We start from the raw sequence: 288,358 nt of genomic DNA, 5'->3' as shown, positions 1-288,358 counted from the left end.
AAAAAGGGGGAGGAGGGAGAAGGGAAAATAGGGCATTTCTGGAACGATATGTGGCCAAGGGCCTGATACCACGTGGGTTGCGTGTACAGATCTTCCCATCTTTCCTGGTAGATGATGAGTCACTAAAAAGTAGGTGGGAAAAAATTGCCGGGGAATGCTCCCCTGCCTTCATGGAGATCCTAATACAATTGGATGATAAGATCCTCAAAGATATTGAGAAGGAAATTGAGGAAATCCAATGTAATATTAAGAAAGAATTATCAGAGAAAGCCCTTGAAGAAATTCATAAAGATCTGGAAAAAAATTCAACAAATGGGAAAATGAAATCTGTACCATGAAAATCTAGGAAATTCCAGAGGGATATGACGGACCTACAAAATAACACTGTATATGGTTGGAAGAGTAGGGGGTCCATAAAGGGATCTGTATTTAGGTCCCGCTCTGGCTAAGTCTCCTCGTACACCTCTATGGGCGAGGCACGTCCAACAAGTGATCCTCAATCAGAAAGTAATGTCAATTCGGGGAACACGAGGAACTAATAATAGGACTAAAATCTACTCCAAAAGAAAAAACACTCCTCCGTATCAATATACCAAGAAAACCAGGAGCAACAACATGGAGGTAATTAATCTCTCAACACATAAATTATCCCCGGTACATTGTGATCTTTTAAAATTGGGGTTATCCTTTTCGCCGAACTAGTGGCTTTGATTACTTTTTGGCGGTCAAGGACCTCCACCTCTTCTGCCTTAAGTTGATTTTAAAAAAATTACACCATCGGCCTAGGCAAGACCCTATTTTTGAGAGTGAGACGGAATCTGAGGCACCAAGTGCTTTGGAAGACTTATTATTAGAACAGGAATCAACATCTATAAGTGATTTCCCTAGTACAATTATGCCCAGATCAACTACCTTCCCTCCCAGCCTGCTCACAGATCGAAATCTTTGCAAAGTTGGTAATGGAGGATTCCCCGTGGCATCAGGAGAGATAACCTACATCACCAGCATAGAAGAGCTCTGAAAGAGCTCAAAGCATTAGACGATGTAGTATTAAAAGCAGCCGACAAGGGACAGAATGTTGTAATTTGGCCTACTGCCAAATATGAGAGAGGCATATAAACAGCTCAGGAATAGGATAACTATATCACTTTATCTAGTAACCCCGTATCTAATTTCTGTAATGAGCTCCAGTACATTCTGGTGAGAGCTTTTGAAGCAGGGATTATTCCCAAAAAGGTACTCGAAGGGTTAACGGTCAAGTCCCCCAAAATTCTAACTTTCTACCTGCTCCCTAAAGTCCACAAAGATCCGGTGGACCCCCGGGTCGTCCGATAGTCTCTGGCATTGGAGGGCTGTGCGAACCAACATGTAAATTTATCGACTATTACCTTAAACCATTGCTTGAGACGCTGCCCTCCTATGTCAGGAACTCTTCGGACGTCCTGGGGAGGATTGATGGGATTATTTTGGACAAGGACATGTGGTTGGTGACCACGGACGTAGAGTCCTTATATACATGTATTGACCATTGTAATGGGATTAAAGCAACCCGCTTCTTCTTAGAGATGAGCAGTCTGGACAGACCTATGGTCAATCTGATAGTGGAATTATTGGAATTTATTCTAAAACACAGTTTTTTTGTTTTCAAGGATCAATTCTATCTACAAACACGGGGCACCGCCGTGGGGGCGGCGTGTGCTCCGTCGTATGCAAATCTCTTCCTCGGCCTCTGGGAGAGGGAGGTATTTCGTGGCAATGGGGCGTGCGCCGCCGACCATTTGAGGTGCTGGCTCCGATACTATGATGATCTTCTAATTATTTGGCAGGGAACCGAAATTGAATTGAACAACTTCATGAGAGGGTTAAATGTAAATGAATATAACATTAAATTAATACATAAATGTAGTAAAAACGAAATAGATTTTTTGGATATTGCCATATCGGTTGACCGCATGGGCTTGATCCAGACTGACATTCATCGTAAGGCCACCTCCGTAAATGCTGTGTTGCATGCTTCATCGGCACACTTGCCCTCGACTATTAGAGCCATCCCCATTGGTGAGTTCCTGAGGGCAAAAAGAACTTGTTCCACAACGACGGGTTTTGAACAGCAGGCCCGTGACCTAAGGGATAGGTTCATTAATAGAGGGTATCGTCGTAAAACAATTAAAAACTGATATAGCAGAGCGAGGGCAACCCGGCGGGTGAAGCTACTCACCTCTGTAAAAAAGAAGTCTGACATCAATCCAAAAGTAAGGTAAGTAATTTCTACTTTTAACTGTGAGTGGGATCTGATGAAAAATATTCTAAAAAGACACTGGCCCATTTTACTCACTGATCCAGTTCTTCAGAGGCAGATCGCAAAGATCCCACTCATGACTGTAAGACGCAGTAAGAACCTTAATGACCATTTGGTGAAGAGCCACTACGTGGCAACACAAAAAAACTATTTTGGTAATAGTAGACAGAGATGGGGATGCTTCCCCTGTGGGGATTGCCTTGCCTGCAAAAAGGGTAACATCATTAGAACTAATTCCTTTGTTTCGGCTGATGGGACTCAAACTTTTGCGGTCACCAACTACATCTCCTTCAGTACATCCTTCGTCATATACTATGGTGTCTGCCCATGTGGTAAGATCTACATTGGACTCACATCCTGAGAACTACGTGTATGCGTTCGAGAACGCGTCAGGGATATCACTGCGGCAGGAGAGGTGGAGGACCTGATGGCGCTGAAAACAGTACCAAAGCATTTCCAGCTCTTCCGTAACTCTGATCCTCGTGGCTTTAAAATTAGAGGAATTGATAGGATCCACTGTAGGATCAGGGGAGGTGACACTACGAAGGCCCTGGCTCAGCTTGAGCTAAAATGGATCATTAATTTGGGAACTATGTCCCCAAATGGACTAAATTGAGAAACTTCGTTTCTCACCATTCCTGTGATCTCGGTATTTTTAATCTCTGTGTGTGTTTTTCTGTTTTAACATGTTTTTAAACAACTGTTTTTGCTTTCTACTTTTATTATAGTAAGGATACTGTAAATACCATCCTGTCGTCTAATTGAACTTTGGATATACTCACCTTGGGAGAAATGATCCCCACTGATGTCTGTTCTTGCTGTGGAGCTCTTCTGCTTTGGGGAGGGACTTTTATTACACCCACTGCAATGGAGATGAAAATATTATCGGGACATCCAATAATTATTCTTCATCGTTTTAATTTATTTAAGATATATGGGACCTGCATGTTTTCATGTCATCTAAACGGTGACCTATCTCTATGAGATTGCATTGTGATCTATATTGATGTTTTCCCCTCCCTCCTTTTTCATTTCCCCTTCTCCCTTCTCCCTCCTCCCCCTTTTTTCCCTTAGGAATTATGTGTACTTTTATTATGGGGATTTACTTGTTAGTAGAGATGAGCGTTGTTCTACTCGAACTGTTCGCCAATCTCAAATTCGAGCTGTTTTGGGCGGTGTTCGAGGCGTTCGGCGAACACGAACAATTTGAGAAAAAATCGGCTGTTCGAGGTTATGTTCGATAACTGTTCGTGCACCAAAATCATAACTGGATTTTTTCTCAGTAATGATGAAAATTAATGTTAATACGCAGTTTGAGTGTACAGCGGGGTGGGGGGAGGGGCAGGGGATGGATCTCTGCAGGAACAATGAAGATCTCCATTTTTTTTTCTCTTTCCCGCATTTGCAGTGGGGAGGTGCAATCTGTCAGCCTATCAGCAGCGCACACACGGAGCGAAGTGCTTTTTTCACACAAGCAAGGGCATGTGTCATTGGCAGTGTATGTCACATGTCCTTGCCCTATAAGACCAAGCCATTTTCCCCGTCGCCACCATTTTCTCACTGCTGCAGCTGCATGTTAGACGGCACCACTGTTGCTGTATGCGCTATACCTTGTTAATTTCAAGCCGATTTTCGCACAAATCTACAGATAGCTTGGGAGTAGGGAATAGTTGTGATTGCAGTCCTTTTAAGGACTAGGTTACAGCATTTCCTATGACTTTTATCAGGCAGATCTGTGCTCTTAAATAGATAGGTTGTGGGAGTAAAGACTAATTGTAATTGCAGTCCTTTTCAGGACTAGGTTACATCAGTTCCTATCAGTTTTTGCCAGGCAGGTCTGTGCCAGTGCTGTGCAAGTTTTTTTCACAGCATTTGGCTGAATCTAGCAAAGCTAATCCTTTTTGGCCTATTGCAGAGTGTGTTAGTCAGTGGAGTAGCCTATCTGTGTTGCAAGATATACCACCTGTGTATAGAATACCAATTTTTTTACTGCACCTAGTGAAGTAAAATCTTTTGGGCATAGCATCATTCTATTAGTCCATCTATACTGACCTCCATCAGGTTGCAAATTGAATATAATTTTTTTCTGCATCTAGCTCTGAAAAAATATTTGGCCTTCTAGCAGTGTGTGGGACTTTCTCTATTAGTCCATCTATACTGACCTCCATCAGGTTGCAAATTAAAAATAATTTTTTGTCTGCATCTACCTCTGAAAAAATATTTGGCCTTCTAGCTGTGTGTGGGACTTGTTCTATTAGTCCATCTATACTGACCTCCATCAGGTTGCAAACTGAATATAATTTTTTTCTGCATCTAGCTCTGAAAAAATATTTGGGCTTCTAGCAGTGTGTGGGACTTTCTCTATTAGTCCATCTATACTGACCTCCATCAGGCTGCAAATTAAAAATAATTTTTATCTGCATCTACCTCTGAAAAAATATTTGGCCTTCTAGCTGTGTGTGGGACTTTCTCTATTAGTCCATCTATACTGACCTCCATCAGGTTGCAAACTGAATATATTTTTTTTCTGCATCTACCTCTGAAAAAATATTTGGGCTTCTAGCTGTGTGTAGGACTTGTTCTATTAGTCCATCTATACTGACCTCCATCAGGTTGCAAACTGAATACAATTTTTTTCTGCATCTACCTCTGAAAAAATATTTGGGCTTCTAGCTGTGTGTGGGACTTGTTCTATTAGTCCATCTATACTGACCTCCATCAGGTTGCAAATTGAATATAATTTTTTTCTGCATCTAACCCAGCCAATAGTTTTGGCCTAATACCACAGTTTGGCCACTCAGCTCTGCTCGGTTCCCATCCATTGTTTTTTTGTGCAAACAACTCCAGAGTTGTGAATTAGTTAACCACCAAAATGAGTGGAAAAAGGCCTGCTGCTGGTGGAAAGGGGAATAGGCGTGTTGGGAAGGGGAAAAAAGGTTGTGCCCGTGGGGTAGGTGTTAAAGCAACAGTAACATCTGCAGAAGAAAGACCATCTTCCAGCCAAACTAAAATGTCTACTTCTTTTAGCGGACAATGTGATAAGATCCCTTTCTTACGGCCACGCCAATCGCTACAAATTCCAGATGAGGCACAAAAACAGCAGGTGCTTCAACGGATATCAAGTGCTCCTTTAAGTGGGCTCTCCTCCACATCAACTTCAACATCACAAATACTCCAGTCCTCAAAGGTGTCACCCCAATCGCACTTGCTTCCTCACAGCTCCCAAATCTCCAGCTGCCCGTCTGAGTATGAGGTAGAACAGATGGTTGAGTCTGCAGAGCTGTTTACTCATACTATAGCCTGGGAATCAGAGGTCGACTCCAGAGCTTCTGTGAATCCAGACGAGGAAATGATCTGCACTGATGCCCAGAATCTTTATGAGTCGGATCCAGGATCAGACGCAGAAGGTTCTGACCATAATGTAGACCCTCATTCCCAAACTGTAACTCCTGTTGCTGGAGACAATGAGGAAGACGATGATGAGACTCAAATACCTGATTGGAGCGACAACTTTAGTTTTTTGTCAGGGCAGGAACAGGTTGGCTCTGAGGACGACGGGTGTGATAACGCACAGGGTGATGATGATGAGGTTGGAGATCCCACTTACTGTCAACCCACAGTCAGCCAAGAGATGAGGTCAGCAGAGGAGGTGGAGGAAGATGCTAGTGACGACGAGGTCAGGTTGCGCCTTCCTGGACAGAGACGTAGTACTGGAAGCACGTCAACAACTGCATCCTCAAACACAACTCTGCCTCTCACCACAAGTCGTGGTGGCTCTTCAGGTCGCATGGGTGCTAAGCCTTGCATAGCCTGGGCATTTTTTCAGATCGATAAAGATGACCCAACTCGTGTTATCTGTAACATTTGTCAGCAAAAGTTAAGTAGAGGCCAAAAAATACATAGTTTGAGTACTTCATGCATGAACCGGCACATGGACATGAAGCATAAGTTGCAGTGGGAAGCTCAGTGTGCTACAATGCGGCCTAGCCGGCCGGGCCAACCACCGTCTGCCATATCTTGTGCATCCGCGGCCTCTTCATCCTCTGTGACTGGGGGGACAGCAGTCACACCTGTTTTGGGGCGCAGACCTGCCACCTCTTTACCCGCAACAGCCAGCGTGATTGGCAGGTCATCATTTTCTTTGGAGGTGGTAACACCAGCTGGTGTTGAGCGCTGTCCGACATCGATAGCACCACCTTTGGATCAAGGCAACCTAACATGTCCGCCTGCATCTTCCTCACAGACCGGCAGTTTGCCGGGGACACCCTTATCAACCCCGTCTAAGCACAATAGCCAGCCCTCGGTCCCTCAGATGTGGACAAGTAAAAGACCATTTCCTCCTAGCCATGAGAAAGCTAAGAGGTTGAATTTCACCATCTGCAAGCTCTTGGCTACAGAAATGCTGCCTTTCCGCCTGGTGGACACAGAGGATTTTCGAGACCTTATGTCCGTCGCAGTGCCCCAGTACCAGATGCCCAGTCGGCACTACTTCTCAAAGAAAGGTGTGCCTGCGCTCCACCAGCATGTCGCACACAACATCACCGCTTCTTTGAGAAACTCTGTGTGTGACAGGGTGCATTTCACCACAGACACTTGGACGAGTAGGCATGGACAGGGGCGTTACATGTCGCTGACTGGGCACTGGGTAACTATGGTGACAGCAGGACAAGGGGCTGCTGTCCAAGTCTTGCCGTCCCCACGAGTTGTGCGTCAATCCTCTTTATGTCAAAGTACCTCCACTGCTTCTGCCTCCTCAACCTCCTCTCGGTCTTCCACCTGCACCCAAAGCCTGTCTGGTCATGCCACAAGCTTTCTAACTGCGCAGAAGGGATCCTGCACACCTCCTTACTATGCTGGCAGTAGGGCTCAACGTCATCAGGCGGTTTTTACTTTGAAATGTCTGGGAAATGTGAGTCACACAGCTGAGGAGTTGTGGTCAGCTCTGGAGAACCAACTTCTTGAATGGTTGTCTCCACTGGACCTGAAACCAGGGAAGGCCGTGTGCGACAATGCTGCAAACCTGGGTGCGGCCCTTCGCCGGGGCAATGTCACACACGTGCCTTGTATAGCTCACGTGTTGAACCTGGTTGTCCAGCAATTTTTAGCCCACTATCCCAGACTAGATGGCCTTCTGCAGAGGGCACGGTCGCTGTGTGCTCACTTCCGCCGTTCGCATCCCGCAGCTCAGCGACTTACATCTCTACAGAAGTCGTTGGGCCTGCCACTTCACCGGCTAAAATGCGATGTGCCTACCCGGTGGAATTCAACTCTGCACATGTTGCAGCGACTGTGGCAGCACCGACAAGCCCTGGTGCAATACGTTCTGACGTATAGCCTGGGCCAACGAGATCCAGAGGTGGGGCAAATCACGCTGGAGGAGTGGTCTCAGATCAGGGACCTATGCACCCTTCTGCACAGTTTTGAAATGGCGACGAAGATGTTTAGTGCTGACGATGCCATTATCAGCATGACTATTTCGGTGATTTACATGCTGGAGCACATGTTAAACAGAATTCGGAGTCAGGTGGTGGCACAAGAGGAGGTGGAGGAAGTAGAGGAGGAGGAGTTGTATGCGGAAGGGCTAACATCTGCAAGGTCCAGACGGTCGGCAGCACCAAGGCGGCAGGCATGTGAGGGTGGGGGAGATGGTTTTACCAGGGCGCATGGTAGCAGCCAAACTAGTGAGGAAGGTGCAGGAGCCCAGGAAGAAGTGGAGGACGAACTGATGGAAGACTCATCAGATGAGGGAGACCTTGATCACATTTCTGTTGTGCGAGGTTGGGGGGAGAGGACAGAGGAAGGAAGCATGATTGTTACCTTGCCACCAACACAACAGGGACTTGGTGCTCCTGGATGCGCAACACACATGAATGCCCTCTTGCTGCACTACCTGCAACATGACCCTCGAATTGTGAGAATTAGAAATAATCCTGACTACTGGGTTGCCACACTGTTAGATACCCGGTACAAAAGTAAATTATTCCTGCCATAGAAAGGGATGCACGCATGCAGGAGTATCAGCAGAGTGTAACGGGTCCGGGAGGCGGAACCTCTGAGCTACTATACAAGAGGGCGGCCCTTGTAAGGGAGCCGGTGGCAGTCTCTGGGTGAACGGACAGGGAGTTACGGCAAGTGATCAGGGCAGTCTCTGGGTAAGGGGTAGGTACGACCTGTGATGGCAGAGCCTCCGGGTAGGCTAGCAGGCAGATGGTAGATGTGTGCTCCCAGGTGAGCAAGCGAGAGTCTCTGGAATAGCAGGTGGTCACGGCACGTGACGGCGGAACCTCCGGGCTGGCAGGCAGGTAGGTAACGGAGAAGCGCTCCCAGGTGAGCGGGCAAGAGTCTCTGGAATAGCTGGTGGTCACCGCACGTGACAACGGGACCTCCGGGCTGGCAAGCAGGCAGATAACGGAGAAGCGCTCCCAGGTGAGCGGGCAAGCTGGTCCATAGACAGACTGACCGGAGTAGTAAGGCAGACCGTCGGACCTCAGGCAAGCAGGCAGGTAGCTGATATGCGCTCCCAGGTGAGCGGGCAGGCTGGTCCTTTAGACAGACTGACAGGAGTAGTAAGGCAGACCGTCGGACCTCAGACTGGCAGACAGGTAACAAGTATTCAGGCAGGAATCAGGCAGGTAACTGGCAGGTAACTGGCAGGAAACTGGCAGGCAACTGGCAACGGGACCTGAGGGCTGAAGCACAGGTGAGACACAGGTGCAAACAACATTGCTCGGGCACCTCCATTTTGGAGGAGGTGCCTTATATATGATGAAGTCCTCCGGCCATTGGCCGGGGACTCTTTAGGGCGGCGCGCGCGGCCCCTTTAAGAGGAGGGGAGCGCGCGCGAGCCCTAAGCACAGGGGCCGGGAAGGAGCGCGCGCTGAGAGCAGAGCAGGAGGAGGACGCCGGGACGGAGCGCGCGCTGACAGCAGAGCGGGGAGAGGACGCCGGGACGGAGCGCGCGCTGACAGCAGAGCGGTGAGGGGAGCAGCGTCCCTGCCTAGCAGAGGGCAGGGACGCCAGCGCTACAGTACCCCCCCCCCTTTAGGCCCCCCCTTTTTTAGGCCAGACAGAAATTTAGCTAGGATGAGAGGGGCATGGATATTCTCCCGGGGCTCCCACGTTCTCTCCTCAGGACCAAACCCCCTCCAATCTACCAAGAAAAAGGTCTTTCCTCTTACCCTTTTGGTGGCAAGAATGTTCTCTACCTCAAACTCGTCCTCAGCAGAAACCGGAGCAAGAGGCGTACCTGTAGACTTAGAAAAAGAGTTAAGTACCACAGGTTTGAGGAGAGATACATGGAAGGAGTTAGGGATCCGTAAGTTGGCCGGGAGTTTCAATTTATAGGCCACCGGGTTGATCTGACTGATAACCTCCAGTGGGCCGATGAACCGAGGCCCCAACTTATAGGAAGGGATCTTGAGCCGGACATATTTGGACGAGAGCCAGACTTTATCCCCAGGACGGAATTGAGGAGGATCCAGACGTCCTTTGTCAGCGTGTCTTTTCATACGCTCGGATGACAGAAGGAGTGCGGACCGGGTACTCTCCCATATGGAGGAAGACTCGCTCTCGTGATTGTTGTACGAGAATTCGGCCCATGGCAGGAGATCCACCCAGTCAGAATGGTGAGCATTAACGAAGTGCCGGAGGTAACTGGTCAGGTTCTGATTGATCCGCTCCACTTGACCATTAGACTGTGGGTGGTAAGCGGAGGAGAAGTCCAGAGTGACGTCTAGCAATTTACAAGTGGCTCTCCAGAAACGAGAAGTGAACTGTACTCCTCGATCCGACACGATGTGACGGGGCAGGCCATGAAGACGGAAGATGTGGCGGATAAAGACTCTAGCCAGCTCGGGTGCAGACGGAAGACCTGGCAGGGGAATGAAGTGAGCCATCTTGGAAAAGCGGTCAGCGACCACCCAAATGACCGTACAACCGGCAGAGACGGGCAGATCAGTTATGAAGTCCATCGCTATATGCTGCCAGGGGGCAGCAGGTACTGGCAGAGGAAGAAGGCGGCCGGCCGACAGGTGTCTCGGAACTTTGTTGCGGGCGCAGGACACACAGGCAGAAACAAAGTCCATAACATCCTTGTGCAGGTTAGGCCACCAGTAGTGCCGGGTAATAAGCTGGAGGGTCTTTTTCTGACCGGCGTGGCCAGCTAGTTTAGACGAATGACCCCAGTGTAGGATCCTCTCCCGATCAGGTACCGATACGAACGTCTTACCAGGAGGGAGACAATTTAGACTCACGGGAGCCACCTGCATTACTCTGGCGGGATCGATGGGGCAGTCACATGGTCTATGAGGTGGTAATGTCTCTGCCTCCTCCATATCAAAGACATCAGCACAAGACCAATAAGGAATCGGAAGTCCAGGTAGATTAGCTGGGATAGGAGAGGGACGGACGGAATGGACGGGAACCAGGCAAGTTTTATGACAGTCTTGTCCCCAGCGAAGGACTTCTCCGGTTTGCCAGTCAAGCACGGGTGCATGTCTCTGGAGCCAAGGCAGGCCTAGCAAGAGGGCGTGAGAGAGTCCAGGCAGAACGTGAAGGGAGATACTCTCTGAATGCAGCATACCCACTTGCAGAGTAATGGATTCGGTGATGAATTGGATGGGGCGAGATAAGAGGCCCCCATCCACGGCAACAACAGACAAGGGTACAGCCAGAGGTTTGGTGGGGATGCGGTATTTCTCCACCAGGGACTGTGAAATAAGATTTCCGGCTGCTCCAGAGTCAAGTTGGGCTAGTTCGGAATAACGATTCTCCCCGCAGATGATTGAGACAGACAGCAGCAGGGATGGAGAGGATTTATTTTTGTCTAGATCGACTCCTCTGAGCGAACCTAGACACAGGCGTTCTCCCGACCTCTCCGGGCAGGCACGGATCCGATGCTCCTTACTGCCACAGTAGAAGCAGCTCCCCTCGGCACGGCGAAAGTCCTGACGGGATTTGACCATCTTGGTCTGGTCGACCTGCATAGGCTCAGGAGAGTGTACCTGGGGAGAAACGGAAGGAGTGACGGGTTTCAGAAAAGTAGGAACCAGACGTGGAAGCCCCTTTTCACGGGTGACCTCTTTGGCACGTTCCTGGAACCGTAGGTCAATCCGGGTGGCAAGAGTTATTAGGTCATCGAGAGTGGTAGGAATGTCCCGACCAGCAAGTTCATCTTTAATACGGCCGGACAGACCCTCCCAGAAGACGGATACCAGAGCTTCGTTATCCCAGGCCAGCTCCGAGGCAAGGGTACGGAACCGTATGGCATATTGACCCACGGTGAGGCTTCCCTGACGGAGGCGTAGCAGAGATGATGCGGATGAGGTCCTCCGTCCGGGTTCGTCGAAGGCTTTCCGGAAAGCCGTGAGAAAGGCAGGCAAGTCGGACACCAGGGGGTCTCCTCTCTCCCATAGAGGATTTAGCCAGGCCAGAGCCTCCCCGGTGAGATGGGACATGATGAATGCAATTTTGGCTCGGTCGGAGTTAAACTGGTGGGACAATAGTTCAAAATGCAGGGTGCACTGATTTATGAAGCCCCGAGCCAGGACGGAGTCGCCTCCGAAGCGAGGAGGTGCAGAGAGCCGGGGTCCGGATAAGGATACCATGGTACTGGCCGTAGTTGCAGGTGGTGTTGTCAGAGTGTCCAGGCGAGTATTGACATTCCGCAGGTGACCCAGGATGGACTCCTGTTGGGACCTTTGACGGGACAGTTCATGACACAGGTCCGTGAGCGAGGGAGCTTGGGTGCCACCGGGTTCCATGGCCCGAGCAAACTGTAACGGGTCCGGGAGGCGGAACCTCTGAGCTACTATACAAGGGGGCGGCCCTTGTAAGGGAGCGGGTGGCAGTCTCTGGGTGAACGGACAGGGAGTTACGGCAAGTGATCAGGGCAGTCTCTGGGTAAGGGGTAGGTACGACCTGTGATGGCAGAGCCTCCGGGTAGGCTAGCAGGCAGATGGTAGATGTGTGCTCCCAGGTGAGCAAGCGAGAGTCTCTGGAATAGCAGGTGGTCACGGCACGTGACGGCGGAACCTCCGGGCTGGCAGGCAGGTAGGTAACGGAGAAGCGCTCCCAGGTGAGCGGGCAAGAGTCTCTGGAATAGCTGGTGGTCACCGCACGTGACAACGGGACCTCCGGGCTGGCAAGCAGGCAGATAACGGAGAAGCGCTCCCAGGTGAGCGGGCAAGCTGGTCCATAGACAGACTGACCGGAGTAGTAAGGCAGACCGTCGGACCTCAGGCAAGCAGGCAGGTAGCTGATATGCGCTCCCAGGTGAGCGGGCAGGCTGGTCCTTTAGACAGACTGACAGGAGTAGTAAGGCAGACCGTCGGACCTCAGACTGGCAGACAGGTAACAAGTATTCAGGCAGGAATCAGGCAGGTAACTGGCAGGTAACTGGCAGGAAACTGGCAGGCAACTGGCAACGGGACCTGAGGGCTGAAGCACAGGTGAGACACAGGTGCAAACAACATTGCTCGGGCACCTCCATTTTGGAGGAGGTGCCTTATATATGATGAAGTCCTCCGGCCATTGGCCGGGGACTCTTTAGGGCGGCGCGCGCGGCCCCTTTAAGAGGAGGGGAGCGCGCGCGCGTGCGCCCTAAGCACAGGGGTCGGGAAGGAGCGCGCGCTGAGAGCAGAGCAGGAGGAGGACGCCGGGACGGAGCGCGCGCTGACAGCAGAGCGGGGAGAGGACGCCGGGACGGAGCGCGCGCTGACAGCAGAGCGGTGAGGGGAGCAGCGTCCCTGCCTAGCAGAGGGCAGGGACGCCAGCGCTACACAGAGACTGTTGCAGAATCTTACATGTGCTTTTCCACAAAACACCAGTGGTGCACGTAGTGAATCTCACAGTTCCAACTTGCCAACCGTGGGACCGTCAAGTGTTCAGCACTCAAACCGTAACAGAACCACAGTATCTGCTGGTAACATCAATTTTGCGGAATCATTTCACCACTTTTTTAGCCCATCCTTTGCAAGGCCACAGGAGACAAGAAGTCTGACACATAGTCAACGCCTAGAGACGATGGTACAGGAGTATCTCCAAGTAAACATTGAAGCCATGACTGTGTCACTGGACCCTTGCTCTTTTTGGGCTTCCAATCTGGATAAATGGCCGGAGCTAGCCACTTACGCCTTGGAGATCTTGTCATGCCCCGCAGCCAGCGTTCTGTCTGAACGTGTGTTCAGCGCTGCTGGTGGTGTGCTGACAGATAAGCGCACGCGGCTCTCCACTGATAATGTAGACAGACTCACGTTCATAAAGATGAACAAATCATGGATCCGAAACGACTTTTCTACCCCTGTGTCATCCTGGGGAGAGTAAAAGCTTGATGATTGGTTAAAATCACCCTACCAACCGTTTTAAGCTTTCAAATTACTAATCATGTTTATCTGTATCTTGGCTGGAAAATAATTTGGGCTTTGTAGCAGTGTGCAGCACTGATCCTATTAGGCCATCTATACTAAGCTCCACCAGATTTAAAATTAATAATAATTTTTAGCTGCATCTAGCCCGGAAAATAATTTTGGGGCTCCGAGATGCGCAAGACACATAAGTGCCTTCTTGCTGCACTACCTGCAACATGACCCTCATATTGTCAGAATTCAAAGTAATCATGACTACTGGGTTGCCACACTCTTAGATCCCCCAAACTTTTCGATCAACCTTTTCATTTTAATAAAGACCAAAAAAATGGTCATTTTTGAAATTATAAGCATTAGCAGGTTATTAGAAACTGAAATCAAACAGTTTTCAACTCAAAACTTTATTCTAGGTGATGTTACATTTTCACATAGGACCCCTTGTTCGAAAGGAGCTTCTGAACTCTCTCGTCCATTGAATTTGTCAGGTTTTGGATGGTTTCTGCTTCAATTGTTTTGCATGAGGACAGAATACCCTCCCAGAGCTGTTGCTTAGATGTGAACTGCCTCCCGCCATCATAGACACTCCTTTTGATGATGCTCCAGAGGTTCTGAATGGGGTAGAGGTCAGGGGAGCATGGGGGTCACACCATAAGTTTGTCCCCTTTTATGCCCATATCAGCTAGAGATGCAGATGTTTTATGTGCAGCATGAGATGGTGCATTATCATGCAAAAAAATGATCTTGCTGTGAAATACACGGTTCTTCTTTTTGAACCATGGCAGGAAGTGCTGTTTGAGAAAATCCACATACATTATGGAGTTCATCTTTAGCGCCTTCAGGGATCCTAAAGGGGCTGACAATCTCTCTCCCCATGATTCCAGCCCAAAACATTACTCCACCTCCTCCTTGTTGGCGCTGTAGCCGTGTTTGCATGGGGTGTCCATCAACCAGCCATCCTCCACTCCATCCATCTGGACCATCGAGCGCTGCACGGCACTCATCCGTGAACAAAACAGTTTTGAAATCAGTCTTCATGTAATGTTTGGCCCACTGGAGCCGTTTCTGCTTGTGTGAAGTGGATAGATGAGGTCGACAGGATGGCGTATGCACAGCTGCAAACCTCTGAAGGACCCTGCATCTTGTTGTTCGGGGGACGTTGGAGGCACCAGCAGCTTCAAAATCTTGTCTGCTGCTATGACAAGGCTTTTTTGCCGCTGCTCTTTTAACCTGACGTAATTGCCTGTAGGAAAGAGTCCTCAATTTGCCCTTATCAGCACGCACACGTGTGTACTGTGAATCAGCTACATACTTCTTGATTGCCAAGACACTTCATCCTGATCATCGCACAATGTTGATTGTAGTCATGCCTTGACCTAAACACTCCACAATTTGTTGCTTCTCAGCAGCCGACACATCCTTTTTCTTTCCCATTTTGGCAGAAAATGTAGGCTGCTTAATAATGTGAGACAGCCTTCTTAAGTAGTCTTGCCTTTCATTGGACACACCTGCCAAACTAATCAGCACAGGTGTCTGCAATTGCTTACAGTGATATAAAGAGCCCTGACACACATCACCATCAATGGGTTTAACTGACAAACAAACAAATTCTTCCCTTATCACTCCTAAACACTTTTTGCATAATAATTTGGAACACAGTGTACATGTGCTTTTCCACAAAACACCAGTGGTTCACGTAGTGAATCTTACAGTTCTAAGTTGCCAACCGTGGTCTGTATGGAGTTGTTCAATAAAGGGCCCAAAATTAAGATAACATAGATGGGAGAGGTCTCTATGAATAGGAATTCCTAAGTATTTGATACCCTGTGAGGGCCAGGCAAAGGGAAAGTTGGACTGGATGGAATCCTATATGGATTTGGGGAGGGAGACATCGAGGGCCTCAGACTTCGCTGCATTGATTTTAAAATTTGACCATGTAACAAAGTGATCTATTTCAGCCATAACAGCATGGATGGATATATGTGATTGAGTGATATATACTAGGACATCATCAGCAAATAGAGAGCACTTGTACTCGGTGCCTCGCACCTCAATCCACCTAATATTGGGGTTATGGCGAATTGATGAGAGCAGGTGCTCCGTCACTAGGATGTATAAGAGAGGGGACAGAGGACATCCCTGCCTTGTCCCATTGGTGATTGTGAAAGGTGATGAAAATGTTCTGATGCACCCCCTGGGCCTTGGGACACCCGGAGCCGGACCCTTTTTGGTGGATGCTGGTGGTTGTAGTCTTCGTGGCGGCGACCCGGTTCCATGGCTCAGGGTGGTCAAACCAGTGGCGGAACTATTTATGTGGTTTTGATGTTTAAATGTCCGACTACACCACCCGTGGATTGCGGTCAGAGTGAACCGCCGCTGCAGGGCAGACCGCTGAGGCTGGTGTTTTGGGTGCAGCAGAGCGTAGCATAACTCCCCACAAAGTGATCTATTTCAGCCATAACAGCATGGATGGATATATGTGATTGAGTGATATATACTAGGACATCATCAGCAAATAGAGAGCACTTGTACTCGGTGCCTCCCACCTCAATCCACCTAATATTGGGGTTATGGCGAATTGATGAGAGCAGGTGCTCCGTCACTAGGATGTATAAGAGAGGGGACAGAGGACATCCCTGCCTTGTCCCATTGGTGATTTGTGAAAGGTGATGAAAATGTTCTGACGCACCCCCTGGGCCTTGGGACACCCGGAGCCGGACCCTTTTTGGTGGATGCTGGTGGTTGTAGTCTTCGTGGCGGCGACCCGGTTCCGTGGCTCAGGGTGGTCAAACCAGTGGCGGAACTATTTATGTGGTTTTGATGTTTAAATGTCCGACTACGCCACCCGTGGATTGCGGTCAGAGTGAACCGCCGCTACAGGGCAGACCGCTGAGGCTGGTGTTGTGGGTGCAGCAGAGCGTAGCATAACTCCCCACGGGAGGAGTATAGCCTCAGGGCAGTGTATGCAGAGGATGGGGGTGATGGTGCAGGGCAGCAGCAGTAATGACACGGAGTCAGTGATGCAGTCCAGGGCCTTTACTCACAGTTCTTATTATCCAGACCACGTCTGCAGGTAACGGCTGCCCACGTCGTACTGTGCTCACCAGGTGAGGGGCTCAGACAACTCCCAGATAACTTTGGAGCGCTTCACAGGACCCCCTTTGTGTGTCCTTTGTCTGGCCTTTCTTACCAACCCTTCTGTCCGGCTGCCTCGGGCCTCCTCTTGGTAAACTTGGCGCCAGTTTCCCTGAGCCTATGTGGTGCCTTTCTAGCGGGTGTAGCGAGGGGCTGCGCCACATAAAATGTCACAGCCTCCGGTTTCTAGCTGAGGGTCGTTTCCTGCCTCCACTAGTTTCGGGGACCGGTCTCCCCCTTTGGCCTGACCCCTCCACGCAGGTGGATTCGGGCGTGCGGTGGCGACTCGCCCGTCCGCACCCCTGGGATCCCTTCATTCCTCGTTCCTGGAGCCTTCTCCGCTCCTCTTCCTTCCTTCTCCCTCTTGCAGGCCTGGGCCTCTGTTACTAGGCCCGCCTCCGGAGCAGAGCTCATGCAGAGCCCCTGCTCCCTGCCACTTCTGCTCAGATTTCTCTGCACTGAACTAAGATGGTGCCCACCTTTTATACTCCATCTCAATGCACCCAGGAACTGCTTCCTCCCTGCTCCTGCACTACAGGGTTCCCCTTCCTCAGTGTTCCCTCCCCCCACTCCAGCCAGGGACAGGGACTGTCGTGCCCATCTCAGGGGCATATTGGTCGCCCTGCCCCACAGCAATGTGGTGTAATGCATGCAGGTGTCGGGTCCAGATCCACACTCCATCCTTACCTGAGAGTGAGATATCACACCTCTGGGTGAGGTGCAATACGTCTGTAGCAACCGAGCCCTCAGGGTGCTACAGTTCCATTTATCTTCAGCCTAGGTGACGTATTGTGATACAGGGCCGTGATTTTGGCTATAAAAGGGTCCCCTAGACCCCTACCCCAAGCTTTTTAAGAGAATCATATATGGCGTGCCAGGAGACTCTATGGAATGCTTTCTCAGCATCCAATGAGAGTATCTACTTACAAATTTTTAACTGCATCTAGCCCAGGAATACTTTGTGCCTAGTAGCAGTGTCTGCTAGTCAGCGGATTATCCCGGCTGTTAAGCAAGCTACACCACCTGTAGTTTGGACACTTAATTTTTTCAAAGGAAATGCTTCGGGACCACGGGATACTCAGTGAAGAGCATCAGGAGGCACCCCAAGGCATAGGGGCTGGGACTGGCAGTAGGATGCCTTGCGGTGGACAGCCGAGCTCGATTCTTATAAAAGCTTTTTAACTGCAGCAGCTTTAGTGGACGCTACTGGAGCTGGAATTACGCGGCTGCTGGCATGAGACTTGCCCTCCAATAGATCCTTGTAAATGGATTTAAAGTGTATTCATTCAAATTAGAGAGACAATTTAAATTAAAAAGCTTAGAGCTGCCTCCACCACAGGGGGGCTCGCTCGACCCACTAGTATTGGGAGAGGGGGGCTGGCCGTCAGGGTTCACCGCGGCTCTGGCACAAACCCGGCGACATGGAGGTGGCACGGGCAGGAGCGAACTGAACGTGTCGGCTTCTCACTTTTTGGATTTTAGAAGGGCATGACATGCCTATATCTGTGTCTCCCCCTCCTTTTACTCCTCCACCTCTTTTCTTTTCGCATGACTATATGTACTTGTCACTTTTCCATGTGTTAGTTGTGTCTTCTGAGCAGTTTGTCAGCTTTTGGACACCTTTGAAGGTGTTTTCTATGTGTTTCTATGTGTTTTTGTTTGCCTGCCATTGGTTTTAACGGTGTTCGAAGGTGTTCGACGAACAGTTCGACGAACAGTTCGGCGAACACACGGGTGTTCGACGAACCGAACCGAACTCGAACACTACGGGGGTGGCTCAACACTACTTGTTAGACTATACCTTGTATTTATATTCTGGTTGTACCTTTTATGAGTGTAAAGGGACATGTTTAATAAGCTCTTTTCCCCCAGATTATGTACCACCATACGGACACATTTGATTATATATTTTCGTTTCCTCTATCTACTTTGTGCATTCCCTTGGTAATGTGGATGGTCATACCCCATATGTGTGTGTGTGTATCTGGGTGAGTAAATGTGTGAATTGTACACACCTGGATAGCTCCCTGACAACCAGACAATGGGGATGGGACTCCAAAAGTATGGCACCAGCAGACGCATGCACACTGAATCAGTGCTCCTGTGTATGGGTGAAGGACTCCGTCACTTCCAGTATGCGCCGATGACGTCTAACGGGGATTTCTCCTGATGCTTGCCGGAATGGAGTGCCAAATCCCTGCATTTCCGGGGCACTGGCGCGGTGCGAACATGCACGGCATTCATTGGCGTATGGATGATTAGGATGGGTATAAAGATGATGACTTCTGACTGCACACACACTCCCCTTGAGAACGCCCATCAGAGTGCGAAACGCGCCTCGGGGTGTATGCTGTGGCGGTGGTCTGGGCATAGCAGGTTTATTAATGGTTAAGTCCTGATCGCTAATGATCTTTTATGATCTCTCCCACTAATGTACATGGGGTATTACTCTGGTGTGACGTTTCCCTTTTCTGCTTAAGAGAGAGAAAAAAATTTTCCCATCCCTCAACAAGTGTGAGAAATGGGTGTCATTTACTTTTATGGCACTTTTCTTTCCTCTTTTTTGTGATCCTGGATTCTACAATTAAATCACTACTGGGTCACATCTTTGACCACGTTTTCTATAACTTCTTGAATCCCCTTTTTCACCTATTTGTAGAATTGCTATTTGTGTTTTTAAAAAATCTTTTCAATAAAAATCTGTTTTATATTATTGCAAGTGGTTTTTGGATTTTTTATATCCAAGTATAGGTAAACCACATTTAGTGTCCATATGTTCAAGTTGGCATTTCTGCAGAGGTGTAGTTTGTAAAATGGGGTCTCTAATGTTGGGTTCAGATGTTCTGGCACCTCTGGGGCTCTACCATTGTGACATGGCATCCTCAAACCAGTCCAAAAAATTCTGAACTCCAATATGGCACTTCTTCCCTTCTGAGCTTTGCATTGTGCCTGAAAAGTAGTTTTCTACCACATACGGGGTATCAGCCTACTCAGGAGAAACTACGCAACAAATTTTGGGGTCCATTTTCTCCTGCTATCATTGTTAAAATGAAAAAAATTGGGGCTAAAACAACATTTTTGTGGGAAAAATATATATTTTTTTCATTTTAACAGATCAACGTTGTAAAATTCTTTGCAGCACCTGTGGGTTCAAAGTGCTCATCATACATATAGATTAATTCCTTGTGAGGTCTAGTTACCAAAATGAGGTCACTTGAGGGGGTTTTCCACTATTTAGTCCCATAAAAGTCTGCATTGCAAAACGTCACTCCTTTTCTGAGCCCTGCCGTGATCCCAAACAGTAGCTTACCCCCCCACCCCCCACCCCCCAAATGAGGTATCTGCGTTGTTAAGAGAAATTGCACACAAATTGTATGGTGTAATTTCTCCCGTTACCCTTGTAAAATGCAAAATTTGGAGGTAAAGGAACATTGTAGGAAAAAGGTGATTTTTTATTTTATTTTCATGGCTCAACGTTATTAAACTTCTGTGAAGCATCTGGGGGCTCAAGGTGCTCACCACATATGTTCTCTGAGGGGTCTAGTTTCCACAATGGTGTCAATTGTGGGTTGTTTCCACTGTTTAGGCACATCAGGGGCTCTCCAAATGCAACATGCCGTAGACTATTTATTCCAGCAAATTTTACATTCAAAAAGTCAAATGGCGCTCCTTCCCTTCCAAGCCCTGCCATGCGCCCAAAAAGTTGTTTTCTCCCACATATGGGATATTGGCATGCTCATTGCACAAGAAATTTTGTGGTCCATTTTTTCCTGTTACCCTTCCGAAAATAAAAAAAAATTGGGTCTAATTTAAATTTTTGTGGAGAAAGTTAAATATTATTTTTTTACTTCCACATTCCAAAAATTCCTGTGAAGCACCTGAAGGGTTAATAGACTTCTTGAATGTGGTTTTGAGCACCTTGAGGGGTGCAGTTTATAGAATGGTGTTAGTTTTGGATATTTTCTGTCATAAAGGCCCCTCAAACTCACTTCAAATGTGATGTGGTCCCTAAAAATATGGTTTCGTAAATTTTGTTGGAAAAATGAGAAGTCGCTGGTCAACTTTTAACTTCCTAACAAAAAAAAAATGGCTGAAAAATTGTGCTGATGTAAAGTAGACATGTGTTAACTACTTTTTGTGACATAACGCTGATTTAAGGACAGAAAAATTAAAAGTTTAAAAATTGCAACATTTTTGCCAAATTTCGTTTTTGTTTTTTTTAAAAAAAAACGCCAGTCATATCCAAGAAATTTTACCACAATCATAAAGTACAATATGCCACGAAAAAACAGTCTCAGAATCAGTGGAATCCATTGAAGTGTTCCAGAGTTATTACCTCATAAAGTGACCCTGATCAGAGGTGTAAAATTTGGCCTGGTCATGAAGGTGAAAACAGGCTTGGGGGGTAAGGGGGTTATGGACTATAATACAAGTTATGGTAAAAAGTTCTATACTCTATTAAATGTTCTTGCCTAAAACTGTATATTGGATGCATAAAACAAATACTGCACATAAGAATGAATTATGCTTATAAATTTGAAAGGCAGTTTTTAGGACATCCATCTAGGCATAACAAACAGATGCACAATGAAAATGTAAAACTTTTGGGGCATTGAAAGGGTAAAAAAACATTGGAGAGGAGGTAATTTGTTTATGTGATGTCAAGGATAGAAAGCCGCTGGATTTTTCAGCTAAATACTTTAAAAACAGCAGGTCTCAACATTAAAATAGAATTGTTTGTGTAGCGCCTCCTGCCCGGCAGAGACGTCGACCCCCTTACAGGCGCGGCTCTGCTCCGCGTCTTCTGCTCCCCTCTCTGTGTGTGCACGGGGTACGCACACCGCGTGCAGATCCCCGGGCACTGTGCTTAGGGCGCGTGCGCTCCCTGCTTCTTAATGGGGCCATGCGCGCCGTCCTAATATGTCCCTTGCCAATGGCCAGAGGACAGCTGATATTTTAGGCACCTCCTCCAAAATGAAGGTGCCTGTGAAATGTTGTAGTTTGTGTGTTAACATTCTCTCCAGCCTTCAGGTCCCAGTGCTGTCCGCCAGCCTGCCTATCAGCCGTGCCCGCCAATCAGCCTGCAAGCTGAGCCTGTCCGTCAGTCAGCTCCGTCCGCCTGCCTACTAGCCGTGCACATCTATCTGCCTGTAGTATCGGCGTCTCTGCCTCCTGACAGGCAGAGACGCCGTCCCTCTTACTGCTGCGTTCCCGGCCCGACGTCTTCCGGCTCTCCTGCTTCTGCTGCCGGAGCGAACAGCTTCCCCGGCACTGTGCTTAGGGCGCGCGCTTCCTCCTTCTTAAAGGGGCCGCGCGCGCCATCCTAAGGGGTCCCCAGCCAATGGTCGGAAGACCTCTCATATAAAAGGCACCACCTCCAAAATGGAGGTGCCCGTGCAAGGTTGTAGCTTTGTGTCTTAAACTCTGCTTCAGCCCTCAGGTCCCGCTGCTAGTCTGACTACCAGTCCAGTCCGCCAGCCTGACTACCAGTCCAGTCCGCCAGCCTGATTACCAGTCCAGTCTGCCAGCCTGACTACCAGTCCAGTCCGCCAGCCTGACTACCTGTCTCCACCAGCCAAGTGTACTCTCCAGCCTGATGGTCTGCCTACAAACCAAACCCGCCAGTCTGTCTATGGCCTGGCTTGCCTGCCTACCCGGAGAACGTACCAGTTACCTGCCGTGCCTATCAGTCAGCCTACCTGGAGGCTCCTACCAGTTACCTGCCGTGCCTACCCGGAGGCTCCTGCCAGTTACCCGTGGGAGTCACCTGCTCTCATACAAGGACAGGTCCAGAGTAGCACCTGGTCCCTCTGCTCAGTCCTTCCCTGGTTCACGGAGTCGATTGAGCCACCGTGCGACCTTGGTCAGTCCGAGTTGATACCTAGTTATGCCCCTCTGGTCCCTCCTTACTCCGCAGCACAAAGGTTCCACCACCCGGATCCGTAACAGTTTGCACGGGCCATAGAACCCGGTGGCCCCAAGGCTCCTTCACTTGCTGACCTGTACCAGGAGTTTTCTCGTCAGAGATCCCAACAGGAAACCATCCTGACCTATCTGCCGTCTGTTAACTCTCACGTGGACACGCTGTCTGTCCCACCTGTGCCCGCCTTGTACCGAGCGACACTCGCTCCGGTGGCGCCGCTGTCTACCAATACCACGGCATCCAGCCTAGGACCCCGGCTTTCTGCGCCTCCTTGTTTCGGGGGTGACCCCTTCTTATGTCAGGGTTTTCTGAACCAGTGCACGCTGCACTTTGAACTTCTGGCAGATCAGTTTCCCTCCGACCGGGGCAAGGTGGCGTTCATCATGTCTCACCTCACCAGGGAAGCATTGGCATGTCTAAACCCTCTATGGGAGAGAGGGGATTCCCTGGTGTCCGATCTTCCGGCTTTCCTCACTGCCCATGGGCGTGGAGAAGAGGGAATATTCATTCTCTTTAGTAGCGGGCACAGAGGAGCGCTGAGCCGTGGCTCCTGCTGTCAGTGCCCGCTGCTGAAGAGAAAGCATATTCACGCTTCTCCACGCCCATAGTCCCGGCGTGGAGAGGAGTGAATGTGCTGGCAGCCGCTCACCTCGGCTTCTGTGAGCGCGCGCAGCTCAGATGCCGACATGAGCTGCTGCAGACAGGACGCAGCGCTGGAGCAGAGGTGAGGAAGGAAGGTGAGTATAAATGTTTATTGTTTTATGTGTGCAGTAATTGGGGGATGAGGAGGCCCCACATACCAGGAATGGGGGATTGAGGAGGCCATACATACCAGGATTTGGGCATTGAGGAGGCCACACATAAGTGGATTTGGGGATTGAGGAGGCCACACATACCAGGATTTGGGGATTGAGGAGGCCACACATACCAGGAATGGGGGATTGAGGAGGCCACACATACCAGGAATGGGGGATTGAGGAGGCCACACATACCAGGAATGGGGGATTGAGGAGGCCACACATACCAGGATTGAGGGGTTGAGGAGGCCACACATACCAGGATTTGGGGATTGAAAAGGCCATACATATCAGGATTGGGGGGTTGAGGAGGCCACACATATCAGGATTGAGGAGGCCACACATACCAGGATAGGGGGATTGAGGAGGCCACACGTACCAGGGATTGTGGGATTGAGGAGGCCACACATACCAGCGATTGTGGGATTGAGGGGGCCACCCATACCAGGGATTGTGTGATTGAGGGGGCCACACATACCAGGGATTGTGGGATTGAGGGGGCCACACATACCAGGGATTGTGGGATTGAGGGGGCCATACTTATGAGGATGGGGAAATTTACCAGTAGCTGTTGCATTTCCCACCCTAGGCTTATACTCAAGTCAATAGGTTTTCCCATTTTTATGTGGTAAAATTAGGGGCCTCGGCTTATATTCGGGTCGGCTTATTTAAAAAATATGGTATTTTAAAATCAGTGAGTACGTGGTGCCCATAATACTGCAGAACTGTGGCGTGCATTATACTATATGGGGGCTGCATTTTACCCTATGGGGTGTGTAATATACTGTATGGAGGACTATGGGGAGTGCATTATATTCTATGGAGGACCATGGGAAGTTCTTTATACTATATGGAGGTTTATGGGGGGCACATTATACTATATGGAGGTTTATGGGGGGAGCATTATACTATATGGAGGATTATGGGGCGCATTATACTATATGGAAGATTATTGGTGGTGCATTATACTATATGGAAGGCTATGTGGGGCCATTATAATATTTTGAGGGCTATGTGGGGGGGCCATTATACTGTTTGGAGGGCTGTGTGGGGCCATGAGAGTGTATGGAGGGCTCTGTGGGGTTCACAGGTGGGGGATTATACTGTGTTAGGGTCACCATACTTTGCCGTGGGAGTTGAAGTAGGGTACAATAGGGTCATTATACTGTGCATGTGGAGGAATGCACCATAGGGGTATCATACTGTTTGGGGGGCACTTTTGTTGGCATCATACTTTATGGGGGCAATGAAGAAGGAATCTACGACTTCAGAAAGAGGTAAATTACTATGTAAAGGCTGGAAAGTTATGCGATCTGCTCTTCTGTGACACAGACAAATATTTATTTTTTGTAGGGCGGGGGGCCCAATTAGAGCTTCTGCTATGAGGCCCCATGACTTCTATGTACGCCCCTGGCCCGGACTAAGGATTTCTACTGCCTCCTCTTTGCTCCGTCTCCGCCAAGGGAGTCTCACCGTGGGCCAGTATGCCATACAGTTCCATACCCTCGCTTCTGAGCTTGCCTGGGACAACGAGGCCCTGGTGTCCACCTTCTGGGAGGGTCTTTCCAGTTAGATTAAGGACGAGCTAGCCGGCCGGGACATTCCTACGACCCTGGATGACCTGGTGTCACTAGCTACCCGGATTGACATCCGTTTCCTAGAACGTGCTAAGAAGACTACCCGGGAGAGAAGATTTCCTCATCTTGCTCCTGTTTTCCAGAAACCTGCCTCCCAACCAGCAACTCCCCGGGCACACTCGCCCGAACCTATGCAGATCGACCAGACCAAGATGGTCAAGTCTCGCCAAGAAACACGCCGAGCCGAGGGGAGCTGTTTCTACTGTGGTAGTAAGGATAACCTGATCCGTTCCTGTTCGGTGAAGCCGGGAAACTCCAGTGTCTAGGACCGCTCTGAGAGGTTGTCCTAGGCAAGAGTAAATCCTCTCTGTTCTTGACTTTATCCGTCTCTATTTCCTGTGGAGAGAACTGCTTCTTTGAAACCGCCCATCTGGATTCCGGAGCCACTGGGAATCTCATTTCCCAATCCCTTGTAGAGAAGTATCAGATTCCTGCCAAACCTCTGGCTGAACCATTGGCAGTCGCTTCCGTGGATGGAAGACTCCTTCCAGTGACCATCTTGCTCGTCACTGAGCCCGTAACCCTTCAGGTGGGAATGCTGCACTCAGAGAGGATCTCCTTCCATGTGCTTTCCGGACTCTCTCACTCCCTTTTTCTAGGTCTACCCTGGCTACAGAGACATGAACCCGTTCTGAATTGGCAATCCGGTGAGGTGCTCCTTTGGGTGAAGGATTGCCATAAGACCTGCCTGGTCCCGGTTCGCCCGGCTCGACCTCCGTCTACTCCGACTAATTTACCTGGTCTATCGGCACCTTACTGGTCCTACGCAGATGTCTTCGACAAGAAAGAAGCAGAGACACTGCCACCTCATAGGCCATATGATTGCCCCATCGACCTGGTACCTGGTGCCACTCCACCCCGTGGGCGTATTTACCCGTTGTCGTTGGCCAAAACCCGGGCCATGTCGGAGTACATCGAAGAAAATCTGGCTAGGGGATTCATCCAGAAATCTACCTCCCCGGCTGGAGGCGGATTCTTCTTCGTAAAAAAGAAAGACGGTTCACTATGCCCCTGTATCGATTATAGAGGACACAACCAGATTACTATCAAAAACAAATACCCCCTGCCGCTCATGTCTGAGCTGTTCGACCTCCTTAAAGGCACGAAGATCTTCACCAAGCTCGATCTTCGTGGGGCGTATAACTTGGTCCGGAACCGCCAACGAGATGAGTGGAAGACAGCATTCAATACCCGGGACGGCCACTATGAATACCATGTGATGCCCTTCGGCCTCTGTAATGCTCCAGCCGTCTTCCAAGAATTAGTTAACGACATCTTCCGTGACCTCTTATATTCTTGCGTGGTGGTGTACCTGGACGGCATCTTGGTCTTCTACCCACACACCGGAGGGATGTTCATCAGGTCCTGCTTAGGCTCAGGCAGAATCACCTATATGCAAAATTTGAGAAATGCCTGTTCGAGCAGACCTCTCATCCTCGTCAAAGCCAGAGGTGAAGCGCGAGTCGGATCCGGTCAGCACACAGGGGTGAGCTTTATCCATTACTATACATCTCCATTTTATTTCTGTATGTACCATTATGATTTGTGGCACTTATTTTTACCTGTGCAACCTATGACACGCCTGTAGGCAATCATAAACATTGAATTCATGACAGGTACAGCTTTTGTGTTACTTATGGAGTAGGGTTGACAGAGGGGTCTATGCACTAAGCACTTTATATATATACTCTCTTGGTATCTCCTTTCCGTAATACCTAAGATTTACTACAACTGATGTGCTAGATGGTTGTGTAATCTTTCTAATAATATTTTGTCAGAAGTCAAGAAACGTACATGGTATTTTTGGGAAGTTTTATTGACTATTATTTTTTGCCTGTATCCTCTAGTCTGACCTTTTCTGCTATGTGATTCTTTTCCCGTTTGAGACATTTTATGTGATTTTTATCGATTCTTACAATAAATGTTACATTTTATATTACCATAGTTCGTATGTCATATTTATAGGAGTATTACTAGTATGGTGGGCATATGAACACTAATATTGTGTTTGTACTAATAGTGTTGTCATTAATTATTGATTATTATACATTTTTCAAATAAAAAAATATATTGAATTAGAATTTGAAGAAAACATAATATAGAAAATGTCCACAGTTCCAATGAGATCACCTCTTTCAATATCAATTCACATTGTAATACCTTGAACATGATATTATTTATGTAATAATCACCAATAAGAGGTTCTTATGTTGAGGTAACTTCTATATTATGTCTGAAGAAATCATATAAAGAGAAGAAAGAAAAAGAGACAAAAGTCATAGGGAAGAGGGATGGGGAGTGGGGGGAAGGTCCTTATGCCCATGTAGCTAATTATGAGCACAATCACATAAATCTGTTGATACTATTAAAACAGGGTAAGAAAATCATGTGAATCCTGAAACAAAATGCATTCACTCCAAACCCTTCTGAATTTATTGTTGGTTCCATTACATTCTGCAGAAAGTTCTTCCATTCTACATAAAGTCACCATTTCACAGTACCAATCCAATATGTTAGGTGAGTTTTTAAGTTTCCAAGACAGCGGGATTACCGTCCATGCTGCTGTTAAGCAAAATCTAAGTAGGTCGTTCTTCTGAGTACCTATTGAAAAAGGGAGAATTTACAGGAGAGCTATTTGGGGAGACCTTGTTACTCTCTTACCTGTGATACGTTGGTAATTATCAAATACCTTCTCCCAAAATGGTTTAATTCTAGAATATTCCCACCCGATATGAATCATGGAACCCACTCCACATTCACATCTCCAACACATTTTTGAAACTGTAGGGAATATTGCATGTAATTTAGAAGGGTAGTGATTAGTGTTGAGCGATACCTTACGATATCGGGAAATATCGGATCGGATTGGATCGGACCGATACCCAAAAAGTATCGGATATTGCCGATTCCGATACCGGAACCCAATGCAAGTCAATGGGACAGAAATATCGGAATAAAAATAAACCCTTTCTTTCCTTGTAGGTTAATTCTACATGAAGGAAAACAACTAAGAATAATGTAGAATGTATTGGGGGAGGTGGGGGAGACAATAAAGGCATAGAGGTTTAGCCCAATCAAATGGAATAGCAGGAATTAATATTTTTTTTTAAGACGTTCGGAGTTACGGAAATATTGACTATGTTAAGTTTTTTATATTTTGTCAGATATTTATGTTTCACTACTTCCATGCTCTTCACCTTCTTTTTTACTTCTCCCACACTTTCTCCTTCATCATCCTCAGCATCAGCATCTTTTTCATCAACTTCTTCACCTTCTTCATCTTCTTCTTCTTCTTCTTCACCTTCTTCGTATTATTCTTTTTTTTTTACATTCTTCATATTCTTCTTATTCAACTATTATTCTTCTTCATATTCTACTTCTTCATCTTCTTCATATTCTTCTTCTTCATCATATTCTTATTTGTGACAGGCATTCCTGTAGTTGTTATCTATAAAAGTTTGAACATTACACCTTTCATTCTGCCCGTCACAAAAGATTTACAACAGGATTTGTCCGCGTTCAGTTTGGCCTGCAGCAGCAGGTCTTTTCCAGGGGCACCACGAGGAGGAACGGACTCACCCCCATACACTGCTTAGTCATCTTCTGCTTATAATTTAGATAATATCTTTTGCTCTGATTTTTAGTCTTATGCTTAATGTTCTTCCGCTTTTTGTTCTGCAGCTTCCTGTACTTCTGCTTCTTGGTTTTCTGTCTCTTGTTCTTCTGTATCTTGGTGGTTGTCTTCTTGTTCTTTGTCCTCTTGGTCATCTTCTTCAGGGTCATCTTCTTGGTCTTCTTCGGGGTGGTCTTCAGGGTCGTCGTCTTCAGGGTCGTCATCTTCGGGGTCCTCGTCTTCTTCGGGGTGGTCTTCAGGGTCCTCGTCTTCAGGGTCGTCATCTTCGGGGTCCTCGTCTTCTTCAGGGTCGTCTTCAGGGTCATCGTCTTCAGGGTTGTCTTCGGGGTCCTCGTCTTCTTCGGGGTGGTCTTCAGGGTCCTCGTCTTCAGGGTCCTCATCTTCGGTGTCCTCGTCTTCTTCGGGGTGGTCATCAGGGTCCTCGTCTTTGGTGTCCTCTTCTTCTTCGGGTGGTCATCAGGGTCCTCGTCTATGGTGTCCTCTTCTTCTTCGGGGTGGTCTTCAGGGTCGTCGTCTTCAGGGTCGTTGTCTTCGGGGTCCTCGTCTTCTTTGGGGTGGTCTTCAGGGTCGTTGTCTTCAGGGTCATTGTCTTCGGGGTCCTCGTCTTCTTCAGGGTGGTCTTCAGGGTCCTTGTCTTCAGGGTCCTCGTCTTCTTTGGGGTGGTCTTTAGGGTCCTCGTCTTCAGGGTCCTCGTCAGGGAGATCCAGAGTGATTACCAAGAACCATTTCAAAAAGCTTGAACTTGGAAATGTAGCAGAAGGTACAAGAAGGCTGAGGAACTGCCGAGAACCAGCTGATGGTACTGGAACCCGGATGGGTAGCAGAAGGTACAAGAGCCAATGGAACTACCGAGGACCAGCTGACGGTACTGGAACCCAGTTACTAAGCAGAAGGTACCTGTGCCAGAAAGAACTACCAAGGACCAGCAGACGTTGGTGGAACTTGGATACCGAGAAGGAGGCACCAAAGCCAAAGGCACTGCCGAGAACCAGCTGATGGTACTGGAACCCAGATGGGTAGCAGAAGGTAAAAGAGTAAATGGAACTACCGAGGACCAGCTGACGGTACTAGAACCCGGATGGGTAGCAGAAGGTACAAGAGCCCATGGAACTACCGAGGACCAGCTGACGGTACTGGAACCCGGATGGGTAACAGAAGGTACCCATGAAAAAAAAAGTTGCAAGGCCTAGAGCCGGCCGCAGTTACCGAAACCCACAGTCCTACAGGGGGTGCTTGTCTTATTGGCACTATGGAACCAGCCTTCATTGCCAGATCCCGCAGCCCACATAGGAGTCACCTAAACTGCAGGCACCGTAGAGTCGGCTAACCCGACCGCAACACGACAGGACAACGCATTGGAGGCAAAGTGACGATGACACTACCCGGAGACAGCTGGCGTGCTGGAACCAGGCTGGGCAGGAGGGAGTACCCGTGCCAAAGACACTGCTGGGAAACAGCTGGCGGTGCTGGAACCCAGGGTAAATACTAAAAACAGAGTGGAGCCAGAGGCCTAATTGGAGCAAGTTTAAAATCTGTAGTAGTGTGAATGTGGACAGAGCAGGAGAAATTGCCATACACACAGCAGGGGAACAGCTGACGTTACTGAACCCCAATAACTCGGCAGCAAGTGTTGACTGTGCAGACGGCACTTCTGAGCGCCAACTGGCGGTGTTGGAGCTCAGGGATAATACTGAAAACAGAGGAGCCAGAGGTGTAATTGGAGCAAGTTTAAAATCTGTAGTAGTGTGAATGTGGACAGAGCAGGAGAAATTGTCGTTCACACTGCAGGGGAACAACTGACGTTACTGAACCCCAATAACACGGCAGCAAGTGTTGACTGTGCAGACCGCACTTCTGAGCGCCAACTAGCGGTGTTGGAGCTCAGGGTAAATACTGAAAACAGAGGAGCCAGAGGTGAAATTGGAGCAACTTTAAAATCTGTAGTAGTGTGAATGTGGACAGAGCAGGAGAAATTGCTGTACACACAGCAGGGGAACAGCTGACGTTACTGAACCCCAATAACACGGCAGCAAGTGTTGACTGTGCAGACGGCACTTCTGAGCGCCAACTGGCGGTGTTGGAGCTCAGGGTAAATACTGAAAACAGAGGAGCCAGAGGTGTAATTGGAGCAACTTTAAAATCTGTAGTATTGTGAATGTGGACAAAGCAGGAGAAATTGCCGTACACACAGCAGGGGAACAGCTGACGTTACTGAACCCCAATAACACGGCAGCAAGTGTTGACTGTGCAGACGGCACTTCTGAGCTCCAACTGGGGGTGTTGGAGCTCAGGGTAAATACTAAAAACCGAGTGGAGCCAGAGGCCTAATTGGAGCAAGTTTTAAATCTGTAGTAGTGTGAATGTGGACAGAGCAGGAGAAATTGCCGTACACACTGCAGGGGAACAGCTGACGTTACTGAACCCCAATAACACGGCAGCAAGTGTTGACTGTGCAGACGGCACTTCTGAGCGTCAACTGGCAGTGTTGGAGCTCAGGGTAAATACTGAAAACAGAGTGGAGCCAGAGGCCTAATTGGAGCAAGTTTAAAATCTGTAGTAGTGTGAATGTGGACAGAGCAGGAGAAATTGCCGTACACACAGCAGGGGAACAGCTGACTTTACTGAACCCCAATAACACGGCAGCAAGTGTTGACTGTGCAGACCGCACTTCTGAGCGCCAACTGGCGGTGTTGGAGCCCAGAGTAAACACTAAAAGCAGAGGAGCCAGAGGTGTAATTGGAGCAAGTTTTAAATCTGTAGTACAGTGGATGTGGACAGAGCAGGAGAATTTGCCGGACACACAGCTGGGGATCAGCTGACGTTACTGAACCCCAATAACACTGGAGCAAGTGTTGACTGTGCAGACGGCACTTCTGAGCTCCAACTAGCAGTGTTGGAGCCCAGGGTAAATACTAAAAACAGAGGAGCCAGAGGTGTAATTGGAGCAAGTTTTAAATCTGTAGTACAGTGGATGTGGACAGAGCAGGAGAATTTGCCGGACACACAGCTGGGGATCAGTTGACGTTACTGAACCCCAATAACACGGTAGCAAGCATTGACTGTGCAGACGGCACTTCTGAGCAGCAACTGGCGGTGTTGGAGCTCAGGGATTACAGTTCAGGTGGTAGAAACATGAACACAACAGGAGACCTGGATACTGTTGCCAACCAATTATTTATTCTGGAAGAGGACTGGCAAATTCATGCGAGATCCAGGCATTGTTCATTTTGAGAAAAGTAAGCCGGTCAACGTTATCAGAGGATAATCGCATGCGACGGTCTGTTAGTACACCACCTGCGGCACTAAAGACGCGTTCCGATAATACACTAGCAGCAGGGCAAGCTAGCACCTCCAGTGCATACTGGCTAAGCTCTGGCCATGTATCCAGCTAAGAGACCCAAAACTTGAAGGGGGAAGAGCAGTCTAGGAGTACACTGAGAGGGCAAGACATGTAGTCTGTCACCATCTGACGGAAACGTTGCCTCCTGCTGACTGGAGTCGTCTGTGATGGTGTAGACATTTGTGGCGGCGGGGACACAAAACTTTGCCACATTTGGGCCATACTGGTCTTGCCTTGTGCTGAGGTGCTGCTTCTGCTCCCTCTTTGTGCAGAGCTTCCTCCACTGCCTCGACGCACTGAGCTGCTTTGTAAAGCACTAGCAGCACTGCTCTCGGTTGGAATGGAGAACATGATGGAATGCACCAGTGTGTCTTGGTACTCCCGCATTTTACACTCCCGGTTCAACGGTGTTATGAGGCTTTGTAAGTTGTCCCGGTAGCGAGGATCTAGAAGGGTGGACACCCAATAATCAGCCGTGTTGAGAATGTGGGCGATGCGGCGGTCGTTTCTCAGGCACTGCAGCATGAAATCAACCATGTGCTGCAGACTGCCAAATGGCCAAGAAACGCTGTCCCCTGCTTGAGGCGTGATCTCTGCCTGCTCTGCATCACCCCACCCTCGCTCTAGATACGGACTACTAGAGCATTGTGTACCTCCCTCCTCTGGACAGATGTCTTCCTCCTTCATTGACTCCGCCTCATCCTCCTCACAAACTGTCCCCTGCCTAGGCCTTTGTGAGGAACCACGTTGCGCAGACTGTACAGAAGCAGATGGCATTTGTGACTCCTCATCCTCCACCTCTTCCAAAACCTCGTCCCTTAGTGCTTGCAGTGTTTTTTCAAGCAGGCAGATAAGGGGCATAGTCATGCTGACTAGTGCATCATCTGCACTCGCCATCCGCGTGGAATAATTGAAGGCACGCAAAACGTGGCAAATGTCCTTCATAGAGGCCCACTCAGTGGTGGTGAAGTGTGAACGGCGCGCACTGCGACTTGTTTGCACCTGCTGCAGCTGGTATTCCATTACTGCTGCCTGCTGCTCACACAACCTCTCCAACATATGTAACGTTGAATTCCACCTGGTGGGTAGGTCACATATGATGCGATGTTCCGGAAGACGTAATCGGCGCTGCAGAGCTGCAATGCGCGATCTTGCGTTGCAGGAACGCCGCAAGTGAGCGCACTCTATGCGGACCTTGTGAAGCAGTGCATCAAGATCCAGATAGTCCCTCAAAAAACTCTGCACGACCAAGTTGAGCACATGTGCCAGACATGGGATGTGAGTGAGGTTTCCTAGCCCCAGAGCAGCCACCAGATTTCAGCCATTGTCACACACTACCATGCCTGGCTGGAGATTCGCTGGCACAAACCACACGCGCTCTGCTGCTTGATGGCATTCCAGAGCTCCTGCGCTGTGTGGCTTCGATTCCCCAAAGAAATTAATTTTAATACGGCCTGTTGACGTTTGGCCATGGCTGTGCTCATATCGGTCATCATAACAGGTAACCGTTCACAGGTCGATGTGGAGGTAGACCGTGACGGCTCCGGCAGCGCTGATTCAAAGGAACTGGAGTATGAGTCAATATGTACAGACTGGATTCCTGCAATCCTTGGAGTTGGCAGAACACGTACAGGCCACTCTCAAGATCTGTACCCGGCTCCACAACATTTACCCAATGGGCAGTGAGGGAAAAGTATCGTCCCTGTCCATGCTTACTTGTCCACGCATCAGTGGTCAGGTGGACCTTGCTTCTGACAGCGTTTTGTAGCGCATGTTTAATTTTTCCCTCCACATGCTGTTGCAGGGCAGGGACGGCTTGCCTGCTGAAATAAAAGCGGCTGGGCACGTTGTATTGTGGGACTGGCAATGCCATAAAGTTATGGAAGGTGTCAGTCTCCACCAGCCTGAATGATAGCATTTCAAAGGCCAGTAGTTTAGCAATGCCAGCATTCAGAGCCTGTGCTCGGGGGTGGTTTGCCAAGTATGGGGGCCTTTTCTCCCATGCCTGTGCCAACGATGGCTGTAGACTGGCCTGGGAGTGTGAGGATGACAGGGAAAGTGGTGCTGTGGGTGGAATTACACTGTGTCTCTGTACAACAGTGCCAGAGATTCTTCCATGGCGATCCTGTGAGGAAGCTGAACCAGCTGTGTGTGAGCTGGAGGAAGAGGCTACAACATGAGCTGAAGAGGTGGTAGGTGGCGCTGTAGGTTGGCCTAGGTCTTCAGTGTGTTTTTGTAACTCCACCACATGCTTGGTCCGCACATGTTTCCACATATTTGTGGTATTGAGGTTGCTGACACTCTTCCCTCTTTTCACCTTCTGATTACACAGCTTGCATGTGACAAAGCAAATGTCATCTGCAACTGTGTCAAAAAAGGACCAGGCACTGCAAGTCTTGGGAGCGCCCACTTTGGATTTTGGAAGAGCCATGCTCCCAAGTCTGCCCCCTCCCTCTCCCTCCTTTTTGGGCCGTTCGGGGAATCTCTTCCTCAGAGCTGCTCCCACCACCTTCCTGTCCCTCATGCCATGATGGGTCAAGGACCTCATCATCTACACCACCCTCTTCAAACAACTGCTTCTCCTGAGTAGTCTCGACAGCACAGTACGCACCAGAAAGTGGCACCTGAGTCTCATCATCAGATGCGTACTGAGGTGTGCTGCTGACCATAGGCACTGGCCCACCCGCCTCTTCAGATTCAGAGAGACAAAACGGTTGTGCATCACTGCATACTACCTCTTCTTCAAATTCTAGAATTCTGCTTGGCTGGCCCCCTCTTTCCAAGCCAAGAGATTCAGAGAACAGAAGTAGAGATGGCTCCTGTCCAGGGCTCTCTGACTGCCTGGGCAATTTGGCAGGTGGTTAAGAGACAGATGGGTGCTCTTCATTGCTCAGTACCTGAGAGGATCTGGAACTAATTGAAGTCGATGCGTTAGCTGCCATCCATCCGACAACGGCTTCAATTTGGTCCTCCCGCAGCAGTGGGGTACGGCTAGCTCCTACAAAGCTGCGCATAAAGGACTGTTCCCTGGTAAAACTGGGGGATGCTGAGTCACTGGTGCCCGCAGCAGGCACAGAATCCCCACGTCCTCTCCCTGCAGGCACAGAATCCTCACGTCCTCTCCCTGCAGAAACTCCACGCCTACGACCACGATCACATGCCTTACTCCCTGCCTTCTTCATCTTGGTAGACTGATAAAAATAGGCAGAAAAGTACTAAGGGCTTAGTGTGCTTTTTCCTGAACAGCTGCTAACAGGTATAAGAAACACTAATTTTATAAAGTGTGGACTAGACTTTAATATGAGCTAATGTGGCCTACACAACTGTAAAGTGGAGTGTTTGGTGAACTTTATTTAGGTTTTTTTTGTCACAAAAAGACACTGGATGTGCCCAAAGATGTAATACCAATAGTATCACAAACTTTTTGTAGCTATTACAATGCAGGAAGGTAACCTACAATGCAATAGATGAGGCTGCAAAAAATAGGCTAATACTAATCTGGCTGGGGCTGCAGGGCCCAATGCTGCAGAAAGGCTCCTCTATCTACTCCTATATAGTGTGTTTGGAACCAATGTAGCTGAATACGGATGGAACCACCACACTAATAGGAGAAATCAGGAAAAATGATCAATTAGCAAAAAAGGACAATGTATGAGGCAGTGACGCACGCTAAGCGCACTACAACCAGACGTGGCTGAAGCACACACTACAGCGTGAGCTGCACTCACACACAGAGACCTTACAGACAGCCGTGAACAGTGCAGATGCAGAGCACTGTGCACTAGCGCTGCAAGACAAAAAATAAAATTTCTCTATCTACTCCTATATAGTGTGTTTGGAACCACCACACTAATAGGAGAAATCAGGAAAAATTATCAATTAGCAAAAAAGGACAATGTATGAGGCAGTGACACACACTGAGCGCACTACAACCAGACGTGGCTGAAGCACACACTACAGGGTGAGCAGCACTCACACACACAGACCTTGCAGACAGCGGTGAACAGCACAGAGAACTGTGCACTAGCACTGCAAGGCACAGTGATTTATAAAGTAGCTTGGGTAAAGCAGAATAGAGCAAATAGGTAGCTAAAACTGTCCCTCAGAACAACAGCGTCCTATCCCTAACTGAATTCACAGCAGAGTGAGCTCAAAATGGCGGCGGCGGCTTTTATAGTGCATCATGACATCATTTCAGCAGCCAATCACAGCCATGCCATTAGTTAACATGCCTACATGCCTAACAGGATGTGCCCACACTTCTTAGGATCCTCATTGGCTGAATAAAATGAAACTGGCTCATTGCATTATGGGAACTTCCGATTCCGGTATACAATATTGCAAAAGTATCGGAATTAAGTATCGGAATTCCGATACCGCGAATATCGGCCGATACCCGATATTTTAGTATCGGAATGCTCAACACTAGTAGTGATACCATCGTAAGTATTTTATAGTTCTTCTCTTGTGCACTCCCAGCATTAGTGAGCTTATGTGTGAAGAGAAACCCTTGTGCCTAATCAAGAGGGGACAAACTAATCCCCAAGTCCCTCTCTCATGCTCGCTGATATGCCAGCTTCTCCGTTCCCTCCTCTCTACCCAATCCCTCATAGATCACAAAAATAGTGGGAGTCGGTCCATTTTCCTGAAAGAACAAGTTCTCAAAGAAGGTGTAGTCTGAGAGCGAATTTACATCAGTGCTACTAGAAAGGATCGCATTTGTATTCAAACCAATTGATTTTCACATTTGGAGACTTTGTAGTAAAGATACAAAAGAAGGTATCATACCATTTTCCAATATTTGAAACAATCGGGTGTCCTCCACTACCCTCTCACCGAGGAAGGACCCGCGTAGATATCCGGGTAGAAAGGAGGGGTTCTAAAATATTGATGTGAGCGGACTAAGGGTATGAGCACACGATGCAGAAATTAAGCAGAAAATTTCGGCATCATTTCTGCATCTCCCTGGCAGAAAAACGCATGCGGATTGTACATGTGGATTGTACATGCGTTTTTCCTGCGGAATACATGCGGATTCACATGCGTTTCCACATGCGTATTGACAAGCGCTTTCCAGGCGATTTTAGCATCATCTGGAAAGTGCTTGACAACTAGGTCACACTATATAAATCCATGCAACCGGCATGGATTTATATAGTGTGACCGTAAGAATGTTTAAAAATAAAAAAATAAAGCCATACTTACCCTCCGATGGCCCGGCGTGTGCTGCCGCGTTCATTCCTAGCTTGTTCCTGGCTGCCGGGATATCGCGAGACACTGAGCTGAAGGGCCTGCGGTCACATGACTGTGACGTCACCGAAGGTCCTTCAGTCTTGCACGCGAGCAGAGGGAAGGAGACCGGGGGCCGTCGGAAGGTGAATATATCTTATTTTTTATTTTATTCTTATTTTTACAGCTTTTTTATGGTACCTGGGTGTGGAGGAGAGTCTCATCTTCTCCACACTCGGGTACCATCCGCACATTAGAACGCGCCAATAACACAAGTACAAATGCAGTCTTGCGGTATTGGCGCGTTCTAATGCAAGTTAATGGCGGCGAAAATGCCACGTTTCCGCAAAATTAATGGACATGCTGCGGATTTATGAGTGCAGCATAAACGCTGCGGAAAAATCCACAGTGTGGGCACAGCACATGCGGATTTCCATTGGGGAACATTGCTGCCCTTCTATCATGCGTTTTTAATGCGTTTCCGCAGCTTTTCCGCAGCATAAAAAACGCATCGTGTGCACACAGCCTAATAGTTTTATCTGGAAACACTTTTTTCCTCAGGGAATGCCATATTCTATGTGTTTCCCTAGTTAATTTGCACTTGACCAAGGTCACAGTCTTCTTGACACCATGGTAGATGTCGTAGAGGGACTTCTAAGCCTTCCTGTTCCACCGCCACCCATTGTTTAGTGTCAGCATAAAAGTGCCAATCTAGGATCCTCAGCAAGGCAGAGGCTTGAAAATATCTCTAGAAATTTGGAAGGCTTGCACCACCCATTGATTTATGACGAGAGTGTCTGTATGTTTATTCGAGGTTTAATCTTACCCCAAATGAATTTAATCATAGCTGACCTTATTTTACGAAAGAAACTATGGGGAGGAGAGATCGGGACTGTTTGAAAAATGTACAAGAAACAGGTAAAATGTCCATTTTGATGGCGTTCATTCTTCAAAACCAAGATAGCTTCAATTTACCATATTTCAATAGATCTCCATATGTTCTATTCAATAAAGCTTGATGGTTAGGCTCAAATAATGTATTAGGATCCGAGGGAATATGGACCCCTAAATATTTCAATGATTCTTTCTGCCATTTAAATGGAAATTTAGTCATAACTTGTGAGACTTCAGTCTGTGGGAGAGATATGTTCAAGGCCTCTGATTTAGAGTAATTGACTTTAAAATTACTGACTGATCCAAACCTATCAAATTCTTTTAGAATCATTGGAAATGTTATTTGTGGTTGGGATATGACGCGCCCCCTGGGCCGTGTGTGCACGTGTGTGGGTTAACCGGATCCGGGTCTCTGGGGGTTGTAGTCTCCGTGGCGGTGACCCGGTCCCGTGGCTCAGGGTGGTCAGACCAGTGGCAGTCTTTTATAGGGTTTTTATGATTTAATGTCCGACTACGCCACCCGTGGATTGCGGTCAGGGTGTATCGCCGCTGCGAGGCAGACCGCTGAGGCTGGTGTTGTGTGCGCAGCAGAGAATGGGATAACTCCCCACGGGAGTATAGCCTCAGGGCAGTGAGTGTGGATGATGGGAGTGATGGTGCACGGGTGAAGCAGGAACAACTCGGAGTCTTTGCAGTGCAGTTCAGGGTCTGTACTGATGATGATAAGGCAGACCTTCCCGGGAGTACTGGCTAGCATAAGGGGCCTGGTCAGTCTGTGAACAAACAGGAGTTCCCCTGGCCAGGTGGAGTTGTAGGCCTCCCCATCTATCTGCACTCTTCCTGGCTACCTTGCTGTAAGCGAGTGGAAGTAGCCCACGTCCCTGAGTATACCGTGCGGTGCTCACCCGTATGGCTGGTGACTTGGACCCTCTGGTAGCTTCCGCTCCTCGATGGCGGTACCGGTCTCTTGTGTGTGTGACTGAGCCTCCGGGCTTCCTATGGCCAGAGGACCTGAAATCCCCTGCCGGCTGGTTTCTGCTGCTGGATATATAAGTCCTCACAGCCTCGGACTCCTGTGTCCGGTCGTAGTGTCTTCAGCCAGGACGAGCAATATCTGCTTCCAGTCCCTGGCACTCAGCTTCTGCTCCTACAGAGCTCCAAGCTGTTGCTTTCCCTGTGTCTGGAACTTCACTCCAGGCTCTGACTGAACTAACCCCGCCCCAGATCCAGTTTATATAGGGCAGATTCCTCCCCTATCTGGTCTGGGACAGGAGGTGTTGCGTGTTTAAGGGCTCCTGACCAGGGAACCTCCCACTTGCTCCCAGACGTGATATTTCTATCACTGTGGCAACCAGACCCCTGGGGTGCCACAGATATATAGAGAAGTAAATCATCTGCATATAGAGCTGCTTTATAAGACTTAGATCCAACTTTGTATCCATGAATATTGGGATTATTTCTGAGAGCATTGGCCAGATGCTCCATTACCACTACACATATCAATGGAGATAGGGGGCACCCTTGTCTAGTTCCATTGTTAATTGCAAATAGAGAATTATTTACTCTCACTCTTGTTGTTGGGCTTTTATATAGTGACATAATTTTCTGTAGGTAGCAAGGGCCCAAACCTATCTGTCTTAAAGCTTCCTCAATGAACCCCCAGTGAACTCTATCGAAAGCCTTCTCTGCGTCTATAGATAAAAGACCTAGTGGAGTGGACCCAATTCTTGCTTTAGAAATAAGGAGTAGTGTCTTAATGGTATTGTCCCTAGCTTCTTGTCCTTTGACAAAGCCTACTTAATCATTATTAACTAAAGAGGGGAGTAAAGGAGCTAACCTATCGGCCAAGATTTTTTAAAATAATTTAATATCTATATTTAATAAAGAGATTGGTCTAAAATTAGCAATTATTGAGTGGTCTTTAGTGTTCTCCCCAAGCCAGGTAATGTGTGCCTCTAGAGACTGGGGGACAAATCCAGTATTTCCATCAATTGCATTAAAGGTTTTAGCCATTATTGGAGAAAGTTGCTCTCTAAAGTGTAAAATGCCGGCGTAAAGCCATCTGGGCCAGGGAATATACCTGACGGGGAGGCTCGTATCGCAGAATCAATTTCTTCTATGGATATCACCTCTTCCAGAGTTTCCACCATTGAGACACTCAACATGGGCAGAGGCGTCACCTGGATGTATTCTTTAATCTTATTGGAGCGATCTGAGGGAGGCATGTCTGCAAATTGTTTTTTAATGTTATAGAGATTCTCATAGTAAGACCGAAAAAGGTCTACAATTTCTTTGGGATTATGTTCATCTCTACCCTCCTTCCCTCTGACATATGGGATAAATTTCGCTGTTATACAAGGGGGGAGCAATCTGGCCAGCGGTCTCCCGCATTTATCTGAAAAATAGTAGAAAAAGAGTTTTGATTTTTCCATGGATTACAGATTTTTTTCATCGATGATTCCTTTTAATTAGTCTCTTTTCTTTGTTAACTCAACAAGGGTGAAGGCATGGAGATTTTGTTTATATAAAATTTCAAGGGAGTGAAATTGATTTAACCCCTTTACCGAGGGTGGTTTGCACGTTAATGACCAGGCCAATTTTTACAATTCTGACCACTGTCACTTTATGAGGTAATTACTCTGGAACGCTTCAAGGGATCCCCCTGATTCTGAGATTCTATTTTCGTGACATATTGTACTTCATGATAGTGGTAAAATTTCTTTGATATCACTTGCGTTTATTTGTGAAAAAAATGGAAATTTAGCAAAAATTTTGAAAATTTCGCAATTTTCAAACTTTGAATTTCCATGCCCTTAAATCAGAGAGATATGTCACAGAAAATAGTTAATAAATAACATTTCCCACATGTCTACTTTACATCAGCACAATTTTGGAACCAAAATTTTTTTTTGTTAGGGAGCTATAAGGGTTAAAAGTTGACCAGCGATTTCTCATTTTTCTAACAAAATTTACAAAACCATTTTTTTAGGGACCACATCACATTTGAAGTGACTTTGAGGGGCCTTTATGACTGAAAATACCAAAAGTAACACCATTCTAAAAACTGCACCCGTCAAGCTGCTCAAAACCACATTCAAGAAGTTTATTAACCCTTCAGGTGCTTCACAGGAATTTTTGGACTGTGGAAGAAAAAAATGAACATTTATTTATTTATTTTTACACAAAAATGTTAATTTAGATCCCAATTTTTTTATTTTTGCAAGGGTATAATTAAAAAAATGAACCCCAAAATGTGGGGGAAAAACACTTTTTGGGCGCAAGGCAGGGTTCGGAAGGGAAGGAGCGCCATTTGACTTTTTGAATGTAAAATTTGCTTGAATAATTAGCGGACGCCATGTCGCGTTTGGAGAGCCCCTGATATGCCTAAACTGTGGAAACCCCCCACAAGTGACCCCATTTTGGAAACTAGACCCCTCAAGGATTTTATCAAGGGGTATAGTGAACATTTTGAAAGCAGAGGTACGACACAGAATTTTATAACATTAGGTCATCATATTGAATAAGTTGTCATTAGTCTTGAGTGCAAGTGCTCGCTACTTGATTTTGCATTTGGTATTCATGTATGCACCAAGAGTTAGTATTGTGGGTGCTCGAGTCCTTGCCCGCATGTTTCACGGTTATTAGACACCCCAAAAAAAACATGCAGGGATCACTCGTGCATGGCAGGCAAACCCCACAAGTTTTTTTTGGCTGTATAACAGCTGCAAAACATATGGGGTGGAGACTTCGAGCATGTCACTCGAACAACCGCTATACTCGGTGCATACCCGAGCACCCAATGCAAACTCAAGTAGCAAGCACTTGTGCTCAACACTAGTCACCATATCGTCGTCACTTTTTTTTCCCTACTTCTGAAAAAATCCCAACCCCAACACAACCCTAACCCCAACCCTACCCTAATCCTAGCCCAACCCTAACCCTAGCCCAACCCTAGCCCAACCCTAACCCAACCCTAACCCTAGAGTTTATTTTTTACGTTGTTCCTCGTACGGTATAAGTGATTAGATGACTTTATTCTTCGGGTAGGTGCGATTACAGCGATGCCAGAATCATATCGGGTTCTTATGAATGACAGCTGTCACACACTAAAAAAAACAACTTTTTTTTTCTGTTTTGCCAAGTATTTAAAGGGCTCGGATATGGCTTTAAAGAAGGCGATTAATTTTTATTATAATTAAATGATTACAGAAATTATTACAGAAAATATGAAATAGTGTGATATTGCATACACTTTTGCATAATATAAATCACAAAGGTAAAGTACTGACACTGCACACTACACAGGAAGAAAGAAAAGAAACTTCACCAGGAACTGTACACATCATCTGTCTGGAAACATCAGCTGTGAGAAGCAAACAGCGAAGACAGAGAGATTCCTGGGATATCCACACTGTAGATGACGTGCCCAGGGGATGGGGATGACTACTCGGCGCCCGGGCATTGCTGCTGGTGTTGGGGGATGCCGCGGTGGCCGGCTCCCGGGCCCGTACCCTGGGGTCACTCTTAAAAGCAAGGGAGATAATGGGAAAGGGGAAAGTTCGTGATTCTACCCGTGGTGTCTGGTGAGGATCACCAGCGCTGCTACAGTCCTCTGAGGGCGGTGGTCAGGCAGCTTAGTTGGTGCGGCTCCCCACAGGTGGAGCGGGGCCTCAGGGCAGCGTAGGAGAAGGGATGCAGGACAGAGGGGACTCAGCCGGGTCAGAAGAAGAATAGGCACACTCACAACAGTTCACTTCAGTACCTTTACTGCTGGTGTTTCAGGCATGATCCAGGGCACTGTAGGGTGAAGGGTGCATTTCAGGGCTCTCCCCAGTGAGCGGGTGTGGGGCCTCCTGTTTCTTGCCTTTTCCTGATAAGTTTATGACCTGCCTGGAGCTAGGCCTAACTTGGTCTCTGTCTTGCACCGGATGACCTGGTGGTAGGGCCTTCTGATGGAGATCACACTCCCTGGTCTCTTGGGCCTCTGTGATTCCTGACCCTGGTATAACGGTCAGCTTCTGGTGTTCCTGGGACATGTAGTTCGCCAGGGGTTCCGGTTGTTTCTGCTGGGCGTAGGAATCCCTGCAGACGCGGACCCGGTGTCCGTTATATTGTCTTGGGGTGAGCTGGCTAAGCTCCCCTGCCCCCTATGTAGCTGGCTTCCTCCACTTGCCTTCGGCCGTGCTCGGGGCCCTCACTAGGCTTCACACTGGCAGTAGGCCTCACTACTCTTCATCGCTCTTATGGCGTCGGCACGCCTTAGGCTCACTAGTCTGAGCTTTATGAGTCTGAACTCTCTCTAGAGGGACTGGAACTACCTCTGTCCCCTGAGAAAACTATTCTCTAGACTGACTGCCTAGCTCCACCTTCCCTATTTATATCCCTAAAGGGCTCCCTCTGGTTGTTTGAGGTGGAAGGTGGAGGTGTGTGAATGTTACAAGGGCCTCTTGTGGAGGAATCCGTCCATGCACCCCTCTAGGATCTGTGGCACCAATGCACAGCAGGGCGCCACATTCCCCCCTAGCAAAGCTCAGTACTCCCGGACTGAAGTACTTTTTATAACAACAACAATAACTCTTCCCTTTATGGGAGGCACTTTGCTTGAACGTTACATATAAAACATTATAAATAATAAATAGATATATACAATTCAATAATCTACCTCAGAATTCAAGTCTCTTCCGGTGAGGTTCCCGACAGGAAGTCCATCTCACGGGGTAGAGTACTTGGTACTTGAGGGACCTGTCCAAAGCAAACCCTCCACGTAGGCCCTGGGGTGGCTGCAGGGCATGGCGATCCTGAGTTGGACCTCCGTTAGTGCCACACCAGACAGGTTTTTCTTCTGAGGTCACCTAAAGGGGCACTCCAGGGAGTGCAATTATTTACAGCAACAGTTTTTGGGCTGCACACAGTCCTCAGCCACAGAGTTCTTTATGTACCCTTATGGGTAGTTAGAGGCAAACAAGAAAAGTGTCCATATCACTTAGATTGTCCATTATAGGGCAAAACACAGGTTAATAAATACATATACATGAAAACACACAATATACCCCAGGGGCAACTATTTACACTGTCAGAGTTTCCTTCTTTACTCTCTGTATCTGACAGGGGTCTGACCTCGTGTGCTACGTGTCGATCAGCGTAGTACGGGAGTGTGGATAGTATCTGTGTCTGCACTGTCTGCTACCCTGTCAGTTCTACGTGTGGGTAGATTGTAAAACTGCCTTAACCGCTCTATGAAACTGGCAAGTGTACCATTGGCTGGGCCTTCTTGCTCTGCTCCAACCAGGGATCTTTCTTTCGGGGATTCTTCTTGAGCAGGCTCTTCTAAAGCACTTACAGGCTCTACTTGCTGTGGAGGGTCTTCTGGCTGTTGAAAGATGTGGATCACAGGTATTATTACTGCTCCTCCTAGTTGAGGCCAATCTGCCGGGAAATCTCCTAAGTCAGTATGGAGTACTGCTTCTTTAGGCTCCTCCGGTACGGTGAGAGGCACTTCTTCTTGGGGCTTTAGCAGGTCTGGACACAACTTCAGATGGTCTCTAGATACCGTTGCAGCCGTTATTCCTCCGTCTTTGCTAATCAAACAGGTCTTCTTGTTATCAAATCTTGAATTTAACACAGTGTAGGGTTCTCTCTCCCACTGGTCATCAAGTTTGTGGTTTCTCCTTTTCCTTTTTAACACCCCTTCTCCTGGTGTGAAGGGTTCTGCGGGAGCACTTTTGTTGTAGTGGGCTTCCTGCTTGTCCCTTACCCGAGTGAGACTGTCTTCGACACAGGCCTGTACTCCTCTGTACTGCTCCTGTCTGGTCATGTCCCAGTCCTCAGTGGACATATCTGCTTCTGGTTCTACTACACCAAGCTCCAGGTCCATGGGCAACTTCCCGGGTCTGGCTCGCATGAGATATGCTGGAGTACAATTGGTGGAACTCATAGCTATGTGGTTGTACAGATCTACCAGGTCAGTTAGTAGGTCTGGCCACTGATTTCTCTCCTCTAGTGGTAAGGTCTTCAGCAGGTCGATGACTATGTTATTCATCTTTTCACTGAGACCGTCGGTTTGGTGGTGGTACGGTGTAGTCCGGATCTTTTTACACCCGTACAGACGGCAGAACTCCTTGAACAATTCGGCTTCAAAGGCTGAGTCTTGATCTGTCAACACCTGCTGCGGGTATCCATGGGGCCTGCAGAAGTACACCTGAAACGTCTTTGCCGCAGTTTCTGCCGTCAGATCCTTGACGGGGGCGACCACCAGGAACCGGGAGTAGTGATCCACCATGGTCAGGGCATAGGAATATCCTGACCTGCTGGGTGACAGCTTGACATGATCCAGGGCCACGATCTCCAAAGGTCGAGTTGTCTTGATGGGTTGCAGGGGTGCCTTCTGGCTGCTGTAGTCTTTTCTTCTGAGGCTACAGGGTCCACAATTCCGGCACCACCTCTCAATGGAACTGCGCATTCCTACCCAATAAAACCGACACTTCAGCAGGGTTTCTAGCTTCTTCCAGCCAAAGTGCCCCGCCTGATCGTGGTAGGCTCCCAACACCATCTGGATGTCTGTCTTGGGCACCACTATCTGCCATACCATCTCATGGGTTTTGGGGTTGAGGTACCTCCGGCACAGCTTCTCTCTATAGATGAACAGCCGGCTCTTCTCATTCCACAGCTGCTTGGCTTGTAGAGATGCGTCATTCTCCAGGGAGGAACCTTCCTGGGTTATCAGCTCTTTGATACGGCTGACAACCGGGTTGCTGTCCTGGGTCTCCTTCCAGCTGTGGTGAGGTAGGGGGTTTAACGTCTTACCGTGATGCCTCCTGGAGGCTCGTTGCTCGTGGACCATTCCATTCCAATGAAAGGCAGGTAGTTCAATCTCCTCCAGGTCATCCACTTCTTCTTCAGTGTCTGACTTTTGAGGCATCCTGGATAGGGCATCGGCGTTGGCGTTCTTGTGGCCCGCCCGATACTTAATAGTGAATTGGTAGTTTGACAGCCGAGCCATCCATCGTTGTTCCATGGCTCCTAACTTGGCTGTTTCTAGATGAGTCAAGGGATTATCAGTGAAGGCAGTGAATTTACTGTAGGCTAGGTAGTGCTTGAACCGCTCGGTGATGGCCCAGACCAGGGCCAGGAACTCCAACTTGAAGCTGCTATAGTTATCTGGGTTCCTCTCGGTCGGGCGGAGCTTCCTGCTTGCATAGGCGATCACCTTCTCTCGGCCATTCTGCTTCTGACTCAGTACAGCTCCTAATCCTTTGTTGCTGGCATCAGTGTACAGCAGGAAGGGTTGGCTGTAGTCAGGGTAGGCTAGGATCTCTTCGCCGGTCAGGATCTCCTTCATCACCTTAAAGGATTCAGCTTGCTCCTTACCCCACTGGAACAGGGGATTTCTGCCTCTGGGTGACTGTCCTACCAGGAGGTATTGCAGACGCGCCGCTTTCTTAGTATAGTCCTTCACAAACCTCCGGTAATACCCGACTAGTCCCAGGAACTGACGTACCTCCTTGAGGCTCTTCGGCTCCAGCCATTTCTGGATGGCAGTGACCTTCTCCGGGTCTGGTGCTACTCCCTCTGGACTAACGATGTGCCCCAGGTACTGTACCTTTCGCTTGAGCAGGTGGCACTTTGAGGGCTTCAGCTTCGTCCCATACTGGGACAGCGACTCAAATACCTCTGCCAGGTGCTTCAAGTGGTCCTCATACGTTTTGGAGTACACTATCACGTCGTCCAGGTATAGTAGTACAGTCTCGTAGATGCGGTGTCCCAGGCAGCACTCCATCAATCTCTGGAACATTCCGGGGGCGTTGCAGAGTCCAAATGGCATACTATTGAACTTGCAGAGTCCCATCAGGGTGGTGAAGGCCGTCTTCTCCCGATCCTCATCAGCAACAGCTACTTGCCAGTACCCACTAGGGAGGTCAAGGGTGGAGAAGTAATTTGCAGACTTTAAGGCAGCCAGGGATTCCTTTATATGTGGTAAAGGGTATGCATCTTTATGTGTAATGCGATTTACTTGTCTGTAATCTACACACATTCTCATGCTTCCGTCCTTTTTCCTGACTAGAACTAGGGGAGCTGCCCAGGGACTACAACTATCCCTTACTACCCCTGCCTTCTTCATGTCGTGCAACATCTCCTTCGCCTTCTGGTAGTGTGCTGGTGGTATAGGCCTGTAACGTTCTTTGATGGGTGGATGGTCACCAGTGGGGATATGGTGTTGAACCCCCTTAATCCTCCCAAAGTCAAGTGGGTGTTTACTGAATACCTGCTCGTATTCCTGAACCACCCGGTGTACACCCTGCTTCTGATGGGCAGGAGTGGTGTCTGTCCCAACATGGAGCTGTTGACACCAATCCTCCACCTGGGTTGCCGGGTCATTATCCTCCACTTCGTCTGGTGAGGTTAAGGACTCCGCCGTGTGTATGGAGTTGTTATCTACTGTGTACAGTTTGGCAACAGTGGCATAGCGTGGTAATCTAACCTCGTCCTCCCCATAGTTTAGGAGGCGTACGGGCACCCTCCCATTGCGTATATCCACTACCCCTCTGGCAGTCAAGAGTGTAGGCCTATGTTCCGAGCTAAGGGGCTCTACTACCGCCTGGAAGCTCCGTCCTTTGAGACCTATTGCTGCTCTACACCAAATCAGCATTTCACTCATCGGGGGGATCACAATGGGTACCGGGTCTGTCACCCGTACATTACCAATTTCACAGACTGTTAGCTTTACCTGCTGCTGGTACATAAGGGCTCGGATCTCTTTCTGCAGCGCCCTTCTCTGCCCTGGTCTGGCAGTGTCAGCTATCTGTTGGAGCAAGAACAACACTTCTCCCAAACAGTTACTAACAATATTAGTGCCAAGTACCATATACAAGTTTGTATCATCAGGATTAGTCTCTAACTACAATTAGTCCCTGGTCCTTCAGCTCCACTCTTCCCACCTTTACTGCCACATCCTTAACCCCGACTAGGTTAAGGGGGAGGCCGTTTGAGGCATACACGGAAAGATTGGGATCTGGCGGGTGAAGTTCGTCTATGGACCAGAACCTTTTGTAGAGGACATCAGGCATGATGGTTACCTGAGATCCTGTGTCCAGCAGAGCGGGTGTCATGATGACGTCCAGTACTATGGACAGGAAAGGTCTTCCTCCCACGAACCTGCGGTACCAGTTTGATGGGCCTGGGGGGTCTACTCCTGGGTGTCGGCCCTCGGCCCCAGGGTTTTCTCGTTTAAAGGACAGCTCTGGACGGCGTGACCTGTCTTGTGGCAGCGGCGGCAGACAGGGTCCCTCGGCGGGCGGCGTTGGTCGCTGGTCCTCCCAGGGGGTGGCGTTGTCCTCCTCCTCCTTCTCATCCAGGGGACATCCTCAGGGCTGTCGGCTAGCAGGATCCTTCCTTCTGCCTCGGGCTCCATCCTCAGCTGCAGGGCACTCAGTACAGTGGTCAGGGTTTTGCTCAACTGACGCACTTCAGAGCGCAGGCTGTCCAGCTCACTAGGGGACGTTGCTGGAATCTTGGCTTCAGCAGCCACCGGGGAAAAGGTGGACGCTGCAGGCACTGGGGTGGTCCCACCCTGGTAACATTGGATAGCAGTTGTTTCCAGGGGCTGCAGTCCTTTTAAAGCCATGTCCTTAAGGATGTCAAAGGTGCCATCTGGATGATCCAGGGACCACCAACGCACAGTTCTGCTCTCTTCTTGGGACCTCAGTCCCCGGATAAACTGTTCCTTCACCGTTTTATTTTCATTATCGATGCTGGTTGGACTAACCTGTTTCAGAGCTCGCAGGGCCCCTTGTAAACGCCAGGCATAGTCCCGAACACTGTCCTCCGGTTGCTGAGAGCAGTTGTAGAACCTCATCCGGAGGTCTGTCTCAGTACAATTCTCAAAGACAGTCTGTAACTTTTTAAAGATGGCAGACACTGACTCCTGGTCTGCGGCCAACCAGGTTTCTACTTCTCGCTCCGCAGCACCAGTCAATTGTCCCAATACAACAGCGGCTCTTTGCTTGCCTGTCATAGAGTACATGTCCAGTATACCGCATATTTTCCTTTTGAATCCAGACAGGGAATCTGGTTTGCCGCTGTACTGGGGAGCCACTTCGCTCCAGGGATGTACGGTAGGGCCATGGGTATGATAGGGGTTACAAGCCCTGCTGGTGGAGCGGCTGCTTCGGCCTGCTCGGCGGGTTGATCATCAGGGCGGTTAACCGGTACTCCGACGTTGTGCTGTTCTTCGGACATTCTGGCACCCCCCTAGCGAACTGTGTTATGATCTGCTACAAGCAGTAAGGAAAGAAAGGAGATCTGTCCCTACAATAGAACTAAGCTAGATCCCTACGATGTAACGGGGAACCTGATCCTGCGATCAGACCCGCTAAAGTCCTCGGCTAGTCTGTACGAAGACCTATAGATGCAAGGGAGGGATCCCTACAAGAACTAGGGACTGGGATAAAGTTGGACACCTCCTAGCAGAAATTGTAGCAGTAAAAGACAAACACACAACATAGAACATAAAGGTCCGAAGACCTAGCTAAACTGACAGAGAAAGGTAACTAAGCACCAGGCTAGCTTAAGAGTAGAAATTACAATGAAGTCCAGCAAGGCCAGGAGGGCGGAGCAGGACTAAATAGGCAAAAAAGGTCATGTGACCAGCAAGATAGAACTCTCCTGTTGGGTTTTTTCTAACAAACTGTGGCCTACCTTCTTTTCTTTTCTTCCGGTAGTTCTAACAGTACCCCCTCTTCTATGAAGATCCTCCGGATCCCCTAGGCCCAGGCTTATCAGGAAACCTCTTGTGAAACGCTCTGACAAGTCAGGAAGCAGAAACATCATCCGCCCTCACCCATGAGTTATCCTCGGGTCCGAAACTCTTCCAAGCGACGAGATACTGCAAACTCCCTCTATACCGTCTAGAATTTAGGATGCGGGAAATTTCGTATTCCCCGTCCTCCACCACCGGAACAGTGGCAGAGGCGTCTCCATCCGACACATAAGCTCTTTTCAACAGAGAAACATGAAACACCGGATTAATCTTCCAGGAGGTAGGAACCTCCAACCTAACAGCAGATTGGTTAACACCTTAAAGGGCCCTACAAACTTGGGACCCAATTTTTTAGAAGGAATCCTCAACCGCAGATTCTTAGAGGACAACCAAACCATGTCACCAATAGCAAAAAAAACCTCTTGCCGTTTCCTATCAAAGTACCTCTTAGATTTTTTGTTAGCCTCCTAAAGATTACCACGCACATCCGTCCAAACTCTCTCCAAATCACCGGAAAAACTCTCCTCCTCCAAAAGACGGATGTCTCCCAGAACAGCAAAAAAAAGGCGAACAACCAGCAGAAGAGGATGTATGGTTGTTAAGAGCAAACTCAGCAAGTGGCAGAAACTCAGACCACCCCTCCTGATTGTCTGCCACAAAACAACGCAAGAACTGCTCAACATTCTGATTCTTCCTTTCTGTCTGGCTATTAGACTCGGGATGATATCTGGATGAAAACGACAAATGAACTCCCAACCTGTCACAAAAGGCACGCCAAAAACGAGCCACAAACTGAGGTCCCCTGTCCGAAACAATGTCAGTAGGAACGCCATGTAGTCTGACAATTTCCTTGACAAAGGCCTTAGCGAGTGTCTTAGTGCAGGGCAGTTTGATGAAAGGAACCAAGTGACACATCTTGCTAAAACGGTCCACGACCACCCAGATGACCGTGAAACCCTCAGAGGGGGGAAGGTCAGTAATAAAGTCCATAGCCAGATGTGTCCAAGGTGCACTAGGAACCTCCAGAGGGCAAAGCAACCCCGCTGCAGGAGTATACATTGACGCACCCACTTAATGACTTCCTTCTGCCATCCAGGCCACCAAAAACTGCGACCCACAAGTCTCTTGGTCTCAGAAATTCCTGGATGACCTGCCAACCGAGACTCATGACTAGTGTTGAGCCACCCCCGTAGTGTTCGAGTTCGGTTCGGTTCGTCGAACACCCGTGTGTTCGCCGAACTGTTCGTCGAACACCTTCGAACACCGTTAAAACCAATGGCAGGCAAACAAAAACACATAGAAACACATAGAAAACACCTTCAAAGGTGTCCAAAAGCTGACAAACTGCTCAGAAGACACAACTAACACATGGAAAAGTGACAAGTACATATAGTCATGAGAAAAGAAAAGAGGTGGAGGAGTAAAAGGAGGGGGAGACACAGATATAGGCATGTCATGCCCTTCTAAAATCCAAAAAGTGAGAAGCAGACACGTTCAGTCCGCTCCTGCCCGTGCCACCTCCGTGTCGCCGGGTTTGTGCCAGAGCCGCGGTGAACCCTGACGGCCAGCCCCCCTCTCCCAATACTGGTGCCTGTCCACTGGTGGGTCGAGCGAGCCCCCCTGTGGTGGAGGCAGCTCTAAGTTTTTTAATTTAAATTGTCTCTCTAATTTGAATGAATACACTTTAAATCCATTTACAAGGATCTATTGGAGGGCAAGTCTCATGCCAGCAGCCGCGTAATTCCAGCTCCAGTAGCGTCCACTAAAGCTGCTGCAGTTAAAAAGCTTTTATAAGGATCGAGCTCGGCTGTCCACCGCAAGGCATCCTACTGCCAGTCCCAGCCCCTATGCCTTGGGGTGCCTCCTGATGCTCTTCACTGAGTATCCCGTGGTCCCGAAGCATTTCCTTTGAAAAAATTAAGTGTCCAAACTACAGGTGGTGTAGCTTGCTTAACAGCCGGGATAATCCGCTGACTAGCAGACACTGCTACTAGGCACAAAGTATTTCCTGGGCTAGATGCAGTTAAAAATTTGTAAGTAGATACTCTCATTGGATGCTGAGAAAGCATTCCATAGAGTCTCCTGGCACGCCATATATGATTCTCTTAAAAAGCTTGGGGTAGGGGTCTAGGGGACCCTTTTATAGCCAAAATCACGGCCCTGTATCACAATACGTCACCTAGGCTGAAGATAAATGGAACTGTAGCACCCTGAGGGCTCGGTTGCTACAGACGTATTGCACCTCACCCAGAGGTGTCATATCTCACTCTCAGGTAAGGATGGAGTGTGGATCAGGACCCGACACCTGCATGCATTACACCACATTGCCGTGGGGCAGGGCGACCAATATGCCCCTGAGATGGGCACGACAGTCCCTGTCCCTGGCTGGAGTGGGGGGAGGGAACACTGAGGAAGGGGAACCCTGTAGTGCAGGAGCAGGGAGGAAGCAGTTCCTGGGTGCATTGAGAAGGGAGTATAAAAGGTGGGCACCATCTTAGTTCAGTGCAGAGAAGTCTGAGCAGAAGTGGCAGGGAGCAGGGGCTCTGCATGAGCTCTGCTCCGGAGGCGGGCCTAGTAACAGAGGCCCAGGCCTGCAAGAGGGAGAAGGAAGGAAGAGGAGCGGAGAAGGCTCCAGGAACGAGGAATGAAGGGATCCCAGGGGTGCGGACGGGCGAGTCGCCACCGCACGCCCGAATCCACCTGCATGGAGGGGTCAGGCCAAAGGGGGAGACCGGTCCCCGAACTAGTGGAGGCAGGAAACGACCCTCAGCTAGAAACCGGAGGCTGTGACATTTTATGTGGCGCAGCCCCTCGCTACACCCGCTAGGAAGGCACCACATAGGGTCAGGGAAACTGGCGCCAAGTTTACCAAGAGGAGGCCCGAGGCAGCCGGACAGAAGTGTTGGTAAGAAAGGCCAGACAAAGGACACACAAAGGGGGTCCTGTGAAGCGCTTCAAAGTTATCTGGGAGTTGTCTGAGCCCCTCACCTGGTGAGCACAGTACGACGTGGGCAGCCGTTACCTGCAGACGTGGTCTGGATAATAAGAACTGTGAGTAAAGGCCCTGAACTGCATCACTGACTCCGTGTCGTTACTGCTGCTGCCCTGCACCATCACCCCCATCCTCCGCATACACTGCCCTGAGGCTATACTCCTCCCGTGGGGAGTTATGCTACGCTCTGCTGCACCCACAACACCAGCCTCAGCGGTCTGCCCTGTAGCGGCGGTTCACTCTGACCGCAATCCACGGGTGGCGTAGTCGGACATTTAAACATCAAAACCACATAAATAGTTCCGCCACTGGTTTGACCACCCTGAGCCACGGAACCGGGTCGCCGCCACGAAGACTACAACCACCAGCATCCACCAAAAAGGGTCCGGCTCCGGGTGTCCCAAGGCCCAGGGGGTGCGTCAGAACATTTTCATCACCTTTCACAAATCACCAATGGGACAAGGCAGGGATGTCCTCTGTCCCCTCTCTTATACATCCTAGTGACGGAGCACCTGCTCTCATCAATTCGCCATAACCCCAATATTAGGTGGATTGAGGTGGGAGGCACCGAGTACAAGTGCTCTCTATTTGCTGATGATGTCCTAGTATATATCACTCAATCACATATATCCATCCATGCTGTTATGGCTGAAATAGATCACTTTGTTACATGGTCAAATTTTAAAATCAATGCAGCGAAGTCTGAGGCCCTCGATGTCTCCCTCCCCAAATCCATATAGGATTCCATCCAGTCCAACTTTCCCTTTGCCTGGCCCTCACAGGGTATCAAATACTTAGGAATTCCTATTCATAGAGACCTCTCCCATCTATGTTATCTTAATTTTGGGCCCTTTATTGAACAACTCCATACAGACCACGGTTGGCAAGTTAGAACTGTAAGATTCACTACGTGAACCACTGGTGTTTTGTGGAAAAGCACATGTACACTGCGTTCCAAATTATTATGCAAAAAGTGTTTAGGAGTGATAAGGGAAGAATTTGTTTGTTTGTCAGTTAAACTCATTGATGGTGATGTGTGTCAGGGCTCTTTATATCACTGTAAGCAATTGCAGACACCTGTGCTAATTAGTTTGGCAGGTGTGTCCAATGAAAGGCAAGACTACTTAAGAAGGCTCTCTCACATTATTAAGCAGCCTACATTTTCTGCCAAAATGGGAAAGAAAAAGGATGTGTCGGCTGCTGAGAAGCAACAAATTGTGGAGTGTTTGGGTCAAGGCATGACTACAATCAACATTGTGCGATGATCAGGATGAAGTGTCTTGGCAATCAAGAAGTATGTAGCTGATTCACAGTACACACGTGTGCGTGCTGATAAGGGCAAATTGAGGACTCTTTCCTACAGGCAATTACGTCAGGTTGAAAGAGCAGCGGCAAAAAAGCCTTGTCATAGCAGCAGACAAGTTTTTGAAGCTGCTTGTGCCTCCAACGTCCCCCGAACAACAAGATGCAGGGTCCTTCAGAGGTTTGCAGCTGTGCATACGCCATCCTGTCGACCTCCTCTATCCACTTCACACAAGCAGAAACGGCTCCAGTGGGCCAAACATTACATGAAGACTGATTTCAAAACTGTTTTGTTCACGGATGAGTGCCGTGCAGCGCTCGATGGTCCAGATGGATGGAGTGGAGGATGGCTGGTTGATGGACACCCCACGCAAACACGGCTACAGCGCCAACAAGGAGGAGGTGGAGTAATGTTTTGGGCTGGAATCATGGGGAGAGAGATTGTCGGCCCCTTTAGGATCCCTGAAGGCGCTAAAGATGAACTCCATAACGTATGTGGATTTTCTCAAACAGCACTTCCTGCCATGGTTCAAGAAGAAGAACCGTGTATTTCACAGCAAGATCATTTTTCTGCATGATAATGCACCATCTCATGCTGCGCATAAAACATCTGCATCTCTGGCTGATATGGGCATAAAAGGGGACAAACTTATGGTGTGACCCCCATGCTCCCCTGACCGCTACCCCATTCAGAACCTTTGGAGCATCATCAAAAGGAGTGTCTATGATGGCGGGAGGCAGTTCACATCTAAGCAACAGCTCTGGGAGGGTATTCTGTCCTCATGCAAAACAATTGAAGCAGAAACCATCCAAAACCTGACAAATTCAATGGACGAGAGAGTTCAGAAGCTCCTTTCGAACAAGGGGTCCTATGTGAAAATGTAACATCACCTAGAATAAAGTTTTGAGTTGAAAACTATTTGATTTCAGTTTCTAACAACCTGCTAATGCTTATAATTTCAAAAATGACCATTTTTTTGGTCTTTATTAAAATGAAAAGGTTGATCGAAAAGTTTGGGGGATCTAAGAGTGTGGCAACCCAGTAGTCATGATTACTTTGAATTCTGACAATATGAGGGTCATGCTGCAGGTAGTGCAGCAAGAAGGCACTTATGTGTCTTGCGCATCTCGGAGCCCCAAAATTATTTTCCGGGCTAGATGCAGCTAAAAATTATTATTAATTTTAAATCTGGTGAAGATTTAGTATAGATGGCCTAATAGGATCAGTGCTGCACACTGCTACAAAGCCCAAATTATTTTCCAGTCAAGATACAGATAAACATGATTAGTAATTTTAAATCTGGTGGAGCTTATTATAGATGGCCTAATAGAATCAGTGCTGCACACTGCTACAAAGCCCAAATTATTTTCCAGCCAAGATACAGATAAACATGATTAGTAATTTGAAAGCTTAAAACGGTTGGTAGGGTGATTTTAACCAATCATCAAGCTTTTACTCTCCCCAGGATGACACAGGGGTAGAAAAGTCGTTTCGGATCCATGATTTGTTCATCTTTATGAACGTGAGTCTGTCTACATTATCAGTGGAGAGCCGCGTGCGCTTATCTGTCAGCACACCACCAGCAGCGCTGAACACACGTTCAGACAGAACGCTGGCTGCGGGGCATGACAAGATCTCCAAGGCGTAAGTGGCTAGCTCCGGCCATTTATCCAGATTGGAAGCCCAAAAAGAGCAAGGGTCCAGTGACACAGTCGTGGCTTCAATGTTTACTTGGAGATACTCCTGTACCATCGTCTCTAGGCGTTGACTATGTGTCAGACTTCTTGTCTCCTGTGGCCTTGCAAAGGATGGGCTAAAAAAGTGGTGAAATGATTCCGCAAAATTGATGTTACCAGCAGATACTGTGGTTCTGTTACGGTTTGAGTGCTGAACACTTGACGGTCCCACGGTTGGCAAGTTGGAACTGTGAGATTCACTACGTGCACCACTGGTATTTTGTGGAAAAGCACATGTAAGATTCTGCAACAGTCTCTGCTGATACTCCTGCATGCGTGCATCCCTTTCTATGGCAGGAATAATTTCTGCAAATTTACTTTTGTACCGGGGATCTAACAGTGTGGCAACCCAGTAGTCAGGATTATTTCTAATTCTCACAATTCGAGGGTCATGTTGCAGGTAGTGCAGCAAGAAGGCACTCATGTGTGTTGCGCATCCAGGAGCACCAAGTCCCTGTTGTGTTGGTGGCGAGGTAACAATCATGCTTCCTTCCTCTGTCCTCTCCCCCCAACCTCGCACAACAGAAATGTGATCAAGGTCTCCCTCATCTGATGAGTCTTCCATCAGTTCGTCCTCCACTTCTTCCTGGGCTCCTGCACCTTCCTCACTAGTTTGGCTGCTACCATGCGCCCTGGTAAAACCATCTCCCCCACCCTCACATGCCTGCCGCCTTGGTGCTGCCGACCGTCTGGACCTTGCAGATGTTAGCCCTTCCGCATACAACTCCTCCTCCTCTACTTCCTCCACCTCCTCTTGTGCCACCACCTGACTCCGAATTCTGTTTAACATGTGCTCCAGCATGTAAATCACCGGAATAGTCATGCTGATAATGGCATCGTCAGCACTAAACATCTTCGTCGCCATTTCAAACTGTGCAGAAGGGTGCATAGGTCCCTGATCTGAGACCACTCCTCCAGCGTGATTTGCCCCACCTCTGAATCTCGTTGGCCCAGGCTATACGTCAGAACGTACTGCACCAGGGCTTGTCGGTGCTGCCACAGTCGCTGCAACATGTGCAGAGTTGAATTCCACCGGGTAGGCACATCGCATTTTAGCCGGTGAAATGGCAGGCCCAACGACTTCTGTAGAGATGTAAGTCGCTGAGCTGCGGGATGTGAACGGCGGAAGTGAGCACACAGCGACCGTGCCCTCTGCAGAAGGCCATCTAGTCTGGGATAGTGGGCTAAAAATTGCTGGACAACCAGGTTCAACACGTGAGCCATACAAGGCACGTGTGTGACATTGCCCCGGCGAAGGGCCGCACCCAGGTTTGCAGCATTGTCGCACACGGCTTTCCCTGGTTTCAGGTCCAGTGGAGACAACCATTCATGAAATTGGTTCTCCAGAGCTGACCACAACTCCTCAGCTGTGTGACTCACATTTCCCAGACATTTCAATGTAAAAACCGCCTGATGACGTTGAGCCCTACTGCCAGCATAGTAAGGAGGTGTGCAGGATCCCTTCTGCGCAGTTAGAAAGCTTGTGGCATGACCAGACAGGCTTTGGGTGCAGGTGAAGGACCGAGAGGAGGTTGAGGAGGCAGAAGCAGTGGAGGAACTTTGACATAAAGAGGATTGACGCACAACTCGTGGGGACGGCAAGACTTGGACAGCAGCCCCTTGTCCTGCTGTCACCATAGTTACCCAGTGCCCAGTCAGCGACATGTAACGCCCCTGTCCATGCCTACTCGTCCAAGTGTCTGTGGTGAAATGCACCCTGTCACACACAGAGTTTCTCAAAGAAGCGGTGATGTTGTGTGCGACATGCTGGTGGAGCGCAGGCACACCTTTCTTTGAGAAGTAGTGCCGACTGGGCATCTGGTACTGGGGCACTGCGACGGACATAAGGTCTCGAAAATCCTCTGTGTCCACCAGGCGGAAAGGCAGCATTTCTGTAGCCAAGAGCTTGCAGATGGTGAAATTCAACCTCTTAGCTTTCTCATGGCTAGGAGGAAATGGTCTTTTACTTGTCCACATCTGAGGGACCGAGGGCTGGCTATTGTGCTTAGACGGGGTTGATAAGGGTGTCCCCGGCAAACTGCCGGTCTGTGAGGAAGATGCAGGCGGACATGTTAGGTTGCCTTGATCCAAAGGTGGTGCTATCGATGTCGGACAGCGCTCAACACCAGCTGGTGTTACCACCTCCAAAGAAAATAATGACCTGCCAATCACGCTGGCTGTTGCGGGTAAAGAGGTGGCAGGTCTGCGCCCCAAAACAGGTGTGACTGCTGTCCCCCCAGTCACAGAGGATGAAGAGGCCGCGGATGCACAAGATATGGCAGACGGTGGTTGGCCCGGCCGGCTAGGCCGCATTGTAGCACACTGAGCTTCCCACTGCAACTTATGCTTCATGTCCATGTGCCGGTTCATGCATGAAGTACTCAAACTATGTATTTTTGGCCTCTACTTAGCTTTTGCTGACAAATGTTACAGATAACACGAGTTGGGTCATCTTTATCGATCTGAAAAAATGCCCAGGCTATGCAAGGCTTAGCACCCATGCGACCTGAAGAGCCACCACGACTTGTGGTGAGAGGCAGAGTTGTGTTTGAGGATGCAGTTGTTGACGTGCTTCCAGTACTACGTCTCTGTCCAGGAAGGCGCAACCTGACCACGTCGTCACTAGCATCTTCCTCCACCTCCTCTGCTGACCTCATCTCTTGGCTGACTGTGGGTTGACAGTAAGTGGGATCTCCAACCTCATCATCATCACCCTGTGCGTTATCACACCCGTCGTCCTCAGAGCCAAACTGTTCCTGCCCTGACAAAAAACTAAAGTTGTCGCTCCAATCAGGTATTTGAGTCTTATCATCGTCTTCCTCATTGTCTCCACCAACAGGAGTTACAGTTTGGGAATGAGGGTCTACATTATGGTCAGAACCTTCTGCGTCTGGTCCTGGATCCGACTCATAAAGATTCTGGGCATCAGTGCAGATCATTTCCTCGTCTGGATTCACAGAAGCGCTGGAGTCGACCTCTGATTCCCAGGCTATAGTATGAGTAAACAGCTCTGCAGACTCAACCATCTGTTCTACCTCATACTCAGACGGGCAGCTGGAGATTTGGGAGCTGTGAGGAAGCAAGTGCGATTGGGGTGACACCTTTGAGGACTGGAGTATTTGTGATGTTGAAGTTGATGTGGAGGAGAGTCCACTTAAAGGAGCACTTGATATCCGTTGAAGCACCTGCTGTTTTTGTGCCTCATCTGGTATTTGTAGCGATTGGCGTGGCCGTAAGAAAGGGATCTTATCACATTGTCCGCTAAAAGAAGTAGACATTTTAGTTTGGCTGGAAGATAGTCTTTCTTCTGCAGATGTTACTGTTGCTTTAACACCTACCCCACGGACACAACCTTTTTTCCCCTTCCCAACACGCCTATTCCCCTTTCCACCAGCAGCAGGCCTTTTTCTACTCATTTTGGTGGTTAACTAATTCACAACTCTGGAGTTGTTTGCACAAAAAAACAATGGATGGGAACCGAGCAGAGCTGAGTGGCCAAACTGTGGTATTAGGCCAAAACTATTGGCTGGGTTAGATGCAGAAAAAAATTATATTCAATTTGCAACCTGATGGAGGTCTGTATAGATGGACTAATAGAACAAGTCCCACACACAGCTAGAAGGCCAAATATTTTTTCAGACGTAGATGAAGAAAAAAATATATGCAGTTTGCAACCTGATGGAGGTCAGTATAGATGGACTAGTACAACAAGTCCCACACACAGCTAGAAGCCCAATATTTTTTCAGAGCTAGATGCAGAAAAAAATTATATTCAATTTGCAACCTGATGGAGGTCAGTATAGATGGACTAATAGAACAAGTCCCACACACAGCTAGAAGGCCAAATATTTTTTCAGAGGTAGATGCAGAAAAAAATTATATTCAGTTTGCAACCTTATGGAGGTCAGTATAGATGGACTAATAGAACAAGTCCCACACACAGCTAGAAGGCCAAATATTTTTTCAGAGGTAGATGCAGAAAAAAATTATATTCAGTTTGCAACCTTATGGAGGTCAGTATAGATGGACTAATAGAACAAGTCCCACACACAGCTAGAAGGCCAAATATTTTTTCAGAGGTAGATGCAGAAAAAAATTATATTCAGTTTGCAACCTTATGGAGGTCAGTATAGATGGACTAATAGAACAAGTCCCACACACAGCTAGAAGGCCAAATATTTTTTCAGAGGTAGATGCAGAAAAAAATATATTCAGTTTGCAACCTGAAGGAGGTCTGTATAGATGGATTAATAGAACATGTCCCACACACAGCTAGAAGCCCAATATTTTTTCAGAGGTAGATGCAGAAAAAAATATATTCAGTTTGCAACCTGATGGAGGTCTGTATAGATGGATTAATAGAACAAGTCCAACACACAGCTAGAAGCCCAATATTTTTTCAGAGGTAGATGCAGAAAAAAATATATTCAGTTTGCAACCTGATGGAGGTCTGTATAGATGGATTAATAGAACAAGTCCCACACACAGCTAGAAGCCCAATATTTTTTCAGAGGTAGATGAAGAAAAAAATATATGCAGTTTGCAACCTGATGGAGGTCAGTATAGATGGACTAGTACAACAAGTCCCACACACAGCTAGAAGCACAATATTTTTTCAGAGCTAGATGCAGAAAAAAATTATATTCAATTTGCAACCTGATGGAGGTCAGTATAGATGGACTAATAGAACAAGTCCCACACACAGCTAGAAGGCCAAATATTTTTTCAGAGGTAGATGCAGAAAAAAATTATATTCAGTTTGCAACCTTATGGAGGTCAGTATAGATGGACTAATAGAACAAGTCCCACACACAGCTAGAAGGCCAAATATTTTTTCAGAGGTAGATGCAGAAAAAAATTATATTCAGTTTGCAACCTTATGGAGGTCAGTATAGATGGACTAATAGAACAAGTCCCACACACAGCTAGAAGGCCAAATATTTTTTCAGAGGTAGATGCAGAAAAAAATTATATTCAGTTTGCAACCTTATGGAGGTCAGTATAGATGGACTAATAGAACAAGTCCCACACACAGCTAGAAGGCCAAATATTTTTTCAGAGGTAGATGCAGAAAAAAATATATTCAGTTTGCAACCTGATGGAGGTCTGTATAGATGGATTAATAGAACATGTCCCACACACAGCTAGAAGCCCAATATTTTTTCAGAGGTAGATGCAGAAAAAAATATATTCAGTTTGCAACCTGATGGAGGTCTGTATAGATGGATTAATAGAACAAGTCCAACACACAGCTAGAAGCCCAATATTTTTTCAGAGGTAGATGCAGAAAAAAATATATTCAGTTTGCAACCTGATGGAGGTCTGTATAGATGGATTAATAGAACAAGTCCCACACACAGCTAGAAGCCCAATATTTTTTCAGAGGTAGATGAAGAAAAAAATATATGCAGTTTGCAACCTGATGGAGGTCAGTATAGATGGACTAGTACAACAAGTCCCACACACAGCTAGAAGCCCAATATTTTTTCAGAGCTAGATGCAGAAAAAAATTATATTCAATTTGCAACCTGATGGAGGTCAGTATAGAAGGACTAATAGAACAAGTCCCACACACAGCTAGAAGGCCAAATATTTTTTCAGAGGTAGATGCAGAAAAAAATTATATTCAGTTTGCAACCTTATGGAGGTCAGTATAGATGGACTAATAGAACAAGTCCCACACACAGCTAGAAGGCCAAATATTTTTTCAGAGGTAGATGCAGAAAAAAATTATATTCAGTTTGCAACCTTATGGAGGTCAGTATAGATGGACTAATAGAACAAGTCCCACACACAGCTAGAAGGCCAAATATTTTTTCAGAGGTAGATGCAGAAAAAAATTATATTCAGTTTGCAACCTTATGGAGGTCAGTATAGATGGACTAATAGAACAAGTCCCACACACAGCTAGAAGGCCAAATATTTTTTCAGAGGTAGATGCAGAAAAAAATATATTCAGTTTGCAACCTGATGGAGGTCTGTATAGATGGATTAATAGAACAAGTCCCACACACAGCTAGAAGCCCAATATTTTTTCAGAGGTAGATGAAGAAAAAAATATATGCAGTTTGCAACCTGATGGAGGTCAGTATAGATGGACTAATAGAACAAGTCCCACACACAGCTAGAAGGCCAAATATTTTTTCAGAGGTAGATGCAGAAAAAAATTATATTCAGTTTGCAACCTTATGGAGGTCAGTATAGATGGACTAATAGAACAAGTCCCACAGACAGCTAGAAGGCCAAATATTTTGTCAGAGGTAGATGCAGAAAAAAATTATATTCAGTTTGCAACCTTATGGAGGTCAGTATAGATGGACTAATACAACAAGTCCCACACACAGCTAGAAGCCCAATATTTTTTCAGAGGTAGATGCAGAAAAAAATATATTCAGTTTGCAACCTGATGGAGGTCTGTATAGATGGATTAATAGAACAAGTCCCACACACAGCTAGAAGCCCAATATTTTTTCAGAGGTAGATGCAGAAAAAAATATATTCAGTTTGCAACCTGATGGAGGTCTGTATAGATGGATTAATAGATCAAGTCCCACACACAGCTAGAAGCCCAATATTTTTTCAGAGGTAGATGCAGAAAAAAATTATATTCAGTTTGCAACCTTATGGAGGTCAGTATAGATGGACTAATAGAACAAGTCCCACACAGAGCTAGAAGGCCAAATATTTTTTCAGAGGTAGATGCAGAAAAAAATTATATTCAGTTTGCAACCTTATGGAGGTCAGTATAGATGGACTAATAGAACAAGTCCCACACACAGCTAGAAGGCCAAATATTTTGTCAGAGGTAGATGAAGAAAAAAATTATATTCAGTTTGCAACCTTATGGAGGTCAGTATAGATGGACTAGTACAACAAGTCCCACACACAGCTAGAAGCCCAATATTTTTTCAGAGCTAGATGCAGAAAAAAATTATATTCAATTTGCAACCTGATGGAGGTCAGTATAGATGGACTAATAGAACAAGTCCCACACACAGCTAGAAGGCCAAATATTTTTTCAGAGGTAGATGCAGAAAAAAATTATATTCAGTTTGCAACCTTATGGAGGTCAGTATAGATGGACTAATAGAACAAGTCCCACACACAGCTAGAAGGCCAAATATTTTTTCAGAGGTAGATGCAGAAAAAAATTATATTCAGTTTGCAACCTTATGGAGGTCAGTATAGATGGACTAATAGAACAAGTCCCACACACAGCTAGAAGGCCAAATATTTTTTCAGAGGTAGATGCAGAAAAAAATTATATTCAGTTTGCAACCTTATGGAGGTCAGTATAGATGGACTAATAGAACAAGTCCCACACACAGCTAGAAGGCCAAATATTTTTTCAGAGGTAGATGCAGAAAAAAATATATTCAGTTTGCAACCTGATGGAGGTCTGTATAGATGGATTAATAGAACATGTCCCACACACAGCTAGAAGCCCAATATTTTTTCAGAGGTAGATGCAGAAAAAAATATATTCAGTTTGCAACCTGATGGAGGTCTGTATAGATGGATTAATAGAACAAGTCCAACACACAGCTAGAAGCCCAATATTTTTTCAGAGGTAGATGCAGAAAAAAATATATTCAGTTTGCAACCTGATGGAGGTCTGTATAGATGGATTAATAGAACAAGTCCCACACACAGCTAGAAGCCCAATATTTTTTCAGAGGTAGATGAAGAAAAAAATATATGCAGTTTGCAACCTGATGGAGGTCAGTATAGATGGACTAGTACAACAAGTCCCACACACAGCTAGAAGCCCAATATTTTTTCAGAGCTAGATGCAGAAAAAAATTATATTCAATTTGCAACCTGATGGAGGTCAGTATAGAAGGACTAATAGAACAAGTCCCACACACAGCTAGAAGGCCAAATATTTTTTCAGAGGTAGATGCAGAAAAAAATTATATTCAGTTTGCAACCTTATGGAGGTCAGTATAGATGGACTAATAGAACAAGTCCCACACACAGCTAGAAGGCCAAATATTTTTTCAGAGGTAGATGCAGAAAAAAATTATATTCAGTTTGCAACCTTATGGAGGTCAGTATAGATGGACTAATAGAACAAGTCCCACTCACAGCTAGAAGGCCAAATATTTTTTCAGAGGTAGATGCAGAAAAAAATTATATTCAGTTTGCAACCTTATGGAGGTCAGTATAGATGGACTAATAGAACAAGTCCCACACACAGCTAGAAGGCCAAATATTTTTTCAGAGGTAGATGCAGAAAAAAATATATTCAGTTTGCAACCTGATGGAGGTCTGTATAGATGGATTAATAGAACAAGTCCCACACACAGCTAGAAGCCCAATATTTTTTCAGAGGTAGATGAAGAAAAAAATATATGCAGTTTGCAACCTGATGGAGGTCAGTATAGATGGACTAATAGAACAAGTCCCACACACAGCTAGAAGGCCAAATATTTTTTCAGAGGTAGATGCAGAAAAAAATTATATTCAGTTTGCAACCTTATGGAGGTCAGTATAGATGGACTAATAGAACAAGTCCCACAGACAGCTAGAAGGCCAAATATTTTGTCAGAGGTAGATGCAGAAAAAAATTATATTCAGTTTGCAACCTTATGGAGGTCAGTATAGATGGACTAATACAACAAGTCCCACACACAGCTAGAAGCCCAATATTTTTTCAGAGGTAGATGCAGAAAAAAATATATTCAGTTTGCAACCTGATGGAGGTCTGTATAGATGGATTAATAGAACAAGTCCCACACACAGCTAGAAGCCCAATATTTTTTCAGAGGTAGATGCAGAAAAAAATATATTCAGTTTGCAACCTGATGGAGGTCTGTATAGATGGATTAATAGATCAAGTCCCACACACAGCTAGAAGCCCAATATTTTTTCAGAGGTAGATGCAGAAAAAAATTATATTCAGTTTGCAACCTTATGGAGGTCAGTATAGATGGACTAATAGAACAAGTCCCACACAGAGCTAGAAGGCCAAATATTTTTTCAGAGGTAGATGCAGAAAAAAATTATATTCAGTTTGCAACCTTATGGAGGTCAGTATAGATGGACTAATAGAACAAGTCCCACACACAGCTAGAAGGCCAAATATTTTGTCAGAGGTAGATGAAGAAAAAAATTATATTCAGTTTGCAACCTTATGGAGGTCAGTATAGATGGACTAGTACAACAAGTCCCACACACAGCTAGAAGCCCAATATTTTTTCAGAGCTAGATGCAGAAAAAAATTATATTCAATTTGCAACCTGATGGAGGTCAGTATAGATGGACTAATAGAACAAGTCCCACACACAGCTAGAAGGCCAAATATTTTTTCAGAGGTAGATGCAGAAAAAAATTATATTCAGTTTGCAACCTTATGGAGGTCAGTATAGATGGACTAATAGAACAAGTCCCACACACAGCTAGAAGGCCAAATATTTTTTCAGAGGTAGATGCAGAAAAAAATTATATTCAGTTTGCAACCTTATGGAGGTCAGTATAGATGGACTAATAGAACAAGTCCCACACACAGCTAGAAGGCCAAATATTTTTTCAGAGGTAGATGCAGAAAAAAATTATATTCAGTTTGCAACCTTATGGAGGTCAGTATAGATGGACTAATAGAACAAGTCCCACACACAGCTAGAAGGCCAAATATTTTTTCAGAGGTAGATGCAGAAAAAAATATATTCAGTTTGCAACCTGATGGAGGTCTGTATAGATGGATTAATAGAACAAGTCCCACACACAGCTAGAAGGCCAAATATTTTTTCAGAGGTAGATGCAGAAAAAAATATATTCAGTTTGCAACCTGATGGAGGTCTGTATAGATGGATTAATAGAACAAGTCCCACACACAGCTAGAAGCCCAATATTTTTTCAGAGGTAGATGAAGAAAAAAATTATATTCAATTTGCAACCTGATGGAGGTCAGTATAGATGGACTAATAGAATGATGCTATGCCCAAAAGATTTTACTTCACTAGGTGCAGTAAAAAAATTGGTATTCTATACACAGGTGGTATATCTTGCAACACAGATAGGCTACTCCACTGACTAACACACTCTGCAATAGGCCAAAAAGGATTAGCTTTGCTAGATTCAGCCAAATGCTGTGAAAAAAAACTTGCACAGCACTGGCACAGACCTGCCTGGCAAAAACTGATAGGAACTGATGTAACCTAGTCCTGAAAAGGACTCCAATTACAATTAGTCTTTACTCCCACAATCTATCTATTTAAGAGCACAGATCTGCCTGATAAAAGTCGTAGGAAATGCTGTAACCTAGTCCTTAAAAGGACTGCAATCACAACTATTCCCTACTCCCAAGCTATCTGTAGATTTGTGCGAAAATTGGCTTGAAATTAACAAGGTATTGCGCACACAGCAACAGCGGTGCCGTCTAACATGCAGCTGCAGCAGTGAGAAAATGGTGGCGACGGGGAAAATGGCTTGGTCTTATAGGGCAAGGACATGTGACATACACTGCCAATGACACATGCCCTTGCTTGTGTGAAAAAAAGCACTTCGCTCCGTGTGTGCGCTGCTGATAGGCTGACAGATTGCACCTCCCCACTGCAAATGCGGGAAAGAGAAAAAAAAATGGAGATCTTCATTGTTCCTGCAGAGATCCATCCCCTGCCCCTCCCCCCACCCCGCTGTACACTCAAACTGCGTATTAACATTAATTTTCATCATTACTGAGAAAAAATCCAGTTATGATTTTGGTGCACGAACAGTTATCGAACATAACCTCGAACAGCCGAATTTTTCTCAAATTGTTCGTGTTCGCCGAACGGCTCGAACACCGCCCAAAACAGCTCGAATTTGAGATTGGCGAACAGTTCGAGTAGAACAACGCTCATCTCTACTCATGACACTCGACAAACAAATCTCTCCTAAAGGTCCTAGGCACAAACAACCTCCCATGGGGAGTGTTAGATGGGGTATTCTCCTGTGCTTTAAGAATCTCATCTTCCAAAATGGAGTCCAAAGCAGCAATCACAACACCTTCTTGTAAAATGCTCTCCTCCTCCTCAGCACCGACCATGGGAGAAAAGCTGCGAGACAAAGCATCAGCTTTAACATTCTTGGTACCCGGGATGTAAGTAACGGAAAAATTAAACCGCGAGAAAAAAAGTGCCCACCTAGCCTGACGGGCATTCAAGCGCTTGGCAGCATCAAGATAGATCAGATTTTTATGATCAGTGAAAGCCTGAATGGGAAATTCAGCACCTTCCAAGAGATGACACCAGTGTTCAAATGCGAGTTTAATAGCCAGCAATTCCCGATTACCAATATCGTAATTAAGTTCAGTCTCAGAAAATTTTTTTGAAAAAAAGGCACAGGGATGTACTCCATCCTTGTTTTTCTGAGACAACACCGCACCAACCCCTACCGAAGAAGCATCAACCTCAACCAAAAACGGCTTAGTCATATCAGGCTGCATAAGGATGGGAAAAAAAAACAAGCAATGTGAACTGAGGTCTAAGATGGTAGACATGCAAGAAATAGGAGCATGTTCACACTAGCAAAAAGAAGCAAAACCTACAAAAGACAAAAATATATCTCATACCCTACCATCATTATATATAAATGTAAAGCAAAGTTGCATAATAAATATAGGGTACTTAGTGAACTATTTTTGATCAAAAAAAGTATACAAGCCGTCCCACCAGCGGCAAGGTGACCCTAAATTGGGACGGTACCTATACTGCCTATATTAAAAACCTTACTGTATATCAAAGTTGAAGTAATGCATATAAAAGGGTAGACAAAAGGGTAGACAAATCTTTTGTAGGTTTTGCTTCTTTTTGCTAGTGTGAACATGCTCCTATTTCTTGCATGTCTACCATCTTAGACCTCAGTTCACATTGCTTGGTTTTTTGTCTTGTTTGCATTCTGTGCAATTTAAGGGTGTGGCATCCCCTTTGTTGAGCTGATTAGTATATATGTAGCTTACCACGGGCCTAGGTGGTCTGGAGTTGGGACCCGGTCCTATTTGTCTACCCTTTTATATGCATTACTTCAACTTTGATATACAGTAAGGTTTTTAATATAGGCAGTATAGGTACCGTCCCAATTTAGGGTCACCTTGCCGCTGGTGGGACGGCTTGTATACTTTTTTTGATCAAAAATAGTTCACTAAGTACCCTATATTTATTATGCAACTTTGCTTTACATTTATATATAATGATGGTAGGGTATGAGATATATTTTTGTCTTTTGTAGGTTTTGCTTCTTTTTGCTAGTGTGAACATGCTCCTATTTCTTGCATGTCTACCATCTTAGACCTCAGTTCACATTGCTTGGTTTTTTGTCTTGTTTGCATTCTGTGCAATTTAAGGGTGTGGCATCCCCTTTGTTGAGCTGATTAGTATATATGTAGCTTACCACGGGCCTAGGTGGTCTGGAGTTGGGACCCGGTCCTATTTGTCTACCCTTTTATATGCATTACTTCAACTTTGATATACAGTAAGGTTTTTAATATAGGCAGTATAGGTACTGTCCCAATTTAGGGTCACCTTGCCGCTGGTGGGACGGCTTGTATACTTTTTTTGATCAAAAATAGTTCACTAAGTACCCTATATTTATTATGCAACTTTGCTTTACATTTATATATAATGATGGTAGGGTATGAGATATATTTTTGTCTTTTGTAGGTTTTGCATAAGGATGGGAGCAGAGCTGAACCTCTCCTTTAGAAACACAAAAGCTTCATTGGCCTCAGTAGTCCACTGAACCGCATTAGCACCTTTCCTGGTGAGATCGGTCAGTGGTTTGACAATAATAGAACATTTTTTAATGAATTTTCTGTAATAATTGGCGAAACCCAAAAACCTCTGTATCGATTTCAAACCAATAGGCCTAGGCCATTCCTGCACAGCTTGAACTTTCACCGGGTCCATCTCAAAGCCCTCGCTGGAGATAATGTAGCCCAAAAAACTAATTCTCTGTACAGCGAACTCACATTTCTCCAGCTTAGCAAAAAGCGAATTGTCAATTAATAACTGTAATACCTCACGTACGCTCCGCCAATGAGACTCCAGATCCGGTGAATAAATCAAAATGTCATCCAAATACACAACCACATTTTTGCCGATCAAAGGTCTAAGGATGTCATTAATAAGATTCTGAAAAAATGCTGGAGCATTGGTAAGACCAAAAGGCATAATCAGATTCTCAAAATGACCCACAGGAGTGTTAAAAGCAGTCTTCCATTCATCACCCTCCTTCATGCGCAACAAATTGTATGCCCCCCGGAGATCAATTTTAGAGAACCACTTGGCCCCCACTAACTGGTTAAACAAATCAGGAATCAATGGCAGTGGGTAAGGATTGCGTACAGTAATTTTGTTAATCTCACGAAAATCCAGACAAGGACGTAAACCGCCGTCCTTTTTTTTAACAAAAAAAAATCCAACAGCCACAGGAGACTTGGAAGGCCTAATGTGACCGGCGGCCAAGCTTGTCTGTATGTATTCCTCCAAAGCCTTTCTCTCAGGAATAGTAAGATTAAATAAACGACTTTTAGGAAGAGTCACTCCAGGGACAAATTCAATGGTACAATCATAGTCTCTATGGGGAGGCAGAATTTGTGACTCCTCTTCAGAAAAAAACTCTCCAAAAATCCTGAATAGGTACAGGTAATTCCCCTTTTTCCACCGCAGCAATACGTCCGTTACAACACTTGTCATAACACTTAGGGCTCCAGGACTTAATTTCATTGGTAGACCAATCCAGTACAGGATTGTGCAGTTTTAACCAAGGCAACCCCAAAACTACTGGAGAAGGCAAATTATTTAATACTACCAAATCCAAATTCTCTTGGTGAACACCATTAATAGAGAGGGGAAATTCACAGACCTTGTGAGTAACACTCTTCAAGGGAGAGCCATCGACAGAAGCCACAGCAATAGGGGATGACATAGGTTTGGGTTTTAATTTAAGTTTTTCCAAGAATCCCCCATCAATCACATTCAGAGTAGAACCACAATCCACAAATACCCGAAATTCAATTAATTCTTCCTGAGCAGCAGTAGTAGCAGAAAGAAATACACCCTTAGTATTTAAACAGGCTATACGGGCGTAACTGACCTTTTTTTTTTATCTTTGTTCATACGAAGCACAAAGTTCTTAATAAAATGGTCAGATTTCCCGCAATAAAAGCACTGTAACATACCTGGCGGCGTCCTTGCATAGTGGTACATCTCCCACTGTGCAAGAGCGTGCACTTGATCTCCTGTCCAGAATGTCTCTCTGGCTTCCCTCCATGCTGTCTGTTTGTGTCTGTTTCTGCTGCTTAAGGGCGGCGCCCGATCACTTCCTGCTTTTTGTACCTGCTGTGGGTCACACCCCTTGTGCGTCCTCAGCCTATTGCTGTCTGTCACCTGGTATATAGCTCAGCTGCTCCCATCTATTCCTGCCTGAGCATAGTGTTTCTTTCAGTGTGTGCTTGCACTCTGAAGGTGCTAGGTCCCGTTCTGTGTTCTCTTTTCTGCCTATCCTGGAGGCTGTATTTCCAGGCCTGTCTGAACACGCTCCTAGCCTGTTCCTCCTGCCTTCTAGGGGCTGATTACCTAGACCTGTTCCTGTATCTTGTCTGACCTGTCTGAACACGCTCCTAGCCTGTTCCTCCCGCCTTCTAGGGGCCGATTACCTAGACCCGCTCCTGTATCTTGTCTGTCCTGTCTGAACACGCTCCTTGCCTGTTCGTCCTGCCTCTCTGGGGGCCGTATTCCCAGACCCGCTCCTGTATTTTGCTGCAGTGTCGGTCTCCTCCGTACACTCAGTTCCAGTCTGAACTCTCTCCTATCCTTTACCTGTTTTGCCTCTATGTCCGTTCCCTTCCTTTTTCTGCAGAGTCTGAACTCGTACCTAACTCCTGCTTGTTGTCTCTGTACTCCCGTTTGTGAGTTTGTGGTCCACTCGCTACTTCTCTGCAAGTACTCTGTGAGTATCTGGCTCTGCCTTTCCCTTCCTGTCTGTTCCGTGTGAACAGAGCCCTGTCCCCCCTGCTCAGCCTTGCCTGCTCTCACTCCTTTGCTCACCGCTCCGGCGGTTCTAGCCTGCTCTGACTCCTTTGCTCACCGCTCCGGCGGTTCTAGCCTGCTCTGACTCCTTTGCTCACCGCTCCGGCGGTTCTAGCCTGCTCTGACTCCTTTGCTCACCGCTCCGGCGGTTCTAGCCTGCTCTGACTCCTTTGCTCACCGCTCCGGCGGTTCTAGCCTGCTCTGACTCCTTTGCTCGCTGCTCCGGCAGCCTTGCTCCGCTCTGACCCTTTTGCTCACTGCTCCGGCAGTCTCGCTCCGCTCTTATCCTTTTGCTCACTGCTCCGGCAGTCTTGCTCCACTCTTGCTCACCGCTCCAGGCGGTCTCGTCCTGCTTTACTCTTGCTCACTGCTCCGGCAGTCTCGCTCAGCTCTGATCCTTTGCTCACCGCTCCTGGCGGCCTTGTCCTGCCCTGTTCTCGCTCACCTCTCTGGGCGGCCTCACTCTGCTGTGTTTGTCCGCCACATCTGTGGTTCTGTTCCTGATCTCAGTGTGTACTGGGTCCTATCCCGCCAGTGTCCCTACCTGCTAGTGCCTCCCTGTCTGCACTCTAGCTGTGCTTGCCTGTACCCCTCTGCCTGTATTGTTCCTGAGTCCCAGTGTGTACTGGGTCCTATCCCGCCTGTGTTCCTACCTGCTAGTGCCTCCCTGTCTGCACTCTAGCTGTGCTTGCCTGTACCCCCCGGCCTGTATACCCGCCTGCCTGCATACCAGTCGTGCCTGCCTATACCCACCAGTCTGTGTGCCAGCCTACCAGTCTGTTCCTGTATTCCCCTGTGTGGGTCAACAGCCGTGTCCGGGGTCTGTCCTGGAGTAGCACCTGGTCCCTCTGCTCGGTTCCTCCTTGGTGCACTGGCGTCGTATGCCGTCGTGCGACCCTGGTCGGATCGGGTGAATACCTAGTTACGCCCCTCCAGGCATTCACTCTCCGGCACGGTCCAGTGGAATCACTTCAATCACACGCACACGCCGCTCAGCCCGGGCGTGTGCATAACAAGCACAAACCTTCAGAAGACCTGCGGTCTTTTTCCTGAGAGCGGGTGCCATCGCCCCAATCTCCATCGGTTCTCCAATGTCAGTACAGACCCTCTCAAGACTCGGAGCTGACATGGCAGAGGATTTACTCTCATTAACCCTTGCACGCAGTCTCCTGTCCACCCGTATAGCTAATTGCATCGCCTCCTGCAAGTTTCCAGGTGTGGGATAAGCAATCAGCAAATTCTTAACCCTTTCACCTAGCCCCGCAATAAACAAACTTTTCAAAGCTGAATCGTTCCACCCCACCTGGGCAGACCACCGACGGAAGTGAGAACAATATTTTTCCACATTACCTGATCCCTGTCTCAAACGTCTCAATTCAGTCTCAGCTGATGAGACACGATCAGGATTATCATACAACAAACCCAAAGCAGAAAAAAAACTATCCACTGATCTAAAGCATGGATCACTAGGTTGGAGAGAAAAGGCCCATCCCTGAGGTTCTTTGCGCAAAAGTGACATTATGAACCCTATGCGCTGTGATTCATCACCAGAGGATCTGGGTCTCAAACGAAAATACAACAAACAAGCATTTTTAAAGGAAAAAAATTCTTGTTGATCACCAAAAAATAAATCAGGCAAACGTACCTTTGGCTCCACAAAATGTGCTCCAGAACAGCTACTCACGTGTTGCTGGAGCTCGGCCACCTCCAGAGAGAGTCCCTGCAGGCGTTGAGCCAAATCCTGAACCGACACCATGATGGAAACTGGAAGTCTTTCCTTAGAGATATTTTTGGGCTGGACTTACTGTTATGATCTGCTACAAGCACTAAGGAAAGAAAGGAGATCTGTCCCTACAATAGAACTAAGCTAGATCCCTACGATGTAACAGGGAACCTGATCCTGCGATCAGACCCGCTAAAGTCCTCGGCTAGTCAGTATGAAGACCTATAGATGGAAGGGAGGGATCCCAACAAGAACTAGGGACTGGGATAAAGTTGGACACCTCCTAGCAGAAATTGTAGCAGTAAAAGACAAACACACAACATAGAACATAAAGGTCCGAAGACCTAGCTAAACTGACAGAGAAAGGTAACTAAGCACCAGGCTAGCTTAAGAGTAGAAATTACAATGAAGTCCAGCAAGGCCAGGAGGGCAGAGCAGGACTAAATAGGCAAAAAAGGTCATGTGACCAGCAAGATAGAAAAAACCCAACAGGAGAGTTCTAACAAACTGTGGCCTACCTTCTTTTCTTTTCTTCCGGTAGGCCGCAGCTCCGCAGGTGTTCAGGACCTTGCGTCGCTTGCGTCCTACATCAGAGCGTTCACCGGCGCTCCTTCCAGGACCTGGCGCTTTCTGGTTTGACATTGAGGCGTGGGGCGTGTCCGGGGCTTCGCGCGCTTCAGCAGGTACGCCTCTCAGTTTCCCGCGGTTACGTCCTTCTTCCCGCTCGGCGGCCCGCAATGGCAACGGGCACAACACTCCGTCGTTGCAGCGGGCACGGAATCCTGTTCGTGACGCCAGGAAGAGATGACGCGCCCTGGGATGGGGATGACTACTCGGCACCCGGGCCTTGTTGCTGGTGTTGGGGGATGCCGCGGTGGCCGGCTCCCAGGCCCATACCCTGGAGTCACTCTTAAAAGCAAGGGAGATAATGGGAAAGGGGAAAGTTCGTGATGCTACCCACAGGTGGAGCGGGGCCTCAGGGCAGCGTAGGAGAATGGATGCAGGACAGAGGGGACCCAGCCAGGTCAGAAGAAGAATAGACACACTCACAACAGTTCACTACAGTACCTTTACTGGTGGTGTTTCAGGCATGATCCAGGGCACTGTAGGGTGAAGGGTGCATTTCAGGACTCTCCCCAGTGAGCGGGTGTGGGACCTCCTGTTTCTTGCCTTTTCCTGATAAGTTTATGACCTGCCTGGAGCTAGGCCTAACTTGGTCTCTGTCTTGCACCGGCTGACCTAGTGGTAGGGCCTTCTGATGGAGATCACACTCCCTGGTCTCTTGGGCCTCTGTGATTCCTGACCCTGGTATAACGGTCAGCTTCTGGTGTTCCTGGGACATGTAGTTCGCCGGGGGTTCCGGTTGTTTCTGCTGGGCGTAGGAATCCCTGCAGACGCGGACCCGGTGTCCGTTATATTGTCTTGGGGTGAGCTGGCTAAGCTCCTCTGCCCCCTATGTAGCTGGCTTCCTCCACTTGCCTTCGGCCGCGCTCGGGGCCCTCACTAGGCTTCACACTGGCAGTAGGCCTCGCTACTCTTCACCGCTCTTATGGCGTCGGCACGCCTTAGGCTCACTAGTCTGAGCTTTATGAGTCTGAACTCTCTCTCTAGAGGGACTGGAACTACCTCTGTCCCCTGAGAAAACTGTTCTCTAGACTGACTGCCTAGCTCCACCTTCCCTATTTATATCCCTAACGGGCTCCCTCTGGTGGTCTGAGGTGGAATGTGGAGGTGTGTGAATGTTACGAGGGCCTCTTGTGGAGGAATCCGTCCATGCACCCCTCTAGGATCTGTGGCACCAATGCACAGCAGGGCGCCACATAGACCCACATGGGCGTCCCCTCCAGTCCACAGGTTAACAGGCTTCTTAGCTGAAGTCTTCCCCAACTGATATATTGTTTAGAATCAAATGCTTGCGCAACCAAGTGTTACACAAACTCTAACAAATTCTGTTTGTCCAATATAGTATTTCTCTTCTGAGTGGCCAGCTCTTCAGATGTCAATCTATACCGGACAAATACGTCACCGGATGAAACATATGAGACCTATTAAATCCATTGGAGTGCATTGCAGTCACAAACTCACCTGCGGATGCAATGCAGGAATGAAGGTGAGCAAAGACCTGGTCAGACTACCTAGCTAAGGCAGATTAAGTAAAACCCGGCAGGGCCTTCACTTCTTGGAGGAGGTCACAGGAGGCAGTGGGGCGGCCTCCTCCCTCCAACCCGGGTTTTCCAGTGGCTCTTGCCACAGGTCCTTTAAAATGCCTGCACTAAGGATTAGTGATGTTCTATGTTGAAACCTGCTAGGAGCACAGCAGGAAAGCTCTGCGGACCTGTGAGTAGCTGAACCCACGCCTGGGAAGGCTCTGCACCTGTCAGGCTCTGAGCGGCCCGGCGTGGCCGTTGCCCACGGCGACCGTTGTTTAAAGACTTGTGTTAACCCGTCTGCGAACCGGAGGACTGTCCTGTTTACCCGTGAGTTGCTGAATAAAGCTGTTTATGTTGGACTTGCATGGGTCACTGCCTCAGTTACTGCACGGTGTGAACACCGCCGCCTTACAGGTGATTCTATAAACATGCACGTTCTCATTAAATATTGCAGCCTCCAGGTGTTAGAAAAATTACAGAAGATACAAAGCTAAACTATTACTGTTTAATATCTTAAAGGGCTCTTTAAAGACAGGGCTCCTGATGGCCATTAACGTCTTAGCACTACAATTGCAAAGAGTAGTTTTCGTATCGCCATATTTTGAGAGCTATAATTTTTCCATATTTCGGCCGACAGTCATGTGATGGCTTATTTTTTGTGGGACCATTTGACGTTTTTATTGGTACTATTCTCAGTCACGTGACATTTTTTGATCACTTTCTATTCCGATTTTTGGGAGGCAGAATAAACAAAAACCAACAATTCAGGAATTGTTTTTTTATGCTGCTCCACTTGTGGTAAAATTGATAAGGCAGCTTTATTCTTCGGGTCAGTACGTTTACAGCGATACCCCATTTATATTGTTTTTTTTATGTTTTGGCGCTTTTACACAAAAACTATGTGGCGCCCAGCTGCGCTTGGTACCACAGATCCTACAAGAGTGCATTGATGGAATCCTCCACAAGAGGCCCCCATAAACATTCACACATCTCCACCTTCCACCTCTGACCAGCAGAGGGAGCCCGTTAGGGATATAAATAGGGAAGGTGGAGCTAGGCCAGTCTAGCCAGAACAGAGTTCTCAGTTTGGTTCCTGCAGAAGTCTGTCTGCACAGGTAGGCCAAGCTAGACTCAAGCAGCTCAAGTAAGTGAGCCCAAGGTGTGCCGACGCCTGTAAGAGCGGTGAAGAGCGGCAAGCTGCCGTTAGTGTGAGTCGCCTAGTGAGGGCCCGAGCATGGCCGAAGGCGAGTGGAAAGTGAGTAGCAGTGGGGGCAGAGGAGCTTACCCAGCTCACCCCGAAACATATACCGGACACCGGGTCCGAGCTTACCGGGATCTCTACGACCCAGTAAGGCATAACCGGAATCCATGGAGAACTACAGGTCCCAGGTTCACCGGAGAGCTGATACGTAACAGAGCCAGGAGACACATAGGCCCCGTAAGCTGGGAGCGTGCACTCCAAGAGAAGGCCCTACCACAACGTCAGCCGCTGCAGGACAGAGATAAAGTTAGGCCTAGCTTCAGGCAGGTCAAAAACTTACTACGCAGAGGCAAGAAACAGGAGGCCCTACACCCGCTCATTGGGGAGGATCCTGATATGCACCCTTCACCCTACAGTGCTCCGGGATGTGCCTGAACTACCACCAGTAAAAGGTACTGAAGTGACTACCGTGTCCGTCCCCGTTCTTGCTCTGACCCGGCTGGGTCTCGCCTGTCCTGCATCCGCCTCTCCATACGCTGCCCTGAGGCCTAGCTCCACCTGTAGGGAGCTATACCATCGAGCTGCCTTATCACCGGCCTCAGTGGACTGCCGCAGCGCTGGTGATTCTCACCAGAAACCACAGGTGGCGTCACGAACTTTCATAGAGTTAACAAATAATCCCCTTTTTAAAGCTGACCCCAGGGTACGGGCCCGGGAGCCGACCACCGCGACATCCTCAAGGCCAGGCAAAGGCCCGGGTACCGAGTCGTCCCCATCCCCCTGGGCGAGTCAACTATTTTATAGAAAACATTTTTTTTGCATCGCTTTATTCTGAGAGCTATAACTTTTTTATTTTTCGGCGGATGGAGCTATATGGCGGCTTGTTTTTTGTGAGACAAGATGACATTTTCAGCGGTACCATTTTTATTTGCATTCGTTTTTTGATTGCGTTTTATTCCATTTTTTGTCTGGCGGTTTGATGATAAAGCACCATTTTTTGCTTCGTTTTTTATTTATTTATTTTACAGTGTTCACTAAAGGGGTTAACTAGCAGGACAGTTTTATAGGTCAGGTCGTTCAGGACACGGTGATACCAAATATGTGTACTTTTATTATTTTTTTTTCCATAATAATATTTATTTATGGGTACATTATACTTTATTTTTGGGGGATTATTTTACTTTTCATTTTTTTAAAATATTTTTACAAATTATTTTTTTTTCACTTTCTTACACTTTTTGGACTTTTACACATTGTCTCACTACGGGACTTTCACTTTTTACATTCAGATCGCCTGTATAGCACAGGAATGCAGCAGCATCCCTGTACTATAAAGGCTGTCACAGCTGCAGAGGGAGAAGTTACTTTGATCGTGCACTGCGCATGACCAAAGTAACTTCCTACCTCCTGGTGACCCGGATGTTGTCATGACGACATCGGGTCGCAATGACAACATCCGGCACAGGCCACAGACACCGCAGGACCCCAGAGAGGAGGTAAGTATCGGCGCTCACCTCCCTTTGCCCCCGCAAGGATGGAATCACAGCATTGCGGGGGTTAATGTGCCGGGAGCGGTGCAGGACCACTCCTGGCACATAGCACCGGGTGTCTGCTGTAACTATCAGCTGACACCTGGCAGCGATCGCCCCGCACCGCTTGTGTGCGGACGCGATCACAGCATGCGTAATAGTACGTCCCTGGTCCAATAGGCCCAGGGCACAGGGACTGTCGGAAAGGGGTTAATAATTCTTCCACTTTCCGAGCCCTCTCTTTCTTTAACCTTGTACCATGCTTTATCAGGATCCCTCTCATGACACATTTCAAGGTCTCCCACTGTAAAGGGGTTGAGTTTGATCAGAAGAAGTAGCGTAGCTACTTGGGGGGCAGAGGGGGATCGCCAGCGCTCTGAGGGGCCCACCCGGAGCTACGCTACTGTAACTGTATCGGTGTGCGCAGCACGCCTTTACAGTTTCAGTCTCCCTGCTCTGCCCGGAATGTATGTCCCTGCACTGCCCGGCGGCTGATATGCGGCCCTTGAGCAGGAGGGGGGGTACCCCAGTGCCAGCTTCGGTCTTCCCCGCCCGTCACTGCCGCAAGTTAACTGATGAACGAAGGAGCGTGACGCTCCCTCTCCCATCAGTTCCCCCTCTGCGACTGACGTCAATGACGTCATCACCTGGTGCCCGGCCACTGTGCTGAAGATGTGTGCGTGTGAGATGGGCGCCCGGAGCAGCGAGGGAACGAGGAAGAGAGGTGAGTACTGTGTTTATTTATTTTTCCTATTGGGGGGGGGATATTATGCTACATACTTTGCTACAGACTGCCTATGGGGGGGATTATGCTACAGACTGCCTATGGGGGGGGTGGATTATGCTACAGACTGCCTATGGGGAGGGGATTAGGCTACAGACTGCCTATGGGGGGATTAGGCTACAGACTCTGCCTATGAGAGGATTAGGCTACAGACTCAGCCTATGAGGGGATTATGCTATATGAAGGACTATCTGGTGCATTATACTATATGTAGGCTATTTATACAGCGAGGGGATTACAGTTAGGGTCATACAGTGTGGGAGATAGTGTAGGGGCCATCATACAATGTGGGTGATAATGTGGGGTCTTTGCACAGTGTGGGGGCCATCATATAATGTGGGTGATAATGTGGGGTCTTTGCACAGTGTGGGGGCCATCATACAATGTGGGTGATAATGTGGGGTCTTTGCACAGTGTGGGGGCTTTCATACAGCGTGGGAGATAATGTGGGGTCTTTGCAGTGTGAGGGCCATCATACAGTGTTGGAGCCATCAGTTTGGAGGCTACTAAGGTGTCAGCATACTGTGTGTTGGGTACTATACAGTGAGGGAGCATTATACTGTGTATAGGAGAGCATCATACTGTGTAGAGGGAGCTGTACACGGGGGGAGACTCAAGACATTTTTTAATGTTAAGTGGGCAGTTATCATTATAGGGGAACTCAGGTTATTATGACTGTCAAAGGGGCACACAGAGGGCATTATTACTTTCTAGGGGGCAAAATGTGGGCACTGTTTTCTAGGACACTTGCACACGGCATTACTATATTCTAGAGGTTTGTTTTACCATTTAGAGGGCGCACAGCAGGTGCAGTAATAGGGACACGGCAGCAGCGGCTCAGTATTGGGGTATCAGCAGGATGAGGAGTTTGTGCAGGTTGGGAATAGATGGGGACAGGGCCTGAAATGTAAGGAGTCAAATGTGTCTTTGTTGTGATCGCTGCAGACCTGAGACTGAGTCCTGGATGGAGGAGTAGTCGTGTTGGTCTGGGCCAGATGTAAAAGATGGGAAAAATGAACAATTTAATAAGAAAGAACGTAAGTTACAATATATTACCGTGCTGTGATCTCTTATATGTTCTGCAGGACTGGCATCTATCAATATATATGTCACCATATGGCGGTAGTATCAGTGCTGGTCTTTGTATATAGATTATTTTTATTAACAGCGCGGTCATCTACAGAGGTTGTCCGACATCCACTATCTGGGTGCACCACCATAGCTGTAATCAGGGTTACCTGGTAAGGGGCCCACTCAGAAGTTTCGGCCCCCCTGAATCAAAACCCCTAGCTATGCCTCTGATCAGAAGCATGTGTTTGGATAAAAGAGTCAATAGCCTCTTTTAACTCTGATTCACACAGAACATCTTTGATAAGGTTATGATTCAATCTCCAAGTCCAAGAGCATTGGGCTAGGGATGGAAAAGATATTGTCAGAAAAACCGGAGCGTGGTCCGACACAAAATATCTCAGATTGTTGTCTCGGGTTGCCGGGACAAAGCGAGATGACTCAAAAGAAAGAGGTCTATGCAACTATATGAATTATGTATATGCGAAAAATATGTGTAATCCTTACCCTGAGGGTTCATTATCTGCCAAACATGGGTCAGTCGGGGGGCCCTTTTGAAAGATCGCAGCTGTCTCACTGGGAATGTTCCCCTTCTCGAGGAGGTATCTACTTTTGGGTTCATTGTAAAATTGAAGTCTCCTCCTGCAATAACTGTACCTTCTGAGAAATTAGACAATGCGGTTAAGAACGCGCGGCATGAAATAATCTGACCCTTATTAGGCAGATACCAATTAGCAATATACTGAATCTACGATTTTTATCTTGAGAAATACGTATCTGCCTGTGTATCAATAAGTGTGTCCATTAGGGAGAATGCTAATGATTTATGGATTGCCATGGAAACCCCTTTGGATTTTGCTTCAGGATTTGTACTATGAAACCAGTTGTTATAATATCTATCTTTTATCTTAGGAACCTGATCAGATTTAAAATGTGCCTCTTGTAACATGAGGATATGAACCCTTTGTGCATGGAGTACAGAATCTGAGAACGTTTCTGAGGAACATTCAGGCCTTGAGCATTTAGAGAACAGAATTTGACTGTGTTCATTTTGAGGACCAGGGATTACCGTATTTTTCGGACCATAAGACGCACTTTTTCCCCAAAAAATTTTTTGGGGAAAAGTGGTTGCGTCTTATGGTCCGAATGTAGTCGAAATATAGATATTATGGTGCTTACTGTGGTGGTGTGGGGCGGAGGCGGCAGCAGTGGTGATTGAGTGTGGTCGTACTGCAGATAGCGGGTGGCAGGGCAGGGAGAGGTATCACACACAGCAAAATCAGCGGAGCTGCCATTAATGCACTTACGCTGCGTTACACAGGAGAAAGTGGGCGGCCCCGGCTAGATCACATGCCGCAGTGACGATACAAAAGAGGCAGGCCCGAGACAACACATAACAGCACAGCGTGCAGTCCCCCGCAGCCCTGCCTCTTTTGTATTGTCACTGCAGCATGTGATCTGGCCCGGAACCGCCCACTAACTCCTGTCTAACACTGCCATAGTGAATTCATAACAGCGCCGTTGATCCCTGTTGGTCCTCTCCCTGCAGTGCGACCCCGCTCCCTCCAAACAAGAAACAGTGAGGCAAGCATTACCCTAGTTAAAGCACATACAGCAAAACACTACCACTGTGATGAACTATAACTCCTAGCATGCCATAGAAGCTGCAGGACATGCTGGGAGTTATAGTTCTCCTCAGGGAAATCACATGAAATAAATGAAGGGTGAACTATAACTCCCAGCATGCCATAGAAGCTGAAGGACATTCTAGGAGTTATAGTATATTTTACCACATTTTTTGCTACAAAAGTTTTTTTCCCCTATTTTCCACCTCTAAAACCTGGGTGCGTCTTATAGTCCGAAAAATACGGGAAAAAAAAGGGAAAAAAAATTAAGAGAAAGACAGTTTCTCTATCTGAATAAAGATAATTCCTTCCTCTCGGAAAGAAAAAAAAAGATATCGGAAAGGAGGGAAACAACACAAAAAGAGAGAAGAAATCAGTTGGGAGCTTTCCCCAACCACAAAGAAAGTCCTCAAAGAGGAGGACTACTAGGGAAAAATAGAAAATTCCACACCCGTCCAGCGGAATGTAGATACCCTTAGTGGAAACACGCTTTCTATGGAGGGTAGCTCCCCCCAGGCTCGGTCCGCAGACCCATAATGACTTAATAAATATACTAATATGAGAAACGTATACTATCTAAAAAACTTGAATGCCCAACTCGTATATAACAATATCTACAGGGTGGGCCATTTATATGGATACACCTAAATTAACTGGGAATGGTTGGTGATATCAACTTTCTGTTTGTGGTACATTAGTATATGGGAGGGGGAAACTTTTCCAGATGGGTGGTGACCATGGAGGCCATTTTGAAGTCGGCCATTTTGGATCCAACTTTATTTTTTTCAATGGGAAGAGGGTCATGTGACACATCAAACTTATTGAGAATTTCATAAGAAAAACAATGGTGTGCTTGGTTTTAACGTAACTTTTTTCTTTCATGACTTTTTTACAAGTTTATGACCACTTATAAAATGTGTTCAAAGTGCTGCCCATTGTGTTGGATTGTCAATGCAACCCTCTTCTCCTAGTCTTGACACACTGATAGCAACACTGCAGAAGAAATGCTAGCACAGGCTTCCAATATCCGTTGTTTCAGATGCTGCACATCTCGTATCTTGATGGTATGGTGTGGTATATGGGGTACAAAGATAGTGGGGCCATTCTTCATCATTGGAAACCTCAATGCCACTGGATATCTGAAATTGCTAGATGGTGATGTGTTGCCCTCTTTATGCACTGAAGATGGCACGTTACCTGAGTTTTTCCAACAAGATGGTGCACCACCACATTATGGGTGTCAGGTCTGAGCTTTCCTACAGGAACAGTTTCCTGGAAAGTGGATTGGTCATCGTGGGCCAGTTGAATGGCCACCAACGTCTCCCGATCTGACCCCCTTAGACTTTTATCTTTGGGGTCATCTGAAGGCAATTGTCTATGCTGTGAAGATGCGAGATGTGCTGCATCTGAAACAATGGATACTGGAAGCCTGTGCTAGCATTTCTTCTGCGGTGTTGCTATCAGTGTGTCAAGAGTGGGAGAAGAGGGTTGCATTGACAATCCAACACAATGGGCAGCACTTTGAACACATTTTATAAGTGGTCATAAAACTTGTAAAAACTCATGAAAGAATAAAGTTACGTTAAAACCAAGCACACCATTGTTTTTCTTATGAAATTCTCAATAAGTTTGATGTGTCACATGACCCTCTTCCCATTTAAAAAATTAAAGTTGGATCCAAAATGGCCAACTTCAAAATGGCCTCCATGGTCCCCCTTCCATATACTAATGTGCCACAAACAAGAAGTTGATATCACCAACCATTCCCATTTAATTTAGGTGTATCCATATAAATGGCCCACCCTGTATACATGTGTGCTTATATCAACTTTGTATAGGATTCCCCGAGTGCTAAGCATTAATCAGTATCAAAGAGAACAATGAGTGAGAATAGTGAAGCCAGTCAATCCGGAGGTGATGCTCCTCTTTCTTCCATATTGCAACCTCCATTTCTCATGCCAAAATAGTGTGTCTTCCTTTTTTGAGGGTGAGGTGTGTCATTCCTTCCAAGGCCTCTAGGAAGACCTGGCCACTCTGATCGAAGCACTTGGACCGATGGAATTCCCAGTCCATTAGTGAACATTGATAAATCTCCCAGACTTTGCAAAACACGTATAGTTCCAGATTGTTTCATTTTTTGTTGCCTCAGTATGTCGAGCAGGGGCTTCAGGGCACGTGTCTTCTGTAGTGTGCACCAGGACAGATCATGCATAATCTGAATAACATGTTCATTGAGGATTATAGGTTCCAATGTGCGGGCTTTAACAAGAATGTTCTACTTCACTTTATATCTACTGTATGTATCCGGCATAAGACATCTCTAGGTCTGTTTACATCAGTAGACTTGGGTCACAGGGATCTGTGAGCCCTGTCAAATTCTATGTCTGAGTCACGTGGTAGATTTAATGTAGAATTAAAGATACAACGTGAACATTCCTCCAGCTTACTCTGTTCCACGGTTTCTGGGAGGCCTCTAATTCTGTTATTATTGCGTCTCCCTCTATTTTCTATATCATCCACCAGATCAGACAGGTATTCCCATTGCTGAGAGTGAGCGGCAGACTGTTCTTGTGTGTGTAATCTCTGAGAGATGGCCTCTGTATAGCTTTCATCATTAGCCACCCTTTCAGACAGCTGCTGAGGGTTCCCCTCTAATAGCAGCAGTCTCAGCCCTATAGGATGCTTCCAGCCTAGAGATATAGTTCTCCATAGCTTCATTTGTGGGAATAGCTCATATATTATCCTTAAGATCTTCTCATACAGTCTGTGCCTGAATTGCCTGCCAGGCCCTCTGAGTGATCAGCAATGCCACAGGATAAATGTCTCAGCCTGTGCAAGGAGCTGCTCACTGCATGTGAATGAGAAGCATGAGATGTCCCCTTTTGACCCTGCATATCCTCTTTAGAGGCCTGTATCATGTAAGTCCTGACAGTATTATTTGCAACTCACGGTCCCTGATGTAGATAATGCTGGTCCTCCATTTTCTTTCCAACCAGAGAGCTTGCTAGCTCCGGCATGAGGCCCGCAGAACTCCTCAGATATCAGGAAATACCCGTTGCAGGCACCACCGAAGGACGTCTATTTGCTTGGCTAACACTGGGATGCTTCTTAGCTGACATTTGGTGGTAAATAGTGTTTCTTAATTGGGTTTGCAGACATCACCCAGGCAGGAGCTCAGGCCATCAATGCAAAAGTAGTAGACAACCTCTTTAAACATTTTAAAGAGTAAGTTACATTTTTGGAAGATATCTTTATATGTTTTAGGTCTATTGATTCTCAGCAGATTGGTGTGAGTCTGAAGTTGGCTCAGTGTGGAGAAGAGGCATCATACCGATTACTTAAAAGACCTCTTAGAAGTACACAGCTCAGGAGACAGGACTATGACTTTCTACTCCCTAGATCCACTCTGAACATGCTTTCCTGGCTCATGAGCTACTTTTTCTAGGTCTTTATTTAGCGACTAGCAGGGGCCTAAGAACTGGGTGACCCACTGATCTGTTCAGAATGGGTGTAAAACATAAAAGGTCCCAAAAATGTAGATACTCTTTAAAGCGGATATCTCAAGTTTGAACGTTATTCCATATCCACAGGATAGGGAATTATTTTCCAATCACCGGGGGTCCAAGCACCATGATTCCCACAGATTCTGAGAACCTGGGATCTGAAGAGACCCAGTTCAATGGAGCAGAGGCATCCCCACCACTGCTCCATTCATTCTAATGGGAAAACAAAAGATCATCAGAGTGCTGCGCTCAGTAATCTCCGGCACTCCCATTAAGAATGAAAGGAGCGGTAGTACAGATGATCGACCTTAGCTCCAGTTCTCGGAAACGCTGGCGGTCCAACCACCTGCAGGTAGGGGATAACTTTCCAGCTTGAAACAACCCCTTTGATGAGCATGTCACTGCAGAGTTGTGAATCCTCACATCAAGCACTGCTTGCTGTGAGGATTCTCTAGCATTAGCGCTAGGAACGGTGGTCATGTGACAGCAAGTATGCGATTTGCAAACTCCCAGCCACAATCCGTCTAGATGGACGCGTCCTCGCTCAATTTACTTGCATACTCGGATTGTGGCTGGAAGCATGCAAATCACGTACTTGCAGTCACATGACTGCCATTCCGAATACTGACACCGGAGAATCTTCACAGCAAGCAGTGTGTGATGTGAGAATTCACAAGTCTGCAGTCACAAAGGGATTGTCTGATCTAAAACTGCAAATCTGCAGTCACTAAAACACTGCAGCTGATAAGGGGAAATTGATTATCGATCTATCTAAACAGGCGGTCAATCACCCAATGTGTCTGCAAAACGTTCACTCATTGGGTGAAATGAATTTTAAGCTTACTGAAAGGGAGTCGGTCACCCAAAATGACAATTAGACTGCATAAAGATTTACATAGGGGACGTAGCCCCTACTAAAATAATACCAGGCATATACAGTTATACAGAATAATATTTGCTGAAAAAATGACATAATATGACATGACATATGAAATAATATGCAAATGAAGACACTTCTGTGCACCCTAGGGGTGACCCAAGCCTTCTTGTACTGTTTTGACATAACATTTGAAATTTGAAGGGAACCTGTCACCAGGTTTTTGCCATATAAAGTACAGCCAGCACTTGTAAGCCCTCTGTTACAGCATACTAGAATGCTGTATATATGTCCTTGATCCCCTATACAAGGCAAAAAAAAAAGCTTATTATTTCCCCAACAGCTCAGTCCGGCCCGATGGGCATCTCTGGTCTTGATCTGGCCTCCTCTCTTCTTACAATCATCGTCCTCCTTCCCTGCTTCATGTGGACGATGTGTCTTACGTCATCATCATGGTGTCCCTTAATCGCACTCCTGAGCAGGCGCACTTCTCTCTACCCATGCCGAGAGCAGAGCAAAGTACTGTAGTGTGGATGAGCCAGAAAAGGCAAAACAGCTCTGATGACATGAAGGTAAAGCTAGGGCATGCGCACTACCAAATTCTGTTCTGCCCTTGGCAGGGCAGTGGGAAGTGCATCTGTGCAGCAGCGCAATGGGGGACAGTGATGATGACATAGGACACGTCATCCACATGAAGCAGGAAAGGAGGAGGGTAATTGTAAGGAGGAAGGAGATGCTGGATCAAGACCAGAGACAACCATCGGAATGGACCACGCCTTCTGTGGGTATAATAAAAGGGTTTTTTTTGTGCCTTGCATAGGAGATTGGGGACACACAGACAGCATACCAGAATGCTGTAACATATATAGGCACTGGCAATACTTTATATGGGGAAAACCTGGTGACAGGTTCCCTTTAAAGCCAGTTGCTTGTCTTGATAGTGATCTGTTGGTTAAAAGGGAGCATAGTCTAACATCAGTTCACTTGTCTGCACCCACACTGGTGGAGCACAGCAGCACGCTCCAAGTCAGTGGGGGTGTGCCCGTTATGACGTCTGGATCCGGTCTGTCTGCAGTTGCCATTCGGTGCACCGGGAAGTAGTGAGCGGCTTCAGTGACGAGGAGGACAAGGCGTCTGCTCACTTAAACGCCCTCCTTGAGTCCGCAGCCAAAAGCAGGCAGCAACCAGGGATCAAAGCATTCACACTGACACTCTGAGGGCTACTGTGCTCCTCTAGTGTCAGAGTACAAGTTCAGATATGCAAAGTTATTTTAGACTTAAGCCCCCGTCTCACATAGCGAGATCGCTAGCGAGATCGCTGCTGTGTCACGGTTTTGGTGACGCAACAGCGACCTCACCAGCGATGTCGCTATGTGTGACACTTTGCAGCGATCAGGCCCCTGCTGTGAGGTCGCTGATCGCTGCAGAATGTCCTGGACCTTTTTTTGGTCGTTGCCCTCCCGCTGGTCAGCACACATCGCTGTGTGTGACCAGCGGGAGCAGCGATCAGGCTGGTAACCATGATAAACATCGGGTTACTAGGGGCACACGCGCACTTAGTAACCCGCTGTTTATCATGGTTACGAGCCTGTTAAAGTGAGCGGTAACCTCCCGCTCACCGTAGCAGAGTGGTAACCATGATAAACAACGGGTTACTAGGTGCACGTGTGCCCCTAGTAACCCGATGTTTATCATGGTTACCAGCCTGCTCCTGCTTCAGCAGGCTGGTAACCAGGAGCAGGACATCGTGGAAAGATTCTTTCCACGATGTCGCTGCTCCCCTGATCGTTGGTGAGCCTGCCTGTTTGACAGCTCACCAGCGACCACATAGCGACGCAGCAACGATCCCTGACAGGTCGTATCGTTGTCGGGATCGTTGCAGCGTCGCTAAGTGTGAAGGGGCCTTTACTGTTACCAAAGGACCTCTGTCAATTTAGACAAGGTTATGGCTTTAATATGCAAATAGAAGGGTGTAACAGCGCAAGTTAGAAAAACACAATGAAGCAAACATCAGCTCACCAGGTTGAGAAATTCCTGGAATAAGGGTGCGGTGCACGGAGACTTCAGGCTGGTTTCCTGAGCAATTGAACCGTGGGAAAAAAAATGGAAAGTCCAGCATCTCATTTATTAGTAGATTAAAACATGAAAAAGGAAAATTTAAAAACCATGATAGTGCATTTCGAGCTACACTAGCTCTTAATCATGACAACTAACATGCAGGAGCTATGGAAATATATAGCATAGAAAAATAGGTGTGGAATAGACAAATTACAAATGTGCTTAATTGTTAACCCTATATGTACACAGGAGAAGAGAAAGGAAAGGGAGGAGGAGGGGAAAACAAGTGTGGGGATGGAAGAAGAAAAAATATATATAAAATACAAAAAAAACCACATTTTCTAAAAAAAAAAACATTTCACAAAGATGAGTAATATCCTATAAAAAATATCTGTATATACAGGGTGGTCCAAAAGTAGGTGGACAGAAAGTGTAATAAGGTTATGAAGGGGGAGATTTATCAAACACTAAATTGCAACCGCCTGTCTGGATCATCCTCCAATAAGCCATGAATTAGACGTGGACGATAAGCTTTCCACCCAATAGATTTCAGGACTCACATGATAGAAGCTCATGACATTGCCAATTCCAAAGAGGCTCTTCTGTGGACTTTTTTGGACTCTGAACAAATGTTTCAGCAACAAGTTGTTTATTATCTTCTGTACAGACTGTTTTGGGTCGACCAGTTTTTGGAGCATTAACCACTTCGCGCCAGAGCCTGTTTTTGCCTTCGTGACCGGGCCAATTTTTTAATTCTGACCACTGTCACTTTATGAAGTAATTACTCTGGAACGCTTCAACGGATCCCCCTGATTCTGAGATTGCTTTTTCGTGACATATTGTACTTCATGATAGTGGTAAAATGTCTTCGATATCGCTTGCATTTATTTGTGAAAAAATCGGAAATTTGGCGAAAAGTTTGAAAATTTTGCAATTTTCAAACTTTGAATTTTTATGCCCTTAAATCAGAGAGATATGTCAAACAAAATAGTTAATAAATAACATTTCCCACATGTCTACTTTACATCAGCACAATTTTGGAACCCCAATTTTTTTTTGTTAGGAAGCTATAAGGGTTAAAAGTTGACCAGCGATTTCTCATTTTTCCAACAAAATTTACAAAAACATTTTTTTAGGGACCACATCTTATTTGAAGTGACTTTGAGGGGCCTTTATGACAGAAAATACCCAAAAGTGACACCATTCTAAAAACTGCATCCCTCAAGGTGCTCAAAACCACAGTCAAGAAGTTTATTAACCCTTCAGGTGTTTCACGGGAATTTTTGGAATGTGGAAGAAAACAATGAACATTTAACTTTTTTTCACAAAAATGTTACTTTAGACCCAATTTTTTTATTTTCACAAGAGTAACAGGAAAAAATGGACTACACAATTTGTAGTGCAATTTCTCATGAGCGCACTGATACCTCATATGTGAGGAAAAAACACTGTTTGGGCGCACTGCAGGATTCGGAAGGGAAGGAGCGCCATTAGACTTTTTGAATGTAAAATTTGTTTGAATAATTAGCGGATGCCATGTTTCATTTGGGGAGCCCCTGATGTGCTTAAACAGTGGAAACCCCCCACAAATGACACCATTTTGGAAACTAGACCCCTTTGGGAACTTATCTAGATGTGTGGTGAGCACCTTGCACCCCCAGGTGCTTCACAGAAGTTTATAATATTGAGCCGTAAAAATTAAATTTTCACATTTTTCCCACAAAAAATGTTTTTCATCCCCTAATTTTGCATTATCATAAGGGTAACAGGAGAAATTGCACCATGAAATTTGCTGTGCAATTTCTCCTGAGTATGCCGATACCCCATATGTGGGGGAAAACCACTATTTGGGTACACTGCAGGGTTCAGAAGTGAAGGAGCGCCATTTGACTTTTTGAATGTAAAATTTGTTTGAATAATTAGCGGACGGCATGTCGCATTTGGGGAGCCCCTAATGTGCCTAAACAGTGGAAACCCCCCACAAATGACACCATTTTGGAAACTAGACCCCTTAGGGAACTTATCTAGATGTGTGGTGAGCACCTTGCACCCCCAGGTGCTTCACAGAAGTTTATAATATTGAGCAGTAAAAATTAAATTTTTCCCTTTTGTCCACAAAAAATGTTTTTCATCCCCTAATTTTGCATTATCATAAGGATAGCAGGAGAAATTTCACCATGAAATTTGTTGTGCAATTTCTCCTGAGTACGCCGATACCCCATATGTGGAGGCAAACCACTGCTTTGGTGTACGGCAGGGTTCGGAAGAGAAAGGACCGCTATGTTGGCTGGGATAGGCAGCAGACACCATGTCACATTTGAAGAGTCGCTGACATGCCGAAACAGCAGAAACCCCCACAAGTGACCCCATTTTGTAAACTACACCTCTCAAGGAATTCATCTAGGGAAGTAGTGAGTATTTTTTAATCTTTAAATTTATACCATTGGGCAGTGAAGAAAACATAATTATATTTTTACCACAAAAAATGTTTTACCCTCAGATTTTACATTTTCACACAGGGCAATGGGTAAAAATGGTGCCGAAATGTGTCACACAATTTCTTCTAAAAGTGGCAATACCCCATATGTGGCTGTATCGTACCGCTCAGCCATACGGCGAGATCTGGGAGGGACGGAGCGCTATTTGACAATTGGAGAACAAATTATTGTAGAATAGGCATTTGGATTTGAGAGCACAACATTTTCTGGATTTCTTTTGGGGGCCAAGGGCCATTTTGCTTTTCCAGAGCCTTTCTGCTACCAGTAACTTGGAAGTCCCTTATATTTTTAACAGATAATGGACCCGAGTGGGGACTAGCTTTTTTTGAGGACTGAGTTGAAGCTTTTATTGGGAACATTTTACATATTGTTTATCCGGCGCTCTATGCTGAGCACTTACATCGGGGTTTCCATCTAAATTTCCAAGTGATGTAATTCAGATGAAACCCCTGCGGGATCCATTCACTGTAATGAGGCAGTAGAGTTACTCTGTACTCCGTCTGGCCTCTGTTTAGCGGTGTCCTTTTTTTCAGAAGTGCACAAAACTGTGGCCAACCGCACTTTTATGCACGCCTAAAAAAACTGACACCGTGGGATCACAGGCCAGACGGTATCCACAGTGGCCTATATCTTCCTCATTACAGGGAATCTTCTGCCGTGGGTTCCGTCTGAATCAAGTATGTCAGAAATTTACACAGAAACTCTGGTGTAAGCGCTCAGCGCAGAGCGCAGGATAAGTGTGAGCAGAGCCTTGCTGTGATCTTTGGGAGACATAATAAACAAATCAGTAGCAGGTGAAGAATTGGTTTTATTTACTTTTTACGCCGTTCATCGTGCGGTATAAGTGATGAGATTACTTTATTCTTCTGGTTGGTGCGATTACAGAGATACCAGATTTATATCGGGTTTTTATGACTGACAGCTGTCACACACTAAAAGACGCTTTTTTTGCAAAATCTAGTTTTTGCATCGCCATACTTTGAGAGCTATAATTTTTCCATATTTCGGCCGACAGAGTCATGTGATGGCTTGTTTTTTGCGGGACGAGTTGACATTTTTATTGGTACCATTTTTGGGTATGTGACATTTTTTGATCGCTTTCTATTCCATTTTTTGGGAGGTGAAATTAACAAAAACCAACAATTCAGGAATTGTTTTTTGAGGTTTTCTTTTATGCCGTTCTGCGTGTGGTAAAAGTGATAAGGCAGCGTTATTCTTCGGGTCAGTACATTTACAGCGATACTACACTTACTGTATTTTTTTTTATGTTTTGGCGCTTTTACACAATAAAACTATTTTAAAGAAAAAATATTTTTTTTCCATCGCTTTATTCTGAGAGCTATCACTATTTTATTTTTCGGCTGATTTAGCTGTATGGTGGCTTTTTTTTTGCGGAACAAGATGACGTTTTCAGCGGTATCATTTTTATTTCCATTTTGCTTTTTGATCGCATTTTTTTCCACTTTTTGTTTGGCGATATGATGAAAAAGCATAGTTTTTTGCTCAGTTTTTTATTTATTTTTATTACAGTGTGCACAGAAGGAGTTAATTAGTGTGACAGTTTTATAGATCGGGTTGTTTCGGACGCGACGATACCAAATATGTGTACTTTTTTTGTTTTGGTATAAATATACGGATTTATTGGTTTAATATTTAATTTATTTATTTTTATTTATTTAGCGATTTTTTTTTTTAACAGTTTGAAAACATTTTTTAGACTTTTTTTTACATTTTTACTTAGTCTCTGTATGGGACATTAATTTTTATTTTTCTAATCACTGTTCTCATGCAATGCAATAAACATGTATTGCATTGCATGAGAGCTCTGCTGACAGTTTTACACTGTCAATCTCCTGCTAGACTTCAACCCCAGGCTGAGCCTAGCAGGACACCATATATTCCAGATCCGGAGGCGGTCATGTGACCTCCGGCTGCCATGACAACGGCAGGTCCTGTAAGACATCAGGGGGCCGTCAGAGAGGTAAGTGGACGACCTCCTCTCCTCTCACTATCTTCTAAATGCCGCGATCACTATAGATCGCGGCATATAGAAGATAGCAAAGGGTTAACATCATTGGGACCTGATCCAATCAGGTCCCGATGATGTCCCCTGTCAGAGCTGTCGCTCTGCACCGCACACGCAGCACTTGCAGGACCCTGGGGGTCCTGAGGGCTGCGGGACCACCGACCGTTCATAAACGTCGGCGCTGCCCAGAGCCCAGGCAGCGCCGACGTTTATGTACAGTGGGCGGTCGGGAAGCGGTTAAGGATTGAGCCAGTGGCATTGAATTTGTCACGAATGCGATAAATGGTTTGTCTCTTTGGAGCTTGAGTACCAAATGTTTCAACCCAATTTGCTCTAACGGTTTCAGCATTTTGAGATTTTCAATACTCTGTTAAAATCCATTTAACTGGCTCAGTTGCGCTGGTTCCAAAGAGTCTGTGAGGAATGAAAAGTGGAATCTGATTGGTTGTTAAGGGCGACTGATCCAGTTTCACTTTACACCATGTTTGATAAATCTCCCCCTTTATAACCTTATTACACTTTCTGTCCACCTACTTTTGGATCACCCTGTATATGTAACACGAATAGCTCAAAGACTACTCAATCTCAAACACATATTCATCATATGAGAAAAGGATTTTAACTTTCAAAATTTTGTTGCTGGACTGTACATTTCTCATAAGCTGTATCAAAGCAGTTTTAAAGAGAAACCAAAAAATTATATATTTTTTTAAAATTCTCCTGTATGAATAAACCTGATCCAAGTTTCCCAAAGTAGCAAAAGACAATGTATATTTTCTTATAATAATTAGACATTTCAATAAAGATACATTAAATCATTTTTATAATTTAACCCACTGGGGAATCTGGTGGCTAGGTGAAAAACCCAAAAGGCTTCTTGTTTGAAGAGAAGCCGCAACCAATCCCCACCTCTTGCTGGACGGTTAACTCTCTCTATGCCTGTGATTAATAGAGTGGAACAATTTCCTTGGTGAATGTCATGGAAATGTTTAGATAAGCCAGATATAGATCTTTTTTACTTTTAAAGGGACTGGTATCGCATCATTAATGTGCTTAGCAATTCTAATTTTCAACTTGCGAGAAGTGCAGCCAATGTATTGCATGTCGCACAAGGAACAAGTGACTGAATATATTCCATGCGTTGTATTGCAGTTTATGAAGGTTGCAATGTCATATGTGCGTTTGTGATCTGCAGATGAGAACACGTCTTATTCATATATTTGGTAGTAAATGTAATACCATTAGGAGAATATCTCTTTGCCTATTTTTTATTCCCCACTTTTTACCATGCAGCAGATTGTGTCTTTCCCTAGAGCTGGCGATAGCCTGAGTTCTGGTTAGCAGTGGTTTACTATACCTATGGGAGAGAAGTCTGTTGTCCAGCACTGCACATTCTGTTATGTAACTACACTGTGTTCCAAATTATTATGCAAATAATATTTTCTCAGATTTTCCCAAATTACCTATATGAATTGCAGTCATTGTAATTTTCCAGTCAAATAACTATTAGAGTACAATTGAAAGATTTTTGTACAAACTGCCTATGATAACAGTATATTTAAAAAAAAAAAAATACTCAAGTTGCACTCAAAATGCATGTTCCAAATTATTATGCACAGCAGAGTTTTCAACCTTTTCATTTTAATAAAGAACAAAAAAATGGTCATTTTTGAAATTATAAGCATTAGCAGGTTATTACACACTGAAATCAAACAGTTTTCAACTCAAAACTTTATTCTAGGTGATGTAACATTTGCACATAGGACCCCTTGTTCGAAAGGAGCTTCTGAACTCTCTCGTCCATTGAATTTGTCAGGTTTTGGATGGTTTCTGCTTCAAGTGTTTTGCATGAGGACAGAATACCCTCCCAGAGCTGTTGCTTAGATGTGAACTGCCTCCCGCCATCATAGACACTCCTTTTGATGATGCTCCAGAGGTTCTCATTGGGGTTGAGGTCAGGGGAGCATGGGTGCCACACCATAAGTTTGTCCCCTTTTATGCCCATAGCAGCCAGAGATGCAGATGTGTTATGTGCAACATGAGACGGGGCATTATCATGCATGAAAATGATCTCGTTACCGGTAAGTAACTTATGACTTTATTGGTCGACCATGACAGCACCATGAGAGAATTACAGAGATGAAGAAGTTTAGGGAGGGACTACAGCTTGGAGCACCCTTCTCCCGAAAGTGAGATCAGATGAAACACCCGAATCCAGTCTATAGTGCCTATAGAAGGTAGACGGAGAAGACCAGGTAGCAGCCTTACATATGTCTTCTAACGAGACACCCGTCTTCTCCGCCCAGGAGGTAGTCACTGCCCGGGTGGAGTGAGCCTTCAATTCTTGTGGTATTTCCTCACTGCTGGCTGTATAAGCTAGGGAAATAGCTTCCCTGATCCATCTAGCTATGGTGGACTTTGTGACCTTAGAGCCTTTCCTAACACCTTGGTAGGATATAAATAACAAACTGTCTTTTCTAAACTCTTTGGTGACCAAGAGGTACCTAATTACACATTTCCTTACGTCTAGTGTATGAAACTCTTCTTCTTTCCGGTTACCCGGATTATGGCAGAAGGAGGGTAGGACTACTTCTTGAAAATGGGTAGCTACTTTAGGGAGATAGGCGGGATCAGGTTTAAGAATTATTTTATCATCCAGGATCTGAGTGAATGGCAAGGCTGAAGACAGGGCATGAATATCACTAACTCTCCTAGCAGATGTTAAAGCTATCAGAAGCGCTGTTTTAAGGGAGAGGGACTTAAGAGTGGCTAACGCTATTGGCTCAAAGGGTGGACCAGTTAAGGCTTTAAGAACCAAATTTAGATCCCAGGGTACCAATTTGCTTTTGACAATGGGCCTGGTCCTAAAGGCGGCTTTAATGAAACGAGAAATCCAATAATTACTCGCCAGATCACAGCTATATAAGGCGCCTAAGGCGGACACCTGAACCTTCAGGATGCTAGTGGCTAACCCTAACTCAAGATCTTTTTGCAGAAATTCTAGAATTTTACTTATTGGAGCCTCTTCACTGATTCTGAAACCGGAAAAAGATAAAAACTTCTTCCAGGTTTTCGCATAAATTCTGGTTGTAATAGGCTTACAGGTAAGCATTAAGGTTGTCACTAAGCCTTGGGAGAATCCCATTTTTCTTAATAGCTCCCCTTCAAGTTCCATACCGTCAAGTGGAGGCCAGACACTTGAGGATGGACTATTGGACCCTGGAAGAGGAGATCCGGAACTTCTGGTAGAACCCAAGGATCTGACACGGACATATCCTGAGGCATGAGAACCAGTGCCTCCTGGGCCAAAAGGGTGCAACCAGCAGAACTCTCGCCTTGTCCTCCCTGATCTTCCTGATAACCATAGGAAGAAGGGTTAACGTGGGAAAGGCATAGGCTAGGCTGAACCCCCAAGGTATCTGGAGAGCGTCTACTGCCAGGGTTTTTTCTTTGGGATCCAGGGAACAGAAGAGCTGAGTTTTCCCATTTAACTTTGTAGCAAACAAGTCCACTACTGGAGGTCCCCATCTTTGGACAATTTGGGAGAAAATGTCCTGATTTAGTTCCCATTCCCCCGTTTCAGGGTATAGCGGCTAAAGCAGTCTGCCCTTGAATTTTCTTTTCCCTTTATATGAAGGGCTGTTATGGAACGAAGATGACATTCCGAGACCTGAAAGAGATGATCCGCCTCTCTCATCAGAGATCTTGATCGTGTAACCCCTTGATGGTTCACGTAAGCTACTGCGATTTTATTATCAGAGAAAACCTTTACGTCACGATTTTGAGGAAAAACTAGAAAATAATTGACTGCCCTGTCTATCGCTAGCAACTCTTTAGCGTTGGAGGAGAGACTCTTTTCCGAATTAGACCATGACCCCTGGGTTACCATATCTCCAAGATGGGCTCCCCACCCACTGGAGCTGGCATCGGTAGTAATTGTTCTGGTTGTTCTAAAAACCCAGGGGACCCCTCTGGATAAGTTCACTTCATTATCCCACCACTGTAAGGATTCAACTGACCGGGGAGACAAGGAAAACCTCCCCTCCAAGCGCCCCTTCAACATAACTTCATTATGCAGTACATCCCATTGTAAAACCCTGGAGTGATATTGAGCCCACAGAACCCCGGGAAGGCAAGATGTCAGGGTACCTGGCAGGGACATGGGAGCTCTCAGGGACATGACTGGGTTTGACACTGCCCTTCTTACTTGATCCCTGATCCTTAGTTTTTTGGCTTCAGGGAGGTAACATGTCTGAGAATCTGAATCCAGCATAACTCCTAAGAATTGCTGAACTTTTGTGGCCGTTAACCTAGATTTATTTAAATTGAGGACCCAGCCCTGATTTTCTAAGATGGAGATCACTATTTTTAGATGCTTACTACGTTGAAGGGCCGAGTTATCAACTATCAGGAAATCATCCAGATAAGGGATAATTAATATGTCATGCTCTCTAACCTGAGCCATTACCTCTGCCACAATTTTGATAAATACCCGGGGGGCTATGGCTAAACCGAACGGCAGGGCCCTATATTGAAAGTGCTTGATGACCCCATCTATAACCACGGCCACTCTAAGATATTTCTGGTAATCTGAATGGATAGGTACATGGTAATAGGCATCTTTCAAATCCAAAACTACCATGTAACAATCTGGAAACAGCAATTTTACTGTTGAACCTTATCGATTCCATTTTGAAGGTGGGGATTATCAGAAATGTATTCAGGGCTTTTAAATTTATAATACACCTGAAAGAACTGTCCGGCTTAGAGACCAGAAAGAGAGGGGAGTAAAATCCCATCCTCCATTCGGACGCCGAGACCTCCACCAGGACTGCTCTTTGAACAAGGTCCAGTACTATTTCCTGAAGAGCGAGTTGTTCTGATATAGAGGAACGGACCGGGGTCAAGAAAAACCTTCCATGAGGAACTGCTTGGAACTGGAATCTCACACCCGAACCTATCAGATTAAGGATCCAGTTACTGGCTGAAATCTTTGTCCAGGCAGGTAAGAAGCCTCCCCCCTACCTGGGCTACGATTCACTGACTCGATTTCCGGGGCTCCAGAGTGGAAGAAGAATTACTGAACAGAAGACCTCTACCTTTTGGTTTACGGTCTTCCCATTTATCCTGGTCTCTCTGTGGCCTTTTACTCACAAATCTTCTCCTGCGAAAAGACCGCTTATAGGCAGGCATGGACAGGCTAGGGAAACCTTTCTTCCTGTCGCTTGCTTTGTCTAGGATTTCATCCAGGACTGGACCGAAGAGATGTTCCCCTTCTCAAGGTATAGCACAGAGTCTAGTTCTAGCCTGGATGTCACCCGGCCAACACTTGAGCCACAGAGCCCAGCGGGCTGCATTAGACATGGCGGCCGATCTAGCAGCTAACTTAACTGAGTCCGTGAAAGCATCCGCTAGGAAGGTTTCTGCCCCCTGCATGAGTGGGATACTAGACAAGATCTCTTTCCTGGATGTGTTGTTTTCTAAATGCGATTCCAGCTGATCTAGCCATACCATCAAAGACCTAGCTGTGCAAGTCGCAGCAATTGCCGGTTTTAAAGCCCCAGCGGTTGTCTCCCAGGTGCCTTTGAAAAACACATCCGCTTTTCTGTCCAGAGGATCTTTAAGGGCCTCCATATCATCAAAGGGTTTATGCAGGACTGGCAAAGTCTTTTGGAATAGGAGTCCGCCAATAGGGCCTTGCATACAGCACATTGCTTGTGTTAGATTTTGGAGGTACAATTCTTCCCCTAAAAGGATAAGAAGAAGGGACACCTTATTACCTAAGTGAACTTTCTCGAAGATCACTTACCCAGAGCTCAAATAGCCGTTACCGATTTAGCTGGAGGACCTTTCTCAGCTGGGGGATCTTCCCTAGGAGCTGCAGATTCGTCCGTCTTGTTAGAGTCACGAAGGCCGGACCGGGTTCGTCTACCTGCAGTCCGAGAATTGCTGGTGACTCGAGGGGGTCGTGTCTCTTGGAGCTCCCCAGGCGACCGCTGAGATGGAGAAAGAGGCAGCGGCCGCCAGATTTGCTGCTGCTGCTCGTCTTCAGAATCCATTAACAATAGAGTTCTGAAGTAGCTGGGAAGCCTAGAGCAGCGATATCAGGATGCTTAAATAGGAGCGTCTACTTTCCTTTAATTAACCTTTTTTTTTTTATATTACATCACCATCTGCTGGTTGGAACGGAGAATGCAGCAATCACACGGTATCTGCATGCATGTGGACCGGACTTCCTGTCTGGTCACATGACCACCCGGCATCAGGCCCCGCCCCCATCCTAGTAAAAGACCGGAAGAATGCGGCGCTGGTCAGAGGCGCCGCTCCTGTAATCGACGCTTTCTCCCTCCAGCTGCCTGGTCCAGCTAGCGTTCACTTGCTGCTAGGGGCGGCCCTACCCCGGCCGGGGTGCCGCTTCCCCAGCGCCCTGCACGACGGTCTGGGGCTGCCAACTCCAGACATGGGCGCAGCCCCCCAATGCTGTGCCCACCTCAAGTTGGGGCTGCCATCCCCAGATAGGGGCGCGGCCTCAGTCATCACGATCCATCTGGCTGGAGCTGCCACCCCAGATAGGGGCGCAGATCCCACAGCCCAGGGCACAGGACGGTACTGGAGCTGGGGGTGCAGACAGGGGTCCAGCTCGACAGCACGCTTCTTCTGGACATCATCACAGGTAAGTCTGTCAGAGGTTCCCTCCATCAAGGACAGGAAAGCAAACCGAGGCGAGAAGAGAGGGCCGCCCCTTTTAAGCCTGTAGGTTTCCTGTCCTTGGTGGGCGAATCCCCTCTCTCGTGGTGCTGTCATGGTCGACCGATAAATTGTCCATAGCTGGAACCCTGGTATTAACAGGGTAAAATTTAGGATTAGGAGCATGAAAAAGAGGAAGATTATTATTCACATCATCATTATGTCGGTGGCTCAAATCTGTTAGAGTCTTAATGGAGTATTGTTCTTGAAAGGATAAAACTTCACAGGATGGGTTATTCAATTGGGAATGCTGTATATCATTATTAAAATGAATCTTCATTGAAAAAATGACGTTTGACCGTTAAAAGCCTCAAATTTATTGATGTCCATAATAATATTGAATATATTGGTGTTATTAGAAGGTACAAAATTTAGACCTTTAGAAAAAATGTCTATTTGGTCTGATGGGAGGATATTAGCTGATAAATTCAAAACTTTGAAACTCTCTGCTGAATGTAATGGGTCAGAAACACATGCACCTATCTCTTGTTGCGAGTTGAGTAGAGTTGTTTTTTCTTGTGTTTCTTCACTTCCCTGTGCCCAGGTTGTTTTTTTTTTGCAAAATTAGAGTGATTGGTGCTCCGAGTAGTATTATCAGAGCTGAACCTTGGATTATTCACATGAGCCACCTGACTTTTGTCTGAGCCACTTGCATCAGTGTGTACAGAGAAATCCTCACGAGTCCCATTCAGACGAACAAAAGCTAACACGTGCTGCTATCTCATGTGCATGTTTTTTTGTTAACAAATGATGTTTTTAAAATGGACTTAGGAGAAAATGTATTGGTATTAGCTTGCCACGTGTATACTAGATTTTCTTTGTAGTATTTGAGATCTCTACTAATTTTTTTTTTTTTAGTTTAATTTGCATAATGGATTCTTCATTTTCATTCACTGTAGCTTGTAATTTTTCTTTCATGGAGTTATATTCTGGGTTGCCTGAAAAACTATTAAGAGAGTCCTGCAACTTATTAATAACAGTTTCAAGTTCTTGTAGTTTTTTCTGTTCACATTTTATAATTAATGTCATTAACTTATGTGGAAAGTCACTCAAAATATCATTCCACTCTCTGTTGAAGTCTCTGTTGAATGATATAGTACAGGTCTTTTTAATCCTTAGTCCTCTCGGGATCATTTTATTGTCAATATATTGTTGTAATGTAGTGGACTCCCACCAGGTACGCAGTCTTTGTAGCAGTGATTTTTCCAGATCCCAGAAAAATTCTTTGAAAGAGGTTAGTGTAAGTATTGGATATTTATAAGAAATGTTTAATAGGTTAAAGTAGAGTAGGGCCTGGCAAAAAGAATCTGCCTGGTCTAGGTGGCATCTTAAAAAAATCTTTTGGCCAAAATAAAAGTTCCTGGCTGTGTACGTGATCTGGTTTTCGATGGGAACTGTTCATGTAAGATTAGTGAAGACGTGGTGAAGAAGTGGCGTTTTTCCAAGAGTGGGCGGTGGGACTGTGGAAGGTTCGTGGAGTATAGGCGGAGCTGGGGTGGAGCCTGGGCAGAGTCTCAAGGGGGTCCAGAAATTTTGTCAGTATGGAGCCCTAAAAATTCTTAGTGGCAGCCCTGTCCCCCACCATGAGGTTTAGACACAGGTCAGGGATCACACCATGCCAGACTTCTAGAAACCAGATCTTTGTCCTGTCCACAGAACACAGGAAGGGGGGATAATCAGGGCTGTGGAGTCAGTAAACCAAACCTCTGAAGCCTCAATTTCCATGACACCGACTCCCTCATACATGGCTCATGTTTAAGTGATAAATTTACTGTAGCACAGATTCATCTCCGCTATAAGTCTAGATCCTTAGATCAGGAATAGGACAGATATTTATAGGACATTTCATAACTTTCCCAAATTCTTCTGAAAAAAAATATTCCCCACAAACTGCATTGAACTACTGTACCCAATTTATTATACATTTTAGGAGTTGGAGTCCATTTTATACCGACTCCAATTCTACCAAAATGGGACACCAACTCAGACTCCACGACTCAGACTTCAACTCCACAGTCCTGGGGATAATATCATGAATATGAGGGAAGGATCATCTACACCAGATCTCCAGCTCTTGTGTGACACACTCCCATCCTTCTTCCAAGAGAAATGATGTTGCGAGTCCTGAGTCTCCTGCCCTCCCCCATCAGTGCTTAACACAACAGGAGCACAGCAAGCAGTGTTAATGTAGAACTGCTGTATTTACACTGTCCTGCTGTAGGACCATCTCATGGAGCAGCAGGAGATAACTGAAGACTCAGAGCTTCCTCCTCCTCAGCGCTGCCTTCAGTTTTCTTTATGCACAATGTGCATGTATTTAATCTTTCATCTGATTGGAATGGCAGTCAGTAGGGGCTGATGTGTGATGCACCACCAATCAGCGCTGAGCTTTCTTTTTCCACTGCTTCACGCTGCAGCTCATTCTGTCTGCCCTCAACTAAGCAAAAAAACAACAACCTTTACCCACCCCCTGCCCCCCCTCATCAGAAAAACACCAGAATTACTTAAGTCTGAAGATAGACAGAGGGGAGTTTAAAAAAAATAAATAAATAATGTGCCGCCCTAGGCACCTGCCCTCTAGTGCCTAATGGTAAATACGGTCCAGTCAGGGGCTCTCCAAACGCGACAAGGCGCTCGCAGGCCATTACATCAAAATCTGCGCTCCAGTCACTCCTTCCATTTCGAGCCCAAACGTGCAGTAGTTTTCCACCACATATAGGTTAACGGCATACTCAGAGGAAATTTCACAACAGTTTTTGCGGTCCATTTTCTCCTGTTACTCTTGTGAAAATGAAAAAAAAAATTTTGGCTAAAAAACGTTTGTGGCAAAAAATGTTATTTTTTATTTTCATGGCTCAAAGTTATAAATTTCTATGAAGAACCTGGGGGTGCAAGGTGCTCACCACATATCTAGATAAATTCCTTGGGGAGTCTAGTTTCCAAAATATGGTCACATGTGGGGGATTTCCACTGTTTAGTCTGCACTCCAAACAGTCACCCCTTCCCTTCTGAGCCTTGTTGTGTGCCCAAACAGTAGTTTTCCCCAACATAAGGGATAGCGGCATACTCCAGAGAAAGTGTTGAACATTTTTTGTGGTCCATTTTCTCCTGTTAACTTTGTGAAAATAAAAAAATTGTGGCTAAAAGATAATTTTTGTGGAAAAAATGTGATTTTTTATTTTCATGTGTCTATGCTATAAACGTCTGTGAAGCACCTGGGGGTTCAAGGTGCTCACCACACATCTAGATATCTAGTTTCCAAAATGGGGTCACTTGTGGGCGGTTTTCACTTTTTAGGCACATCAGGGGCTCGAGAAACACGACATGGCGTCCACTCGCGATTCCAGCCAATTTTGCGTGTAAAAAGTCAAAGGCTGCTCCCTCCCTTAGAAGTGACATGGCATCCACTCGCGATTCCAGATGCATTTGCATTTTTCACCCACTCCTGAGAAAAAATACTGACCAAATACGAATAGTGGGGACATGGTCTTAAAGTGACAATGGTCAGATTTGAAAAACTTAATGTGGTTAGGAAGGTGAAAAATAGCTTTGGTGCAAAGGGGTTAACTTTAAGCACAGCTTTTAATGGTGCCTTCCTGGTTGGTAGCAAAGACCGGAATCTGTAGAAGTACAGCATCTTTACTCCTCATAAAGATGCCATTTTATTGCAATGTGCAGATGACATATATGAGGTATGGAGTGGATAAGTGCAGATTTTGGATTCAGCATAATATTTTTTATTTTTTGGACTTATTGGGAAACAAAACATGGTAAATGACCCTGACCCTCCAAAAAAGTGTTTGGTTCACCTATGCCGCAAGAAAGACTCACCCTACAGACACTAAGCAAATCAGTTTGTGCAAAAATCAGATTATAAGATGAACCAACATCATGACTCCTGATCACAGAGGAATGAACCAAACAGGCTCAAGTGCAGGACAACCTAAAACTGAGGGCCGGATCTGTGAATCCAATAAAAAAAGCAGCTCTCTGTAATATCATTTGGGAACATAGCACCAAGCGACATTCAAAACCAGTCTCAGAGAGTGGGGAAAAACAATAACGGGAAGTGTCTGCCATGTTATCTGCTATAGCACACTGCAGCTTGAAGTACCTTGCATCCTAGGTTGGCATCAGAAAATGCCATGGAGTGAAACTAGTAGTGCCTGGTGGCAGCCTTACAGATATGTTTGGGCAATGGTTGTTTAGGAGGGTGGTAGACCATTGTGGCGCCATTCAGGGAATCAAACAAAAAGTCAGACTCCTTAGAAATACTATTTGGGACACTAAAATAAAATGGATTTTTAAAAAAATACAAGTGGCAGGGCCTGTATCAATGCCGCTGCATCCACCAATGATTGCATAATTATAGACATTAAGGTGCACCATGTCCCAACACTCAGAAACTGCAAAATGATGATGAAATAGATAAAGTAGTGTACGAAATATGCAAATAATACAATATAGTGCATAAAATATGCAAATAAAAATAATACTACACATTGTTACATTTATGTTTATTTTAAAATACTGGATATCCCTAAAATACATGTGGGAAAATAACTTCTACTACAGCTCATTAGGCAAAATCAAAGGTCGCTGGATGAAAGCGGCAGGTTACTGGAGTATAAAAATCTTTTAGAAAACATTTTGCAGTTGACGGAGTTCCACTGTCATGCAGAATCATATTCCATCCTTGTTTTACCATCTGACCAAGACACAATCTCCATTTTCCATAGAATAAAACTGAAGTGGTTTTAGGTCATTCTCTAGTTGAATTTCTTTGCCTTCCATCTGTTAATAAAACAGGAGGAGAGAAAAAATAGTCAAAATATATATTCTCACAATGCTGGCAAAATTTATGGGGCACTGACCAAAGCTCCTAAGCTATGGCTGCATCAGCTGTGATCTGTGTACTCAGTTATTGTAAATATTTTATAATTTGCTTTAATTATTATTTAGACAATTAAATATACCTATATTTGTTTGATAATTTTGTATTTCAGTATTTGCTTTATGTGTTATTCATAAAAGCAATAACACAGGGCGTTGTATGTGATATAGATGTGTCCGTGTTAAGCTTTTCTTGGCTTCGGAAAGTATAGTAAACTGGACAGAGCTAGTTTCAAGGAATTCAGCAGTTTACATGTTTTGTGACCTTGTTATTCCCAATTAAAATACTTTCTTTCCCAAATAAAATATCTTCTTCCTTAAGTAATGTAAAGCCATTCCCTTTTCCTTATCTCTGTGGTTGTGACTGGGCATATGAGAGTCAGAGAAGCCCGTACACTAAACAGACACTGTGTGCCCTTGTTTCTGATCGATCGACTCCCTAATTTGATGAAAACTGGCAAAATCATTTTTTTTCTGTTAGGTGTGAAAACTTGAGTTTCTTCTAAAACTTTCCATATAGGTTTCCACATCAATGCCCCCTTTTATGTGCAGTTCACAGCAGTGGGGGGAGTCAGCACCATTTTCTTGCAGCTCACTGCTACTACTTACAGTGTTTAGTGGTGACAGGAGGTGAGAACATGTCTGGGCTCAGTGTTTAGCACTGTTAGGGTTCAAATCCCACCAATCACAACCTCTCACTGTGTTTCTGTGGGTTCCCCCCTGGAAATACAGTTTCCTCCCACACTCCAAAGACATACTGATAGGGAATTTAGATTGTGAACCCTAATGTAGAAAGCGATGTTGATGTCTGAAAAGCGCTGGGGAATTAATGGTGCTATATAAATTAGTAAAATAGATAAAATGTCAGGCAGACTGACATTATACTATTAGGCTGTGCACACACGATGCGTTTTTTATGCGTTTCCGCAGCGTTTCTGCAGCTGAGGAAAAGCTGCAGAAACGCATTAAAAACGCAAGGTAGAAGGGCAGCAATGTTCCCCAATGGAAATCCGCATGTGCTGTGCCCACACTGTGGATTTTTCCGCAGCATTTATGCTGCGCTCAAAAATCCGCAGCATGTCCATTAATTTTGCGGAAACGTGGCGTTTTCGCCACCATTGACTTGCATTAGAACGCACCTTCCGACGGCCCCCGATCTCCTTCCCTCTGCTTGCGTGCAAGACTGAAGGACCTTCGGTGATGTCACAGTCATGTGACCGCAGGCCCTTCAGCGCAGTGTCTCGCGATATCCCGGCAGCCAGGAACGAACGAGGCAGCACAAGCCGGGCCATCAGAGGGCAAGTATAGCTTTATTTTTTTATTTTTAAACATTCTTACGGTCACACTATATAAATCCTTGCTGTTTGCATGGATTTATATCGTGTGACCAAGTTGTCAAGCACTTTCCAAGTGATGCTAAAATCGCTTGGAAAGCGCTTGTCAATCCGCATGCGGAAACGCATGTGAATCCGCATGTATTCCGCAGGAAAAACGCATGTACAATCCGCATGCGTTTTTCTGCCAGGGAGATGCAGAAATTTCCTGCTTCATTTCTGCATCGTGTGCACATACCCTTACTGCCAGGCTACTGACCAGTTCTCAGAAGTGGGGAAGTCACTGAGTGTGTGTATAATATGTAATTATATATATATATATATATATATATATATATATATATATATATATATATATATATATATATATATATATATATATATATATATATATATATATATATATATATATATATATATATATATATATATTGTGCGTGTAGATACAGTACAGACCAAACGTTTGGACACACCTTCTCATTTAAAGATTTTTCTGTATTTTCATCACTATGAAAATTGTACATTCACACTGAAGGCATCAAAACTATGAATTAACACATGTGGAATTATATGCTTAACAAAAAAATTGTGAAACAACTGAAAATATGTCTTACTAGATGGAGGCCCGATTCTAACGCATCGGGTATTCTAGAATATGTATGCGGCCGACCGGGCGCAATTAGCAGAGCGGTGTTTAAATTTGGCGCCAAAAGCGCCGATTGTTCGCGGGCGGCGGACGCGACCAATCAGCGCACCGTGTTAGTGAGGACTGGAGAGCATGTTTAAATTTGGCACCAAAATCGCAGATTATTCGCGACCAATCAGCAAAGCGGTGTTTAAATTTGGTGCCAATATCGTTGATTGGTCATGGCCGGCGGTCGCGACTAATCAGCAGAGCGGGGTTTAAATTTGACCCCAATAATGCTGATTGGTCCTGATTGGTTGCGACCGCCATCAATCAGCAGAGCGGTGTTTAAATTTGGCGCCAATATCGCTGATTGGTCACGGCCGGCCACCGCCAAATTTAAACACCGCTCTGATTGGTCGCGACCGCCGGCTGCGACCAATCACCATTATTGGCTCCAAATTTAAACACCGCTCTGCTGATTGGACGCGACCGCCAGCCACGACCAATCAGCAGAGTGGTGTTAAAATTTGGCGCCAAAATCGCTGATCGGTCGCGACCAATCAGCAGAGCGGTGTTTAAATTTGGCGCCAAAATTGCTGATTGACCAATCAGCGAATCTTATTAGTGAGGACCGGGGAGCCGCGCTGCCTCTGCGGGTACTTCCGCTGCGAGCAGCTGGGAGACGAGCAGCTACTCGCAGCAGAAGTATCCCGATAGGCGGCGCCGCTCCCCGGTCCTCCCTTCACACTTGCCGTCGGGAGATCAGCGGGCTAAGCCGCTGATCTCCCGACGGTAGCCGCATGGAGGTCAGCGGCGCCGCCCGTCGGGGTACTTGTGCTGCCAGTAGCCGGGAGATGAGCGGCTAGTGCCGGTCATCTCCCTGCTGCATCGCCGCTGACCTCCGTCCGGCAGATGAGCCGCTAACGGCCGCCGTCTTTTTCTGAAATTCCGCGTCGCTGATTGGCAGCGGCCGGACCAATCAGCGACGCGGGATTTCCTGGACAGACAGACAGACGGGATAAGACGATTATATATATATATATACACCGTATATTCCGGCGTATAAGACGACCTGATGTATAAGACGACCCCCCTACTTTCCTGTTAAAATATAGAGTTTAGGATATATTCACCGTATAAGACTACCCCTTTTCCAACGCATACCAAACACCGGTAAAAATTTAAAAAAAACAGATTTGAATTTAACATGGTCCTTTTTTAATTTAAATTGTTATGACATGCAGGTATATAGCAGGAAAACTGTCACTCATAAACATATTAAAATAGGGGGGACCCCACGTCATTTTTTGGGGGGGTCCCCCATTCTAATAGCTAGTAAAGGCTAGGTATTCAGCTGGGGGCTGATATTAGTAGCCTGGGAAGCTCCGTGGGTATTACCCCCTTCCCAGACTTCAAACATCTGCCCCAGCCGTCTGCTTAACCTCCGCTAGAGACTATAATGATGGTGGATCCCACGCCAATTTTCTTTTTAAAAAATCCTTTATTTTAACATTAAATGACAATTGAGGGGTTAATAAAGATGCAGTCCCTAAATTATTATTAATTTTGTAATTAATTTTTCCCAAAAATGTTGACGTGGGCTTCGCCATATTTTTGTGTCCAGCCAGGTACAGCAGGCAGGAACGGGCTGCCCCCAACCACCAGCTGCCTATTTGTACCTGGCCGGACACAACAATATAGGGAAGCCCTTTTTTTTTTAATTATTTCATGAAATAATTAAAAAAAAAAGACGTGGGGCTTCGCCCTATTTTTGTGTCCAGCCAGGTACAACTAGGCAGCTGGGGGCTGGAATCTGCAGCGCAGGGAGACCCAAGCTTTCTGGGCCCCCCCCGCTGCAAATTGCAGTCCGCAGCCACCCCGGAAAATGGCGCGTTCATAGAAGCGCCATCTTCTGGCGCTGTACCCAACTCATCCAGGGCCCTGGTGCGGTGGCTCACTGGGTAATAAAGGGGTTAGGGCCAGCTTGGCATTATCAGCTGGCCCTAAGCCCGAAATTCATGGGGTCACGCCAATATTAGACATGACCACCATGAATTTCTAGTAAAGTAATTAAAAAAAACACAACACCCAGAATAAAGTCCTTTAATTGAAATAAAGACACAATTTTTTAATGTTCTAAATTAAACCATACTTACCGTCACGCCCATTCCAGCTGAAGCCAACGATCTCCTGCAATAAAAGTAAAATAATAAAGCAACATCATCCTTACCTTTCCATGGTTCCCAGGACCGGTCCAGCTCTGCTACATTCACATGACAGGCTGCACCGCAGCAGAACGCTGCCGTTCAGCTTGCCATGCGGCAGACACTGAGAAGCGTAGGCATGCTTGTGCTCCTCAGTGTCTGACTGTGACGGCATCCAGATGAGCCGAGATCATGTCCAATGAACTCGGCTCACCTCATGCACGTCACTGACAGCGTGGGAAAATTCTCCTGCTCCCCGCATGCGCAGTAGAAGTTTCCCACGCTGTCAGTGACGGACGTCCAGGAGGTGAGCTGAGTTCATTGTCGGCTCATCTGGATGCCGTCACAGCCAGACACTGCAGAGCGCAAGCATGCCTGCGCTTCTCAGTGTCTGCGGGATGACAGGCTGGATGGCGGCGTTCTGCTGCGGTCCAGCCTGTCATCTCGATGTAGCAGAGCTGAAGCTGTCGTGGGAACCATGGAAAGGTAAGGATGATGTTGGTTTATTATTTTTCTTTTATTGCAGGAGATCGTTGGCTTCAGCTGGAATGGGCGTGATGGTAAGTATGGTTTAATTTAGAACAATAAAGAATTGTGTCTTTATTTCAATTAAAGGACTTTATTCTGGGTGTTTGTGTTTTCTTTTAACTTTTACTATGGGGTTAGTAATGGGGGTGTCTTATAGACGCCTCTCCATTACTAACCTGGGCTTGATGTCAGCTGGCATTATAAGCTGACATCAACCCCAACCCTATTACCCCCTGCCACCGCACCAGGGCAGCGTGGAAGAGCGAGGCTAAGTGCCAGAATTGGCGCATCCTATGGATGCGCCATTTCTGGGGCGGCTGACGGCTGGTGTTTCTAGCCTGGGAGGGGGCCAATATTCATGGCTCCCTTCCTGGGCTATTAATATCAGCCCCCAGCTGTCTGCCTAGCCTTTGCTAGCTATTAAATTAGGGGGGACCCCACGTCATTTTTTTGGGGGGGTCCCCCATTTTAATAGCTAGTAAAGGCTAGGTATTCAGCTGGGGGCTGATATTAGTAGCCTGGGAAGCTCCGTGGGTATTACCCCCTTCCCAGGCTTCAAACATCTGCCCCAGCTGTCTGCTTAACCTCCGCTAGAGCCTAAAATTAAGGGGAACCCCACGCCAATTTTTTTTTAAATAAATCCTTTATTTTAACACTAGATGACAAGTACAGTAACCAACACTATCACTGTACTTCTTATATATGTGACTGACATGTTTCTATCTATCTAATCTATGTGTGATTCTCTATTCTTTCTATTCTAAATTGTCGGGTACCGCTGCTGAATTGCCGGCCGGCTTTTTTAAAGAGACGGTGCATGAAAACACTATTATTTGTTTTAATAAATCCTTTACACTAAATGACAAGTACAGTAAGCAATACTGTCACTGTACTTCATATATATGTGACTGACATGTTTCTATCTATCTAATCTGTGTGTGAAGCTCTATTCTTTCTATTCTAAATTGTCGGGTGCCGGCTTATGCCGCTGCTGAATTGCCGGCTTTTCATATATTGTCACAGAAGCGATGCGAACTTCCCTGCTCCGGACACAGCGCAGCGCTTCTGTGACAAGTGAAAGCTGTCGGCACAGAAGCCCTGCGCTGTGTCCGGAGCTGGGAATACGCAGCGATGTGTCAGTTTCAGCACAGAAGCGCTGACTGTCTGGACCTACCGCCGCCGTATTTTAACTCCCTCCACCTTATATTAACTCCGACATGGCAGGGATACGGCCACGGCAGCTTATTAACACCCCCAGAGTATCCCCGCATGTCAATTTCTGAAAGTTCAAAAGCATTACCGGCGTATAAGACGACCCCAGACTAGACAGAAGATTTTTCAGTCTTCAAAAGTAGTCTTATACGCCGGAATATACGGTAGATATTCTAGGCTCTTCAAAGCAGCCACCTTTTGCTTTGATGACTGCTTTGCACTCTCTTGAGGAGCTTCAAGACGTAGTCATCGGAAATGGTTTTCACTTCACAGGTGTGCCCTGTCAGGTCTAATAAGTGGGATTTCTTGCCTTATAAATGGGGATGGGACCATCCGTTGTGTTGTGCAGAAGTCTGGTGGATACACAGCTGATAGTCCTACTGAATAGACTGTTAGAATTTGTATTATGGCAACAAAAAAGCAGCTAAGTAAAGAAAAACAAGTGGCCATCATTACTTTAAGAAATGAAGGTCAGTCAGTGCGAAAAATTGGGAAAACTTTGAAAGTGTCCCCAAGTGCAGTTGCAAAAACCATCAAGCGCTACAAAGAAACTGGCTCACATGAGGACCGCCCCAGTAAAGGAAGACCAAGAGTCACCTCTGCTTCTGAGGATAAGTTTATCCGAGTCACCAGCCTCAGAAATCGCAGGTTAACAGCAGCTCAGATTAGAGACCAGGTCAATGCCACACAGAGTTCTAGCAGCAGACATCTCTTCAACAACTGTTAAGAGGAGACTTTGTGCAGCAGGCCTTCATGGTAAAATAGCTGCTAGGAAACCACTGCTAAGGACAGGCAACAAGCAGAAGAGACTTGTTTGTGCTAAAGAACACAAGGAATGGACATTAGACCAGTGGAAATCTGTGCTTTGGTCTGATGAGTCCAAATTTGAGATCTTTGGTTCCAACCACCGTGTCTTTGTGCGACGCAGAAAAGGTGAACGGATGGACTCTACATGCCTGGTTCCCTCCGTGAAGCATGGAGGAGGAGGTGTGATGGTGTGGGGGTGCTTTGCTGGTGACACTGTTGGGAATTTATTCAAAATTGAAGGCATACTGAACCAGCATGGCTACCAAAGCATCTTGCAGCGGCATGCTATTCCATCCGGTTTGCGTTTAGTTGGACCATCATTTATTTTTCAACAGGACAATGACCCCAAACACACCTCCACGCTGTATAAGGGCTATTTGACCAAGGAGGAGAGTAATGGGGTGCTATGCCAGATGACCTGGCCTCCACAGTCACCAGAACTGAACCCAATCGAGATGGTTTGGGGTGAGCTGGACCGCAGAGTGAAGGCAAAAGGGCCAACAAGTGCTAAGCATCTCTGGGAACTCCTTCAAGATTGTTGGAAGACCATTTCCGGTGACTACCTCTTGAAGCTCATCAAGAGAATGCCAAGAGTGTGCAAAGCAGACATCAAAATAAAAGGTGGCTACTTTGAAGAACCTAGAATATAAGACATATTTTCAGTTGTTTCACACTTTTTTGTTAAGTATATAATTCCACATGTGTTAATTCATAGTTTTGATGCCTTCAGTGTGAATGTACAATCTTCATAGTCATGAAAATACAGAAAAATCTTTAAATGAGAAGGTGTGTCCAAACTTTTGGTCTGTACTGTACATTCACACAGACATATACATATTATATGTATATATACACTGCTCAAAAAATAAAGGGAACACTCAAATAACACATCCTAGATCTGAATGAATGAAATATTTTCATTGAATACTTTGTTGTGTACAAAGTTGAATGTGCTGACAACAAAATCACACAAAAATCAATGAAAATCAAATTTATTAACCAATGGAGGCCTGGATTTGGAGTCACCCCCAAAATTAAAGTGGAAAAACACATTACATCAAAGTTGGATTAGCCTGTAATGTTCTTAAAACAAGCCAAAATGAGGCTCAATATTGTGTGTGGCCTCCACGTGCCTGTATAACCTCCCTACAATGCCTGGGCATGCTCCTGATGAGGCTGAGTATTGTGTGTGGCCCCCACGTGCCTGTATGACCTCCCTACAATGCCTGGGCATGCTCCTGATGAGGCTCAGTATTGTGTGTGGCCTCCACGTGCCTGTATAACCTCCCTACAACGCCTAGGCATGCTCTTGATGAGGTTGCGGATGGTCTCCTGTGGGATCTCCTTCCAGACCTGGACTAAAGCATCCTCCAACTCCTGGACAGTCTGTGGTGCAACATGACGTTGGTGGATGGAGCGAGACATGATGTCCCTGATGTGCTCAATCGGATTCAGGTCTGGGGAACGGGCGGGCAAGTCCATAGCTTCAATGCCATCATCTTGCAGGAACTGCTGACACACTCCAGCCACATGAGGTCTGGCATTGTCCTGCATTAGGAGGAACCCAGGGCCAACCGCACCAGCATATGGTCTCACAAGGGGTCTGAGGATCTCATCTCGGTAACTAATGGAAGTCAGGCTACCTCTGGCGGGCACATGGAGGGCTGTGCGGCCCTCCAAAGAAATAACACCCAACACCATTACTTGCCCACTGCCAAACCGGTCATGCTGAAGGATGTTACAGGCAGCAGATCGCTCTCCACAGCGTCTACAGACTCTGTCATGTCTGTCACATGTGCTCAGTGTGAACCTGCTTTCATCTGTGAAGAGCACAGGGCGCCAGTGGCGACTTTGCCAATCCTGGTGTTCTGTGGCAAATGCCAAGCGTCCTGCATGGTGTTGGGCTGTGAGCACAACCCCCATCTGTGGACGTCGGGCCCTCATACCACCCTCATAGAGTCTGTTTCTAACCATTTGTGCAGACTCATGCACATTTGTGGCCTGCTGGAGGTCATTTTGCAGGGCTCTGGCAGTGCTCCTCCTGTTCCTCCTTGCACAAAGGCAGAGGTAGAAGTCCTGCTGCTGGGTTGTTGCCCTCCTACAGCCCCCTCCACATCTCCTGGTGTACTGGCCTGTCTACTGGTAGCGCCTCCAGCCTCTGGACACTACGCTGACAGACACAGCAAACCTTCTTGCCACAGCTCGCATTGATGTGCCATCCTGGATGAGCTGCACTACCTGAGCAACTTCTGTGGGTTGTAGAGTCCGTCTCATGCTACCACGAGTGTGAAAGCACAACCAACATTCAAAAGTGCCCAAAACATCAGCCAGAAAGCATTGGTTCGGAGATGTGGTCTGTGGTCCCCACCTGCAGAACCACTCCTTTATTGAGAGTGTCTTGATAATTGCCAATAATTTCCATCTATTGTCTATTCCATTTGCACAACAGCATGTGAAATTGATTGTCAATCAGTGTTGCTTCCTAAGTGGACAGTTGGATTTCACAGAATTTTGATTTACTTGGAGTTATATTCTGTTGTTTAAGTGTTCCCTTTAGTTTTTTGAGCCGTGTATTATACACACACGTATATATATATATATATATATATATATATATATATATATATATATATATATATATATATATATATATATATATATATATATATATATATATTATATATATAAATTAGCACATGTGAAAACAAACAAATTAATCACTCCAAATCAATATATATAGCACTTCACCCACTATAGGCAACACCAGTGGGTATAACGGAGTCTATGACACAATGAAATTTAAAATTACAACTTTATTGAATCATAATAAAATATTACAAAGGAACAACTAAAAAGTTAAGCAGGAAAATTTCAGCTAACCAAGGTTATACATATGGGACTCTATCCAAAGGTTCACTATGCAAGAAATCTGAATGAAGCATATATTGAATGCCAACAATATAGCTATTAATGATCAATGTGGAGTTTAGGGACAATAGGTGCTGTCTCTACGTAATGAACAGGGAACATAAAGTGCAAATGCCCTATAAAGTGTCAGTGCCAGCAATATATGGATATTGCCTAGATATTCCTACAACCCCTGGCAAAAATTATGGAATCACCGGGCTCAGAGGATGTTCATTCAGTTGTTTAACCCCTTTACAACCCAAGGTGGTTTGCACGTTAATGACCAGGCCAATTTTTACAATTCTGACCACTGTCACTTTATGAGGTAATTACTCGGGAACGCTTCAACGGATCCCCCTGATTCTGAGAATGTTTTTTCGTGACATATTGTACTTCATGATTGTGGTAAAATTTCTTCGATATCACTTGCGTTTATTTGTGAAAAAAATGGAAATTTGGCGAAAATTTTGAACATTTTGCAATTTTCAAAATTTGAATTTTCATGCCCTTAAATCAGAGAGATATGTCACACAAAATAGTTAATAAATAACATTTCCCACATGTCTACTTTACATCAGCACAATTTTGGAACCAACATTTTTTTTTGTTATGGAGCTATAAGGGTTAAAAGTTGACCAGCGATTTCTCATTTTTCCAACAAAATTTACAAAACCATTTTTTCTAGGGACCACATCACATTTGAAGTCACTTTGAGAGGTCTTTATGACAGAAAATACCCAAAAGTGACACCATTCTAAAATCTGCACCCCTCAAGGTGCTCAAAACCACATTCAAGAACTTTATTAACCCTTCAGGTGCTTCACAGGAATTTTTGGAATGTGGAAGAATAAAATGAACATTTAACTTTTTTTTACAAAAATGTTACTTTAGACTCAATTTTTTTATTTTCGCAGGGGTAACAGGAAAAAAATGGACCCCAAAATTTGTTGTGCAATTTCCCCTGGGCACGCAGATACCCCATATGTGGGGAAAAAACACTGTTTGGGCGCACGGCAGGGCTCGGAAGGGAAGGAGCGCCATTTGAATTTTCGATTGTAAAATTTGCTTGAATAATTAGCGGACGCCATGTTGCGTTTGGAGAGCCCCTGATGTGCCTAAACAGTAGAAACCCCCCACAAGTGACCCCATTTTGGAAACTAGACCCCCCTGGGAACTTATCTAGATGGGTGGTGAGCATTTTGAACCCCCAGGTGCTTCACAAATTAATCCGTAAAAATGAAAAAGTATTTTCTTTTCCACTTTTTCATTTTTACGAATCAATTTGTGAAGCACCTGGGGGTTCCAAGTGCTCACTATGCATCTAGGTAGGTGCCTTGGGGGGTCTAGTTTCCAAAATAGCGTCACTTGTGGGGGAGCTCCAATGTTTAGGCACACAGGGGCTCTTCAAACGCGACATGGTGTCCGCTAACAAATTGGAACCATGTCGCATTTGGAGAGCCCCTGTGTGTCTAAACATTGGAGCTCCCCCACAAGTGACCCCCAAAGGCACCTATCTAGGATGCATAGTGAGCACTTGGAACCCCCAGGTGCTTCACAAATTGATTCTTAAAAATGAAAAAGTATTTTTTTTTCCACTTTTTCATTTTTACGAATCAATTTGTGAAGCACCTGGGGGTTCCAAGTGCTCACTATGCATCTAGATAGGTGCCTTGGGGGGTCTAGTTTCCAAAACGGGGTCACTTGTGGGGGAGCTCCAATGTTTAGGCACACAGGGGCTCTCCAAACGCAATATGGTGTCCGCTAACAATTTGAGCCGATTTTCCATTCAATTTGTTAGCGGACACCATGTCGCGTTTGGAGGGCCCCTGTGTGCCTAAACAGTGGAAACACCCACAAGTGACCCCATTTTGGAAACTAGACCCCTCAAGGATTTTATCAAGGGGTATAGTGAACATTTTGAGCCCAGAGGTACAACACAGAATTTGATAACATTAGGTCATCATATTGAATAAGTTGTCATTAGTCTTGAGCGCTACTTGAGTTTGCATCGGGTACTCAGGTATGCACCATGTACTGCGTGTGCTCGAGTGACATGCTCGAATCCCTGCCCCGCATGTTTCACGGTTATTAGACACCCAAAAAAAAAACATGCGGGGATCGCTTGTGCATGGCAGGCAATCACCACAAAGTTTTTTGGCCGCGAAGCATATGGTGCGGAGACGCGAGCATGTCACTCAAATACCCACGATACTCAATGCATACCAGAGCACCAGATGCAAACTCAAGTAGCGAGCACTTGCGCTCAACACTAGTCGCCATATCGTCATCTTTTTTCTTACTTTTGAAAAAAATCCCAACCCCAGCCCAACCCTAACCCGAGAGTTTATTTTTTACGCCGTTCCTCGTGCGGTATAAGTGATTAGATTACTTTATTCTTCGGGTCAGTGCGATTACAGCGATACCAGAATCATATGGGGTTTTTATGATTGACAGCTGTCACACACTAAAAGACGCATTTTTTGTAAAATCTAGTTTTTGCATCGCCATATTTTGAGAGCTATAATTTTTCCATATTTTGTCAGACAGAGTCATGTGACTGCTTGTTTTTCGCGGGATGAGTTGACGTTTTTATTGGTGCCATTTTCAGGCACGTGACATTTTTTGATCGCTTTCTATTCCGATTTTTGGGAGGCAGAATAAACAAAAACCACCAATTCAGGAATTGTTTTTTTTTTTTTTTTTTTATTCTGTTCCACGTGTGGTAAAATTGATAAGGGAGCTTTATTCTTCGGGTCAGTACGTTTACCACATTTATATCGTTTTTCTATGTTTTGGCGCTTTTACACAATAAAAGCTATTTTATAGAAAAAAATATTTTTTTGCATCGCTTTATTCTGAGAGCTATAACTTTGATTTTTCGGATGATGGAGCTCTATGGCGCTTGTTTTTTGTGGATCAAGATGACGTTTTCAGCGGTACCATTTTTATTTATATTCGTCCTTTTGATTGCGTGTTATTCCATTTTTTGTTTTGCAGTATGATGATAAAGCATAGTTTTTTGCTTCGTTTTTTTTTTTTTTTTTTTTTTTTTTTTTTACCGTGTTCACTGAAGGGGTTAACTAGTGGGACAGTTTTATAGGTCAGGTCGTTCCGGACGCGGCGATACCAAATATGTGTACTTTTATTGTTTGTTTGCTTTTTTTCATAATATTTATTGATGGGTACATTATATTTTTATTTTTGGTGGATTATTATTATTTTTTTTTAAATATTTTTACAATTTTTTTTTTCACTTTCTGGGAGTTTTTACACTTTTTTTTACTTTGTCACACTCTGGGACTTTCACTTTTTTTATTCTGATAGCCTGCATAGCATAGGGATGGAGCACCATCCCTGTGCCATGCAGGCAGTCAGCGCTGCACAGTGAGAACATTGTTTGGTCGTGCACTGCGCATGACCAAACAATGTTCCTGCTGCCTGGTGACCCGGATGTTGTCATGACGACATTGGGTCGTCATGGCAACACCCGGGAAGCCACGGCAGACAGCGCTGGAGGCCGGAAGAGGAGGTGAGTATACCGATCACTTCCCCTTGCCACCGCAATGCTGCGATCGACTTCGATCGCAGCATTGCGGGGGTTAATGTGCCAGGAGCGGTGCGGGACTGCTCCCTGCACATTGTCACAGTTGACACCCGGTACTATCAGCTGACACCCGGCGGCGATCGCGCCCGCACAGCCTGTGTGCGCGCGCGATCGCGATGACGTACTAATAAGGGTCAGGCTCTTAAAGCCCAGGGCACAGACACGTATTAGTACGTCATGGGCTGTAAAGGGGTTAATATTGTTGAAAAAAAAGCAGATCACAGACTTGGCGCAAAACTAAAGTCATTTCAAATGGCAACTTTAGGGCTTTAAGAAACACTAAAAGAAATCAAGATTATAAATGTGGTACTCAGTAAGGGTAATTTTTTTCAGAACAAGCAGAGGGAAAAAATTATGGAATCATGAAAAACAAACACACAAAAGAACACTCCAATACATCACTGGTATTTTGTTGCACCACCTCTGGCTTTAATAACAGCTTGCAGTCTCTGAGGCATGGACTTAATGAGTGACAAACAGTACTCTTCATCAATCTGGCTCCAACTTTCTCTGATTGCTGGTGCCAGATCAGCTTTGCAGGTTGGAGCCTTGTCATGGACCATTTTCTTCAACTTCTACCAAAGATTTTCAATTGGATTGACATCAGGACTATTTGCAGGCCAAGACATTGACCTTATGTGTCTTCTTTCAAGGAATGTTTTCACAGTTTTTGCTCTATGGCAGGATGCATTATCATCTTGAAAAATGATGTCATCATCCCCAAACATCCTTTCAATTGATGGGATAAGAAAACGGTCCAAAATATCAATGTAAACTTGGGCATTTATTGAAGATGTAATGACAGCCATCTCCCCAGTGCCTTTACCTGACATGCTGCCCCATATCATCAATGACTGTGGAAATTTGCATGTTCTCTTCATGCAGTCATCTTTATTAATCTCATTGGAACGGCACCAAACAAAAGTTCCAGCATCATCACCTTGCCCAATGCAGATTCGCGATTCATCACTGAATATGACTTTCATCCAGTCATCCACAGTCCACGATTGCTTCACCTTAGCCCATTGTAACCTTGTTTTTTTCTGTTTAGGTGTTAATGATGGCTTATATTTAGCTTTTCTGTATGTAAATTCCATTTCCTTTAGGCGGTTTCTTACAGTTTGGTCACAGACATTGACTCCAGTTTCCTCCTATTCGTTCCTCATTTGTTTTGTTGTGCATTTCCGGTTTTGGAGACATATTGCTTTAAGTTTCCGGTCTTGACGCTTTGATGTCTTCTTTGGTCTACCAGTATGTTTGCCTTTAACAACCTTCCCATGTCGTTTGTATTTGGTCCAGATTTTAGACACAGCTGACTGTGAACAAGCAACATCCTCTCCTTTGTTTCAATTGACATCTCTCGTGTTGGAGCCATGATTCAAGTCAGTCCACTTGGTGCAACAGCTCTCCAAGGTGTGATCACTCCTTTTTAGATGCAGACTAACGAGCAGATCTAATTTGATGTTAGTTTTAGAAATGAAAATTTACAGGGTGATTCCATAATTTTTTCCTCAGAATTGAGCGATTCCATATTTTTTTCCCTCTGCTTGGTCAGAAAAAAAATTACCCTTACTGAGTACCACATTTTTAATCTTGATTTCTTTTAGTGTTTCTTAAAGCCCTAAAGTTGCCATTTGAAATGACTTTAGTTTTGTACCATGTCTGTGATCTGCTTTTTTTCAACAACATTAAACAACTGAATGATCATCCTCCGAGCCCGGTGATCACATAATTTTTGCCAGGGGTTGTATATAGCCATGATAGAGGAGTTGGTAAACAATGTCAGACCAAATGCTGTTTTATCAAAATTAAGTTAATCATAGTAGACTACATGAAAGGCAGTGACTGCAGCAGAGATCTCACAGCTATATGCCCAGGAAGTATTAATAGCACATCTGTTACTTACGACCAGAGGAAGGATAAAGTGACCCAGTGATCCTGGTGCTGCACCCAGACGACGCCGTTTCGCCACGCTTCTTCCAGGGGGCGTTAACTACTAGTGCTTAACTGACTCCTTAAATAGTATCTATGTCCAATCAGACAGCTACAGTATGATTGCGACGCTCAGTGTACTGGGTGCATGAAGCACCATCCGGCATCTCGTAATGAAAGGGACTTCCGGTGTCAGCACTTGGAACGCCTTCCAGTGTGTGCATGCCCGGAAATCCACGAGTGCTGCTGGTTGCGCATGCGCGCCAACTGAGCATAGCAAAGTTTGATGGAGAATAGAAAGTTTAAAGGGAGGCGGAGTACGAAGGGGGCGGGGCTGCAAATTAAGTAAGCTGGAGGGCATGGGAAAACATTGTCCCGTTACAAATAGAGGAGAAAAATTGGGAAAAAAATCCAAGGGAACAATTAGGTCTAGAAAAATCTGATTAACCCATAAAAAGACACCCTTGCCAATATAGAAAATAAAGATGGCCATCACAAAAAGAACGAAAAGAAAAGGAAAAAGAAAAAGAAGAACAAAAGGGGAAGAAAGGGGGGCAGTGTAACCCCACAGAGGGGGCCTGAACCCTGAATCCCTATCTTCACCAAATACCATAACCAAAACTATGCCTGGGAAGAGGACACCCAAACCCTAGTATGTATGGCAATGATCCCAATATTATATATATATATATATATATATATATATATATATATCTACATATATATATCTACAACGAGTGGACTAAAAAGGTCTTACGGATGTTTACCCACAAGGTAACATGATTGTTTATTTGCATGATATTCAAATCAAGATACATATATAGTGAACTGAAAACAAAAATTATTTTTTTTATAGAGCTACAGTATATATCTATTTTTTTTTTTCTCACATGCAGACTTTTCCCATAGAGATTAGGTCTATGTGGAAAGCCCGCATGCGGACCCGCATGAGAAATTGACATGCTGCGGTCTTGAAAAAGGCGCTGCATGTCAGTTTCTGCAGGGGGTGTGCCGCAGATGCATAGTGGACATGGGATTTGTATAAATCCCATTCACTATACTGTAACATCTGGCCGCTGTGTCCAATCCGCAGTAAACAGTGATCGTGTGCACATACCCTAAGGCTTCGTGCACACATTGATTATTTGGTCAGTATTTGACCTAAGTATTTTTAAGCCAGATAAAAAGTTGACTCCTCCCCAAAATTCTACACCTGACAGCCGACACCCAGCTATGCGGTTAGTGTAAAAGCATTAGTAGGAGCAAAATTAAGGATCCACCAAACAAGGGATGGTACTGTGTACCCCAATTAAGGCTACGAGGAAGAGATTTTAGGTTGAGAATTAAAAATATTTAGATTTGAGAGTTTTCAGTGGTTGATACCTTTTAATGGCTAACTGAAAAGATGGTAACTGGTTGCAAGCTTTCGAGACTACTCAGGCCTCTTTATCAGGCTAGTATAACCCAAAGTCTGAAGAATCACATATTTATACACAATAGGGCACAGAAATAATGCAATAGATGAGACAGGTGATGATAAGCAGAGCTATTACTATGGGAGAGATAAACATTTCCGGCTGTAAATATTTTAGCAGTCAATAGATAAGGAATGTGAAAGTTTTTTTGTTTGGTGCAGTGTCGTGTATTAAAAATCTTCACTTATAATATGCTTCTTTGGTGGACACAGGACCAAATCGTAAAACAGCCCCTGGGGTGGAAAAACCAAATACCAGTACTGCAGAAGAAAGAAGAACGATCCTTCTGGTTACTACCCAAGCAACTACCGCTTGTAACATCCTTCTGCTAAGACCTGCAGGCATAGATGTAAAGGTAAGAGCGCCGCAAAATAAGTGGACAGAAGACTGAAGTAACAGCCCTATACAATAGAAGAACAGATGCTTGGAGGCGTATGACCCAGAAGCCTCTATTACACAGGGAGAGTGAGCTGAGCCTGACAGGAGCAATCTAGCTTAGCCCGATCTTCCGCATTGGTAGATCGAAACCAGAGAATAATGGTAGAGGCGGTCGGATCTCGACAAGAGCATACCGGGATAACCAACAAGGCATCCGAATATCTAAAAAAAGCTGTGAAAGGCTATGACAGATTGCGTGAGAACCTCTCAGGGAGAGACAAAGTGCTTAAAGGAGGTAGAGCAATCTCCTCCTTAAGACGGACAGCAGAGAACACGCTAGGGAGAAAGGAGGATGCATGCAAGATTGCTTTATCTCAGAGATGGAGAGAAACAGGTGAGAGTCAACATTCGGAGCCTAAACTGACGGAAGAGATCACTAAGAGGAAAAAAAAAAAAACACACTGCCAGAAAGCCAGAGAGATATCACTGATCGTCACGAAAGATTCGCCCAGTTGTGAGGTCTCAGATGGTCTGACTCAGAGTAGCATTGAGGTTGCAGGGTACTATGCAGGCTTCACCTGGATGTACAGCCTGAATTGGTGGTTCTGAATCACTCTGGGAAGTGATCAGAGAGGAAATGGTTAGCTGCTTCAAGATTGTAACCAAGTACAATGACAACTTGGCAAACTCTGACCTTGACTGAGGCAGAGAAATGGCACATTTAAGAGGGCTAAGGGTGCATTCTGAATGTGGGCGGCTCCAGAGTGGACATCAACAGAGCAGCAGGTGGGTGCCAACAGTGTGAATCACCACAAATTAAACTGATGGAAAATTGCGGTTACATAATTGTAACCAGGACAGGCTGGTGAACATTATTTTTACTAGGTTAAGACTTGAAAGGAGCAGTTGAGTTGCTGGGGCACTGCTAGTGTCAGTCGCTTAGCAGACCAACAGCATACCTGGTCTTGAAGGGTAACTTCTTGTAGCTGCATGGGGCCATTGGTGGGGCAGCACCGTGAGGTGAGGCTGTGAGTTGAGGCCTGATGGCATCCAGGAAAAGTTGACAGAGGCAGAGTGGTGAGGCCAGAGTGTGGTGTAGTGAAGCTGATTGGCTGCCTCCCTGGCAAGGCCGGACAGTGTCAGCAAATGGGTCATGGTGGTGCATGCAGATAGGCTGAATGGCTACTGTGTAGATGCCAGCAACGTGGTGCCCCTAAAAGACAGCAGGTGTCCATTGAAGTGGCCTAAAGGGGCAGAGCCTCCATCAGGCAGGAGCTTGTCGGCTATACTGATTGGCTGGCGGGTCATGGATTGGTGGGACATCGTTAGGAAGTAGGAAAGCCAGAAACTCGATTAGGGCCACAATCCTGCCGAAACCACGGTAATGCTGCGACAAACCAAGAGAGCAACCCCAGAGCGGAAAGGAGTGACCCCCCAAGACAGACGCAAGTAGGAGATGCTGGTAAACACACGACCCATGGTGAGGGCACCCACACTAGTGCCAGAATGTGGCAGATATGCCCAAGAGGCCGCATGGGGGGCAGCGCAACGCAGGATCACAGAAAAGGACATACTTTACTGTCCTGAAGAGGCTTGATCCTGTGGCTCAGAGTCTTGAAGTCTGGGCTCCATCTTCTGCTACCTGCAATACGCCACGCTATGGAGGGTAGTTGGGCAGGAGTCAAAAGGACAAACAGTCCAAGGTAACTGATCGCTGGCTGAGTCTAGGTACAAGGTCTTGCCATTTCAATGAGAGAGTATACAGGCTCATCAGTACAGTTTGTACTCTCCATTGCTCAGTGGGGTGAAACATAAGCACCATTCCACTGTTACCAGTCCTAAAGGGGAGAAATAGAGAAAGGTCAGTTCTTAACCTAAGAAATCCAAGGCAAAGGAAGGTCTGAAACTCAGACCCATGTCTGCTTCCAAAGTAATCCTAAACTAAACTGAATAGCTAGCTGGCTGTCAGCTGATCAGCTGTAGGCTGTTCGGGAGCAGTCCAGCTTTTTTTCTAAGATGCATTCTAATGTGTCCGCCTCCAGGTGGCAGCATCTAAACCATGGTTCCTGTGTCCTTCAGTGAAGCATTCAAAAAATATGTTTATTTTATTTAATATACATAGTGAAAAGGAACTATAAAACAAAATAAAAAAAAATTCTTATGAACCCCGACCCCCCCCATTTTTCCTTAAAGGGAACCAGACAGATCCCTCATGTCCCCAAACTACCAGCAGTTGTATGTACCCGTCTAAAATCCCAGCCTAACAGTCCCTTTATTAAACATGAACAGATCTTTAAAAAAATTATTTCTAAAGTCCACTTTTCATATGCAAATGAACCCTTTGCCTAGCCGATAGGGTATTAGTTACTCTAGAGTAGTCATCATTCTCGGCATGCTATCACACCCTCTTGGCCATGAGAACATGATGTGCAAGAGCCAGCGTCAACGCGCACAGCTTTATTCACTAACGTCATTGCGCCTCCAGCTCCAGGTGTATGCTTCCCGGCTTCAGAGGCGCACTGCACATTACTGGAGATGCAGAAGACTGCTCACATACACTGATGAGCTGAAGAACAGCCGGACTCAGGAAGAAGAACAGCTATCTGTCAGCAAGGTTGTTTTTACAGCCCCACTCTCACAACTGATTCCCACACTCCACAAACCATCACAAATGTTTCACAAATAAAGATAATATAAAAACATTAAACTGTTGTTTTCTGCATATCTGGTCATGCGCAGTGCGCCTCTGCAGCTGGAAACTATACACCAGGCTTCAGAGGTGCAACAACGTGAGTGAGTTACGTCACACGCATGCACAAGATTTGCAGAGAACTGCGGTTGACTGGCTCTTGCACATCATGTTATCATGCCCATAGGGGCACGATAACATGCCGTGAGGGGACGACTTGTCTAGAGAAACGAACGCCGCATCAACTAGTCAAAGGGTTCATTTGCATATGATAAGTCAACTTTAGAAATACTTTTTCTAGAGATCTGTTTATTTGTCCAACATAATAAAGGCTTTAATCCCTTCACAACCTTGGGATTTTCAGCTTTAGTTTTTTGCTCCCTTCTTCCCAGAGCTATAACTTTTTTTCATTTTCAGTCAATATGGCCGTGTAAGGGCCTGTTTCTTTGCGGGATGAGTTGTACTTTTGAACGACACCATTGATTTTACCATATAGTGTATTGGAATACAGGAAAAAAATTACATTACAAGTGCAGTGATATTGCAAACACAGTGTAATTCCACAATTTTTTTTTTACCATGTTCACAAAATGCTAAAACTGACCTGTCATTACGACAATTTTCCAGGTCATTATGAGTTCCTAGTTACCAAACTTGTATATATTATTTTTTATTCAAGTGGTGAAAAAAAATGCCAAAGTTTGTATATATATAAAAAAAAAGGCATTATTTTCCGAAACCCGTAGCGTCACCATTTTTTGGGATCTGAGGCTGGGTGAGGGCTTATTTTTTTTGCACGTCGAGCTGACGTTTTTATTGATCGCATTTTGGGGTTGATACAAAGTTTTGATCAGTTATTGCAATGTTGTGGCAACTAAAAACCATAATTAATTAATTAGAGTTTTGATTTTTTTTTTCTCATTACGCTGTTTACCGATCAAATTAAATTCTTTTTATATTTTGATAGATTGGGCATTTCTGAACGCAGTGGTACGAAATGTGTATTTTTTTATTTTTGTTTATTGTTTTATTTTGATGGGGCAAAAGGGGACTGATTTGAACTTTTATATTGTTTTTTTATTTTTTAATTATTTTTTTTACACAGTTTTTACCAGGGCTGTGGAGTTGGTAACCCAAACCTCCGACTCCCTCATACATTGCTCTTGTTTAAGTGATACATTTACTGTAGCACAGATTAATCTCAGCTAAAACTCTAGACCCTTAGATCAGGAATAGGACAGACATTTATAGGACATTTCATAACTTTCCCAAATTCTTAAGAAAAAATATTCCCCACAAACTGCATTGAACTACTGTACCCAATTTATTATGTATTTTAGGAGTCGGTCCATTTTATACTGACTCTGACTCCACCAAAATGGATGGACACAGACTCCAAGACTCAGACTAAGACTCCACAGCCCTGCTTTTTAATGGCTTCTATAGTCCACTTAAGAAACTCAAAGCTCCGATCATCCGATCACTTGTGCTACACATAGCAGGGCTTCAGCCCTGCTATGAGTAGCAGAAATAATCATCTGCTATGAAGATCCATAGGAGATCTGCAGTGACATGCAGGGGGATCTTCTACAGACCCCCAGCTGTCATGCCAAGGGCACGATCATGTGACAGGGGTGCTAATGGCCTGGGTTTGTGACGTGCTTCCGGTAAGCGCAAGTTTAATGCCTCTGTCGGACATTGACAGCGGCATTTAACATGTTAACAGCCGCGGGTGGATCACGATTCCACCCACGGCTGTTAGGGGCACATGACAGCTGATCAAATAATCATCATGATCATTTGCCTAAAAAAAGATGCGGGCTCAGCACCAGAGTGGGGGAGGTGAACCGTGATGCACCCATACGTTATAGGTAGTGTTGAGCTAGTATGTTCTATTAACCCTTTCGCCAAGTATGCTCGGGCCGAGCTCCGAGTATTTATTGCTGCTCGGTGATGAGGTTAAATCGCTCCCGTGTGCATGATTTGCAACTGTTTGACAGTTTTACTACATGTGAGGATTGTCTATTTCTTACACATTCCTCACATGTAATAAAGCTGTCAAACAGTTGCAAATCATGCACACGGGAGCGATTCAACCATATCACCGAGCAGCTATAAATACTTGGAGCTCGGCCCGAGCATACTCGGACAGAACATACTCGCTCAACTCTAGTTATAGGTCATAAAGGGGTTAATTACAAATGGAGAAATAAAAAAAAAAAAACATTTATTTGGTTTCGCCGCATTAGTTTAAGTCTGGTCTATGATGAATTAATTAGTACGATAAAACAGAAAATAAAAAGCTAGAATAGTGGATTTTTAAATCACACCACTTCCTTAAAAAAATGAACTAAAAATGATCAAAATGTCGCCTGTACCATAAAATAATATAAATAAAAATATTAGCTCATCACACAAAAAAAGCCCCAACACATCTCCATCAATGGAAAAATAAAAGCCTTACAAATCTCGGAAAATGGTGAAACAAACCCAACTTCTAAATAATTTTTCAACATAACATAAAAAAATAAATAAATCTATGCAAATTTGGCATCATACTGACCTGGAGAATCATGTTACCAGGTCATTTTTACCACACAATGATAGCCGTAATCAAGCCCTCTATCCCTCTTTTCCATTCACTGCATGATTTTATAGAGGGGAGTGGCGCTATTTGAAATTTTGCCTCAGTTAGCAGGAATGCTATAATCGGTTCTGCCAGCCATTCTATGCGACACGGTTTACATGTGGCTCTCCACCGTGACCCCAGACTTTAGCCCCCCTCCCCTTTTCGCAATCACCTAGTATGCGAGCAGAGAAGAAACATCAAAAACATATACGTTTTATGTCAAATGTGAGCAGCTGCTTCCTTTTTTCTTTTTTTTTTTTAAATGTTCGCATTTGTCAACTTTTAATCATTTTTCATAATTTTATACTATTAAAAAAAAGTTAAATATATATATATTTTAAATTAAAACGACTTTTTATACATTTTTTAAATTATGCATTTCCTTTAAGTAAAAAAAGAAAAATACTCTATAAGGCTGTGTGCCCACTATGCGTTTAAGCGTTTCCGCAGCGGTAAAAACGCTGCAGAAAAGCTTAAAAAACACTTGGTAGAAGGCCTGCCATGTCCCCCAATGATAATAAGCATGTGCTGTGCACATGCTGCGGAAATTTCCGCTGCGGATTATCATTGCCGAAAAAAACGTAGCACTACCAATTATTTTGCGGAAGCGCGGCGTTTTCGCCACCATTGACTTGCATTGGAACGCATGGAATCCGCATCACTGCATCTGTACAAGCAGAATCCAAACGTTTCAATGTGCGGATGGTACCCGGGGTCTGGAGGACAGTAGACTCTCCTCCGGACCCGGGTACCATAGAGTCTGTAAAAAAAAAAAAAAATATTATACTTACCTTCTGATGGCCCGCGGTGTGCTTGTCTTCGCTTGCCGGCAGATTGCTTGTCAACCCGCATGCAGAAATGCATGTGAAGAACGCTTCACATCCGCATGTCCCTGGCAGGAAAAACGCATGTACAATCCGCATGCACAATCCACATGTACAATCCGCATGTACAATCCACATGTACAATCCACATGTACAATCCACATGTACAATCCGCATGTACAATCCGCATGCGTTTTTTCTGCCAGGGAGATGCAGAAACGCTCAGGAAAATATCCAGAGCATTTCTACATCGTGGGCACATAGCATGCGGGTTGACAAGCACTTTCCAAGCGATTTTAGCATCACTTGGAAAGTGCTTGTCATCTTGGTCACACTATATAAATCCATGCAACCGGCATGGATTTATATAGTGTGACCGTAAAAGAATGCTAAAAAATAAAAAAATAAATCTATACTTGCCCTCCGATGGCCCGCGCAGTCTTTATTCGCTCCGTCCTGGCTGCCGGCAGCTCGCGGTACACTGCACTGTACATTATGCTAAATGACATCAGCGCAGGTCCTTCAGTCCACCGCGATCTGCCAGCAAGCAAAGACAAGGAGACCGCGGGCCGTCAGAAGGTAAATAATATTTATTTTTTATTTTATTCTTTTTTTACAGATTCTATGGTACCCGGGTCTGGAGGAGAGTCTCCTGTCCTCCACACCGGGTACCAGCCGCACATTGAAACGAATGGATTCCGCATGTACAGATGCAGTGATGCGTAATCCATGCGTTCCAATGCAAGTCAATGGCGGCGAAAACGCAGCGCTTCCGCAAAATAATTGGTAGTGCTGCGTTTTTTTTCCGCAATGATAACCCGCAGCGGAAATTTCCGCAGCATGTGCACAGCACATGCGGATTATCATTGGGGAACATGGCAGACCTTCTACCATGCGTTTTTTAAACGTTTCTGCAGCGTTTATGCCGCTGCGGAAACGCTTAAAAAACGCATCGTGGGCACACAGCCTAAAAGTTATTAAAAATTACTTACTTTGGAGCTTTCATATGACAGTTTCAGTTCTGAACCAGGTACCTTGAGTAAGCGATAAAGTAAGCCCTTTACCTTTTGGACAGTCATAGAATCTTGGAAGGAAACAAAAAGATGTACACATAACTACAGCAATTCTTTTTCTTTTTAAATAAAATATGATTTATGCCAGCATTATCAAATATTATAATAAATGCTAAAAGCTCTTGTAAGCATTATGCTAAATCTGCAGATTATGTCACGGGAGAGAAGGATAGAATGTATCAAATTTCAACATCCAGTGCTTTTGTTCCTGTAAAAGATAAACTTCTGCTAGAAGATTTGGGGGTGCGTTTACATTAGCTAATGGCAGCCGTTAAATGGCAGTCGTTAAACCACAGCCGATTGGCTAGATCAGGCCTGCACAACATATGGGCGGCATGCAGCAAACCAGGAACATCAGCTCTCTTACTCATATATTTAAATGTGTTTGTGTCTTTCAGACATGAATACACTAACACTTTAGCTTCGGGACAGGGAGCAGAGTGACACTCAATAGTTCCCACTCTGACGTGCAGCGGCGTGATGAGGTCACACTGCTGCTGTCACCACAGAGGCGGCGAGAACGCAGCAGACATAGGAGAATGTAAACACTCCACGCAGGGGCCGACGATGAACAGATTGTTATTTTGTGAGAAGTGTGTGTGACATATTATGGAAAGGGGCAGCTTGTTTGGGTGGGCAATTATTTATTAATGGGCACAAAGTAGGGCAGATATTTTTATTCAGGAGCATTATAATGACACATATTTTAACTCCTTAGTAACCAAGACAATTAGGTCATTAATGACCAGGCCAAATTTTACAATTCTGACCAGTGTGTAACTTTGGAACGCTTCAACAGATCCCACGGATTCTGCGAAAAAAAATTTTTTGTGACATATTGTACTTCATAATAGTGATAACATTTCTTTGATATGGCTTGCGTTTATTTGTGAAAATGTTGGAAATTTGTTGAAAATTTCGCAATTTTCAAACTTTTAGTTCTTATTGTCCTTAAACCAGAGAGTTATGTCACACAAAATAGTTAATAAATAACATTTCCTACATGTCTCCTTTACATCTGCATCATTTTTGAAACCTAATTTTGTTAGGACATCATAAGGATTAAAAATTGACCAGTGATTTCTCATTTTTCCAACAAAATTTACAAAACCATTTTTTAGGGACCACATTACATTTGAAGTGACTTTAGGGTGCCTATATGACAGGAAATACCCATAAGTGACACCATTCTAAAACTGGCACACCTCAAAGTCCTCAAAACCACATTCAAAAAGTTTATTAACCCATCACGTGCTTCACAGGAACTAAAGCAATGTGGAAGGAAAAAATTAACATTTTACTTTTTTTCCACAAAAAATTTACTTTAGCCCCAATTTTTTTATTTTCACAAGGGTAACAGGAGAAAATAAACCCCAAAATTTGTTGTGCAATTTCTCCTGAGCACGACGATACTCTATTTGTGGGGTAAAACTACTGTTTGGGCACACGGTAGGGTTCGGAAGAAAAAGAGCACCATTTGACTTTTTGAATGCAAAAAATTGATGGAATCGAGAGCGAATGCCATGTCGCGTTTGAAGAGCCCCTAATGTGCCTAAACAGTGGAAACCCCCACAAGTGATCCCATTTTGGAAACTAGAACCCTCAATGAAAGTTATCTAGATGTGTGGTGAGCATCTTGAACCCCAAGGTGCTTCACAGAAGTTTGTAACGTAGAGCCGTGAAAATAAAAAAATAAAATTTTTCCCGCAAAAATTTACTTTTAGCCCCAAATTTTTTCATTTTCACAAGGGTAACATGAGAAAATGGACCCCACAATTTGTTATACAATTTCTACCTAACACAAGGATACCCCATATGTGGTCAAAAACTTCTGTTTGGGCACATGGCAGGGCTAGGAAAGGAAGGAGCGCTATTTGTCACATTGGTACCCCATACGTGTTTTTTTAATACTGTTTGAATGTTTGAGAACACGGGCAGAGGTTGGATGGGAAGGAGCGCTACTTGGCTTTTAGAGGGCAAATTTCATTTTAATAGATTGAGGGCTCCATTAGCTGAGCCCCTGAGGTGCCAGAACTGCAGAAATCCCCCCCAGGTGACCTATATTGGAAACCTCACTGCCTAAGGAATTCACCTAGGGATGTAGTGAGTATTTTGAACCCATAGGTGCCTCACAGAAATTTACAACATTGGGACATGGAAATATAACATTTTTGTGGTAAAAATGTAACTTTTGTATTTGCTGCAAACTTGTCACATAAACAAGGCTTAACAGGTGAAACAGGACACTACAATTTATTGCGCAATTTCTCCCGAACGAGGTGATGTCACATAGGTCGTCACAAATTACTGTTAGACCACACATCAGGGCTGAGAAGGAAAAAGCGACATTTGCGGAGCCCCAAAGGTGCCAGAAAAGCAGAAAAACAACAAAAGTGACCCTATTGTAGTAATTGCACCTCTCAATGAATTCATCTACAGTGAATATCTTGTAACATCCACGCCAGGCTTTTTTTCTGGAGAATTGCAAATATGCCAGTTTAATGCCCATACATTGTGCCCCCATATATTGTAGCGCCCTATACATTGTGCCCAGCTTGTGCTTCTGGAGACATGCAACCCGTAAATTGTTAAGAGTGCACTCCCCACTATAATAATGTAAAACATGTGGTCGCTTACTGTGGTTTATTCACAGTGGGGAATTTGGATTTGGGAGTACAGAATTCACTGGATATTATTTGAGGAGGTGGGAGCCATCGCTTTTCCAGAGTCTTTGTTCTACCAGTAACGTGGGACCCCTTATAGTTCCAGTGATGGGCCTGAGTGGGGGCTGGTTTTGTGTTGGATAAATTAGGGTTTTATTGGTAACATCTTGGGGTACATAATATTTTTCGATCGCTTCAAGAATAAGGTTGAGATCATGATCTTGTGTTCTACCCTGAGCACTTACGTCAGGGTTTCTGTGTAAATCCCACAAAAATGCGATTAAGACTAAACCCTCAATGGAACCACCCACCATAAAAAAAGCAGATGGAGACACTTTGTACTCTGGTTGGAGTCTGCTCTGGTGGTGTCCATCTTTTTAGACGTACACAGATCTGTGGTCGCTCACAGTTATACGCTAAACAGACACCTAAAATGATGGAACACTGCTGGAACAGAGACCAGTCCAAAGTGACTCCATCTGCCTCTTACGTGAGCAGGATAAATGTGAGCAGAGCCTTATTTCGATTTTTGGGAGGCAGAATGAACAAATAGACAGCAGTACAAGAATAGTTCTTATTTTTATTTTTGCGCGGTTCACCGTGCAGTATAAGTGATACGATTTTGCTGCTATCACAGAGTAAAAATGCTTTTTTACTCTTATTCTGAGATATGTAACTTTTTTATTTTTTGGCGAATAGAGCTGTATGAGGGCTTATTGTTTGCGGGACGAGTTGCAGATTTTTTAGGTACCATTTTGGGGCACATAGTAATATATCGCTGTTTATTCAGATACAGAATAAAAAAAAAAAACAAAACAAAACAGCAATTCAGTTATTTTTATTTTTTATGCTGTTCACTGTGCGGTAAAAGTGATAAGACCGATTTGTTCGTCGGATTGGTATAATTACAGAGATATCAGATTTATATATTTTTTTTATGCTTTGCTATTTTTACTCAATAAAAACAATATTTTACAAAAAATAATTTGTTTTTGCATTGTCATTCTGAGAGCTGTAACTATTTTTTTGCCAAATGAGCCATATTAGGGTTTGTTTTTTGCAAGACAGTTTGGCATTTTCATTTATACAATCTTTTGTTGCATACCACTTTTTGATCGCTTTTTATTCACTTTTTTGTGAATCAGTATGATGAAAAAGCAACATTTTTGGTGCATTTTTTATTTAGTTTTTTTTACAGCGTTAGCCCTACGGAATAAATAACATGTTTTATAGAGAAGGTCAGTCTGGCGATACTAATTATAAGATAAGTAAGTGTTTTTTTATTTTTGTTTTATCACAAATACTGCGTTTTGTGTTGTGAAACGGATTTTCGTGATATGTGTGCACTTTTTTGTGTTTTTTTTTTATTTTTTTTTTACATATTTTATGGCCTACTGTGGGACATGTATATATATATTTTTTGATCACTGTTCTCATACACTGCAGTACTCACTGACTGCCTGCGAGACCCAGCTTATAGCTGTATCTCACAGGCCACCGTACCCTGGGGTCATCACATGGGTACCATGGTAACAATCGAGACCAGCGATTCTCGTTGCGGGGGTCCGATGGTTACTAAGGGGGTCTTGAGACCCCCTTGTAAAAAATTAAATACGGCTATAGGTAAATACCGCTGGGGCCGATACTGCAGGGTGTCAGCTGTCATACACAACTGAACCCCTCCTGAAATTCGGCCGTGGGGTGGCACTACACTTTAATTCCTCAGCGCCGTGAAAGAGCGGCGCTGAGGAATAAGTACACTTAACGACTGCCGTTTATAAGGCATATTGACTGTGTAAGGTTGCAGCCGGACAGGTCGTGGACGGGAGGTATGTAGGACTCGGAAAAGTAGAGTCCAGCACACATACTGCTGAGAGGTGGTTAATGGGCCCAGATTATAGGGCCGGGTTTTATAAGCAGCTGAAAGAGCTGTGGGGTGGGGGAGTTAGCTGCTCACTTACCTCCAGTCCAGGTCTTGGAAGGCCTGATTTAAGACAGTTGCGCCTTTCTCAGTGTGCTGTCTATATTGTGCAAAGTGAGCAAGCCTTGCATTTGCTGCTCAGACTCAGCTGGAGGCAGAGAAAGGCACTTCATTTGAATGGCTGAGGCCGTGCTGTATGAACTGGTTATTTTGGAGTTTTGTTCAGTTATACATCTTTGTGCCAGGAAGAGGCTGTTATGTTTTGTTTTTCCGACTGGTTTATGGACACTTAATAAACCACCAGTTTGTTTTTGAACCTGTGGACTGCATTCCTATGTGAACTTGCGTCTACCCAGAGCAGACTCCTCCCAACGGACATTAAGGGGATAAAGGACACAATGTTGTGATGTGCTGCAGAAGAACTTAGAAAATAGAAATCTGCAGTGACAAGTTGTGGATGTCCAGAGTCATCATAGCATCTGTATTACATGAAGAAAAAAGGGATGGTGACAACTTCAATCAGACAAGATGCCTAAATGTAAATGTTTATTTGGGATACCGATTTTATTCTCACTAGTACAATGGTTCCTGTATGGTCTACAGTTTTATGATGGCTGTTAAAAACAACTCCCAGAAGCTCCTTACCATTGTTAAGAACATGCTGGGAAATGCAGGTTCATGCTAGTGTATATGGGGCTGACCTGACATTATAAATGATCACTGTACTAAGCTTAGTGCTGTAATCATGTACTGATCATGGTTCTGGTGCTGAATTCATGTATGGACATTGGTTCTGATGCTGCATTCATATGCTCATTGTGGTTCTGGTAATATATTAACGTACCGACAGTGGTTGTGGTGCTGCACTCATGTACTAATGGTGATTCTGGAGAAGGATTCATGTATTAACATCTGATTCGAATCTTCTACACATGTAGCAATCCATAACTGGTCAGATGATGTTATGGAATGTTAAAACTAAAGATCCTCAAAACTTGGGAGTTTTGAGATTATGAGGAGGATTTGGAGAGTTTATGCTCCAAAAACGCAGTGTAAATTAGGGTGTGTACACACTTTTTTTGCAGCAGTAACTTAAAATAAACTCTCCAAATCCTCCTCAAACACTCAAATCTTGGCTCTGGTGATCAATTAATGTACTGACAGTAATTCTGGTGATGTATTCATGCAAGTATCCCTTTCATTTATTTTGCAGCCCTTGGGAATGGCTCAGTAAGACGCTGTGGCCCTCTAACTAATAAATATTTTGCACCCTGGGTTACATGCAAGCCGAATGGTGGTTGTTCAATGGCCCGTTTAGACAGGGTGAACAAATTTCATGCACACACATTGAGAAGATGTTTCTGTGTGCATTGAATTCCATTGAGCTCGTCAGTATGTGTCCTATTTTCACATGATAATGTGTTGCCACGAACAATGATTTTTAAGCATGCTTAAAAATAATTTCTCCCAACGATCAAGCATTTTGCTGGTTAGTAGGATGATTGGCAGGCTGATTTTACAGGCAGATTATTGGAAAACGAGCCGTCCTAGAAATGCACCTTACTCTTACTTTCCACATTAAAAACACTAGCACTCTGAGCTGAATCAAGCATTCATGTGTACAGAAGGACAAGCTTTTGGTCAATAGAGCCAACTGTTGACTCACCACAATAACCATTTAAAAAGAACCAATAACCTCCACAAATGTTATTTACCTGCAGATATAGTGGTTAGCTGTAGGTTTATAGAGTTTATATCATGTCTGCCTGCTTTTACTGGAAGAGCGGCTACAGTGAGAAAATTAAGTTATATCCTCCCTGCAGCTGTTCGCTTCCAGTCAATGAGTGGTTTTGGGAGCAGTCACAGTCACAGTCACGACTCACTAATGTGGCCAGCAGCTGTAATCACTCCCTTGCACTTTGCACACATACACTGCAGGGAAGGTTACAAGAGCTGACCGTCAAGCAATGTGCTGAGGAGTCATTACAGAGTATAGTGAGTTGCGAATGTAATGGCTCCCATGACCGCCCTGACGACTGGACGCGAGCCACTGTAGGGAGAATGGTAACTTACATTTTCTACTTAGAATCGCTGCTCCAGTAAGCCAGCCAGACATGATTTCAAAACGATTTACCTGCAGATTACCATGATATAGTGTTTCTCGAGGATACAGCTTCCTTTTAAAATAAGATTAGGATAATGGCTGCTCCTTGCAGCACCTGGGGCTAAAACAGAAATGTGAAAAAAAGCCTTACTGAAGCATGCACACATTCAGTATTTACCTGGCAATTTCTTTTTTATAGGGTTTTGATCTGGTTTGTCAGGGCACATAATAGTTAGAGCTATAAATAGGAGAAAACAAAGTTAAATTGACTAATACTTTATAATTTACCTAATAAAACATAAAGCAAGTTAGTAATTTCTTAGATTCAGCGGACTACACTCTGTTAGCTTTAGAAGGTTTCTATTAAATTCCTACACTCGATAGTCTAAAGTCATGATTATTTTTAAATAAATGTCAAAGAAAGAATGTCAAAGAAATAATCTTAGAAATGTGCCCCTGCTATATAATGTGTAAGGACTGTCTCATCATGCGGTAATGTCTGTATACTCTTGTGTCCTCCCCCGCCCAGGAGCTGTAGTATGATCAGACCATGTTCCTGTACGGTCAGACACAGCCATTACACAGTACACAGCAGGGGAACATTTATAAGATTATCTCAGCACAGGAACATTTTACTTAAACACATCCAATTGTGTAAGTTATTATTATTCCAAGACCTATTGATTAACATGTACTTTGCTCATGGGAAAACGCCTTTAAAAAACAATTATCTCTTATTATGAACACTTAGTCTGTACTAAGAAATAATGTGACATGTATGCTGAAATGGAATTATGTGGTAAAGTACTGGCTCCTCATACCAACTAGGTGTGGCCTCTTACATGCAATCCTCCATTAGAGAAAAGTATGCAAATCGGCATTCTTGCCGACCAAGAACCACCTTGGAGCAGTAGATACCCTATAACTGCATTTTTTTTTTAACTTTTCTCCTATTGAGCAATGCTTTTTAGATTGTATTCTTGGCTGATCTCTAAGGAAAACCAGTACTTTCACTATGTTGTCACAAGGGTGTTGTGCACAGCCAGTCAGACACTCCTTAACACTGCTGAGGGACTTTGAAATAGGCGGTCTATAGATAAGTTTATGGCTTGGCATTAATCCCTGGTCATGTTGCAAGGCTTGATAAAGGGTCAGTCTTTGATTTATAGAGTAGTTACGTCACCTATGTGGTATGTGCGAAGTCTTCTTTCAGACTTCCCTCCATACCATTCCCCTAGGTTCTCATTTCAGTGCGTTTGGGAGCCTCAGTCTCCTCCACTCACTCTAGGCGGTAAAAGGATGCAGGGACCAAAGAGTCATGATATGCTGCCAGAAGTATGCTTTCTCGTGCGAAAACCCTCAAAGTTTGAAGCTTCGAAGCAAAATGGAGTGCTAGTGTTGAAGAAGGCTCAACTTTGTCAAGCAGAAATTTTGGTAAGGGTGCCAGTGAGACTGCCCCCCTATGTAGGTAAATGGTGGCTGCAAACAGCCCCGAAGATAAAAAAAAAAACCTATTCCCCTGTGACAATTTAAGAAGGGGGTCAGAAAGAAGCCGGCACTGAAGTCTATGATGAACTGATTTAACAAGATTTTTAGGAAAATGTCTGTATAGAAACTTACCGAGCAGTTGATTTTTCAAGGCAAAAGGTTGAGGTTGCTGAATTTCTGCATCATCAGGTGGCCCATATTCTTAAAAAAATATTATTATTATTATAGGCATATTTGAGAAATTTTAAGCTAATTTATTATAAAAGAAAACTCATAATGTTCTTTCTATCATACTTATTAAAAATGTAAAAAAAACAAACAAAAAAAACAGAACTTTGTCCCAGAGAAAAAAAATCCATTACATCTCTGCTTCTGGAGTTTCAAAAGTGATTATTGTTATAAGCTGCTTGTAATACACTGGGTATTAAAATTCCATTGTACTTACAAATTACTGACAGGTCATGAGCGGGGGAAAAAACACTGCTGTTGCGATTAACCTACTTCATTAGCATAATTAAAGAGTAATGAGTATATTCAATAGACTGGAATGTATAAATGAACATTTAAATTGTAAACTTCTACGGATCGCTGACAGTCACATCACTACATAGAGTAATAGACATCACCAAGATGGCACAAATCTCACTAACTTTACTCTCTAATTTGATAAGATTAAAAATCATTGGCCAATGTGGCTGGAGAGTAGGTTATCTTTTGCCCAAATTGAAATAATCCCCCCAGACCTTCATGAGTTCATCAACCAAAATAAAAAGTTTTGCTCTTACCATATGGACAAAATAAATTGATGAGCATCTAAATCTCTCTACCTAAAAACATCCAAATTATTACCAGTAATCCCTTTTACATTTTAAAGATAGAGAAGCACATCGGGCCAGACGTTAGCGTTAGTACTTGCCCATTTATGATTTGAAGCCAATAACACCTCGATAGGCACGTTTTAGTTTTGGTTATTAGAAGTTTGAGATAAAAGAAAAGGGATGAAACCATCTGATAAAAAGGGAAGATGAGGATACCTCAATCTTTAGGCATATTTGAAAACATTCCATGGTGAGTTCACAAGTCTTTGATTTTGAGGCATAGGACAGATGCGTCCTTCCACAAAAAGAAACGCATCACACTGCGCAAATAACATTCTTGTTTCGAATATATATTATATATACACACACACACACACACACACACACACACACACACACACACACATATACACATATACACATACAGTACAGACCAAAAGTTTGGACACACCTTCTCATTTAAAGATTTTTCTGTATTTTCATGACTATGAAAATTGTACATTCACACTGAAGGCATCAAAACTATGAATTAACACATGTGGAATTATATACTTAACAAAAAAGTGTGAAACAACTGAAAATATGGCTTATATTCTAGGTTCTTCAAAGTAGCCACCTTTTGCTTTGATGACTGTGTAGCACCCCGAGGGCTCGGCTGCTACAGGGGTATTGCACCTCAGTCCAGAGGTGTGATATTCCACTCCCGGGTAAGGATGGAGTGTGGACCAGGACTCAGTAAGTTGCATGCACCACACACACCCCATTTCCGAGGAACAGACCAACGGTGCTCCCACTAGACAGAGTGCAGGCACGACAGCTTCTGTTCCTGGCTGGAGTGGGGCGGGGGGTGGAATACCCAGTGGTGTAGGAGCAGATAGGGGTGGGTTTCTGGGCATAGGTAGGAGCCCATTGGTTGCTAGTCACCTGGGCTCGGGTGTCAGAAGAAGGTATAAAAGGTGGGCACCATCTTAAAACAGTGTCGAGTTCAGCCAGTTCAGTCAGGAGGAGAAGAGGAGAGGAGCTCAGCCAGAGAGGGCTGACAGAGAGCTGTGGCTCAGTCTGGGCCCAGCTCCAGAGGCAGGCCTGGAGTGGAGGCCAGAAGCAGCAGAGAGAGAGAGGAGGAGGAACAGAAAGGAAGATAAGAAAGGAACTGGAACAGAGGAGAAAGGAAGCAAGGAACACAGAGAAAGGCCCAGAGACACGAAGGCAGAAGGAACCCCATATGCCCAGAGGAGATACTGGGTGAAGGGTTGGCAGAATAGGGTACCGGAACCCAAATTGGTGGAGGCGACTAATCCTCAGCCAAAACCGGAGGTTGTGACCACATCTTGGTGCGACCCCTCACTACATCCACCAGAAAGGCATACCGCATAGGGTCAGGGAAACCGGGAGAGGTTTCGCCAACAGAAGGCCCGAGGAAGCTGGACAAAGGTGGGTCACTGGTGGGGACGGCCAGTAGAAAGGAAGAGAGGGGAGCTCTGAACCACGCTCTGGAATTGCCTGGGAGTTGACCGAGTCCCTCACCTGGTGGACGCAGCACGGCTTGGGCAGTCATCGCCTGCAGCATTGACCTGAATAACAACCGTGAGTAAAGCTTTGGAAACTGCAATTACAAGTCTCTGTGTTTCATCGCCGCACCAGCACCATCAGTACTGGGACACTCACACCATCATTACCACCATCATCCACATCAGCTGCCCTGAGGCCATACTCCTCCCGTGGGGAGTTATCCCATACTCGGCTGCGCAAACAACATCAGCCTCAGCGGTCTGCAGCGCAGCGGCGGTCCCCACTGACCGCAATCCACGGGTGGCGTAGTCGGACACTTATTCCAATACAAATAGACTGCCACTGGTTTGACCACCCTGAGCACGGACCGGGTCACCGCCACGGAGAACTACCACCCCCAGCGATCCGGCTCTGGGTATTCCCCCTGCACAGCAGCAGCAGCAGCACAGGCCCAGGGGGCGCGTCAACTGCTTTGCACACTCTTGGCATTCTCTTGATGAGCTTCAAGAGGTAGTCACCGGAAATGGTTTTCACTTCACAGGTGTGCCCTGTCAGGGTTAATAAGTGGGATTTCTTGCCTTATAAATGGGGTTGGGACCATCAGTTGTGTTGTGCAGAAGTCTGGTGGATACACAGTAGATAGTCCTACTGAATAGACTGTTAGAATTTGTATTATGGCAAGAAAAAAGCAGCTGAGTAAAGAAAAATGAGTGGCCATCATTACTTTAAGAAATGAAGGTCAGTCAGTCCGAAAAATTGGGCAAACTTTGAAAGTGTCCCCAAGTGCAGTTGCAAAAACCATCCAGCGATACAAAGAAACTGGCTCACATGAGGACCGCCCCAGGAAAGGAAGACCAAGAGTCACCTCTGCTTCTGAGGATAAGTTTATCCGAGTCACCAGCCTCAGAAATCGCAGGTTAACAGCAGCTCAGATTAGAGACCAGGTCAATGCCACACAGAGTTCTAGCAGCAGACACATCTCTTCAACAACTGTTAAGAGGAGACTTTGTGCAGCAGGCCTTCATGGTAAAATAGCAGCTAGGAAACCACAGCTAAGGACAGGCAACAAGCAGAAGAGACTTGTTTGTGCTAAAGAACACAAGGAATGGACATTAGACTAGTGGAAATCGGTGCTTTGGTCTGATGAGTCCAAATTTAAGATCTTTGGTTCCAACCACCGTATCTTTGTGCGACGCAGAAAAGGTGAACGGATGGACTGTACATGCCTGGCTCCCACTGTGAAGCATGGATGAGGAGGTGTGATGGTGTGGGGGTGCTTTGCTGGTGACACTGCTGGGGATTTATTCAATATTGAAGGCATACTGAACGAGCATGGCTACCACAGCATCTTGCAGCGGCATGCTATTCCATCCGGTTTGCATTTAGTTGGACCATCATTTATTTTTCAACAGGACAATGACCCCAAATACACCTCCAGGCTGTGTAAGGGCTATTTGACCAAGGAGGAGAGTGATGGGGTGCTACGCCAGATGACCTGGCCTCCACAGTCACCAGATCTGAACCCAATCGAGATGTTTTGGGGTGAGCTGGACCGCAGAGTGAAGGCAAAAGGGCCAACAAGTGCTAAGCATCTCTGGGAACTCCTTCAAGATTGTTGGAAGACCATTTCCGGTGACTACCTCTTGAAGCTCATCAAGAGAATGCCAAGAGTGTGCAAAGCAGTCATCAAAGCAAAAGGTGGCTACTTTGAAGAACCTAGAATATAAGACACATTTTCAGTTGTTTCACACTTTTTTGTTAAGTATATAATTCCACGTGTTAATTCATAGTTTTGTTGCCTTCAGTGTAAATGTACAATTTTCAGTCATGAAAATACAGAAAAATCTTTAAATGAGAAGGTGTGTCCAAACTTGTGATGGAGCATTGTCCTGCATGAAAATCATGTTTTTCTTGAACGATACAGACTTCTTCCTGTACCACTGCTTGAAGTTGTCTTCCAAAAACTGGCAGTAGGTCTGGGAGTTGAGCGTTACTCCATCCTCAACCCGAAAAGGTCCCACAAGTTCATCTTTGATGATATCATCCCATACCAGTACCCCACCTCCACCTTGCTAGCATCTGAGTCGGAGTGGAGCTCTCTGCCCTTTACTGATCCAGCCTCTGGCCCATCCATCTGGCCCACCAAGAGTCACTCTCATTTCATCAGTCCATAAAACCTTTGAAAAATCAGTCTTAAGATATTTCTTGGCCCTTTCTTGACGTTTTATCTTGTGTTTCTTATTCAAAGGTGGTCGTTTTTCAGCCTTCCTTACCTTGGCCATGTCCCTGAGTATCGCACACCTTGTGCTTTTTGATACTCCAGTAACGTTGCAGCTCTGAAATATGGCAAAACTGGTGGCGAATGGCATCTTGGCAGCTTCACGCTTGATTTTCCTCAATTCATGGACAGTTATTTTGCGCCCTTTTTGGCCAACACGCTTCTTGCGACCCTGTTGTCTATTTGCCATGAAACGCTTGATTGTTCGGTGATCAAGCTTCAAAAGTTTGGAAATTTCAAGACTGCTGCATCCCTCTGCAAGACATCTCACAATTTTGGACTTTTCAGAGCCCGTCAAATCTCTCTTCTGACCCATTTTGCCAAAGGAAAGGAAGTTGCCTAATAATTAAGCACACCTTATATAGGGTGTTGATGTCATTAGACAACACCCCTCCTCATTACAGAGATGCACATCACCAGATTTACTTAATTGGTAGTTGGCTCTCAAGCCTATGCAGCTTGGAGTAGGACAACATGTATAAAAAGTATCATGTGATCAAAATACTCATTTGCCTAATAATTCTGCACGTGGTGTACAGCTGCACATCATTTAGTTTCTGGATAGTTAGCACTTCTTGTTTTTGACTTTTTTCTCAAACACAGATAAGAAACCATCATTGCATTGCCTAAATTAAAAATTCTGGCATCCTTTTCTTATTCTCTGCATTGTACTTTCACTTGGTACAAAAAACAACAAAAAACAATCAACCACTCTGGAAACTTCTCATACTGATTTTTTTATATTAACTCCTTTCCTGCTAAAGCCAGTTTTCACCTTCCTGACTAGGCCAAATTTTTATAATCTGACATGTTAACTTATCTAGTGACATCTTTGGAATGCTTCTACACATCAGTCATTTTTGAGATTGTTTATTCAGAGACACACCATTCAAGGTGATTTTAGGTTGATATGATTTGCAATTTAAGAGCCCCCGAGTTGCCAAAACAGCAAAATCAAACCCGAGGAGCTCCATATTGGAAACTACACCCCTAAAGGAATTCATCTAGAGGTGTGGTGAGCATCTTGAACCCTCAGATGATTCAAAAATGTTATTACATTGGGCCGTGAAAATTAAGATTTTTGTTACCATAAAATCTCTCTTGTAGCCTTCATTGGGGGACACAGGAACCAAGGGTTAATATACTGCCACCTGGAGGATGACACTAAGAATAAATATTAGAAAAAAAGTGGACTCCTCCCCTACAGCCTACACTGGCAGCAGACATCCAGTTATTCAGTTAATAGAAAAGCAGTAGGAGGAGAAAAGCCAAGAATGCCTTCCACCACCTAAACAAAGGAAGTTGATGTGTCCCTCCAATGAAAACTACAAGAAAGATTTTACAGTGAGCACCAAAAATCTCTATTTCTTGGTCATTTCATTGGGGGATACAGGAATAACTGGACGTCCTAAAGCTGTCCCTGGGGTGGGAAAGCAAATACCGGTACTGCAAAAAGACGACTAATAATAACTCACGTTACTACTTCAGAAACCTCCGCTTGTGGTACCCTTACATCCTTGCTAAGGCCACGGTCCCACAATCAGTATTTGGTCAGTATTTTTTCTCAGGAGTGAAAGTCAAAACCTGGAGTGGGTGATAAATGCAGATTTGGTGCACTTGTTTCTATTATACCTTTTCTCTGATTATTTCTCACCTGGTTTTGGCTCACACTCTTGAGAAAAAATACTGACCGAATACTGACCAAATACTGATAGTGGGACCGTGGCCTTAGCAAGACCTAACACTTACATCCCTAGGCACAAAGATAAGAGCTCCACAAAGACATGGACAGAAGACTATGTAACGGTCCTAAGGAGTAGAAGGACATACGCCTGGTGTCCCAAGACAAAGGCTTCTACCCCGCGGGCAGATCGAGCTGAATCTTGGCAGGGGTGCCCTAGGTTACACATGCTTCAACATTAGCAAACCGAAAAAAAGAAAACAACGGTAGCCCTAGACATGGTCTGATCTTTGACAGAGCATAAGAGGATGACCTATAGGGCAACCGAACGACCCAACAAAGCTGTGAGAGCCAGGTAGAGTTGCACCACTCTGACCATGTCATATTGTGTAAGAACCTCAGGGAAATGAGAGGCCAAGTATCTAAAAGAAGGAGCGCAATCTTCTCATTAAGGTGAAAGGTGGAAAATCACGATAAGGCCAAAGGAGGGAGCCGAATGCCAGATCACTCTGTCCTGGAGAAGGAGACAGACAGGTCAGAGATTCCTTCTGAGACGAGCCTGATGAAATAGATTGGTAGAGAAGAAAAAAATAAAAAAAAATAATCACCTGGCACAAGAAGGGCCTGAAAAAAGTAAAAAAAAAAGGAGTATATTGCCATAGGAGCCCTACCAATAAGTAACAAGTCCACCAGTAATGGTAGAAATGTAACATCCAAGGCCCTTGTTCCTAATCCTAGGCAGACATACCTAAACGCCCGAAGCCTTCTGAAACGCTGATCAAAAAGTCCTGTCAGTAAATTAAATGACCTAAAAAAATCGGGTACAAAAAGAAACCATTGGGACAGGTCTATCTGGATGATATGGGTGGTGCCCGGTGAGACCTCTTGTTCTTCATTGCAGATTAAGACTCAATCTAAAGAATACAGATCTTAGAAGGGCATTCAAAATTTTCAGTCTATGCAGTCTAGGAGTCTTTCACAAGTCAGGATATTTCCGGTACAGGAAAAAACAGTACTGGAGATATCAGTGTCCGTGTAAAGTGTGTCCATGTAGCAACCATGTGCCGCATCGGTATCACACGTACCAGCGCCTGGGAATCAGTGGTACAGTTAGTGTTGTTCGCAAGCGCCGGGTGCTGAAGACATCTCTCATCATTGTCCCCTGCCGGTGCTGCGGTCAACGCTGGCAAGGGACAATGTTGAGTGTAGTAGTTTGCTCCTGCTGTGTCCAAAACCTGTAAAAATAATAAAATTAAAAAAAATCCTTATACTCACCTGTCCTAAGTGTCCCACGCGGTAATCCATTTGACCGCACATGCTGAGGAGCAGAGGAGTATAATTCGCTTCAGCGAGCTGGCCCCTGTTCTCCACTGAGTGGTGTCTTGTCACTCAGTGTGCTCAGCAGAGGACAGGGGCCCACATGCTGCAGCAAGTCATTCTCCCCAGCTCCTCTGCATGAGTGGTCAGGTGGATTACAGCGTGGGACATCTTCGGACAGGTGAGTAAGGATTTTTTTTATTTTATTCTTATTTTTTATAAGTTTTGGACACAGCGGGAGCAGACTACTATTCTCAACATTGTGCCTTGATCTCAGTGCCAGCAGGAGACAATGATGACAGATGCTTGCAGCACCTGGAGCTTGGGAACAGCACAAACTGTACTGCTGATTCCCAGGCACCGGTATGTGACACACGGATGTCATCAGTGAGCGGGACATTTTGTGGCCTGTGCTGTGGGTAAAAAACGGACATGTCAGCATGTTCTGCCCACGGACACACGCTTCGTGAAAACACACTGACATGTGCACAGACCTATTCATTTGAATGGGTCTATGTGTGTCAGTAGTACAGTACGTGTGGAAATGGACACCACACATACTCAAAACACTGAAGTGTGAAAGAGCCCCAAGGAGAATCCTGCCTTGAAAGGGAAAGGCCAAGATTCCCCTGGAATGTAGAATAGCTTTGACCTCCACCCTGACCAGTCACCACAAAACTAAAAAAATATTGTCCGGCCTGGTGTAGCCTGGAGGGGAGGAGTCAGCTTTTTTTTCTAAGATGTATTCTTAGTCTGCAGGGGGCAGCATATTAACCCAATGGTTCCTGTATCCCTCAATGAAGCAAAAGAAAAATTAAAAAAAAATTCTTTTTCAGTAAGATGTTGTTTTTAACCTCAATTTTAGCCTAAAATGTTTCATCTCCCAAGGAAAACTAAAGCGAATCCCTAAAATTTGTTGTGCAATTTCTCCTGAGTGTGATGATACTATATACAGTCATGGTCAAAAGTATTGGCAACCTTGAAATTGTTCCAGAAATGTAATTATTTCTCCCAGAAAATTATTGCCATTATACAGGTTTTGTTATACACATTTATCTCCTTTGTGTGTATTGGAACAATACAAAACAAAACAGAAAAAAGGCAAATTGGACATAATTTCACACAAAACCCAAAAAATGGGCCAGAAATTTTTTTTTGCCACCCTCAACTTAATATTTGGTTGCTCACCCTTGAGAATAAATAAATGCAGTCAATCACTTCCAATAACTATCGACAAGTGTCTTACACCGCTCAAATGGAATTTTGGACTACTCTTTTGCAAACTGTTCCAGGTCTCAAATTTGAAGGATGCCTTTTCCAACAGCAATTTTAAAATCTCTCCACAGGTGTAATAACATTTAGATCATGAATCATTGCTGGCCACTTCAGAACTCTCCAGCGCTGAGTTTCCATCCATTTCAGGGTGCTTTTTGAAGCATGTTTGGGGTCACTGGCCTGCCGGAAGACCCATGACCTAGGACACAAACCCAGCTTTCTGACACTGGGCACTTAGTTTTCTTGACTGACCAATAACATCTAGGATACTCAAAACTGCCCATTTCTTGGTGCTTCTTCAAAAAAGCGTAAAGGCAACATCTTGAAATTCCAGTCTTTTGCCTGGGAGAGACCTTGCTGTTGCAGTATAAGTACCTTGTGTCCTGTTGCTGTGCTCAGTCTTGTCATGGTGTATGATCTGTAACCTTAAATTATCTTCCATAAATTCACCTTTGTAGCAGAGTTTGGCTGTTTCTTACCTAGTTTTAAGCCTCATACAGTGCGGTTTCCGTTTTAGATGATTACGATGATTACAACCGAATATGAAAATGATGATCACCATCACCTGTTTAGTTGCTCATATATCTGATTATAATACTACAAAATCCCTGACTCTCTTCACGTGTACCTAGAAGAATTGATGCCGTTTTGCAGGCATAGAGTAGTCATACCAAATATTGTTTTGATTTATTTTTCTCTTTTGTTCATTAACTTTGTATTCTGTTAGAGGGAACCCGTCAGCAAGTATTTGGACCCAAAAGAAATGTCATCACAGTAAAGTACCTGCAATGACAATTACTTTCATATCTCAGTAGTACAAGTTTGTGTCTCAGTTGTCTTATAATCCATCGGCAAACTCTTATGCGAATGAGCTTGCAAGTGCCGGTGTTTGGCCTGCGCTCACAGTTTCTTCAGCCTCTCTTCCTCTTTTCCCTCCTGGCGCTGGCCTCTTGCCAGTGATTGACAGCTCATTTTTTCTCTTTCTGCTACTGGGGGTGACGCATGTGCAGTAACAACCTGATACTGTTGTGCGTGCAAAAAATTTCCATCTCTGCATGCGCCGCCCCGCCGTCCCTGCACAAGATCTTAGGTGTGGGAGTAGGTCACAAAGGGTGACATCTCTCGCAGGCACTGTGATTTCTGGTAGCGGAGTATGTGCAAATGGATAGTCCGGCTCTCGCAACATCATCAGGATGTTATTGACAGGAATAACGGCACCTGCGATAGTGGTTGGCCAGGGTAAAAGGACGTAGAGAAGAATGAGTCAGTAATCACTGGCAGGAGACCAGTGCCAGGAGGGGAAAGAGCAAGAGAGTTCAAAGAGCTGTGAGTGCTGGTCAAACACCTGCACTTGCCAGCTCATTTGTATAAATTCAGGATGGATTACAAGGCACGTTTGCAGCTACTTTCACATCAGTATTATAAGTAAAACTTGCAGTGTCAATCCTGAAAACCTGTAAAAATGCAAAACTTTATTTTAAAAGGGAACCTGTCACCATAAATAACACTGTTAATTTGCAGATTAAAAGCATGTCTGCAGGATAACAGCGTTATTATGCTGCCTGGCGCAGAATGCAGCAAGGCGAAAATTAACTTTATTCTCCTCGCCAGCATTCAGTTTCAGTCATGGGGGCAGCACCGATTCAGTCATTGCTCCGAGTACACAGAGCGGTGGCTGTACCCTTGTCACCGGTCCTGACTCACAGCTGAGCCTCAATGCAGAGGGAGTGTTAGTCAGGGCCAGGGATGCGCTTACAGCCAGAGCTCTGTATACGCAGAGTGATGACTGAACCGGCACCACCCCTGCCCATATAACAAACTGAATGCTGGAGGGGGGAGAATAAACATAATTTTCTCCCCGCTGCTTTCGAGTGCGTGCAAGCACTGGGCAGCATAATAACGTTATTAACCAGCAGATTAACAGCGTTATTATTATGACATGTTCCCTTTAAATTTTTGTATTTTTTCATAGGTTACAATTGTTTATACATTGCACAGTGCTCTCCGCTCTCCTCTCTCAAAATTACCAGTTAAAGGAGAGGTGAGAAGCTGCATGAGCACTGCCAGCTTTTTTTGTATGACGTGACCGCATAAATGTCTATGTAGAATTCAATTCATTAAGGGTTAAAAAGGTATCTGACACTAGGACCAACCCTACTATATAGACAAGCAGGTGATAGAAAGTTGAATAAAATTAGATCTTCATATCTGCAATCCAATAACTTATTCCAAAGAAACCTATATTTTACTTAATATAAAAAGTCTTAGTAACTTACCGGTTTCAGGATTTTTCGGAACCCATGACACCACTACGAGAGAGGGGATCCACCCACCAAGGACATGAAACCTACAGGCTAAAAGGGCGGCACCTCTCTTCTACTTCAGTTGGTGTACAGAGCATGAGAGGACCTCAAAGGCTGATACGACAACTATCAAAATTAACAAGATTATTTCTCCTCTTTTTTTTTTTTTTTAAACCAGACACCTATAAAAAAGTGAGTTTATAATTAACTTAAAAGGGGTGCTCCCATAAACTTGAAGGGAGGGAATATAAGGGTGCCGTCATGGGTTCCGAAAAATCTCGTTACTGGTAACTAAGACTTCATTCAATCACCTATGACAGCACCACGGAGAGAATTGCAGAGATTGAATATTCTATGGAGGGACCACAGCCTGGACTACCCTTCTCCCAAAGGTCAGATCGGTAGAGACATCCATATGTGGTCTATAATGTCTGTAAAAAGTAGAGGGAGAGGACCAGGTAGCGGCCTTACATATCTCATCTATGGAGACATCCGTCTTCTCCGCCCATTAGGTCGCCACAGCCCAAGTGGAATGGGCTCTCAGACCTTCCGGCACTTCCTCACCACTTGATGAATAGGAGAGAGCGATGGCATCCCTTATCCACCTAGCAATAGTGTGCTTCAAGACCCTACACCCTTTAACATTCTACACACAAAAAGGGACCTATCTTTACTGCAATCTTTAGTGACCGAAAGATACTTGATTACGCATCTCCTAACGTCTAAACGTGTGCAACTTTTCCTCCTTTTGTTTTTTTGGATTAGAACAGGAGGAGGGCAAAACTACCTCCTGCGTCCTATGAAAACTGGTTGCTACCTTAGGTAGGTAGGCCGGGTCCGGTTTAAAGATCACTCTGTCATCTAATATTTGAGTAAAAGGTGGGGCCGTAGACAGGGCTTGGATGTCATTAACTCTTCCTGCCGAAGTTAACGCAACCAGAAGGGCTGTTTTAAGGGAAATTATTTTAAGGGTTGCTGAATCTAAGGGTTCAAATGGTGGGTTGGTCAATGTTGTCAAGACCAAGTTCAAGTCCCATGGCATCAGATTAGCCTTAGCAATGGGTCTAGATCTAAAGGATGCCTTAATAAACCACGAGACCCAGTAATTTCCTGCAAAATCGCAGCTAAACAAAGTTCCGAGTGATGACATGTGAACCTTTAGGGTGCTGGTAGATAACCCCAATTCAAGGGCTTTCTGTAGGAACTCTAAGATTTTACCTATAGGAGCCCCACCCTTAACTTTGGCTCCTGAAAAGGCCAGAAACTTCCTCCAGGTTCTCGCATATATACGTGCTGTGATTGCTTTTCTGCTATGTAAAAAGAGTGTCTATGAGGTTGGAAGAAAAAACTCTTCTTCTTAACAATGCCCTCTCAAGTTCCACAACGTCAGGTGTAGACCGGGTGCTTGAAAAGGGATTATTGGCCCTTGTGAGAGGAGATCTGGAATCTCTGGTAAAATTCACGGGTCTGAAACGGACATCTCCCTCAGGCAAGAGAACCAAGGCCTCTTGGGCCAGAAGGGGGCTCCCAGCACGATCTGCGCTTGGTCTGGCCTGATCTTTATGACTACCGAAAATAGAGACACAGGAGGAAAGGCATAAGCAAGGCTGAATTTCCAGGGGATCAAGAGAGTGTCCACTGGTTAGGGATTTTCCCTCGGGTCCAGGGAACAGAAAACTTTCACCCTCCTGTTCTGCATGGTGGCGAACAGATCCATCACTGGAAGAACCCATTTCTGAACTGACAAAAGACCTCTTGATTTAACACCCATTGTCTTTCTATTAGTGTATTTAGGCTCAAGAAGTCTGCCTCGGTATTTTCCTTTCCCTTTATGTTTAAGGCAGTAAGGGAGAGGAGATAACTTTCTGCTTTTTGCAACAAACGATCTGAAACCTTGATCAGAGTTTTTGACCTGGTTCCCCCTTGTTGGTTTATATATGCAACAGATGCACGGTTGTCCGAGAGAACCTTGACGTCCTGGCCCTGTAAGGTTACAGGGAACCCACTTACCACTCGTTCCTCTGCCAATAATTCCTTAACATTAGAGGACAACATCTCATCCCTTGTCCAAACTCCTTGGATTACTTCTCCACCTACACTGTATTCCAAATTATTATGCAAATAATATTTTCTCAGATTTTCCCAAATTACCTATATGAATTGCAGTCATTGTAATTTTCCAGTCAAATAACTATTAGAGTACAATTGAAAGGTTTTTGTACAAACTGCCTATGATAACAGTATATTTAAAAAAAAATAAAACACTCAAACTGCACTCAAAATGCATGTTCCTAATTATTATGCACAGCAGAGTTTTCAACCTTTTCATTTTAATAAAAAAAATGGTCATTTTTGAAATTATAAGCATTAGCAGGTTATTACAAACTGAAATCAAACAGTTTTCAACTCAAAACTTTATTCTAGGTGATGTTACTTTTGCACATAGGACCCCTTGTTCGAAAGAAGCTTCTGAACTCTCTCATCCATTGAATTTGTCAGGTTTTGGATGGTTTCTGCTTTAATTGTTTTGCATGAGGACAGAATACCCTCCCAGAGCTGTTGCTTAGATGTGAGCTGCCTCCCGCCATCATAGACACTCCTTTTGATGATGCTCCAGAGATTCTCAATGGGGTTGAGGTCAGGGGAGCATGGGGGTCACACCATAAGTTTGTCCCCTTTTATGCCCATAGCAGCCAGAGATGCAGATGTGTTATGTGCAGCATGAGACGGGGCATTATCATGCATGAAAATGATCTTGCTGCGGAATGCACGGTTCTTCTTCTTGAACCATGGAAGGAAGTGCTGTTTGAGAAACTCAACATACATTATGGAGTTCATCTTTTCCCCTTCAGGGATCCTAAAAGGGCCGACAATCTCTCTCCCCATGATTCCAGCCCAAAACATTACTTCATCTCCTCCTTGTTAGCACCGTAGCCGTGTTTGCATGGGGTGTCCATCAACCAGCCATCCTCCACTCCATCCATCTGGACCATCGAGATCATTTCATGCATGATAATGCCCCGTCTCATGCTGCACATAACACATCTGCATCTCTGGCTGCTATGGGCATAAAAGGGGACAAACTTATGGTGTGGCACCCATGCTCCCCTGACCTCAACCCCATTCAGAACCTCTGGAGCATCATCAAAAGGAGTGTCTATGATGGCGGGAGGCAGTTCACATCTAAGCAACAGCTTTGGGAGGGTATTCTGTCCTCATGCAAAACAATTGAAGCAGAAACCATCCAAAACCTGACAAATTCAATGGACGAGAGAGTTCAGAAGCTCCTTTCGAACAAGGGGTCCTATGTGCAAATGTAACATCACCTAGAATAAAGTTTTGAGTTGAAAACTGTTTGATTTCAGTTTGTAATAACCTGCTAATGCTTATAATTTCAAAAATGACCATTTTTTTATTAAAATGAAAAGGTTGAAAACTCTGCTGTGCATAATAATTTGGAACATGCATTTTGAGTGCAGTTTGAGTTTTTTATTTTTTTAAAAATATACTGTTATCATAGGCAGTTTGTACAAAAACCTTTCAATTGTACTCTAATAGTTATTTGACTGGAAAATTACAATGACTGCAATTCATATAGGTAATTTGGGAAAATCTGAGAAAATATTATTTGCATAATAATTTGGAACACAGTGTAGATGTGCCCCCCACCCCTTGGGGCTCGCATCTGTGGTTATTACACATGTCGGTTTTACTACCCAGGAGACCCCCATGGACAGGTTCTGACCTTCTCGCCACCACCAAAGGGATTGTGTTGATAATTTCATTTTACCCTCTAGATGCCCCTTGAGGACTGATTCGTTATACAGTACATCCCACTGCAGAGTCCTAGAATGGAACTGTGCCCATAAAACTTCCGGTAAGCATGATGTTAAAGTACTCAATAAGGACATCGCCTTTCTGAGAGACAAGAGGGGGCTCCTATAGCTTCCTTCCCCTGGTGTTGAATCTTTGGTGTTGAATCGCTCAGGAGACGAGATTCTTATATTTCTGAATCAAGTATGACTCCGAGAAACTGCTGGGTTTTTTATGGCCACTAGTCTGGATTTCTGTCGTTTTAATTACCATCCTAGGTTTTTCAAGGTGCACATTACTTCTTCCAAGTGTTACATTGGTGGAAGAAGTTCCCCATTATTAGGAAATCATCCAGATAAGAATATATCTCTTTTTTGGAAATGGGCCATAGCTTCAGCCACTACCTTAATGAACACTCTAGGTGCTATAGCTAGTCCAAAAGGAAGGGACATGTATTGAAAGTGCCTAATCATACCCTCTAAATTTACAGCCACCCTGAGATATTTTTGATAGTCCGCATGTATGGGTATGTGGTTGTATGCATCTTTAAGATCCAAGACTGCCATGTATCAAATCAGGAAAGAGTGACATTATTGCTACGTTTATAGAATTCATCTTAAACATGTGCACCTTTAGATATCCATTTAAGGACTTCAGATCCGATTTAGGTACCAAAAAGGAGGGGTAGGGGAATAAAACCCCTTTCCTTTTTCTGGATCTGGGACTTCTAGTAGGACGGCTTTCTGGATCATTTTCCGGACTTCCAACTGCAAGGCTAACTGCTGTGTGTCAGGGAGGAATGAGAGGGAGGAGTCACCATAAATCTCTCCCGAGGGAGTGACCGAAATTCCAACCTCAGACCTGATCTAGCCAGGCCGAGGAGCCAGCTACTAGCCGAAATACATTCCCAGGCGGGGAAAAAGGAGGAAAGTCTTCCCCCTAGCTAGGCTAAGCGTCATTGTCCCAACTTTCGGGCCCCCTGAAAAGAGGATCTGAACAACAGTCCTCTACCTTTTGTTCTGCGGTCTTCGTACTTGTCCTGATCCTTAGCTGGCCTTCTGCGGACAAACTTCCTCTTCCGGAATGACCGCCTATATGTAGGCATGGACACCAAACAGAACCCTTTCTTAGAGTCCCCCGCCTTCTCGATTATTTCATCCATAGCTGGACCAAAGAGATACTCTCCTTCACAAGGGATGGAACATTGTCTTGCCCTCGCTTGGATGTCTCCCGCCAACACTTCAGCCATAAGGCTAGACGAGCAGCATTAGACAGGGCAGCCGACCTTGCCGCCAGTCTCACCAAGTCTGCTGATGCATGAGCCAGGAAGGTTGCTGTGCCCTGCATAAGAAGAATGGTGGACAGGATTTCCTTCCTTGCCACCTTCCATTTGTTGTAACCAGATCATTAGGGATCAAGATATGCATGTTGCTGCGACCGCTGGTTTTAAGGCTCCCACCGAAGTTTCCCAGCTTCGTTTGAGGAAGGCATCTGAATTCCTATCAAGCGGGTCTCTCAAAGTCCCCATGTCATCAAAGGGCAGAGAGAATCTTCTGGAGGCCTTAGTTATGGCTGTGTCCAGCTTAGGGGCTTTGTCCCAAGAAGAAGATGATTCTTCGAAGGGATTTCTTTTAAATGAAGGTGGAAGGCAGCCCTTTCTCTCCGGCCTCTTACACTCCTTCTGTACTAACCCCTGGATTTTATAATTCAAGGGAAAGCACCTTTTCTTCTTTTGGTTCAGCCCCCTAAACATTAAATCTTGGACAGATTTCTGCGCCCTCGCATCCACAATGCCCATTGTGGAATGGGCCGCGATGACCAATGAATCTACTTCATTCAGAGGAAACCAGTGCCGACCAGAGTCACTACCCGAGGATGATGCGAACATGAACGGATCCCTCTGAGCCAACCTCACCATCAGAGATACCGGGGAGCTGTCTGTTAAATGAGAGTCCTCCATGTTCCATCCCCCCTCAGGTTTCTTTTTCTTTGAGATTGCTTTGCTAATTACAGTTTTAATAAGGGACTTTAACCCTGAAGAGAAGTTAGGAGTCTCTTCTGCTACCGTCTGGTCAATGCATGACTGACAGAGCCTTTTTGGGTAAAAATCTGGCAATAGGGTTTTACACAATGCACATTTCTTGTGTTTAGATTTAGAAATGCACCTCTTTCCCTGAAAAGCTAGGAAGAATGAAGGGGACTCTATTACCAAGTGAACATTCACAAAGATCACTTACCCCGAACTCAATCGATCAGTACCGGCATAGATGAAGGACCTTTCTCAGCCAGGAGATCCTCCCTAGAGGCTGCCGAATCGTCCCGTCTACTGGACCTGCATTGGCTGGACCTAATCCCAGATCCGCGCTTCGCCACAGTATGGCCGCTTCCACCGCTATCGGGAGGGTGACGTCGCACCAAACTCTCCAGGGGCTCCCCAAGCAACAGCTGATGTTCAAGCTGTTGCTGCTGCTCTAATTGCTGCTGCTGATTCTCCATCATGTCATACAGATGGGCTGGGGAAGCACTTGCTCAGTGGAACCAGTTCATTATATACTGGTAACCGAGCTCGGCACCTAAGACTTCCGGGTCACAAGACCCCAGTGCGGCATCCGGCATTACAGTCAGGGTCCCTCCCCCTTTCCGGCGGGGGACGCCTACCCTAGACACACCATTGGTGTGATGCGATCCTTGTGCGACCGCCCCCTGGGTGCGTCACCTGTGGCCTCTGAAGCCCATAGCCACGCCCCCGCCAGAGTTCCACGAGACGTCTGGCGCTTCCGAATAGCGAAGAGAACCAGGATTCGGCCAGTAACCCCCCAGCTATCCGAGCCGCGCTGGAGTCGCTCATCCCCAGGCAGGGGACGCAGCTCAATAGCAACTGCTCACGGAGCAGGCTCCCTTGAGCCCACCGTGGCGCTACCAGGATCCCTACACCGACTGAGGTGGAAAAGGCATCCCCCCCTATCTCAGTCGGCCAGGCCTGTGAAGGAATCTTATCTTCATTGCAGGTAAGCCAACACCAGGTTCCCCTCATCAAGGACAGGATACCAAACTGAGGCGGTAGAGAGGTGACGCACTTTTAGTCTGTAGGTTTCCTGTCCTTGGTGGGCGGATCCCATCTCTCGTGGTGCTGTCATGGATGAGCGAGAAAATAAGAGGTATATATAGCTACCTGAGAATCTGCATCCAGGGCTTATTTTAAATGAAATGGGGCGTTACCAGTGTGAGACATGTAAAGACTGGCAGTCTGCTACCCCAAACTACATCTCACACTGGCAATGCCCCCTTTCATTTAAAATATGTTCTGGAGGTAGATTTTTAGGGAGATCAGTGTGCGGTACATAGATTTTAACAAGTCATCTATATATTCGGAATAACATCGATTTCACTGGCGTAAGGCATCAGATCGCAGATATTAAGGCATCATTTTATTCAGCTTCCTATGATTCGAATGCCCATATTGACGTCTTACGAGGGTTGATCCTGCTGTCCGATTCCCTTCAATCAATATTAGTTCTAGCTCTATATAATAAAAAAATGTGTGTCTCCTATAAAAAAAACAAACATTTTTAGTGTAGACTAAAAAAAAAATAAAAAAAAAACACGTTTGAAAGAAGTATGCTAAAAGGTAAAATGTTACTCTGGGCATAAAAGACGAAAACAACACCGTTTAGTGACAGAAGAATGTGCAATTATATGGGACCTTAGGTTCTAAGGAACTAAGTTGTTATTAAGCAGAACAGTCAACTGCTAAACTGCTATGGCTATTTTATGCACATGCATTTCCTTTCTAATATTTCAAGATAATTAGAAAATTCTGAAAAGGATGCAAGAGCATTTCTTACTCTCTATAAGTTCACTGTATCGAGGGTGTTCTGTCAGAAACTCCATGGATGGATTATTATGAATAGGGTTCTGATTTCCACCAGATTTTAGCCATTCATTCCCAAACATTTTTCTGTAGTCGAGTTCAGCTCCTTTTCTTTCCTGTAGAAGAATCTGTGAAGACAGCACAGGAGTAATAGCCAGAAAATTACATAACTCTACTCTAAGACATTAGAATTTGCATTGATTATTTTGCTCCTTATGTATCACACAGACATTTATTCTCAGCATAACACATTATAAGTAGTTCTCTTGGCTACAGTTAGGTCCAGAAATATTAGGCCAGTGATAAGTTTTGGTATTTTAGCTGTTTACCAAAATATATTCAAGATATAGTTCCATGTATTTTCATGTCTTTGAAAATTGTACATTCACACTGAAGGCATCAAATCTATGAATTAACACATGTGGAATTATATACTTAACAAAAAAGTGTGAAACAACTGAAAATATGTCTTATATTCTAGGTTCTTCAAAGTAGCCACCTTTTGCTTTGATGACTGCTTTGCACACTCTTGGCATTCTCTTGATGAGCTTCAGGAGGTAGTCACCAGAAATGGTTTTCACTTCACAGGTGTGCCCTGTCAGGTTTAATAAGTGGGATTTCTTGCCTTATAAATGGGGTTGGGACCATCAGTTGTGTTGTGCAGAAGTCAGGTGGATACACAGCTGATAGTCCTACTGAATAGACTGTTAGAATTTGTATTATGGCAAGAAAAAAGCAGCTAAGTAAAGAAAAACGAGTGGCCATCATTACTTTAAGAAATGAAGGTCAGTCAATCCGAAAAATTGGGCAAACTTTGAAAGTGTCCCCAAGTGCAGTTGCAAAAACCATCAAGCGCTACAAAGAAACTGGCTCACATGAGGACCGCCCAAGGAAAGGAAGACCAAGAGTCACCTCTGCTTCTGAGGATAAGTTTATCCGAGTCACCAGCCTCAGAAATCACAGGTTAACAGCAGCTCAGATTAGAGACCAGGTCAATGCCACACAGAGTTCTAGCAGCAGACACATCTCTACAACAACTGTTAAGAGGAGACTAATTGCAGCAGGCCTTCATGGTAAAATAGCTGCTAGGAAACCACTGCTAAAAGGACAGGCAACAAGCAGAAGAGACTTTTTGGGCTAAAGAACACAAGGAATGGACATTAGACCAGTGGAAATCTGTGCTTTGGTCTGATGAGTCCAAATTTAAGATCTTTGGTTCCAACCACCGTGTCTTTGTGCGACGCAGAAAAGGTGAATGGATGGACTCTACATGCCTAGTTCCCACCGTGAAGCATGGAGGAGGAGGTGTGATGGTGTGGAGGTGCTTTGCTGGTGACACTGTTGGGGATTTATTCAAAACTGAAGGCATACTGAACCAGCATGGCTACCACAGCATCTTGCAGTGGCATGCTATTCCATCCAGTTTGCGTTTAGTTGGACCATCATTTATTTTTCAACAGGACAATGACCCCAAACACACCACAAGGCTGTGTAAGGGCTATTTGACCAAGAAGGAGAGTGATGGGGTGCTACGCTAGATGACCTGTTCTCCACAGTCACCAGACCTGAACCCAATCGAGATGGTTTGGGGTGAGCGGGACCGTAGAGTGAAGGAAAAAGGGCCAACAAGTGCTAAGCATCTCTGGGAACTCCTTCAAGATTGTTGTAAGACCATTTCCGGTGACTACCTCTTGAAGCTCATCAAGAGAATGCCAAGAGTGTGCAAAGCAGTCATCAAAGCAAAAAGGTGGCTACTTTGAAGAACCTAGAATATAAGACATATTTTCAGTTGTTTCACCCTTTTTTGTTAAGTATATAATTCCACATGTGTTAATTCATAGTTTTGATGCCTTCAGTGTGAATGTACAATTTTCATAGTCAAGAAAATACAGAAAAATCTTTAAATAAGAAGGTGTGTCCAAACTTTTGGTCTGTACTGTAATTAATATGGGCTTAAAGTGGAGACTCAACTTTAATTTTGAGGTATTCACATCCTAAATTAAAACACAATCAATATGTAGCTGCCTCTTTTTTAAACGGACCAAAAGTAATTGTACAGTTAACTCAAAAACTCTCTAATGGGCTGCATTCCTTCGTTAATCTATCATCAATTAAGCAAGTTATAAGGCCCGGAGCTAATTCCAGATGCCACATTTACATTTGGAAGCTGTTGCTGTGAATCCACAACATGTGGTCAAATGAACTCTCAATGGAAGAGAAACAGACAACCATTAGTCTGAAAAAAAAAAAAAAAAAGAAATCCATCAGAGAGATAACAAAAATTTTAGGAGTGGCCAAATCTACAGTTTGGTATATTCTGCAAAAAAATAAAAAAATTAAAAAGAGCACACTGATTAGTTTGGGAGCTCAAAAAGATATGGATGTACACGGAAGACAAGAGTGGTGGATGACTGCAGAATCCTTTCCATGGTGAAAAAAGACCCCTTCACAATATCCACCCAAGTGAATAAAACGCTCAAGGAAGTACCGTATTTTTCAGACTATAAGACGCACTTTTTTCCTCCAAAATTTTGGAGGAAAATGGGGGGTGCGCCTTATAGTCTGAATGTTGGGGGGTGGGGGAGGGGTGTATATTTATGTGTGGTGTGGGGGAGCGGTATCGGTGGAGAAGCTGGGCACAGGAGGCAGCAGCTGCCTACTGCAGCTTACACTGTCCCCGCTGCTAAAGAAAATGAATATTCACTGCTCCCCACGCCCATTGGGCGTGGGGAGCACGGAATATTCATGCTCCTTAATAGCGGTATACAGTGTAGCCGCGCTGCGGCTGGCTATCTCCTGTGCCCGCTGTTAAAGGGAATGAATATTCAACCTCTCTCCACCCCCATGGGTGTGGGGAGGGGGAGAATATTCATGCCCTTTAATGAGCGGGCACAGGAGATAGCCGGCAGCAGCAGCCGCAGCGCGGCTACTCTGTGTGCCGGCTATGAAGGAGAGTGAAGTCACTGCTCCCCGCACACACAGACCCGGCGTGGGGAGCAGTGACTTCCGGCAGCTGATCTTTCCTTGTGAGCCGCGCATGGCAGTGACATCATGCGCGGCTCACATGGAGAGATCAGTGCAGGCAGACAGGACGCAGTGCTGGAGGAGAGAAGAAAGGTGAGTAGGAATGTTTATTTTTTTTTAATGTGCAGCATGATGGGGATTAGGGGGACCATGCATACTAGGACAGGGTTTAGGGGTGCCATGCATACCAGGACAGGGATTAGGGGTGCCATGCATACCAGGACAGGGATTAGGGGTGCCATGCATACCAGGACAGGGATTAGGGGTGCCATGCATACCAGGACAGGGATTAGGGGTGCCAAGCATACCAGGACAGTGATGAGGGGTGCCATGCATACCAGGACAGTGATGAGGGGTGCCATGCATACCAGGACAGGGATGAGGGGTGCCATGCATACCAGGATGGAGGGATGCCAGGCATACCAGGATGGGGATGGGGACCATGTATAAAAGGAAGGGGGGGCATATATACCAGGATGGGGGATATTGTCATAATTGGGGGACATTACCCCTATACCAGTGTCAGCAGAAGACCCCCTTCCCCTTAAAAGTGCATCATGACAACATTTTTTGCTTAAGTTTTTATTTTTTTATTTTCCTCCTCTAAAACCTAGGTGGTTCTTATAGTCCGAAAAATACTATGTTTCAGGTGTTTGCTGCGACAGCAAATACATAGGACTCACTACAGGTGCAAATCATTAATCTGCCTTAAAAAAAAGAAAGGCCAGATTAGACTTTGCAAAAAAAAAACAAAAAAACACACATCTAAAAGAAGCCAGCCCACTTTTGGTATACAGGAGCAAGTATTTGTGAAGAGTAAAGGAAATGATACATGGTGTTCTAAATATTTTAAAAATATAATCCTGAAAATTGTGACGTGCATTTGTACTCGGTTCCCTGAGTCAATACTCATGATCACATTTTGCTGAAATTACAGCTGCTAATCTTTTGGGGTATGTCTACCAGCTTTGCACATCTAGCGTCTTAAATTTGCCCATTCTTCTTTGCAAACTAGCTCTAGCTCAGTGAGATTGGATGTGGAGTGTCTTAACAGCAATTTTCAAGTCTTGCCACAGAAAATAATAAAATACATTTAAGTTTGTGGGTGCAATGTGAAAAAATGTGGAAAAGTTCACTTGGTATGAATAATTTTTCAAGGCACTGTATGCCTCAATAAACCTGTCAAACTACCAAGCTCCGGGTTGGTTACAGAAGACGGATTTTGGTAAGAACTTACCTGTAAAATCCTTTTCAGCGAAGGAAGGAAGGGAGACACAGATTCTCTACTTCGTGGGTAGGCGGAGCCCCATAGGATAGTCACCTCAGATTGGAAAATGACGACCGGCCCCTCCAGTATATAGGCTCCTCCTACTCCCATGTTCATCAGTCCGTACACAAGCTAAGGAAGAGCAGACCAACCAGCAGAACAACATATCCCCTTCTGAAATTTCAGAAATGAGAGAAAACAGGTTATGTAATAGAAACACACAGTCTTAGGCATACCCCATTGGACCTGACAACTGTGTAGAGCTGGCGAAACTGGAAGGAGAGCCGTAGAGCGCTAGACCCAGTCCAGAAGATCGACATCAGGAAGGAGACGCGCTGCATGTAGAAACACAACAACACACTTCTGCCCTGGGAGGGTGCTGTGTCTCCCTTCCTTCCTTCGCTGAAAAGGATTTTACAGGTAAGTTCTTACCAAAATCCGTCTTTCAGCAGCAGAAGGGAAGGAAGGGAGACACAGATTCTCTACTTCGTGGGACGTCCTAAAGCAGTACCTACTTAAGGGTGGGAAATAGAGGCAGAAGCTTCCATACCCCAAAACTTAGGCAAGAGCGCAAACCGCGCTAAATAATGGAAAACTAAATAAAGGGATAACTTAAATTACCACCGCCTGCAGGACCCTGCGTCCCAGGGCCGCATCGGCTGAAGCACTTACGTCCACCTTATAAAACTTAGTAAAGGTGTGAACGGAGCGCCAGGTGGCCGCCCGGCAGAGCTGCGCTGCCGAGGCCCCCTGACGAAAAGCCCACGATGAGCCAATGGCTCTCATGGAATGAGCTTTAACTTTAACCGGACAAGGCTCGCCCTTGAGCCGGTACGCTTCCAGGATAGCTGAACGGATCCACCGAGCTATCGTGTCTTTGGAAGCACGTTGACCATGCCGACGACCTGCCGGAATTACAAAAAGAGTCCGACTTCCGAAAACCTTGAGTGATCGTAAGATAGAACTTCAATGCCCGCACTAAGTCCAACGAGTGCAAGGCCCGCTCCCTTGGATTCTTAGGTCCTGGACAAAGCGAAGGCAACACAATGTCCTGATTAATGTGGAATTGTGACACTACCTTAGGCAAAAAATCTTCACGAGTACGAAGCACCACGCGATCCGAAAAAAATTCCAGAAAAGGAGGTAAGCAAGAAAGTGCTGCCAATTCCGATACCCTTCTCAAAGAGGTGACTGCCACCAAGAAGGCCACCTTCCAATAAAGTAGTAAAAGTTTAGCAGAATCCATAGGCTCAAAAGGCCTATGCTGAAGAGCTTCCAGGACTAGATTAAGCCGCCATGGAGCCACAACTGCCCTCCGTGGCGGAAACTGACGTGCGACTCCGCGAAAAAAAGAACGAACATCCCTGCGAGAGGCAATAGCCTTCCTAAAAAGTGCGGAAAGAGCAGAAGCCTGTCCCCGCACCGTACTTACTGCCAAACCCCTGGCCAGACTAGATTGCAGAAAGGCCAAGAAGTTGGGGATGGAAAAAACCCTCGGGTTTCTTGAGGATCCAGAACACCATGAATAGAAAGACTCCCAAGTTCTGTGATAAATCCTGGACGTAGCTGGACTCCGGGCCGCCCGCAAGGTAGCAATGACCTCGGGCGAAAAACCGCGACGGGTCAAGATCTCGGTCTCAAGAGCCACGCCGTCAAACGAAGGGACCTCAGGTCCGGATGACGAATGGGCCCCTGAGTGAGCAAGTCCGGGCGAAGGGGCAGCGGAAACGGAGGTGCCGCCTGAAGAGACACCAGCGTCGAATACCATGTCCTCCGCGGCCAGTCTGGTGCTATCAGAATTATTGATACCCCTTCGAGTTTGATCCGTCGGATCACCAGAGGCAGTAAGGATATCGGCGGAAACGCATAGATCAGCTTGAACTGACCCCACGGGGCCACTAAAGCATCCACCGCCTCCGGGTCCCTGTACCTGGAAATGAACGTCGGAACCCTGGCGTTCAGCCTGGATGCCATCAAGTCCACCTGAGGAGTCCCCCAACGGGAACACAGCAGAGAAAACACTTCTGGATGGAGACTCCATTCCCCAGGGTCCACTTGCTCGCGACTGAGGAAGTCCGCCGAGATATTCAACACCCCTGGAATGTGAATTGCAGAAATTGCTGGAACTTTGGACTCGGCCCAGACCAGGATTCGAGAGACCTCCGACATGAGACTGGAACTCCTCGTCCCACCTTGGTGGATGATGTACGCGACAGCCGTAGCGTTGTCCGACTGGATCCAGACCGGTAGACCGCTTAATAAGACCGTCCAATGTTGGAGGCAGAGAAATATTGCTCTCAACTCCAAAATGTTGATCGGGAGAGACGACTCCTTTGGCGACCAGACCCCCTGAATCCAGAGGTCGTTCCAAACTCCCCCCCAGCCTGTCCAGCTGGCATCGGTTGTCACCACCGACCATCTCGGGGGAAGGAAGGATTTCCCCACGGATAGAGTCTCCGGACGTAACCACCATCCAAGAGACTCTCGCACCCTGCGGGAGATAATGACCGAGCGATCCAGAGAAGTTAGCGATCGATCCCAATGGGTCAGAATAAGGTTTTGGAGATCCCGGGAATGAAATTGTGCAAACGGTACTGCTTCCATAGTTGCCACCATTTGACCCAGAAGGCGCATGCATTCCAGAAGGGACATTGACAGCGCCGACCTCATAGCCTGGACCAGAAGACGAAGGTTCGTCTGTTTGACAGGAGGCAGGGACACAACTGCCTGAACTGTATCGAACTGCATCCCCAGGAAAAGAATGGACTGTGCTGGTTCCAATGACGATTTCTTCCAATTGATCAGCCACCCGAAGTCCATCAGGTACTGAAGGGAGAGATCGCGAGCCGTTATTGCCTCCTCTGCTGTGGGTGACACTATGAACAGGTCGTCCAGGTAGGGGAGGATCGTAACCCCCTGTCTTCGAAGAAGCGCCATGAGAGGAGCCAGAATTTTTGTAAAAACCCTGGGAGCTGAGGCCAACCCGAAGGGTAGGGCCACAAACTGGTAATGGGCTTGACCTATAGCGAAACGCTGGTGAGCCCTACCGATAGGGATATGCAAATAGGCGTCGCGGATGTCTATCGACACCAAGAAATCGTACTGCGACAGGGTCGCCATCACCGATCGGAGAGACTCCATGCGGAACTTCCGTGTCTGGACGTAAATATTCAAATCCCTGAGATCCAGCACCGGACGAAACTTGTCCTCCTTTTTGGGGACCACAAAAAGGTTGGAATAAAAACCCTTTCCCTGGTCTTCCGGAGGAACCTGAACCACCACACCCTGCTGTAGGAGAGAGTCGACCTCCTGAAACAGTGCGGCAGCCAGTCTTGGCACGGACGAAATGCCCGTCAGACGAAACCTGTCTGGAGGTAGAGAATGAAACTCTATGAAATAGCCTGCCGACATAACCCGTGTCACCCAGGCATCTGCTATGTGGGATGCCCAGATCGACCCGAATTGTAGCAGAAGACCTCCCACCCGAGAGCCCTCGGGGGGATCCCTGGCGTCAGTCAGCCTTAGCGGACTTTTTATCAACCTCCCGTCTGTCCTGACCAGGGAGTACGAGATTTCTGGGCGGATCTGCCGGAGGATGAGGGACGACCCAATCTCCAAGAAGGCTGACTGAATCGTCCCCTGGCCCGAAAGGACCGAAGACCTCTGCCGGGCCCTGTCCTGCTGGCTGTGGATGCCACTGCCTTTTTCCCAGGCAGAGTAACATCCTTAGCTTTAGCTTTGGCAATTAGTTCCGAAAGATCTGAACCAAAGAGCTGACCGCCCTTATATGCCAGACTAAGCAATCCCTGTTTAGATACCGCATCTCCGGTCCACTGTTTAAGCCACAGAGCTCTTCTAATCGTGACTGCCGAAGCCTGAGCCCTGGATAGAATTGAAGCAGTGTCCAGTACTGCATCTCTGCCATAACACATAGCTTCTTCCATTCGCTGAAAAAGCTTTTCCACTTCTGAACGCGAAGTCCCATCCTGCCACGCCGCTGATCCAACCACCGCAGAGAAGCCTCACCGGCCCACATGGCCCCCAAGGCCGCTTGGAAACCATGACCTGCGGCTTCATAGATGGATTTCGCCGCTGACTCCGATCTTCTGTCCAAAGGATCCTGAAGATTGGCTCTCCCTTTAACAGGAAGCAGGGAAGACTTGGTCAGCTGAGACAGAGATATATCCACCTCAGGAGAGGGAACCCAATTAATAACCATCTCCTTGGCACAGGGATATAGGGCATCAAAAAAACGCGTTCCTCGGAAGCGTTTATCCGGACACTGACGCTCCTTCTCCACCGCTTCGTTAAGTTCCTCATGCGCAGGTAATGTAGAACGAACACGGCGCGTCTTCTGATACAGACGGGCCGACCTAGACGGTCTTGTCGGCTCTTCAGACAGCTCTAATACTTCCCGCATGTCCTTAATAAGCCCATCTACACGACCTGAAAGAGAAACAGAGCGATCCTGTTGATCCTCCTCTTCGGACTCAGAAATTTCATCAACCGAATCTGTTGGTGAATCCGAAGCCTCTGATGCGCTCTGCGAGGGAGACAACGCCACCATAGTCTTGTGGCGCTTTTTACCTCATGGCATTGGGTGTGATCTAGCTGACACCCACTGTCCCAGGAGACTAGAGAGACTATCAATGGAGCGAGTGAGCGCCTCCACTTTAACATCACTGAGCGTTGAACTTGATGTAGTAGAAGGCCTGAGTGTATCAGAGGCGTGCGACTGAACCTGAAACGGATCAGGAGACCGATCCGCACTCCCAGGCCCCTGATCCGACATGCCACCCACACCAGATGCCAGGATGTACAACAAGGATGGCAAAAAAAGTGTAAAAGCTGCACAGCCTGTTTTCAAAACTCACTCTTTTTTTTTTTTTTTTTTTATATATATGCGTCAGGCTCTGAGGGGTTAAAGCTCACCCTTAGAAAAGAGCTACCCCAGAAAGCCGAGCAAAAATCAATAGGGGGAAACTCCCTTAAACACCATGTGTTTCCCCTAAAGTTCCACTTTTTCAGAAGGGGTTAACATCACAGCAACTATAATACTACGCTGCCTAAAAGGTCAGTGAAGTAAATAGCTTTAGGAGAGAAAGCGGCAGTGCTCACGAGGACTCCTAATAGGTAGCCGAAGTGACAGCACTGACAAAGAACCCCTGCCAGAGGCAGAGGGGGTACTGCGGCGACCGCTCCCCCTGAGTGTGTCGCTTCACTTTTTTTTTTTTTTATATATATATGCGTCAGGCTCTGAAGGGTTAAAGCTCACTCTTAGAAAAGAGCTACCCCAGAAATGCCGAGCAAAAAATCAAAGGGAGAAATTCCCTTAAACACCATGTGTTTCCCCTAAAGCTCCACTTGTTCAGAAGGGGTTAACATCACAGCAACTATAATACTACGCTGCCTAAAAAGGTCAGTGGAGTAAATAGCTTTAGGAGGGAAAGCGGCAGTGCTCACGAGGACTCCTAATAGGTAGCCGAAGTGACAGCACTGACAACGAACCTCTGCCAGAGGCAGAGGGGACTCACCGGTACTGCGGCGACCGCTCCTCCTGAGTGTGTGGACGGACGGACGGGGAGCAGAGAGCAGGAGATGCCGCTGGACGCCGGAGGGAGAAGCAGGGACTGCCAGCGCGTGCTCAACCAAGCACTTCCTGTCTAAGTAATGACGGCAGGAAGCCAGGAGACGCTAAGCCACGCCCCCACTAGGCCGCCCCCGGTAGGCCACGCCCCCCGCCAAAGCCCGCGCTTATTCAAAAAACGAGGGCAGAAAACTTCCTACCTCTATGAAGGCAGGAAGCAAGTCAATAAAAGCAAGGAAACGCGCGCAAATACAGGGAGCTTCCTGCCTCAATGAAGGCAGGAAGCAAAAACGAAAAAGCATGCGCAAATAAAAAATAAAAATTACTGGCCTCCATCTCTGCTCCCCAGTCAAGGAAGCGTCTGAAATAGACAAGAAACACACAGGCAGTACACTTGCCGTAGCCGTCAAAGATACTCTTTAGACCAAAGAGCACTTACCCGGCTGAACGCCACAGGGATCCTCAGGGATGTGTGGCGCCATGGCCCTTTGCTCCCCCCTATGGCGGAGCACGCAGGGACCCTCTCAGATGTGTGGTGTGCGCCTCCGCCAGGGAGCGCCCTGTATCCCCCGGGGCCGGCAGGCATAAGTGGGAACCTCCTCAAGGGGTACACACAGCTGCCAGGGGAGGGTCAGGGGTCTCAGCAGCGCCAAGACCCCTAGACCACAGGGGGTCGAGGACTCGCTGGATATAAAATAACAAACTCTTCTGAGGAGCTGCCGAAGCAGCGACTATCCTCTGAGACCTCAGATAAAAAGACTGATGAACATGGGAGTAGGAGGAGCCTATATACTGGAGGGGCCGGTCGTCATTTTCCAATCTGAGGTGACTATCCTATGGGGCTCCGCCTACCCCACGAAGTAGAGAATCTGTGTCTCCCTTCCTTCCCTTCTGCTGCTGAAATATATTCTGTATATGTATATATCATAGCTATGCTCCAAATCCTAAAATCACAAGGCACTAGTATCTTGAATTCTCAATCTCTCCCTGGGAACTTTTGAATTCAGACACTGACTGAGAAAGGAGACTGCTCTTGAATTAGTGTCGTATTTTGTGTGTCAGGACTATGTCTTTCACAACTTTTGGATCTCTTGGATGAATTTACTGAGAGGTGTTGGTTTTGAGCGGCCACTTCAACATCACAAAGGACGCTGCCACAGATGTTTCAAGGGCTAGAAACATCTATTACTCTTCTTCATGGCAATTCAAAAGAGCTCTACTTGACCAAAAACTGACTAACTTGTGCTGTATATGCTGTACCTTTCAGCTAATGACTACCTTTTATTTCCCCATGCATGTTATGTATTTCAGACTGGAATACATACTTGCTACATGATAGAGACAGACAACATCACCTTCTATGACCATACCTTGGTGAACATCATAATACTGTATTGTTCAGACTACAGGGTGTACCTTTCTATAAGATGCAGCCCTGGTTTAGTTATCAGAAAATAGGAAAAATATACTTCTTATTAAAATGTCCCTAGTAGTATAAAGAAGTGGGAGTGTCAATAGTTTTAATGCACAAGAGTAGAATAGGGAGGTAGTAGTTTTGTTAGCGTTTCATTCCAGCATGTGCATTACAAACATATAGCTTTCAGGCACCAACATTATGTACACTCTCTGCAGTCTGCATATACACAACACTGCTGCACAGTACATGCACACAAAGCTATGCCGCATTCACAAACACACAGCTCTACTACATATTCACACAGCCCTGCTCCAGTGGGGAAGGTGGTCACTTAAATATTTAGTTATTCACCTTAATTTCCTCAACTACTGGAAATTAAGTTGTTTTTTTGTTGTTGTTTTTTTTACTTCAAACCCACCCAATTAAAATACTAGAATTAATTTTAAATCCATAGTCTCTTTTCAGAACTCATTTACATGGGCAGGCGAACTGGCTAGAATCAAGCATTCAGTCTTGCATTGACCCAAAGATCAAGGAGGTAAAGGTCTTCCAGATTAGAAGAAGATCTATTGTTTGTCCTTAGGCTGTGTGCCCATGATGCGTTTTTTAAGCGTTTCCGCAGCGGCAAAAACGCTGCAGAAACGCTTAAAAAAAACATGGTAGAAGGCCTGCCATGTTCCCCAATGATAATCCGCATGTGCTGTGCAGATGCTGCGGAAAATTCCGCTGCGGATTATCATTGCGGAAAAAAACACAGCACTACCAATTATTTTGCGGCTACAACAAGAGATGACGGCTGAGACCTTCCAAGAGATCCTAAATAGCCTTGATAAAGACTTCGAAAAATGGGAGAAAAATATTAGTATGGATAAACATAAAAAATATGAACGGGACATTAATGATTTTCAAAGTGGAACAATTTTCAGATGGCAATTGAGGAAAAATATAAATAAGAAAGATTTGCCCAGGAGTACATCTAGCCAATCTCTGTCTTCATATCCAGATGACCTGAGCTCAGGAACGGAGTCTGAAACAGGACCTAAAACGAGACAGTTTCAAAACAGAAAACCTAATACTAGAACCTATAACAAGAATTATCGTGAAGATTCATTAAAGGTAATAAATGTATCCTCTCATACAATAACAGAAACTCAGATGTCAGTTTTACAGAAAGGTTTAACCTTTTCTCTTCGTCATTCCATTTTTACGGCAATAAAAGATATACACTTATTTGCCCGGTAAATTAATTTTAAAGACATTTCATTTCAAATCGGATATTTATGACATGTTTCCCTCAATGGAAGAACGAGAAGCCTTGGCTATTTTGCAGTCTCTGGCCGATGAAAGTTCCAGTGAAGTAAGTACCTTTCCAACACATCTAGTTGGTCAATCAAAAAAGTTCCCTGCAATTTCCCTCGTAACAGCGGTAGAAATTTTTACCAAAATGGTTTCACGCGACATTGAAAATTTGGCCCTTGAATCTAAACTCCCCGTCTAATCTTAGCCTTAGAGACAGGCAAGCAGTAGATGAAATGATGAAATGGCATGATGTGGTCTTCAAAATGGCAGACAAAGGGGAAAATATTGTGGTTTGGCCTAACTCTATGTATGAAAAACAAGCTAACAAATTGTTGGGTGACCGTAAATGCTACAAAGAGTTGACCTTTAACTCTACCACTAAATTCCATTCTGAACTTTTGGATATTTTGTCGACTGCCTTTGAAGACCGCATCATCACTAAAAAACTGCTTGATTTATACAAGAATTGGAGTCCCACATTGGCTACATTGTACTTGATCCCTAAAATTCACAAAAATACATTGGATCCTTCCGGGAGACCAATAGTCTGCGGGAATGATAGTCTTTGTGAAACCATATGCAAAATAGTGGATTATTATCTTAAACCTTTGGTTTCTGAACTGCCATCTTTTGTTAAAGACACTACCATGGTCTTACTTCGTCTTGATAATATACACCTCAATGAAAACATGTTAATTGTAACAGCAGATGTGGAGGCATTATATACCTCCATAAGGCACAGTGATGGCCTCATGGCAGTCTCTTGGTTTCTTCGGTCCAGCAATATTGATCAATCTTTGGCAAAGTTAATTCTTGTTCTGTTGGAATTTATTTTGAAACACAATGTTTTTACTTTCAATAAAAAAACCTTTTTACAGTTACAGGGGACTGCCATGCGGGCATCCTGTGCCCCTTCTTATGCCAACTTATTCATGGGCTACTGGGAACGTGAGGTATTACAAGAAGGATCAAGAATTGGCATTGGCAAAGTTCATAACTGGCTTCGTTATATCGACGACCTTATGTTTATTTGGGAAGGTTCTAGTCAAGAATTAAAAATGTTCATGGATAGTTTGAATTACAATGAGTACAACATCAAACTCACTTACAAATTTGGCAGGACTGCTGAATTTCTGGACATTTTCATTACTACGAATCCAGATGGACAATTGTCTACCACATTATTCCGTAAACCAACGGCCACAAACTCTTTGCTTCATGCATCATCCTCACATTTACATTCTACTATAAATGGAATTCCAGTAGTACAATTCCTACGCATTAAAAGGATTTGCTCCAATAAAGATCAATTTGAGCAACAATCACGTGATCTGTCGGAACGTTTTAAGGAAAGAGGCTATAGCCATCGTATGATTAAGAAAGGCTATCAACGAGCTAAGATGACCTCCAGAAATTCTCTTTTATACAAAAATCAACCTCGTAAAAATCAGGCAATTGGTGATAATCAGGTACATCTGATCACTAACTACCATACCCAATGGACAAAATTTAAATCCATCGCTCAGACACATTGAGAACTGGATCAGTGGAAAGAACATTCCAAACAGATTTTACCTAGCTCACCATCTATTGTGGCTAAACGATCCCGTAACTTAAGTGATATATTGGTTCATAGTCACTACGAAAGTAAAGCTCACACAGAATCTAAGGATATGGATTTTTTCTTGTGGGCTTTGTAAAGCTTGTGGCAACTTGATTAAACCCAAGAATTTCAAGAACCATGATGGCTCCAAGTCCTTTGAAATTCGTCACCATATCACCTGTACGACCAAAGGCGTTATCTATCTAGCGGAGTGTCCCTGTAATAAAATCTAAGTGGGACTTACAAGCAGAGAGCGCAAGGTAAGAACACGTGAACACTGTTTGTACATTGAGAAGGCTAAAACTAATATCAAGGAATCCCTTCTCAAAAGAATACCGAAACATTTCAAGAGATATCACAAGTGTAATCCCCATTTATTGAAAATTAGAGGTATTGATGTAGTCACAATGGGTATTCGGGGTGGAGATCTTCATAAGAAATTAGCCAAATGTGAAAGTAGATGGATATACCGTCTGGGGTCTTTGGCCCCCCAAGGCTTGAATGAGAGCTTTGGCTTTGGAGTCTTTCTATAGTTTTGTATAATATAAGACTTTGAAACAAGTTTGGTGGGTATATTGAGATTTTTTAGTTCAGATTTTAACTTATTTTTTTAGTTATTTCTAGTTCCTGGCACCGTGACCTGTGAATGTTGGTGGAAACTGAATTGTGAAGTTCCATCGTGACAGCTAAATATGTGTTAAAGAAATTCTATCACAATGAAGAAATACGTCGAACTATGGCTCTTCAAAAGCCCTTAATTATATTAGCGACTATGATGGACTGATTCACAAATAATGATCGTCTTATTAGTTATATTTATTTTTTTGCTTATGGTTTTTTTTTTGCGGTTTACATGGATTTATATAGTGTGACCAAGTTGACAAGCACTTTCCAAGTGATGCTAAAATCGCTTGGAAAGCGCTTGTCAACCCGCATGCAGAAATGCATGTGAAGAACGCTTCACTTCCGCATGTCCCTGGCAGGAAAAACGCATGTACAATCCGCATGCGGTTTTTCTGCCAGGGAGATGCAGAAACGCTCAGGAAAAAATCCTGAGCATTTCTGCATCGTGGGCACATAGCCTTAGACTTTTCCTGGCCTCCAATCTTTCAAAGCTCCTATAGATAAAACTATCCTCAACTAGTTGCTTTGAGGCAACATCTCACCATTTCTTGCTCTGTGAATCCTCTATCCTGGACCCACCTTCTTCCCCAACCTTCACCCACTTATAATCCTGGGAAAACTTTACTTTCTTACTAACCTATACAACCCAGTTTATAGAGCATGCACGCCCAGCAGACACGATTATAGTATCCATATGGCCCACATAAATTTCCAATCCCTACGCATTTTTCTCGCTTTTTTTTTCATTTGTTTTTTTTCTGTTTTTAGCATTTTGTGCTTTTCATTTACAGTTCTCAAAACTAAAAAGTATTACAATGAATAAAGTTTTGACCCTGCTAATTTTTATTTCTTCTGAGATCCATCAATTGTAATGCACATTTCTAAACATTGTCAATTGTTTTACTTGCTTCATACCACTTGTTTTTTTCCATAATGAGGCCTAGGCCTGGCTACTCTTCCATTTTGCTGGTTCTTGTTAAAGTCTTTATGAAATAAAATTACTAGTTCTTAATAGGACCCAACCAAAGATCTGTGACAGGATCTGTTAAAGAAACATAAAAATACCTACCTCAGTCCGATTTAAAAATTTTAGACTTGATATCTTTGCAATTATAAGTTGTCTGACGGTTTCAGGGTTCTTATCAGAGTCCATTACAGGGTTATTCTGACAATTTAAAGACTGCAAACTGCTCAATTTATTCAACTCATTGATAAAAGACCACTGCAAAAGAAATGACAGGACATATAGCAGCACATAATCACAGGAACGTAGGAGAAAGCATTATAATAAATACTAAAGTATATCAAACACTAACTTAGGTCCCTTTCACACGTCTGGATATTTCCGGTACTGGAATAAACAGTACCAGAGATATCTATGTCCGTGTGTATAATACGTGTGGCAACCGTGTGCCACATCGGTATCATACGTACCGGCACCTGGGAATCAGCAGTACAGTTAGTGCTGTTCCCAAGCGCCGGGTGCTGAAGGAATCTCTCATCATTGTCCCCTGCCGGCGCTGCAATCAGCGCTAGCAAGGGACAATGTTGAAAGTAGTAGTCTGCTCCTGCTGTGTCCAAAACTTGTAAAACTGTAGCGAGTCATTCTCCCTGGCTCCTCGGCGTGAGCGGTCAGATGGATTACAGTGGGGGGACATCTTCGGACATGCGAGTATAAGGATTTTTTTTATTTTATTCTAATTTTACACCAGGACACAGTGCAAGCAGAATACTACTCTCAAAATTGTCCCTTGCTAGCGCTGATCGCAGCGCCAGTAGGGGACAATAATGAGGCAGCGTTCAGCACCCGGCTCTTGGGAACAGCGCTAACTGTATCTCCGATTCCCAGGCGCCGGGTGTCATCCATGTGTCATCATTGTGCACGTGTGGGGGACGTTTCGCAGCCCGTGCTGCGAGGAAAAAAAAACGGACATGTCAGCAGGTTTTTCCCACGGACACACACTGACATGTGCACAGACCCATTCATTTGGATGGGTCTACGTGCATCTGTCTCCAGTACGAGTGGAAACGGACACCACGTACTCAAAATACTGACGTGTGAAAGACCCTTTGTAAAGTATATACAATACTCCAAAATGAAACCCACATTCTTGAACTTGTCCTTCATAAATATGGCTGCTTGCAAGGATCAAAAAATAAAAATTTCCTGCAGTCCTTAAAGAACCAGGAATTTTTCGCTGTTGTGTTTTATTTTTTCCTCCCATTGTTCCAACCGCCATATCTTCTTTATTTTTCCATTGACATAGACATGTAAGGACTTGTTTTTTTTGAAGGAAGAGTTTACAATTTGAATGACTCCATTAATTTCATCATATAGAGCAGTGAAAAATGTGGAAAAAAAATTCCATGCGAGTCAAAACTTTGAAAAAAAGCCTGAAATTCCGCCATTGTTGGATTTTGTTTTCATGGTGTTCAAATGTGCACTAAAAATGACCTGGCAACAAGATTTACCAAGTCAGTACAATAACGACAATACAAATAATTGTCAGATTTTTTTGTTATTTAAAAGGAACCTAACATATGATGCATGCTGGCTGAAACAAAGACAAGCAGGCATCAGACACTGGCTGTATGCTTTCAGCCAGGTACATTAGAAGCTGCATGAGAGACTAGTGGGAAAGGTGGGTCCCATGCAACTTCTCCACGCCCGCACCCTTCAGTGACAGGTTTCTCCCAGCATGAATGTTTAGGGAGAGACCTGTTAGTCACTGGTAGTGAGCAGGAAGTAGCAGCCTGCTTGGTCCTCGGCAGCTTTTAAAGTAAGTTTTCTAGTGAATCGCTGCAGCGTTTCAGAATCAAAACAAATGTGGCTGAAATCATAAAGCCAATGTGTGATACATGCTGCCTGCGGCTTGGGCAGCCTGTTCAGCTGTCAGGTTCCCTTCAAGGAGGTGGAAAAAAATTGTTTGTGTTGTCATTTACTGAGACATGCAACTTTTTAAATGTTTCTGTCATGAGCTGGGTGAGGGCTTGCTATTTTGCACACACAGCTTGTTATTGAACCTGCTAATGATCAATCTCTATCATATTCTGCAATACTATTATTTCTCTTTATATTGCAAAATCATAGTTCTCCTATGGAGCGCAGCCTGGCAGGTAAGGGGCCATCAGCAAGCCCCTGGCTTAAATTGTAATCCAGTGGTTCCCAAGGATCACGTTGTGCGAGAGTGTGTGTCGTGGGAAGCCAATGGCATTGCTTAAAAACTTCAGTCCGGGATTGACAGATGCTTTTAAAATGGTAAAACTGCGGAGATTGGCGCAAACACCCGCCTCTGCAAGTACAGGCAGGTGACAGCCATGTTTCAATGTCAGCATATGCCTCGTATGAAGCAAGCGCAGTTCCTGAGCTGGCTTCATACACTACTTATCGACTTATGACAAAAATGTACATCATAGGTCATTAAAGGAGTTCTCAGAAATGGTCCCGCTACTTTCAAGCTGCTGCCCATCTTAGTGATGTGATGTTTTGCAGCTTGAGGAAACCCTGCTTGAGATATGTGTCTCGACTGCCGGAGGAACAGCATTGTGAACAAAAATAACTGATCTGCTCACTCAGCCATGGAGCAGGACTGTAGCAGGAGGAAAGGGAAAAAAAACAAACAAAACTTTGCTTTGACTGACTAAGCAGAGTGGGCTTTTTCTTTCCAGCTTAAGTCCTCCTCTGTGCTCACTTGTAAACCCATTCTGCTGGGTCAGCCTCAGAGCTTTACTGCAGGTTACAGAGACTAAATGAGAACAGGGGACTGAAACTGGAGAAAAAAGCCCTACTCATTAAGGGGAAGTATTTTTTCTCTTGCTACAGCCCTGCTCATTGGCTGAGTGAACATATCAGTTATGTCTGTTAATGATACTGCTCTTCTGAGAATTGAGACATTTCAAGCAGTGTTTCTTCATCCTGTCTTTACATGGGACTAGAATGGGTTGCAACTTGAAATATGTGACGGCAAACATTTTTATAACTTGGGGAACTTCTTTAAAAGGATTGAAAGAGTAATCGTTATTTAGTGAAGGAAGAAGGATTGTTCAGCACATCCAACCAGGATATAGGTAAAAAAAAATGTTGCCTTTATTGAAAATAAGTTAAAACATGATTGAAAATTGAAACCTCAGATGACTTAGGTCGTCTGAGGTTTCAATTTTCAGTTTTTAGCATGTTTTAACTTATTTTCAATAAAGGCAAAACTTTTTACCTATATCCTGGTTTGATGTGCCGAACAATCCTTCTTCCTTCACTATTTGTCTGTAATCACCAGTGGGTTCAGCACCCACGGGATGATCTCCAGCTGAACCACTGCATTAACAATCTACAATGTGGCAAGCTTCCAACCCCCCCCCCCCCTCTTCCCCACTGTTACCTAATAATTATTTAGATTTTTATTAAATAAAATAGAGGATCTAACTATTTTAAACTACTTTGAAATATAATATATTAACTGATTCTACCTCTCCATGCTTTATATGCTGATCCCTAATTGCTGGTTGTCCTTTCTTTCACTCCAGTATATGTGAGGGTCCAAAAGAACCGATATATGATTAGGGGGTGGTCCTCTCTGCTGTGCACCGACTCCACACACCTAAGACAAGCACTGAGTCTCAGTGAGCAGAGCTGCAGTATTGGAATGGAGGGAAGGCAGCATGAGACAGGAGTGCGGTCCACCCTCGCCCAGCATTAGTCCAAAGCATTTCAGGAGAGGAGGAACAGACTGCTAATGAGGAGGAGATGCCCTTTAAGGTTCATGGAATAAAAAATATTCAGTTTACTGGGTTCCAGAACAGTTATATGAAGATCGCTGCGCTTTTTCTATTCCTGTGTAAAATGACAGTTACACTTTAATTTTTTTTTTTTGTTTTATTATAAAACACGGAAGGGTAGATGTTGCACCTTTTGGACTCACCTGTGATATATTATTGCCATCAACTGACAAGCTATTCAAAGAATAAAAACTTTCAGTGCAGCAGCCTTTAAAAAAAAAAAAAAAAAACACATTTTAAAGTAAAACATAAGTTACTTTGAAAGTGTTATTCCCAGAAAAGCAAGAATTATTCCCCCCCACCCCAAAAGAAAAGCAGAAACAGGGGATAACTTGTTCATTGTTGTGGACCCAATCTCTAGGGCTCCCAGTGATCCCGACATCAAAGCTCTGGAACCCTGAGCAAGGGGATCTGTATCCCCAACCTAATTGGAGCAGAAATGAGAATGCACAGCCTCAGCTATATTCATTGTCCATGGGACTGACTGAAAACTTGATTGTCTAAGACTATGAATGGAGTGAAAGCTGTGCTTGAGCCCTTTGGCTCCAATTAGGACTGGGCTGCAGAACCGTGTTCTTGGAGTTCATGGTCTTGATCTTGAGATCCCTGGAGGTTTCAGCGGTTAAACCCACAGCAATCAGCAAGTTTTCCTCTATACGAACCTGCTTTTTTGGGGAATAACTATGTAGTAAAATAAAGGAAAAATACACTTACCATGCTGGACAGGAAAGTTTATTGATGAAATTTTATTATTTGAAACGATCAGGTGCTTTAATCTACAATGAACAAATAGCATACAATTTTATTTAACATTGATCTGAGCAAAAAAAAAAAGTGAGCTGGCCAAATTTTATTTATTTATTTTTATTTTTAATTATTTTAGTACTTATCCAAAATTTTAGGCAACTCCTAGTCAACAACTGAAAAACCAGTAACACAAGAGAAGAGTTCTTGTACCCTGACAAAGTTATTGACACACATGACCAGTTTTAAAGCTTATTTTTCCTATCACAGCAACATTTCAGTTTGCAATTTTATTATTTTCAAGTTATGTCATGTCTTTATCACCTATAGCTACTTTCAAAGATTTTCCGGTTGTCCACGATAACAGACATAGAAAACTGTAATTTAAAAGTGTATAATTATAATATTCCCCAATCTACATCACCCTAAGAAATTTTCATCTCTGCAAGTTAACTGCTTTGTCTCATGGTGCATCTTCTCTAGTTTCTTTCAAATTACAGAACTCGTCACAAGTTCATGCAATTGTTTTCCTTGTCCTTATTGGAAGGTGCATATTATAGACTCAGACTAAAGGAAGCAAACCACGAAGATACACATATGGAAACGAGGAGAAAAGAAAGAGGCATAAAACAAACAAGAATATGTTCAATACCCTAGAACCCTCAAAGTGCCCCTTGGTTATACTTTGATGACAGCTTTACACCCACTTGGCATTCTCTCAAGCTACTTTGTTGCCACCTGGAATGGCTTTCAATGAACAGGTTCACATTGTCAAGCATTTGTGGATTGCCTGCGAATATCAGGTGTGTTTTGCAGAGGCAATGTTTGTATACACTTCCATAAAATGCTGAGCCTCCATTTCACAACTGTACTAAGCAGGAATACGGCAAGAACCACTCAACTTAGACAAATCTACAGCCCATCATTATTTTAAGACATGTTTACAAGTTTTGTCAATCTTGAAAACTGCTAGAATTTTAAAAAAGTATTCTCAAGTGCAGTTCTGTACTTGAAAATATGCTATGACGAACCTGGCTCTCACGTTGACTGCCCCAAAAAAAGAAGACCAACAATTACCTTGCCGTGCTGGGGTCCTGGGTTCAAATACCACCAAGGATAACATCTGCAAGGAGTTTGTATATTCTCCCTGTATTTGTGTGGGTTTCCTCCGGGTTCTCCGGTTTCCTCCCACACTCCAAAGACATACTGATAGGGAATCTAGATTGGGAGCCCCAGTGGGGACAGTGCCGATAATGTATGTAAAGCGCTGTGGAATTAATGCAGCTATATAAGTGAGTAAAATAAATAAAAATAAAAATACTGCAGAAGATACATTAGAGTTACCAGCCTCAGATAGCAGCCCTTATAAATGATGCACAGACATGAAGTAGCAGACACATCTCAACAGCAACCAGAGGAGAATGTGAGAAGCAGGCTTTTATGGTCAAATTACTGCAAAGAAGCTAACACCAATTGAGGTCTGCAAACAAGAAGAGACTTGTTTGGACCAAAAAACACAAGGACTGGACATTAGATCATTGGAAATCTGTACTATGGTCGGAGGAGTCAAAATTTGAGATATTTGTGAAACACAGAAAAGGTGAGCTGATGGTTTTTATATGTTTGGTGCTCACCATGAAGCATAGATGGTTAGGTGTGATGTAGCTCTGCTAGTGATTTATTCCAAATTCATGAAACACTTACTCAGCATGGCTACCATAACATTATAGACATCATGCTGCAATGACATGGTGTCCCTTCTAGTTTGCACTTAGGCTATGTGCCCACGATGCATAAATGCTGCGGATTTTTTTTGAGCGTTTCGGCATCTCCCTGGCACAAAAAACCCATGCGGATTTTACATGCGTTTTTTCTGCCAGGTAGAAGCGTAAGTGAAGCGTTTTTTAACATGCAATTTCGTATGCAGGTGGTCAAGTGCTTTTCCAAGCTATTTTAGCATCACTTGGAAAAATGCTTGACAACTTGGTCACACTATATAAATCCATGCAAACGACATGGATTTATATAGTGTGACCAAGTCATGATGCAGCAAATGCAGCATCAATAGTAAAAAAAAAAAAAAAACATTATACTCACCTTCCGATGTTCCCCAGTCTCCTTCTCCGGTGCGTCCGTTATCTTTGGCAGCTCGCGGTGGTGTAAAAGGACCTTCCATGACATCATTTAGTCATGTGACAGGTCACGCGACTGCCGACGTCAGCGGTCGCATGACCTGTCACATGACGTCATGGAAGGTCCTTTTACACCACCGCAAACAGCCGAAGACACTGGAGAAGGAGACCGGGGGCCATTGGGAGGTGAGTATATGTTTATTTTTTATTTTTTTTTAACTACAGGTACTATGGTACTCGGGTCTGGAGGAGAGTCTCCTCTTCTCCAGACCTGGGTACCATCCGCGCATTGAACCGCATAAAATCCGCATCTGCACGTGTAGTCACGCGGATGTTATGTGGTCCAATACAAGTCAATGGCGGATAAAAAGCTGCGATTCCGCAAAATAAATGGTAGTGCTGCAGATTTTTCAGCAATGATGATCCGCAGCGGACAATTTCCGCAGCATGTGCACAGCACATGCGGATCATCATTGGGGAACATTGCAGACCTTCTACCAAGCGTTTTTTAAGCGTTAACGCGGCGGAATTGCCGCTGCGGAAACGCTTAAAAAACGTATTGTGGGCACACAGCCTTAGTGTAGCAACAGGACATTGACCCAAACACATCGGAAAGTAAAGGAAGAGCTATGTGACAAAGAAGCAGAGGAATGAAGCTACTTTGGAGAATGCCAAGCTGGGTATAAATCAGTCATCAGAGTAAAAGGGATGTACTTTAAAGGATCTAATGTTTAACTCATAGTCTTGTGTTTCACATGTGCTTCTTTACTCCTTGTTCCCATGTGCTCCTTTGTGGTTTTCCTGCCTTTTATCAGAATCTACAGTACAATGTGCACATTCCAATATGAAGAAAACCATTACGTGGACAGGTGTGTCCAAACTTTTGACTAGGACAGTACATTGAGATATCCCACATGTTCAATATAGTATTACTTTCTTAACAAACTAACTTCAGTGACACAAGTAAAGTGCTTTAAAAAGAGTATGAATAGTCCAAAAATTACCTAATGTTAAAATCATGTTTTTATGTCAAATGTATTTTTTTGAAAGTTGATACTTTTTTTAGTTTTTCAATTTCCTAAATCACTACATCTAATAAAAACAAAAGAACAACTCCAATTTTTCAAGTTTTACGCTGACCACTAAGCCTATTAGACTTCTACATTAAAGAAAACTTAACAGTCTCATTATCATTACATTAAATGTTACATTTAACCATTAACCTGTCTGACTAACACTGGATCTAACCTTTATAACTAGTGATGTCACAGCTCACCTCGTCTCCCGTATTGAACAAGGACCATTGACCAGATCAGAGCATAACCAGAAAATGCTTGTTTACAATTCAAACAGGTCAGAGTCAGTCTCTGTTGCGGCATTACTAGCATTAGACATAGTAGCCAATTACTCAGAGTCTAGGTGGCTGAAGAGCGGTTTGTGAAGGGGTGCTGAGAAGGCGGGATATATCCAGCACACCATCACTCTCATCTGGGAGAGTGCCCGCTCTGAGGTTTCTTCTTTTGCCATTTAATACCCTGATGAACCCCTACCACTAGAGGGGGGGGGGTGTAGGGATGAATACAGGATTATCATGGAGGATAAGTGTTCTACAGAGATCATCCATTTGTCTTTATTTGGGCCATTTTTGTACTGTACGCTCCTGTGTCCCTAGATTAGAGCTCTGGTTGATCCTGCATCACTCTGGGATCACTTTTTGTTACACATTAATTTCCCTATGAACGCTCTATACTCTGTATGAGGGGTACTATCAACTTTAAATATTATTAAATATGACCAATTGACAATATTATTTGATATTCTTTGTGAGTGAAGGATCCTCACTCTGGATATATTTGATATTTATATCTTTATTCGGCTATGGGGCAAGTGCAATATACTAAGCCGATGTGTAACCCCTCTTCATAGGGACTGCCGTAGCTGAGACCTTACCCTGCTTCAGGATGAGATATGTTTGTGTTCTGCTCAAGGAATATTTTACACAATATCTGAATGTCTATTGCCATCTTGTGAGGTGTGTGTGATTTTAGGTTATATACCTTGAGAGCCTGTGGCAAAAAAAAAAAACACTTACATATTTGGTTCTTCCGCTCAGTTGGGCTTCTATATTACATGTGTATTGTTCCTCTTGTAACCTCTTCTGGCCAGCAGGGATATTCAACCCCATTATATGTTGTTCTCTTGTTTTTTTCATATTGTCTTTGATAACTGTGATGCTCTCTTCCTATCAGGGACAGTTAGGGCCATGAAAGGTGAGCCCATGTTGAGTGGGCGCCACTTCAACTATTAAGGTGCCAACCGCCGCAGCAAGGCAGGGCAACTATGGGGAAATAAAATAGGGTGAAAATCTTAATGTACATCAACTTTCCCCTTCTGGTTTAAATGCCCCCTTTTTTGATTAAGGTATCCAATACTTAATGGTGTATTGATTTCAGTAGATAATTATTGTGCCCTTATTAGTGCCCTCATGTTTGTTATTATATGTGTGCTTGCTTTTTGACGTCTTTTGGTGGAGCAATTCCTCTGCAGGGTGCAATAGGGTAAGTGAGGGAGAGCAGACGTTGAGCGAGGGTGCCAACCTCCGCGGCAGAGTTGGGAAACCGCTAGACCTTCACTAGGGTCAGATACCCCTACCATCTCATACTTACTTATCTCTGCATATAAGCCCCATCTTTTTAAATTATTTATTAATAAAATAATTTGTATATAGCAGAATGGTCTTTTTAGGTTTTCTTCTTTAAAAAGTATAGTATTGGAACCTGATTTGATACTGACTTTTGTATGCTTTTTTTGTCGAGGCAGGATATATCAGATAGCTCCAGCTATCGATTGGAACTCAGGGGTGGAGGTGGTTTATTGCTGATCCTGGCACTTGACTCCGTGAGTCAGACAGGCCTGTAAGGGGGAGCAGAGGCGTCCCTGGGGTCGAATGATCGTGTCCCATCTGGTTCCTGTGACTGAAGGCGGGTGATGGCCAGCTGTGAGGCCTTTCAACATGAGCTGGAGGCTCTTGTCCTTGTGGGATGTGCAGGAAATACCTGGCACTTTTTAAAGGGAATCTGTCAGCGGGTTTTTGCCATGTAATCTGGAGACCGCATGACGTAGGGGTTAGAACATGGATCTCAATGTGTCACATACCCAGCTGTGTTGAGTTGTTTACTTAGACCGAAGCTTTTATCACCTTGTGATTAATATTGTTATGACTAGCTAGTCATGTGAGCCCTGACCTGACTCCGTTGCCTTCTGTGATAAGCACAGTCTCAGTCTTAGAGTTCTTAGTGAACATCATGATTCGGTCTTGGCTGGACATCCAGGTAATAAAGCCACCACAGATCTTCTTACTCAGCACTTTTGGTTGTCAGGGGTTCATCAGTATGTTCAGGTGTATGTGGCCGCCGACAATGTCTGTGCTCATTTTAAGACCTTTCATACTTGTCCGTCCGGGTCTCTCCATTGGAGATTCCCAGTAGACCGTGGACTCCTTTATCAGTGGATTTTATCACTGATGTACCGTGTGGCGGCAGGTAAAGCTGTAATTTTGTTGGTGGTGGACAGATTCAGTAAGATGTCACATTTCATTGCACTACCCGCGTTACCCAAGGCCAAGACTTTGGTGCAGATTTTTATCAGAGAGATTGCAAAATTACATGGACTCCCTACAGATATTGTTTCTGATCGGGGGGTGCAATTTATTTCCAAATTTTGAAGGGCGTTTTGCACTCGGTTGGGGATCCATCTGTCGGTCTCTTCAACATTTCACCCGCAGTCTAAAAGGGCAAACTGAACGAGTTAACCAGAATCTTGAAACTTATGTTAGGTGTTTTGTTTCTAAGAATCAGGAGGATTGAGTTACTTACTTAACGCTAGCTGAATTTGTGGTGAATAATCGTTGTCATGGATCTACTAGTAAGTTCCCATTCTTCAGGGCATATGGGTTTTATCCTCAGTTCAGCTCATTTAATAGAAATTGTTCAGCAATACCTGAATAACGGTTTTCATCTTCAATTATGAGGGTCAGTCAATAAGTAATGCCTATTTTTTTTCTCCTTAAAAAAGGTAGTTATGTTAAATATTCGAATTTTGCACAATTTCTCAAACCTTCTTCTCCAATCCACAGCAATTGCAACTTCCTGCACCAACAGGCGGCAGGACTGTATCCGTTTGCAAAATGACTGACATCGATGTTCGTATTAGACAACGTTCTGTGATTGAATTCTTGCAGAAGGTGAAACGCCCATTCGAATTCATGAGAGACTGAAAAATGTGTACGGTGATGCAACAGTGGATGTCAGTACTGTTAGACGATGGGTTCGTCGCTTTAACACAGCTGAAGGGCCGTCACCGTGGGCTGACAAAATGCGGAGTGGCAGGCCAGTAACCGCAGTGACTCCAAGCAACATTCAGCGAGTCGATGACATCATTCGTGGTGACCGCCGGGTGACTGCAGATGAATTGTGTGGCATTATCTGCCTCAGTAAAGGCAGTGTGATGAAAATTATTGGACAACTGGGATACAGAAAAGTTTGTGCACGGTGGGTCCCAAGAATGCTTTTTACCATGCTGGAATACATGCCCTTGTTAAACGGTGGACCAAGACTGTGGAAATGGATGGAGATTATATTGAAAAATGACAAATTAATCATAATGTTGTGGTTTTCAAGCTATGTAATTGCATTTGAATTTCTTGCCAATTAAAAGGAGAAAAAAAATAGGATGCATTACTTATTGACTGACCCTCGTACATCTGTATGGCAAAGGGTTCTTAACAGTTTGAGGAAGATGGGGTCCAAATATAAAGGTGTGGCTAACCAGAGATGTGTGGTGGATCCGGACATCTGTGTTGGTGACTTGGTGTGGTTGTCCTCAAGGAACATTAAGTTGAAGATTCCCTCTTGGAAACGGAGTCCCAGGTATAACATAGTGGCCGTCGTCAATCCCGTAGCATTCCGCCTTGCTTTGCCGCTCATTTTTAGGATCCATAATGTGTTTCATCAATCGCTATTCAAAAAATAAGTTGCTTCCTCTGTACCATCACCGCAACCACTATCTCCAGTCATTGTGGATTGAAATTTGGAATTCCAAATAGCTAAGATCGTTGATTCTCACTTAGTTTGCCGGTCACTTCAGTATCTTGTACACTGAAAGGGCTATGGTCCTGAGGAGAGGATGTGGGTACCAGCATCTGACGTGCATGCGGTCAGGTTGATCCGGTCTTTTCACGTGGCACACCCAGACAAACCCAGTTCTGAGGTTCCTGAGGTCTCTCGTAGAAAGGGGGGGTACTGTAATAAGTTTACCGCGACAGAGAGGAGCCAGAAGACAGCAGCGTCTGATTCCTCCCACTTCTGCACTCATTAGAAGCCTTTAACCTTCATATTAAACCGTGCAGGTTTATTATGAAGGTTTAAAAGCTAGCTAATGCTGCATGGTTCTAGGAATGTGGTGGAGAATGGTTATTTGAGAAGGTGTTTGGTGGATTTAAGCTTAGACTGTTGTGTGGTTTAGGTTGCATGTTAATCCTATTCTGGTTTGCTTCCCATCCTCCACTTTCTGGTGGTAACCTCCGTTTGTGTGCATATATTTGTATGATTGATATTTTCCTTTGGCTCTGTTTGTATTACCTTGTTAGTCTGGTTTGTGTACTGCCATATACTACTACTCCCCTCTTCCCTGGGGGGAGGGAACAGACTGAGGGGGGATTGACAAGCTCAGACAAGGTATGTGGCCCTGGCGTCTTCACCTTCAGAAGTAATCCGGGGAACAGGGCCAGCTAGCGCGCCCATAGCATTAGGAACAGACTAGAAGCCCCTGACCCCAGGATTCCCGACAACAGAGTTGTGACAATTATACTGTGCATGTGGAGGCTAATGTGGAGGAATTCACCATGGGGGTATCACACTGTGTTTGGGGGGCACTTTTGTTGGCATCATACCTTATGGGGGCAATGAAAGAAGAATCTAGGGAGGAAATTTACTATGTAAAGGCTGGAACATTTGTGAGATAGGCTCTTCTGTGACCCGGACAATAATTTAATTATGTAACTTTTTTTTGGGGGGGGGGGAATTTGGCAAAACTAGAACTTATGCTATGGGGCCCCATGATTTCTATGTACGTTCCTGCCCATACGGTCTCCGTGGTAAATATGAATACTGCAGGGTAGGTTACATTCTTATGTGATCACTGGGTCAATCTTCACTTTTTATTTTCCTTTTTCCATGTGACTTGTTTTCTTGATTATTTTACATTTTCTTGTATTACTATAAAATTATTCAGCTCAAGTTTTGAACTTATTTGTATTATATATGTAAGGATATTCCCTTTAATAAAAAGTAGCGATATGGAAAATTGAAAAAAAAAGTAAAAAAATCAATTTAACCTTAAAGATGTAATTTAAATAAAGTCATGTTATGGTTATACATTCACTCACATTGTAAATGAAATGATCTTAAGAAAGTTAAGGGTTACCTTGGTAAATATGAAATTGCATGAAGTTGGTTTCCATCAATAATATAATTGTTAGAAATATCAAGTAGTGTCAGAGACTGAAGACAATTTATAGGCCTACAAGATAAAGGTTTTTAACATTAACAAAACAACACAACCCAAAACTGTTGGTTACAAGGACCACAATCTACTAACAGGACAGCAGATCACTACTTCTATGTTCACATGTTGCGCTATTGCAGCATTTTTTTTGCTGCATTTTTTAATACAAATTAAAAGCTGAATTTTAGAGTACCAGCCAAAGTTATGCGATTTCAGAAATCTTTTGCACTTTTTTTCCTGACTTAACAGGATAACTGCTGCATTTTTGAAAACTACAGCAAGCCAATTCTTTTAGTGTTTTTTTGCAGGTACAGCAGGATGTGAAACATTTCTTTTTGCGATTTTCCCAAGCATAAACCATAAATGTATTGGAATCCTCGCATTAGCATGATTGTTAGCATTTTCTATTGTATTGTAATTTGCACTTCATTTTTTTAAAGCAATTCTTTTGTTTCTACCCACTTAGTTATGGTTTAATTAAATTAGTGACATGTGTAAACAATGCCCTATCAATTTAACTTCCCCTGCTCTTTGTACTTTGGCCATTGTGCATTTTTTCATTAACTCCTATAATGCGCTTCATACATGAATAGTCACAATAGTCACTATTTTAGCGCTAAAAAACAAGAGCTTTTTTTTTTTAAAGACTAAAATCTCTTTATTAGAATATGTTTAAAAAAGAAACATGGATAAATATATACGCGCACGCACGCACAATAAAATGGGGAAGAGAAATACAGGAAAAAAGGTGGGTTCACCTGGATAGAAAAACAGTATACAAAGCACTGCTGTATCTATAATATATCAAGCTCAAAAACAATGTCTTATAATACAAAGTGAGACATCACAGCTCCCATTGAAACACACTCATGATATGCAAAAAATGATATTTGGATCTGTATGGCAACCAGACCAATAGGGTATGGGTAGCAATCCTAATAAATTATTGTAATAACATAAAATGGCACACAGGTTGCAATGGGAATCATGGTGACCCACAAACAAACACATGAAGCTGGAATAACAAGTAGAAGACAGCCTCAAGTAATAAACATAATGGAGCAAAAGTTAGGGAAAGGAACATCACCAGCAATGCAAAGATCCAGGAACCCACCACACCCGACGTGCGTTTTGCTATGGAAAGCTTCGTCCAGGGGACGAAAACGGACCTGGCAATATGATTTTCCTCATCAGTACAAGTACTCAGATATCACATATACATAGTTTTTGTTGTTTTTTTTTAATTTATTTATTTCAGTGGTGAAAAAAATTGTTAATTCATAAAAATAAAAAATTTTCATTTTCCCAAGACCCGTAAGGCCACGTACATACAAACTGACAAATACTGAGGTAAAAAAACTCACCAAATACTCAGTGTGTGCATGTGGCTTAACACTTTTAATTTTTGAAACATGGGACTCTGTGAGGTTTTTTTTTTTTTTACAGACTGAGCTGATGTTTTTTTTACTGATACTATTTTAGGTAGCTCCGATATTTAGATCGCCTCTTCTTGCATTTTATTGAAACGTTGAGGCAGCCAAAAAAAAAGTAATAATGCCATTTTGATTTTTTTTTTTCTCCTCATTACGCCATTTAGCAATCGGATTAATTCATTTTTATAATTTAATAGATCAGACTTTCACAATTGCAGGAATAGAAAAAATGTTTTTTTTTTGTGTTTAACTGTCTTATTTAAATGGGGCGGAGGCGATTTGACCTTGTGTTTTTTTTTTCTTCATATATTTTTAAATACTTTTTTTTTACTTTTTGCAGCATTTACTAAGTCTCCTTATGGGACTTGAAGCAGCGATCGTCTGATCGCTTGTACTGTACATAGCAGGGTATCAGCACTGTTAAGTATAGAGAAAATCACGATCTCTTATGAACGCAAGCTAAATGCTGACTTTCACAGGAGGATCATAATGACAGGTATGGGGGTGTTTAGAAAACCACTGGCTGTAATAACCAATCGGCGACCCGCGATCACGTCACTTGCGCACCAATGGGCAAGAGGAATGACAAGCCCTCTGCCGACGCATGTTAAATGCTGTCGTCAGAGATTGACTGCGGAATTTAACAGTTTAATTGCCTCAGGCTCCTCTCCACCAGCAGCTGTGAGAGGCCCATGATGGCTGATTTAAGCTGGCATATGATCTACCAGTATGTTATATGTCGCTAAGGGTTAAAGATTTTGGTTATCCTCATTCCAAGCATAGCTTTACTGAATTAGTGATAATTAAAATAATGATCTGTATTAAAAAAATCTTTTATGGTTTCACACACGTCTTGCATTGGTGACCTAACACCATGTATTAGTTATGATTGTAAGGTGGCAGCAAAGCGGAGTTTTGGGATTCTGAAAAAAAAAGCAGCTAAACCTGTATTTTTTTTGGCTGCAGAAAAAAAAAAAAGCAACAAAGAAGCAACTCGTGAACATAGCATATAAGGTGAAAAACAATGTTAGGCTAAAATTGTACATGCAGGTTTTGATGCAGTTTTTTTATAGAGTCAAAAACAAAAGTAGACACAAAAGTGAAAAGTATCAGTCTTTACTTTATAAATTATATATGGTATTGGGCTTGAATTGAAGATGAATGATAAAAAAGAATTACACTAACTGGTGATTAGATATTCTGGAGCCCAGGACTGCTCCATATAGAGAAAGGGCCTTCCTTTCTAAGAGATTTAGAATCTGACTAGCTACATTCCTTAACCTTGCCTATTTGCATCCCCCTGTAGGTTTAGGTAGGCTACCACTGTGGTGTTGTCTGATCTGGTTTTGAGGAAGGAACGTGTGTAAGGTTCTATGATATTTCTTCAGATTGAAAGAATTGCTGAAGGAAGTACTGTCTTATCTTCCCTATACATTGTGGGATCCGTAGGGGCTGATGTCAGTTGTTAATATAACTGAACCTATAACCTTCCAGGAAGTCCTAAAGGAAAGGTTTGACTATCACATCTTCCCGTTGGGTTTCCTTACTAAGAAGAGAGGAGAGTAAAATCACACACATTTCTTTTCAGTGGGGCAAGACACCAATACATGTTCTGTTAATGGAGAAAAGATGTCTAGTTCTAGGGCTGTCTGTTTTTCATCAATCTATAGTAGGGAGGGAGCAATTTTTCCTGAGAAGAATTCTAGTTTCAACCTGTTCTTAATTACATCTATGGTCCAGAGATTTGTTGTATTAATTCCCTAGTTTTGATGGAACTGTTGTAGTTTCCTTCCTACCCCAAGCCTGATATCCCTTATTAGTTGACGGGAGGATGGGTTTAAAAAAAAAAATATTTTTTATTCTTCACCCTCTAAAATCTCCACTTTTGTTGTCTACCCCTGGGGCTTCTATTCTTCATAAAAACCTTCAATCATTTTGAAAGGACCCACTGGGTCTATTTAAGGAGAATAAGGGAAAATCTTTATAAAAAAAAGATTTAATCAGCAGCCTGGGTCAAAATGTCATCTAGGAAGAAACCAAAAATATATTCTCCCTCACAGGGAATTGCACACAACTTGGCTTTTGAGGCATAATATTCTTTCAAATTTTTTAGCCATAAAGCTCTATGGGCAGAGCTGATCTGGGAGGTAGAAATGGCAGCTAGTCTAACTGCCTCCACTGAAGCGTCTCCAACAAAACATCCAAAATATTCTAGAGGTAAGGCGGCTAAAATCTGTTGTCTGGGTTTTTTTTCCTCTGACCTGAATAGCAAACTGCTCAAACCATATAATAAGGAGGATGAATCTCCTGAGTACATCTCTCCACTTTCAAAGCCCTCAGGGTGTGATAGGCATCCAACCAACTTACTTCACCACCACCCAAGGAAGTTTTGTAAGGCTATGTGCCCACAATGCAGAAATGCTCAGGATTTTTTCCTGAGCATTTCTGCATCTCCCTGGCAGAAAAAACGCATGCGGATTGTGCATGCTGATTGCGCATGCTGATTGTGCATGCGTTTTTCCTGCCAGGGACATGCGGATGTGAAGCGTTCTTCACATGCATTTCCGCATGCGCGTTGACGAGCGCTTTCCAAGCGATTTTAGCATCACTTGGAAAGTGCCTGACAACTTGGTCACACTATATAAATCCATGCAACCGGCATGGATTATATGCTATGACCGAAAGAATGGTAAAAAATAAATCTATACTTACCTCCCGAAGGCCCCCACAGTCTTGCTTCGCTCTGTCCTGGCTGCCGGCAGATCACAGTACACTACACTGAAGGACCTGCCGTCACATGACTATGACGTCAGCGCAGGTCCTTCAGTCCACCGCGATCTGCCGGCAAGTGAAGACAAGGAGACCGAGGGCCATCAGAAGGTAAATAACATTTATTTTTTATTTTATTCTTTTTTTCACAGGTTCTATGGTACCCGGGTCCAGAGGAGAGTCTCCTGTCCTCCACACCGGGTACCATCCGCACATTGAAACGCATGAATTCTGCTTGTACAGATGCAGTGATGCAGATTCCATGCGTTCCAATGCAAGTCAATGGCGGCGAAAACGCAGCGCTTCCGCAAAATAATTGGTAGTGCTGCATTTTTTTCCCCAATGATAATCCGCATGTGCTGTGCACATGCTGCGGAAATTTACGCTGCGGGTTATCATTGGGGAACATGGCAGGCCTTCTACCATGCGTTTTTTAAGCGTTTTTGCCGCTGCGGAAACGCTTAAAAAACGCATTGTGGGCACACAGCCTAAGAGGGGCACGGGGCAGAGGAAGAGGCACTCCCATAAATATGATAGGGAAACTAACCATTCACTTGCTGCCCCATAGGATGGCAGCACATATTGGGCAGGAAAACTATACTTGTAGTATCTCCAGGAATTCACCTGGTGATAGGATAATTGGAAAGGAACCCACTGAGATGTGCGGAGAGGCTCCTCCTTTTCATATCCACATTTCCTGTCTTAGGAGGCAGGACCTTTCTCATGGTGCGGTCATACGTGAAGGGTAAAAAAATTCATGTGTGATTCCAGCCTCAGGCTGGCCACACACACTAGATAATTGTGACCTGATTTGTCTCTCTCCACATCTCGCTGTAATCATGCAATCTTAGCTTGACCAAGCATGCCTCTGTTCTTTATGGGTACTAGGGAGGCTTATTTACCAAGTGAACAAAGTGGTCAGACTTGTTAAAATCCAACTGCCCAATCTTTCTCTGACCCGATATCTGCCATAAGAGAACAGTTACTGGTTGTCCAATTCTGCCAAAATTGGTGCATCAATCTAATATCTATGGTCTGCTAAAGGCTCAGTTGACACAAGTGTTGTGGATTGTAATTCTTCACAGCTCTGATAAAATAGCAGATACTAATAATTTACTGACTATGCATAACATCAACACCTGATAACATGACAAAAATATTTAAACATGTTTGTTTTCACACATTGAAGAGACTTCAAAGAGTTAGCCACTTTATTTTCTGGAAATATCACTTGCTAAAATAACATTATTATAAGATTTATGCCGCCGTCCTGTTCCATCTGCCACACAGTAATAATCCCTGACCTCCCTTGCTGCAGGTCAGCTGTGCTGCATTAGCTTCAGTCTACACTAACAATCAAGCTTTATGTATTGTACTTATTTAGCTATAGCCACTAGAATTACACAGTGCTTTACAGATGTCATCATTAAAGCTAGAAAGCTGTTCGTTAGTTTAAAAAAAATAAATAAATAGATTTGTAAAATTAAAATTAAATTATAGCAAGATGATGGCAAACAAAGTCGCTTCAGGGCAAAGAAAAAACGCTGGAAATGTTGCTATGTTGATACATATGGCAGAGGATAATTCTGTGTCACATGCATCAATAGAGTGACATTTGCAGTTTCACATCACTGGTTTCTCAACAGCAGGCGACAAACACAACCCTTCACTATTGCAGAGGTTAGCAGGCAAGAGGCAGTACTCCCTCTGTCCCATGCAGCAGTCACAGTCCATGGTCGTGGCCAATGGAATAGGATGTGCAGATAAATTTGCACTAATTCCAATGTATACATTAATATACAGTGAAGGAAAAAATGATTTGATCCCTTTGTGTTTTTATAAGTTTGCCCACTGACAAAGACATGAACAGTCTATAATTTTAAGGGCAGGTTAATTTTAACATTGAGAGATAGAATATCCAAAAAAAAAAAAAAAAAAATCACATTGTATAAATTAGATAAATTTATTTGCATTTTGCAGTGAGAAATAAGTATTTGATTCCCTACAAACCATTATGAGTTCTGGCTCCTACAGACCAGTTACCTGCATTAAAGACCGCTATATTACATAGTCACCTGTATAAAAGACTTCTGTCCACAGACTCAATTAGTCAGACGCTGACCTCTACAACATGGACAAGACTAAAGAGCTTTCTAAGGATGTCAGGGACAAGATCATAGACCTGCACAAAGCTGGAATGGGCTACAAAACCATAAGTAAGACGCTGGGTGAGAAGGAGACAACTGTTGGTGCAATCGTAAGAAAATGGAAGAAATACAAAATGACTGTCAATCGACATCGATCTGGGGCACCATGCAAAATCTCACCTCATGGGGTATCCTTGATCATGAGGAAGGTGAGAGATCAGCCTAAAACTACACAAGGGGAACTTGTTAATGATCTCAAGGAAGCTGGGAACACAGTCACCAAGAAAACCATTGGTAACACATTACGCTTTAAAGATTTAAAATCCTGCAGTGCCCGCAAGGTCCCCCTGCTCAAGAAGGCACATGTGCAGGCCCGTCTGAAGTTTGCCAGTGAACACCTGGATGATTCTGTGAGTTATTGGGAGAAGGTGCTGTGGTCAGATGAGGCAAAAATTGAGCTCTTTGGCATTAACTCAACTCGCCGTGTTTGGAGGAAGAGAAATACTGCCTATGACCCAAAGATCACCGTCCCCGCTGTCAAGCATGGAGGTGGAAACATGTTGTCGGGGTGCTTCTCTGCTAAGGGCACAGGACTACTTCACCACACCAATGGGAGAATGGATGGAGACATGTACCGTAAAATCCTGAGTGACAATCTCCTTCTCTTAGCAAGGTCAATAAAAATGGCTGGGTCTTCCAGCAAGACAATGACCCAAAACATACAGCAAAAGGTAACAAAGGAGTGGCTCAAAAAGAAGCACAATAAGGTCATGGAATGATCTTGCCAGTCCCCAGACCTTAATCCCATAGAAAACTTATGGAGGGAGTTGAAGCTTCGAGTTGCCAAGCGACAGCCACAAAATCTGAATGATTTAGAGATGATCTGCAAAGAGGAGTGGACCAAAATTCCTCCTGACATGTGCGCAACCCTCATCATCAACTACAAAAAACAACTGACTGCAGTGTTTGCCAACAAGGGTTTTGCCACCAAGCATTAAGTGTTGTTTGCCAGAGGAATCAAATACTTATCTCTTACTGCAAAATGCAAATACATTTATCTAATTTATACAATGTGATTTCCTAGACTTTTCTTTTTGGATATTCTATCTCTCAATGTTAAAATTAATCTATCCTTAAAATTATAGACTGTTGATGTCTTTGTCAGTGAGCAAACTTACAAAAACAGCAAGGGATCACATACTTATTTCCTTCACTGTAAGTCTATATTGTGATTTTGGGCTTAACCCTTTACATTCAAAATAACATTGTGATCAACCTTAACAACTGGAAGCCATTATATTTTGCAACACAAAAGCACATAAGCAAGGATTACATTGTGACGTCCAGCATTGTAAATTTCCACATTATTTTCAATTAAAGACTTTACCTTTCTAAAAAAGTGATGTTGTCTGACGACAGATGTAGCTCTTTAAGAGAGGGCCACATAACAGCACACTGTAAAACCTTTCAGATACAAAAAAAAAAAAAAAGATTGACCTTAATTACAGGATGAAAATTTTCATAAACTGTATGAACTAAAAAGATTAATAATGCATATTTAGATTTAAAACAAAACAATCACTCAGCATTCCTAACATGACTGCTTTACTAAATATGTATTTCATATGAAATAATTCTGGAGCACAGGTTTTGTTGTGGCATTCACCTATTATTCCTCCTGAATATTTATGAATACACAAACCACTGGGCATTACCATTCCCATAGTGAAAGGGGTGTGTGTGCTCCTGCACATTCTGACACTGCTAGCACTCATTTGGCATTTTGTAGGAACTCCAAACTGAAGGTTCGCATACCTGCCATCTTGATCCTTTTGTGAAGTTCAGCCACAGGCTGAGTTCCATGGGAGAACCACAATTTGTCAATTTGTCTATATAATGAAATTCCATGGTTTCGCAATATAAGTGATCAAACGATTGCAAGTTCAAGTCCTCTAAGGGGAACTCAAAAATAAAGTAAAAATTTTAAAAAATGCTTTGATATACAGTACAGACCAAAAGTTTGGACACACCTTCTCATTTAAAGATTTTTCTGTATTTTCATGACTATGAAAATTGTACATTCACACTGAAGGCATCAAAACTATGAATTAACACATGTGGAATTATATACTTAACAAAAAAGTGTGAAACAACTGAAAATATATGTCTTATATTCTAGGTTCTTCAAAGTAGCCACCTTTTGCTTTGATGACTGCTTTGCACACTCTTGGCATTCTCTTGATGAGCTTCAAGAGGTAGTCACCAGAAATGGTTTTCACTTCACAGGTGTGCCCTGTCAGGTTTAATAAGTGGGATTTCTTGCCTTATAAATGGGGATGGGACCATCCGTTGTGTTGTGCAGAAGTCAGGTGGATACACAGCTGATAGTCCTACTGAATAGACTGTTAGAATTTGTATTATGGCAAGAAAAAAGCAGCTAAGTAAAGAAAAACTAGTGGCCATCATTACTTTAAGAAATGAAGGTCAGTCAGTCCGAAAAATTGGGCAAACTTTGAAAGTGTCCCCAAGTTCAGTTGCAAAAACCATCAAGCGCTACAAAGAAACTGGCTCACATGAGGACCGCCCCAGGAAAGGAAGACCAAGAGTCACCTCTGCTCCTGAGGATAAGTTTATCCGAGTCACCAGCCTCATAAATCGCAGGTTAACAGCAGCAGCTTTGTGCAGCAGACCTTCATGGTAAAATAGCTGCTAGGAAACCACTGCTAAGGACAGGCAACAAGCAGAAGAGACTTTTTGGGCTAAAGAACACAAGGAATGGACATTAGACCAGTGGAAATCTGTGCTTTGGTCTGATGAGTCCAAATTTAAGATCTTTGGTTCCAACCGTGTCTTTGTGCGACGCAGAAAAGTTGAACAGAAGGACTCTACATGCCTGGTTCCCACCGTGAAGCATGGAGGAGGAGGTGTGATGGTGTGGGGGTGCTTTGCTGGTGACACTGTTGGGGATTTATTCAAAATTGAAGGCATACTGAACCAGCATGGCTACCACAGCATCTTGCAGCGGCATGCTATTCCATCGGGTTTGCATTTAGTTGGACCATCATTTATTTTTTTTTCAACAGGACAATGACCCCAAACACACCTCCAGGCTGTGTAAGGACTATTTGACCAAGAAAGAGTGATGGGGTGCTACGCCAAATGACCTGGCCTCCACAGTCACCAGACCTGAACCCAATCCAGATGGTTTGGGGTGAGATGGACCGCAGAGTGAAGGCAAAAGGGCCAACAAGTGCTAAGCATCTCTGGGAACTCCTTCAAGATTGTTGGAAGACCATTTCCGGTGACTACCTCTTGAAGCTCATCAAGAGAATGCCAAGAGTGTGCAAAGAAGTCATCAAAGCAAAAGGTGGCTACTTTGAAGAACCTAGAATATAAGACATATTTTCAGTTGTTTCACACTTTTTTGTTAAGTATATAATTCCACATGTGGTAATTCATAGTTTTGATGCCTTCAGTGTGAATGTACAATTTTCATAGTCATGAAAATACAGAAAAATCTTTAAATGAGAAGATGTGTCCAAACTTTTGGTCTGTACTGTATATACAAAAAAAAAAAGTTTAAAATCACCCATTTTCCAACCGGCATCAAGCTACTCAATTAGTGAGGAAGCAGAAGCACAAGAACAAAAAGGAAAGCCAGTCTAAGAAACAACGCAAATTAATGGCTACATGGGCAACAAAGGTAGAGTGCTATGTCCCCCAATGAAAAAGACAAGAAAGATTTCACTGCATAAAAAATCCTCTTTTCTTGGGCACTTTATTGGGGGACCCAGAAACCATGGGATGTCACAAAGCAATATCTGAGGTGGGAAATAATATGGTTGCAACAGAAAGTAAAGTAATTACTCAGGCCACCATATGAGCAACTGCCTCTTTCAGCATCTTTCCGCCAGGATTCCATTGACGCAAAAGGTATGAACTCTGTAAAAGCTAAAAGGTATGGCCAGGTGACCAAGTAGCAGCCGTTCAGAGTTGCAGAACAAATGGCGGGTGGCGTATAGCCCAGGAGACTAAGCCATATCCCTGAATGGTGGCACTCTCCCCTTAGCCTGATATGCTTCCACAATGGTAGATTGAATCCAGCAAGCAATGGTTGCTTTAGAGGTGGCCAAACCTCTGAGAACCTTTTGGGATGACAAAGAAAGCATCTGAATACAGCTGTGACTATGAAGTAGTGGTGTACAGCCCTGACTAACCAAGTCAAACTTGTGCAAAGATCCCTGAGTGATGAAAGGGTGATGGAAAGAGCAAAGGAAGGACAATATCCTCATTATGGTGGAAGGCAGAAACTGCTTTAGAAAGTTAAAGACCGTGAATTCTGATGGAAGATGGGACACAGAGAAAGAAGATCTGAACGGTACAATAATCTCTATGGGACATGTGCAAGGAGGTTGACCACATCCGTGCACCATGATCTTTGGCGCCAGTTTAGAGAAATGAGGATTACAAGAACCCACTTTGTCTTTAACTTCTTGAGGAACCTGAGAAGGAGGGACAATGTTGGAAACAAATAATAGAGGGAGATATGTGACCAAGGGATTCCCAGGGCGTCAAAAGCAACAGCCATAGCATATCAAGACATGGCCACAAACCTTGTAACCTTGTGGTGCAATCTGAATGCCATCAAAATGACATCTGGAGTGCCCCACCGATGAGAAACCTGGTCTCTGAATTAAGGAACAGTTTCTCCTTAGAATAGCCCTTCTTGGCTTAAAAAGTCTATAGCTCAATTGTCTACTTGTGGATAAAGTACAAAATCGACTGAACTCTTCATTCTGCTCAGAAAATTCTTGAAACCTCTGCCATGGCAGTTCAGCTCTGCCATGATCGCTGATGGCAATGTATGCCTCTGTGGTGGCATTCTTGAATGGGATACAGAGAGGCAGACTCAAAAGCAAATGCTGCAAATAAAGAAGAGACAGGTGGATGGCTTTGAGTTCTAGCACGTTGATGGGAAGAAGCCTCTACTGCATCATCCAACAGCCTTAAACTAAAAATTGTTGAAAAACTGCTCCCCAGCCAAAGAGACTAGCCTCAGTCATCAGAATCTGCCACCGAATGGGACGTTAGAGCAGCCCTTGTGCATCAAGGGTGAAGTCAACCACCGACATAGAGACTGGTGGACGTTAAGCGATAGAAGGGCTCTCCGCAAGAGTCTGGAATTAAACTGAACAAACAGAATTGACTTCAAGGCCAACACCATCTTGACCAGGCTGCTGGTGCAGAAGCGGCAGCGTTTTCTTGATGGCAGTCTCATGGAAAGGATGTTGGACTGAAGAGAAGATGACTTTTCTGAAAAAAAAATCTTTAAACAAGCTCCTCAGAAAAAACAGTCAGTCATTGTGCTGGGATCAGAGGGGACTTCAGCTTGATGAAGATCCACCTGAAGTGGAACAGGGTATCCAAGTAAGTCGTTGGCTTTCCAGGCTCCCCAAGTGTGTAAGAGCCTTGATGAGAATTTTATCCAAGTAAGGTATAACCATGGCCCACTTATACGAAGAAGGACCATAAGGTGTGCCATGGACTCCCCTGCTTGCTGCTTTAAAGTGATGCAATAAAGAAGGAATGTTATTTACCGGTGAGTGCTTTCTGCTTTTCTTGTTACATATGTTATTGGACTGTTTTCTACAGAGAAGTACCTGGGTTTTGCGTGGGAGAGGTGTCTGTCCTGCAAAGTAGTGATTGTGCAGGTGCAGGGGTGCTGGTGTTCTCTTTCAAAGGTTAGATTACACCTTGAAGTGACGAAGTCGACCCATCTTCTTTAGTAACCAGAGGTCCAGAATGGCATGAACTAAGCAAATAGATTCTAATAGAAACTCCCGAAGCACTCATGAGGCTGGACTGGTACAATAACTCCTGCCTGGAGGAGAGAAGATAGTGCCTGGAAGAAACCGAAAGTCAAGGAGGGAGTCAAAATCTATAGAAACAATTGTGTGGGAGAGTAGTGAATCCTATCTTGTAATTGGGCAAGATATCTGTGTCAAAGAGGTAATCGTAAACTGCAGTAAACTATTTGTCCTGTAAGAGAAAGATGGACGCCCACCCAATGGAAAGTCTGTCAATTCTATTTCTCTAGACTCAGACACCTTGTCTCCTGGATCCCATAGTCGCTAGGTTGGGGTTGGCTTGAAAGATGGCTTCCTTCACTGGGGAGCTGGGTATCTATCTTGGTTATTAGGGCCACCTGCCGATGACAACAAAGTTGAGGAGTTCCACGTTTACCAAACTGGCAACTGGGACTGGAACATGGGAGCAAAGTGCTCTTGCCACCAGTGTAGTCCACAGTAATCTCGTCCAATTTGGCCCCGAAAAGAAGAGAACTCTGAAAATTAAGATCTGTAAGATTTCCTGGAAAAAGAAGTCTACCTTCCAAGTCTTGAGCCACAGATTATGGTGAATATCCACTATATTGCTCGCAGCTTAAGCTGAGCAGTCAGTGGCATCCTCAGAAACCGAGCAAAGATACTTGCCCATGTAAGTGATCTGGTCAGTCACGTCCACAAATACAGCACTTAATGCTTCTGAAACAACTCCCTGATGGTGGTGTTTGACCCAGGCGGTAATCGTCTTGGTAACCCAAGTGGCGGCGAATGCTGGGCACAGAATGAAGACCAAGAACTCTAAATATCTGTAGAGTCCTTTAGAGACACTGCCTCTGCAAGAGGAAAGATTGTGGTCATTGATAACCGAGACACCTGGGAGTCCATTATACGGGGGGAATGAGGTGGACCAAGTCATCTGAATGCTACAATTCTTTAACAAGCACCTCAAACTCCTCGTGGCTTATGATAACATTTAGCCGTACAGCTGCCTTTTCTAAAGAATTCAGTCTTTGCTTAGGGAGAAGCGTCATCCTCCATGATCTTTAGAGATTGGTTCACTGCCTAAACAAGACAGTTGATAATTTTCCTTAGCATCCCCATCTGGTAGGAGTCCAAATCTGAGTCAGACTCAGGAAACTTTGAGAAACCGATTCAAGCCCATGAGAAAGACATTGCAGGAGAAGCCAAAAGGGAAGGTGCAGCAAAATGCAAGACTAAAGTAAGGGCAATATCTAACTGTTCCGAAGAAGCTTGATCCTCTGAACCTGATAGTCCTGGATCCATCTTCTCTTCAATGAATTGTGCCACACTCCGGATGGCGAGTGATCAGGAATCAAAAAGGCCAAAAGGACCATCTGCCCCGGGTGCCTGATTGCTGACAGCATCAAGGTACAATGATGGACCCGACATCACAACTAAAGAAGATACAGACTGACCACTTCAGGCTGTTCCCTCTGTCAATCAGTGAGGTGAAACAGAATACTCTGTTCCGTTACCCAACCTAAAGGAGAAAAGCGAGAGGTTAGTCTCTGCTGAAAAAAAACATAGGCAAAAATAGGTTTGAAGCTCAGACCTGTGTTTGCCTCCTACATGACAAGTTAAACTAAGTAGTTTGGCTTGGTAAGCAATGTGCAGCCTGTTGGGGAGGAGTCATTTTTTTTAGGTGTATTATTAGGGTCAGCCTACAGGTGGCTGCAAACTTCATCTATGGTTATTGTGTCCTGCAATGAAGCGCATGGTTAAAAAAAAAAAAAAAACAACTTACCAGCATATACTTATATGTGGTAGAAGACTATATTAAGCTATTTTGATGCTCGGACTCAAAACTCTATTTATTATTATTTATCTAGCAATCATATAAAAACCAACACCGCTCCACTAGTATCCCACCCTCCCAAACATGTTTTGATGCATCAGCAGTGTCAGGGTTAAGGAGGGACTTACGGACACTAAGTAGTAAAGGAACCATGTGCTATGCAATTTGTACCCCTTTATAAACAGAAGATTACCTCATTCCATGTCACTCCTGTCCGATTAAGGGAAAGGGTTGTCAATTTTCCAAAAGAACTTGCTAATGAAGATGGATTTGATGGAAGAGAAAGTTTGTTCTCACTATTAAGAAAAATGAAGACTAGTAAAGGCTTCTTCACATTTATTCAGTTATTCAAGGTTTGATCGATTTACCGTTGAAGAAAAGGATTGATGCAATGCTTTTATGACAAGCATAAATAGCAACCACAAGAGGAACGAAACAGATGTCTAGAGACAAATGTTGGCTAAGCCTAACTTTAATGTATTTTACATGTGTGAGAAATGATTTCTACATGAATGGTTTCTCAATGCCATTAAAGGCTGGATTCAGACGTCGTTTCACGGTCCGTATAGAGACCTCAATGCCTGGACTGACTGCGTACTATGTTGAAAAGGAGTTAAAAACACATACATGCTGCAGATCAATTACCACATAGATTTTTCTCCACAGTGCATCAAACATTTGCTAAAATCTTTGCTGCTTGGAAGGCAAATGAGCAGCGTATCGGTTAAGTTTAAGCATAAGGTCCACGATGCGTTTTTGGTGCGGATTTGCAGAGCGGAAACGCTCCAGAAACGCATTGCATACCTTATCCCATGACTTCCTATGACAATCTGCAAGTTCTGTGCACATGGTCAGGATGTTTTCTGCGCGGATTTTACTCGACGAAAAAATACGGACATGACCAATTCTTGTGCGTTTCTGCATGCGTATTTGCCTATACAATGCATTGGAAAAACGCATGGCAAATATGCATGCAAATACGCGTCAAATATGCGTCAAAAATGCATGTAAAAACCGCATGCGTTTTTCTGCCAACGAGATGCAGAAATGCTCAGGAAAATTTCTGCTTCATTTCAGCATCGTGGGCACACAGCCTAAGCCAAGCTTAAAGCAACACTTCATCGTGTTTTTTTTTTTTTACTTCAGCCCTGGAGTGGTGCCCCTACTCTAAGTTGCCTGGTCTTAGAATTATAATGACCAGACAAAGTCATCTACTATTCCTGGTTCTGCACCATATTATGACCACAACTCTGACTGACCAGGAGTCAAAGGTAACCATCACAAGCTCTCAATGTAAGTCTATGAGAGTCTCATTCCGTCTCAGACTTAAATGGAGTTATGACTACCAGCTCACCCAGCAATCACTGGAGCGATCCAGAAGATTACATCCTGCAGAAAACCAGAGAGGCACCGATAAAAGATGAAGACAGTGGCTGGCAAGTATGATACTAGGTACAAGGAACTTGTGATTAGTGGCACTACTCCAGCAGTAAAGAAAAAAAAATGCTGGTGTGGCGCTTTAAAAGAGCTTACAATGAACTATCCAAGGAATCGGTCACCATTATGAGATTGGTTGGAGGTCTTGCACCTTCTCTCGCATTCAAATAAATAGGAGATGTATGGGGCTGCTGCTTCTCATCCATATAGGTGACCTGTCCCACACTTAAGTGTTAAATATGTAAGTCCTGGGCAACCCCTTTATTAAAATGTGTAAAATGTGCTGTACTCAATTACTTATCTACGTATCCTTACTAGGGAATATTAATCTTTTTGATCTCTGTTTGAAGTGCTTATTAATAAACTCCAAAACTACCTGCAAAAGAACAAAATGTATTCTCTTGGAACAGTAATTGATATATTTTTTTCAAAACCACATGAAACTTTCAAACTACAGTTATGCTTGTTACGGCAGATCACTTTTACTACAAAACACAATTCTGTGTAAGTGCCTGTGGAAACAATGACAGCTCTGGAAACCTGTAATAGGTGAATACTAGGATTCCATGAATTTTTTTCCATGCCACATCACTAGCATTGATCGTATGTTCATGGAAAACCAAAGCTTGTGAATTAACATCAGTTTTATTACACTACCAAAACCGCTACATGCAGCATGAGTTTTCCATCTGGTTGGAAGATTCCTTTGGTCATACCTGAGGTCAAGAATTTTCAGTCTTTCAAGCTGGAAAGCAATGCTTGCTACTTTTTCCCAAGAAGACAGTAGATTTTTTGATAAGTTTAAGGTTGAAATGTCTAATTACTCATTTTAAGGAAAACACACCGAAAGACTAAAGATGAATTATTTCAGTCAATGCATTCAATTTCTGTTTTGACAGCCTTACATTGTGAATTGAAAAGATTTTGTGACTTGTAAGCACCTTGGCGCATACATAACCCTGTCTCAAAGTGGTAGGTCACACAAAATTGAGTAACGTGTAAAAATCATCTTTTGTCAGATTCAAGCAACCTTTAAATAAGACCGCCCGTTTAAGAATTGTTGTTGTATTGTATATTGAGGTATGGTATGGAAGAACTTGACTGGCCTTGAGCACAACTTGATATATGAGGAGCAAAGTCTTAAACTAGCCATGCACTAGATGCATCTTGGTTGAACGCCTGTCCAGCAGACAGTCACATCCCCATCAAAATCAGCCAACTTTCATGTAATGTGTATGGTGATCTTTTATGGCACAATATTAATAAGCACTTATGTTTGTGATATTTACAAATGTACACAATATTTTTTAAGTAGGATTGGAAAGAACTTTTTCAGATTATGACTTAACCCACTAGTGACCACCAATACGTCTTTTTGTTGACCTGCGATATAAGAGACTAGCATCCCCCTACAGGTGACTATTCTGTAGCTGTCAGCTGTACACTATAGCTAACAACTTGCTGCAGCAGCCACGATTAGTGTTGGCACCGACGATGGCCATTTAACCCCTTAGATGCTGCTGTCAATAGTGACTACAGAATCTAAACAGTTAACAGTGTGGGAGCTCCCTCTTTAACCCCATTGGCACCCTGTGATCTTGATTGTGTGGTCCTGATGTTTGCCATGGCAGTACATGACCAAATAACAGCCTGCCGGATATAGCAGCCTGTTCAGAAGTTATCAAAATTTAGGTGTTAAAAATAAACTTTTTCATTCTGGTCATGCCACTTTGCATTAATCCTTAAAAGTACTTGAAGGTTTAATGAACTATCTGAAAGCAATTTTAAATACGTTAAGCGGTGCGGTTTTTAACCCCTTCACGACCTGTTCTGTAATAGTATGGCACAGGTAGTTCCCCCCCAGTTTAAACCGGGCACATGTCAGCTGATCTATACAGCTGACATGTGCCCGCAACAGCCGCGAGTGGAATCGCGATCCACCTGCGGCTGTTATCTAGTTAAATGCTGCTGTCAATCTGTGACTGCGGCATTTAACAGCGCCGCGCCGGAAGCGTGTCACTTACCCCGCCCATCGTCGCGGGTCACCGATGAGTTGAAATCACGACCCAGGGTCTGCAGGAGACCTCTGTGGTTGTCATGCCTAGATTGCTATGAGCGCTGCCCAGTGGTCGGCACTCACACAAGTGAGCAAATCTGCTACATATAGGCGATCTGATCATCGCCTGTATGTAGTAGAGCCGATCAGGCAAGTGCTGATTCTAGTCTCCCATATAGACTATTGAAGTAAGCAAAAACTTTAAAAAGAAAAAAAAAAAAAAATTTTTAAAAATACAAAGATAAAAAAAATATAAACGTTTAAATCACCCCCCTTTCGCCCCATTCAAAATAAAATTAAAAAAAACAACAGACATATTTGGTATCACCGCGTTCAGAATCGCCCGATCTATCAATATAAAAGAAGAATTAATCCGATCGATAAACGGCATAACGAGAAAAAAAAAATTACGTTTTTTTATCAACGCTGCAATAAATTGCAATAACAGGCAATCAAAACATCGGATCTACCCCAATATGGTATCAATAAAAAAGTCAGCCCGGCGTGCAAAAAATAAGTCCTCACCCGGCCCCAGATCAGGAAAAATGGAGACGCTATGGGTCTCGGAAAATGGCGGGGTTTTTTTTTGCTTTTTTTTAGCAAATTTTGGATTTTTTTTTTCACCACTTAAATAAAAAAAAACCTATACAAGTTTGGTATCTACGAACTCATAATGACCTGGAGAATAAGAATGGCAGGTCAGTTTTAACATTCAGTGAACATGGTAAAAAACAAACAAAAAACAATTGTGGAATTGCACTTTTTTTTGCAATTTCACCGCACTTGGAATATTTTTTCCCCCATTTTCCAGTACACGATATGGTAAAACCAGTAATGTCGTTCAAAAGTACAACTCGCCCCGCAAAAAATAAGCTCTCACACGGCCATATTGACCAAAAAATAAAAAAAATAAAAAGTTATGGTTCTGGGAAGAAGGGGAGCAAAAAAAAAAAAACACAAAAACTGAAAATCCCAAGGTCATTAGGGAATTAAAATGGTATTACTTTTGGGGGTTTCCCATATATAGAGCCCCCAAAAGTAACTTGAAATCTGAACAGGTTTCTATAAAAATAAATGTTGGAAATTTCCTTGAAAAACTGAAAAATTACAGCTACATCTTTTAAACCTTCTAAAATGCTAACAAAATAAAACCACATTTTACATGTAAGGTAGACATGAGGGAAATTATATTTATTAATGTTTTTGTGTTGTATGACTACCTGGATTAAAGGGATAATCAAAGTTTGAAAATTGCATCTTTCTTAATTTTTGTCAAATTTCTGATATTTTTATAAACGCAAAACATATCAACCTAAATTTACCATTATTATAAAGTATAATGTGTCAGAAAAAACAATATTAAAGCATTCCAGGGTTATTACTACATAAAGTGACACTGGTCAGATTTCAAAAAATTGGTCCGGTCACTAAAGGGTTGAAGAGACAACATACATAGGCTGCAATAATATCTGCTAAACGTGCAAATGAATGATGAGGTTAAAAGACTGATCTCAGAAAAAAATGAGTGTTAATTTCCTCCTTATCAATTTTTCGCTGCCAGACAGCAAAGGGGTGAAGGCTACTAGGCTCAGTGGTGATGAATAAAGGCTAGATGTTCTTCCCATCATAGCATTTTAAGAGCCACACTTATTTTTTTTCAACAAGCTGTATTATGTCTTTTTTTTTTTTTTTTTTTTTTACAGGTCAAGGTATATTTTTTTAATGTACAAAACAAGAAAAAAAAAAAAAAAAAAGGAGGAGGCACCACAACTAATCAAGTTATGTATAGAGGGGTGCTGCAAACAATGCAGCAAACCCAGTGCATATAACTAGTAAGGTTTCTCCTTGTGGAGAGAAAAATGCTAAGCACGTCAGGTGTGGAGACTTTGAGCTGCAATGCTCCTCTGGGAAATATGTAAATTGTCTCTTCAGAGAGGAAGCAAACTTGAACTCTAGTCCCACCAATAGGAAGTAGCAATTCTAAGAGTCAATAGTGACCCTTTAACGAGCCTTGTCACATGACTTAGGATAAAAGCCAAGGCCAGAAACTCAATTTGCAGACACTGTGTTTCGGGGTACTTTATCCTAAGTCATGTGGCAAGGCTCGGAAGGCAAAGAAACCACTGAGTGTTTTACTGCCTCCACTTCTGTTCCACACGCTGGTCAGTCCTGTGGTCTGACACAAATCTATTGTGTATGGGTGGTGGGGAGCTTTAGTCCTAAGGTAATAAACAGGTAAAAAAAAAAGTAATAAAAAAAATATAACTTGTGATATTTCTGAAATGAAATGAATATGGACTGGTTGAAAGATCTCAAGGAATGCTAATGGTCCACAAGTTAGGACTCATTCACAAGTCAGTTTTGTTTTTTTTTCCCCCATGAACAAAGAAAAATTGACCAAATTTTAATCAGTGATTTTGGCCAGATTCTGTAGGGTGTGGTCCAAGTGTCATCAGTTTTTCTTGAACATGAAAAGAGAAGAAAAAAAGAAAAAAGTTTCTCCACTTTCTCTTAAAAGTCTGTGAAAATTAGACCGCACTTGAATGGCATCCGAGGGCTATCCAAATTTTTTCATGGACCCATAGACTTGTATTGCCTATTTTGATCTGAAACTCAGATTAAAAATGGAAAGGTCTCTGCAATTTTTAGGTAAGGCTGATAACCACAAAAAAATGGATAGCACTCATATGCGAAAAATGAACATCTGATAGAGGCCTTAGGCAAACTGTGACTATTAACCCCTTCCCAACATGAGCCGTATATATACGGTGCTGCAGGGGCTGTGTTCCCCCAAACCGGCGTGTGTATATGTACCGTTTATAAATGGTCGGTGGTCCCGCTGCGGGTGCGGTGCAGAGCAATAGCTCCGACAGGGGATATCATCGGGACCTGATTGGATCAGGTCCCAATGATGTTAACCCTTTGCTATCTCCTAGATGCAGCGATCCATAGTGATCGCGGCATTTAGGAGATAGTGAGAGGAGAGGTGGCCGCCCACTCACCTTTCCGATGACACCTGTGATAGCTGATAGGACCTGGCGTTGTCATGGCGCCCGGAGGTCACATGACCACCTCCGGGTCTGCCAAGCACGGTGTCCTGATAGACTCAGTGTAAAACCGTCAGCTCTCATGCAATGCAATACATGTCTATTACATTCCATGAGAACAGTGATCAGAAAAATAAAAATTTAAAGTCCCATACAGGGACTAAGGAAAAAAAAAAAAAAAGTCTAAAAATGTTTTCAAACTGTTAAAAAAAAAAAAAAAAAAACGCGTCCAGAACAACCCGATCTATAAAACTGTCACACTAATTAACCCCTTCTGTGCACACCGTAAAAAATAAAAAACGGAGCAAAAAACTGCTTTTTCATCATAATGCTACACAAAAAGTGGAATAAAATGCAATCAAAAAGCCAAATGTAAATAAAAATGGTACCGCTGAAAACGTCATCTTGTCCCACAAAAAAAAAAAAGCCGCCATGCAGCTCCATCAGCTGAAAAATAAAAAAAAGTTACAGCTCTCAGAACAAAGCGATGCAAAAACAATTCTTTTTTTTATAAAATAGTTTTTATTGTGTAAAAGCGCCAAAACATAAAAAACTATAAGTGTAGTATTGCTGTAAACGTACTGACCAGAAGAATGAATCTGCCTGATCACTTATACCACATGCGGAATGGCATTAAAAAACCCCTCAAAAAACACATCCTGAATTGCTGATTTTTATTCATTTCATTTCAACTCCCAAAAAACAGAATAGAAAGCGATCAAAAAATGTCACGTGCCCGAAAATGGCGTTGGCTTGTTTTTTGCGGGACAAGTTATTACATGACTCTGCCGGTCGAAATATGGAAAAATTATAGCTCTCAAAATATGGCGATGCAAAAACTAGATTTTGCAAAAAAAAGTGTCTTTTAGTGTGTGACAGCTGTCAGTCATAAAAACCCGATATAAATCTGGTATCTCTGTAATCGCACCGACCTGAAGAATAAAGTAATCTCATCACTTATACCGCATGGGGAACGGCGTAAAAAATAAATAAAACCAATTCTTCACCTGCTGCTAAACTGTTCATTCTGCTTCCCAAAACAACACAGTAAGCCGCGGCTCACATGTAAATCTCAGATACGCGATTCAGACGGAAGCCCGGGTGGAAGATTCCCTGTAATGAGGCAGATATAGGCCACTGTGGACGCCGTCTGACCTATGATCCCACGGTGTCAGTTTTTTAATGTGTGCATAAAAGTGCGGTTGGCCACAGTTTTGTGCATTTCTGAAAAAAAATGACACCGCTAAAGAGAGGCCAGACTGAGTCCAGAGTAACTCTGCTGCCTCATTACAGTGAATGGATCCTTTGGGGGTTTCATCTGAATTACAGCACTTGAAGATTTAGATGGAAACCCCGATGTAAGTGCTCAGCCTAGAGCGCCAGATAAACAATATGTAAAATGTTCCCAATAAAAGCTTCAACTACATTCGCAAAAAAAGCAAGTCCCCACTCAGTTCCATCATCTGTTAACGAAAATATAAGGGGCTTCCACATTACTGGTAGCACAAAGGCTCTGGAAAAGCAAAGTGGCCCTTGTCCCCCAAAAGAAATTCAGAAAATTCTGTGCGCCCAAATCCAAATGCCCCCCCCTCCCTTTTGAGCCCCAAAATGTCCCTAAACTACATTTAGGGTCCACATGTTTGGCATTCCTGTAGCGATGAGAGCCCACCTAATTTACAGGTGTATGTCTCCAGAAGCACAACGTACTGGTCACTACAGCGTATTGGTCACTTCAAAGGCAGTTTGAAATTTTCACTCCGCAACATCCACTGCTGCTTGTTTCTGGAAAACACTCATGAAGTCAAAATTGTCACTACATCTGTAGGTAAAATTCCCAAAGGGGTATAATTTCCAAAGTGCGGTCACTTAAGGGGGGGGGATTCTGCTCTTCTAGCACTTAGGGGCTCTGTATATGGAGTCCGCAAACTATTCTACAATAATTTGTTCTCTAAGAGTCAAATAGCGCTCTGTCCCTCCCGGGTCTCGCCGTATGGCTAAGCGGTACTGTACAGCCATATATGGGGTATTGCCACGTTTAGAAGAAATTGTGTGACACATTTAGGCACCATTTTTACCCATTGCTTGGTGTGAAAATGTAAAGTCTTAGGCTAAAACAATTTTTTTTGTGTTAAAAATATAATTATTTTTTCTTCACTGCCCAATGGTATAAATTTCTGTGAGTCACAAGTGGTGTCAATATGATCACTAAACCCCTAGATGAATTCATTGAGAAGTGTAGTTTGTAAAATGAGGTCACTTATGGAGGGGTTTCTGCTGTTCTGGGACTGCAAGGGCTCTCCGAGTGGGTCATGTCTCCTGCAAACCACAACCGTAAAATCTGCACTGTAGTATGGCGCTCCTTCCCTTATGAGCTTTGAATTGTGCCTGAAAAGTAGTTTTCCACCACATATGGGTTAACAGCGTACTCAGGGAGAAATTGCACAACAGTTTTTGGGGTCCATTTTCTCCTCTTACCCTTGTAAAAAAATTTTTTTTTTTGTGGAAAAAGTTTGATTTTTTTATTTTCACGGCTCTATGTTATAAACTTCTGTGAAGCACCTGGGGGGGGGTTCAAGGTGCTCACCACACATCTAGATTAGTTCCCTGAGGGGTCTAGTTTCCAAAATGAGGTCATTTGTGGGGGTGTTTCCACTGTTTAGGCACATCAGAGGCTCCCCAAACTTCCTAACAAAAAAAAAATTTTGGTTCCAAAATTGTGCGAATGTAAAGTAGACATGTGGGAAATGTTATTTATTAACTATTTTGTGTGACATATCTTTGATTTAAGGGCATGAAAATTTAAAGTTTGAAAATTGCTAAATTTTTGCCAAATTTCTGATTTTTTCACAAAGTACCGCAAGTCATATAGAATAAATTTTACCACTATCATGAAGTACAAGATGTCACAAACAAACAAATCTCAGAATCAGTAGGATCCGTTGAAGAGTTCCAGAGTTATTACCTCAAAGTGACAGAATTGAAAAAATTGGCCTGGTCACTAAGGCGAAAACAGGCTCTGGCGCGAAAGGGTTAAAAAATAAAATCTTGAATTGATGCTTTTTGTTCATTCTGCCTCCTAAAAATAAGAATAGAAAGCACTCAAAAACACCAAGGTTACTTACCGGTAGCCGGTTTTTCCTGAACCCATGACAGCACACCTTGAGAGAGGGATCCGCCCCACCAAGGACAGAAAACCGTCTGAAATAAAAGGGCGGTACCTCTCCCTCACTTCACTTGGATTACAGAGCATTGAGAGGACCTCCAGAAAAGGTTAGACACATAACCAGCTTCACCAGGGTGTGAGAAAGGCAGGGGGGGAAAACTATGCGTGCTGTCATGGGTTCAGGAAAAACCGGCTACCGGTAAGTAACCTTGGTGTTTTCCCCTCACCCAAGACCGCACACCTTGAGAGAATTTTGGAGAATATGAGCACCCTAGGGAGGGACCACCTCCTGAAGTACCCTTCTCCCAAAGGTAAGGTCAGAGGAGGATAGATCCAACCGATAGTGCTTGTAGAAGGTGGATGGTGCAGACCAAGTAGCAGCTTTACATATCTGGTCAATCGAGACGTCTGCACTCTCTGCCCAGGAGGTTTCTACAGCTCTGGTGGAATGAGCTTTAATACCGTCCGGTGCCGGAACACCTGTAGATGTATAAGCTAGACAAATGGCCTCCTTAAGCCACCTAGAAATAGTTCCCTTTGATACCCCGTGACCTTTCCTACTCCCCTGAAAGGCCAGAAACAAGGAATTGTCCTTCCTCCACTGACTAGTCATGTCTATGTACTGTAGTAATGCCCTTCTAATATCTAGATTGTGGAACCTAACCTCACCGGGGTTTTTAGGGTTACTGCAGAAAGAGGAAAGCACAATCTCCTGATTACAGTGGAATCTGGATACTACTTTCGGAAGGTATGCCGGATCTGTACGCAGGACGACCCGGTCCTCATGAATTTGGGTGTATGGGGGATCAACAGAAAGGGCCTGCATGTCACTCACCTGACGGGCCAACGTTAGGGCCACTAAGAGAATGGTTTTGAGGGTGAGGAACTTTGGAGAGATAACCAGCAGAGGTTCAAATGGGTCGCCAGAGAGTGCGTTTAAAACTAAATTCAGGTCCCAGGGAGGAACTCTGACAGCCCGAACTGGCTTAGCTCAGGATTTAATGAATCTAGAGACCCATCTGTTCCCCACCAGGTTACAATTATAGAGCGCCCCTAGGGCGGACACCTGAACTTTAAGTGTTCCCTTAGCTAACCCCAGGTCACGTCCCTTTTGTAAAAATTCTAGGACATCTTTAATTGGAGGTTTATCCGACAATGGGGAGTCTATAAAATCCAGGAATTTTCCCCAGATTCTGGAATAAATCTTAGTTATGGGCTTCCTACTACCCGATAGGGTGGAAACTAGGCCTGGTGAAAACCCCCTATTGCTCAGTAACAACCTCTCAAATTCCAAGCCGCCAGATGGAAACCTTTGGCTTGTGCATGGAATATCGGCCCCTGGATGAGAAGGTCCGGCTTGTCGGGCAGGACCCAGGGATTCGAGATCGACATTAGGCGAAGCAGGGAGAACCAGGGTCTTTTTGGCCAAAAGGGGGCTATCAGAATTATCCTTGCCCCCTCCTCCCGAATTTTCCTCACAACTGCCGGGATCATTACTATCGGTGGAAACGCGCAGGCCTTTCCGAACTTCCAGGGTATCTGGATAGCTTCCACAGTATAGGGATTCTCTGTTGGATTTAGTGAACAGAATCTCTCCACCTTCCTGTTCGCCCTGGTGGCGAATAAATCTATGTCCGGTGACCCCCATAGCTGGATAATCTGTTGGAAGTCTATCGGGTTTAGAGCCCTCTCTCCTTGTCTTAAAGTGTGGCGACTGAGGAAATCTGCCCTTGAATTTTCTACCCCCCGGATGTAAAGAGCACTGAGGGATGGGAGATGCTGTTCTGCTAGATGCAGGATTCTGTTTGCCACTACCATAAGGGAGCGAGATCTTGTTCCTCCCTGGTGATTTATGTAAGCTACTGTCGTCCGATTGTCGGACCTGATCTGGACATGGCGACCCTGTATGTGGGGAAGGAAGCCTATCAGGGATTTCTCCACTGCCAAAAACTCTTTTAGGTTCGATGATGCCTCTATTTCGTGGCGTAGCCAGAGCCCCTGAACTGAGAGATCTGCTAGATGACCCCCCCAGCAGGAGCCACTTGCATCTGTTGTAATTGTATGGTCGACTGGTCTGGACCACTGTAAGCCTGAGGTCAGATTCTTCCTGTTTGTCCACCATGAGAGGGAGTTTACTCTCTCCAAAGAAAGATAGTCTTTTTTCTAAATGTCCATTGAAGGATTTTTGTGCTGACAGGACCTCCCACTGAAGAAGCCTCATATGACTCTGGGCCCATCTGACTGCCGGGAGACAGGAAGTCATGGAGCCTAGTAGGGACATTGCTCCTCTCAAGGACATCACGGGAGACTTTATGGCCCTTGAGACCAGGCTGATTATTTTGCAAACCTTGTCTTCCGGGAGGAAGCATAGAATCATAGAATGGTTGAGTTGGAAGGGACCTCCTGGGTCATCTGGTCCAACCCCCTGCTCAAAGCAGGATTCACTAGATCATCTCAGACAGATGTCTGTCCAGCCTCTGTTTGAAGACGTCCATTGAAGGGGAACTCACCACCTCTCGTGGCAGCCTGTTCCACTCATTAATCACCCTAACTGTCAAAAAGTTTTTTCTAATATCTAATCTGTGTCTCCTCCCATTTAGTTTCATCCCATTGCTTCTAGTCTTTCCTTGTGCAAATGAGAATAAAGATGATCCTTCTACAATGTGACAGCCCTTGACATATTTGTAGACCGCTATTAAGTCTCCTCTAAGTCTTCTTTTTTGCAAGCTAAACATTCCCAAATCCTGCAACCGTTCCTCATAGGACATGGTTTGCAGACCAGTCACCATTCTGGTCGCTCTTCTCTGAACTTGCTCCAGTTTGTCTATGTCTTTTTTAAAATGTGGTGCCCAAAACTGTACACAGTATTCCAGATGAGGTCTGACCAAAGAGGAGTAAAGACCGATAATGACTTCACATGATCTAGACTGTATGCTTCTGTTAATACATCCCAGAATTGTATTTGCCTTTTTTGCTGCTGCATCACACTGTTGACTCATGTTCAGTCTATGATCTATTAGTATACCTAAGTCTTTTTCACATGTACTGTTGCTTAGCTCTATTCCTCCCATTCTGTATATGCTTTTTTCATTTTTATTGCCCAGATGTAGTACTTTGCATTTTTCCCTGTTAAAAACCATTCTGTTGGTTGCTGCCCACTGCTCCAGTTTATTTAGGTCTTTTTGAATCCTCTCTCTCTCTTCTCTAGTATTAGCTATCCCTCCTAGCTTTGTGTCATCAGCAAATTTAATCAGTTTACCCTCAATTCCTTCATCTAAATCATTGATAAAGATGTTGAACAATACAGGTCCCAGGACGGAGCCCTGTGGTACCCCACTTGAGACATTCATCCAGCTGGATGTGAAGCCATTTACAACCACCCTTTGAGTCCGATCACTAAGCCAGTTATGAATCCACCTAACAGTTGCCTGGTCCATTGCATACTTGGTCATTTTTTCAATAAGGATGGTGTGAGATACTTTGTCAAATGCTTTGCTGAAGTCAAGATATACTATATCTACAGCATTTCCCTGATCCACCCAGTCAGTGATTCTGTCATAGAAGGAAATTAAGTTAGTCTGACATGACTTGTTAGTTACAAACCCATGCTGACTCTGGTTAATCACTTCATTCTTATCCATGTACTTACATACATGTTGTTTAATAATTTGTTCAAAGATCTTTCCTGGTATAGAAGTCAGACTCACCGGCCTATAGTTCCCTGGGTCCACCTTCTTCCCCTTTTTGAAGATAGGAACAACATTTGCTCTTCTCCAGTCTTCTGGGACTTCTCCTGTTCTCCAAGAATTTTCAAAGATTATGGAGAGTGGTTCTAAAATTTCTTCTACGATCTCCTTCAGTACTCTGGGGTGTAATTCATCTGGACCTGGAGACTTGAACTCATTTATGTTAGCTAAATATTCCCTCACAATCTTTCTGTTTACAGATAACTTGGATTCCTCTATTCCTTTAAAAGGACAGTGAAGATCAGTTGATGTTACATTTTCTTTCTGAGAGAAAACAGATGCAAAATAGGAGTTAAAAAGTTCGGCCTTCTCAACATCCTCTCTTACCATTTCTCCATTTTCATCCTGTAAAAATCCTATAGCATCTTTGACTTTTCTTTTACTTTTGACATACCCCCAAAATCCTTTTTTATTGATTTTGACATCTCTTGCAAGCCTTAATTCATTGTCAGCTTTAGCTAACCTGATACGTGCCCTGCAGGATCTGCAGACTGCATTATAATCTTCTTTAGATATGCCTCCCTCTTTCCATTTAATAAACATTTCTTTCTTTCTTTTTAGCATGTGTTTAAGTTCTGTGTTCATCCATCCTGGTTTCCTTAAATGCTTCCCATTCTTCCTACTTTTCGGGATTGTTAACGATTGTGCTTTGAGAATCTCATTTTTAAAAATTTCCCATCCTTCCTGGACATTTTTGTCCTTAAGGACATCCAGCCATTGGATCCCTCCTATTCTCTTTCTGAGTCTCTTAAAATCTGCCTTTCTAAAATCTAACCTTGAAGTTTGAGTCTTCACATGTCTTCCTCCTCTAGTTATCCAAAATTCTATAATAGCATGATCGCTGCCTCCTAGGGTCCCAGCCACCTTTACCTCCTCAACCATTTCCTCCCTGTTTATAAGGATTAGATCCAAAGTAGCAGATCCCCTTGTTTTCTCCCCTACCTTTTGGAAGATAAAGTTGTCAGCAAGAGAGGATAAGAATTTGCTTGACCTGTTAGTTTTACTTGAGAGAGATTCCCAACAAATGTCTGGATAGTTGAAATCTCCCATGACCACTACGTCATATTTTTTGGAGAACTTGGTCATTTGATACATAAAGAGTTCATCCATATCTTCAGCTTGCCCAGGTGGCCTGTAGTAAATGCCTACAATGGTGTCCTTTCCGTTGTTCTCTCCTTGTATTCTTACCCAAACAGTTTCCACAGAACTCCCAGTCTCTGAAGCTTCAATCTCTGTGCAGATATATGCTTTTCTAACATACAATGCGACACCTCCTCCTCGTTTATCAAGTCTGTTTCTTGCAAATAAGTTGTATCCTTTTAGCCTTTTATTCCAATCATGTGTATCGTCCCACCAAGTTTCAGTGATTCCAATGACATCATATTCCTTTTCCTGCATTAGTAGTTCCAATTCTCCTTGTTTGTTGCCCATGCTTTGTGCATTTGTATAAAAACATTTTAGTTTGTGATTGGTTTCTCTTCCTCCCATATTTTTATTATTTAGATTTTTTTGTCTTTGTTCTTCCTTTCCACTTCCAGTAGCAGAGATCTCAATAGTATTTGTCAGCTGTATGGCTTTTTCTGGCCTTTTGCTTCCCTTCCCACATTGTTCTAGTTTAAAGCTCTTCTGATGAGTGTAGCAAGGCGACTTCCAAATACATGTTTTCCAGTCTTCGTAAGGTGCACCCCATCTCTAGCAAGTAGTCCATCGTATAGGTAATTCATTCCGTGATCCAGAAATCCAAATCCTTGTTGACGGCACCATCGACGTAGCCAGTTGTTCACCTGTAGAATCTTATTCCACCTCATTGTTCCATGGCCATCCACTGGGAGGATGGATGAGAAGACCACCTGCGCTCCCAATTCTTTCACTTTCTTGCCTAAGTCTTCAAAGTCACTGCAGATGGTTTCCAGGTCCTTTCTTGCGGTGTCATTTGTCCCCACATGTATTAGCAGGAATGGGTAGTGATCTGTAGGTCTGAAGAGTCTTGATATCCTGTCAGACACATCTTTAATTTTTGCTCCTGGAAGACAGCACATTTCTCTTGAGGTTATGTCTGGTCTGCAGATAGCGGCCTCTGTTCCTCTTAACAGGGAATCCCCCATGACCACCACTCTCCGTTTTTTCTTCACAACATTCTTCTTTCTCCATCCAGGAGGATTCTGAGGGCTTACAAGGTTATTCATTGCTGGCAAAGTCTTATTTTGCTGTATTTCTTCATGGTTCTCCTGCGTGAGAGCCTGGTACTGGTTCCAGAGCAGTATGGGTGCTGACTGCCTCTCGATCCTCCTGCTTCTGTGGGTCACATGCTTCCATTCCTCTGTTTCGTCAGGTGCAGTTCGAATTTCTTCTCTTTCTGAATCATGAAGAGATAATTCTGCTCTGTTTAAGAACTCTTCACCTTCCTTAATGATTTTCAAGGTAGTTAACCTCTCTTCTAGATTTCGCAACTTTTCCTCCAACAGGGACACAAGCTTGCATTTCTGGCATGTGAAGTTTGGCTTTTCCACTGGCAAGTCTGTGAACATGTAGCAGGATATGCAGCTCACCAAATGGCTCCTGGACTCTTCCATGTTCTTATTGTTAATGTTCTGAAAACAGTGAAAAAAGCTTTAAAAAAAAGCTTCAAAATCCAGTGTTCTTTGAGCTCGCGGAGACTCTTCACTTACCCCAAAATGCAGTGGGAATATGCAAATTATCTCCTCAGGACTCCTCCCCTGGTTTACCGATGTCCTCTTTTCAGCTCCAACAGCCAAAATCCAGTGTTCTTTGAGCTCGCGGAGACTCTTCACTTACCCCAAAATGCAGTGGGAATATGCAAATTATCTCCTCAGGACTCCTCCCCTGGTTTACCGATGTCCTCTTTTCAGCTCCAACAGCCAAAATCCAGTGTTCTTTGAGCTCGCGGAGACTCTTCACTTACCCCAAAATGCAGTGGGAATATGCAAATTATCTCCTCAGGACTCCTCCCCTGGTTTACCGATGTCCTCTTTTCAGCTCCAACAGCCAAAATCCAGTGTTCTTTGAGCTCGCGGAGACTCTTCACTTACCCCAAAATGCAGTGGGAATATGCAAATTATCTCCTCAGGACTCCTCCCCTGGTTTACCGATGTCCTCTTTTCAGCTCCAACAGCCAAAATCCAGTGTTCTTTGAGCTCGCGGAGACTCTTCACTTACCCCAAAATGCAGTGGGAATATGCAAATTATCTCCTCAGGACTCCTCCCCTGGTTTTGGAGCAGGATTGGAGTTGGGAATCTAGGGTCAAGCCCAGAAAGATCTGAGTCCTTGAGGGGGATAGTTTTGATTTTTGAATATTTATCAACCACCCTAGCTGATGTAAAGCTGTGCTGACCTCTAAAAGTTGAGAGGAACAGTGGTCCTCCGATTTCCCTATTATCAGAAAGCCGTCCAAGTAGGGAACAATCACCACGTTTTTTGATTCGGAGAAAAGCCGTCACCTCCGCTATAACCTTTGTAAACCCTCTCGGTGCTATCAAGAGTCCAAAAGGTAGGGCAGTAAATTGGAAATGTCTCAATTCCCCTTGGATGAACAGGGCTACCCTTAGGTATTTCTGATAGTCTGGATGGATTGGGACGTGATAGTAGGCATCTTTTAGGTCGATAACTGCCATGAAACAATTGTGGTGTAGGAGTTTTACTGCAGAGTTCACGGATTCCATCTTGAAAGTCTGGTTCTCTATCAGCTGATTTAGACTTTTGAGGTTGATAATGGTCCTTAAGGACCCATTTGTTTTTTTTATCACGAACAGGGGGGAATAAAAACCCCGTCCCCATTGTGAATCTGGAACTTCGTGAAGGACCTGCTTGTTGACTAAATCTAACACTTCCGATTCTAGGGCCATCTGCTCCTCCCTGGACTTCCTCCTAGAGGTGATCATGAAGGTTCGGTGAGGGACTTGACTGAAGCATATCTTTAGGCCGTTCTTTATGATACTCAACACCCAGGGACTTGAAGTGATGGCTTCCCAAGCTGGGATAAAATGGGAAAGCCTTCCCCGACCTCTAGCCTCGCGTCATTGGGGAGATTATTTGATACTGGAGGATGGTCCTCCAAACATGTAACCAGACTCCTTTTTAGATCTGGGCTCCCATCTGTTCCTTTCTCCCGGAGGGCGACCCCGGTTAAATCTCTTCCTCCGAAAATAGGACCTTTTTGTATCCCCCGTGAACCCTGGGAAACCTCTCTTCCTGTCGCCAGCCTTCTCCAAAAGCTCGTCCAGCTTTTGGCCAAACAAGAGTTTACCATCACAAGGAAGGGAACATAGTTTATGTTTAGATTGTAGGTCTCCTGGGCAACCCTTGAGCCACAGGGCTCATCTGGCAGCATTAGACAAATTTGCAGACCTGGCAGCGAGTTTAACCGAATCCGCTGAGGAGTCGGCCAGAAAAGCGGATGCTGCTTGTAGCAAAGGCAGATTGGAGAGGATTTAATCTTTGGATATCTTTTTATCCTTGAGCTCGTCTCATAATTGCTGAAGCCACACCATGAGTGACCTAGCGACACAAGTGCCTGCTACCGCTGGCTTCAGGCCTCCTGCCGCTGCTTCTCAGGTGTGACGCAGGAAGGAATCAGCCTTCTTATCCAGAGCATCCTTTAGACTGCCCGAATCTTCCAGGGGTAGGGACGATCTTTTGGATGATCGGGCGACAGACCCGTCAACTTTAAGAATTTTATCCCAGGACCCAGAGACACTATCCTCGAAGGGGTACCTCCTGATTTCTCTGGCTTCCTCCATTCCCAGTCTATAAAGGGTCTGAATTTTAGGATTCACTGGAAAGGAGTGTCTCTTTTTTTACCTCCAGGCCTGCGAACATAATTGTCTTCCAGGGACCTGGCTGCCTTTTCCTCCCTCAACCACATGGTAGATCTGACCGCTCTAACCAACTTGTCAGTATCCTCAATAGGGAAACAGGGCCTACCACCGTCTGATGAAGAGGAGGATGCTGAATCACTGAGGCAAAGATCCTCTGACTGGGAGGATAAATCATAGTCGGAGGAGATATCGTTATGGGTTCTCTTTTTCCCCTTTAGTAAGCCTTTCAGGGAATCCTGAACCTCTGAACAGATTACGGACCTCAAATTAGAAGCAAAATCTGAGGTGCTCTCCGCTATGGTTTGGTTAATACAGCTAGCACAAAGCTGTTTCTGCCAATCTATGGAAAGGGGGGCCTGGCATAAGGCGCAAACCCTGTGCTTCTGTTTGGCGCTACTCTTCTTAGGTTCCTAAGGAATGAAGCACATAATAACTTTCCATTACTATTAAGTGACATTCACGAAGATCACTCACCCCTGAAGTCACAAAAGGGTACCGGATTTGGAGGCCGTGGCGGGACAAAGATGAATCCCTTCTGGTTGGCCCTGAAGCGTCCAACACCTTACTTCTCCTGCTGCAGCTGCAGTTGCTGGAGCGGCCGTCCGTGTGAGAGGTGTCCGACTGCTTCTTCCGCTGGCGTTGATGAGATTGAGGGGTCAGCTGCTGCTGCTCCTGGCTGTCCTAGTCTGCCATAGCTGCTACACCACAAGAGTATAGACAGCGTTTGACCAGGACCACACCCCCCCCCCCCCACCTTAAATAGGGCACATCCGGAACCTCCTCCGGTTCTTGTGTCCTCCCCCCTCCTGGCATCCACTGGCCGATGTTTGAAAAAAGCCGGCCGGCAAGCGCTTAGAGGGTGCCGCCATCTTGGATCCGGGTGCCGCCCTCCGACGTCATCGGGCACGCCTCTCCCAGCGTGCACCGCGCCGTGACGGCAGGCGCGTCACACCCGGAAGACGCCACTCCCGGCGTGCGGCCAGCCAGGAGCCTGCGGCAGGGAGAGGACAGCGCAGCGGTCTGCGGGGAGCCGGAGCCCTCCTCACCGCCTGTGCATGCTCGGACACGGCTCCAGGGAACCGTGGACGGCTCTTCTGGAACCCGGTGCACAGGCTGGTGCCCACTCTTCCACACCGGAACAGGCCCAGGTAAGTATGGACACCTTTCTTCAGACAGGTTCCCATCAAGGACAGGAAATCAACTGAAGCGAGGGAGAGGTACCGCCCTTTTATTTCAAACTGTTTCCTGTCCTTGGTGGGGCGGATCCCTCTCTCAAGGTGTGCAGTCATGGGTGAGGGGAAAAAAATCATGTGCACGAAAATGGTACCAATAAAAAGTCAACTCGTCCTGCAAAAAAACAAGCCTTCATGACTGTCAGACGAAATATGGAAAAATTATAGCCGTCTAAATATGGGGATGCAAAAATTTGTTTTTGCAAAAAATAGTCTTATTGTGTGACAGCAGCTAAACATAAAAACCTGTAATAAATAAATCTGGTATCGCTGTGATCGAACCAACCCGAAGAATAAAGTTATATTGTCACTTATACCGCACGAGGAAAGGCATAAAAAAATGAATCCAATTCTTCACCTGTTGTTGATTTGTTCATTCTGCATCCCAAACATTGCAGTAAGGCTCGGCGCACATTTATCCTGCGCTCTACGCTGAACACTTACACCGGGTTTCCATGTAAATCTCTGAAATACGTGATTCAGACAGAACCCCGGCATTAGATTTCCTATAATATAATGAGGCAAATGGAGGCACTGTGGACGCTGTCTGACCCGGGATCCGGCGGTGTCCGCCTTTTTAGGCATGCATAAAAGCACCGTCAGCCACAGTTCTGTGCACTTCCAAAAAGAAGGACACTGCTGAACAGAGGCCAGACAGAGTCCAGAGTAACTCTGCAGCCTCAATATAGTGAATGGATTTCTCGGGGGTTTCATCTGTCACGTCACTCGGATATTTAAATGGAAACCCTTATACAAGTGCTCAGCATAGAGCGGCGGATAAATGTGATCCAAAATGTTATGTAAAATGTTCCCAATAAAAGCTTCAACTCAATCCACAAAAAAAGCAAATCCCCACTCAGGTCTGTTACCAGAAATATAGGGGCGCTTCTACGTTACTGGTAGTACCAAGGCTCTGGAAAAGCGCTTTGGCTTCTTGCCCCCCAAAAGAAATTCAGCAAATTCTACGCTTCCAAATCCCTCTTCTTTCTGAGCCCCAGTATATCTAAACCACATATAGCGTCCACATGTTTGGCATTTCTGTAGCGATGAGAGCCCGTCTAATTTACGAGTGTGTATCTCTATAAAGTATGAGCTGTTCATTACAATGGCAGTTTGCAATTTTCACTCAGCAACATCCACTAAGGCTTGTTTCTGGGAAACACCCATGGAGTTAGAATCATCACTACACCTGTAGATAAATTCCCAAAGGGGTATAATTTCCAAAATGGGGTCACTTGAGGGAGGGGGGGGGGGATTCTGCTCTTCTAGCACTTAGGGGCTCTGTTTATGGAGTCCGCAAACTATTCTAGGAAAATCTGCGCTCCAGGAAGCAAATAGCGCTCCGTCCTTCCAGAGTACTACTATACAGCCACATTCTACCTTCAGCAGAAATCATTTTTACTTTCAAAACTTGTTTTATTAAACTTATTTCTTTTTTTATTTTTTATTTAGGAGCGAAACTTAAAAACACAAAGTATATAGATAAAGCCATACACTAAACATGTAAACATTTTTTATCTATATGTTATCTATATCTATGACTTTAGTGTCGTCCAAATTTTCATATTAAGACAGGAAGGAGAAGAAGAGCAGAGAGAAAAGAATAACTTCAGGCAAAAAATGAAGTGACTAAAAGAGAAATGTAGACGGGCGGTGAGGAAAAAAAATCCCACCCCAGTTCAGACAACCGTTCGAACAAAAATCCCCCAATGGCAATAAAGTCTGACAGTCGAGCTGCACAAGGCTTCCATATTCATTAGATTGCTTAAATTCCATCCAATAGAACCACGTTTTACATAAGACCTCATATCTTCTGTAGAGAGAAGTCGTCAAATCCTCCATGTACATTAAATCATTGACCCTAGAAATCCAGAGGGACGGGCTAGGTGGATTAACTTTCTTCTATAACAATGGAACACAAGCTCTGGCAGCCATCACCAAAAATCTAAATAGGGATCGTTTGTAGGAGGAAACAAGTCTCACAGAGCTGTAGAAGGAATAGTTCAGGTCCCATTTCAGATGAAATGCCTGTAATCGACCTGATAATGCTTTTCACTTTATTCCAGAACGGTTGTAAAACCGGACAGGACCAGAAGATATAAAGGAAATCTAACTCGCCTGATCCACATCTCCAACACTTAGGGTCAATAGAGGGGAACATTTTGTTCAACTTAATCAGGACCCTGTACCACCCTGAAAGGAGTTTGAAATTCGCTTCCTGAAGCCGAGAACTTATGGAAGATTTATGTGCTAAGGACAGCACCTTTTCCCTTTGTTACATGGAGAGAGTGAGGCCATGTGCCCATGTAGCGTTTTTTTTTGCGGCGTTTTTACGGCCGCGAAAACACTTGTAAAACAGTCTGCTATGCAAAGAAATGTGAATTCGGATGTGCTGTGCACATGATGCGTTAATTAGAGCTCAGAATTCGCAATGCGTTGCAAAACGCAGCATGACCATTTCTACCGCGATTACGCTGCAAATTCGCGGCCATTGAAACGCAGCAAACCATCAGGTATATGTGGATTTGCTGCGTTTCAATTAAATTCAATGGCCGCGAATTTGCAGCATAATCGCGGTGCGTGTGGTACCCAGGATGAAGAGGAGACTACAACTCCTCTTCATCCCGGCTACCACGCGGTGAAAAAAAAATAAAAAAGTTAAAAATAAAAAAAAAAACTGTACACTCCCCTCTCCGGTCTGCTCCCGGCGGCGTCCTCTCTCCTCAGAATCCCGCGGTGTACTTGCAGGACCTGCGGTGACGTCATTTAGTCAGCTGATGGTCACGCGACCGCTGACGTCAGCGGTCAGGTGATGGTTGCGTGGCCATCAGCTGACTAAATGATGTCACCGCAGGTCCTGCCAATACACCGCGGGACGCCGAAGAGAGAGGACGCCGCCGAGAGCAGACCAGAGAGGCAAGTATACGGGTTTTTAAATTTTTTTTTTTTTTACTATATATGCAGCATTTAAAGCATCTAAGTTGGTCACACAATATAAATCCATGCCGGTTGTATGGATTTATATTGTGTGACCAACTTGTCAAGCACTTTTCCAAGTGATGCTCAAAATCGCTTGGAAAAGTGCTTGAAAAAACGCATGTAAAAACGCTGAAAAAAAGCATGTAAATCTGCATGCGTTTTTTTCTGCCAGAGATAGACACAAACGCTCTGCATCAAATCTGCTAAGTGGGCACATAGCCTGATACCCAAGTCCTCTTCCCATTGTGTTAAAAATCTGGGAGGAGGCTGATCCATTGGGTTAGTTAGCATTGAGTGTACGGAGGAAAGTGCATGACGAATCACCCCCTTACCCATGCAAATATTTTCAAACACGGAAGGGATTTGAGCGTAATTTGGAAGGGAGTGAACAAAGTGACGCAGCTGGAGAAAACGTCATGTGCCCAGTGGTAAGGGATCAGTAATAGTTTGAAGTGCCTCTAAAGAAGGCCAATCATTATCTACGCCAATCTGGAAAGCCCTAAACCTTCCCTGAGAAATCCAAAGTCTAAAAACAGGATCTGACAAACCAGGGGAGAAGTCCGGAGAGCCGATAATAGCCGATAAATGAGATGGAATGTGAAGGAGAAGTTTGCGTATCTCTGGTCTGGAGCAGCAGTAGAGTGAGCACTAATTGTGGGATGAAATATCAATGAAGATTGGGAGAAGAAGGGTACCCAGCTAAAGTGGCCTCTGAGAAGCTTTGTTCTATTTGTGCCCATTGCTTCGCCGAGAAATGCCTACACCAATCTATAACTCTAGACAAATGAGTAGATAAATAGTATGTTTTTAAATTCGGAAGGCCCAAGCCTCCTCGACTTTTTGGTCTACATAGAAGGGATCGCTGGAGTCTAGCTGGTTTGTTAGATCCTATGAAACCTATTTGCATTGACATGATAGATTTAAAAAAAAGGAGCTAGGAATTTAATGGGAAGAGTTTGAAAGAGATATAATATGCGAGGGATGATATTAATTAAGAGTTTCACATCTGCCAAACCAAGTAAAGTTTAGACCATTTTGAACAATCAACTTTAATGTTCTGGAGCAATGGTAAAAAATTAAGTTTGAAGATGGAATTAATATCAGCGGAGAGGAGAATGCCTAAATATTTCAGGGACTAAGATGACCAACAACATTTGAATGAAGTCTGTAATGAGGAAACTAATTTGAAAAGGTAGATTTATATTCAAAGCCTCCGGCTTAGTTATGTTGATTCTAAAATTAGGCAAAAATGCATATTTTTTAAATTCCAACATCAAGCTAGGGAGAGATACAATCTGGTTAGTTATGAAGAATAACAGGTCATCCGCATAGGCTGCAATTTTGTAAGATATTTAGAATCTTTAGACCTATAATATCTGGGTTGGACCGGATACACCAAAGAAAGGGCTCAAGAGTGAGGATAAAGATTAGGGGGCTGAGGGGGCAGCCCTGCCGAGTGCCATTTGCAATTGGAAATCTCAGAGAAAACACCATTCAACTGCACAAAGGCGGAGGGAGTGCTGTAAAGTGAAACAATCCACTTTAGCATGGAGTTCTGCAACCTGGTAGATTTCAACACCTCCTCCATGAACACCCACAGTTGACCCGATCAAAGGCCTTTTCGGCATCTGTGGATAAGAGCATCAAAGGGTGCCATCCAATTTGGCCCTATAAATAAGATTCAAGGCCTTGGTGGTGTTTTCCCTTGCTTCTCTACAGGGCATAAAGCCAGCCTAGTCAGGGTGAATAATGTCTCTGAATAAGGGCGCTAGTCTAGTTGCTAGAATCTTGGTAAACAGTTTCAAGTATACATTAAGTAAAGATATTGGGCGATAGCTGGAGCACTTGGCAGGGTCTTTACCTACTTTATGCACAACCGTAATGTTGGCAGATAATGCATCTTTGGGGAGCGGAGATATCGAGCAAGCAGATATATTATAGATGGCAGATAGGAGAGAATAAGTAGGAGGCAAGTTTTTTGTAATAAATAGGGGAAGATCATCTGGGCCTGGGGCTTTACCTGTAGAATTCTTGACTGCAATTTTAAGCTCCAGCTAAGAGATAGGACTCTCTAGAACAGGGATATTCTCGCTCTTCAATGAAGGGAGACCAGAGTTTTTGATATAATCATGAATACGGTTCCGGGAATCTGCCCTGGCAGAATCAGAGGAAGATTTATCAATAGAGTATAGAGAGCTGTAGAAATCTTTGAAGGAAGAAGCAATGTCTTTTGGCAGCGTTGCTTTACCGCCTAAAGGAGTCTGAATCATTGGGATAGAACCATTCGTTCACCGGGTCATCAGGGATCTAGCAAAAGTTCTGCTACTTTTATTCCCAAAATTCATAAAATTGTCTTCTACATTTAGCTAGGGCACACTTAGCTTTATGAGGCAGAAGGGATCTTAACTCATCTCTTTTCTGAAAGAAAGGAATTTTTGTGTGTTGTGATCAAGGAGGCCCTTATGTCGTTTCGAGTGCACGAATGTCGGCAAGCAAATCATTGATTGCTGAAGCTCGTTCTCTTTTTATACGCGACCCGTGATTGATAAAGATCTCCCGACCACACATTTATGCGCTTCCCAGATTATGTTGGGGGACATTCCCTCAGTAGAATTAGTGGCAAAATAATCCGTTAAGGTATTCTGGATTTATTGAATAGGAATCTGATCATTTAATAATGACGTATTTAATATCCATTGCCCATGTCTGGGAATAAAATTAGATAGTGAGAGTGAAAATAACCAATACATGATCTGAGAAAGATATACTGTCAATTGAGACATGTATAAGACCGTGAAGGTCACAGTGTTTGATAATCTAGACGCGAGTATGCATCATGTATCGATGAGTAATATGTGTAGTCTCTGTCAGATGGATGCAGAAGACGCCAGGTATCTATCAATTGGTGTTCATGGAACCCCCTTTTGATGCGTCGCAGAACAGTTTGAGGCATAAATGATTTCCCCTTCGAAATATCAATTGAGAGTTCCAGGGAAACATTAAAAACTAGTGTTGAGCGAGTATGTTCTATTAACTGGGAGGAATGTCTATTTCTTACACAAGCCTCACATGTAATAAAGCTGTCAAACAGTTGCAAATCATGCACACGGGAGCGATTCAAACATATCACCGAGCAGCTATAAATACTCGGAGCTCAGCCCGAGCATACTCGGACAGAACATACTCGCTCAACCCTATTAAAAACCCTTCCTAGAACTAGCGTACCCTCCTTTCAGTCCTCCACCAAGTCAAGATGACACAGAAGAGAAGGACATTGACCAGAATTAGGTAAGTATAGGGATGCAAATGTGAAAGTTTGAGAAGCAATTCAGCCATTAAGCAATAAAAGTCTACCTCCCTCATCTGTGCGAGACTCCATAAAATCCCATGGAAGAGAGCTAGATAGCAAAATACTTGTCCCTCTGGATTTCGAGTCCAGAGAGGAGGAGTGGTAAACACTGGAACCGCCCATCAGAAAGCTTACAGGGTTTACTTGTACAATAATGAGCTTCTTGTAGGAAAACTACCTGAAGACGACTTCTCCACAGAGGTTTCATGAGAATAGAGCCTTTTTCAGGGCTATGAAGGCCCTTAACATTGAGCGAGCCCACACAAATCTCATACTCTCGTCTGCATGGACATGGTCGTAGCGGTCACCTGAAAGAAAAAAAAAAAGAGGAAAAAAAAAAAAAAAGAAGAGGGGAGGGAGTGATAGGAAAGAGTGAGACTATAGAACAGGGGTCTCAAACACGCGGCCCGCATGCGGCCCCTCCGGCTGCTTCTTGCGGCCCGCAGCCAGCGGCGTATGACGTCACTGCCATGCATAGATGTCAGCTGCTGGCCTCTGATTGGCCGGCGGATGACACTGGTATTGCTGTGCAGAGAGCCGGTCTCTGAGCGGCAATACACTGCACTACATCGCTGATGTCGGCGGCTGCTGGAGAGATCCGCAATCGTTATGGAGTCTGTGCCTGCTGTCCACAGGTGCATAAAGGACGCCGAGGGAACGGAGGACAGGTGAGAATCTTTTTTTTTTTTTTTCCTACAGTGCTCAGTATGGGAGGGCACTGTGCGCAGTATGGGGGGACGGGGACCCCGAGCGCAGTATGGGGGGACGGGGACCCCGAGCGCAGTATGGGGGGACGGGGACCCCGAGCGCAGTATGGGGGGACGGGGACCCCGAGCGCAGTATGGGGGGACGGGGACCCCGAGCGCAGTATGGGGGGACGGGGACCCCGAGCGCAGTATGGGGGGACGGGGACCCCGAGCGCAGTATGGGGGGGTGACCCCGAGCGCAGTATGGGCGGGGGGGGGGGTGACCCCGAGCGCAGTATGGGCGGGGGGGGGTGACCCCGAGCGCAGTATGGGCGGGGGGGGTGACTCCGAGCGCAGTATAGGGGGGGAAGGAGACCCCAAGCGCAGTATAGGGGGCACGGAGACCCCGAGCGCAGTATGGGGGGGGAACCCCAAGCGCAGTATGGTGGGGTGGTGAACGCGGACCCCGAGCGCAGTATGGGGGGGGGGATGGTGACCCCGAGCGCAGTATGGGGGGACGGGGTGACCCCGAGCGCAGTATGGGGGGACGGGGTGACCCCGAGCGCAGTATGGGGGGACGGGGTGACCCCGAGCGCAGTATGGGGGGACGGGGTGACCCCGAGCGCAGTATAGGGGGACGGAGACCCCGAGCGCAGTATAGGGGGACGGAGACCCCGAGCGCAGTATGGGAGGTGGGAACCCCAAGCGCAGTATGGGGGGGTGGTGAATGGGGACCCCGAGCGCAGTATAGGGGGACGGAGACCCCGAGCGCAGTATGGGGGGACGGAGACCCCGTGCGCAGTATGGAGGACGGAGACCCCGTGCGCAGTATGGGGGAGGAAGACCCCGTGCACAGTATGGGGGGGACCCCGTGCACCGTATGGGGGGGACCCCGTGCGCAGTATGGGGGGGGACCCCGTGCGCAGTATGGGGGGGGACCCCGTGCGCAGTATGGGGGGGGGACCCTGTGTGCAGTATGGGGGGGGACCTGGATGAGGGACCATGTCTGCAAGATAAGGACCAGGATGGGGGACCATGTCTGCAATATGGGGGACCTGGATGGGGGACCGTGTCTGCAATATGGGGGACCTGGACGGGAGACCGTGTCTGCAATATGGAGGACCTGGACGGGAGACTGTGTCTGCAATACGGGGGACCAGTTCAAAAGGTGTATAGAAAATAAAATGGTATCACTAAATATGTCACTTTGTCATGCAAATAATGCGGCCCCCCAAATTAAATGTTTTTTCCGTGTGCGGCCCATATACCCAGCTGAGTTTGAGACCCCTGCTATAGAAGTTAGAAAAATCAGATATAAGAGTTAGAAAAGGAGGCAGAAAGGGAGGATAGAGGAGAACAAGTTTACAAAAAGCAAACAGGCCCCAGAACCAGTAAGGAGCCTTCTAGGAAAAGGTGGAAGCGAAGCAAGCCATGTGGAGGGAACTCGACGGCCCGCAGAGAGAAACTTGAGCAAATCTCTCCCCCCAACTATCAAGAGGGAGAGGGCACAAACTTAAACAGTCCCTGCTGGAGAGGAAAAAAACAAACAAAACAATTCAATCTATGGTATGAAAGTGGACAATAAATCTGGACACCAGTCCTCCCGTATGGAAGGCCGGCCCAGGTTAGTCCCAATTTCTTAAAACCCAGGGTATTGTATAGACATCGAGAGAACGGTCAATGAATTAGCCCCATATTGAAAGAGTTGAGAAAAGGCTATAAAATGAGAACATTAAGTCAGGTTTCTGTTGAAGGAGCTGGAGCTTTCATAGGCAAATTCTGCAAGTCAGATGAGGAAACTGGGCCTGTGTTAGAAGGTGAAGAGATGTAAGATCTTCGTCTTTTCTCCCTTTGTGGCGGGGCCTCTGGGAACTCCAGAGAAAGCCAGTCAGGGACTGACACATGACCTGATCCTAAGAAGTCAAACAAGCCAGGAAGATCCTCATGTTTTTTGTTTTGTTTTTTTTCAAGAGAAAGGATGCGTCCCCTTAGCGTACAATATGGAAAGGGTGTCCCCATCTTTACGATGCATTAGATTCTTTAATTTTAGCCATGAGTGGCTGTAGCAAGCGCCTCATATATAGGGTACGGCTTGAGAGATCTGGGAACAATTTCACCTCAGCCCAAACCAGAATTATCGGTCCGAGCAAGCAAGCCTTTTGTAAGATCTGTTCCTTGTCAACAAAATAGTGTAGGTGGCATATACACATCTCTAGGAGTTGAGAAGGACCTGGAGTTAGGTCTAGAGACTCTGAACCCTGTCAATCTTGTAAGTAGCCTTTAGGGGTCTGTTAGATACCATATTAAAGCTAGACATCACCCTTTCATGTAACAGATCATGAGGCTACCTTTCAGGAATACCCTTCAGTCTCACATTATTCCTCGTGCCTCTGTTTTCCTGATCATCCAGAAGCAGTGAAATGTCCTTTAATTTAGCAATGGTTTCTCATATTCTTTCTCCAAGATAGACACCCTTTTTACTCGGGACACGTGTGCAAGTTCACATGCAGAAATTCTTCTGTCAAGAGACCCCAATTCTTCCTGTATTACATTAAGAGCTTGCTGTTGGGACAGCTCAATTCTGGACATAATGGAGTCTAGATCATTCTTAGTGGGGAAAGCCATGATTAATTCCCTCAGAGCCTGAAAATCTTGCTGCACACTTTGTGACTGTGGGTTAGGGGAAGGAGCTGGGCAGCTGCTGCCTTGCAATGCAGAATCTCCCATATGAAGAGCCCCAGAGTACATACCAGCATGGGGATTGCAGGCTGAAACTCAGCCTTTGCCCCTTTTCTCCTCGGGTACAAACAGGGCAGGGATCGAGGACTTCATCTGTAACACATGCTGTGGTGCCGGCGCCATCTTCTCTGCTTCTGAGCAGGAAGGAGATGGAGCTGTTGGGGAGAGGATATTGCATACTTCTGAGCGTTCTCAGGGTGGCAGGAGAAGAGACCGTGGTGGGTATCAAGGATGCTCTCTTTTTCCTTGGCATCACTGGCTGACAGCTCAAGCAGGAAAGGTGATTAACACTGCAGGCCAAGGAACTCCTGTGAGACACTTCCTCACTCCTCCATGCCCAGACCACGCCCCCTAAGCTTATTTCTTAAACAGTTTAGAATATAAACTTTCTTCAGCATACTAGATTTTTCCACGCAGGGAAAATGCCAGTCATAACAATTTACATTCAGTCAAATGACAAAGTACAATAGTATATCAAATATATGAGATTTTGGCTATGTGCCCACGATGCAGAAATGCTCCGGATTTTTTCCTGAGCGTTTTTGCATCTCCCTGACAGAAAAAAATGCATGCGGATTGTACATGCGGATTGTACATGCGGATTTTACATACGTTTTTCCTGCCAGGGACATGCGGAAGTGAAGCGTTCGTCACATGCATTTCCGCATGCGGGTTGACAAGCGCTTTCCAAGCGATTTTAGCATCACTTGGAAAGTGCTTGACAACTTGGTCACACTATATAAATCCATGCAAACAGCATGGATTTATATAGTGTGACCCGAGAGAATGTCAAAAAATAAAAAATAAATCTATACTTACCCTCTGATGGCCCCTGGAGTCTTGCTTCACCGTCCTGGCTGCTGGCACATCGCGGTACACTGAAGGACCTGCCGACGTCAGCATCGCGTGACCCGTCACATGACTATGACGTCAGCGCAGGTCCTCCAGTCCATTGCGATCTGCCGGCAAGGGAGGAGGAGTGCAGCAGGGGCCGTCAGAAGGTATCATAGAAATTTTTATTTTATTCTTTTTTTTTCTTTTTACAGGTTCTATGGTACCCGGGTCCGGAGGAGAGTCTCCTCTTCTCCAGACCCGGGTACCATCCGCACATTGAACACATGTATTCCGCATGTGCTTATCCAGTGAAGCGGAATACATGCGTTCTAATGCAAGTCAATGGCGGCGAAAAAGCAGCACTTCCGCAAAATAATTGGTAGTGCTGAGTTTTTTTCCGCAATGATAATCCGCAGTGGAAATTTCCGCAGCATGTGCAAAGCACATGCGGATTATCATTGGGGAACATGGCAAGCCTTCTACCATGAGTTTTTTAAGCGTTTCTGCAGCGTTTTTGCCGCTGCGGAAAAGCTTAAAAAATGCATCGTGGGCACACAGCCTTTAAGGGATAAAAACGAGGAAATTAGGATAGGGTTGGAGAAGGGAGGGAGGGTGTGGAGGGGTTTCTTAGTTGGGAACTTCATCTTTATAATTAGTGTCTGTTTACTGCTTTATTCATCTGAATTGAGGTGGATATAAACTTGCAATAAAAGTCAGTAGATGGCTTATACATGTTATGTAATAATATATGTTACTGTACGAAACATGTTAAAATAAGGGTATCAGTCAGAGAACTATGACCTTCTTTTTTTTCTCCTCCTCCCACACCACTCACAGGGATATACTTAGGGAGTGAGATAGAAGGGGGTCCAAGTGGAAGTTTATCCAGCGTATCCATACTTCAAAAAATAATTACAGCGAGACAGTTTTAGTGGCTTTAATCCGTTCATACATTTTGTTTTGTTTTTTTTTTGTTGTTTTTTACAAAAGATATCAATACTTTTACTGTTTTCCATTGATTAACAATGTGAATTAGAGCTGCCATTGCGATAAATTACGTAATTTAAATGTTTTATTGGATATGCCTTGTGGCCTATCTCCAAACAATAATACCGCCAGATCAAGCTGGATAGACCCCCCCTACCACATCCCTAATTAGAGATTTTACCTCTTGCCAAAAGGTTATCACCAAAGGGCAGGACATATGCTTCATGTCTCCTGGTGTATTACATCCTCTGAAACATCTGTCCGAGACGTTGGGGTATATTTTATGTAAATTTACTGGGACGTAGTAGACTCTGTGCAGAAGTTTCAATGAAGTTTCAGTAAGCGAAGTCTGATGGCTTCTTTTTGATAAGACATCGTAATAGCGACTGCATCTCTCTAAGGGTATATTAAAACCAAGGTAGTTTTCCCACTGCTCTATACATTGCAATTTTTCCTCTGCTGGGGGAAGGTTGAGTATAGAAAGTACAGCTCCTAATAACTCCTCGATGCATTTTTGTTCAAACACTGTAGGTAGAGTAGCTCTTTTATTAGAGATTTTTTTTTTTTGGGCAAGTGTAGGACTTGGTTAATGTGCATCGTTTTACTTACTGGAGGGTGATATTTCTGTATGAATTCCTGTCTAGAGGTGATGGTTCCTGTCCAAAAGTTGTCTTAAACTAGCAATTCCCCTTAACCTCCACCAATTAAAAGAGTTTGGTGCAAGTCCAGGGGTGAACATAGAGTTGTTGAGTATCGATAGTAGGGGGGAGGGATTGGATTGCAATTTTACTTTAAATCCGAGTTTTCTCCATAGTGTGAGAAAGTGATAGGTGTACAGAGAAAGCAGCCAATTAAGGAGGAAGTTAAAATTGGTGCCATTTTTACCCATTTTCCAGCATGAAAATGTAAAATCTGGGGCTAAAACAAAATTTTGGTGGTAAAAGTGTAATCATGAGAAATTGCACAACACATTTTGTGGTCTATTTTCTCCTACTATCCTTATAAAAATGAAAAAATATGGGGCTAAAACAACATTTTCTGTGGAAAAATATATTTTTCATTTGCACAGATCAACGTTGTAAAATTCTGTCAAGCACCTGTTTCCATTGTCTCTCCAAACGCAACATGGCGACCGCTATTTATTCAAGCAAATTTTACATTCAAAAAGTCAAATGGCGCTTCTTCCCTTCTGAGCCTGCCGTGCGCCCAAACAGTGGTGTTAACCCACATATGGAGTATCGGTGTGCTCAGGAGAAATTGCACAACAAAGTTTGGGGTCCATTTTTTCCTATTACCCTTGTGAAAGTAAAAACAAATGGTCTAAAAGGAACATTTTTGCAAAAAAAAAAAGTTTACTTTTTCTTCCACATTCCATTAATTCCTGTGAAGCACTTGAAGGGTTAATAAACGTCTTGAATGTGATTTTGTGCACCTTGAGGGGTGCAGTTTTTAGAACGGTGTCACTTTTGGGAATTTTCTGTCATAAAGACCCCTTAAAGTCACTTCAAATGTGATGTGGTCCCTAAAACAAATGGTTTTGTAAATTTTGTTGTAAAAATAAGAAATCGCTGGTCAACTTTTAACCTCTCTAACTTCCTAATAAAAAAATAAAAAAGTTTCAAAAATTGTGCTGATGTAAAGTAGACATGTGGGAAATGTTATTTATTAAATATCTTGTGTGACATATCTCTCTGATTTAAGGGCATAAAAATGAAAAAAAATTGAAAATTGCAATATTTTAAAAATTTTCGCCAAATACGCGATTTTTTTCACAAATAAACGGAAATCATATCAAAGAAATTTTACCACTATCATGAAGTACAATATGCCACGAAAAACTCTCTCCAAATCAGTTGAAGCGTTCCAAAGTTATTACCTCACAAAAGGACACTGGTCAGAATTAAAAAAATTGACCTGGTCAGGAAGGTGTGAAAGGGTTAAATGACCATTAATTGGCTCCACAGAAGTCCATTGTCAGTCTTCCTGACATTGGATGTACAGAGACATTCAAAGTTAGGACCTCATAAATGAATAGGGTGGGCCAGGGCTGCCATCAGGACATTATTGCCTATACTGCTATATAGGGCCTGGTGACCAGAAGCAAAGAGCAGGGGCCCAGGCCCCCCCCCCCCCCCCCTCTTGTGCTGCTTCTCACCGGCCCCAGGGCATCGTGTGATGGCGTGCCGCCGTATATCTCCTCTGCGCAGGGAGCCTTGGAGCTCTCACAGCTGACAAAACTGAATGGCCGTGCAGCTCCAAGGGAGTCCCTCCGCCTCTTCTGTGACGTGCTAGTGAAGGAGTCTTCGCATACACACCTGCATCGAGCGCCAGGAAGCCAGTCGAGAAGTGGAGCTGCAGGGGATTGTATGAGAGGTAAGTATGAAAACTTTTTTTTTTTTTATAGAATTAATTAAATGGTCTTGGGGGACAGCACAGGATGAGGTGGGAGTGGGGGCGGAGGGAAAAGCACACGGTGAGTGGGGAAAGCAAATGGTGAATTGGGGGTGTGAGGTGGGAAGAGCAAAGAGTGAATTAGGGAGTGGGAGGTGGGGAGAACAAATGATGAATTGGGGGTGTGAGGTGGGGAGAGCAAAGAGTGAATTAGGGAGTGGGAGGTGGGGAGAACAAATGATGAATTGGGAGTTGGGTGGAGAGCAAATGATGAGTAGGGGAGAGTAAATGATGAGGAGAGAGAGAGGGCATGACAATGAATTGGATTGGAGGGGGTCATGTAAATATAATCAATCGGGACGTACAGAGTGGGGGGGCGTTGATGCAGGAGTGTGACTGGTATTGAATTGGGGGAAAGTACAGGTTCTAATTAATTTACATATTTATTGGGTGGGAAAAAGTGGCTATATATAGTTAGTGGGGATTATAATTTATATTTGGAATAGTGGGTTACATAATAACTAATTATATATTAAAGGTGGGTACATGTCTGTATTCAGCTGCATAGTGTAGAAGTTGAGGAATGTGTTCTGGAAGCGGTGCTCTAGATAACTGATACTTTATGCAGAAATTAATCCTGGCTGGAAGAAGTGATGGTGGTCTTGTTAGAACCTTGCTCTTAGGTTTTTTTTCCTTTGCTGGTCACATGACCTTGTTGGCCTATTTAATCCTGCTCCGCCCTTCTGGCTTTGCTGAACTTCATTGTATTTCTACTTTCTAGCTAGCCTGTGCTCTGTGTCTTGCTCTGTTAGTTTGCTTGGTCTACTGACCTCTATGTTCTATATATTTTGTTTGTTCGTCTGTCTGCTACTATTTCTGTTAGGAGGTGTCCCATATTCCTCCCAGTCCTTAGTACTTGTAGGGATTCCTTCCCCACATCTATAGGTCTCCGTACAGACTAGCTTAGGACTTTAGCAGGTCTGATCGCAGGATCAGGTCCCCTGTTACATCGTAGGGATTAAGCTGAGTTCTATCGTAGGGACAGATCTCCTCTCTTTCCTTAGCTCTGGTAGCAGAACATAACAGTAAGTCCAGCCTGCAAATTCTCTAAGGAAAGATTTTTCTGTTCCATCATGGTGTCGGTTCAGGATTTGGTTCATCGCCTGCAGGGACTCTCTCTGGAGGTGGCCGAGCTCCGTCAGCACGTGAGTAACTGTCCTGGAGCACATTTCTTGGAGCCTAAGGTATGTTTGCCGGATTTATTTTTTGGTGAACACCGAGAATTTTTTCATTTAAAAATGCTTGCTTATTGTATTTTCGTTTGAGACCTAAGTCCTCTGGGGATGAATCCCAGCGCGTAGGGTTCATAATGTCACTTTTGCGCAAAGAGCCTCAGGAGTGGGCCTTTTCTTTGCAACCTAGTGATACATGCTTCAGATCAGCGGATAGTTTTTTTTCTGCTTTGGGACTATTATATGATGATCCTGACCGTGTCGCATCAGCTGAGACTGAGTTGAGACGTTTAAAACAGGGATCAGGTAATGTGGAAAAATATTGTACTCATTTCCGTCGTTGGTCTACTCAAACAGGGTGGAACGATTCTGCTCTGAAAAGTCTATTTCTTGCTGGGCTCAGTGAAAGGGTTAAAGACCTGCTAATTGCTTATCCTACACCTGAAGATTTGCAACAGGCTATGCAATTAGCTATACGGGTGGATAGAAGACTGCGTGCAAGGGTTAATGAGAGCAAATCCTCTGCTATGTCAGTTTCTGGTTATGAGAATGTGTGTACTAACAGTGGTGAACCGATGGAGATTGGATCGGTGGCACCTCGCTCTCAAGAAAAAGACCGTCGATTTTCTGAAGGCTTGTGTTTCTATTGCGGAAAATCTGGTCATTTGATTAAAGGCTGTGAGCTTCGTATGAAGAAAGAAAAAAAAATGGTCAGTCACGCCCGTATTGCCTGTTTAAATTCCAAGGGTATATTTTTAGCTGCTTCCATGATTGCTCAGAAAAAATTAATGGAATTTCGGGTGTTTGTTGATTGCGGGTCTACTCTGAATGTAATTGATGGGGGATTCGTGGAAAGACTCAATTTAAAACCTGAACCTTTATCATCCCCCATTGCTGTGGTTTCTGTGGATGGTTCCCCTTTGAAGAATATTACTCTCAAGGTCTGTGAATTTCCTCTCACTATTAATGGTGTTCACCATGAGAAATTGGATTTGGTAGTGTTGAATAACTTGCCTTCTCCAGTAATATTGGGATTGCCCTGGTTAAAATTTCACAATCCTGTACTGGATTGGTCTACCAGTGAAATTAAATCCTGGAGCCATAAATGTTATGACAAGTGTTGTAACGGGCGTATTGCAGCTTTGGATAGGGGAGAATTGCCTGTTCCTATTCAGGATTTTTGGAGAGTTTTTTCTGAGAAGGAATCGCAGGTTTTGCCTCCCCATAGAGACTATGATTGTTCTGTTGAATTTGTCCCTGGAGCGACTCTTCCTAAAAGTCGTTTATTTAACCTTACTATTCCTGAGAGGAAAGCTTTGGAGGAATACATACAGACAAGTTTGGCCGCCGGTCACATTAGGTCCTCTAAGTCTCCTGTGGCGGTTGGATTTTTTTTTGTAAAAAAAAAGGACGGCGGTTTACGTCCTTGTCTGGATTTTCGTGAGATTAACAAAATTACTGTACGCAATCCTTACCCACTGCCATTGATTCCTGATCTGTTTAACCAGTTAATGGGGGCCAAGTGGTTCTCTAAAATTGACCTTAAGGGGGCATACAATCTGTTGCGCATGAAGGAGGGTGACGAATGGAAGACTGCTTTTAACACTCCTGTGGGTCATTTTGAGAATCTGGTTATGCCTTTTGGTCTTACTAATGCTCCTGCATTTTTTCAGAATCTGATTAATGACATCCTTAGACCTTTGATCGGCAAAAATGTGGTTGTGTATTTGGATGACATTTTGATTTATTCGCCGGATCTGGAGTCTCATTGGCGGAGCGTGCGTGAGGTATTACAGTTATTAATGGACAATTCGCTTTTTGCTAAGCTGGAGAAATGTGAGTTCGCTGTACAGAGAATTAGTTTTTTGGGCTACATTATCTCCAGCAAAGGTTTTGAGATGGATCCGGTTAAGGTTCAGGCTGTGCAGGAATGGCCTAGGCCTATTGGTTTGAAATCGATACAGAGGTTTTTGGGTTTCGCCAATTACTACAGAAAATTCATAAAAAAAATTTCTAGTATTGTCAAACCTCTGACTGATCTCACCAGGAAAGGTGCTGATGCGGTTCAGTGGTCTTCTGAGGCCATTGAAGCTTTTGTGTATCTCAAGGAGAGGTTCACCTCTGCTCCCATCCTTATGCAGCCTGATGTTACTAGGCCGTTTTTGGTTGAGGTTGATGCTTCCTCTGTGGGGGTTGGCGCAGTATTGTCTCAGGATAACGGGGATGGATTACATCCCTGTGCCTTTTTTTCAAAAAAATTTTCGGAGACTGAACTGAATTACGATATTGGTAATCGGGAATTATTGGCTATTAAACTCGCATTTGAACACTGGCGCCACTTCTTGGAAGGTGCGGAATTTCCCGTTCAGGTTCTTACGGATCATAAAAATCTGATATATCTTGATGCTGCCAAACGCCTGAATGCCCGTCAGGCTAGGTGGGCACTGTTTTTCTCGCGGTTTAATTTCTCCGTTACTTACATCCCTGGTACTAAGAATGTTAAGGCGGATGCCTTGTCTCGCAGTTTTTCTCCCATAGTCGGTGCTGAGAAAGAGGAGAACATTTTACAAGAAGGTGTTGTGATAGCTGCTTTGGACTCCGTTTTGGAAAATGAGATTCTTAAAGCACAGGAGAATGCCCCTTCTAACACTCCTCATGGGAGGTTGTTTGTGCCTGGGACCTTTAGGAGAGATTTGCTTGTTGAGTGTCACGAATCTCGGTTGGCAGGTCATCCCGGAATCTCTGAGACCAAGAGACTGGTGGGTTGCAGTTTTTGGTGGCCTGGATGGCAGAAGGAAGTCATTAAGTGGGTGCGTCAATGTACTATATGTGCTAGATCTAAGTCCTCACATACTCCTGCTGCGGGGTTGCTTTGTCCTTTGGAGGTTCCCAGTGCTCCTTGGACACATTTGGCTATGGACTTTATAACTGACCTTCCCCCCTCTGAGGGTTTTACTGTCATCTGGGTGGTCGTGGACCGCTTTAGCAAGATGTGTCACTTGGTTCCTTTCATCAAACTGCCCTGCGCTAAAACTCTCGCTAAGGCCTTTGTCAAGGAAATTGTCAGACTTCATGGCGTTCCTACTGACATTGTTTCTGATAGGGGTCCTCAGTTCGTGGCTCGTTTTTGGCGTGCCTTTTGTGATAGGTTGGGAGTTCATTTGTCGTTCTCGTCCGGATATCATCCTGAATCTAATGGCCAGACAGAAAGGAAAAACCAGGATGTTGAGCAGTTCTTGCGTTGTTTTGTGGCAGACAATCAAGAGGGGTGGTCTGAGTTTCTGCCACTTGCTGAATTTGCTCTGAACAATCATACATCTTCTTCTGCTGGTTGTTCGCCTTTTTTTTGTTGTTCTGGGAGACATCCGTCGTTTGGGTCGTTCTCCAAGTTGGGATCTGCCGTGCCTGAGGAGGAGAATTTTTCCGGTGATTTGGAGAGAGTTTGGACGGATGTGCGTGGTAATCTTCAGGAGGCCAACAGAAAATCTAAAGACTACTTTGATAGGAAACTACAGGAGGTTTTGTTCGCTGTTGGTGACATGGTTTGGTTGTCCTCTAGGAATCTGCGGTTGAGGATTCCTTCAAAGAAATTGGGTACCAAGTTTGTAGGGCCCTTTAAGGTGCTTCAGGTTGTCAACCAATCTGCTGTTAGGTTGGAGGTTCCTACCTCCTGGAGAATTAATCCGGTATTTCATGTCTCTCTGTTGAAAAAAGCTGTTGTATCGGATTGTGACGCCTCTGCCTCTGTTCCTCCGGTGGTGGAGGACGGGGAATATGAAATTTCTCGCATCCTTAACTCTAGACGGTATAGAGGTAGCTTGCAGTATCTTGTGGCCTGGAAAGGTTTCGGTCCCGAGGATAACTCTTGGGTGAGGTCGGATGATGTTTCCGCGTCCAGACTTATCAGAGCGTTTCACAGGAGATTTCCTGATAAGCCTGGTCCTAGGGGATCCGGAGGATCCTCTTAGAAGGGGGGGTACTGTTAGAACCTTGCTCTTAGGTTTTTTTTCCTTTGCTGGTCACATGACCTTGTTGGCCTATTTAATCCTGCTCCGCCCTTCTGGCTTTGCTGGACTTCATTGTATTTCTACTTTCTAGCTAGCCTGTGCTCTGTGTCTTGCTCTGTTAGTTTGCTTGGTCTACTGACCTCTATGTTCTATATATTTTGTTTGTTCGTCTGTCTGCTACTATTTCTGTTAGGAGGTGTCCCATATTCCTCCCAGTCCTTAGTACTTGTAGGGATTCCTTCCCCACATCTATAGGTCTCCGTACAGACTAGCTTAGGACTTTAGCAGGTCTGATCGCAGGATCAGGTCCCCTGTTACATCGTAGGGATTAAGCTGAGTTCTATCGTAGGGACAGATCTCCTCTCTTTCCTTAGCTCTGGTAGCAGAACATAACAGGTCTGCGCTGGATGAAGGACTTCAACTAGAGACGTCACTGGTGAGTCAGTGTGTTATCTGTACACTGACACTATACACACTGTATACTATATACAGAGGTCCTGTGTATATCATCACTGGTGATTAGTGATGAGCGAGCATACTCGCAAGTACTCGGTACTCGCCCGGGGATCTCAGTACTCGAAATGCTCGGATCTCACCGGGTACTTCTGAGATGCTCGGGCGGATGCTCAGGTCCCCTCCCTGCATGTTTGGCGCTCTTTAGAGTGCCAATCAACATGCAGAGATTGTCTGCCACACACTGTAATGCCACAGACATATCCATCTCAACTAACAGTCCTTCTGAGGACTAATCCAGCTGCAGAGATCTCAGTGCTAGGCAGACAGGCAGTGCATATAGCAAGAGGGTCCATTCCAGTTCTGTCTGCTGGTGCTTTTACAGATATTTGTAGAAATAGCCCCAGGTATCAGGGGCCAGGAATATAATATAATAATATATACAGTACAGACCAAAGGTTTGGACACACCTTCTCATTTAAAGATTTTTCTGTATTTTCATGACTATGAAAATTGTACATTCACACTGAATGCATCAAAACTATGAATTACCACATGTGGAATTATATACTTAACAAAAAAGTGTGAAACAACTGAAAATATGTCTTATATTCTAGGTTCTTCAAAGTAGCCACCTTTTGCTTTGATGACTGCTTTGCACACTCTTGGCATTCTCTTGTATATATTTATCTTAATCCTGATTATTTGCTTAAAAAGCAATCCAGAGAACACTGTTTTTCTGTGCCATTTGCTTGTTGGCACTGCAGAACACAGCCAGATCCTTTCTATATTACAGGGCTAAAAATCCACCTATTTAAAACTGTGGTTTGTCCGTTATACGGATCACATATAAGTTCGCTCCAAATTCAGCCATTTGTAGTGAGCGTGGAAGATATTGTCCTCCATTTAAAATGGGCAAGGCGCGTGGCAAGGGACGGGGAACTGGATGTGATGGTGATGGTGCATGCAGAGGCCGAGGATGTGGGCAAGCTGAAATTGTGCTACAAAAAACACCCACATCTTCTCGCCCCACCTTCCGGTCCCAATTACTAGGGGACCGCAGAACACCACTATTGAACGCAGAGCAATGTCAAAAGGTTGTTGATTGAATAGCGGATAATGCTTCCAGTCACTTTGCCACCACCACCACCACCCTGTCTTCCACACAGTTAAGTGTCAGTAGCCGTGAGTCTGGACCGCATATTCTTAACCCTGAACCTCCTTCCTCCCACCATGCCGATTGCCCGGAGACAACTGATCCCACACTTGGACACTCCGAACAGCTGTTCACTTTTCCATTTATAGATTCGGGCCTCTCGCCTGGTCCACTTGAAGCAGGGCAAGATGAGATCGCATGTAGCGATGCCCAAATATTTGAGCAGCCACAGTCATATGAAGGCGACGGTGGGAAAGTGTCGCAAGAGGTGGATGATGATGAGACAATTGCCAGAAAGTCAAGAGGAGGACCAGGGTGCGGAAGTGGAAGACGAGGTGGTGGATGATATAGTAACTAACCAAGCCTGGCAGGAGGACATGCAGAGCGAGGAGAGGAGCACACAGGGGGAGAGAGGCAGAGCACCCCAACAGGCAGGAAAAAGCCTTGTGGTGACCGCAGGCTACCGTTCCCCGTAACCCCAACACGACGGAAGTTGCCAGTACAACTGTTATGTCTCCTGAGTCTGGTTGTTTTTTAAAGACTCTGCCAATAACCCCAAAAAGGCCATTTGCACCACCTGCCAGGCCAGCATCAGCAGGGATAGCAAAACTACCGGCCTGACCACCACCAGCATGATCAGGCACATGGCAGCAAAGCACTCGACTTTGTGGGCCGAACTCCAGGGTCCAGGAACAGTGTCTGCGGGTGACACCATTGCGTCTTCCGCTGTTGTGCGTGCAAGCTAATCCCCTGTCCATTGTGCCCTGCACTTATGGATATAGAATGAAAACCATAGAACTATTGTAGTTGATCATGGACCGCAGTGTATGCGATCCCAAAGTCACTGCGGTCCATGATCAACTACAATAGTTTATCCTATGTGCTCAAATATAAATGAAATTATATTTTATATTTGGATGATTCCATTCCAGAGGTCATTTTATTTATTTGTTCTATGGTTTTCATTACATATCCATAAGAGTGTAACTAGTCGATCAATAATTTCATTTTATCTATTTATCAATAATTTCACTGTTTTTCTGTAAACCGTTTGCTAGTCTTGGCACCAAGAATAACAGTGGGCTTTTTTACCACGTGTGGTTTTATGTATATAAGACAGTTTGATGAATCGGTCTACATCAGCTATGTACCTGAGGAAGTGGACGGGACGTCCACGAAACACGTAGTAATCGTAGCTTTTAGCAATAAACTACAAGATTGTTTAATTATACAATTTCTCGTCAAATTTCTTTACCACGGAGGAGCACGGATTTTTTCTCGGCACCAACTTCATCCTACTACAGACAACCTTACAAGATCCCTAGGGATTCTGTGCTGGCTGCAGCCCTTCGCTACAAATTCTTACATGAGTTGTGCATTACACAACCCATAAAGGTGAGCACATTTTCTTTTTTATCTACTTGGTTGTTGTTGGATAACAGCGCTATTGCGCTGGAGGAGGAAGAAGGAGGAGGAAGAAGGAGGAGGAAGAAGGAGGAGGAGGAAGGAGGAGGAGGAAGGAGGAGGAAGGAGGAAGAAGAAGGAGGAAGAAGAAGGAGGAATAATGATAACAATAACAGGAGCTAGTTTCATGCGCTATAGACGGTACTACCTGCACAACTGTCATACCGTCTGGTCAGCATGGATGGCCTGATGATAGGGAGGAGGAGGAGAGCATGGTCAGTCGTCCTCTTGGTGAGGACACGGAAGTCTTGCCTGTTAGCTGTCTGGCACACATGGCCGAGTTTATGTTGTGCTGCCTTTCCCATGACCCTCGCGTTGTCCAAATTTTGGGTGACAGTTATTACTGGTTGGTGACACTTCTAGACCCACGCTACAAGGAGAACTTTATATCTCTTATTCCTGAGGCAGACAGGTCTACAAAAAATGGGGCAGCACTAGAAGGCCCTTGTTGCAGAAGTATTAAAAAAAATTCCCATCTGAAAACGCTGGCGGCAGAGGTCATCGTTCGTTGGACAACCAAGGAGTGCAGGCTAGAGACAACTCCAATCCAGCAGAGGCAGGGGAACATTGTCAAAGTTCTGGGAGAATTTTCTCAGCCCCTCCCATCGCACAGGCCCTGAGACGCGGGGTACTCTCACAATGAGTGCAAAGTTTGAGAAGATGCTGAGGGAGTACCTTGCCGACCGTACCAACATCCTCCGTGATTCTTCTGTGCCTTATAATTATTCGGTATCCAAATAGGACAAGTGGAATGAACTGGCTCTCTACGCCTTGGAGGTCCTGGCCTGCCCTGCCGCTAGTGTTTTATCAGAGCGGGTTTTTGTGTCGCTGGTGGAATTATTACTGATAAGCGCATCCGCATGTCAACTGAAAATGCTGGCAGCCTGACTCTTATAAAAATGAACAAGGGCCGGATTGGGCCAGACTTCTCAACACCACCGAATGATAGCAGCGTCACAAACTCAAATCCAGTGTATTTTTTTGGGAGGTGTATTCCCATGCACCTCTTCACACCCTCACATGGGTATACGCTTCCTGATTTTGGCTATTTGCTCTTGTCCTCCTCCTCCTTATCCTCCACCAGCATATCACCAGGGTGATCGTGGTCTGTGATGCAACACCCATTTAACTTTTTTAAAGAGTGATTATAATGCCCGTAAAAAAAAAAAATGTATACAGTATGGTTATGTATACCCCCAGGGGTAAGTGTTTGTCAGCCCATACACTTAGTGCATGGCCATTACAAGTATAGGAGACCCGCTCCTTTCTAATGGGAACATTTTTTTTTAATGAGGCCCTCCTCCACGTCTTTTCCAAGGGGCATTGGAGTGCCTCCCAATTTTTGGCAGCCCTTGCATTCACTGCATAGGCAAACACAAGGGGCGACCCACTTCCTAATAATGGGAACATAGAGGAGGGCCTCCTGAAAACAAAGTCTCTTCAAAGGTGTATTGGGGTGCATCCATATTTTCAAAGGGGTATTAGGGTGCGTCCATATTTTGGGCAGCCCTGCCACTCACTGCATACGCAATAACAGTATAGGAGACCCACTCTTTAGTAATGGGAACAACAAATAACAACCGACTGCTGGCCCTTTAAGAATAGTAAAGGCAGCCTTATGGCCCTATAAAAATAGACTTTCAGAGTCCCTCCTTCATAAATGAAACAGGATGTGTCAGATCATGTCTCACACATCACATGGCCAGATAAGGTTGTAAAATGTTAAAATTACATTTCCCGGTGAATGCATTTGTCACGGTTGAAAGCAATGCAAAAGTGCAAAAACGCATCAAAAACGCTACGTGTAAACATAGCCCAAAGTGTGAAGTAGTATTTGTTTTTGGTTATTTATTTTGCCTTATACACAAGTCATTACCCTGGAAAGGATGTTCCTTAACATATTTCCCAGGAAACTCCATTTCGGTTTCGTTTTTGTATGTTTCATTGTGAGTCCGTAAAAGTGGCGTAATACCTCTGAGAACATTGTTCACAGCAGTGACCTGGAAGTCAGAAATGCTTCCAGTGGTCTTCCCCATGCTGTTCCCATGTCATTTGAGCGCTGTTCCCATGTCATTTGAGCACTGGGGGGGGGGGTCGCCTGAAAAATGCTCGAGTTTCCCATAGACTTACATTGGGCTAGTTGCTCGGGTCGAGCACCCGAGTTTTCCAATGTGCTCAACCCGAGCAACGAGCACCCGAGAGTTTTAGTGGTCGCCCATCACTACTGGTGATCACTGTATTACCTGTTCACTAACATTATACACAGCTCTTGTGTATAATACTACTTATGATAATATTAGTATTGTGCTTTTTATTAATGATCAGTATTGTAGTATTCGGTCACTACGTGGTGGTAATATGTGGTCTGGTCATGATGTGGTGGTATTTGTTCCTTGTATGTGGTATAAGTCAATCACTATGGGGTGGTAATATGTGCTTCAGCCATGGAGTGACAGTATTTTTCTTTTGCATGTGATATTATTGATCATTTAAATAAAAAATATATAATATATATATATATATTTTTTAAGAAATGTTTAATAGGTTAGAGTACAGTAGGGCCTGGCCAGAAGAGTTTACCTTGTCGCAGGGGTGGCTTACAAAAATCTTTTGGCCAAAACAAAAGCTGCTGGCTATGTATGTGATATGGTTGGATGGGAACTGTTAATGTGTTTTTTTAGGACGTGGTGCAGAAGTGGAGTTTTTCCAAGAGTGGGCAGAGGGACTGTGGAAGGTTTGCGGGGTGGAGGCGGAAATGGGGTGGAGCCTGGGCGGAGTCTCAAGGGAGCCCAAAAAGTCTTTAGTATAATGCTCCCCCCTCCCCATAGGCAGAGCCTGTAGTATAATGCTTCCCCCTCCTCATAGGAAGAGTCTGTAATATAATGCCACCCCTCCACCCGGCAAAAAAATAAACAGTACTCACCTCTCCTCCTGGTTCCCTCGCTGCTCAGAGTGCCCGGCCCGCAGTGCTGAAGATGTGTGCCAAGTGATGACAGAGACGTCAGTCACAGAGAGGGGACTGATGGGAGAGGGAGCCGCACTCTCTCTCATCAGTAAACTTGCGGCGGTGATGCGCGGGGGGGCTCTCCTGCTCAAAGGCCCCATAGTGGCCGCCGGGCAGTGCAGGGACATAGTCTCCCTGCTCTGCAAGGAGTGTAACAGTTACACTAGCGTAGCCCGGGTGGGCCCCCTCAGAGTGCAGTGCCCGGTGGGTAAATAATGAGCGTACATTATTTTTAATGAAAAAAAAGTGTTCCTGTTGAGCTAAAAAGTAGTAAGGGACTATATGACCACAGCAATAGGGAAGGAGTAAATAAAGGCAGGGATGTGACAGCTCAGCCAATGAAAGAGGCAGCTGCTGACACATGGGCCTTCTTGTAATCCCTCCCACAATCTCCTCTGTTCAGTATGAAATGAATAGGGTACAAGCGAACCAGAAAACACTGGTTATTTATTCAAGTTATCCACTTTAAACATTTTCTGTGAATATTTATACCAGTGAAAGGTTTTTTAGCTGCAAAGTGTGGCGTGACATAATCCCTTTAAGTAGTGATGAGCAGACCCATGGAAGTTCGGTTCGAACTTGACCCTGGACCCAAACCCCATAAAAGTCAATGGGGACCCGAACTTTGGTGCTGTAAAATGGTCATAGTGAGGGTTAGGGGGCTGCAAAAGAAAGCAAAGCAAAATGGGAGTAAGAACAGGACAAATGTCCATCAAACAAATGTGGATTAGAAAATTACTTAAAATAACATATATAAATTATTTTATATATTTTATTTTAATATTTCGAACCAGGAGGCAGAGGTCCAAGTGGAGGAGTATAGCAGCGCCTTGCGTGTGTATTTTACTGTACTTGTTAATAAATAAAAATAACGAAGTGGAGTCCCCACTATTTTTATAACCAGTCAACGGAAAGCAGACAGCTGTGAGCTGGTCTTATCATGCTGGGAAGGGGCCAATATCCATGGACCTTTCCAGCCTATTAATATCAGCAAGCAGCTGTCTGCTTTGCTTTTGCTGGTTATTAAAAATGGAGGGGGGACCCTAAAAAAAAAATACCCCTATTTTTAATAACCAGCTAGGCAAACAGACAGCTGGAGGCTGAAATTAGTAGGCTGGGTCATGGATATTGGCCCTTTCCCAGACACACCCATTACTAACACCGTAATCAAAAGAACAGTAACACGGACGTACAGTAAGAAGTTAGTGTTCAGGGTTCAGTACTGGACGCTAGGTGTCAGACCTTACGGTTTGGGTTCGCTCATCCCTACTGTTAAGCCTACATTAGCCACAAACCGTATATGTACCGAGATATGTGCCAACTAAATAGCGCTAGCAATATATGTGTATGATCGTGTGCATTAAGGTTAAAAGTCTCCTAGCATGTGGACTTTAGTACCCTAGTTTGTTTGAAGAATTTTAAGGAATAATTTTCTGGAATAAACACAAAATTTGGCTAAAGACAGTAAGTGCCATAAATTGATGAAACAACCAATACTTACATAATGGATTCCCCGTATTAAAGAGCTACCTTTATAATGCTACTTGGTGGTCTCTTTTTACTTCTTAGCAGTGTTGCAGATCAGCCAAATCACTGAGGGCAGTGACTAGCTGCATCAGTCATGCATGCAAATGAAATTTAATCACTCGAAGTAAACAGAGACCACCAGAGCAATGGCACTGGACAGAAAGACAGATAATCAAGTCATATTGCCGATCTTTCACACCCAGACTTAAAATCAGTTTGTGTGTCAGTAAGGGGGAATAACTGCACAGTTTAAGGATGCCTAAGTGTACCAATAGGGAACAGGAGTCGCAAGTGTTTAGTGAGTGTGTAGAAACAATGACAGGTAACTGGATTGAGGCTCCACTCCATCTGTAACAGAGCAGAGGACTTCTTGGATAGTAAATATACAAGTAGAGGTAAGCAACAAAGATGAAACACTATAAAATAAGGACCTAAGAGCAGTGTGGAGATTTAAATGTTTGCACTTTAAATACCCTCTAACATGCAAAAGGGGATAACAGTACGTGAAGACAAAACGTAAAAACAGGAAGTCCTGAAGGAATAAAAAAAAAAGTTAAAAAACACAATTTCCACAAAAGTAAAGCAGTCTTAAAATTCGGAAAAGGATACTGGGACAGGAATGGAGTATCTCTCCCTTCTCACCAGCATCACTAACCAAACATTCTCGTAAAGAAACGTCAAGTAATGTGTTCAACTGACTGAAAGACAAAATTAAAATGGAGGGGTTATCTACAAATATATTGCATTTGTAATTTTATAATTTCAGAAAAACATAAAAACAGTGAAATTTCTTAACTGAATGAGGTTTCATTTCTTCTAAGTGTGAGGGAGAACAAATGGCAGTCGGCCTTGAAATAATTTATTCCCAATGAACACAAACATCAGAACAGAAAAGTCCCATACTGTGGTCTTCATAAAACCAAACACACAATATTAAAGCACACTATAAACTCATGGAAAAGCCACTCACATGGTTCAGACTGAATGTAGTCTTTTTAGTCATAGCTACAAGACAAAATTATAGCAAGAATGCAAGCTACACGTGTCTTCTGTGGTTTGGAGTAAATAAAGCATATGTACTTTATAAGATCAGTGACACTATTTCATTTAATTTTATTACACAAGAAAAGAAGCCTCTAACCTTTGCTCCTCTTGAACCGATTCAAATCCAACAAGTTCCACAGTTTTCTTCCCAATCACTATTATGTCATCCCATTCAGTGTTTGGTCCATAACGCTTTGTCATTGCAGTTAAGAAACTGACACCAAAATTTGCCTTCTTAGGTCTTACAAAAGATCCTCCCGTAGGATGGCTACAAGTTACAATGAGTCAGGGTGAAAAAGGTAAACACAACAAAAATAATGTCAGATTAAGGGCCATTTTAAAGTTTAGGTCATAAAAAAAAAAAACATACACAAGATATATTACAAAGTTGCTTATTTTCATATCAGAAAAATCTGCTTCTTTCTCCTCCTCGACTGATCTCTCACTCAATTGAAGGGCAACATCTGTATTCAAGGAAGACAGATTTTCTCATAAAGATAGAATCTTATAAGCAGCACCTGCCATCTTCTATGTAGACGGGAGCAGGAGGAGGAAGGAGGAGCTAGGAGCAGAAGACACAGACTTTCTGCTGCAAGTTCTTATGAAACAACAGTTACACTTTGAGTTCTATAACGTAGAAATATCTAATCAAGTAAAGAAAAATATGGTAAGTATAAGGCTGGGTGCCCACGTAGCGTTTTTTCAAGCGTTTATGCTGGGGAATTTAAGCAGCGTAAACGCTTGTTAAACGCTAGGTAATCCGCACCCCATGGTCCCCAAGGGGATTCCGCATGTTCTATGCACATGCTGTGGATTTTTCCGCAGCGTTTATGCTGCGTACAAAAATCCGCAGCATGTTCATTAATTTTGCGGAAGAGCCGCCATTGACTTGCATTGAGACGCATAGAATGCGCATCTGTACATTTGTACAAGCGGATTTTATGCGTCTCTATGTGCGGATGGTACCCAGTTCTGGAGGAGAGGAGACTCTCCTCCAGACCTGGGTACCATTGTACCTGTAAAAAAAGAATAAAATAATAAATAAAGTTATACTCACCTTTCCGAAGGCTCTCTCTGCATGCCGGCAGCGCTGAAGGACATGCGGTGACGTCACAGTCATGTGACCGCAGGCCCTTCACCGCTCTGTCTCGCAATATGCCGGCAGACAGGAACCAGCGAGGAAGCAGCGCTGCAGCCACGCCGGGGCATCGGGGGTAAGTATAGCTTTATTTTTTTATTTTTACGGTCACACTATATAAATCCATGCTGTTTGCATGGATTTATATAGTGTGACCTAGTTGTCAAGCACTTTCCAAGTGATGCTAAAATCGCCTGGAAAGCGCTTGTCAATCTGCATGCGGAAACACATGTGGATACGCATGTGAATCTGCATGTATTCCGCATGTATTCTGCAGGAAAAAAGCATGTACAATCTGCATGCGTTTTTTCTGCCAGGGAGATGCAGAAATGCTGCAGAAATTTTCTGCTTCATTTCTGCATCGTGGGCACATAGCCTAACAGCATTCATACTACATTCCTCAGATCGGCATCTCTAACCCCTTCATGAAAGTATTTTTTTTTAGCTTTCTTTATTTTCTAACCGACATAAGGTTTTAATTTTTCTGTCAATATATCCACTTGAAGGCTTATTTTTTTGGGATGACAAGCTTCTGCATAAAACAATACCATTCCCTTTATGATATAATGTATTGAAAATAGGAAACATTTCTAAGGGTTTTTTGGGGGTTTGTTTCATAAAAATGACCTGGCAACATGAATCTCCAGGTTCATAAGAGTGCAAACTTTTTTTTTACCATTTTGTCATAACTGTAAAGTTATTGTTTTTCCATGGACCTGTCTCAAGGCTTGTTAAAGTGAGTGATGAGCTGTCATTTTAATTGTTACAATTTTTTTTTTTTTTATGTCTTCATTTTTTAAACAGGAAAAAAAAATGGGTGATTCAATCTTGCATATCTATTTTAAAAAATATCTCTTTTTCATTTTTACTTTATTTTTTAAGTTCCATTACAGAACTTGAACCTGTGCTAATTTGATTGCTAGTTCAATAAGCTTCAATGCTACAGTACTACAGTATATACAATAAAAATGTTGTTATCCTATGAAGCCCATCTGAGAGTACATAGTCAGCAGCCGATAAGGCAACAAGAAATAAGTATGCATAGATATGGATCACCAAAGATAAATATATTTTAATTTAAATAATTTTATTGTGCAAAAAAACTAGACAAACACATCAAAGCTAAAAACAATTAAAAAAGCACCACGCTTGAACATAGTCATCAGACAACATAATATTGTATTGGCCAGACCTCTACAAATAGTCAGCAATGGGTATAGCTTATACAGCCCTAAATATTCAAACTCAGATAATACTCACACTGAGGGAATTGTTAATGATGTGGGCACAAACCACCAACATAGTTGTGCAGGTATCCAAATAAGGTTGTGTCCAGGATAAGTGTCTGGAATGCTAGTGCGGTAAGATAATCTCACATGGTAATAAGATCAACCATTGTTGACAATGTATGTACAAATGCATGAAAGAGGCACAGAGAAAGAACCACAACCCCACAAGTATCGCCACTACCAGGGTGGCTTCATCAGGGGAAGAAATGTTTACAAACAATACATAGTCAGCAGCCCCAACAGATCATCTCCAGCAGCTTGCAAGTGCTTCCATGTTCTGCAAGCTGTTCTCTCCTCTTCCTAGTAAAATCAGTCAGTCTAGATCTTTTATCGGTGCCTCTCAGGAAAGTGTAGAAGCATGCGCAGAGTTCCCCACTCTTCCTACTCCTGAGCTGCAATCCACTCCAACTAATCTACTCTGCCCCTCTCTGTTCATAAGCTGCATACAAGCATTTCAAATACGTGGTAAAACTGCATCTTTTCTTCTTCCTATTTTTTTTTTAATTTATTTATTTTTATTATTATTTAATTTTAATCATGACATAAAAGCCAAGTTTAACCACAACTCTGGATGTATCATGGCATATCAATGCTGGTGTGCTCCAGTTTTAACTGCCAAGCTGTAGAAGCGGAGTCATAACTACAGAGCAAGTGACCAGTGCAGCCAATCAACGGGCTCAGCAGTCATGCCAATGTAGGCAGCACTACTTTTTCTTTTTTTTTTTTTTTTTTTTTTTTTTTGGGGGGGGGGGGGGGGGGGGCGCTATACTTACTATTTCAGCTAAGTATTTATGTTTTTAAAAGTTGTATCATGGCTACCATTTTATTTACCTAAGGCCAAATTCAAATGTCCAAGAAATACAGTCTATGTATAGATTGTGATGAATGAACTGGCCACGGGTCTCCCAACCTTAACACAACAACCTCATACGCCTATAAGGCTCTTAAGTTCGGGTGGCTCGCAGACAGTCCGTACATCATGGTCTCCAAGCAAACCCAGACATGCGGAGTGTCCATACAGCCTAAAAAGAATAAGTGGGTTTTGTGACTGTTATACCCCAAAAATTACAGCTGCAAGTTAGGATATTTTGTGTGAAAATGTAGTTTAGAATAAAACTGCATATTAATGTTATCAGACTTTAATTTAAAATTTCCACAATTGCACTATATCACCTTTCCACAAGATTAATGTTGACTGCTCACACGTTCCATCACTAGGACCCTCATTGAACACTGCATAACTACAGTAAATCAGTCTATAAATGGTGCGCGATGGTCGAGCTTGTGCCCTGCCACACTATACAAAATTTTACTTACAAACATAACTAGGTACAGAATCAGCCCGAAATACATTAAATGGAGAAGCAGGGTGTATTCTCGACTCAATTAATACAATGCAGTGAGGGGAAATAAGCTTTGTAACCCCCAGCTTAGTGATTAACGAGACTTCATGTGGTCCTGTTTATAGGTCATAAACATTAATTGTGGAAAAAGTGGATGTTTGGTACTCATTGTGAAATCTCCTTCTCATTACCCTCATTGGGGGACACAGGAAACCATGGATATATGCAGACACTAAATACATTGTGAGAAAAAAAGTTGACTCCTCCCCAACAGGCTACACCTTTTCTGCTGATTGTAAACTGGAGAAAAAAGGAGGAATATACCATGCATGGAGAAAACATATACATTTTATTGAAAAAAATAAGACAGAAATATATAAAAGTTTAAAAATCAGGACAATGATAGGGAAGGCACATCTCCAGCACATTGACTAAAGGGAACTTCCCTTCAATTGAGAAAGCATCGCAAAGCCATGTAAAACGCACGTCGGTGGCTTTGTGGGGACTGCTCCCTATTTGGTGTCTTTATCCTCCTGATCACTTGGTGTCAGTTTTGCATAAATACAGTGTTCATGGCGCTCTGAGCTTATTACTATTAAAGGGCTAGATAACGGTATATGTGCCCTTAGTGCTATTCCCAGTATATATTCCTAGTGGGAATTTATGGGTTATTTTGCACTGTAAAACAGAATTGGCACTTTATTCAATGTGCAGAAGATGTCATTTCCCTATCATTGTTCTGATTGTTTATCTTCTATATATTTCTGTCTTATTTTTTTCAATAAAATTATATGTTTTTTCCATACATGGTATATTTCTCCTTTTTACTCCAGTTTACAATATGAAGTGAAGTGTCATAATGGACTTTGGTGCCTAACTGCGGTGCTATAGGTCCACTGTTTTTTTGATATGGGGTTTGTGTTTATTACCTGTTCTGCTGATACCCAGCTATTCAGTTAGTGTAAAAAGCAGTAGGAAAAGCAAAATTAAGACCACCCAAACAAGAGAGAGAGCTGCCCCCCCCCCCCCCCCAACGAAGGATATGAGAAAGATTTTAATGCGAGTACAAAAGCCTTAGTTACTTACCGGTAACGGGATTTTTCGGAGCCCATGACAGCACCACGTGAGAGAGAGCATCCGCCCATCAAGGACAGGAAACCTACAGGTTAAAAAGGGCAGCCCTCTCTTTCCGCCTCAGATTAGTTAACAGAGCATGAGAGTACCACCAAGGTTAGTTATAACAAAACATAATCACATTAAGTACATTACTTTTCATCAATTTCCTGCAAGGGTGCACAAAAAGAAATCAACTCTACGGGAGTGCACAACACCAGTGAAGGGAGGGAATATAAAAGGTGCTGTCATGGGCTCCGAAAAATCCCGTTACCGGTAAGTAACTAAGGCTTTATTCGGTCTCCCATGACAGCACCACGTGAGAGAATTACAGAGACAAAGGAAATTAGGGAGGGACCACAGCTTGAAGCACCCTTCTCCCGAAAGTGAGATCTGCAGAGCCACCCAGATCCAATCTATAGTGCCTATAGAAAGTAGAGGGAGAAGACCAAGTGGCAGCCTTACAAATTTCCTCAATCGAAAGCCCTGTCTTCTCCGCCCAGGAAGTTGATACCGCTCTGGTAGAATGCGCTCTCAATCCCTCCGGTATCTCTTTATCCCCTGAGGAGTATGCGAGGGAAATGGCCTCCCTGATCCATCTAGCGATTGTAGCCTTTGAGGCCTTACAACCCTTTCTAGCCCCCTGATAGCATATAAATAGGGACTTATCCTTTCTAAAGCCACGTGATACCTCTAAGTACTTTAGTACGCACCTCCTAACGTCCAAAGTGTGAAGCCTCTCCTCCTTTTGATTTTTGGGCGGGAAGCAAAAAGTCGGGAGAACTATCTCCTGGGTTCTATGGAATCGAGTGGCCACTTTAGGAAGAAAGGCTGGATCAGGTTTTAATATAATCCTATCATCCAGAATTTGCGGGCATATTGAAAGGGCCTGTAGGTCACTGACTCTCCTGGCTGAAGCTAGGGCTACTAACAGGACCGTCTTTAGGAAAATAATGTTGGGGGAGACTAAATCTAGTGGCTCAAAAGGAGGACTGGTCAAGGCATCTAAGACAAAATTCAAATCCCAGGGAGACATCTTTACTTTGGTAATGGGTCTACACATAAAGGAAGCTTTTATAAAACGGGCTATCCAATAGTTATCTGCAATATTGGAAGAAAATAAAGCTCCCAACGCCGACACCTGTACTTTCAAGGTACTGGTAGTGAGACCCAATTTTAAGCCCCACTGCAGAAATTCCAGAATTTTCCCAATAGGGGGCCCCTCCTCCACCTTAACTTCTGCAAAGGACAGAAACTTCCTCCAGGTCCTGGCATAAATAAGGGTGGTAACAGGTTTTCTGCTAGCCAGGAGAGTATTCACTACATTTGCGGGGAATCCTTTGTTGGTCAATAACACCCTCTCAAATTCCACGCCGTCAAATGTAGACTCGGGGCTGGAGGATGGGAAAGTGGCCCCTGAGTGAGGAGGTCCGGAATCTCCGGAAGAACCCAGGGATCTGATATGGACATCTTCCGGAGACAAGGGAACCACGGTCTTTTGGGCCAAAAGGGGCATATGAGTATCACTCTGGCCCGGTCTGCCCTGATCTTTCTCATCACTGCTGGGAGCAGGATTATGGGAGGGAAGGCATATGCCAGAGGAAATCTCCAGGGAACCATGAAGGCGTCCACTGCCAGGGGTCCTTCTCTGGGGTCTAAGGAACAAAAATTTTCCACTTTCCGATTGGCCCTTGTTGCGAATAAGTCCACAGTCGGAAGGCCCCACGTTTCTACGATTCTGGAGAATATTTGCGTATTTAGGGACCACTCTCCCTCTTTTACAGAAGTACAGCTGAGGAAATCCGCTGTGATGTTTTCCTTCCCTTTTAGATGAGTAGCCGAAAGAGAGGGACAATGATCTTCGGCTTTCAGCAAAAGTGTGTTCGCTACCCTCATCAAGTTTCTTGAGCGGGTTCCCCCTTGGTGGTTTATATAAGCTACCGTGACTTGATTGTCCGAGAGTATACGGACATGCTGGCCCTGTAAATATATAAGGGACTCGTTGAACGCATGCTGCACCGCCAGAAGCTCCTTAACATTTGATGACAACTGTCGCTCACTGCTTGACCAGGTTCCCTGCACTAATTTCCCTTCAAAGTGAGCTCCCCAACCTGTAGAACTTGCATCAGTGGACAAGACTGCAGTTGGACTACATTCCCAGGGAACCCCTTTAGCAAGATAGTCTTGTCGTAACCACCAACGAAGGGACCGTATGGCACGAGGACCTAGCGTAAACTCACGGTCTAGATGCCCCTCTAAAGCTGCGTTATTGTACAACACATCCCACTGAAAAGCTCTTGAATGTAATTGTGACCAACGAACCGCGGGAAAAGTGGAGGTGAAGGTTCCCAATAGTGACATGGCCTTATGGAGTGACATAGAAGGTTTAAGTATACACTGTGCTACCAACCCCCGGATTCTATCAATTTTTTCTTCTGGAAGATAACATAGCTGTTTCCTAGAATCTAATATGACCCCCAGATATTGTTGTACCTTGAGTGGAGATAGTCTAGACTTTTTTAAATTTAGAAACCACCCCAAGTTCTTTAAGACCGACATGGTCTCCCGCAGGTGGGTCTCGCACTGAACAAACGAGTTCCCCACAATCAGGAGATCATCCAGGTATGGGATAATTAGAATGTCCCTTTCTCTTACATGGGCCATAACTTCCACCATTACTTTAGTAAAAACTCGCGGGGCTATAGCTAAACCAAAGGGGAGTGCAGTGTATTGAAAGTGTTTAACCACCCCGTCAATTTCAATGGCCAGCCTCAAGTATTTCTGATAGTCACTATGAATAGGGATATGGTAATACGCATCTTTGAGATCGAGCACTACCATATAGCAGTGGGGAAAAAAGTAACTTTATTACGGATTTTAAAGACTCCATTTTAAAGGTATGTATTTTAAGGAAATTATTCAGGGATTTCAGATTTATGATTGTCCTGAAACTTCCATCCGGTTTCGGAACCAAGAAAAGCGGGGAGTAGAAACAGAGACCCTTTTCCGCCTTCGGAACCTCAATCAGGACGTGCTTTCTTATTAGGGCTTGTATTTCCGAAACGAGGGCAGCCTGGTGTTCTGGGGAAGAACTGGAGGGAACAACCATGAACCTTTTGTGCGGCAATGCTTTAAATTGAAACTTAAGACCATACTTAATCAGGCTCAAAATCCAATTACTATGAGAAATCTGTTCCCAAGCTGGGACAAAAAATGACAATCTCCCTCCCACCTGGGCTGATTGTGTATCCCCTGGCTTCTGCTCAATTTTTGGAGACGGACCAAAGAGTAGACCTCTACCTTTTCGTCACACTTGTCTTGCTCCCTGAAATATCTTTTCCGGAAAAATTTCCTCTTCCAGAACGATCTCTTAAAGGAGGGTAGAGGTACTGATGGAAACCCCTTCTTAGGGTCCCCAGCTTTCTCAAATAAGTCATCCATGGTCTGACCAAAGAGGTATTCTCCTTCGCACGGGATTGTGCACAGTCTGGATTTAGTCTGTAAATCCTCTGGCCAGCATTTAATCCACAAGGCTCGCCAAGCCGCATTTGACAGTGCTGCTGATTTTGCTGCCAACTTTACTGAGTCCACAGATGCATCAGCAAGAAAAGCTGCGGCCCCCTGAACCAGTGGAAGGGAAGAAAGCCTTAGTTACTTACCGGTAACGGGATTTTTCGGAGCCCATGACAGCACCACGTGAGAGAGAGGATCTGCCCATCAAGGACAGGAAACCTACAGGTTAAAAAGGGCGGCCCTCTCTTCCCGCCTCAGTTTAGTTAACAGAGCATGAGAGTACCGCCAAGGTTAGTTATAACAAAACATAATCACATTAAGTACATTACTTTTCATCAATTTCCCACAAGGGTGCACAAAAAGAAATCAAATCTACGGGAGTGCACAACACCAGTGAAGGGAGGGAATATAAAAGGTGCTGTCATGGGCTCCGAAAAATCCCGTTACCGGTAAGTAACTAAGGCTTTATTCGGTCGTCCATGACAGCACCACGTGAGAGAATTACAGAGACGAAGGAAATTAGGGAGGGACCACAGCTTGAAGCACCCTTCTCCCGAAAGTGAGATCTGCAGAGCCACCCAGATCCAATCTATAGTGCCTATAGAAAGTAGAGGGAGAAGACCAAGTGGCAGCCTTACAAATCTCCTCAATGGAAAGCCCTGTCTTCTCCGCCCAGGAGGTTGACACCGCTCTGGTAGAATGCGCCCTCAATCCCTCCGGTATCTCTTTATCCCCTGAGGAGTATGCGAGGGAAATGGCCTCCTTGATCCATCTAGCGATTGTAGCCTTTGAGGCCTTACAACCCTTCCTAGCCCCCTGATAGCAAATAAATAGGGACTTATCCTTTCTAAAGCCATGTGATACTTCTAAGTACCTTAGTACGCACCTCCTAACGTCTAAAGTGTGAAGTCTCTCCTCTTTTTGATTTTTGGGCGGAAAGCAAAAAGTTGGGAGAACTATTTCCTGGGTTCTATGGAATAGAGTGGCCACTTTAGGAAGAAAGGCTGGATCAGGTTTTAATATAATCCTATCATCCAGAATTTGCGTGAATGGAGGGCATATTGAAAGGGCCTGTAGGTCACTGACTCTCCTGGCCGCCAAAAAATTCAAACGAGCCCCGCCCCTTCCGGTGACATCACAGGGCTTCCTGCCCGGCGCACCGGAAGTCGCGTCAGAAGGTCGCGCCCGTCACGTGCGCCGCCGGCGCGACCTGGATCTCCTGCAAGCGGTAGCGGGGGGGGGGGGGGAGGAAGCCAGCTAGCGGCCCCACACCTGGCGGAGATCTACCTCCCGTGAGGCGATGTCGCGCCTGCCGCAACGCTCACGGAGGCGCCCCCATGAGCCCTGCCGTGGCGTCTCCAGAGGACCGGGACGGACCGGCTCCAACCACCTGCTGTGGCCCTCTCTGGGACAGGAGTCCATCTTCTGCAGGTAAGCCTGCAAGGTCCCCCATCATGGACAGGAAACCTAAACTGAGGCACGTGGTGCTGTCATGGACGACCGAATAAATAATGTCTTTCCTAGAAGTCCCATTCTTCAACTGACTGTCTAGCTGTTCAAGCCAAACCATCAGGGCTCTGGACGTACAGGTGGCTGCTACTGTTGGCCTCAGTGCGCCCGCAGCTGTCTCCCATGCCCCTTTCAAGAAAGTATCAGCCCGTCTGTCTAGGGGGTCTCTCAATGCACCCATATCATCGAACGGGAGGGAAGTTCTTCTCGCTGCTTTGGCAACAGCAACATCCAGTTTGGGTGCTTTTAACCAGGAGGAACACATAACATCCTCAAATGGATATCTCATTTTAAAGGATGGAGGAACACTACCCTTCTTGTCAGGCTTTCTCCACTCCTTATCAATGAGGTCTTTCACCTTTGAATTTACCGGAAAGCACCTTCTTTTCTTTAGTCCCAGACCACCAAACATAACATCCTCAGCTGACTTCTCTGCCCTCGTGTCCACTGTCCCCATTGTAGATCGGACAGCTTTTACTAGGGCATCGACCTCCTTCAGGGGAAAGCACTGTCTATCTGGCTCACTGTCAGAGGAAGAGAAGGCGGAGGAGGAGGCGACCGACAGTTCAGAGTCTGAACCCGGCTGGGTTTCTTGAGGAATATGCCCAGACTCTGAACCCTGCAAGGCTTTGCCTATTTCTTCCCTTATTAAAGTTCTTAGGCCTAGGGAAAAATCTGGGGTTTCCTCTGACATCATCTTGCTAATACAAAGCTGGCATAACTTCTTGGTATATGAATCAGGGAGTGGACAGCTACATAAGGCACATTCTCTGTGTTTGGATTTTGAGGAACATTTCTTGCTCTAAAAGAAAGTTATAGATAGAAAGAAGGAGGAAACATTAGTAGAACTTTCACGAAGATTCCCCTCACCACACAGAGCCTTCGGTACCGTAGAAGCAGAAGAATCCAACATGCATGGCAAGGAATCACGCCGCACCGGACCGTCCTTCCTGCTCTTAGTGGCAGCTCTTCTAGCTGAACGACCAGACCCTAGCCGGGAATGACGCTGCGCCACTAGTTGTGAGGGCTCCCCAGAGGGCTGCTCCTGCAGCAGATGTTGTTGCCTAGGTGACAGCTCTTGTGAATCTTCCATAACTTACAGTGTAAGAATGGGCTGGGAAGCACCTCTGTATGTTACCAGACCCTTTATATACTGGCCATACCGGTACCATGTGTGGGTGTGTGTCTTTTTTTTTTTTTTTTCCCCAGGAGGGCGTTACCTGCTCCTTGGTCTTCCTCCCCAGGTGGCCAGGTGGGTTCATCGTCCCAGATGGGCTCCTTGCCGCCAGGTCCTTTAATCACCCGGCGTTCAGCTGCTCGCGCGCAAAATTCAAATCCCAGGGCTCCAGCCCCTTCCGGTGACGTCACGGGGACTTCCTGCCCAGCGCACCGGAAGTAACGTCACTAGGTCGCGCCTGTCACGTGCCCCGCCGGCGCGACCTGGATCTCCTGCGATTTGTAGCGGGGGGAGGAAGCCCGCTAGCGGCCCCACACCTGGCGGACATCTACCTCCCCGTGAGGCGATGTCGCGCCCGCCGCAACGCTGACGGAGGCGCCCCACTGAGCCCTACCGTGGAGTCTCCAGAGGACCGGGACGGACCGGCTCCAACCACCTGATGTGGCCCTCTCTGCGACAGGAGTCCAACTTCTGCAGGTAAACCTGCGAGGTCTCCCATCATGGACAGGAAACCTAAACTGAGGCGGGAGGAGAGGGCCGCCCTTTTTAACCTGTAGGTTTCCTGTCCTTGATGGGCGGATCCTCTCTCTCACGTGGTGCTGTCATGGGAGACCGAATAAAATCCTATTTTCTCAGACATTCAGGGACAAAGGAAACCATGGGATGTCCAAAAACAGTGTATGGGTTGGGAAAACTAGCAATAATGCAGAAGAAGGAATCGCAATCCTGCAGATTACCACCTAGTGACTGACATTTGCAGTATTCTTCTGCCATGACTTGCACCAGCTGACACTAAGGTAAGAGCTCTGCAAGGATGTGGACTCTAGACGAAGTAGTGGCTCGACAGAGTATAAGAACAGACGCTAGGAAGTGTACCACCCAAGAGGCTTCTACCACTCAGGTGAAGTGAGTTGTGTCCATCTGGCGGCGCGGCGCCGTGGCTTAGACTGATCTTCTGCTATGGCAGATCGAAACCAGTGAGCAATGACAGCCCTAGAGACGGTCAGACCTCTGTTAGGAAATAGAGGGATAAAAACACGTCATACAAACCTCTGGACGGAGCTATGAGAGATAGAGGGCTGCACAGCTATGACCACATCAGATTGTGTAGGAACCTCTCAGGGAGGTGGGAGGTTAAGTACCTAAAAGGAAAGTGAGCAATCTCCTTATTAACGGGGAATGCAGAGAACATGCTAGGGAGAAAGGAGGGCATCTGATGCTAGACCACTCTGTCCTTTTGAAAGAGGGGAGAGTGCCATGTGCAGCCTCGTCTGATGGAAGAGATCGCCAAGAGGAAAAAAAAACCCACCTTACTGGAAAACTGGAGTGGAGAGATATCTCTGATTGGCTAAAAAGGAGGGGGACTGATTGTCATCTAGGACCAGATTGAAATTCCAAGGATTTAGGGTAGCCCTAAGTGTGCCTTGACTTGGTGGAAAGTTCTGACCTGAGACTTGAAAAACAGATACCATTGGAAAAGCAAAGTCAAAATGTAATGACAGAAAATTTGAGTGGAAGAGGAAACCATGTGAAAGGTCTATCTGGATGCTATGGATGGTACCATTGGCGTATCTGCAATGAAGAATGAGAGTTCAGCAACCAAACTGAAGAATTTTGAGATTAGCAGTCATTTAAAAGGTATACAGTACTAAATAGAGCAAGGAAGATCTTTGCCCTGGTAGGGAAAAAAAATGATTCCTTTGGAATGTAGAAGGCCCTTGACTACTGCCCTGAACTCATCCCCTACTGATTGAAACTCTAGTGGAGGAAGTAGGCATCCTGGGAGACCGTCAGAGACATAAAATCCCCAAATACTTTGGTGGGGCAGGCAACATAAGTCAATAGTCTGCATGACCTGCCTTAAGCCTCAAATGAAACAGACATGGCTAGCACATCCCATAGGCGATGGGAAGATCAGAACACTGGTAGTATTTTCTAACACAGATAAAAAATACTGTAGTAGAAAAAAAAAAGTATAGGATAAGACTGAGACAGCATGATGGCTGAACCAAAGCACTGAGCTAGCCTTATCAATGGGATAATTCATCCGATACTCAAAGCGTCTAAAGTGGAGTCCAACCTAGGAACTATGCATCGACAAGGGCAGAGAATCTGGGTGCTCCACGAAAAATGAATCCCACTAGCTAGAATATCAGATGGTGAAGAGGATACATGGTGACCCAACTCTAGGGCTCCTGGGAGCATCAATCCTGGTGTATCTGATATCTGTTCTAAAAGATACAAAAGACTCTTACTGGCTGCAGAAGCATAAAAGGGTATGACTTACCAGCATCCCTCCCTGCAAGGTAAAAAAAAAAAAGACTATTGGAGTAAGGCAGTTGAACCTGCTTCTGAAATCAGAGGAAAAGGTTCCTACTAAAGGATCGGAATCACAAACAAAAAAAAGTGAGCTATCCTCCTCCAGCATGAAAAGCTGGAGCACGGCTACCTTGAGGGATACTCTGACTGAGAGGTCTCTTCCACAGTAAAATATTTTGTTTGGAAGTTAGAGAAGTGCACAGAAGTCTTGCAGCTTTGGCAAACCGAGAGGTCTGTGTTGGTTGGTCCAACTGAAACAAGGAAGTGGTCAGAGACCACTCAAATTAGCTAAGCTGGACTAACTTACCTAGACAAGGCGAGAACCCTGTGGTCCGTGTAAGCAAAATAATCTACAAAGCATTATCTCCAAGATGGTCTGACTCGCCCTGTCCATGGTCAGAGTACCAACTGTACTGTGTGCTTGATCAGCCCTAAGAGAGGCCCCACTTGTTATGCTGACTCAATGAGAAAATGATCAGAGTACCATCTGGTTTGCGATATGCAATACTGAGGGTCTCAATTAGCTTTACTGACTCACCAATGAAGAAGCAATTGTCCTGGAAGGTGGTCAGAGTTTCATCAGGATTAGTTACGTGATACCTCAAGTGAGAAGTATCAGCCCGATGGTTTGGCTCTCTCAGGGAACACATGAGAGGACTGACTAATCTGATAAAAAAAAATTATACAACCTTCGAGGAATCTCATTTTGTTGTACCGACTAGCTGAGGGAAGTGGAAAGAGCACTGCCTGGTTTGCTTCAATGATACACCCTGCTGAGAGGTCTCAGTCTGCTTTTCTGACTAGCTCAGGAGAGTGGACAGCATACAGACCGGTTCACTTGGGTGATACACCCAGCTGGAAGGTTTCTTTTTGCCAACCTGAAATATCCTGTGCAAAGTTCAGAGTGCAGTTTGGCTCACTTGTGCAATATCACCTAACAATGAGAGAAAATACTGCTCAATTGTCAGACTCGCTCTGGGAAATACTCAGATTTCAATTAAGTTGGCTTACAAAGTTCCACTCCACTTGGAGAACTCTGCCGACCTCTCTACATCTAGGTGAAATCAGTGCTGGCGAAGGCCTCACCTTCATGGGCCTGGTCACACCCTATGCCACCGATACGCCCCTCTCTATGACGATGCCCAAACACCACTTGGCAGCATGTAAACCTAGTTGAACAGCGTGATCCTCCCCTCTAAGATGCTGCGTAGTCAATGCTCGACAGCAACCAAGTTTAGATGCTGCCTAGTAACTGGTCAGCTTCATAAAAGGGGATGACTACAAAACCCAGGAGAAAACGCTTGAGAAATGCTCCGCTGGACAACAGGCATACTAGGTGCAAAAAAAAAAAGGCGGGCATATCTCTGTAGCGGAGTGACAAGATGACCAACTTCAAAACAGCAGGCATAATAATTTTTTTTGGACATGTAATAGGCCCTCTTTACATTCAATAGACACTGCTAATAGAAAAACCTCAGCTCCTGCTATCATAATTTGTGATACAATTAATATTTTATTTTAAGGAAGGTAGCAGTATAAAGTTGATCTTGTATTTAAAAATGCATATTTATATACAGTACAGACCAAAAGTTTGGACACACCTTCTCATTTAAAGATTTGATGACTGCTTTGCACACTCTTGGCATTCTCTTGACGAGCTTCAAGAGGTAGTCACCGGAAATGGTTTTCACTTCACAGGTGTGCCCTGTCAGGTTTAATAAGTGGGATTTCTTGCCTTATAAATGAGGTTGGGACCATCAGTTGCGTTGTGCAGAAGTCTGGTGGATACATAGCTGATAGTCCTACTGAATAGACTGTTAGAATTTGTATTATGGCAAGAAAAAAGCAGCTAAGTAAAGAAAAACGAGTGGCCATCATTACTTTAAGAAATGAAGGTCAGTAAGTGTGAAAAATTGGGAAAACTTTGAAAGTGTCCCCAAGTGCAGTTGCAAAAACCATCAAGCGCTACAAAGAAACTGGCTCACATGAGGACCGCCCCAGGAAAGGAAGACCAAGAGTCACCTCTGCTTCTGAGGATAAGTTTATTCGAGTCACCAGCCTCAGAAATCACAGGTTAACAGCAGCTCAGATTAGAGACCAGGTCAATGCCACACAGAGTTCTAGCAGCAGACACATCTCTTCAACAACTGTTAAGAGGAGACTTTGTGCAGCCGGCCTTCATGGTAAAATAGCTGCTAGGAAACCACTGCTAAGGACAGGCAACAAGCAGAAGAGACTTGTTTGGGCTAAAGAACACAAGGAATGGACATCAGACCAGTGGAAATCTGTGCTTTGGTCTGATGAGTCCAAATTTGAGATCTTTGGTTCCAACCACCATGTGCTTGTGCGACGCAGAAAAGGTGAACGGATGGACTCTACATGCCTGGTTCCCACCGTGAAGCATGGAGGAGGAGGTGTGATGGTGTGGGGGTGCTTTGCTGGTGACACTGTTGGGGATTTATTCAATATTGAAGGCATACTGAACCAGCATGGCTACCACAGCATCTTGCAGCAGCATGCTATTCCATCCGGTTTGCGTTTAGTTGGACCATCATTTATTTTTCAACAGGACAATGACCCCAAACACAACTCCAGGCTGTGTAAGGGCTATTTGACCAAGAAGGAGAGTGATGGGGTGCTACGCCAGATGGCCTGGCCTCCACAGTCACCAGACCTGAACCGCAGAGTGAAGGCAAAAGGGCCAACAAGTGCCCAGCATCTCTGGGAACTCCTTTAAGATTGTTGGAAGACCATTTCCGGTGACTACCTCTTGAAGCTCATCAAGAGAATGCCAAGAGTGTGCAAAGCAGTCATTAAAGCAAAAGGTGGCTACTTTGAAGAACCTAGAATATAAGACATATTTTCAGTTGTTTCACACTTTTTTGTTAAGTATATAATTCCACATGTGTTAATTCATAGTTTTGATGCCTTCAGTGTGAATGTACAATTTTCATAGTCATGAAAATACAGAAAAATCTTTAAAGGAGAAGGTGTGTCCAAACTTTTGGTCTGTACTGTAGATGAGACATACAAGCTGTTTTCCAAACTAATGAGCTCTAAACTTATGAATAGTAAAATTGCAGTAGTCTCCCCAGTGAAAAATGACATCAGCCAAACTTCCTGCATAAGGGTTAAACAACACTAGTAATCAAACTAAGTAACAAGAGAACATAAATAGCAGAAAAAACTGTAAGGCACAAAGTAGGACGTAAAAATAAAAAAAAAATACAAATCCCCAAAAGGTTATAATTTATCTTTGCAATTACCTGCAAGTAAAATATCTTGTTCCTTCATGGGAGCCATCATGTTTTCCTCTTAAAGGGTTGTTCCATTCTACTCCAAGCCACATGCCTAAATATAAAGTACAGCAATATCTCAATCGATATCAGACAGTTTACTAACTACTTTCATATAGTTTTAGGATCGTATTTGGTTCCTCAAAATATAACTATGTTTATGGTGTGAATGCCCTTTGTCAAAAACACTTCTCAATATATTTCACAGCTGCAAGGCACCCACTGGAACATCTGGGTGTTAACATATACATTACAGTGCCAAGTACTCCAGAACCAATCTTTCATAGTGGCCCTCCATTCTAGATCCAATTTGACGTCTGCATTAAAAAACGCATTATGTGAAGTAGGTTGAATGCATGATATTGTTATAAAAATGTCTAACAAGGAGGGTGTTGGATTCTACCATGTACAAATCTCAGATTATTTCGATGCTAAATGATTCCTCCATATATAAAAAACTTGCCAATGAGCACGTTTCAATTGGATTGATTCTCTTTTACAGCCTCTCTCCCATCCGAGACATTAATGGCTGAATGTGTTGGCACTCTTGAAATTGTTCCAGAAAATGAAGTATTTTGCCCACAGAATTATTGCAATTTCAAATGTTTTATTATGCACATGTTTATTTCCTTTGTGTGTTTTGGAACAAGAAAAAAAAAAAAAGGCAAAATGGGACATCATTTCACATAAAACCCCAAAAATGGGCTGAACAAAATTGTTGGCACCTTTCCAAAATTGTGGGTTAACAACTTTATTTCAAGCATGCGATGCTCGTTCAAATCAAACCTGAAACCAGATAAAAAGGGGAGAAGATGACTCAATCTTTGCATTGTGTGTCTGCCACCCTAAGAATGGAGAACAGAAATAGGATAAGAAAACTGTGAGGACTTGTCAAGATCTCCAGAGATCTTCATGTTCCTTTGTCCACGGTGCACAACATAATTGTTACGCTCGCGCCCGGACTGACTGGCGTGAGCGTGATTAGTGATCCCACTGTACCATGAACCGAGGAATGCCTGGAGGGGCGTAACTAAGTATCAACCCGATCCGACCAAGGTCGCACGGCGGCTCAGTCGACTCCGTGAACCAGGGAGGAACCGAGCAGAGGGACCAGGTGCTACTCCAGGTCAGACCCCGGTCACAGCTGTTGACCCACTCCGGGGAATGCAGGAACAGGCAGGTCAGACTGGCATGTAGACAGGTGGGTACTGGCAAACACGGCTGGTATGCAGACAGGTGGATATTGACAGGCACAGCTGGTATGCAGACAGGTGGGCACTGGCAGGCACGGCTGGCATGCAGACAGGGGGGCACAGGCAGGCACGGCTGACATGCAGAGAGGCGGGTACTGGCAGGTAGAAACGCAGGCAGGATAGGGTCCAGTACAGACTGGGACACAGGAAAGGAGCCGCAGGTGCGGTAGACAAGCAGAGCGGAGCAAAACCCGCAGATGCGGTGAACAAGCAAAGCAGAGTAAAACCCGCCGATGCGGTGAACAAGCAAAGCAGAGCAAAACCGCAGATGCGGTGAACAAGCAAAGCAGAGTAAAACCCGCAGATGCAGTAGACAAGCAAAGGAGAGCAAAACCGCAGATGCGGTGAACAAGCAAAGGAGAGTAAAACCCGCAGATGCGGTGAACAAGCAAAGCAGAGCAAAACCCACAGATGCAGTGAACAAGCAAAGCAAAACCCGCAGATGCGGTAGACAAGCAAAGCAGAGCAAAACCCGCAGATGCGGTAGACAAGCAAAGTAGAGCAAAACCCGCAGATGCGGTAGACAAGCAAAGCAGAGCAAAACCCGCAGATGCAGTAGACAAGCAAAGCAGAGCAAAACCCGCAGATGCGGTAGACAAGCAAAGCAGAGCAAAACCCGCAGATGCGGTAGACAAGCAAAGCAGAGCAAAACCCGCAGATGCGGTAGACAAGCAAAGCAGAGCAAAACCCGCAGATGCGGTAGACAAGCAAAGCAGAGCAAAACCGCAGGTGCGGTAGACAGGACAGGGCTCTGTTCACATGGAACAGACTGGAGAACACAAGAAGATAGCTGGAACACAGGAGTTAGATACAGAGGCAGGGAAACAGAACGAGCAGAACCAGATACACACAAAGTACTTGCAATGAAGTAGCGAGTGGACACAAAACTCACAAACAGAAGTACAGAGACAACGAGTTGGAGTTAGGTGCAGGTTCAGATACTGCAGGAAAAGGGAAAGGTACAGACATAGAGACAAACAGGTAATGGACTAGGACACTGTTCAGACAGGATCTGAACCAGGAACAAGATACAGGAACGAGCCTGGGAACTCAGCCCCCAGGGTGGCGGAAACAGACTAGATACAGGACAGGACCTGGCAACTCAGTTGCAAAGACAAACTGAGTGAAGGTTTTGATTTATATCAAGTTTAAGAACAAGTGCTGTTAGAAACGCATATGGTATTCAGCATTGTATCCCATCTGATTGTTAAAAAATACATCTCGATAGTGTGAACAAATAAATTTATTATACACTGCTCAAAAAAATAAAGGGAACACTCAAATAACACATCCTAGATCTGAATGAATGAAATATTCTCATTGAATACTTTGTTCTGTATAAAAGTTGAATGTGCTGACAACAAAATCACACAAAAATCATCAATGGAAATCAAATTTATTAACCAATGGAGGCCTGGATTTGGCGTCACCCCCAAAATTAAAGTGGAAAAACACACTACAGTCTGATCCGACTATGATGTAATGTCCTTGAAACAAGTCAAAATGAGGCTCAGTATTGTGTGTGGCCTCCACGTGCCTGTATGACCTCCCTACAACTCCTGGGCATGCTCCTGATGAGGTTGCGGATAGTCTCCTGTGGGACCTCCTCCCACACCTGGACTAAAGCATCCACCAACTCCTGGACAGACAGCGAGACATGATGTCCCAGATGTCCTCAATCGGATTCAGGTCTGGGGAACGGGCGGGCCAGTCCATAGCTTCAATGCCTTCATCTTGCAGGAACTGCTGACACACTACAGCCATATGAGGTCTGGCATTGTCCTGCATTAGGAGGAATTCAGGGCCAACCGCACCATCATATAGTCTCACAAGGGGTCTGAGGATCTCATCTCGGTACCAAATGGCAGTCAGGCTACCTCTGGCGAGCACATGGAGGGCTGTGGGGCCCTCCAAAGAAATGCCACCCCACACCATTACTGACCCACTGCCAAACCGGTCATGCTGAAGGATCATGCAGGCAGCAGATCGCTCTCCACGTGGCATTTCTTTGGAGGGCCGCACAGCCCTCCATGTGCTCGGCAGAGGTAGCCTGACTGCCATTAGGTACAGAGATGAGATCCTCAGACCCCTTGTGAGACCATATGCTGGTGCGGGTGGCCCTGGGTTCCTCCTAATGCAGGACAATGCCAGCAGTTCCTGCAAGATGAAGGCATTGAAGCTATGAACTGGCCCGCCCGTTCCCCAGACCTGAATCCGATTGAGGACATCTGGGACATCATGTCTCGCTCCTTGCACCACAGACTGTCCAGGAGTTGGAGGATGCTTTAGTCCAGGTCTGGGAGGAGATCCCACAGGAGACCATCCACAACCTCATCAGGAGCATGCCCAGGCGTTGTAGGGAGGTCATACAGGCACGTGGAGGCCACACACAATACTGAGCCTCATTCTGACTTGTTTTAAGGACATTACATCAAAGTTGGATCAGCCTGTAGTGTGTTTTTCCACTTTAATTCTGGGGGTGACTCCAAATCCAGGCCTCCATTGGTTAATAAATTTGATTTCCATTGATGATTTTTGTGTTATTTTGTTGTCAGCACATTCAACTTTGTACAGAACAAAGTATTTAATGAGAATATTTCATTCATTCAGATCTAGGATGTGTTATTTGAGTGTTCCCTTTATTTTTTTGAGCAGTGTGTTTATCTCAGAATTATTGACGACTTATTATTATTAATTTGGTGCGTTCGAGCATCTGATAATGTATTGAACAAATGATGAACTAATACTAATGATTAAAATTTACAATTCACTGCAGTTAATCATCCATCACTTTATTGAATCTACAATTCACGAGTGTTCCTAATCAAATTATCTCAACCTCCATCTGCAGAAAACTCATTGTGGGAAATACAATCTTACCACTAGCAGCCACCCCAAATACACTACAAAATGCATACCGGTTGGTGAGTACAGCAGAATATTACAAAATATTAGTGATAGGCAATGTTTCAAACAGGAAATGAATGGTGCCCACAAACGGTTAATAGATAGAGGTTATTCTGATTGTACAATACTACGGTTTAAAGTCCAAACGAAGGATCGCAAACAACTTATTGGTAAGAACATTCGATTTGTTATACCAGTACTATGAAAACACTCAAACCTGTTTTGTCCATACAATATACCGTATTTTTCGGACTATAAGACGCACCGGACCATAAGACGCACCTAGGTTTTAGAGGAGGAAAATAAAAAAAAACAATTTAAGCAAAAAATGTGTTCATGGTGCACTTTTAAGGGGGAGGGGGTCTTCTGCTGACACTGGTATAGGGGTAATAGCCCCCCAATTCTGACAATATCCCCTATCCTGGTATATATGCCCCCCCCTTCCTTTTATACGTGGTCCCCATCCTCATCCTGGTATGCCTGGCACCCCTCATCCCCGTCCTGGTATGCATGGCACCCCTCATCCCCGTCCTGGTATGCATGGCACCCCTCATCCTTACCCAGTTATGTATGGCACCCCTCATCCTTACCCAGTTATGTATGGCCCCCTCATCCTTACCCTGGTATGTATGGCCCCCTCATCCTTACCCTGGTATGTATGGCCCCCTCATCCTTACCCTGGTATGTATGGCCCCCTCATCCTTACCCTGGTATGTATGGCCCCCTCATCCTTACCCTGGTATGTATGGCCCTCTCATCCTTACCCTGGTATGTATGGCCCTCTCATCCTTACCCTGGTATGTATGGCCCCCTCATCCTTACCCTGGTATGTATGGCCCCCTCATCCTTACCCTGGTATGTATGGCCCCCTCATCCTTACCCTGGTATGTATGGCCCCCTCATCCTTACCCTGGTATGTATGGCCCCCACATCCTTACCCTGGTATGTATGGCCCCCTCATCCTTACCCTGGTATGTATGGCCCCCTCATCCTTACCCTGGTATGTATGGCCCCCTCATCCTTACCCTGGTATGTATGGCCCCCTCATCCTTATCCTAGTATGCATGGTCCCCCTAATCCCAATCAGGCAAACATAAAAAAATAAATAAAATAAACACTCATACTCCCCTTTCTTCTCTCTCCTCCAGCGCTGCGTCCTATCTGCCCGCACTGATCTCTCCATGTGAGCCGCGCATGATGTCATTGCCATGAGCGGCTCACATGGAGAGATCAGCTGCCGGAAGTCACTGCTCCCCACGCCGGGACTGTGTGCGCGGGGAGCAGTGACTTCACTCTCCTTCATAGCCGGCACACAGTGTAGCCGCGCTGCGGCTGCTGCCGGGCTATCGCGTGTGCCCGCTTATTAAAGGGCATGAATATTCACCCCCTCCCCACGCCCATGGGCGTGGAGAGAGGTTGAATATTCATGACCTTTAACAGTGGGCACAGGCAATTCCGGCAGCAGCAGGAGCCGCAGCGCGGCTACACTGTGTGCTGCTATTAAGGAGCATGAATATTCACTGCTCCCCACGCCCCATGGGCGTGGAGAGCAGTGAATATTCATTTTCTTTAGCAGCGGGGACAGTGTAGGCTGCAGCGGGCCCCGCTCCTCCACCGCTACCGCTCCCCCCACATCCCACATATATATTCCCCCCCCAACATTTGGACTATAAAACGCACCCCCTATTTTCCTCCAAAATTTTGGAGGAAAAAAGTGCGTCTTATAGTCCGAAAAATATGGTAGTCCCCAGTTTAACCCCTTTCTGACGTGAGGTGTAATTGTACGTCCCTGTGCCTTAATGACCAGGTAACTATAATTACGTCTCATTGATCGTGCCCGCATAGAGGATGTGCGGGCGCGATTGCCGCCGGGTGTCAGCTGATTCTGACAGGAAAAAAAAAAAAGTTTTAAATATATATAAAAAAAAAAAAAAAAAAAAAACAAACAGTGCCTCTTTTTTGATTGTTCGTATTTGATTATTATATCATGTGATATAATCATATAGGATTGTTGGGAAAGCTTTCCCATCAGGCTTTAAAAAAGAATGCAGGAACGCGTTCGAAACGCGTCACCTTTGTGCTTTCTGTCACTCTCTCCCACTTCATATGTGACATGGATTTTTAACATTAATAAAAGTTAGATACAATTTTTTACCAGAAGCTGGAACCTATCGTTTTCTATTTCACGTTTCCACGTTTGGTCAGAACATTGTTCCCTGCACACCGGTTTGCACATAATACGGTCAGCTGGCTTTTTTTTCCCACTTTGTTTTTTTTTTTCATAAAAATAATCTCAATCACTAGGATATGTTGAAACATTCCAGTTATAATAACACAAAGTTATACTGGTCAGTATCTAAAAATCTGGCCTTGTCAAGAAGATGAAAACAGGTTTCGGCAGTAAGAGATTAAAGGGCGGGTTATGCCATAAACCATAAGGTGTATTGGGCAAGTAAACCTCGCAGCTAAGACTACTAGGTGGGCATTTCTCAGTGAAAGCAGGGGCTAGCCACAAAACCAGAAGTTCAGAACGAAAAAAAACTAGGGAAAAATATCTGTCAGCGTGTTCTGTAAATAAGAAAACGACAAGTTACCATCAGTTAATGAGAAAGTAAATAAAAGTTTGTCACTGGACTACAGTTTTTTGAACACATAAGTGGCAAATATGAGAAATGAACAACAAAAACCAGAGTTTCTTGAAAGCAATCAAATACGGCTTCTCCGAAAATAAGACAGGGGAGAAAATACGAACTTCTTGCAGATGTTGTCCTTGGTAGGATTTTAATCCAAGACCCCAGACTGTAAGGCTGCAGTGCTAACCACTGAGGCACAGTGCTGCCCTTACAATGTCTTGTACCATTCTTGTATTTTTTCATCTCTCTGCCTCTTGGAGAATCCAGTTTCATATAGCTAAATGGCTAGTCCTATTCTTACCCGCTAAAACTACTGTCACGGGTTTACCGCAACAGAGAGGGGCCAGAAGACTGCAGTGTCTGATTTCACGTACTCCTGCACTGATTGGTAGCACTTCACCACCATATTAAACAGTGCAGGTTTCTGCTAGCAGTGCAGGGGTTAATCTGCTCAGCTGAGCATTTCTGGAGCTTTCCTGCTTTGATGGTCTCAGCCGTCCAGTGTTGACCACTCTCCTCTGCTATATATACTCGCATCTGGCAATCAGGGATTGCCAGTGTTAGTTTCATACTGTCTGGTTCTGGAGTTGGAGGTGTTGGTTGTTTGAGGAGGCGTTTGGAGTGTTGATCTAAAAACTGTTACATGGCGATTTGTCTGTGTGCATATCCTCATACTCTGCTATTTGGTTTTTCCTTCCTTTACTTAGCGGTGTTCCCAGTATGTTTGTGATTGCATATTTGTATGATTGGTATTTTCATTTATCCCTGTATATCTTCCCTTGCTAGTCTGGTTTGTGTACTCCTATACACTACAACTCTCCACTTCCCTGGGTGGGGGAGAGGACAGATAAAGGCTGATTTAGGAACTCAGGAAGGCACTTGGCCCTGGTGTCTTCTCCATCAGAAGTAATCTGGGGAGGAGGGACAGCTAGGGCACCCCTTGCTTTAAGGATAGGAAAGAGCCCCTACACCGGGGATATCCTACAACAGTGCTGTGACAACTACATTTTCCAGCAGTACTTGCTTCTCCTCAGTGCTGCAGATTCCCCCTCCTCCTGTGTGGTCCTGAAAAGAACTGGAGTATAAGCTGGTATACATGCAACATGTAGGAGCAGGTTCACACTCGGCATAAAAAGCAAAACCTAATATAGAAACAAAATTAGCATATACCCTGCTGTAATTAACCCCTTAAGCCCCGGAGCATTTTTCGTTTTTGCATTTTCGTTTTTTTGCTCCCCTTGTTCCCAGAGCCATAGCGTTTTTATTTTTTGGTCAATATGGGCGTGTGAGGGCTTATTTTTTGCAGGACGAGTTGTACTTTTCAACGCCATTACTAGTTTTACCATATCGTGTAAGGGAAAACGGGAAAAAATTCCAAGTGCGGTGAAATTGCAAAAAAAGTGCAATACCACAGTTGTTTTTTTATTTATTTTTTTTACCACGTTCACTGATTGCTAAAACTGACCTGCCCTTCTTATTATACTGGTCATTACGAGTTCGTAGACACCAAACATGTATAGGTTCTTTTTTATTTAAGTGGTGAAAAAAAAATTCCAAAATTTGGTTAATAAAAAAATAGCGCCATTTTCTAAGACCCGTAGCGTCTCCATTTTTTGGGATCTGGGGCTGGGTGAGGGCTTATTTTTTGCGCACCGAGCTGAAGTTTTTATTGATACCATTTTGGGGTAGATAGGATGTTTTGATCACCCGTTATTGCAATGTTGCGGGGACCAAAAAACGTAATTCTGGCGTTTAGAATTTTTCTCTCGTTACGCCGTTTACCGATCGGATTAATTCTTTTTTTATATTGATAGATCGGGCAATTCTGAACGCAGCGATACCAAATATGTCTATGTGGGTTTTTTTTATTATTATTTTATTTTGAATGGGGCGAAAGGGGGGTGATTTAAAATTTTATATTTTTTTATTTTTAAAAACTTTTTTTTTTCAGTTTTTGCATGCTTCATTAGTCTCCATAGGAGACTAGAAGCAGCAACTATCCGATCGGAAACTATCGGCCGGTGAGTCGGACGTCCGTTGTGGGCAAAATTTTTGAAAGCTTCATTAAAGAGGCGATTACGCAGCATCTTGATGCTAATAATCTTTTAACCCCGAACCAACATGGATTCATGAGGAATCGCTCCTGCCAAACAAACCTGATTGACTTCTACGAGGAGGTTAGCTCTCGAGTAGATCAGGGGGAACCAGTGGATGTCGTGTATCTCGACTTCTCAAAAGCGTTCGATAGCGTGCCACATAATAGGTTGGTATACAAAATGAGAATGATGGGGCTGGGGGAAAATGTTTGCAAGTGGGTAGCTAACTGGCTAAAGGATAGAAGGCAGAGGGTGGTTATAAATGGAATATACTCAGATTGGGTAAGCGTCACTAGTGGGGTACCACAGGGGTCTGTACTAGGCCCAATGTTATTTAATATCTTTATTAACGACATAGTCAACGGGATAAATAGTAAAATATCAATATTTGCAGATGACACAAAGTTATGTAAAACAATTAATACAAAAGAGGACAGTGCAGACCTACAGAGGGATTTGGATAAGCTGGGTAGGTGGAGCATTAAATGGCAAATGAGGTTTAACGAGGAGAAATGTAAGGTCATACATATGGGAAGGAAAAATGGAAGTCACCAGTACTCACTGAATGGGAAATCATTGGGGAATTCAGAGATGGAGAAGGACTTGGGCATCTTGATTGATAGCAAACTAAATTGGAGTGCCCAAAGTCAGGCCGCTGCTGTAAGGGCAAACAGGGTAATGGGATGTATCAGAAGAGGTATAGCTGCAAAGGAGGAGAACATTGTTCTTCCACTGTACAAAGCACTGGTCAGACCACACTTGGAATACTGTGCTCAGTCATGGGCCCCAATATATAGAAAGGATATAAATGAGCTTGAAAAGGTACAAAGGAGGGCAACAAAATTAATAAAGGGAATGGAGGGACTGCAATACCCAGAGAGGTTGGCAAAACTAGGACTATTCAGCCTGGAAAAGAGAAGGTTGAGGGGGGGACATAATAAATGTGTACAAATATGTTAGGGGACAGTATAGAGATCTTTCCCGGGATTTGTTCAAAAGGAGGGATATTACGGTAACAAGAGGGCATTCACTAAGACTGGAAGAGAAAAGGTTTCAGCACCAGCATAGGAAGGGGTTCTTTATGGTAAGAGCAGTGAGAATATGGAATTCACTGAGTGAGGAGACGGTAATATCGGATTCACTACACCAGTTCAAGCGGGGACTGGATGCATTTCTAGATACCAGGCAGATTTCAGCGTATACTTAAAAATAAAATAAAATAGTCGGTTGATACAGGGATTTATTCTGACTGCTGGTTTCAGAGTCGGGAGGGAATTTTTCCTCAGGTGAAGATTGGCTAAATCATTTGAGGTTTTTGCCCTCCTCTGGATCAACTTTAGCAATTACAGAACTAATAGGTCGAACTTGATGGACGCAAGTCTTTATTCGGCTTTAAAAACTATGTTACTATGTTTCTGCTACATACAGGGGATCAGCAGATCCTCTGCATATAGCAGAATTGGTCCTGTGCTATGAGCGCCGACCACTAGGTGGCGCTCATAGCGACCAGATCATGACAACCACAGGCGTCTGCTGCAGACCCTGGGTTGTCATGCCCACCCATCGGTGACCCGTGATCACGTGACGGGGTCGCCGGTGGGTGGGGCTTAGGACGCGCTTCCAGGAAGCGCGCGTTAAATGCCGCTGTCGGAGATTGACAGCGGCATTTAACATGTTAACAGCCGCGGGTGGATCACGATTCCACCCGCGGCTGTTGCGGGCACATGTCAGCTGTAAGAATCAGCTGACATGTGCTCGGTTCAGTGAGGGCTCAGCGCAGCAGCCCTCACTGAACCGGGGGTACGCAAATGTGCGTACTAATATGTCACCCATTGTTAAGGGGTTAAAAAGCAATAGTGCATATAAACAATACAGGGTACTTAGTAAACACAGTTTTTGATTAAAAAAAAGAGTAAAAGCGATCCCACCAGCACAAAGGTGTACCCAGTTGGGAGGGTCTAACCTCTAGTATTAAAACCTTACCATGTGTCAAAAATTATCTCAATATGAATAAAGGCCGGGAACAAACTATGGACAACCAGCAATGGGAAGCTATATAAACGTAATGCCCAAACGTAAGCAACAAATTAATTGTTACGCGCACGCCACTTAATGAATTCAACGTCTAAGTGTACAGAGGCTGCATCAGAAATGCTACTCCATACAGAGACTGTAGAAGCATTTGTGGCATAGAAAATGGCAGCACATTTGATGAGTTTGAAGCTGGAAGCGGCCACACCTCAGTCATGCCTAGATTCCATCCTTTTTGGTACAGCAGATCCAAAGTGGTGTGAAAAGCTTTTACCATTTTTGTTATATTGATGAATCGGCCCCTAAAAATTCACCTTACACTTCTGCGCACTCTTTGCTCCATCACAGTACCCTGCCTGACCAGTTTCATCTCATCAAAAAGTCAAACAGTGGTCCTTCCCCCTCCAAGCCCTGTTGTGCGTCTAACCAGTTCTTTTCCTCCACATATTGGATATCTGCATACTCAGGAAAAAATTGTACAACAAATTTTGGGGTCTCTTTTCTCCTGTTACCCTTGTGAAAACTGCAAAAATGTAAGTCTAAAGTAAAATTTTGTGAAAAAAAAAAAAAAGTAAAATGTTATTTTTTTCCTTCTAAATTCCATGAATTCCTGTGAAGCACCTGAAGGGTTAATAAACTTCTTGAATGTGGTTTTGAGCACCTTGAGGGGTGCAGTTTTTTAGAATGGTGTCACATTTGGGTATTTTCTGTCATATAGACCCTTCAAAGTCACTTCAAATGTCAGGTGGTCCCTAAAACAATTGTTTTGTAAATTTTGTTGGAAAAATGAGAAATTGCTTTTAACAAAAAAAAAAAGGAAAGTAGACATGTGGGAAATATTATTTATTAACTATTTTGTGTGACATATCTCTCTGATTTAAAGGCATAAAAATTGAAAGTTTGAAAATTGCAAAATTCTAAATTTTCGCCAAATTTCCGTTTTTTTTCCCCACAAATAAAAGCAAGTCATATCAAAGAAATTTTACCACCATCATGAAGTACAATATGTCATGAAAAAAACAATTCCAGAATCAGGGGGATCCATTGAAGCGTTCCAGAGTAATTACTTCATAAAGTGACAGTGGTCAGAATTGTAAAATATGGCTCGGACAGAAAAGTGAAAACAGGCTCGGGAGTGAAGGGGTTAAAAGAAGTGTGTATAACAAAACTTTTTTTTTCAGTTTATGATATTAAAGCATACCTGGTGTAGGTGGCACCAATCCAACAAAATGGACCGTTGCATATTCTCCATCACAAATTATACGTCGACCAATGAGATCACGGGGAATTGTTTCAGTCATTTTCCTGAAGATGTGCTACTGAAAAATAAAATTAAATTCTAAATGAATCTATGAAATTCCAATAGCAGCTTTCAAATTTAGTGTGAGTAGAAACTATTATATGGAGCCCTACACTTACAAATAATTAATTAGTAATAGAATGACTTAAAGGGAACCTGTCACCAGAAGAAAAACGCTATTAACCTGCAGTTAATCTGCAGGTTAACAGCATTATTAACCTGCCCGACGCCTGCACTTAGCCTAACAGTGCAGCAAGAAAATTAACTTTATTCCCCCCGCAGCCTTCTGAGTTTACAGAGTGGCAGCTGTAACTGAACTCCTAGCAGTGACTGACACTCGCTCTGCATTGAGGCCGGCTGTCAGTCAGTGCCGGGGGCAAAATTACAGCCGCCGCTCTGTATACTCAGTGAGGTGACTGAACCAGCTTGGCTGGAGACGCTGTGATTGATGCTTCTGCTGCGTCTCCATAATGAAATCACATGAGCCCCTGCCTGGCTGGCTATCCTCCCTTAAATAGGTTTGAATCAAGGGGATCTGCTGGCCATCACACTCCTGCAGCTTCCGGTACCTGCCCCCGGAAGTATTATTTCAGGTTAAAGGTCCCAGCGCACGTCATCAGGGCGCACCTTCTGTGACTGTGCATCCAGGACGCACAGCTGCCGGCCACTATGCGGTGATGGCGCTGCAGACACACACTACGAGCCCCCATTGGGCCCCCCACAGTGCTTCTAGTTCCCTAGCGTTGGCCGCAGCAGAGTAAAAACTAAAACAAGATCTTTTTTTTTAATCTGAAAAACATAACAAAACTAAAAGTCCTTTAATAAAGATATTAAAAACAAAAAATATATACGTTTGATATTGCCAAGTTCAGAAAAGTCCAATCTATCAAAATATAAAAATAATTAATCCAATCAGTAAACACCATAAGGCTATGTGCCCACGATGCAGAAATGCTGCATATTTTTCCGCTTCTCCCTGGCAGGAATTAGGCTGAGTGCCCACGTAGCGTTTTTCAAGCGTTTATGCTGGGGAATTTCCGCAGCGTAAACGCTTGTGAAACGCTAGGTAATCCGCACCCCATGGTCCCCAAGGGGATTCCGCATGTTCTATGCACATGCTGCGGATTTTTCTGCAGCGTTTATGCTGCGTACAAAAATCCGCAGCATGTCATTTAATTTTGCGGAAGCACAGCGGAACTCCCGCCATTGACTTGCATTGAGACGCATAGAAACCGCGACTGTACATTTGTACAAGCGGCTTCTATGCGTCTCTATGTGCGGATGGTATCCAGTTCTGGAGGAGAGAAGACTCTCATCCAGACCTGGGTACCATTCTACCTGTAAGAAAAGAATAAAATAACAAATAAAGTTTATATTCACCTGTCCGGCGGCTTCTCTCTGAATGCCGGCATCGCTTGAGGACCTGCGGTGACGTCACAGTCATGTGACCGCAGGCCCTTCACCGCTCTGTCTCGCGATATGCCGGCATCCAGGAACCAGACTGGAACGAGCGCTGCTGCACACACCGGGGCCTCGGGGGTGAGTATAGCTTTATTTGTTTTCATTTTTACGGTTCACACTATATAAATCCATGCCGGTTGCATGGATTTATATAGTGTGACCTAGTTGTCAAGCACTTTCCAAGTGATGCTAATCGCCTGGAAAGCACTTGTCAATCTGCATGTGAATCCGCATGTATTCTGCAGGAAAAACGCATGCACAATCTGCATGCGTTTTTTCTGCCAGGGAGATACAGAAATGCTGCAGAAATTTTCTGCTTCATTTCTGCATCGTGGGCACATAGCCTTACGCATGCGTTTTTTACATGCGTTTTTCCCACCAGGTAGAAGCGTTTGTCAAGCGTTCTTCACATGCATTTCCGCATGCGGGTTATCAAGCGCTTTTCCAAGCGATTTTAGCATCACTTGGAAAAGTGCCTGACAACTTGTTCACACTATATAAATCCATGCAACCGGCATGGATTTATAGTAGTGTGACCAAGTTAGTTAAAAAAAAAAAAAAAGAATGAGAATGGTAAAAAAAAAAAAATATGAAGTTTATACTCACCTTCCGATGTCCTCCCGGTGTTATCTCCGCTGCGTCCGGTGTGTTGGGTGGCTCGCGCTGTTGTGAAGGACCTGCGGTGACGTCATTGAGCCATGTGATGGGTCACATGACTCATTGACGTCATGGCAGGTCCTTCACAATAGCGCGAGCCGCCCAACACACCGGACAAAACACCGGGAGGACATCGGAAGGTGAGTATAAACTTTATTTTTTATTTTAAATTCTTTTTTTTTACAGATTCTATGGCACCCAGGTCTGGATGAGAGTCTCCTCTCCTCCACACCCGGGTACCATCCGCACATAGAATCGCATATTATCTGTGTGTACAAATGTGCTGACACAGATAATATGCGTTTCAATGCAAGTCAATGGCGGTGATTACGCTGCGTGTCCGCAAAATTAATGGACATGCTGCGGATTTTTGAGCGCAGCATGAATGCTGCCGGAAAAATCCGCAACATGGGCATTGACAGTGCGGCTTGTCATTGGGGACCATGGGGTGCGGATTACCAAGTGTGTCCCAAGCGTTTACGCTGCGGAAATTCCTCAGCATAAACGCTTGGAAAACGCTACGTGGGCACACAGCCTAAATGGGGGAAAAAAAACACCTAAATTACCTTTTTTGGGGTTGCTGCAACAAGTGATCAAAACGTCACATCTATCCCAAAATGGTGTCAATAAAAACGTCATCTTGTCCCGCAAAAAAAAGCCCTCACACAGCTCCACTTCTGATTTTACTAAAAACTAAAAAAAACTAAGCGTTTCATATCTCTGTAATAATACTGACGAGCAGAATCATATCAAGAGATCATTTTTACCACAAAATGTACACCGTAAAAACATCAGAAATGTGGGGGGTTTCACAATATCTCCCCGCTTGGAACTTTTTCCTGGTTTTCAGTGCACTATTTGGTAAAGTAAATGGAGTCATTCAAAAGTACAACTCGTCCTGCAAAAAAAAGCCCTCATGTGGTGATGTGGACAGAAAAATAAGAGAGTTATGGTTCTGAGAAGAAGGGGAAGAAAAAACCAACGGGCACTGGTCAGAATTGTAAGAGGAGGCTGTCTTTAAGGGGTTAAAGTAAAAAATACCACCCTTCTGGTAACGTTACCAAGCAGGTTGGGCAAAGAAGGTACTGAATATAATGGAGCCACACAGCCATGGGGCAGAGGGGGTTAACGCTGCCCACTGCTGTATACGATGACGTCATACAAAGAGCGCAGCTCCAGGACGCCTCACTACGGCACGGGGCAGGGCGAAGTCAGCAGGCTGATGCTCAAATACACTTGTTCTATACACATAAAGCTTCGTTTCATTAAAAAAAAAAACAGAACTACAGCAGCTAGACTGCCAACAGCGGCGCCCCGATACAATGTAACCAGCAGTAACTAAGTACACCCACCAGTAGCAGCGCCGCTAGGATTCACACCTTCTGTCAGTACTACCTCCCAGTACTACCACATTTTAATTTCCGGGTTCAACGTCATGACGTCACGAGCATCCATGTTCAGCACCACGCCCCTCACGGTGGAACATCATTTCTAGAACGACACGGACTGAAGACCTCTTCCGCCACCTAGTGGCAATATTGCATATAGCTTGACACCAGACGTGCGTTGATGAAGGAACATAAGTCAATTCTATGCCCCAGGGAGGAATCGATGCAATGAAAATCAGATCGTGTCGTTACAATTTATAGCAACTAGTGACTTAAATAGGAAAACAGTTTTTCAACTGAATGGATATAAAGCTTAGTAATCAGGAAAATACTGTCTGTACTACCATAATTTCCTTTCAGAACACTAAAAAATGGGAAACCGTTCAGAGGCCAGATCTGGCAAATCACCCTGGTGCCAGCGGCACCAACAAAAGCACCCAGAAGCAGCAATTGGAGCAGCTTGTTTGTGCAGGACTCCAGATTGCTCCATCATAAGATTTTGCTCTGGTGCTTAAACACCTCTTCAGGGGGCAAGGACTGGCTGGGCCAAGCAGAGAAGATGCCCACTGACCGTTCCCTGGTAAATATTTCGGGCTGCCTGGCCCCGGGTGCTGTAGTGGCATGCACCTTTTAATCTGTAGCAGTCATGGTGCACTTTACAGATTGTGATGCAGCCGCAGATGATCTAATGCAAGGTACAGAACCACTAAGGCATCCAGAGCCCAAGAAGCCCTATACAGTTATTAGATTAGGAACTATTTAAGGCTGCCCGGCCTGCTCACATTGTAGCAGCACTGTACCTTTAAATTTGCAGCTGAATCTGTAGCACACGCTCACGCAGCACTACATGGTGAGTGTCTGCTAAAGAAACTTCTTGATAGCAGTGGAACTGAGAATTGTAGGAAGGGCTTCATGATGGGATTGTATATGAAGGGGCTGAGAGGATCGATGTACTGCAAGATGGGGCTGTGTATAGAGTGGCTAAGAGGTGTGATGTTCTTTAGAATGGTGCTGTGCATAAATGGGCCGAAAGGTGAGATGGGGCTGTATCTAAAGCGGTTGAGAGAAGTGATGTATTTCAGGATGGGTTGTGTATAGATGGAAAGGTGTGATGCAGGGGCAGGCTGGGCAAATGCAGAAGTTTTGGGCCACCCAGCCATCTCTTGCCTAGAAGACAGCAGCCGGCACTTTAAATGTGTGTAAGTGTGGTCCCGGCCTTCCTTGTATTAATGACACACTCACACGATCTGTCAGTGCATCTCCTGAACTCACCAGCACGCAGGCCTGCTGGGTCCTCAGTCACCGGAGAGGAGACTGAGAGGTCAGCAGGGGCCAGGGCAGGAGGCCAGGGACAGGGCTGGATCCTGAGTGTCTTGTGTCAGTGATGCTCTGAGGTGTGATGAGTTATTGCTGCAGCTTGATCAGGTCGTCCTGTCAGTAGCCATATCTGCAGGAAAGTTCCAGAGCCACTGCAGACAGTGTATATGACGCGCCCCCTGGGCCTAGTGTGGACGTGTGTGGGTTACCCGGAGCCGGGTCTCTGGGGGTTGTAGTCTCCGTGGCGGCAACCCGGTCCCGTGGCTCAGGGTGGTCAAACCAGTGGCAGTCTTTTATAGGTTCTAGGTTAATTGTCCGACTACGCCACCCGTGGATTGCGGTCAGGGTGTACTGCCGCTGCGAGGCAGACCGCTGAGGCTGGTGTGGTGTGCGCAGCAAAGGATGGGATAACTCCCCACGGGAGGAGTATAGCCTCAGGGCAGAAAATGTGGATGATGGGAGTGATGGTGCACGGGCGTCCCAGTACTAGTAGTGCTGTATGCGGTGAGAAAGCAGGAACGACTCAGAGTCTTTGCAGTGCAGTTCAGGGTATTTACTGATGATATTAGGCAGACCCTCCCGGGAGTACTGGCTAGCATAAGGGGCCTGGTCAGTCTGCGAGCAAGCAGGAGTTCCCCTGGCCAGGTGGAGTTGTAGGCCTCCCCGTCTATCTGCACTCTTCCTGGCTACCTTGCTGTAAGCGAGTGTAAGTAGCCCACGTCCCTGAGTATACCGTGTGGTGCTCACCCGTATGGCTGGTGACTTGGGGCCTTCTGATAGCCTCCGCTCATCGATGGCGGTGCTGGTCCCTTCCTTGTGACTGAGCCTCCAGGCTTCTATGGCCAGAGGACCTGGAATCCCCTGCCGGCTGGTTTCTGCTGCTGGGTGAATATACATCCCCACAGCCTCGGACTCCAGTGTCCGGTAGTAGTCTCTTCAGCCAGGACGAGCAATATATCTGCTTCCAGTCCCTGGCACTCAGCTCCTGCTCCTACAGAGCTCCTGCTGTTTCTTTCCCTGTGTCTGCTTGTTCTCCCTCCAGGCTCTGACAGACTAATCCCACCCCAGACCCAGTTTATAAGGGCAGATTCCTCCCCTCCCAGGTCTGGGCAGGAGGTGTTGCATGCTTAAGGGCTCCTGACCAGAGAAACCTCCCACTTGCTCTCAGACGTAATATTTCTATTACTGTGGTAACCAGACCCCTGGGGTGCCACATTCCCCCCTAGTAAATTTTAGTACTCCGGGACTAAACACATTTTTAAGAAAACACAAATACAAGTGCATAAACAATAACACAACAACATATATACAAGAAGCTTTAGTCTTTAGAGGTCACGGCGGGTCCGTAACCGGGTGTCCATGTCACCCAACAAGATGAAGTTTTGGCACAGAGTAGGGGACCTGTCCAAAGCAAACCCCAAGCGTTGACCCTGGGCGTGGCTGCAAGGCTGAGGCTAGCTACTTTGTGCCACAAGGAGGCCACGCCAGACAGGTTTTCTCTTCCGCGGCCATCTTCGCAAGAGGCACCAAGGTGCAACTATCTACAATGTAGTTCCGGTTACGCAGCGTCCATAACCTGTCAGTCCAAATAAACCTGCAGGGTAACTAGAGAAACATAATCAATACACAGGCAACAAAAACATAAACCTTTTTCAGTATTTACGTATGTAAAGGTAAATATATACTTGGCATTAGACTCTCCAGCGAGTGGGCATCTGTCCTCTAGTGCTCCTGGTGGACCTACGTAACCCACTATCTGGTTCTGCACTACAGGGTGTAGAAGGTGTTGCGGGCAGGCCTGGCAGCTTTCTGCGTACTCTTTGGCTCACTAGGGGCACGGCAGGCTCACTACTAGCAGAGGGTTGATTCTCCTGGGCTGCTGGTATGGATTCTTCTGCCTCCTGGGCCGGCTGCTCTCCCGACACTTCCTGTTCTTCTGTAGGTCCTTGAGGGGCTGGCTGGAGAAAGGTGAGGACAGGTACCACGACTGCGTTGTTGATCTGAGTCCAGGACCGGGGAAAGTCTCCGAGTACGGTACTGATCATTTCTTCCCTTTCCTCTGCGGGTTGAGGGTTCTCTTGATCTTCGTCAGGGCTTTGCAGCTGCTCGGGACACTTTTTCAGGTGGTCTCTGGAGACGATGGCTGTGGTCTCTCCTCCATCTTTACTGATTACACAGACTTTTGGGTTCTAATGGCTCGAGGGCAGTACGGTGTACGGGTCCTTCTCCCACTGGTCGTCCAACTTGTGGAGCCGCCTCTTTCTCTTCAAGACCTGCTCTCCAGGTACCAGGGGAACAGCGGGAGCATACTGGTTATAAGCCTTCTCTTGCCTTTCTCTTGCTTGAGACAGACTTCGCTCGACGCTCTCCTATACTTTCCGATACCGCTGCTGCCGTTCTGTATCCCAGTCTGCCTCTGGCGAGGTGTCCTCAGGTGTCAGGACTCCCATATCCAGGTCAATAGGCAGCTTACCAGGTCTTGTTCTCATTAGGTAAGCCGGGGTACAGTTGGTGGAGCTTACGGGGATGTGATTGTACAAGTCCACCAAATCAGGCAGTTTTTCAGGCCACAGACTGCGTTCTTCCAGGGGCAAAGTTTTTAGCAAGTTCATCACCACCTGGTTCATTTTCTCACATAGTCCATTGGTCTGAGGGTGATAGGGCGTTGTTCTTATCTTCCTGCAACCATACAGGTTGCAGAACTCCTGGAAGACCTCCTCTTTGAAGGCTGGTCCTTGGTCCGTCAACACTTGCTCCGGATACCCGTGTGGACGGCAGAAGTGCAGCTGGAAGGCTCTGGCTGCTGTTTGAGCTGTTAAGTCTTTGACAGGGACTACCACTAGGAACCGGGAGTAGTGATCTACGATGGTGAGGGCGTAGACGTACCCAGATTTGCTTGGAGCCAGTTTCACATGGTCCAGAGCTACCAGTTCCAGTGGCTGCCTGGTGATGATGGGCTGCAGGGGACTCTTCTGGCTGGCACGGTCCTTTCTTCTTAGGTTGCACGGGCAACAGTCTCTGCACCACCTCTCGATGGCTCCTCTCATGCCTACCCAGTAGAACCGTTCACGCAACAAGAACTCCAGCTTTTTCCATCCAAAGTGTCCTGCTCCGTCGTGGTACACCTCCAGAACCATAGCCGCGTCTCGTCTTGGGGCCACTACCTGCCAGGTCAGCTCATGTGTTCTAGAGTTGACCATTCTCCGGCACAGCTTCTCCTTGTAAAGAAACAGCTTGCTTTTCTCCTTCCACAGTTGCTTGGTCTCCTCCGGAGCGTCTGGGTCAAGACGGGCATCAGCCTGTGTCAGCATTTCCTTTACCAGACGGACTGCGGGATCACTGTCTTGTGTCTCCGCCCAGCTGTAGTGGGGTAAGGGATTGAACGTAGCAGAGCGCCTGTCCCTCACAGGGTGGGAATACAGGGTAATCCCATGACGGTGGAACGCAGGGAGTTCAACTTCTTCCAGATCTTCTGGATCTTCCCCTACGTCCGGTAAGTTTGGCATTCTGGACAGGGCATCCGCGTTGGCATTTGAGCGTCCCGCCCGGTATTTGATGGTGAATTCATAGTTGGACAGGCGGGCCATCCAGCTCTGCTCCAGGGCACCAAGTTTTGCAGTATCCAGGTGTGTCAACGGGTTGTTATCCGTGTACACGGTGAACTTGGAAGAGGCAAGGTAATGCTTGAAATGTTCGGTCACTGCCCACACCACTGCCAGGAACTCTAGCTTGAATGAGCTATAATTCTCAGGGTTTCTCTCTGTGGGCCGTAGTTTTCGTCTGGCGTAAGCGATTACCCGTTCTTTCCCCTGCTGGATCTGGGACAGTACGGCTCCTAGCCCGATGTTGCTTGCGTCCGTGTGGAGGATAAAGGGCTGGCCGTAGTCAGGGTACGCCAGGATTTCATCCCCTGTGAGGGCCATCTTCAGCTGGCGGAAGGACTCCTCTTCCAGCTTTTCCCAGCTGAAGGGCGGCTTCTGGTTTTTGGCCTTCCTGGATTGACCTATCAGGAGGTCCTGCATAGGGGCTGCCATCTTGGTGAAACCGGGAATGAATCTTCGGTAGTAGCCTACCAACCTGAGGAACTGCCGCACTTCCTTTATGCTGGAGGGTCTTGGCCAGTCTTTAATCACAGTGATCTTATCGGGGTCGGGAGCCACTCCGTCAGCACTCACCATGTGTCCCAGGTACTGCACCTTTGGTTTCAGGAGGTGACACTTGGAGGGTTTCACCTTTAGGCTGTAGCTTTCCAGGGCGTCAAACACTTCTGCCAGGTGTTTCAGATGGTCCTCGTAGGTTTTGGAATAGACGATGATATCGTCCAGGTATAACAGGACCGTCTCGAAATTCCGGTGTCCCAGACAGCATTCCATTAACCGCTGGAAGGTTCCTGGTGCGTTGCAGAACCCGAATGGCATACAGTTGAATTCGCTGAGACCCATCGGGGTGGTGAATGCAGTCTTCTCCTTGTCCGCCTCCGCTACAGGAACCTGCCAGTACCCGCTGTAATGCACACGCCCGGGCTGAGCGGCGTGTGCGTGTGATTCCACTGGACCGTGCCGGAGAGTGAATGCCTGGAGGGGCGTAACTAGGTATTCACCCGATCCGACCAGGGTCGCACGACGGCATACGACGCCAGTGCACCAAGGAGGAACCGAGCAGAGGGACCAGGTGCTACTCCAGGACAGACCCCGGACACGGCTGTTGACCCACACAGGGGAATACAGGAACAGACAGGTTAGGCTGGCACACAGACTGGTGGGTATAGGCAGGCACGACTGGTATGCAGGCAGGCGGGTATGCAGGCAGGGGGGTACAGGCAAGCACGGCTAGAGTGCAGACAGGGAGGCACTAGCAGGTAGGAACACAGGCGGGATAGGACCCAGTACACACTGGGACTCAGGAACAGAACCACAGATGTGGCGGACAAACACAGCAGAGTAAGGCCGCCCTGAGTGGTGAGCGAGAGCAGGGCAAGACGAGACCGCCTAGAGCGGTGAGCAAGAGTAGAGCAGGACGAGGCCGCCTGGAGTGGTGAGCAAGAGTACAGCAGGACGAGGCCGCCTGGAGCGGTGAGCAAGAGTAGAGCAGGACGAGGCCGCCTGGAGCGGTGAGCAAGAGTAGAGCAGGACGATGCCGCCTGGAGCAGTGAGCAAAGGGTCAGAGCGGAGCGAGGCTGCCGGAGCAGTGAGCAAAGATTCAGAGTGGAGCGAGACTGCCGGAGCAGTGAGCAAAGGGTCAGAGCGGAGCGAGACTGCCGGAGCAGTGAGCAAATGGTCAGAGCGGAGCGAGACTGCCGGAGCAGTGAGCAAAGGGTCAGAGCGGAGCAAGACTGCCAGAGCAGTGAGCAAAGGGTCAGAGCGGAGCGAGACTGCCGGAGCAGTGAGCAAAGGGTCAGAGCGGAGCGAGACTGCCGGAGCAGTGAGCAAAGGGTCAGAGCGGAGCGAGACTGCCGGAGCAGTGAGCAAAGGGTCAGAGTGGAGCGAGACTGCTGGAGCAGTGAGCAAAGGGTCAGAGCGGAGCAAGACTGCCAGAGCAGTGAGCAAAGGGTCAGAGCGGAGCAAGACTGCCGGAGCAGTGAGCAAAGGGTCAGAGCGGAGCAAGACTGCTGGAGCAGTGAGCAAAGGGTCAGAGCAGGCCAGAACCGCCGGAGCGGTGAGCAAAAGCAGAGCAGGCTAGAACCGCCGGAGCGGTGAGCAAGGCAGAGCAGGCTAGAACCGCCGGAGCGGTGAGCAAGGCAGAGCAGGCGGGACAGGGCTCTGTTCACACGGAACAGACAGGAAGGGAAAGGCAGAACCAGATACCCACAGGGTACTTGCAGTGAAGTAGCGAGTGGACCACAAACTCACAAACGGAAGTACAGTGACAACGAGCAGGAGTTGGGTACGAGTTCAGACTCTGCAGAAAAAGGAAAGGTACGGACATAGAGAAACACAGGAAACAGGCTAGAAGAGTATACAGACAAGAACAGACACAGTAGCAAGATACAGGACCGGGTCTAGGTATGCAGCCCCTAGAAGGCGGGAGGAACAGGCTAGGAGCGTGTTCAGACAGGACAGACAAGATACAGGAGCGGGTCTAGGTATGCGGCCCCTAGAAGGCGGAATGAACAGGCAAGGAGCGTGTTCAGACAGGACAGACAAGATACAGGAGCGGGTCTAGGTATGCGGCCCCTAGAAGGCGGAATGAACAGTCAAGGAGCGTGTTCAGACAGGACTGGAAATACAGCCTACAAGAAAGGCAAGCAAGCAAACACAGAAAGGGACCTGGCACATTCAGAGTGAAAGAGCACACTGAATGAAACACAATGCTCTGGCAGGGATTCATTGGAGCAGCTGGGTTAAATACCAGGTGACAGACAGCAATAGGCTGAGGACGCACAAGGGGTGTGCCCGCAGCAGGTACAAGAAACAGGAAGTGATCGGGCGCCGCCCTTAAGCAGCAGACACAGAGGCAAGCAGACAGCATGGAGGGAAGCCAAGCTAGCAGACTGGACTGGAGATCAAGTGGGCGCTCTTGCACAGTGGGAGATGGACCACTATGCAAGGACGCCGCCAGGTATGTTACAGTACCCCCCCCAGTACGCCCCCTCTTCTTCAGGCCTGCCAGAATGTTCCACAGGGAATTTGAGGGCCAATCCTTTACTTCAAGGAGATCACTTCCACTGTCCACCGGAAAAACTGGTCTCCTCTGGGTAGCTAGGATGCTACCTCCTATCCAGCCAACCTCAGCAACAGACGAAACGGGTGGAGTACCAGGAACAGCACACAAGGAAGTCTCTCTCCACTTATTATCAGGTAGCACCCCAGAGGGTTCAGGAGACAACTGGAAGCCCTCCGCCGGGTTGAAGGGGTGCAGAGACTCGGGGGTAACCTCTGCTTCGGGGTACATCTTGTCAAGCTCACAGGATGAAATGGGCGAGGTATCAGGTACAAGATGTAGAAAAGTCACTGTCTCTTTGTTATCAGGTGGTACCCCGGAGGATTCAGGAGACAACTGGAAGCCCTCCGCCGGGTCGGAAGAGTGCAGAGACTCGGGGGTAACCTCTGCTTCGGAGTACACTAGGTCGGACTCACTGGAAGAAGCGGGCGAGGTATCAGGTGCCGAGTATAGGAGAGTCTCTGTCCATTCGCTATCAGGTAGCACCCCGAAAGGTTCAGGAGACAACTGTAGGTCCTCCGCCTGGTCGGAGGGGTGTAGAGACTCGGGGTTAACTACCGCTTTGAGGTACCCATTGTCAGGCTCACAGGACGGAGCGGACGAAGTATCGAGTACCGGGTGTAGGGAAGTCTCTCTCCATTTGTCATCAGGTGGTATCCCGGAGGATTCTAGGTGGGCAGAAGTCTCTTCGGGCAGGAGAACAGGTGCGCTGCCCACGCATATTACCCGTAGGGGCTGCTCCGGGATACCGGGTAATGAAGCTTCAGCAGGGACTTCAAGGTTGGGATCAGGAGGTCTTTGGGAGGACAGACCCAGGCGTGACGGCTTGCCTCTACGCCTAGCACGTCTGGACTGCCTCTTGAGGTTGGGAGAAGTATTCCGGAGAGCGTAGTCATCCTGTGTGGATTCTGGATGGGCAGTAGTCTCTTCGGGCAGGAGGACTAGTGCGCTACCCACACACATTACCCATCGGGGCTGCTCCGGGATTTTGGGAAGTGAAGCTTCAGCAGGGGTCTCCGGGTTAGGGTCATCAAAGACCATTAGAAAGGCCACCAGGAAGGCCTGAAGGTCCAGGAGGATAGGATCCTGTGTTTCCCATAGGGGGTTGATCCATTCCAAGGCATCACCCGCTAGGTTAGACATAATGAATCCCACCTTAGCCCGATCGGTGGGAAAACAAAGAGGGTAGAACTTGAAGTGTAGCAAGCATTGCTCCACAAATGCACGACTCTGTCTTGGATCCCCATAGTACATAATATCCATACCAGATATCAGGCAGGCAGGCTGTATAGGAGACGCAGTGGTTATACCAACAAACACTGCATTACAGTCCTGTGTGCTGCTGCTGCTGCTGCTCAATTTGCTAGACTTAGCCCCAGGTCTCAGGGGCCAGGAAAAATCTTTTTTTTTTCATCTAAATCCTCTTTTTTTTTTTCCCTCAGTCAGACTGTACAAATACCTGTCTTATTAACCTTTTGGTATTTCCGCCCCCCCCCCCCCAAAAAAAAAATCGAATGTGTCTGTGAGTGTTCAGACACAAATATATCTGTTAAAAAGAGTTTGGTTTCGGCCAGATAACTAGAACTGTGGTTTTGCAGTTCCACGGTTCAAATCTCTGTATTATCCACTTTTGTTCCTTTTTTCCATAAAAAAAAAACAGTTTGAGTGTCTCGCTGACTGTTCAGACACAAATATATCTATTTAAAAAAGTCTGGTATACGCCAGGAAATTAGAACTGTGGTTTTCCTCTTCCACGGTTCAAATCTGGGTGTTATCCACCTTTTTGCCTTTTTCCCATAAAAAAAAAACAGTTTGAGTGTCTCGCTGACTGTTCAGACACAAATATAACTATTTAAAAAAGTCTGGTATATGCCAGGAAATTATAACTGTGGTTTTCCTCTTCCACGGTTCAAATCTGGGTGTTATCCACCTTTTTGCCTTTTTTCCATAAGAAAAAAACAGTTTGAGTGTCTCGGTGACTGTTCAGACACAAATATATCTATTTAAAAAAGTCTGGTATACGCCAGGAAATTAGAACTGTGGTTTTCCTCTTCCACGATTCAAATCTGGGTGTTATCCACCTTTTTGCCTTTTTTCCATAAAAAAAACAGTTTGAATGTCTCGCTGACTGTTCAGACACAAATATATCTGTTTAAAAGATTCTGGTGTAGGCCAGAGAACTAGAACTGTGGTTTTTCTCTTCCACGGTTGAAATCTGGGTGTAAGCCACCTTTTTGCCTTTTTTACATAAAAAAAAAACAGTTTGAGTGTCTCGCTGACTGTTCAGACACAAATATATCTGTTTAAAAGATTCTGGTGTAGGCCAGAGAACTAGAACTGTGGTTTTCCTCTTCCACGGTTCTAATCTACTTTATATTACCCTTTTTCCATTGATAGTGCAAGTGTAAGCTATTTTACTTCCTTTACAATGGGCAAGGCGCGTGGCAAGGGACGTGGAACTGGACGTTCTGGTGATGGTGTGTGCAGAGGACAAGACCGTGGCCAAGGTGAAAATGTGCCACAACCAACAGCCACATCTTCTCGCTCTCACTTCT

General features: G+C 44.8%; 1 protein-coding gene across 2 annotated transcripts; it reads right to left on the bottom strand.

The window, feature by feature from the left end:
- Positions 1-103,383: 103,383 nt before the first annotated feature.
- On the bottom strand, positions 103,384-277,922 carry TBCE (tubulin folding cofactor E). Of its 2 annotated transcripts, none has more exons than XM_073671478.1 (17): positions 277,791-277,922; positions 274,222-274,339; positions 262,071-262,155; positions 245,501-245,671; positions 244,969-245,057; positions 200,188-200,287; positions 198,228-198,330; positions 191,763-191,839; positions 183,946-184,041; positions 175,301-175,362; positions 174,730-174,794; positions 170,883-171,035; positions 154,967-155,120; positions 136,260-136,328; positions 134,818-134,877; positions 127,871-127,962; positions 103,384-103,628 (listed from the first exon to the last, which is right to left on the bottom strand). In XM_073671478.1, exons 2-17 carry the CDS (start codon positions 274,319-274,321, stop codon positions 103,536-103,538), a joined length of 1,569 nt encoding a protein of 522 aa, XP_073527579.1. In that variant the 5' UTR covers positions 274,322-274,339; positions 277,791-277,922; the 3' UTR covers positions 103,384-103,535. The 2 variants fall into 2 exon arrangements, with proteins under 2 accessions (XP_073527579.1, XP_073527580.1); XM_073671479.1 differs by having other exon boundaries at positions 274,222-274,336; positions 277,791-277,910.
- Between the last annotated feature and the right edge of the window lie 10,436 nt (positions 277,923-288,358).

Source organism: Phyllobates terribilis, unplaced genomic scaffold, assembly GCF_046119375.1.
Source record: "Phyllobates terribilis strain yellow unplaced genomic scaffold, ASM4611937v1 Scaffold_3__8_contigs__length_932513732, whole genome shotgun sequence".
Taxonomy (NCBI): domain Eukaryota; kingdom Metazoa; phylum Chordata; class Amphibia; order Anura; family Dendrobatidae; genus Phyllobates; species Phyllobates terribilis.
Note: the sequence above shows the minus strand (reverse complement) of the source record. Positions and strands in the feature narration are given on the sequence as shown.

Coding starts and splice junctions, on each gene's coding strand:
- TBCE (XM_073671478.1), bottom strand. CDS start 274,321: ATGACTGAAACAATTCCCCGTGATCTCATTGGTCGACGTATAATTTGT. Junction 171,036..174,729: donor ATGGCAATAATATATCACAG/GTGAGTCCAAAA, acceptor TTTCTTTTGCAG/TGGTCTTTTATCAATGAGTT. Junction 155,121..170,882: donor AATTTTTAAATCGGACTGAG/GTAGGTATTTTT, acceptor CTGTCTTCACAG/ATTCTTCTACAGGAAAGAAA.